The following is a 226,936-nucleotide window of genomic DNA, read 5'->3' on the forward strand; positions in this document are numbered from 1 at the left end:
GCATAGATACTTCCAGTGGCCCAGATTTGGTGGGCAAGCCCTAAGGAACTGGAATACTGATGTTAATTAGCACACAAATCTATTCTTAAATATACAGTTTTGAAGCAACAAAATTTTCACCAGGATCTCAATTGAATGCGGAAACCCAGTTGTATTACCATTACACAGGTGTGCGTTAAATGCGCGGTGTAATGCAGTAGTGCCATTCGGGAGCAAATAAATTTCGGGGCTACTCGTTTCTAAGGGATAGACTCATTTGGTAATAAAGGTTAATAATTAGTGGTAAGAAATTCATAAGAGTTGAAGGTGATGTTGAGAAAGAAATGAAATGAGAATTGCATGAGTTCTTGTAAAACAACAAATCTGCTGGAGTGTCTCAGTGGGTGGAACAGGGTGGAATGTGGGAGAAACGCTTCCACCCGATACACCGAAAATCCCTTTCCTGCACAGATGCTGCTCGGCCTACTGAGTTCCTCCAACAGATTGTTTATTGCTCCAGATTCCAGCAACTGCAGTCTCTAGGTACACAATCTTAATGGATCTTGGAAGCAGATTCAAATTATCTTTTAAAGAAAACTGAATAAATTATTTAACAGGAAAAATATAAGACATTCAGAATAAGAAGTTATTATTATAATAACTTCCTAAAGGAATATTTTGAAAGGGTCCCATAATGTCCCCTAGTTATGGCTGTTGTAATGTAAAATAGCTGCAAGATAACAATTTTTTTCTTGTTCTGTTTCTCCTTACTTGTGTTTATTTTCAATGGTTTGCTTTAATATGAGAGACTGTATAAGGTATCCTTACTCCTAGCAGACATCCACCAAACTGAAAAAAAAACAAAGAATGAATGATGTTAACAAAAAGTTAACACCCTCTGTTAACAACAGCCAGCTGAATATACAGAGAAATCAAGAATTTGATCGTTGCACTAAGTTGGAGTTCTAAGCAGTTTCTAAGCTCTAATTTCGTCATCTTTTGGTGTATATCTACTTTCAAAGTAATAGGATAGAATGAACGATTTCCCAACACCAAATTATTCTTACGCTTAATGGGTGGGTACATAATATCCACAACAATCCATGTAGGTAATGAATAAACTGTCCAACTACTATGATAGTGGACCATATAATTCACGCGTTTAATATTCAAATTCGTTGGCTGTGTGTATGTTACATTCAGCTTTGATTCAGTTTCGGTGAGCCTGCTGAGAAGTGAATGCTCAGCTCATGTTTCTAACGCAGGAGTTCCCAATCTTTTTTATGCCATGGACCCCTACCATTAACCGAGGGGTCCGTGATCCAGGTTGGAGCCCATGCCCTAACGCAAGATAAGTGATCACTATCCTGGCTCACAGATATTAAAAAAAAGGTGAACAATGATGGGGAGTTCTGCAGTCTTACCTCAATACCGAGACTGGCGAAAAAAAAGAGAACATGATCAAGCATTGTGATGATGAGGTTATCTGATTGAAAATGGGACCAGAGTCAACTCAGTTCGTTTCTGTTGCTTTCTCTGGCTGGAAGCTGGAGCGACTGCGCTTTACTGGCCTCAAGGTAAACCCCTTCTGTTATTTCAAAGGTCCAAACTATCTGCAACCGTTATCAATTACTTCGTCGCTGGGGTTTTAACAGGACCAGCCCGTAGGGCAGGAATACTGAGTTCCTTTTACAGGATTCCAGTCAGGAACGGCTCCCCACGAGAAAAATCAACTGATTCTTGTCATTACTTGGGATCTCGGGTGGGTACAATGACTTTTGCACAATGAACAACCTGCCGACAATTATTAATGTAGTATTTTGTTGAAATATTCATTAGCTCAGCAGCGTTCACCTTTCCCTCTCAGGCACACAAAGCGCTCTTTCACTCGGCAAGACCACTTCGCCCGACCGGAAACGGTGGGCCCGCCCCGTGGCAATTCCATTGGTTGGGGGTTCCAGACACCACCCGCCTCGCGACGGAATGCCAGTTGGCGATTGGGCCAGGCGACGATCAAGCAAAGGCGGAGACGGCTGTTTCCGGCGAGCAGGTTCGGCGGTGGTAGTTTGATTTCGTCCCTTGCTCCCGCTGCTCTCGCGTGCCCGGGTCTGTCGGCTGGAAGCGCGAGCGAGCGATGCCCGGGCTGGGCCGGCGGCCGGTCGGTCACTGAAAGCGCAGTGACCTGCTGGCAGTTCCCGCTGCTGGGAGAGGGGAAATCCGCTGCCACCGTCGCCTTGTTTTCCCAATCCTTCCGACTAAACCTTTCTCCCCCTCCCCTCTGCTGTGGCTTCGATGGCGAAGAGGATGTCGGCTGTGGCTGTTTGGGCCGCCGCCCTCTTGGCTCAAGGTAAGCGGAGAAAACTCGATCCGCCTCCCCGCCCCAAGTGAAGGCGGCTGATTTGTTCGGATCCTGGGGAGGGGGTCGATCCCTGTTTGGGGAGGGAGAGGCTGCTAAATGATACAGCAGTAACTCGGCACCCTTGTACTTGGCGGGAGGAAATTTCTGTTGCAAGTCAAATCCGTGCTGGCATCGAAGGTGAACTTGCCGGTACGTCTCAATAGGAAACATTTTGTTCAAAGAGCGTTCGATGTCTTTTTTCAGTGTAACTTATTCGGGGCAAAGATGTCAGCGGAGCTTGTGAGTTTGCAACAATGCATGTAGTGTGAACATGTGTGTTTGAGAGCCTCTGCCGTAACCCCAGTAACAATGAGGGAGGAGAAAACTGCGACCGCCTATCTATTTCTATTTAGGTATTTTATTCGATGTAGTTTTTGTGAAAATGAAGTTGAAAGTTGTTACAAACACTTAAAAAACGAGAGTCTGACCCGCGCGCTGTTATTACTGCAATAATTGCAGCCAGATGTTATAAATTGGGGTCTGAAAATCTGATCTTTTGGACGTGCGGGTTTGGTATTCTGCCGGTGCTATGGCAGAATTACTGTGACCTGAACTTGATTGGATGTTAGGAGGCGCAGAATCGGGATTATTTTCTAAATTTTGAAAATTTTGCATGGTCCGGGTGTGGGGGCAGGGGTACTGACGATCAAATCCAGTTATAAAATTGTCACACTTCGGTTCACAATAATGTTCGATTTCATGATCCCAGTTTGAGGGTATTGTGCCGGTGGAGGGAAAACGAACTATTAGCATAGAGTATGTTCTGATTCCATTTTTTTTAAGCGTTCGGTCGATATTCTACATTTCAAGTGCTCTTCCTAACTATTAAAAGTTGAGAGTTACCTGCCTTCGTCACTCCCACAGGAAGTATGCTTGAGATTGCAGCCACCCTCTGGGTGGGGAAAAAGTCTTTAAATCCTCTTCAAACTTGGTTCTCCTTCGACCCACGCTGTAAAATCATAAACGGCTCTGCAAAGGTTTCTCACTTCCTATTCCTATCTACGCCCTCAATTCCTGTGCTTTAAAGAAACGATTATATAAAAGTAGTCTATCCTTACCTGACCTTTTCAACTAGCTTGGCCAGATGAGCCTACCTTCAATGAACAAGTAAAATTATAGTGCAGTCCGTTGAGTCTATTTCCGTTCGAAGTGGATTTTTTTTATTATTTCCACGTGTTTGAATATTATCCATTTACTAGAAGTCACCAGACTGAAGAAAAAAAATAATACTGGTGATCTCCTCTAACATAGGATATTCCTGTTTTGCATCTTTGGCAACAGTTCCCAAAAATGTAGCATCGCTTTAGCTGAGAGCGGTCATCTCCAATGTGCATCTCCAGTCCTTAGCCACGCTTTCCATGGCAGCTGTTTTAAATGGAACCAGATTGATCCAAGCCATGTCATATTGTTCACTAAGTGTTTTTAGCATTTTTCTATTTTTATTCATTCATGAATTTGGTTTTGGATCTTGGATCAATGATTCATTATAACCTATTTCCAACTCCAAAAACATGTATCAACACCTTGCCCACCATGTCATCTGACCTTGATTACCTGAAAGTTACTCATGAAGCTACTGTAATTTCATTCTAAATTTGAGGTTATCCAAGAGGGTTCTCCCATAGCTCAAGAATGCAGCTCCCCACCACCTTGGCGACTAGGGATGGGGTCAGGTGAAGCTCATGTGCCTTGAATATATTAAAAAAAAGTCTGTATCCTACCCTAACATCAAGTTCAGTTGATCTTTCAACTCCTGCCTTTGCTGACTTGTCCTGTATTTGCAAAGCAAAAGATGAGGTGCTTGAAGTTCTGAAATAAGTACAAAAGAAAGGAGTATTATTACGTTAGGCAGTATTTATGGGGAGATTGAAAAGAAATGTGCTTTAGGTTGTAGAGAAGTGGTGGGGTAAAGAGAACAAAGACAATGGGCTAGAGTAGAATGTCTTCATGACACAAGTACTGGTGATGTAATTAAGGGCAGTTGATCACATCTGGAGAAGGGGAAAAAAGGCTTAACAGTGAGATGAAAAAGCCTACTATTTTTGGAAACCTGAAATACTGTGGTTGGCATCTGTTAAAGAAAAAAAATTCTTCAAAGAGAAACTAAAATTTGATTTTGAGAGATCATTGAAGGATGACAAATTGTCAGTAGAGTTATAAAGCATGGAAATACTCTTTGGCCAAACCATTAATGCTGCTTGGCTGCCTATCTGAACTAGTCCCATTTTGGCTGCATTTGGTCTATATCCTTCTAAATGTTTTGTACCCAGGAACCTGTACATGTGTCTTTTATTTTTTTTGTAATTTATTTTATAGAATTTCATCATCAGACAAACATTTCCATGAGATGTATTTCAGATACTGTACATAAATATCGTACATGTGTCTTTTAAATGTTATAATTGTTCCCGCTTCTACAGCTTCCTCTATCAGATTGTACCACATTCCTCTAGGTAAAGACTTGCCCCTCATGTTCCCTTCAAATCTTTCTCACCTTAAAGATGTGCCCTTCAGTTGTAGACTTTCTGTGTCCCTCATGATCTTATAAACCTCTATAAGGTCACCCCTGAAAGTTTGCCAAAATACCTCCCGTCTAACTGTGGTGCTGCTTTCTGGGAAATGTGCAGTATATAATGTAATGCCACTGGTCAAATAGGGGAAGGAAAAATGGAATTTTTTGGCCCATTAACCCAGCATCAATAATGAAAAGAGAAAATACTGGAAATGAATCAATAGATCAATTAGCATCTCTATAAAGGGAAACAGACTGGAGTTCTGATAAAGGATTTTGTGATTCACACTGAGTCATTGAGAAAACATTGATAAAAAGGTGGTAGGACAGTTAAAATTGTAAACCTATCAAATAGTCAATGTGGATTTATCAAAGGAAAATGGGACAAAGTAGATGTGTACACTGGGTTCTGGTTAGTTGACACACTTTGGGACCAGTACATTTTGGCCCAATTAAGTTACTGCCCCAATTAGCTGAAGTTTCATGGAAATAGTTAAAAAGGTATTTAAAATAAAAAGACAAATGACTAAGTAAAAAAAAATTATGATTTGAATGAAATACAGAACAAATTAGAACACTCCCAGTACTACTATGGTATTATAAAACTGTATTAGTTCCTAATATTTATTAACAATGGAATTCATCCAGTGTATGCTGGCATGTTCTTTTGATTAACTGTAAATGAACAAAACCAGCGCAGACACCTAGTGCAGATAATGGACAGCCTTCATACAATGCTGTCAACAATTGCATTCTCAAAATCTTCATTTCCATTGTAAGGTTCAAGATGATTATCAATAATAGTGAAAGTGATTTCATTTTCGCTCCCATCTGTTTCTGACATCTCCAAGCCTGAATGCTTAAAATTCCAGAGAGCAAAACAGTTCTGAATTGTCTTGCTGCTTATTTCTCACCAATTATCAGTGACAAAAAATCACTGCTATTTGAGCACACATGCAGTGGATGCTATTGAAAAGCTGTTTGCTCTAAGCACAGTTTGGTGTCTAATGGCCACAATAGTGCACACGCCTGATGCTAGTTCAAAATAGTTTGGCAATAGTCTCCTGCCCCAAATAAGCAGAGTAGTGTCCCAAATAAATGAAGGGAATCCCTGGCTATTTTCTAGATTAGTTTTTGTTCTTTAAGAGTTGCCCGAGAAACCAGAATCTACTGTACTTGGATTTCCACAAAGCATTCATTAAGTTGCAATCTAAAAAAAAAAATAAGATTAAGAAAATGGGAGGTTTAGATAATATACAGCTGGCCCTCCATATCCGCGAAGTCAACCAACCGCGGATCGAAAATACTGTATAGGTTTCCCCCGCTATCCGAAGTAGAGCGGAAATGACGTAAAGCGAAGAAGCAATTACCATTAAATTATATGGGAAAAAATTTTGAGCGTTCCCAGACCCAAAAAATAACCTACCAAATCATACCAAATAACACATAAAACCTAAAATAACACAAACATATAGTAAAAGCAGGAATGATATGATAAATACACAGCCTATATAAAGTAGAAATAATGTATGTACAGTACAGTGTAGTTTCACTTACCAGAATCGGGCAGACAGTGAGCACACTAGAAGGTTCACGCACTTTTCTTTCGTACAGTTCTTTGTAAGCACTCAAAACATCCTGCAAACCTGCTCTAAATCTACGTGCCCTTTCAAGATTAAAGTCATACTTTTCTGCAATCATTGCAGCACTGTCAATCTAACGAAAATCTCACGCAGTTCAAAGCTATGGTGTGCGCGCTGCCTCTATAACGGCTTGCTGCAAAACAAGCGGTGAATGCTGTTTTCGCTTTTAGTTGCTCAGGGTGCATGCTGCCTCTATGATGACTCGCTGCGAAACAAACGCTGAATGCTATTTTCGCTGAGGCAGCATCAGCGTTCCCAGAAGAGCTACGATGGTTATGTCTGTACTGAACGTGTACAGACTTTCTTTTCCTTGTCATTATTCCCTAAACAATGCAGTATAACTATTTTATATAGCATTTACATTGTATTAAGTATAAATAATCTAGAGATGATTTAAAGTATACGGGAGGATGTGCGTGGGTTATATGCAAATACTACGCCATTTTATATAAGGGACTTGAGCATCCGCGAATTTTGGTATCTGCAGAGGGTCCCAAAATCAGTCCCCTGCGGATATGGAGAGCTGACTGTATTGGCACAGTTAAGTGATTAGTTAACAGCAAGAAGGTCTGGATAAAAAGTTTTTTTTTGATTTGCAGTCAAATCAATAGTGGGGTCTCAATGACTGAAGTGTGTTGGCCCGAAATATCATCTGTACTCTTTTTCATAGATCCTGCCTGGCCTGCTGAGTTCCTACAGCATTTTGTTTGTGTTGCTTGGATTTCCAGCATGTGCAGATTTTTTTCTTGTTTGTGGTTGGGTCTCAATGATTGTTACTGTATAGTCTTTAAGTAATTTGCAATCTGCTAATTGGTTGAAAGGACTGGTTGTACTATGATTAAAATGTGCTGATGATAAAGTTGAATAGGCAATTGTAGAGAGTTGTGAACATAGCTCAGTCCATCACACAAACCGGCTCCCCTCCATGGACTTTGTCTATGATTTTTGCTGTTTGGGAAAGCAGCCAACAAAGACCCCTTGGTACGTGTGACTATAATAAGCCAATACTCAAAACAAACTGAGGAGGTGACAACTCCCAAAGAAATATAAATAGATTCCATCTGCCAACTTCTTTCAAACTCATTTAATGTTGAAAAAACTAGTGACTTTAAATAGAGGGAGATCTGGGGGGTTTTGCTGTATGTCAGCAAAAAACACGGACAAAGTTCTATAGATGCACAGTGGAGAGTATTCTAACTGGTTGCATCATTGCCTGGTGTTGAAATACCAATGCCCAGGGCAGAAAAGACTTCAGAAATTGCTTGATACAGCCCAGATTAGCAAGATCATTGAGTACAAAGAGAGCTGCTACAAGAAAGCAGCATCAATTATCAAAGGTCTATGCCCTCTTCTAGCTATTACCACTGGGCAGGAGGTACAAAACCCTTTGGTCCTGTGTTGTCCTGTTTTGGAACAGTTATTACCCTACAACTATCAGGGTCCTGACTTGGCGTGGATAACTTCATTCATCGCAACTCTGAACTTACTCGATGACCTACAGGCTCAATTTTCAAGGACTCTTAACAACTCATGTTCTCAGTATTATTTTTATTTGCACAGTTTGTCTTTTAGACATTGGCTGTTGGTCAATCCTTCTAAGTTTTTCATATAATTCTATTGTATTTCTTTTTTGTAAATGCCTCCAAGAAAATGAATCTCAAGGTAATGTGTATGTGTATTTTAATAATAAACTTGCTTTGAACTTTGTAAGGAGAGTCACAGCTTTGGGAAAAGGAAAGTAGAAAGGGAGAATCATCCAGTGAGAAATGCTAAGACTTAAAAGATTAATTGATGTGGGTCTCTGTCGGACTGAGGTGGGGAAAATAAAGAAATATTGAAAAATGAAAGGAAGGCAGTGGATTCCGGTTAGTTGGGTTATTGATTAATTGGGACAACTTTTAAAGAACAAAAGCTAATGGAGGAAAGAGCATGATTCCTTTCCCTTTGTTTCACAATGCTTAATTGGAACAGCTGGCTGTTGCCAGACAATGTCTAACTATCATCAGATGTGTGCACTTGCGTGGCTGTTAGGCACTACACCATGCTAAGAGCGAACAGTTTTTAAATAGTGCCAGTTGCTTGTGTTTGTGTTCAAAAAGTAGTGACTAATGTCACTGATATTTGGTGAGAAATAAATAAGCGGTAGGACCACACAAAAATGAAATTGGAGGTATTGACAATCACCTTGAATGTAATAATGAAAATGAAGATTTGGGAGAGGCAGTTGTCAGTGGCATTGTCTGAAGGCAGTCCATTATCTAGACGAGGTGTCTGCTGATTTTGTTTAGTCAGTCAAAAGAACTCTGCAGCACACTGGATGAATTCCTCAAACTATTAGGAACTAATACAGTTTTATAGCACTGTAGTAGTATTGGTCTGTATTTCACTTAAACAATAATTTGTTACTAATTTAAATGGTAGTTTTTGTAATTTTATAAACGCAAGCAACAGGAATTCTGCAGATGCTGGAAATTCAAGCAACACACATCAAAGTTGCTGGTGAACGCAGCAGGCCAGGCAGCGTGGGCTGTACCTCTTCCTAGAGATGCTGCCTGGCCTGCTGCGTTCACCAGCAATTTTGATGTGTGTTGCTTTTGTAATTTTATATCTTTTTTTTAATGTATTTCCATGAAACTTCAGCTAATTGGGGCAGTAATTGAAATTGGGCCAAAATGTACTGTCCGGATATGCCCTAATTAACTGAAATCCACTGTTTTTTTTGTATAGAGGATGTAGAAAACCATCTTTGTAATAAAAAATCCCAAGGTCTACAGTGAATAATGAACTTGAAGAAATTAATGCTTGTTTTAAAGGAAAAAATATGGAGAAAAAAATGCGAGCTGAAAAACATTTAAGTTCTCTGGATGTTTCATGTAGTCCTGGATTAATATAGGATGCACCAGACAAATGAACTCAGCAAGTCTATGAAATGGTGCTGCAGTAATGACAGCTTTTGTTTAGAGCTATGTTGAATTTTCTCCTCTGAACCCTATTGCAAAACATAGTTTCTTTGTTCACAAGTTGTGTCTGGTTAAAGTACAGTTGTGGTTTTGCTGTAGCTGGCCAAAGAGACTTAAAATTTGTATCTTAGTAAGGTGCTTTTAAAGAAGCAAAACAAGTAAGTATGCTTTACAATAAGCAAGCAAAAAGTATTCATTTCAAGTTGTGAGATTAGCACTGTCTAATTACTCTTGTATTTTTAAATGGAATTGACTACAGAGAAAAAAGGCAACTGGATTATGGTTTCAGCTCATTTTAGTGCATTTAGAAATTGCCCTTGAGTGTATTCAGTGGGTTGCTCAAGGATGAAAATGGCTCTGGGGGCTTTCAAAAGAATTGGATCTTGTATTTTGGAGCTTAGTATGGTGGCTGCTGCTTGTTCACATGTCTGCTGAAGGAATAGCGCTCTACTCTCTTTACATCCAAGACTGTGTGTCTAGGCACAGCTCAGATACCATTTATACATTTTGCTGATGACGCAACTATTGTTGGCAAAACTTCAGATGGTGATAAGGAGATATACAGGAGTAAGGAAGATCAGTTGGTTGAGTGGTGTTGCAGTAACAACCTTGCACCCAATGTCAGTAAGACCAGGGAATTGACTCTGGACTTTAGGAAGGGAAAGTCGAGGGAATACACCAGTCCTCATCGAGGGATCAGCACTGGAAAGGATGAGCAGTGTCAAGTTCCTGAGTGTCAACATCTCTGAAGATCTCTCCTGGGCCCAGCATATTGATGTAATTATCATGAGGCAGGATAGTGTGTATTAGGAGTTTGAGGAGACTTAGTATGTCACCAAAGACATGTTTCAGGAAAAGCTTCTTCACCACCACCATCAGATTTCTGAATTGACAATGAACCCATGTATACTATCTCACTTTTTCCCTCTTTTTGTTATTTCTTTGTACTAATTTAATATTTATATATATTCTAATTTTATTATGATGTATTGCAAATCTAACAGATCTTGCAGCATGTATCAATGGTATTAAACCTGATACTGAAAATTACAACCAACTCTCTTCCAGTATTTCAGTAAATTGATGTTGGGTAGGTGACCCTGGATCAGAGATGCGGTGTCATGGGTACCTTAGCTCAAGGATTAAAAACATTACCAAGTCAATAATGGGGTTTGCACTTGGGTTAGAGTTGGAGCAAAGACACCAGAGGATTATGAAGATGGAGTATGTTAAATTGGTAGAGGCAATGCTCTGGAGGAATTTAAACACAAGGATGAATTTTAAAATGGAGCTGTGATTGACCAGGGAGGTTATGGGTGACTGGATTTAATGCTGTGGGAGCTGATTTTTTTGGCTGTGCAAGTTCATGGATGACTGGTCAAGATTGTGTTTGGGAGCTATTAAACTAAGGTGGTGGTTCGTTATACAGTACTGGGAGTTGGTGGTCTTAATATTGGAGTGTTTTTACAAGCTCATCACAGGATGGATGTAATTCAAAATGGTGTTTGTATTAGTCTTGAGTGGCTGCAGTGCAATTTAAAAATAGTGGGTTTTAGACTCCTCTGCACTGTGGGTGATTTAAAAAATATACAGTATAAACCCTTTTGTGAGGAATTGTAATCTTCACTGTATGTAGGTCTTTCAATTTCATGCCTTCAAAGTTTAAACCTTCCCCTGGCTATCTCCATTCCAAAGGATATCACTCCAGCCCATATCATTGCTATACATCATGAAAAGCAAGCGACACGCTACTGATCCCTTAAATACTTGACCATAGGCAGCTTTCATTTAATAAAACTTGATCATTACTGTTTTGTGTTTTTGGTGACCGAGGTGAGTTTTGGCTCCTCTATATGCCAACTAGTGGAGTGGTGTCACAGCAACAACCTGGCACTCAATGTCAGTAAGGCGAAAGAGCTGATTGTGGACTTCAGGAAGAGTAAGATGAAGGAACACATACTAATTCTCATAGAGGGATCAGACGTGGAGAGAGTGAGCAGTTTCAAGTTCCTGGGTGTCAAGATCTCTGAGGACCTTACCTGGTCCCAACAGATCGATGAATTGTAAAGAAGGCACGACAGCGACTATACTTCATCAGGAGTTTGAAGAGATTTGGTATGTCAACAAATACAGGTTTCCCCTGCCATCCGAAGGTAGAGCGTTCCTGTGAAATGGTTCGTAAGCCAAAATGTCGTAAAGCGAAGAAGCAATTACCATTTATTTATATGGGAAAATTTTGTGAGCGTTCGCAGACCCAAAAATACCCTACCAAATCATGCCAAATAACACATAAAACCTAAAATAACAGTAACATATAGTAAAAACAGGAATGATATGATAAATATACAGCCTATATAAAGTAGAAATACTTTTTCACAATTATTGCCAGCACAGATCTCCGTAGCGAAAATTTCACGCAAGCGCTGTTGGCAGAAAATCTCATGCAAACGCTGTTGGCAAAAACACGACGCAAGCGCTCTCCAGTAATCTTTAAACTATGAAGCTGCCAAGTCATACCAAATAACACGTAAAAATATACAGCCCATATAAAGTAGAGATAATGTATGTACAGTGTAGTATCACTTACAATCGGGACAGTGCAGAGCACACTGATGATGGTGTGTTAGGCTGAGTCGTCGCAGGCTGGGTGGTGCAGTGGCCCACACCCTCCAGGCCACCAACCGATACATTGCCGCGAAGCACGCAGGGGTCCAGCAGTAGCCGGGACGCACCCAGCACATCTTTAAGAAAAAAGCCGAAATAAACATGCTAATTAATTATGTGTGGGGCGGCACCTAATTAATTAGCATGTTTATTTCGGCTTTTTTCTTAGATGTGCTGGGTGCCTCCCGGCTACTGCTGCATTCTCCGCGAATCGGTACAGTATCTGTTCGCGGCTTGCGTGTTGGGGTGGTGGGACACTGGAGTGTCATCTCGTCATCTGTTTCCATTAGGGCAGGCAGCTCATCTTCTCCTATGACTGCCCGCCTCTATGTCGAAGGTCGAGGTTCGTCGTCTGCTATGGCTGATATGGAAAGCTTGCTTGATTGCTGAGCCTCGCGCATTTTTCTATCATACAGTTCTTTGTAGGGACTCAAAGAATCTTGCAAATATTCCCCTAAACCTACTTACCCTTTCAAAATTGAAGTCATACTTTATCATTACTCATTTGGTTTTGATTGTTATCCTTTCCTCTTCCAATTGCATCAGCTCTTCATCTATCAGTTCTTGGTCATGGGATGGCAGAACCTCTTCAACATCATGTTCGTCATCTTCCACAAGCCAAACTCACTTTTTCCTTGCTTCGTTCACCACGATCGAAATGCTTAATTATGTCTAGCTTTACGCTAAGTGTAACACCCTTACGAGCTCTTTCAGGCTTTTCCGACACCATAGAACTCATCTTGCAAACTACTGCTCACAGGCTTGTGTTAAAGCAATGCTGTCAAGAATGCCGTTGCGAATCCGGGGAGAGCGGCTGCTCGGGGCGCGCACGCTGATGTTTTTCGCGCGCTGAATTTTTTTCATAACAGTGAAAATACCTTCTGAAAGCGAAAACAGGGTACTAATGTAGGTCTTTTGTAACAGTGAGGTTTTGTAAAGGGAACGTTCGAAAAACAGGGGACACCTGTACATTCAAAAACTTCTACAGACGTACTGTGGAGAGCATTCTGACAAGCTGCAGCACTGTCTAGTATGGGGGGGGGGGCTACTGCACAGGACTGAAAGAAATTGCAGGGGGGTAAATTTAGTCGGCTCCATCTTGGGTACTAGTCTACAAAGTACCCAGGACATCTTTAGGGAGTGGTGTCTCAGAAAGGCAGCTTCCATTATTAAAGACCTCCAGCACCCAGGGCATGCCCTTTTCTCACTGTTACCATCAGGTAAGAAGTACAGAAGCCTGAAGGCACACACTCACGATTCAGGAACAGCTTCTTCCCCTCTGCCATCTGATTCCTAAATGGACATTGAGCCCTTGAACACTACTTTACTTTTTAAATATATTATTTCTGTTTTTGCACGAGCTTTAATCTATTCAATATACGTATACTGTTATTTATTTACTATTATTTTATTTTGTTTTTTCTTCTATATTATGTATTGCATTGAACTGCTGCTGCTAAGTTAACAAATTTCACGTCACTTGCTGGTGATAATAAACTTGATTCTGTTTCTGACCAGTGTGTCTATGCAATTACCAGCAGAGGTCAGTGGATAGAAATTAGAAGCTGTGATAAACTAGTTTCCATCCTGATTTCTAGAACGAGTGCTGATGTCAGTTATGCCCCAGCTGCTCTAGAGCATTTAACTGTTAAAGTCGAAATTGAAAGATGAGCAATTTAAAGTTTGATCAGGAAGGGCAAATTGTAAGACATGTTCATTTTTGTTTTGAACTGTAAGTTTCAAATACAGGTAGGCAGTTAGTTCTATCATCTATTTCAGTATAATCAGGACTCGTGGACCATTTGAATTTGTGCCAGTGCATTCAAGAATTAAATCTGTCAATTGCGTTCCCTCAAACAATTGGCTTCCGTTTTTTAAGATGTTGGGACTGTATTCTACTCCATGCAGTCAATTCCAAATCCCAACCACCTGTTATGTAAGGAGTATTTTTCCTGGTTATTCTTCTCCCCTGTATCTTTGCCGTCTGGTTATTGGCCCCTCTGTTGCAAGCAAAATCTATTTGTACAACTATCCACTATTTTTAACAATTATGTTCAATCTTTTTTAAGCCTTCAGAGGTTCTGCAGTGTATCCACAATGATCCCTGAAGCAATTCCAGTGAATCCTTTGCTCATCTTGAATCCTTTTAAGGTCTCCCAAAAGTGTACCCAGAACTGAGAAGCTATTCCATGTAGTTTTGAAATGATATTATAAATTCAGCAAAATCTCTTACTTTTATGGTGTTAGGGGAAATTTAGAAAAGAACAAAATCCCATTTCCTTTAACTGTGTCCTTTTTAATTGGTCCCTCTTGAAATCTATTCTAGTTTTCTCACTGTTCACTACACTCAACTTTGTGTTGCCTGCAGACTTCAATATTATCCCTGTAGCTGAAATCTGTCTTTAAAATGTATTTCGAAATTGCATCCAGGTACACAAGTTTGGGGTGTGCTTCCCTCTGTGGGAGAGCAAACAGTCATGATGATGGTTTTCAACTTTGTGTTTCCTTTTTTTTACTTTGTGGACTTCATTTGTGTTAACAAACCTATTTTGGCATTTTATCCACCATTTTTTTTGAAGCTTATGTAAGCTTGTGAAATAGATACACTCATTTATCCTCGGTACCCTGCTGCAAATTTTGTATTGGGTCAGCCATATATTCTATGGCTTCAACAAAATCCTGCTTGTTTTTCTTTTCTTTTAAGTCAAGTGCTGAAAGCTTTAAGAAAAAGGGAAAATTAATTTCCCCCTACTTGTAATTGGCCCCATTGCTCTTTGAACATGCGTTCAAATGTCTGACCTCAGTTTGTGACTTTGAACAGCTGGTCAAAACTAAGAATTTTAGAGTCCCAGGGATTGAAGATATCTTCCACTTGGTTACTATTCCTTTATGTAGTGAGGATGAAGATTATTGTTCTAACATATGGAATTTTTATCTCTTCATTAGCAAACTGTATTTTGCTGTTTTAGAATAAAGCGTTAATGAATGTTAACATTTTAAGAGTGAGTAATTTTATGAATTTTATCAATTTATCCTTTTGTTCAAGAAGAGAAATTGGGGCTAATCCCCATTTAAAATACACTGGCAAGTTTTGTGTCAGTAGTGGGGAAGCTTTTGGAGGGGTTCTTAATGATAGTACCTTTGAGCATTTGGAACAGCAAGGCCTAATTAGGGACAGTGGAGTTATGCCTTATGAATTTGGTTGAATTTTTGTGGAGGTGATGAAGGTAAAACAGTGGATGTTGTCTGCATGGATTTGACAAGGTTCATCATAGTAGGCTTCTCCAAGCGATTAAGGTGCATATGATCTCTAATAACTTGGCTGTTTGGAGCCAGAATTGGCTTGTCTGTGGAAAATGAGTGTTGCAATTTGGGATTTCAAATATAGAGACAGTAGACACTTAATGGCAGGGCCCTGAATTGAAGGCTTTGTGGCAAGGTTTATGAACAATACAAAGATAGTTGGAGGGGCAGGGAGTTTGCAGAAGGACTTGGACAGATTGGGAGAATGAGCAAAGAAGTGACAGATGGAATATAGTGTAGGAAAGTGTATGGTTATGAACTTTGGTATAAGGAATAAAGGTGTAGACTATTCCTAAACAGGGAGAAAATTCAAAAATCAGAGCAAGGGGATTTGGGGGGAGTCATGCAGGATTCCTTAAAGGTTGAGTCAGTAATAAAGTAATAAATACAATGTTGGCATCCATTTCAAGAGGATTAGAATAGAAAAGTAAGGATGTGATGCTGAGGCTTTATATGGCATTGGTCAGACTGCACTTGGAGTATGTGAGCAGTTTTGGGCCCCTGATCTGTTAAAGGATTTGCCGGTATGGGAGAGAGTCCAAAGGAGGTTAACAGGAATGATCCCAGGAATGAAAGGATTTATGTATGAGGCGGCCTTGATGGTGGATGTTGAAAGGAGAGAATAGGTCTAGAGGCCATAGCCTCAGAATAGAAGAATGTCCTCTTAGAACAGATGAGGGAGGAATTTGTTTAGCCAGAGGTTGATGACTGTGGAATTCATTGCCACAGTTGACTATGGAGGTCAGGTCATTTGGTATATTTAAAGTGGAGGTTGATAGGTTCTTGATTAGTCAGGGTGTCAAAGGTTGTGCGAAGAAGGCAGGAGAATGAGGTTGAAGGAGATAATAAATCAGTATTGCTGGAATGGCGGAGCAAACTAGATGGACCAAATGGTCTAATTCTGCTCCTATGTCTTATGATCCTGTGGTTTCAACAGGATTGATTACAGAGGGATCTTCACGTCCAAGTCCGTATGTTCTTGAAAGTGGTTGCACAAGTTGATAGGATGGTAACAAAGGCAAATGGCATGCTGTCTTGTCTTTTATTTGTTGAGACATTAAGTTTCTAGAGTATCTGCGTTAGGTTTAAATTTATGCCACAGAAAGCAGTTACGTGTTTTGCCTGGGTTGAATGCTAATAAAGTTGTTCTTAAATCGCAGCTGTGAGTGACCTTGTAGACTATGGGTCTTTGTGGTATTTAGGTGTCTTTTAAATATCATGAGGCATTTTCCCTCACAGCTTTTCAGGCAGCACCCATTATTCTGGGTGAAAATCCCTCTAAACCCATTGGATATACCTTCAACTTCTCTGCTGAGTCAATCTGTTGTGGCTTCAATCTTGTATAAGTCTCCTTTTGATCTTCATGAAGAAAGAAACAATTTTAGTGCCCCTTCCCCCATTTCTCCAGCAATATCCTCCAAAACCTGTTCTGCACCCTCTTTAATTCAAATTTATTATATATCATGGAAAGGCTGACCATCAAGCACCCATTTATACTAACTGGCTCTAAAAGGAAGGAACACAATTTGCTTTAAAAATGTGTCATATAGGGTTTAAATAGTTCCCTATAAGACTACTTTCAATATTATTGCTGGTTTAGTTTGGGTGGGTTGGGGAAGGGGAGGGGAGAGGGAGAGAAAGCTTGGGTGGAAATGGGGTGAAACGTCTGAAGTGTCTGCAATTATATGAAAATGAAGACTTTGCTGACCAGCTTTGCTGATTCTGGGTTTCAGAGGCTTTGTAGGCAGCTGAAATTTTGAATGTTCTGAAATGAAAGAGTAAATGACCTTGGTTTAAAAAAAACACCAATGTGATGCTGTGTCTGACTGGATTACTTCTTGTGCCAAACCCATTTCCTGTTGGATTGCAAAGTAAACTTGTTTTAATTCTGTTTGTGAATAAAGCACTAGCATTGACAATGAGATAATCTGTTTATCTCAAAATTTGGGCCTGACTTTCAGTATATCCATAAACATAAACATATCCCTCTAAAATCTTGACTTCATGGAACATCTTTGTACAGTAGCTTAGTGAATTTGTGTGTAGGCACTGCAAGTCAACATGACTTCATTGTTATCTTGACTTGCTTTCCCTTGCAGAAATTAACTAATTTTGCTGATTGCTAATAAGACACAGGAGCAGACTTGGGCCACCTGGCCCATCGGACGGCTTCATATTCCATCATGGCTGATTTGTTATCCCTCTCAACCCCATTCTTTTGCTTTCTCCCTGGAACATTGGACACCCTTACTAATCAATAACCTAGCAATCTCTACTTTGTATATACCTGGTGTCTTGGGTTCCACAGTCATCTGTGACAATGGATTCCATAGATTTGCAAACGTTTGTTTGAAGAAATTCCTCCTTATCTGTTTTAAGGGACATCCTTGTATTCTGAGGCTGTGTCCTCTGGTCTTAGCCTACCCCACAGTAGGAGTCATCCCTTCCCATGCACTCTATCTAGGCCTTTCACTATTCAATAAGTTTTGATGAAATTCTGCCCCCCCCCCATCACCATTCTTCTATACTCCTGCAAGTATAGGCCCAGAGCCATCAAATGCTTCTCATGTGTTAACACTTTAATTCCTGGGATCATTCTTGTGAACCTCTTCTGGACCCTCTCCAATGCCAGCTCATTTTCTAATTGCAATGTGACCAATGCCAGATAAAGTCTCCACATCACATTCTCGCTCTTGTATTCGAGCCCTCATGAAATGAATGCTAACATTTGTAATGCCCTGGTTCATATTTTTTACTGTTATGCAGTATGTATTTCATTTTGGCAGTTCCGTAGCAGCAGTCTGTTCTGTTTTCATGCTTGTTTGGGTTACTGTTGAAGATGAGAAATGTGTACCATCCAATTACGACGGTCGGATTAAGGGGAGGTTTCTGTGGTGAGGGACACTGAGATTGGGCTCGGGGTTTTTTTTGTTCAAAGGGAGATGGAGGGAAGACGCTGGGGAGAACCATTCATAGCATACAATTGGTGGGAGACCTGTTTGTACGAGATGGATTGCGAGCGACGTTCGGAAGGCGTTGTGTGCTTTCAAGTTGACCAAGGGGCCCAGCGTGTGAGTGACAGAGAAGTTCTAGATGAGCTCCAACTTCTGCACATTTGATTGGTTAATTAGAATGGGCCCTTTTCTTTTTGTTCTTTACTAACCCTTTAGTTAAGATTCATAAATATAATTCCTTTAATCGTGTGCAGTGTACTGGCTGTTATTTCGTGGCATTAATTTGTAAAAGGGTAGCAAAGGGTCACAGCATCCATACAAACCGGGGTTTGGGGTGGGATTGAGCACACCTCAATCTCACGAGTTTGGTGGGGCCGGAGATTGTCTTCCCTAGACTTGCGCAGCTGAGGAAACCAGGGTGTTTCACATTGCATTTGACTTTCTTACCACTGACTCAACCTGCAAGTTAACGTTTAGGGTATCTTGCATAAGGACTGGAGTCTTTTAACACCTCTGATTCCCCACCATTTAGAAAATAGTCTACGCCTTTTATTCCTTCTAGCAAAGTGCATGATCATACACTTCCCTACACTATATTCCATCTGCTTCTTTGCCCATTTTCTTAGTCTCAGTCCTTCTGCAGATCCCCTGCTTCCTCAACACTATCTGTTCTGCCTATCTTTGTATCCTTTGCAAATTTAACCACAAAGCCATCAATTCCATCATCCAGATTGACATGTATTGTGAAAAGAAGCAGCCTAAACAGCATCCCCTGAGGAACTTCACTATTCACTGGCAGCCACCTAGAAAAGGCCCCCTTTATTCATACTCTTTGCCTCCTGCCAGTTAGCTAATCTTCCATGCATGCTAGTATCTTTCCTGTAATATCAGGAAGAGTTTAAAGGGAGACGGTTATTTCTTCAGTGGTTTGATTGGTGCACAGCTGCGCAAGTGCGTGGACATCAGCCAGTGAGAAGAGTTTAGGGAGACAGAGTAGGAAGGCTTTGGCTCAACGGGGCTTGGGCGTTAATGGGTCGAGACGAGGTGGGTTGCCTGTGTAGAATACAGACAGGAAGTATGTGTGTGAGGCTGGTTTTCTGTGCATGGTGTCAGATGTGAGAGGTCCGGGAGACTTCCAGCCTCCCGGACAGCCACGTTTGCCAGGTGTGTCGAGCTGCAGCTCCTTAGGGAACGTGTTAGGGAACTGAAGATGCAGCTCAATGACCTTCGTCTGGTCAGGGAGAGTGAGGAGTTGACAGAGAGGAGCTATAGGCAGGTTGTCACACCAGGGCCTGGGGAGACAGATAAGTGGGTAACAGTCAGGAGAGGAAAGGGCAGGAGTCAGTGGCTGGAGAGCACTCCTGTGGCTGTACTCCTTGACAATAAGTACTCCTGCTTGAGTACTGTTGAGGGGAACAGCCTACCTAGGGGAAGCAACAGTGGTTGTGCCTCTGCAGAGTCTGGCCCTGTGGTTCAGGAGGGTACGGAAAGGAAGAGGATGGCAATAGTGATAGGGGAAACTGTAGTCAGGGGGTCAGACAGGCGATCCTGTGGGTGCAGAAAAGAAGCACAGATAGTAGTTTACCTCCCAGGTGCCAGGGTCTGGGATGTTTCTGATTGTGTCCAAGTTATCCTGAAATGGGAAGGAAAATAGCCAGAGGTCATGGCAAGCATTTAAAGGTTGCATGGATGAACTACAACAATTGTTCATCCCAGTTTGACAAAAGAATAAATCAAGGAAGGTAGTGCACCCGTGGCTGACAAGAGAAATTAGGGATAGTATCAATTTCAAAGAAGAAGCATACAAATTAGCCAGAGAAAGTGGCTCACCTGAGGACTGGGAGAAATTCAGAGTTCAGCAGAGGAGGACAAAGGGCTTAATTAGGAAGGGGAAAAAAGATTATGAGAGAAAACTGGCAGGGAACATAAAAACTGACTGTAAAAGCTTTTATAGATATGTAAAAAGGAAAAGACTGGTAAAGACAAATGTAGGTCCCCTACAGACAGAAACAGGTGAATTGATTATGGGGAGCAAGGACATGGCAGACCAATTGAATAATTACTTTGGTTCTGTCTTCACTAAGGAGGACATAAATAATCTTCCAGAAATAGTAGGGGACAGAGGGTCCAGTGAGATGGAGGAACTGAGCGAAATACATGTTAGTAGGGAAGTGGTGTTAGGTAAATTGAAGGGATTGAAGGCAGATAAATCCCCAGGGCCAGATGGTCTGCACCCTAGAGTGCTTAAGGAAGTAGCCCAAGAAATAGTGGATGCATTAGTGATAATTTTTCAAAACTCGTTAGATTCTGGACTAGTTCCTGAGGATTGGAGGGTGGCTAATGTAACCCCACTTTTTAAAAAAGGAGGGAGAGAGAAACCGGGGAATTATAGACCGGTTAGCCTAACCTCGGTGGTGGGGAAACTGCTGGAGTCAGTTATCAAAGATGTGATAACAGCACATTTGGAAAGCGGTGAAATCATCGGACAAAGTCAGCATGGATTTGTGAAAGGAAAATCATGTCTGACGAATCTCATAGAATTTTTTGAGGATGTAACTAGTAGAGTGGATAGGGGAGAACCAGTGGATGTGGTATATTTGGATTTTCAAAAGGCTTTTGACAAGGTCCCACACAGGAGATTATTGTGCAAACTTAAAGCACACGGTATTGGGGGTAAGGTATTGATGTGGATGGAGAATTGGTTAGCAGACAGGAAGCAAAGAGTGGGAATAAACGGGACCTTTTCAGAATAGCAGGCGGTGACTAGTGGGGTACCGCAAGGCTCAGTGCTGGGACCCCAGTTGTTTACAATATATATTAATGACTTGGATGAGGGAATTAAATGCAGCATCTCCAAGTTTTCGGATGACACGAAGCTGGGTGGCAGTGTTAGCTGTGAGGAGGATGCTAAGAGGATGCAGAGTGACTTGGATAGGTTGGGTGAGTGGGCAAATTCATGGCAGATGCAATTTAATGTGGATAAATGTGAAGTTATCCACTTTGGTGGCAAAAATAGGAAAACAGATTATTATCTGAATGGTGGCCGATTAGGAAAAGGGGAGGTGCAACGAGACCTGGGTGTCATTGTACACCAGTCATTGAAAGTGGGCATGCAGGTACAGCAGGCGGTGAAAAAGGCGAATGGTATGCTGGCATTTATAGCGAGAGGATTTGAGTACAGGAGCAGGGAGGTACTACTGCAGTTGTACAAGGCCTTGGTGAGACCACACCTGGAGTATTGTGTGCAGTTTTGGTCCCCTAATCTGAGGAAAGACATCCTTGCCATAGAGGGAGTACAAAGAAGGTTCACCAGATTGATTCCTGGGATGGCAGGACTTTCATATGAAGAAAGACTGGATGAACTGGGCTTGTACTCGTTGGAATTTAGAAGATTGAGGGGGGATCTGATTGAAACGTATAAAATCCTAAAGGGATTGGACAGGCTAGATGCAGGAAAATTGTTCCCGATGTTGGGGAAGTCCAGAACAAGGGGTCACAGTTTGAGGATAAAGGGAAAGCCTTTTAGGACCGAGATTAGGAAAAACTTCTTCACACAGCGAGTGGTGAATCTGTGGAATTCTCTGCCACAGGAAACAGTTGAGGCCAGTTCATTGGCTATATTTAAGAGGGAGTTAGATATGGCCCTTGTGGCTACAGGGATCAGGGGGTATGGAGGGAAGGCTGGGGCGGGGTTCTGAGTTGGATGATCAGCCATGATCATAATAAATGGCGGTGCAGGCTCGAAGGGCCGAATGGCCTACTCCTGCACCTATTTTCTATGTTTCTATATTGGTACCAACGACATAGGCAGGAAAAGGGTGGAGGTCCTGAAAGCAGACTACAGGGAGTTAGGAAGGAAGTTGAGAAGCAGGACCACGAAGGTAGTCATCTCAGGATTACTGCCTGTGCCACATGACAGTGAGTATAGGAATAGAGTGAGGTGGAGGATAAATGCATGGCTGAGGGATTGGAGCAGGGGGCAGGGATTCAGATTTCTAGATCATTTGGGGCAGGAGTGACCTGTACAAAAAGGATGTGTTTGCAAACGAATCCCAGAGGGACCAATATCCTGGTGGGGAGGTTTGCAAAGGCTGTTGGGGTGAGTTTAAACTAGGATTGCTGGGGGGTGGGAACCAAACTGAAGAGACGGAGGAAGAGACGGTTGGCTCACCAATAGAGAAAGCTTGGAGACAGTGCAAGAGGGAGGATAGGTAGGTGATAAAGGACGAGCTCAGAGTGATGGTTTGAGATCTGTCTATTTTAACGCAAGGAGTAGTATGAACAAAGCGGATGAGCTTGGGGCGTGGATCAGTACTTGGAGCTATGTTGTGGCCATTACAGAGACTTCATTGGCTCAGGGGCAGGAATGGTTTCTTCGAGTGCCAGGCTTTAGATGTTTCAGGAAGGACAGGGAGGGAGGCAAAAGAGGTGGGAGCATGGCACTGTTGATCAGAGGTAGTGTCACAGCCACAGGAAAGGAGGAAGTCATGGAGGGATTGTCGACTGAGTGTCTTTGGGTGGAAGTTAGGAACAGGATGGGGGTCAATAACTCTACTGGGTGTTTTTTGTAGACCAGCTGCAAGTAACAGGGATATCGAGGAGCAGATAGGGAGACAGATTCTGGAAAGGTGTAATAATAGGATTGTCGTGGTGGGAGATTTTAATTTCCCAAGTATCGATTGGCATGTCCCTAGAGCGAGGGATTTAGAAGGGGTGGAATTTGTCAGGTGTGTTCAAGAAGATTTCTTGACACAATATGTAGATAAGCCTACAAGAGGAGAGGCTATACTTGATCTGGTATTGGGAAATGAACCTGGTCAGCTGTCAGATCTCTCAGTGGGGGAGCATTTTAGAGATAGTGATCACAATTCTATCTCCCTTACCATAACTTTGGAGAGGGATGGGAACAGACAAGTTAGGAATGTGTTTAATTGGAGTAATGGGAAATATGAGGCTATCAGGCAGGAACTTCGAAGCATAAATTGGGAACAGATGTTCTCAGGGAAATGTACGGAAGAAATGTGGCAAATGTTCAGGGGATATTTGCGTGGAGTTCTGCATAGGTGCGTTCCAATGAGACGGAAAGGATGGTAGGGTACAGGAACCATGGTGTACAAAGGTTGTTGTAAATCTAGTCAAGAAGAGAAGTGCTTACAACAGGTAAAAAACTAGGTAATGATAGACAGCTAGAAGATTATAAGGTGAGCAGGAAGGAGCTTAAATTAGGAGAGCCAGAAGGGGCCATGAGAAGGCCTTGGCTGGCGGAATTAAGGAAAACCCCAAGGCATTCTACAAATATGTGAAGAGCAAGAGGATAAGACATGATAGAATAGGACCAATCAAGTGTGACAGTGGAAAAGTGTGTATGGAACCGGAGGAGATAGCAGAGGTACTCAGTGAGTGCTTCGCTTTAGTATTCACTGCAGAAAAGAATCTTGGCGATTGTAGGGATGACTTGCAGCAAACTGAAAAGCTTGAGCATGTAGATATTGAGAAAGAGGGTGTGTCGGAGCTTTTGGAAAGCATCAAGTTGGGTAAGTCACCGGGACCGGATGATATCTACCCCAGGCTACTGTGGGAGGCGAGGGAAGAGATTGCTGAGCCTCTGGCGATGATCTTTGCATCATCAATGGGGACGGGAGAGGTTGCAGATGTTCCATTATTCAAGAAAGGGAGTAGAGATAGCCCAGGAAATTATAGACCAGTGAGTCTTACTTCAGTGGTTGGTAAGTTGATGGAGAAGATCTTGAGAGGCATAATATGGTTAGGAATAGTCTGCATTCCTTTGTGAAAGGCAGGGCATGCCTTATGAGCCTGATTGAATTTTTTTAAAGGTATGATTAAACACAATGTTGGTAGAGCAGTATATGTAGTGTATATGGATTTCAGCAAGACATTTGACAAGGTACCCCATGCAAGGCTTATTGAGAAAGTAAGGAGGCATGGGATTCAAGGGGAAATTGCTTTGTGGATCCAGAACTGGCTTGCCCACAGAAGGCAAGGAGTGGTTGTAGATGGATCATATTCTGCATGGAGGTTGGTCACCAGTGGTGTGCCTCAGGGATCTGTTCTGGGACCCCTCCTCTTTTTTGATTTTTTAAATAAATGACCTGGATGAAGAAGTGGAGGGATGGGTTAGTAAATTTGCTGATGACTCAAAGGTTGGGGGGGTTGTGGACAGTGTGGAGGGCTGTCAGAGGTTATAGCAGGACATTGATTGGATGCAAAACTGGGCTGAGAAGTGGCAGATGGAGTTCAACCCAGATAAGTGTGAGGTGGTTCATTTTGGTAGGTCAAATATGATGGCAGAATATAGCATTAATGGTAAGACTCTTGGCAGTGTGGAGGATCAGAGGGATCTTGGGGTCCGAGTCCATAGGACACTCAAAGCAACTGCGCAGGTTGACTCTGTGGTTAAGAAAGCGTATGGTGCAATGGCATTCATCAATTGTGCGATTGAGTTTAGGAGCCAAGAGGTAATATTGCAGCTATATAGGACCCTATTCAGACCCCACTTGGAGTACTGTGCTCAGTCCTGGTCACCTCACTACAGGAAGGATGTGGAAACCATAGAAAGCGTGCAGAAGAGATCTTCAAGGATGTTGCCTGGATTGGGGAGCATCCCTTATGAGAATAGGTTGAGTAAACTGGGCCTTTTTTTCCTTGGATAGACGGAGGATGAGAGGTGACCTGATAGAGGTGTATAAGATGATGAGAGGCATTGATCATGTGGATAGTCAGAGGCTTTTTCCCAGGGCTGAAATGACTAGCATGAGAAGGCACAGGTTCAAGATGCTTGGAAGTAGGTACAGAGATGTCAGGGGTAAGTTCTTTATGCAGAGAGTGGTGAGTGTGTGGAATGGGCTGCTGACGACAGTGGTGGAGCGAATACAATAGGGTCTTTTAAGAGACTCCTGGACAGGTATATGGAGCTCAGAAAAATCAAGGGCTATGGGTAACCCTAGGTAATTTCTCAGGTAAGGACATGTTCAGCACTGCTTTGTGGGCTGAAAGGCCTGTATTGTGCTGTAGGGTTTCTATGTTTCTATCATGGGCTCTTATCTTGTTAAGCATCCTCATGTGTGACACCTTGTCAAAGGCCTTCTGAAAATCCAATTAAACAACATCCACTGACTCTCTTGCCTGTTCTTTCATCGAAGAATTCCAACAGGTTTGTCAGGAAAGATTTCCCCTCAAGGAAGCCATGCTTATTTTATCATGTGCCTCCAAATAGACTGAAACCTCATCTTAATAAAGGACTCCCACATCTTTCCAACCACTGAGGTCAGACCAACTGGCCTAGGCAGGTGTCTCCCGCTTTTCGAATGTTCGCTTTACGAAACCTCACTGTTGGGAAAGACCTACACTTAGTACCTGTTTTCGCTGACAGAAGGTGTTTTCACTGTTACAAAGAAAGGCGGCGCACGGTGAAAATCAGCGCGTGAGAAAAAAAAAGCAGCGCACGCCCCGAGCAGCCGCTCTCCTGCGGATTTGGGACGGCATTCTCGCCGGCATTGCTTAAACACGTGCCTGTGAGCAGCCGTTAGCAAGATGAGTTCTAAGGTATCGGAAAAGCCTAAAAAAGCTCGTTAAGCGTTTTGATTGTGGTGAACGAAGTAAGGACAAAGTGAGTTTGGCTTGTGGAAGTTGACGAAGGTGATGTTGAAGAGGTTTTGGCATCCCATGACCAAGAACTGATAGATGAAGAGCTGATGCAATTGGAAGAGGAAAGGATAACAATCAAAACCGAATGCAGTAGCAAAAGTGAAGTTGTCCAAGAACTGAATGTGAGGTGACTGCATGAGATTTTCAAACGTAAACACGAGGAATTCTGCAGATGCTGGAAATTCAAGCAACACACATCAAAGTTGCTGGTGAATGCAGCATGCCAGGCAGCATCTCTAGGAAGAGGTACAGTTGACGTTTCGGGCCGAGACCCTTTGTCAGGACTACTGAAGGAAGAGCTAGTAAGAGATTTGAAAGGGAGAGGGGGAGATCCGAAATGATAGGAGAAGACAGGAGGGGGAGGGATGGAGCCAAGAGCTGGACAGGTGATTGGCAAAAGGGATATGAGAGGATCATGGGACAGGAGGCCCAGGGAGAAGGAAAAGGAGGGGGGGGGGGAAACCCAGAGGATGGGCAAGGGGTATAGTCGGAGGGACAGAGGGAGAAAAAGGAGAGCGAGAGAAAGAATGTGTGTGTGTATATAAATAAATAACGGATGTGGTATGAGGGGGAGGTGGGGCATTAGTGGAAGTTAGCAAAGTCAATGTTCATGCCATCAGGTTGGAGGCTACCCAGACGGAATATAAGGTGTTGTTCCTCCAACCTGAGTGTGTCTTCATTTTGACAGTAGAGGAGGCGGTGGATAGACATGTCAGAATGGGAATGGGATGTGGAATTAAAATGTGTGGCCACTGGGAGATCCTGCTTTCTCTGGCAGACAGAGCGTAGGTGTTCAGCAAAACGATCTCCCAGTCTGCGTTGGGTCTCGCCAATATATAGAAGGCCACATTGGGAGCACCGGACACAATATATCACCCCAGCCGACTCACAGATGTAGTGTCGCCTCACCTGGAAGGACTGTCTGGGGCCCTGAATGATGGTAAGGGAGGAAGTGTAAGGGCATGTGTAGCACTTGTTCCGCTTACAAGAATAAGTGCCAGGAGGGAGATCAGTGAGGAGGGATTTGGGGGGGGGACGAATGGACAAGGGAGTCGCGCAGGGAGCGATCCCAGTGGAAAGCAGAGAGGGGGGAGAGGGAAAGATGTGCTTAGTGGTGGGATCCTGTTGGAGGTGGCAGAAGTTATGGAGAATAATATGTTGGACCCGGAGACTGATGGGGTGGTAGGTGAGGACCAGGGGAACCCTATTCCTAGTGGGGTGATGGGAGGATGGAGTGAGAGCAGATGTGCGTGAAATGGGGGAGATGCATTTGAGAGCAGAGTTGATGGTGGAGGAAGGGAAGCCCCTTTCTTTAAAAAAGGAGGACATCTCCTTCGTCCTGGAATGAAAAGCCTCATCCTGAGAGCAGATGCGGCGGAGACGGAGGAATTGTGAGAAGGGGATGGCATTTTTGCAAGAGACAGGGTGAGAAGAGGAATAGTCCAGATAGCTGTGAGAGTCAGTAGGCTTATAGTGGACATCAGTAGATAAGCTGTCTCCAGAGATAGAGACAGAAAGATCTAGAAAGGGGATGGAGGTGTCGGAAATGGACCAGGTAAACTTGAGGGCAGGGTGAAAGTTGGAAGCAAAGTTAATGAAGTCAGCGAGCTCAGCATGCGTGCAGGAAGCAGCGCCAATGCAGTCGATGTAGCAAAGGAAAAGTTGGGGACAGATACCAGAATAGGTTTGGAACATAGATTGTTCCACAAAGCCAACAAAAAGACGGGCATAGTTAGGATTCATTTGGGTGCCCATAGCTACACCTTTAGTTTGGAGGAAGTGGGAGGAGCCAAAGCAGAAATTATTAAAAGTAAGGACTAGTTCAGCTAGATAGAGCAGAGTGGTGATAGAGGGGAACTGATTAGGTGTGGAATCCAAAAAGAAGCGGAGAGCTTTGAGACCTTCCTGATGGGGGATGGAAGTATATAAGGACTGGACATCCATGGTGAAAATAAAGTGGTGGGGGCCAGGGAACTTAAAATCATTGAAAAGTTTAAGAGCGTGAGAAGTGTCACGAACATAGGTAGGAAGGGATTGAACAAGGGGGGATAAAACCGTGTCGAGGTATGCAGAATCGAGTTCTCCCTCTGTCCCTCTGACTATACCCCTTGCCCATCCTCTGGGTTTTTTCTTACCCCTCCCCCTTTTCCTTCTCCCTGGGCCTCCTGTTCCATGATCCTCTTATATCTCTTTTGCCAATCACCTGCCCAGCTCTCGTCTCCATCCCTGCCCCTCTTGTCTTCTCCTATCATTTTGGATCTCCCCCTCCCACTTTCAAATCTCTTACTAGCTCTTCCTTCAGTTAGTCCTGACGAAGGGTCTCGGCCCGAAACGTCGACTGTACCTCTTCCTAGAGATGCTGCCTGGCCTGCTGCGTTCACCAGCAACTTTGATGTGTGTTGCGTGAGATTTTCGCTGCAATGATAAAGTACGACTTTAATTTTGAAAGGGTACATCGGTTTATTGCAGGATGGTTTGAGTGCTTACAAAGAACTGTATGATAGAAAAATGCGCGAGGCTAAGTAGTCAAGCAAGCCTTCCACAGCAGACGACAAACCTCGACCTTCGACATCGAGGCGGGCAGACATAGAAGAAGATGACCTGCCTGCCCTGATCAACAATGAGGTGGCACCCCAGTGTCCCGCCACCCCAACCCCCGGGCCCTGGATGAATACCGATTCACGGAGAATGCAGCGGTAGCCGGAACGCACCCAGCACATCTTTAAGAAAAAAGCCAAAATAAACAAGTTAATTAATTAGGTGCCGCTCGGCATGTAAATATTGGTCCAGATCAGAGGCGATTGCCGATTGCGTCGCCTCTGATCTGGGCCGACATGTACGTGCTGGGCGGCACCTAATTAATTAGCTTGTTTGTTTCGGCTTTTTTCTTAAAGATGTGCTGAGTGCGTTCCAGCCACCGTTGTACCCCTGCATGCTTCACGGATTGGTATCAGTTTGCTGCCCGGAGGGTGGGGATAACTTCACCACCGAAACTCCATCGACTCAGTCTAACACACCATCATCAGTGTGTTCGATGTCTTCATGATTCTTGTAAGTGATACTACACTGTACATACATTATTTCTACTTTATATCAGCTGTGTATTTTTACATGTTATTTGGTATGATTTGGCAGTGTCATAGCTTAAAGGTTACTGGAGAGCACTTGCGCTGTGTTTCTGCTGACGGCGCTTGCGTGAGATTTTCGCTACGGAGAACAGTGCGCAATGATTGTGCAAAAGTATTTCTACTTTATATAGGCTGTGTATTCATCATATCGTTCCTGCTTTTACTATATGTTACTGTTATTTTAGGTTTTTTGTGTTATTTGGCATGATTTGGTAGGTTATTTTTGGATCTGCGAACGCTCACAAATTTTTCCCGTATAAATTAATGGTAATTGCTTCTTTGCTTTACGACATTCCAGCTTACGAACCATTTCATAGAAACACTCTACCTTCGGATGGCAGGGGAAACCTGTATTTGCAATTTTCCCGTTGTCTGGAACCATGCCAGAATCTGTTGATGCTTGAAAGATCATTACTAATGCCTCTACATTGAAAGGTCATTACTAATGCCTCTACAATCTCTTCAGCCACCTTTAGTGTACCCTTCCAATCAACTTTGGCCCAGCTCCTCTCTCACGTGTCTGTAATTGCCATTACTCCAATGTAATACTGCTACATCTGAGTTTTATCTTCTCCCTCTCAAACTGCAGGGTGAATTTTATCATATTATGATCACTACCTCCCAAGGTTACCTTAATTTTTCAAAGCAAATCTAGTGCACTGTATATCACCAAAATTGTCATTACCCTAGTGGGCTCAACCTCAAGCTGCTCTAAAAAACCATCTCATAGACATTCTACAAATTCCCTCTTAGGATCTAGCACCAACCTGATTTTCCTAATCTACCTGCATCTTGAAATCCCCCATGACTATTATAATGTTTCCCCTACTTTCCATTTCTATTCAGGGGCCTGTACTTTCAGTACAAGTTGTATCCTTGGATGTTGAGCTCCCAACTATGATCTTTCAGCTGTGACTCAGTAATACTCACACCGTCATACCTGCTAATCTCTAACTGCGCTACAAGATATTGGATACTGTTTGCATTCAAGTATAACACCTTCAGTCCCGTATTCATCACCCGCTTTGATTTTGTCTCCATGTTACACTTCACTAAATCCCACTGACTGCAATTTTGCCTGAGCATCTGCCTGTCCTTCCCCAAAGTCTCACAATAAAAATTAAAGGATCTCCAAAGGGCAAAGATTTTCTCCAGCTAATACAAGTTGTATTGTAATCTTTGTTTTCATCCCCAACACATCTTTTATGCTGTTTCGAATAAAACTTGTGAATGTTAACATTTTAAGAGTGCAAGTAATTTTATCTATGGTTATGTCACAGCTAGTGATAATTAAGATGCAACTGTAAATACTGAATTTTTTTTTACATCTTTTTATGTTTTTGCAAATTTATATTTAAAATGCTCTCAGTCTGATTAAGGTCCAACTTTTCAGCATGATAATTTTGTTTTTGAGTAGGATGTACAGTAGTGTGCAAAGGTCTGAAGCACCCTAGCACACTCTGTATATGTAGAACACTGCAGGAGGGGTGTGAGACAGGTGGCTGAGAAGCTGTGGCGGGTGGCGTGGGTGCAGACACACCCCACCCTGAGACACCAGGCAAGGTCATTTGATTCCAAACAATTAGTTTATTGATCATTATGGAATGTTTCTTTGGTGCTCTCTGCTCTCTTCCCATTCCCTTCCCTTTATCCCAGTTAAGATTCCCCTTTCTCTTCCCACTCTCAGTTCACAATAGAGGCCCGTATCAGAGTTGACATTCACTTCTGTTATGAAATTTATTTGTAGTAGATCTTAGGCACCCTAGCTATATATGTGTCCAAGACTTCTGGACAGATGTGTTCCACTTTATAAATAATATTTGTGTCCCGGTGATTAGTAGAGCCACTTACAGTTTTTTTATATATAAAGAGAATCAGGTGTCTGAATCATGGATCCTGTAAATTAATATCACCGGTTATGATGATTTGGTTCTGATGATAACCTGACGTTACTGATGAACTGGACAAATTTCAACCTTGGTATTATGTTAGATGTCATGGTGCGGTTTAGATCAGATGCTCAGGTAATAATGAATATTTCTAATCGAACAGTCCTGACCTTTTCTCATGCTTGAAAATCCTCAAGCATGCCTTTGCTACTTCTATTCTAACGTGACCCTGGCCAAGTTGTCTAAAACTTGTAATCCAAAACCCTACCACACTACTAAAAAGGATCAAATCATTTAAATGCATTAACTGTTACGCATTCTTCAACTTACTCTGTTCATGTAACAATGCTTGAATGCTATAAGTGCTACTGGTGTTGGGTTTTGTACAGTAGGTTCAACATCTTTTAAGAATTCAAAGCTTGGTCTTTTAAGAACATCCCTAAATCTTGCAAGCCAATGATATACGATGAATTATAGTTGCCATTGTAATACTGTAGAGAAATGTTGCCGTTGTAATCAGCAGACAGTATGCTCCTGCGATAGCAGTATTATAGAATGATAATATTTTAATTTTACTAATGTTGAACACATTACTGCTGAATACACTGGATATATTATCTGCTTTGCTTTGAAGTAAAGCCCTGGCATAACTTTATATTTGCCTTGGAGCAAACTGAACCTCATTTTGACAACCTAACTGTAAGTCAGTACACTTGAAAGTCCAGAATTCTTTCAGTAGTTCATTAAACAGTCAGTCTCAATTTTCTGCTCATTATTGTAATTGGACTTTTTTTACTTCGTCCTATCCCCAGTTGATCTCTCCTCCTACTCTGCCCACCTTCACCCCCTCACCTTCCCAGCTGGCAGTTGTTTACATTGTCTCCAAAGGATGTGGTGTTTCCTAATATTCCCCATCACTATTTGAAGGATTTAATCTTATTACACAAGGTGTTGTGCTCTTGCATTTCTGCTGCTTCAATGCATCTGCTTGTTATGTGGTACTTGGCTATGTTTTGTGCCCTTCTGTTTCATGTTTTTCAAATTTAAAAACAATTCAGAGCTATTTATTAGTGGTCTAAATGACAATAGGTCTTTCCCTGTGCTACGGTAATTTGGCTGCCATCTTAACGTTTTGGTTTTTTGCTGAGTTGTGAGCCTAACAGACTAGAAGGCCAGGAATTGTTCATTAATGTTTTTCAATTCAGCACTCTCCAGAAGGAGCATAATTAAATTGAAGTAATACATTATTGTGGAAGTGTATAAAAGCAAACAGATTGGTTGAAATATTGGAATCTGGCTGAACAGGTGAGAAGACAGCTGAAACATCTCAACCCAAGCAAGGCTGCAGGTCTGGATGGTGTCAGTACCAGGGTGCTAAAAGCCTGTGCCCCTCAGCTATGTGGAGTACTTCGCCATGTATTCAACCTGAGCCTGAGGCTCTGGAGGGTTCCTGTACTGTGGAAAACGTCCTGCCTCGTCCCAGTGCTGAAGACGCCGCTCCCCAGCGGCCTCAATGACTACAGACTGGTGGCATTGACCTCCCACATCATGAAGACCCGGGAGAGACTTGTTCTGGAGCTGCTCCTGTCAATGGTCAGGCCACACTTAGATCCCCTCCAGTTTGCCTACCAGCCCTGACTGGGAGTTGAGGATGCCATCATCTACCTGCTGAACCGTGTCTATGCCCACCTGGACAAGCCAGCGAGCACTGTGAGGGTCATGTTTTTTGACTTCTCGAGTGTGTTCAACACCATCCGCCCTGCTCTGCTAGGGGAGAAGCTGTCAGCGATGCAGGTGGATGCTTTCCTGGTGTCATGGATTATTGATTACCTGACTGGCAGACCACAGTACGTGTGCTTGCAACACTGTGTGTCCAACAGAGTGATCAGCAGCACTGGGGCTCCACAGGGGGCTGTCTTGTCTCCCTTTCTCTTCACCATTTACACCTCGGACTTCAACTACTGCACAGAGTCTTGTCATCTTCAGAAGTTTTCTGATGACTCTGCCATAGTTGGATGCATCAGCAAGGGAGATGAGGTTGAGTACAGGGCTACAGTAGGAAACTTTGTCACATGGTGTGAGCAGAGTTATCTGCAGCTTAATGTGGAAAAAGACTAAGGAGCTGGTGGTAGACCTGAGGAGAGCTAAGGTACTGGTGACCCCTGTTTCCATCCAGGGGGTCAGTGTGGACATGGTGGAGGATTACAAATACCTGGGGATACGAATTGACAATAAACTGGACTGGTCAAAGAACACTGAGCCTTCTACAAGAAGGGCCAGAGCTGTCTGTTTCCTGAGGAGACTGAGGTCCTTTAACATCTACCAGACGATGCTGAGGATGTACTATGAGTCTCTGGTGGCCAGTGCTATCATGTTTGCTGTTGTGTGCTGGGGCAGCAGGCTGAGGGTAGCAGACACCAACAGAATCAACAAACTCATTCGTAAGGCCAGTGATGTTGTGGGGATGGAACTGGACTCTCTGACGGTGGTGTCTGAAAAGAGGATGCTGTCTAAGTTGCAAGCCATCTTGGTCAATGTCTCCCATCCACTACATAATGTACTGGTTGGGCACAGGAGTACATTCAGCCAGAGACTCATTCCTCCGAGATGCAGCACAGAGCGTCATAGGAAGTCATTCCTGCCTGTGGCCATCAAACTTTACAACTCTTCCCTTGGAGGGTTAGACACCCTGAGCCAATAGGCTGGTCCTGGACTTATTTCATAATTTACTGACATAATTTACATATTACTATTTAACTATTTATGGTTCTATGACTATTTATTATTTATGGTGCAACTGTAATGAAAACCAATTTCCCCCTGGGATCAATAAAGTATGTCTATGACTATTATTATTGACATAGTGTGTTGTGAAATTTGTTTTGTGGCAGCAGTGCAATACATAAAAATAAGTTACAAAGGAAATATTTTTTAAAAAGTAGTGCAAAAAGTGATGTTTTCATGGTTCATTCATAAATCTGATAGCAGAGGGGAAGAAGCCGTGACTAAAATGTTGATTGTAGAGCTTCAGGCTCCTGATGGTAGCAATGAGAAGAGAGGTCCTTAATGGATGTTGCTTTGAGGCATTGCTTTTTGAAGATGTTCTTGATGTTGGGGTGGCTGGTGCCCCTGATGGAGCTGGCTGAATTTACAACCTTCTGCCTTTTTTCCAATCTTATGCATTGGTGCCTCTGTACCAGATGGCGATATAACCGTTCAGAATGCTGTATTTAGAACCTTATCTAAATGCGAGGTTCAAGAGATCTGGCAAAAGAACACTAAAGCATTTAACTTGTTGGTAAATAGCTGGAATATCTGTAATATTGATTGGCCCTGGTTAATTTATGACAATGCTGATTATGGATTTTGTATGTTGTGGTTTGAACTTGCTTTGGAAAGCCTTGTTTATTTATTCATTCAAGGAATGTGGGCTTTGCAGGCTGAGCCATTATTTAATTGCCCATCCATAATTGGCTTTGAGACGGTGGGAGTGACCTGCTTGATCTGCTTCAGTTCTTGGTATGGAAATAGCCACAGTACTGTTGTGGAAGGATTTCCAGGATTTTGACCCAACAACAGTGAAGGAGTAGATATACTTTTCCAAGATGGGATCTTGTGTGGTTTAAAAGCAATGTCAAATTGGTGGTGTTCCAGTGATTTTTGCTGCTCTTAATTTTCAAGTTAATAGTCAGAGAAAAGTACAGCACAGAAACAGTCCCTTTGGCCTATCCAGCACGTGCTGAACTGTTTAAATTGCCTCCTTCCATTGACCTGTACCTAGACCATAGCCCTCTATACCCCTACCATCTATGTACCCATTCAAACTTAAACATTGGAATCAAGCTCACATACACCACTTGTGCTGGTAGCTCATTCCACACTCTTGCGACCCTCTGAGTGAAGAGGTTTCCCCTCGCGTTCCTCTTAAACTTTTCACCTTTCACCCTTAACCCATGTCCTCTGGTTGTAGCCCCATCCAACCTCAGTGGAAAAGCCTGCTTACAATTTCCCTCTCTACATCTCATTTTGTATACCTCTATCAAATCTCCACTCAGTCTTCTATATTCCAAGGAATAAAGTCCTAACCTATTTAGTCTTTCCTTGTAACTCGGGTCCGCCATACCCAGCAACTTCCTACTAAATTTTCTCTGTACTTTTTCAACCTTATTTACATTATTCATGTAGGTAGGTGACCAAAACTGCACATAATACTTCACGTTAGGCATTACCCATGTCTTGTACGACTTCAACATAATATCCCATGTCCTTTACTCGATATGAAGATCGGTGTGCCAGATGCTTTCTTTACCACCCTACCTACCTGCGACACACTTTCAATGAATTATGGACCTGTATTCCCAAACCCCTTTGTTTTACCGCATTCCTCAGTGCCCTACCATTCACTGTGTAAGACCCAGTTTGTCCTACTGAAGTGCAACACCTCTCAGTTGTCTGCATTAAATTCCATCTATTTTTTGAGCTGGTCCAGATCCTGCTGCAAGCCATGATAGCCTTCCTTACTGTCCACAACACCCCAATCTTGGTTTTATCAGCAAGTTTGCTTTTCTAGTTAACCACGTGTAACCCTCTCATTGTGGTTTGTAATAAATTAGCAATCTCTGGCTAACAGCCATGTGACTCAGCATTGCACGGGTAACGGTGAGATGGCCAACTTCAATAAGCAATACACATCTAGGGTTGGTATGATTCAGGTTCAACCAAACAGGAAAGTTGAAATGTTGTATTGAGGGAACGAAAATTTTGTGAATGCTGTATAAACATTGCCCATGTAAAGTTATTGTTTGCCAGGAAATAACAGAATTTACACCGGCGTAAAATTAAAGTGGAAGTATATTTACAGATATTTGAACTTTACCAGACAGTTAACAGAAAATGGGCCCATCACAGTTAATCCAGTCTATAATGTGCACATAAACATTGGAGCTCATTGCTGTGTAGTCAGGTGCTTCACTGTAATTACTCATGGCTCTGAACTAAGTTCTGCTTGAAAGACACCAGCCACAGTTCGAACTTCCCTCGAAAACCTTTATGAATGGACTGGCTGACTCAGAAGTATTGGTATTTCCTCCTTGGAACCATTCATCTACACAAAACACTTCTGACAACGGTGCCTCTCCTTTGGGTGGTGTTCTTCGAGCATCTTCTCTGTGCTCTTCTCTTCACCTCCTTCTCCTAGCAATTGGATGCTGCCAATCTTTTCTTCAACGTTCCAAGGTATCCCACTGGACAGAATGTTATCAAGACAATCCCGATTGTCTGCATTCCTAAGTTGATCAAATGACTCTTTATCTTAGTAGAAACCAAAATACTGGACCATGAAGCTAAATTAACAGAACAGACTGCACTTTAAAGAAAAGCTAGAGAGAATAAAATACCTAACAGAATAACAGTTGTAATACAATAAAACATGTTCTTAACCAGGGTATTACGTTCTTCTCCCTCCCCACCCACCAAAAATAGTCATGTCCTCATGTCTTCGTGAGCCTTTAGAACTTAACAATCCATTATTAATAACATAGCATTCAAAGAATTTCTTGATTATAGGACCTTAATCCATTTTTAAATGGGTGTAACATATCTCACCATTCTGATGGGCACAGCACTCTGCCAGATGCATCATATGCCAGCCTATCTGGAGATTTCCTGACTCTGAGATCTTCTTATCTCAGTTTCAGCTTCTTCGCTGTTAGCCACTTCTTGCAACTATACCTGCTTACTTGGGGATGCCTCACCCTGTCTTTTGTTGAGTGAAGGTTCTGTACCTTCTCCCTCTTGTTTAGTTATTTATTATGCAGTTCTTTTTTCTTTTATTAACCCCTGTGTTTTACAGACATCTGATGGTCCAGTGTCTGATGATACAATCTTCTGAGTCATTTCACTGCACTAGTGCAATATCGGACACAAAAGAAGTCAGTCTTTACAATGAAAGCTACTAATCAATGGACTGGTGATCCAAGTTGTCCTATTCCGTTGTGCGTAGTGTGTGGCAAACAACTTACAAATGCAGCAGTGGCTCCAGCAAAATTGAAAAGACACTTCACAACAAATCACAAATTTTAAATGGCTATTGAAATTTCAAAATAAACAGTAAAGCTTTTGTTAACAAAGTTACAGTCAGTAAAGAGGTTCAGGAAGTTATTTAGTAGCAGAACTCGTTACCCAGAAAAGGAAAAATCATACAGTTGGTGAGAACCTAATAATGCCAGCATGTAAAATTAGAGTGGGTAAAATGTTAGGATAAGATGCAGTACAGGAAACAAACAGTTTCACTCTCAAACAGTATGATAAGTTGATGTATTGATGATGCTGAAGAGGTTTTGTGTAATAAACTGGAAAAACAAGAGCTTTTCTATCACACACCCCGCACTTCCCGTTTCTACCTCCTACCCAAGATCCACAAACCTGCCTGTCCTGGCCGACCTATTGTCTCAGCTTGCTCCTGCCCCACCGAACTCATTTCTGCATACCTCGACACTGTTTTATCACCCCTTGTTCAATCCCTTCCGACCTATGTTCGTGACACTTCTCACGCTCTTAAACTTTTCGATGATTTTAAGTTCCCCGGCCCTCACTACTTTATTTTCACCATGGATGTCCAGTCCTTATATACTTCCATCCCCCATCAGGAAGGTCTCAAAGCTCTATGCTTCTTTTTGGATTCCAGACCTAATCAGTTCCCCTCTACCACCACTCTGCTCCGTCTAGCGGAATTAGTCCTTACTCTTAATAATTTCTCCTTTGGCTCCTCCCACTTCCTCCAAACTAAAGGTGTAGCTATGGGCACCCGTATGGGTCCTAGCTATGCCTGCCTTTTTGTTGGGTTTGTGGAACAATCTATGTTCCGTGCCTATTCTGGTATCTGTCCCCCACTTTTCCTTCGCTACATCGACGACTGCATTGGCGCTGCTTCCTGCACGCATGCAGAACTCACTGACTTTATTAACTTTGCCTCCAACTTTCACCCTGCCCTCAAGTTTACCTGGTCCATTTCCGACACCTCCCTCCCCTTTCTAGATCTTTCTGTCTGTCTCTGGAGACAGCTTATCCACTGATGTCTACTATAAGCCTACTGACTCTCACAGCTATCTGGACTATTCCTCTTCTCACCCTGTCTCTTGCAAAAACGCCATCCCCTTCTCGCAATTCCTCCGTCTCCGCCGCATCTGCTGTCAGGATGAGGCTTTTCATTCTAGGACGAGGGAGATGTCTTCCTTTTTTAAAGAAAAGGGCTTCCCTTCCTCCACTATCAACTCTGCTCTTAAACGCATCTCCCCCATTTCATGTACATCTGCTCTCACTCCATCCTCCCGCCACCCCACTAGGAATAGGGTTCCCCTGGTCCTCACCTACCACCCCACCAGCCTCCGGGTCCAACATATTATTCTCCGTAACTTCCGCCACCTCCAACGGGATCCCACCACTAAGCACATCTTTCCCTCCCCGCCTCTCTCTGCATTCCACAGGGATCACTCCCTAAGCAACTCCCTTGTCCATTCGTCCCCGCCATCCCTCCCCACTGATCTCCCTCCTGGCACTTATCCGTGTAAGCGGAACAAGTGCTACACATGCCCTTACACTTCCTCCCTTACCACCATTCAGGGCCCCAAACAGTCCTTCCAGGTGAGGCAACACTTCACCTGTGAGTCGACTGGGGTGATATACTGCGTCCGGTACTCCCGATGTGGCCTTTTATATATTGGCGAGACCCGACGCAGACTGGGAGACCGCTTTGCTGAACATCTACGCTCTGTTCGCCAGAGAAAGCAGGATCTCCCAGTGGCCACACATTTTAATTCCACATCCCATTCCCATTCTGACATGTCTATCCACGGCCTCCTCTACTGTAAAGATGAAGCCACACTCAGGTTGGAGGAACAACACCTTATATTCCGTCTGGGTAGCCTCCAACTTGATGGCATGAACATTGACTTCTCTAACTTCCGCTAAGGCCCCACCTCCCCTTCGTACCCCATCTGTTACTTATTTTTATGCACACATTCTTTCTCTCACTCTCCTTTTTCTCCCTCTGTCCCTCTGAATATACCTCTTGCCCATCCTCTGGGTTCCCCCCCCCCCCGTCTTTCTTCCCGGATCTCCTGTCCCATGATCCTCTCGTATCCCCTTTTGCCAATCACCTGTCCAGCTCTTGGCTCTATCCCTCCCCCTCCTGTCTTCTCCTATCATTTTGGATCTCCCCCTCCCCCTCCAACTTTCAAATCCCTTACTCACTCTTACTTCAGTTAGTCCTGACGAAAGGTCTCGGCCTGAAACGTCGACTGCACCTCTTCCTACAGATGCTGCTTGGCCTGCTGCATTCACCAGCAACTTTGATGTGTGTTTCTGGTTAGGTGCAGGTTTTGTATATTAGGATGTGCAAAGGATTGCAGTTGCTTGGGACAGGCTGGATAGACGTGTATCTTTCTGTTTATCATGAGCTTATTTCTAAACTTCATGTTAAATACTTAATTTATTGAGCTTAGTATATGGAATCTTATGTATAATTTGATTACTGCTCCATAGTACGTAGAGCTGCTTTTTGGATTCTTGGTATCTTGGAATCAAAACTGGTGAATTGTCATTTAAAAACTGCTGGAAAATGCTATCCTTCACCCTACTTACTGATCTTTGAGGCCAGGCTATTGATTGATTTTGATTGTGAACTAAAATAACAAAACCTAGTCTGTGTAATCATTGAGCAAAATGCTTTCTTTCAGCTAGACCTTGATTTAGCACTTCACCTCCTGTTAACAGTTTATATATGCATCGATTGAACTATCTTTGTCCTATGGCCTGCTTTTTGGTGGGGGAGTGTGATTTGAATATTTTTCAAAGTCTAATCTTGGATTAAGTAGGAGAATTTGGATTCTAGATATGTTAAGGTAAATTTTTATTTCAATTACAAAAGGTTCCTTCCAGATAAGGCAACACTTCACCTGTGAATCTGCTGGAGTTACCTATTGCATCCGGTGCACCCAATGCGGTCTCCTCTACATTGGTGAGACCTGTCATAAATTGAAAAAACCACTTCGATCACCTTCCATTCCATCCACCTAAAACAGAACTCTTTGGCCCAACATTTTAATTCCAGTTCCTGTTCTGACAGGTCCTTGGCCACCTCTTGTGCCATGAGGAGCAACACCTTACATTTTGTCTCCCCTCTTCTTTTATTACCCACAGGCCTTTTATTTTTCTCACCTGCCTGTTAACCTTCTCCCTCGTGCCCCTCTTCCTTCCCTTTCTTCTGTGGGCTGCTCTGCTCTCCTATCAGATTCCTTCTTCTCTAGCTCTTTACCTTTCCCACCCACCTAGCTTCACATATCAGCTTCTAGCTATTTCCTCCCCCCCCCCCCCAACTTTTTATTCTGACATCTTCCCCGGGTCTCTGCCGAAATGTCAACTGTTTGCTAATTTCCATGGCTGCTGTCTGACTTGCTGAGTTCTCCAGCATTTTGTGTATCTTGCTTTGGATTTCCAGAATCTGCAGAATTTCTTGTGCCCGTCTTTTCATTTCCTTCTGAAATTATTATTTCCTTTTTCCATTTTATTTCAGTAATCTGTTTACTGCCAACTTTTTACATTTATATGGATCTCTGCCTGGTTTTGTGTTTATTTTCAAGATGTACAATAGGTACATTTAATGTCAGAAATGTATACAATATACATCCTGAAATTGTTTAACCCATTAAACTTGGATCTTTTGAAATTGGTTCTAATTCCCTTTTATTTCTTAGTGTTGAAGTTCCCAGGTGAATATTCTTAGCTGCAGAAGTGACTTGGGAACTTATTAACATTGAAGTTCAAGGGATTCGAATTAGTGAAAGTACTGAGCATGTCCAACTGTACTCAAAGAGATTAGGAAGTCCATGAGAGGGGCATGAGATGGCTATGGCAGAGAAAATTAAGGGACATCTTAAGATATTTTTAGTCTGTTAGGGAAAAGGTGACTAGAGCGTGAATAGGGCCCTCAAAGACCGAGACAGAATTCTGTGTATGTTGTCACTGCAGATGTGCATACTCTGTGCTGCACTGCTGAATAAATAAATAGAGGAGAAGAGGTATTGCAAGTGGTAAGATCAATGAACGTAGCCTATCTCCAGTTCAAGACAAGATCTATCAAAGAACAAAATGGGGAACTGTATATGAAATGGTAGGAGCCCTCACTGAGATATTTGCAACATTGCCATCCTCTGGCGAGGTGCTGAAAGACTGGAGGACAGCAAATATTCTGCCTTGACTGAAGAAGGGCTGCAAGGAAAGATCTGGTTAGCCTAACATCTGTGGCGGGTTAGTGGCTGGAAAGCATTCTGAGAAATGAGCAGCAGTTGCATTTGGACAGAAAGGGTAATTTGGGCTAGCCTGAAACATTTTGTTTAGGTGATTTGGTTTACAAATTTGCTTTTCTTTTTGATGAAATAAGGAAGGTTGACGAGGCGAAGGTGGTGGATACAGTGTGGTTTCAATAAATCTTTTTGATAAGGTTCTGCATGGTGGGCTGCTCTTGAACAGTAGATTGGATACAAAATTGGTTGGAAGGTTTCTTAGACTGGAAACATATGACTAATTGTATACCTCAAGTTTGTGCTGGGCCCACTGTAATTTGTAATATATATTAGTAATTAAGAATATGAGCAACAGATAATGTTTACAGATGACAGGAATAGATGATGTCATAGACATTGAAGAGTAATGTCAAGAATTTCCGTAGAATCTTAATCACCTGGTACAATTGCAACACTTAAGGGGTAGTTGAATAGGTTACCCAGAAGGGAAAGGCTTCAGAGGGTTATGGGCCGAGGGCAGGCAACTGGGACTAGCAGGGAGGTTGGCTATGATTGGCCATGAAGGACCTGTTTCCATGTGGAATTACTTTGACTCTGCTCTCTGGTTAAAAAATGACAAATGGTTAAAAAGTGAATAGGAATAAGGAACCTTGGTTCTCAAGGGATATTGCAACTCTGATAAAGAAGAAGAGGGAGTTGTATGACATGTATAGGAAGCAGGGAGTAAATAAGGTGCTTGAGGAGTATAAGAAGTGCAAGAAAATACTTAAGAAAGAAATCAGGAGGGCTAAAAGAAGACATGAGGTTGCCTTGGCAGTCAAAGTGAAGGATAATCCAAAGAGCTTTTACAGGTATATTAAGAGCAAAAGGATTGTAAGGGGTAAAATTGGTCCTCTTGAAGATCAGAGTGGTCGGCTATGTGCGGAACCAAAGGTAATGGGGGAGATCTTAAATAGGTTTTTTGCGTCTGTATTTACTAAGGAAACTGGCATGAAGTCTATGGAGTTAGGAGAAACAAGTAGTGAGATCATGGAAACTGTACGGATTGAAAAGGAGGAGGTCCTTGCTGTCTTGAGGAAAATTAAAGTGGATAAATCCCCGGGACCTGACAGGGTGTTCCCTCGGACCTTGAAGGAGACTAGTGTTGAAATTGCAGGGGCCCTGGCAGAAATATTTAAAATATCGCTGTCTACAGGTGAGGTGCCGGAGGATTGGAGAGTGGCTCATGTTGTTCCGTTGTTTAAAAAAGGATCGAAAAGTAATCCGGGAAATTATAGGCTGGTAAGTTTAACGTCGGTAGTAGGTAAGTTATTGGAGGGAGTACTAAGAGACAGAATCTACAAGTATTTGGATAGACAGGGACTTATTAGGGAGAGTCAACATGGCTTTATGCGTGGTAGGTCATGTTTGACCAATCTATTGGAGTTTTTCGAGGAGGTTACCAGGAAAGTGGATGAAGGGAAGGCAGTGGATATTGTCTACATGGACTTGAGTAAGGCCTTTGACAAGGTCCCGCATGGAAGGTTAGTTAGGAATATTCAGTCGCTAGGTATACATGGAGAGGTGGTAAATTGGATTAGACATTGGCTCAATGGAAGAAGCCAAAGAGTGGTAGTAGAGAATTGCTTTTCCAAGTGGAGGCCTGTGACTAGTGGTGTGCCACAAGGATCAGTGCTGGGTCCATTGTTATTTGTCATCTATATCAATGATCTGGATGATAATGTGGTAAATTGGATCAGCAAGTTTGCTGATGACACAAAGATTGGAGGTGTAGTAGACAGTGAGGAAGGTTTTCAGAGCCTGCAGAGGGACTTGGACCAGCTGGAAAAATGGGCTGAAAAATGGCAGATGGAGTTTAATACAGACAAGTGTGAGGTATTGCACATTGGAAGGACAAACCAAGGTAGAACATACAGGGTTAATGGTAAGGCACTGAGGAGTGCAGTAGAACAGAGGGATCTGGGAATACAGATACAAAATTCCCTAAAAGTGGCATCACAGGTAGATAGGGCCGTAAAGAGAGCTTTTGGTACATTAGCCTTTATTAATCAAAGTATTGAGTATAAGAGCTGGAATGTTATGATGAGGTTGTATAAGGCATTGGTGAGGCCAAATCTGGAGTGTTGTGTTCAGTTTTGGTCACCAAATTACAGGAAGGATATAGATAAGGTTGAAAGGGTGCAGAGAAGGTTTACAAGGATGTTGCTGGGACTTGAGAAACTGAGTTACAGAGAAAGGTTGAATAGGTTAGGACTTTATTCCCTGAAGCGTAGAAGAATGAGGGGAGATTTGATAGAGGTATATAAAATTATGATAGGTATAGATAGAGTGAATGCAAGCAGGCTTTTTCCACTGAGGCAAGGGAAGAAAAAAACCCAGAGGACATGGGTTAAGGGTGAGGGGGGAAAAGTTTAAGGGGAACATTAGGGGGGGCTTCTTCACACAGAGGGTGGTGGGAGTATGGAATGAGCTGCCAGATGAGGTGGTAAATGCGGGTTCTTTTTTAACATTTAAGAATAAATTGGACAGATACATGGATGGGAGGTATAGGGAGGTATATGGACGGATATGGTCCGTGTGCAGGTCAGTGGGACTAGGCAGAAAATGGTTCGGCACAGCCAAGAAGGGCCAAAAGGCCTGTTTCTGTGCTGTAGTTTTTCTATGGTTTCTTTGGAGTTTAATTTGGTCAAGTGCAAAGCATTTTAGGAGGACAAATAAAGGTAAGATTTTTAAATTAATTGGAAGGGCCTTGGATATTGTTGTGAAACAGAGAGACTTTGGAGTATAAGTATATAGTTCCCTAGAAATGGAGTCACAGACAGATAAGGCAGTGAAGAAGGCTTTTGGCATGCTGGCCTTCATCAGTCAGGGCACTTAGTATAGAAATTGGGAGGTTATTTTGCAGTTGTACAGGGTGTTGGTGAAGCTACTTTTGGAATATTATGTTTGGTTTTGGTCACCCTATTATAGGAAAGATGTGATTAAACTGGAAAGAGTGCAAAAATCCTGAAGGCCAGTTATGGGGAGAGGTTAGCAAGTTTGGGCCTTTACTCCTTGGATTGTAGGAGACTTAGTCCAAAGTACTTAGAGTATATGTCACCAAGTACTGATCTGAGATTCAAGATTCAAAGAGCCAAAAAACTTTATTGTCATTCTTACCATACATCAGCTCTGCAGGGCAGAATGAGACAGTGTTTCTCAGGGGCAGTGCAATCATAACATAACAAACGCAAGACTAAATAATGAACATAACAATAAGTAATAAAACACAACAGCCACATGTCAGATAAAATCAGTTATAAGTGTCCAGTGCAAGTTAAAAGTGTCCAAAGCAGAGTCAGGTGGAGCAGCTATTTAGCAGTCTGACTGCCTGTGGGAGGAAGCTGTTTAGTAGCCTTGTGGTTTTAGTTTTGATGCTCCTGTAACGTTTGCCTGATGGCAGAAGAACAAACAGTTCATGGAGAGGGTGTGAGGGCTCTTTAATGATGTACTGTGTCTTCTGGAGGCATCGACTCTTAAGGAGGTCTTGGACAGAAGGTAGGGAGACCCCAATAACCTCTACTTCCCTAACCACCCTCTGCAAGGCTTTTTTGTGGACAGCACTGCAGCTGGAGTACCAGGTTGTGATGCAAAAGGTCAGCACACTCTCAACCACGCCTCTGTAGAATGTAGCTAAGATGTTAGTGGGGAGTGATGCTTGTTTAAGCTTCCTCAGAAAGTGCAATCTCTGCTGGGCCCGTTTCACAATCCCAGTGGTGTTCCTGGACCAGGTGAGATTGTCCGAGATCTGCACCCCAAGGAACTTGATGTTTTCCACTCTCTCCACAGTGGAGCCGCTGATGCTGAGGGGTGTGTGCTCAGGCTGAGACCGTCTGAAACCGACAATCATCTCCTTGGTTTTGGTGACATTAAGCATCAAGTTGTTATCCCTGCACCAGCTCTCTAGGTGTTTGACCTCCTCCCTGTACATAGTTTCATCATTTTTGCTGATGAGCCCCACCACTGTGGTATCGTCTGCAAATTTAATGATCAGGTTCTCCTTGAATCTGGCTGCACAGTCATGTGTTAGCAGTGTAAATAGCAATGGGCTAAGCACACAGCCTTGTGGGGATCCAGTGCTCAGTGTGATGGAGTCAGAGATGTTCCTGCCAACATGGACTGACTGTGGTCTCTCTGTCAAGATTCACTTTCTTGCAAATATTCACAGTAGAATCAATGAAAAACTACACAACAGACTGACAAGCAACCAATGTGCAAAAAAGACTGCAAATACAAAAGATTAAGAATAAATAAATAATTTCAAGGACTCTAGGTTGTGGAATCAGTTCAGAGTTGAGGTGAGTGAAGTTATCCATGTTGGCTCAGGAGCCTGATGGTTGAAGAATAGTAACTTGCTGAACCTGGTGGTGAGGCACCCAAGGCTCCTGTAGCTCCTATTCTACCAATGGTAGAGTTGGAGCTACAGGAGCATTGCCTGGATTGCATGGAGCATTGCCTGGATGTTGGGGGTTCTTGATGATGGATGCTTCTTTCTTCTGGCAGCGCTCCTTGTAGGTGTACTCAGTGCTGGGCAGGACTCTGCCATAGATGGACTAGGCTGTATCAACCACTTTTATGTTCTGGGCATTGTTGTTCCCATGTCAGGATCTAACTAACCTAACAACCAACACTGTTTTTGGGGTCAGGGGAGGGAGCTTGAGTACTTGGGGAAACTTGTATACAGGGATGATCCCACAGACCACTCAAGATCAGAATTCAACCTGAGTTCCTGAAGTGAATAGGTGCACTTCCCCCAGTAGCACTGAACTGTTTGTTTTATATATTTTAAATGATACGAATGATATAATATCACATTAGCAACAAGTTGTCAAACACGCTTTCGTTTTTTTTGAGAACATTTTCTTCAACATTTCATTGGAACAATTAATTTCCTTTATTACCTAAAGAGCAGAGGAGGTAAACTTGATTTCTGTTGCACTACTTGGACATTAACGTTCTAACATGTTTACAATCTCTTTTGGATAGTCTAGCAATTTACTTCAGGGTGGCATAAAGGTGGGCTGTATTAAATAAATTTGGTGTCTAGCTTTAAATTTGGTGTATTAATTTGATTTGTTAGCGATGTTGTCTTGTTATTAATTGGAGCCTTAAATACTTTTTTCCTGATACTGAATGCATGGTGCGTGGCTCCTGTATTTCGTGCAGTAGGTACTTCATAATACATAATTCATAAAGTTTCTTTTAGGACTGTTTTGCTGACTTGCTGCTAACTTATTTGATCCAAACAGTGCTGGAAGGTGGAATTAGTAATCAGTCTAGGAAGCACTGACAAATATACATACTGTAGGCTGAATGCCCCCTCCACCCCCATTAACTGCATGGAATTAATATTCTATGTTGCAATATATTTATAGCTAAGGAAACAAACATGTATTCAGTATAAATGTGGAAGAAAATTCCTTTTGGTATATGGAACTTTATTAAAAAAATTGCTTTTTTTGTGTTATTTATATCTCCCGTTAGCGTACAAGGATTGTTTTAGTCTTCATTTTAGTACTTTAATTTTTCAATCCAATGGAGATTATTCCTTTGTGCTGCTGATTAGGCCATATATGTGGTGGAAAGGCTTTTGTGGCGTTTTGTTTTCTGATTGAGTAATCTCCTCTCTTTCTCCCCCCCCCTCCCCCCACCACTCCCTAATCCAAAACCAGAATGTCAGGAAGTTTGTTAATGCTGGATAATTTGGTGATCATCATGTGCCCAATTAAAGGTCACATCAGCTCTGTGTCTGTACAGATTAGTTAAGTGAAAGCCACTTTTTAGACATGCATTTCAAATTGAGTTAAATCCTTTCAAAGACTGAATAGCATTTACACACTTCAGCTTTATTTTGAGAGTTAAGACATAAAGATCTTTTAGAAAAGGCTTCATGTCTGTCAAGTGGCCACATGATGTTCAACAACCCTAAACTGTGGCTAATTATCTATTTCCCTTAAGAGGAAATTTTTTTTGTTGTTGTTTTGCTTCAGAAGACTGAATTCTTGGCTATTCTGATTGCACTGCCTGTGGTTTTTTTTTGGTTAGGAACCAGATATACCTGGCTTGGTACAATTTATCATACATTCGTTTTTACAGAAAATGGTACTGTGGCAATTATAAATAATAAATTCAAAACATCCCAAGGGTATAAACTTCAGAAAAATAATCGGCAAAAGCTAGAGAAGCTGTGGTTCTTGGGGCCAGAGAATCAAAATAATGTTAGAATGCAAAAGGACCTTCAGGAACCAGAGGCTGTGGTTTAGAATTAACTGACAATTCAGACCCATCAAAACCTGCTGAGGGTAGGACATCCTGGTTCAGCACCTTTTTGGCAGGGGAAGACAGTAAATAAATATTCATGTGAGTTGGCCTTCATCATGGCATTCATTACAATTCTGTGGAGGTATGTTTGCTGTATTTAGTAATTTTATATCTTAACTGACTTGGAAACAAAGTTGACTTGTGTAGAACTATCTGGATATCTGTAAAAACATAACATATTTGTTATCTTGGGGATAGCCCATACTGCAAGTTACGATAGGAAATTTGTTCTTCAAAGTAGGAAACAAAAGCTGTTTGAAACTCAAAAAGCATGATGAGTTGAAAGGGGGTTGATTTTAGTGGCCACTAATGTACAGACATGGAATGATGACTGGTTGGATAGCTTTTTTAAGTAGTAAGCACATAAATGGACCAAACAGCGGATTTCTATACTGTAACAATCTGTATGTTATTTGGCTTTGAACTTCTGTAATGTGAAGGCTTTTTCCATTTTTTTTAAACTTTAGAAGTAAGTGAGGTTCTGTTACTTGGTTCTCTGATATAATGTTAATGGGAACATGGGTAGGGGTGAGCTGGAATGGAGAGCATCTTGGAAATATCACCATAGTTTAAATGGGAAATAGATTCAAGTTTCAGGTTTCCTCAGAATGGGAGAATGATCATTAATTGTCTCAATATAAACCGGATTCTGGTTAATTGGGACACAACGGGACTTGTACATTTTAACCCTATTAAATGCCTGCTCCAATTAGCTGAAGATTCATGAAAATCATTAAATCGTAGTTGGTATTTTTATATATCTTTTTAACTGTGTAACAAATCATGTATTTACATGAAATACAAAACAAATACCTCTACAGTACTATGAAACTGTATTGTTTCCTTATACGAGAAAATCTGCAGGTGCTGGAAATCCAAAGCAACGCAACACAAAATGCTGGAGAAACTCTGCAGGCCAGGCAGCATCTATGGAAAAGAGTAAACAGTCGACTTTTCGGGCCAACACCCTTCATCCTAATTTCTTCATAGTTTCTAACTGGAAGTAGTGAAATAATTTCCTTTTCTTTCCAGACCATTTCTGCCATCTCCATGCTTGAAATTACAGTGAGCAATACAGTTCTGAATTGCTTATTTTTTGCCAACTGTCAGTGACAAAAATCTCTTTTTGAACACAAACACACTGAACTGGTGCTATTTTAAAAACTGTTTGGCAGCAGTCTCTTATCCCAATTAAGCGGCATAGTGTCCCAAATAAATGAAGGCGTCCTGGCTATTTTCGCAATTCTTTGAGTTGTCCCAAATAAACTCTTGACCAATTAACTGATGGCCCGGTTGTTTGGAAGATGACGATTCCAAAAATTGACTTGAGGGGAGCAGTAGTTTATTCTCATGATATTGTTTAAGTCCGTTGTCCTTTACATTTTGATTGATCCTCTTTCTAAAAATGTTCTATTAAGGGTCAACAAGGAAGATGTTTTTTCATTGTTCCCAAGCTGGAGAATCCAGAACTAAAAGAGACAGTTTCAGCGTGAGAAGTCAGCCATTTCCATCTGAGTTACTACTTTGCTTGCAGTTTTGAATCATACAGTTATTCAGCATGTTTATAGGCCCTTTTGTTTCAACTTGTCCATGCTGACCTAGGTGGCTTCTTTAGCTAGTCCAAGATTTAAGCCATGCCAAGTTTTTATGGTACAGAGAGCATTAGGTGCCCGAAACACTCTACCAGGGGAAGCAGATACAACAACAACACTTTAGAGGCATTTAAATAGCGATATGAACAGGCAGGGAACGGAGGGATATGGTCCACATGCAGGCAGATGGGATTAGTTTGGTTTGGCATCATGGCTTGAACAGCCTATTCCTGTGCTGTATTTTCCTGGCAGGTCAAACTTTTTATACATGTTCCTTCCTTCTGATCTCACCAACATGACATGGAGTTGTGGATGCAGTGCTGCACATCACAGAAACTACCTTCCCCTCTATACACTCTCTCTGTACTTGCTACCTCAATAAAGCAGTCAGCTGAATCAAAGACCTACCGTGGTGGCTATTTTCTCTTCTCCCCTCCCATCAGGCAGAAGGTATAAAAGACTGAAAGCAGTTACTACCACGCTGCTATCCAGCTGTTATTGGACTCATGAATGGGCTTCTTGTACAATAAGATGGACTGTTGGCCTCACAATCTACCTCATTATGATCTTCCGCTTTATTGTTTACCTGCATGACATTTTTTATAACTTATGCACTTTATTCTGCATTGTTATTGTTTTACCATAGTATAGCACGGCAATGATTTGATATGCATAAATGGGATGCAAGGCGAGCTTTTCACTGTGACAGTAATAAACCAATACCAAATCTGTTTGCCTTCCCTGATTCCTGCCCGAGTCTATCCCCAATCCTCTGTTTGCCTTCAGTTCTCCCAGCCGTTGTCCCAGTAACCAGCCTTGCTACTCTATCCAAGAGCAAAGCCATGAATAACCATTGCTATTTGTAGTGTGTGGTTCTACCTACCAATAGCTTTCACCAATCATGCCAGTGAAAACCGGCAGGAAAGCTTAGAAACTTGAGACGTCTTCAAGAAAACCTTAGAACCTCTTCCTGCCCTCTTTGGTCAGCAGATTACATTTTCCATTTTCTGCATTTTGTGGGTAACAAGCTGGATTCCAATATGACCCCCCCCCCCCTTCTCGCAGCTGATAGAGGCAGCTGGGAGAGGGAGCACCCCTCTGAGCTGTCATTACCTTCCTCCATAACATGACTTATAATATGCAATTGCAGGAACTTGGCTGTAAAACATTTCTAGATATCTGATTTTGAAAATTCTCATTCCTTGAATTATAGTTTGATTTATTCTGATGTGGCTGACCTTAAATCCTTCTGAAATGGATGACATTTGATATTTGGTACTGACTATTGCTGAAGAAGGCTTCTTGGCACCAAGGACCCAAGATCAATCCTGACTGCTGTCTGGAGTTTGCATTTTCTTCTTGGGTTTCTGCCAGGTGTATCTGTTTCTTTGCACAGATTGATTAATTCCTTCCTGTGAATCATCACTTGGTGTAGATAAGTGACAAAAGAACTTGGGCAAAGTGGTGCTCATATAGGAGAGACTTGTGTACGGCTACCGTCAAAAGAGGAGAATTGGATGGATTGGATTATTCTTAAGAGCTGGTGCAGACCGAATTGGCTGTATTGCATTGTCTGGCTAGACTGTCAGTAAATGTACTCTTACTACTGGGATGTCCATTTGTAACAGATGTCCCAAACACTTCCTCCACCATCCCTGGGTAATTGTCTCAAACGAGTAATTCTGTGTAACTTGGCAGTAGGTAATTTAATATGGGCACATTAGAAGAACAACATCATTTCAAATTCTGTTTGGGTAGCTTATAAACCCCCAAGGTTTGAACATGGAATGTTCTCATTTCAAATATCCCACACCTCCTGGTGCTCTTCTCACTCATATTTATCCTCCCTCACCTGGTTCCATTTGCCCATCTCCCACTGGGTCCAACTATCCTTTACCAGCCTCTATCTAAACCTTCCTCCCCATTTCCCACCCCCCACCCAGAAAAAACCTAGTTCCATTTGCACATTATCCCTTCCTCAAACTGGCATGATCAATCCCCTACTCATCTGTATTATACATCTCTTCACTCTGTTGAATATTGGAAATATTTACTGCTCCTTCAGTTTTGAAGCAGTCTTTCAACCTGACTTGCTAAGTTCCTAAACAATTGAATATCTGCAGATGCTGGAAATCCAAGCAACATACACAAAATACTGGAGGAACTCAGCAGGCCAGGCGGCATCTGTGGGGTGTGGGGGGGGGGGGGAGTACGGTCAGTGTGTCGGGCTGAGACCCAAGTTCTTCCAACGTTCTGTCTTTTGGCTTGGTGTATTTTTTGTTGCCATTAGTACTAGATTCTAAAAGCTCTGTCTAGTTTTATTATTTTCATGGTGGCTTGCTAGAAGTGAATGGTTTAGTCAGTCATTTCAGAGGGGAAATTGAGGGTCAGCCCTATGTGCTGGGATTTAAACCACACAAGGATATAAATTTTCCTTCCCAAAATAATACTGGAGAAGTGACTAAAGATTTTGTTATATAACTGACAAGCAATTCTATTGTTGTCAAATTGTCTTATAACATTGATGCATTCTTTTCACTGAATTAAATGAAAGGCCCACAGAATTCAACTTCCGCAGCTGTGAAAAGTGGAGAGTTTGAAGGGCACAAAAGATACAAGGCCCAGAGTTTGAGAAGTGCAAGAAATTCAAAATTCACCTCCAAAGCAGGCTGAATAATCCAGGGAAAGTGTGTTTTACTTTGGGCTTTAATGTTGTAACACACTTACATTTCATTCTCATGGACATTTCAACAAAGTAGTTTTACTTGCTGTCTTGTTAATGAAAAATCATAAGAGCATGAGAGAGATTAGGAGTAGGCCATCTGGTTTATTGAGCCTGTCTACCATTCAGTAAGATCATAGCTGATCTGGCTGTGAATTTAGCTCCACCTACCAATGTTCTGCCTCTTCCTCTCCCCCCCCCCCCCATAACTCTTAATTCCCATACTGTGTCTCTGTGTCTTAAATTTACTTAATGAGGTCTTTATTGCTTCACTAGACAGTGAAATTCACAAATTCACTATCCTCATTCCTTGACAGATATTCCTCATCTCCATCCTATATTTACTTTTCCCTCCACCCCAAATCTTGAGGCTGTGTTCCCTCTTTCTCATCTAATCTACCAGTAAAAAGAGCTTCCCTGCTTGTATCTTAGAACTTAGAACATTATAGAACAGTAGAAGCTCTTCAGCCCACAATGTTCTGCTCATCTTTTAACTTAATCCAAAATCAATCTAATCCTTCTTTCCCACATAGCCCTCACTTTTTCTCTCATCCCTGTGCCTATCTAAGTGTCTTTAAAATGCCCCTAGTTTTTTCCACCTCTGCCACCATCCCTGGCAGCATGTCCAGTACCTACTACTGTGTATTTAAAAACAAACTTAACTCTGACATTCCACCTATACTTTCCTCCAATCACCTTAAAATTATGCCCCTCATCAGCCATTTCAGCTGGTGTCTTCCTAATTTAGGTTAGGTCTGGTGGAGATCCTTTGGAATGACACTGACCCCCTCAGTGAGGACTGGTGCAGTTTTGTCGGACTTGCCCTTTCTGGAGACCAGCAGTCAATTCCTTTGGCTTGCTGACATGAATGAGAGGTTCTTTTTGCAATACTACTCAACTAGTTAATCTGTCTCACTCTTGTATGCCTTCATATTGTCATCTGAGATTTTACCAGCAACAGTGGTGTCATCTGCAAATTATAAATGGCATTTGAGCTATGCTTACACAGGCAGTCATAAGTGCACTGGACCTTTACTGCTTTTTTGTTTAAATACTGGTTACGTAATTATCATGTGCAGTGAATTTTTCTTTCAGCTGGAAATGTTTGTTATACTTTGAGGGATTATATTGAACTGCAACACATTCTCATCTACAAGAAAGGTCAAGAATTGAATGAAATATTTGAGGACAGATGTGTCCATTTGGAGTACACTGAGGCACCAAGATTTATTTTTCTAAAATCCATTAGGGAGTAGAGCTAAAGATAGCATCAGAAAACATAGGAAGTTTATGGGATAGGCATAATTAACAATGGCACACTTGTCCTGCTACTGTAACATGGATCAGGGTGTACATCAAAATATACAGTGAAATGCATCATTGATGTTAACAACAGACACACCCAAGGATGTGCTGGCATCAGGCTTCAAGTGTCTCTACATATTATGGTGCCAATATATCATGCTCACAATGCTCATCAGAACAACATAGGACACAGCAAAAGAGAACATGCCAAGCAACAACAGTGAAACAAACCCCATTCCTCCCTCCCTAACCACCCACCCAGCACATACAAAGTCCTATCCAACGGCTCTAGCCTCTAGCCTCCACACAGACAGTGGACTACGACTTCCCCAGCAGAGTCGCAGAGACTCGCAAACTCTGGTTCTGGCCATTGGACCTCGATTTCTGGACTTCCAGTTGGCCTTCGGGCTTCAATCCTGATCTTGGATGCTCAAATATTGGTGCAGTATGCTACATTTTTTTTTAGCTGCTATGGTGTGATTACGAATCCTATTTTGGATCATAGGAACAAGGGTATGGAAACAGGCTGTTTGGACCAACTCATTCATACTGACCAGGATAAGACTTTTACAGTGAATGGCAGTGCACTGATGCGTGTTGTAGAAAAAGTTGCTGGAAGTACAATGCAGAGTTCACTGAAAATGGTTGAGCAAGTAGGCGGTGGCAAATATGGTAATTAGTATGTTAGCCTTTGTCAGTCAGGTCATCTCATCAGGTTTAAAGGTAGGACTATTATGTTGCAATTAACAAGCTGTTGATGTGGTGTACAGTTTTGGTCATGGGAAAGACATCAAGCTGGAGAGGGTGCAGAAGAGATTTACAAGAATATTGTCTGGACTAGACGGTTTGAGTAATAGAGAGATTAGATCTGAGTAATAGATTAGATATAGATCTTTAATCCTTGAAGAATAAAACAATGTGAGGTGATGTTATAGAAGGTTATCAAGTCCTGAGGGTAATAGATAAGGTGGACAGTCATAGTCTTTTCCTCCAGGGAATCCAAAACTACAGGGCACAGATACAAGATAAGAGAGAAGAGATTTGAGTGACATGAGAAGTAATTCCTTTATGAAGAGGGTCGTGAGTACCTGGAATGAAGTGCAGGCACAATATAAGTATTTAAGAGGCATTTGGATAGATACATGAAAGTGGCTTGAGTTATGGACCAAGCATGGACAACTGGGATCTGTAGGAAAGATGCTGTGTTTGGCTTTGACTAGTTGGTTGAAAGGCCTGTTTCTGTGCTGTATTAATTTTTGACTCCATCTATACCTTCATAATATTCACTTTTATAAAGTCATCCCTCAATCTTCTATGCTCCGAGGAATAAAGTTCTTAAGGTCTCTGGATTGTTAATGCGGTAACTTAACCAGTTAATATTTCCATTGTATCTTTGTGCTCTGTGATCTGAAATTCAGAGCTATATTATCAGTATCGTGTCAAAGAGCAACACACATGGATGCAGGCCCTTCGGCCCAACCCTACTGCCCATCTAATTTCATGCTTTTGGCCCATATTCCTCCAAGCTCTGACCCTCCATTTACCCATTCAAGTGCTTCTTGAAGTGTAATATTGTACCTGTCTCAACCACTAGTTGCACCTCATTCAATGTTCATTCTCTTGTGCTGACCTGGCACTTACTCTTGCATTCAGTCCTTACACTTGTTTGCCTTTTTGCATTTAAGTATCTCTTGTAATATTTTAATTCCAGCATAACTAGACTGCCATTGGAGTCCATGTAGATCTAGAAATGGAGTAATATAATGCGCATCTGCAGCAGCTCATCTATATCCCACTCATCAGGGCATGGTTGAATTTTGGTAGTTCTCAAACTTGCCAATTTAAACAATATAGTTAAGCTGCCAGTTGTCTGTCTTGTGCAAATTGATGTCTGCATTTTATTTAAATATGACTGTTCGAGTACATTTTGGAATTTGCATAGTGGGATGGGGAGATGTCTTGTGGTTCCATTTCATTGGAGAGGTTGGCTGTGGATGCTCTGCGGATGAAAGATGCAGAAAGAATTTTCATTGTTTTTGGTAGGGAGGAGAACAAGCTGAGAGTAATAGAAAAATGGACCCTAATCTGCAGAATGTATTGAAAACATTAGAAGATGCTTCATAAAAGCATGAAAATTGGGAGTTGTCCTTAATTAGCAGGTTAGTGCTAACTTTTTTGAAATTACAGTAAATCAGCAATTTAGTTTTATAAGTTCTTTTCCATTTCAAAAGATTACTGTCAGTTTTGCAAGGAGTTTGGATTTGTATCCAGATTGCAGATATATTCGGAAGATGAAGATCCTCCATTGACATTGTTGGGATGTGATCCATATGACTGGTGTGTTGTGCATGATTTGTGCATTTATTTTTGGATACCAGGAATTCTCCAGGTGAATCTGCAAGAGCCTTTACCCTGGGAGTTTGCTTTGCCATTTGGTGAGATTGGAGCTGACCTAATATATAATTACAGATGAGATAGGAAAGGGACAAGGTTAATGTAGCTGAGCTATAATTGATCAGGCTTGATGGGCTATTGTACCATTTGGAAGCTGTAATGGCAATAGTTGGATGTTCTGGAGAAGCCATGGAACTTAATGCCATGACAAAGCTGATCTTGCCCTATTACAGATATTCTATGTTTTAATCAATCCACCCCTCCCCCACTTCCCTGTCAACAACATGATAACTTCCTCTTTCCCTTTTCTCATAAAGGCTGCAACTCAAAATGGTATTAGTGTTTCTTTCTAAGTTTGCTTCCTTACTTGGGTAATATCAGCATTCTTCGTTCTTTTGTTCTGTTAATTCTTTCTCCTCTCCCAATTAAATTTGTGGTGTACAGTGCCCATAAAAAGTATAACCATTCTCCCCCTCCCACCAGAAGTTTTCATGTTTTATTGTTTTACAACATTGAATCATAGTGGATTTGACTTGGCTTTTTTTTGACACTGACCAACAGAAAAAGACTTTCGTATCAAGGTGAAAACGGGTCTCTACAAAGTGATCTAAATTAATTACAAGTATAAAGCACAAAATTGATTGCACAAGTACTCACCCCCTTCAAGTCAGAATTTAGTAGATGCACCTTTGGCAGCAATTACTGCCTTGAGTCTGTGGGGATAGGTCTCTATCAATTTTGCACATCTGGACACTGCAATTTTCCCCCTTCTTCTTCACAACATTGCTGAAGTTGTGTCAGACTGCATGGAATCGTGAGTGAACAGCCCTTTTCAAGTCCAGCCACAAGTTCTCAATTGGATTGCGGTCTGGACTCTGACTTGGTCACTCCAGGACATTAACTTTTTTCTTTAACCTATTCCTGTGTAGCTCTGACTGTATGCTTAGGGTCATTGTCTTGCTGGAAAACAGATCCTCTCCCCAGTTGCAGTTCTCTCGCAGACTGCATCAGGTTTTCCTCTAGGATTTCCCTGTATTTTGCTGTATTAATTTTACCCTGTACCTTCACAAGCCTTCCATGGCCTTCTGTGCTGAAGCATGATGTAGCCACCACTGTGCTTTGTGGTAGGGATGGTGTGTTTTTGACTATATGCTGTGTATGCCAGACGTAGTGTTTAGTCTCATGGCCAAAAAGCTCAATTTTGGTTTCAACAAACCATTGAACCTCCTTTCAGCTGACTTCAGAGTCTCCCACATGCCTTCAGGCAAACCCTAGCTGAGATTTCATGAGTTTTTTTTCAACAGTGGCTTTCTCTTTGCTACTCTCCCCCATAAAACTGCAACTGGTGAAGTGCCAGGGCAAACCACTGAAGCTTGTAACTCCAGAGATGTCCTGGGTCTCTTGGTGGCCTCCCTCACTAGTCCCGTCACCCCCAACCCCCAAAAAATCTCTCAAATCTCTTCAGGCCTTCTTTCAACTTGTTATCCCTCTTTGGTCCCAAATGGATGACTTTGTACTTGCATGGAAACTCGTTTACTTAATATAATCAACACTACTGGAGGACCCATGGTTGAGCAGCATCATTGCTGATGCAGAGTTTTAACCTGAAACATCACTAGATCCTTTTCTCCTGCAGTTGCTCCTTGACCCACTGAGCTCTTTAAGTAGATTGTTAGTTGCTCCAGAATTTAGCATCTGCAGTCTTCTGCATCTTGTTTCTTTAATATCCTGCTCTATGTAGCTTGTCAATGTCACCTGGTGTAATATTAAGAACAAGAAACAACTTGTGCACCTCTCAGTGAAAAATAAAATAATCATTCAATTTATCCCTTTGATCTTTGACTCCTTTCTGACAATGGTCATGTTGATAAATGATCTGTCAGCAGTAATCATTTAACCAGTCATACTCTATTACTGGTTAATATCAAGTCTCTATTGTATGAACAGAAACTGGGTGTAAAGTTGGCATGAGTCTCTTGAGGCTGATTTCTGGGATAAGAGGGTTGCTTTATCAAGAGGTTAAACGAATTGGGTCTGTTTTTTTTGGAGGTTGAAAAAATGTGTTGTGATCTTATTTAAAAGTAGGAGGTCCAAAGGTGAGGTATGATTGGGTAGAATTTTTGTACCAGTGGGAGAATCTTGAATGAGGATACATAGTTACAACGTGAGCAGGTAGTTAGTTAAAACAAAGTATAAGAAATTGCTAAGCAACACACACAAAATGCTGGTGAACGCAGCAGGCCAGGCAGCATCTATAGGAAGAAGTACAGTCTACGTTTCAGGTCAAGACCCTTTGTCAGGACTAATGGAAAAAAGAGATAGTAAAAGATTTGGAAGTGGGAGGGGGAGGGGAGACCCAAAATGATAGGAGAAGACAGGAGGGGGAGGGATGAAGCCAAGAGCTTGGGAAGTTGATTGGCAAAAGGGATACAAGGCTGGAGAAGAGGGAGTATCATGGAGTAGAACGGGGAAATTGCTCTTCAGAGGAGGGCATTTATCTGCAATTTTCTACCCTGGAGCACTGTAGATTATTGGATGTATTTTAAAAAGGACATAAACTATCAAAAAATGAGGAAATTGGGAGCTGTGGTAAACTGGCATGTGGAGAAAATGAGGCCTGAGATAGATCCATCATGATCATATTAAATGGCAAGGCAGACATGAGGGGAAGAGTGACCTACCCTTCATATTTGTATTGTCTTGTATCCCAATGTCTCTCATTTATTACATAAAACCTGAGCAAAACAGCCCATTAAGGAGGAAAAATAAGTAATTTAATGCTATTTTACTTAGTGCCGGGGTTTACAAACCTTATGAGACTGGGTGCAATTATAAAAAAAATCTTGCTTTTTAAATTAATTTTGTAACAGTAGAATAGGAGTAATGACAGAAGTTCATTACTCTCATTTGAATCACAAACCTTAATAAATCAGAGTATTGAATATAGGAGTTGGGATGTTGAAATTGTGGAAGATTTTGGTGAGGCCAAATTTGGAGTATTGTGTGCTGTTCTGACTACCTATCTACAGAAAAGTTATAATATCGAAAGAGTGGAGAGAAATTTATAAGGATGTTGCTGGGACTTGAGCACCTGAGCTATTGGGAAAGATTGGATAGGTGAGGACTTTATTCCCTAGAATGAAGAAGAATGAGGGGAGATTTGATAGAGGCATACAAAATTGAGGAGTATAGATAGGTTAGATGCAATCAGGTTTTTTCCCCGCAGAGACTGAATGCAACTAAAACTTAATCATAAATTAAGGGTGAAAAGTGAAATGTTCAAGGGGAACATGAGAGGGAACTTCAGTCAGAGGGTGGTGCAAGTGTGGAACAAGTTGCCAGTGGAAGTGGTGGATGTGGGTTCGATTTCATTTGGATAGTTACATGGATGGGAGGGGTATGGAGATCTGTGGTCCAGATGTGCAGAAAAGACTAGGCAGAATTAACAGTTCAGCAGGGTTTAGATGGGCTGAAGACCTGTTTCTGCGCTGTAGCATTCTGACTATAATTTTAAAAATGTGTATTTTTTTAACTCTAATTTTAGTTGAGCAGCTGAGAAGTTGATGAAACATACAACACAAACACTTGGGGTTTGGTAGTATCACGAGGTGTTTGTGTGATAAGGATAGCTTCATTGCCTTGTTGTTTTCAAGTATATTTTTCTACCACATGTAATGGTATATTAACTCAAATTGTCATGCAGATATAGTATAATCACTTAATGCAGATTAAGTTGCGCTGTAGCATTTCTCCTAATTTACTGAATGCAATTACACTATTGAGTATTGTGAACCATGCTAATTTAATGTAATGTGAAGCCGGAGGACGATGCAGTTCATAGTGGCTTCTCAGCAGTTTGGAGAAGAAAGAAATCCAATGCCCTGAATGTGTTTACTTGTCACGCTAAACTCTGAACATTCTGTTTTCAAGTTTAATTGTATGGTGTAATTATTACATGCTGATATATTCTTTTTCAAGGGTTAACTTTGGATTCTGAGGCAGTGATTCATGTAGTGTTTGTATGTGGTGTATTCAGCAGCTGATTTGAAGTATTTGGGGATGGGGAGAATTTTCAGGAAGAAGCAATTTGGAACAAACTCTTGTGATATATTGATTTTATTTTTAATCATTTTTCTGTGACTTTTAGGTCATGGTTATCTGGAATGGCTTCTCAGGTTTCCAGACTGACTGCAGTGCAGCAGGCGTCTGCCCATACCATCTGGTTAAGGAATTGGCAGAGATCCTGATTGTTTCAATATGTGAATGAAACATTTCCTTATATGGCAGAAACAGCTTTTGCAAAGCGGGATTTCAGTGAAGCAAAGTGTTAAATTTCTATATTGTCTATGTCCTGCAAACTCCCACTGATTTCCTTTAGTACAAGAATGCAGCCGTATCCATAGCTATGCTTAACTCACTCAATGGTGTATGGATCATCAAAAAGGGAAAACAGCATGGTTTATACTGATAAGTTTGTGATTGAGACTGTGCAGTTATTGCATATGGTGAAGAAACTGATTTTGAGCACCATCAAATTTCATTTAAGAATGGGATTACATTGGTAAATTATCAAGGACATTTATTTATCAGCAATGGGGAGGGACATTAGAGAAGACCAACATGAAGATATTTTGTGGGCTCTGAAAATCTCTTTATTCACTCTGTCGTGCCCTCTGATGTTCTACACTCCCCTGCAACTGACTTTCCTGATTTCTAATTATATCACTTTACAGTACCTGTGTGTAAATTTTCTGTTTGTTTACCGAAAATGAAGTGTGCACACTTCCTGTTTGAAAGATGGAGGAAGAAAGTGTAGGCTAACTTATGATTAGAATGTACTTTTTAAACAATTTGGTATGTTCCTGTCAGAATAAAAGGCAAGGATAACAGGTTTAGGCAACCTTGGTTTTCAGGAGATATTGAGGCCCTGGGTAAGCAGGAGATGCATGGCAGGCATAAACAGGTAAGAACATATGAGGTACTGGAGAAGTATAGGAAATACAAGAAAGAACAAGAAATTGCAGGGGCCCTAATTGAGGTATTTCAAAGTTCAAAGTAAATGTATTAACAAAATACATATATGCCACCATATACAGCCCTGAGTCTAATGGTTGAGGAGTAATAACTGTTCCTGAACCTGGTGATGAGGGTCCCTGATGATGGATGCTGCTTTCCTGTGACAGCACTCTGTGCAGATGTGCTCAATGGTGGGGAAGGCATTATCCATGATGGACTAGGCTGTATCCACTACTTTTTTTTAAGAGGTTTTCCATTCAAGGGCATTGGTGTTTCCATACCAGGCTATGATGCAACCAGTCACTATCGTCTCCACGGCACATCTGTAGAAATTTGTCAACGTTTTAGATGTCATGTTGAATTTGTGCAAACTTCTAAGGAAGTAGATACATTGCCATACTTAATTTTTAATTGCACTTGCACGCTGGACCGAAGATAGGTCCTCTAAAATGATAACAACGAGGAATTTAAAGTTACAGACCCTGTCCATCTCTGATTCCCTGATGAAGGCGGACTCACGGATCTCTGGTTTCTTCTGAAGATTGAGAGGTAGCATAGTGGTTAGTATAACTCTTTACAGGTGACCCAAGTTCAATTCCTGCAGCTGCCTGTAAGGAGTTTGTATGTTCTCCCAGGGTGCTCCAGTTTCCTCCCACAGTCCAAAGTCCTACAGCTTGGTAGGTTAATTTGACATTGTAAATTGTCCCTTGATTAGATCAGGATTAAATTGGGGGATTGCCAAGTGGTGTGGCGCAAAGGGCCAGAAGGACCAACTCCACACTGAATCTCAAAAAAAAAACTAGAATAAAAATTTATTTTAAAAAAATGGTCATTGAGCAGGGTAACCAAATAAACAAAATAATGGCAGATGTCGTGCATCTGTCAAATGACATACAGTTTTCAGGGTCCTATTTAAGAAAATGCATACGTGCTTTGGAGGCAGCATAGGTAAGTTTGACATGGCTTATTGCTGTTCATCCATTCTCTCTGTGCCTGTTGACCTGCTTTGATTCCTCATGAAGTGCCTGTTTTTTCCCCTCTTTTTTTGAGTTCTCTTCATGGCCTTTGAATTCTCTTTTCCTTTGGTCTTATTCTGGTATCTCAGTCATCTGAATTTAATAACTGTGCCTGCTGCTGCCAAGCCCTTCGCTTCTGCAACTCTTTCTCTAAACCACACATTCTACTTTTTTCCCCCATCCTCTGAGGCTTCTGAAACTATCTAACTAAGATCCTGTAATCTTGTTCTTGTAATATTTGTGGTTTGTTGAACTTGGATTCCCAGATAATTCATTATAGGATGCCTGTAATTGGTTGCTTCAGACTTTATGGAGAGGTTACATCTGCATTCTCTTAATTAGATCACGTCATGATCCTGCTTCAGTAGATTTTAAAAAAAGTGTCCACATTTTAATGCACTTCCCTTGCTGAATATAATTAAGAATAATTGATAGAAATTGTGTAAATACATTTAACATGGCTCTGTCATGTTTCATATGAAGCTCTGAAACTCATGGTTTATGCAAATACAGCTTGCTTTTGTCATTGTCATATTAATGTCATTGCCACCTTGTGCACTGCTCTCAAATACACTTGAACCTAAACCCTTGAAACTTGACTCTGAAGTGACCGCAGCCACTGTTTTTCATTGAGGTATGTTGGTTGGCATGTGCATCCCAAAAATGCTGGTGTCTATTGCAAAGCTATTATCATTATGCAAACAGTCATAGTAGCTGTGCTGTTTGTTCAGAGTAGTACTGTTCGTTTTCTGGGGAAATGTGTTCACACAAGAAGTAACCTAGATAGATTCAGCTTACTTTTTTTTCCCCCTCTCCCCTAATGATTTTAAAACTAGTCATGTTCCATGAGAGTCCATTCTATTACTTTAAAGTTGGTTGGGAGGAGTCAAGATTGAAAACTGAGATACAACATGACATCAGTACGATCTCTTCCTCTGTCAGCACTGTTCTGTTATGACACTCTAGACCATACTTCCATCCACACCAACATAGATCCAAAGAATCTTATAAGCGTTTTGAGGCCTTCACCAGGTTTCAGACTGTGTATTGAAGTTTGGGTTTTCATGAAATGAGTAGAACTGTTAACTTCTACTACTTCTCTGGGTATATTAAAGAATCATACAATTTTTTCCAGTGAGAGGCACAATTTCTAATTTGAGAAATGAAGTTTGCATCTGTTTATTGTTCTAGTGATAACTTGGAATATGGATAGTTAAATAATGTGAATTTGTGACAATAACTCTCTGAATGTCAGCAAAACAAAAGGGAGATGGTGCATTTGCTCTTGTCTACATCAATGGTGTTCTGGTTGAGGGCCTCAAGGTTCAAGATTGCCATTTCCTTTTTTTTTGCCGTGTGTGTGTCCACACATGCGTCCGTGATAATGTCTTTCTCATGGCTTTTGCAAGGCGCAGAGCGAGAGGGAGACTTGTGGCGCGCCACTTCCCACACAGGCATTTTTGCAGTCTTTTTCCCTTTTTATTTTTACGCGGTTGAGTTGCGATCTCGACACTCAACCTGGCACGGATGGAAAGTGTACTCGAGAGCAGACCCGACTGGTTTTGAACCTGGGAACCTCTGCTCCCGGGTCCGGCGCCAATGTCGTTGAGCCACCAGCTGGCCTGCAAGATTATCATTTCCAGTACACAAGTGTAAAGGATACTCCAGATCTGATGCAGGTTTTTAAAAAAAGAACACATTATAAGGAACACAATAATAATGCAATAAATATGAAGACATAGGTTATGTTCATTGATTGTATGTCCATAAGGTGACACTAGGCCGTACATAGGTGACTGACAGGACATTTGGCTTGTCCTTGTTGACCCTTACCAATTTTTAATTAATGCACCATAGAAAACATCTGATCTGAATGCATAATGGGTTCATGTGGCAACTGCTCTGCATATGACTGCAAGAACCAGCAGAGTTGTGTACACAGCTCAGCATATTGTGGAAACTAGCCTTCTCTTTACAGAGTCTGTCCATATTTCTCACTGTCACAGTAAAGCAGCTGTTACAAAGACCCCACCTCCTCCAAACATTCTGTTCTCTCCTCACCCATTGGATAGAAGATATAAAAGCCTGAAAGTATGTATGCATCAAGTTAAAGAACAACTTCTATCCAGCTTAATTGGGGCTGGAGACCGTTGCCAGACAGTTTCTAACTAGCATCAGTCACCTGCACTTGTGTGGCCCTTAGACACTATACCATGCTTAGAGTGATCAGTTTTTAAATAGTGTCAGTTGCATAGGATTGTGTTCAAAAAGTGATTTTTGTCACTAATAGTGATGAGAAATGATCAGTAAGGCAATTCAGAAGTCTTGCTCACTGTGGTTCGAAGCATTCAGGCTTGGAGATACCAGAAATGGCCAGGAATGAAAATGAAACGATTTCATTACTTCAAGTTAAGAATTACGAAGAATTTAAAGATATCGACAGCAGTACAATGAAAATGAAGATTTGGAGGATGAAATCGTTTAAAGCATTGTATGAAAGCAGTCTATTATCTACATTAGAAAATCCTGCATATGAAATTGCACATTAGCATGTAAATCCTTGGAGTCCAGAAGAATAAGGGATGATCTTAACAAAGCACAGAATTCTTCAGAAGCTAGATGGTAAATGTTGAAAAAAATCTTTCCTTTCGTGATCAAATTCAGAACCAAAGGATATGCTCTTAGATCAAAGAGACATGAGATTAAAATGGTAAATAATTTCTTGATAAGGACAACAATCTTTTGTTACTCCTTGCCAATGAACACTGTGTAGGCAGTCATTTGGTATATAGATGAATTAAGCTTATAATCAGCAAGAAAATGAAGCAGTGTGGGGAAAGACTAAGCAGATTTGAGGATTGTCAGATCACTCCATTGAATGACAGGATATAAGGGATTGCATTGCCTAGCCCTGAGCCTACTATTAATGGTACTTTAAATGCAAAAGTTACAAAAATGGATTCTAAGAGGTACATGGACATTGGAAATGTATTACACTTGAAGTGTTATTTCCAATTCTGATGGTGACTTATCTCTAGGAGGTTTAGATTTGCAGTTTTTTGTAAATTTTGTTATGAAGTGATTTCTGTTTTTCAAAAAAAAGCATGCAGTTTCTGTTTTAAATGGCTATTTCAAATGGCCTCTGTTCTCAAAAGTATCTCAAATTTGTTTGTGGTTTAAACTTTTGATCCAGTTGCCAGGACAATATAAATTTGTTCACAGAAAGGCCTTTGGAAGAGCAAATAAAATGAACAACCAAACTTATTGGTTTCTTGTGATGAAGACTGACATAATTATATTCATTGTTGATGAAGAATTCAATTTTCTTTCAAACGGCACCAAACAGTTCATATTTACTTGAAGTCTTGTTTCAATTCCCAGGTATTTAATAAGCACACCAAAATCTTGACAAATATCTAAGAAATGGAGAGGACAGAGAAACTACACCTCATTCTCATCTGGCTCCAACCTTAATCCATATTTGTGCATATTCAACATGGATTTATGTCATCTTTATTAGGAATCTTGCTTTATTTCATCTTCCAAGGTTAATGAGCACAAATGGTATAGTCCAATATTACTCAACTGAACTCATTAATCTCAATGCAGACCAGCTTTCCAACCTGAAATTGTTCGTCTGCCTGACTCATTACTAGGAGAGTAGACCAAACCTAAGAAGTTATCCGAGAACAATAGCAGTGCGTAACAGCAAAAGCTTTCACCCACACAAAATAGAGACCACAATCTAACGTGATGGTTTAGCAATGTATACTTGCCCACAACAGAGTAGATTAAACAATGTCTAACATAATTGAAATAACTGAGCATCTATTAATTTGACCAGAAGACATTTATTTATAAACACACTATACTGCGGCTGTTTGAAGTACAAATATTGTGCTCCTAACCTTCCATTGCTTTCAAAAAATGTTTCCTTTAAGTTTCTTTGATATCCTTGAAGTTCTTCTTGCAAGCTGAATCAGATTTAATATCACTAGCATATGTCGTGAAATTTGTGCTCATGCTCTTAATTGATCGATCAAATATACAATTCAATGTAAAATGTTGCTTTATCTTGAGCAAAAGTATTTTTACTTTTTCAAATGGAAAGAATTAGATGGTTACAGCTCAAAGCACAAACAAAAACTTGGAGTGGGAAAGAAAATTAAAGGAACAATAATAACTTGTAGACTACTTTTCATACAGAAAATGTAGTTCAAAGTGGTTTACAAATAGGATAGAGTGCAAGCATGAAAATAAAAGATTTTAAAAAATTAGTTAAAAAAGCAAGGTTAAGTAAATAGGTTTAGAGTTGGTGTTTAAAAGGTTCAACTGAGTGGGCATCCCTTTATGATTTTAGGTATTGAATTCCAGAGTTTAGGAGCATAGTTCAAAATAGCTGATCTGTCAGTTATCTTTTAAGTGTGATTGCTTAAATTTAAGAGAGCAGTGGAAGAAGATCTGAGACCTCAAGCAGGATTATAAAACAAAAGCAACTCTGAAGTACTCCGGTCCAGATGATTGAGAGCTTTAAAAACAAGTAAGAGAACTTTAAAATGAGAGAAGGCCAAAATAATTGAACTACCTTGTTTTAATATTCATATTCAGCATTTGGGCATCATGAACAAGGCTTACATTTATAACCCATCTCCATTGAGCCTTGAGGAGGTGTTGAGCTGTCTTTTGAATCTATTGCTGCTCTTCCACTAACATTACCCCCAACAGTGGTGTTCAGAAGCACCTTGATTTAGACACAGCGAATGACAACATATTTCTAAGAGTTCCTCAGCACTCCCCTGTGACCTATATTTCATCGTGTATATCCTAGTCTTGTGTGCGCTTCCAAAGTGCATCATTTATCAGGATTAAATTCCGTCTGCCGTTACTTTGCCCACCTCACCCTTGTATGGTTCCAAGAAAGTTCATTGAAAGTTTGAGCAACATCACCCTATCTTCAGAACTGGCACATCAGTTTTCCAGACCATTAAATTCCATATTTTCAGATAATTGAGTATTCCAGTATAGAATCTTGCATTTCCATTGTTCTGTTTTCTCCCCTTGCCTTGCAGCTTTATTTCACTATCCTTTTAAACCATACCCATATGTAACTTCTGCTAACTTGCTCATGTGTATCACCTATTTTCAGTTGGCATCATCTCCTATTAGCCTCATTCTTGCTCTGCATTCTTTCAGACTTTCCTTTTTTATTTGTGGCCCCCTTCCTTGTTTACGGAATATGAAATGTGTCTTAACCTCAAACTCTCAACTTGAAGTGTTATTTTTTTGTTGTCGCTGGCCTAGATGCTGCATGGTCTGAGTATTTCCACCATATTTCAATACAGTATGATGCATTTTTCCTGTTCTTCATAGCTTATAACCACATCTGCTGGATAAGCTGAAACAACTAAGCTCTCTTCATTAACTGAGATCGCCGTAAGGCTTTAGGAAATACATCTGGAGCCCATTTCATAAGGAAATAGTCTGGATCAAATTGTCCAAAATGTTGAGTGCATATTAATGCCTAACAGGGTAGAAAGCTTTAGAGTTCATTGTAGTCACAGGAGTCACATTTTTAACCATTTGCTGTAGAGGAGGCAAAATAAGTTAAGACCGCAATTGGGTGAACACTTAATGCACTCCAATTGGATTATCGGGTTGGTGTTGTAGAGATGAGGGAAATAAGTTGACTAATTACGCATTATAAATGAGGAAAAAGATTACATCTGTATATACTGTAGAATTATAAGCAGGAATAAGCCACTCACCCCTTGGTGCCTGCAAGTTAATGTAACTTTTATTATCAAAGTATGTATATGATACCACATGCTATTTTGAGATTCATTTTCTTGCAGGCATTTATTGAAGGCAAAATAAAGAAATGCAATAGAACTTATGAAATTGTTCTGTAAAACTACATATAAACAAAGACTGGGTCAGTAAGATCATAGCTAATCTTTGCCTCAAAGCTTTTCTTCTGTTAGTAAACTCGTGTCTCTTGATTCCTGTTATAAAGTTAACAATCTGTCTTAAAGATACTTAGATTGGGTGAAGAAGTTTCTTGTCCTCAATAGCTGACTTGGAGCTCAAAGTGTTTGTAAGGAGGGTTTAAACTGGATTGACAGGGGATGGGAGCCAGAGCACCGGGTGAGAAAGTGGATGGATGGAGAGGACGATAGATGTCAAGGTCAGTAAAAACAGGCTGGAGCAAAGTAATAGATACTATGAGACAGGTAGTTTGGCATATGTGCATTTTAATGCAAGGAATTTTATGGGTACAGTTGCAAACTTAGATCCATGTACTGATTCATGCTCTATGATGTTATGGCCATTATAGAAACCTGTTTGAGAGATGAATAGGAATGGGTACTTAATGTTCAAGGGTTTCAGTGTTTTAGAGAAGATGGAGAGGGAGGTAAATGAGATAGGAAAGTTGAACTAATAATCAGGGACAATATCACAGCTGCACTCAGCGAGGACATAATGGATGACTTGTCCACTAAGTCTGTAGGGGTAGAACTCAAAAATAGGAAGGGTGTATTCACTCTGAGACACTACCACAGTTTCCTCCCCCCCCCCCCCCCCACCCCCCAGCTCCTAAAAGCTACTGGGACATTGAGGAACAGATAGGCAAGCAGATGAAGGAAAGGTGTAACAACAGTAAGGTTGTTGAGATAAGGGCATCAACTTTCCTAATGTAAACTGGGAAGAGGTGTAGATGAGTCAGAATTTGTTAGGTGCATCTAGGAGTGTTTTAAAAATCAATGTGTAGATAGTTCAATAGGAGGACAGGGTCATCTGTACCTGTTGTTGGGTAATGACCCTTACCAGGTCATTGACCTTTCAGTGGGTGAGCAGTTAAGGAACAATGAAGTTTTAAAATAGCTAAGGGGAAAGGGTAAATATGGACCTTGCTGCTGCTTAAGCCCATCATCCGTTTACTGGGGCATTGGCTGTTGACAGCAGATCACTAGAGTCTTCAGTCCTGGGCCAGAAGTTGATTGGCCCAGTGGCTTCTACTTTCACCACATGATTCCATTTGTCTTCTAGGTGAAGACCTTTCTTCTCCTGGGGATTAGGTCTTTAGAGTGTTTGGTGTTTCTATGCTTTGGGTTTTTACGGGATAGGGTTGCTAGCCCCATGCTCAACCCTCTTCCTTTTGCAGCTGGGCTTGGGAGCATCCATAATTGAATTAGGATCTTGCGGGAGAATATTAATTGGAGCAGAGCAAATTACAAGAGCATTAGGCAGGAACTAAGAAGGGTTAATTGGGAACAGCTGTTTTTGGGCAACTCCACATGTAGAGGTTGTATAAGGACTAGAGAACAAGGCAGTTATATTCTGGTCAGAAGAAAGGAAGAGAACCTTGGATATCGAGAGAGGTGATGAATTTAGTCAAGAAGGAAAAGGAAAAGTATGTAAAGCTTAGGAAGCTGGAATCAAACAAAGCCCTTGAGGATTATAAAGAAGTCAGAAAAGAACTCAAGAAGGAAATTAGGAAAGCCGCCATGAAAAGTCCTTGGCAAGTAGGATTAAAGAGAATCCCAAAACATTCTATGCATACATCAAGAGCAAGAGGATAACTAGGTTGAGAGGATAGGTCCATTCAAGGGTAAAATGAGGAGCATTTGCTTGGATGTGGAAGATTTGGGTGAGTTTTTTTAATGAGTACTTTACATCGGTATTTACTAAGGAAAAGGATGTGGAGAATAGGGAGATCAGTGCTGAGGGTATCAGTATGCTTGGGCACTCCAAGGTAAAGGATGAGTTAACGTTGGGTCTCTTAAAGAGCATTAAGGTGAGTAAGTAAGTAGGGCCTGATGGGATATATCCCAGATTATTGAGAGAGGCAAGAGAAGACTCTTGATTGCTGATGCCATGACCAATATCTTCCTGTCCACTCTAGTCACAGGTGAGGTCTCAGAGGACTGGTGAGTAGTTAATGTGGTTCAGTTATTCAAGAAAGGAAACAGGATAACCCTGGAATCTCAAGACAGCCAAGTCTCACATCAGTAGTAGGGAAGTTAATGGAGAAAATTCTTATGGATCAGATTTGTGAACATTTGGGAAAACAATGACCTAATTAAGGAGAGTCAGCATGGCTTTATGTGGGGCAAGTCATGACCTGCTACTAATTTTTTTTTTTTGTCAAGGATGGTTGCTGAAGGCAGAGCTGTGGATGTTGTCTACATGGATTTTAGTAAGGCATTTAACAAGGACCCTTGTGGAAGGTTCATAGAGAAGATTTTATACATGGGATCCATACTGAATTGGCTGTTTGGATTCAGCACTAGCTTGTCTATGGGAAACAGAGGGTAATGGTCGAAGGGACTTATTCTCACTGGAGGGTTGTGATTACTGGTGTTCCGCAGGGATCTGCACTGGGACCTCTGCTGCTTGTGATGTGTATAAATGACCTATGAATGGTTAGTAAGTTTGCAGATGACACAGAGGTTGGTGGTGTTGTGGATCACATAGAAGACTGGCAAATATTACAGTGGGATATAGATCAGTTGCAGGTATGGGCAGAAAAATGGCAGATGGATAAACGTGGAGTGTTATACCTTGGCGGTTCAAGTATAAAGGGACAATACACCGTTAAGGGCAAGGTCCTGAACAGTGTTGATGAGGATGTTGCCTGGATTCGAGGGCATGTGCTATAACAAGAGGTTGGACAAACTTGTGTTGTTTTCTCTCGAGTGACAGAGGCTGAGGGGAGATTTATGAGATTCTGAGAGGCATAGATCTTTTTCCCAGGGTTGAAATGTCAAATGCAAGTGGACACACATTTAAGGTGAAGGAGGTAATATCAAAGGAGATGAGAGGGGTAGGTCTCTGGAATGCGCTGCCTGGGGTGATGGTAAAGGCAGCAACATTGGGGATGATAGGCACTTGAATGTGAGGAAAACTGGAGGATATGGACATTGTGTAGGCAGAAGAAATATAGTTAGCCATTTAATTACTGATTTAATTGGTTAGGTACAGCATTGTGGGCTGAAGAGTCTGTTCCTGTTCTATGCTCTTTGGTTGTTACCACCCCTGACAGAAGAGTCCTGCTGAATACTGTAATAATTTTAGATTTTTCGATCGGGTCATTCGTTCTTCTAAATGCAAGTGAGCATAAACCTAGACTTAATCACAGAGCAAAGGGATGATTGTTACAAGTGATTTTAATTTCATGTTTTCAGGCTGGCAGCATGCATGAAACTCATCCTTATTTTGAAATGATAGAAAGGTATAAATGAAAAAGAACTGAAGTGTGCTGATCCACATTCTGCCTTTACAAATAATCTTTTCTTCTGAAAGGGCCCATCTGTTTTTGATTTCACCCTTGACTCCAAAATTAACCTTATCCTCAATATAGTCAACTCTGTGGATCAAAGATTTTAGTGAATGGGCACAGAAGATGATCACTTAATATCTCACTAATAGAAGATTCAGCAGATGTTGGAAATCTTGAGCAACACACAGTGCTGAAGGAACTCAGCAAGTCGGGCAGCATCTATGGATTGAAATAAGCAGTCACCAATGTTTTGGGCTGAGATTCTTTAGGACTGAAAAAGAAAGGACAGAAGTCAGAACAAGAAGGTGGGTGGGAGGAGTAGTGAGGAAGGAATACAAGATGGCAGGTGACAGGTGAGACCAGGTGAGGGGGACAATGTGTGGGTAGTGGAGGAAGGGATGAAATAAGAAAGTAGCAGAGGTTAAATAGAAGCATTAAATGGCTGAAGAAGGAATCTTAATAGGAAAGTGCAGTGGACTATGGAAGAAAGAGGAGGAGGTAATGGGTAGGTGAGGAGCAGAAAAGTGGCAAGAGGGTAACCAGAATGGGGAGTAGAAAAAGAGGAGGGGGGAAGTGGAAGAACTTACCATAAGTCAGAGAAATTGATGTTCATGCCCTCAGGTCGGAGGCTATCCAGATGGAATGGTGTTGTTTCTGCAATCTGAGTTTGACTTCATGGCAGTAGAGCCATGATGAAAAGATGTTGAAAATACTCAGTAAGTCCAAGCACATTGGTGTGAAAAGAAACAGCTAAAATTTTAAGAGCTATTTTTTCTGGTTGAAGATCTCTTTTCAGTACTGAAAAGGATACTTCTGTGGTCTACTTGTGTGCTGATAATACAGATATCCAAAATGCTGTAAGCATTCTTTTTGTTCTTCGCATGGTGCACTGTAGTGTAATGTAAAGATCTGCACAGAAGAGGCTTATCTTTTTTGTTGTAAAATAGTTTGAATAGATTATAATTCTTTATAAATATTTCCACAAGTAGTGAACTTCCATTCCTCCTTTCAGCTTCTACCTTTATTCTTAAAAAAGAGAGTTAACAGGTGTTTTGCTTTAGAGAATTCTTTATTGTGATTAGTTGCTCAGCTAGGTTGCAATATCGTGGTTGCTGAATCCCATAAAGAGGTAAGTACCATAGAGATGTATAATTCGATCTTTAATCCACTAAAAGCTTTTAAGTTCAACTCATAAGCTGTAAGAACCATCGCTTAGTTGCTGAATGGAAAATCCAGGCAGATCTGCCTAATAGAGCCCTCCAAAATATTTTTTTCCAATTGCTTTCTTAATCTTCCCAAGGCACTAAGTTGTGGCGAGCCAAATTCTCCAGTGACACTTTTTGTTTGATATGCTGCACATACATTTTCTTTCCTCAGCACTTCCAAATTTTTCATGGTTGGCATATCAAAACTCACTTGCCAAGATTGCTCATTGAACTTTATTTCATTTGTCAGGTTTAAGTTATGATCTGATGTAGCTCCCCATTCCTGTAGTAACATGGCGGTCCTTGGCCTCCTCTACTGCTACAATGAGGCCTGCTCATCTGGGTAGCCTCCAACCTGATGGCATGAACATTGATTTCTCCAACTTCCAGTAACTTTTCTCCCTGACTCTTCCCTCTTCAATTACCCACTCTATCACCCCCCCCCCACCCCTACACTTGTCGTCACCTGCCCATCTCCCCCGGTGTCCCTCCTGCTCCCCTTCTTCCCACGGTACACTCTCTTCTCCCATCGGATTCCTTCTTCTCTAGCTCTTTATCCTTTCTACCCATCACCTCCCAGTTTCTTGCTTCATTCGTCCTCCCCCATCCACCTGGCTTCATCTATTACTTTCTAGCATGTACTCCTTTCCCTCCTCCTACCTCTTATTCTGGCTTTTTCCTCCTTCCTTTCTAGTCCTGATGAAAGGTTGACTGTTCATTCATTTCCATAAATGCTGCCTGACTGCTTAGTTCCTCTAGCATTTTGTGTGCATAACTTTGCTTTGCCCTTGTTACCTGAGTAGTTCAGGAATTGATTCTGTCTTTTGCGTTTCCTTCATCTGTGTGCTGCTGCTTGGCATGCGGTAAGCATTCACAATTCCATGTCTGGCAAGAACCTTCTAAGCCTTCAGCAGTTCAGCTCTATTTTAGATGAGGTCGATTTCTCTAATCAGACACTGGGGAGACCAGATCAAGCACACTGCAATGTTATACTTCTGATTTTCAGTCTCCAAGCATTCATAACCAAGTGTCCACATCCAATCCTGTCATCAGGTTTATTCATCCTTGACCTTGGCATTCTTGATAGTGGCATTCAAAAAGTCAACATCCTTTCTGCAGGGAAACATGGGATAGTCTTCGATAAATGTGCCATGACACTGGTTTAATTTGTTCTGTTAAATTTTGAAATGTATAGAACATTGATGTGTTCTGTTCATGTCACACACACAATTCTCTTTCACCATGAAAGGCAGTTTTGAGGAAGTAAAGAGACCACAGAAGGACTTAGATTAGGAGAATGGACAAAGCAATGGCAGATGGAATACAGTGTTGCGAAGTGTATGGTCATGTACTTTGATAGAAGAAATGAAAGGATTGACTATTTTCCAAATGAAGAGAAAAAGCTGAGGTGTAAAGGGTCTTGGGAGTCCTTGTGCAGGATTCCTAAAGGTTAATTTTCAGGTTCAGTCTCTGGTGAGGAAGGCAAGTGCAAAGTTAACACGCATTTCAAGAGGACTAGAGTATAAAAGAAGATGTAATGTTGAGACTTTAAAAAGCATTGGTGAGGCCTCACTTGGAGTCTTGGGAGCAGGTTTGGGCCCCGTATCTTAAAAAGGATATGCTGAAACTGGAGAGGATTCAAAGGAGTTTCACTAAAATGATTCCAGGATTGAATGGTTTGTCACATGAAGAGCGTTTGATGGCTCTGGGCCTGTATTTGCTGGAATTCAGAAGAACGAGGGGGTGACCTAATTGAAGCTATTGAATGGTAAAAGGCCTTGATAGAGTGGATGTGGAGAGGATGTTTCCTATGGTGGGAGATGCTAAGACCAGAGCACACATCTTCAGAATAGAGGGATGTCCTTTTAGAATGGAGGTGAGGAGAAATTTATTTAGCCAGAGAGTGGCGAATCTGTGGAATTCTTTGCCACAGGCAGCTGTGGAAGCAGTCTTTAAGTATATTTAAGGCAGAGGTTGATAGATTCTTGATTAGTCAAGGCATGAAGGGATACTGGGAAAAAGCAGGAGATTGCGCCTGAGAGGAATTGGATCAGCCATGATGAAATGGCAGAGCAGACTTGAACCAAATGGCCTAATTCTGCTCCTACAGTGGCACTAGAAAGTTTGAGGACCCTGTAGAATTTTCTTTCTGTATAAATATGACCTAAACTATGATCAGATCTTTATGGAAGACCTAAAACTAGATAAAGAGAATTGATAAATAAATAACACAAAAAATACTTCAGTTATTTATTGAGAAACTGGGATCTAATATGTTGGAACAAGTATGAGAACCTCTGGGGTAATGCCTTCTACAAAAGCTATTTGGATTCTAGTGTTCCAATAAGATGAGATTGGAGGTGTGGATTGTAGAGGTGCCCTGCTCTATAAAAAAGACAAAGTTAGGTTATTGACAGAGCCTGCTAATTTCAAGGAAGATCTATTTCAGCACCATGCCTCGATCAAAACAACTTTTGGAGGATCTTGAAATTGGAAGAAGAATTGTACAAATGCATGGAAATTGGGAAAGGCTAGAAAAGCATTTCTAAAGACCTGAGTGTTCGTCAGTTCATCAGTAATAGAAAATGTCTGCAAACAGAGGAAACTCTCCCTAGGAGTGGGCATCCTGCAAAGATCTCACCAAGAACATAACATGCAATGCTGAAGGAGGTGAAAAAGAATCCAAGGTAATAGGAAAAGACCTGCAGAAATCTCTAGAACTTGCTCAAGTCTCTGTTCATGGATGGACACCACAGACGAAACCACTGTTCTCCAAAAAAATACATTGCTGCACATCTCAAGTCTGCAAACTTGTTCCCAATGCTTCTGGGAAAATGTTCTGTGGAAAAGTGAGACAAAAAATTGAACTTTTTGGCAGAAATGCACATCTCTATGTTTGGAGGAAAAAGAACACTGGACACCAACACCAAAACCTCAACCCAACTGTGAAGGAGCATCATGGTTTGTGGCTGCTTTGCTGCCTCAGGGCCTGAACAGCTTGCAATTATTGAGGGAACAATGAATTCCAAATTGTGTCAAGACATTTTACAAGAGAATGTCTGGGTGGCAGTCCGTCACCTGAAGCTTAATAAAGTTGGGTAATGCAACAAGACAATGAGCCAAAAGACAATAGTAAATCAACAACAGAATGGTTTTAAAACAAGAAAATTCGTGTTTTGGAATGGCTGGGTCAAAGTCCTGACTGTAATCCTATAGAAATGTTGTGGATGGACCTGACACAAGCAGTTCATGCAAGAAAGCCTACCATCATCCCAGAGTTGAAGCAACTTTGTAAGGGGGAATGGCCTAAAATTCCTCCAAGCCGATGTTGATCCAGGTCGGCTGGTGGCGCAGTGAGATCAGCGCTGGGCTGAAGAACGGAGGTTTCCGAGTTCGATCCAGTGACAGACCGCCCCGTGCGCACGCTCCATCCGCGCCGGGTTGATGTTGAGCTTGCAACTCGGCCTCGTAAAATAATACTGCGAAATGTCTGTGCGAGAAGTGGCGCCCCACACAGCCTTTCGAACTGCACCTTGTAAGGCATGAAAATGCCGGACACTGGCCTCTCAGGTCTGAGTCAACATCATCATTATCATCATCAGATGTTGATCAGTCCTACACAGTTACCGGAAATGTTTGGTTGAAGTTACTGCTGCACAAGGTTCACAACAGTTATGGAAAGCAAACGTTCACATATTTTTCCCAACAAATACATGTAATATTGGATAATTTTTCTCAATGAATAAATGAAAAAGTATAATTTTTTTGTGTTATTTATGTAATTGGGTTCTCTTTATCCAGTTTTAGGACCGGTGTGAACGTCTGATCACATTTTAGGTCATATTTATGCAGAAATAGAGAAAATTTTACTGGATTTAGGAACTTTCTAGCGCCACTGTATACCTTATGATCATACAGTGGACCTGTATGCTGTGTGCACTGATTCCTTTGACTTCAAGTATTGGGACAAAATACTGAAGGGGTTAGTTGCCATATAACCTGACTTTCTTCTGCTGCATTTTACTTTGGCCCAATGCCAGTTCAGTTTGGTCCTTATTGTCAACTCACAGCTTATTGCATGATGGATATGAGCAGAAAATGTCAATTTACATGATGATGTGTCTTGAGTACTTCCACTACCTCTTGGAATCGGTAAAAGACAAAATAGCACATGGCACAACAAAAGTGTGAGCAGTCTAGCCAAAATCCTGAAGAAGTTTGCCATTTCCTATTCATTAACTTGAATAGTGCTACTTGTGTCTGTTTAAAGTATTTGTATCCCAATGGGGATTTCAACCTCAAATTCCATTTTGTTTAGCCCTTCCAGTCCCTATGTGACTAGGATTCTCTCGAGACATTCTCTTGTTTCAATCTGACTTATGAAATGTACATCTTCCAATCCTATGCAAAATCACTATTCCCTTACCTATAGTTTTCCAGTAGAACTTGCACAACACAATTTAGGGTCAATGGCACAAAACCTCAATGAAACCTTAATGGATTTTGGTGATGGTCTGCAGTGGAAGCCCCCTCTCCACCAAAGTAAGCTGCATATTTCTTCCTTATTGTATGTATTGTGGGTCAAGATTATTAAGCTTGTGGATTTCAAATGTCCCCTTGAAATCTAACCAAATCTTGTATGCTTGCTTCCTCTGTATCTTTTGTTTGCTTGCCTGGTACAATATTGACCCTTTGTCACACTGATAATATGATCATTAATTTAAAATGGAGCAATTTAAAACAAGAAAAATAGATTTCCATCTGGCAAGAGGGCAAGAGAGAACATCAACAATTCTCTAAGGATTAAAATATCTGGTGATTTTTAAAGTATTTTCTGTTTGAACATAATTGATACCTTAGACAATTTAAGATTGATTACATCCAAAGCACATTATGCCTTTGGTTATTTAAAATTTCAAACTCGGGAAGGGCATTCCTGCAGGAGAATAAACTTGGAACATGGAACAAACTTGTTGTTTTTTCAGACCTGGTTCTGCTGTTATCCGTAAGACTATAAGATATTGGAGTAGAATTAGGTCATTCGGCTCTTTGAGTCTGCTCTGTTATTTCATCTTGGCTGATTCATTTTTCCTCAGCCCTAATCTTCTGCCTTCTTCCCGTATCTCTTCATGCTCTGACCAATCATGAATCTATCAATCTCTGCCTTAAATATACATAGAGACTTGGCCTCCACAGCCGCCTGTGGCAACGAATTCCACAGATTCATCACTCTGGCTAAGGAAATGCCTCCTCATCTCCATTCTAAAAGGACGCACTTCTATTCTGAGGCTGTGTCCTCTGGTCTTGCACTCCCACCATAGGAGACATATCTCTCCATATCCACCCTATCAAGGCCTTTCACCATCCAATAGGTTTCAATGAGGTCACCCCTCATTCTTCTGAATTCCAGTGAGTGCTGGCCCAGAGCCATTAAACACTCTTCAAATGACAAGCAATTCAATCCTGGAATAATTTTCATGAACTTTCTTTGAACACTCTCTAGTATCAGCACATTCTTTCTAAGATATGGGGCCCAAATCTGCTCACAATACTCCAAATGAGTCCTCGCCAGTGCTTCATAAAGCCTCAACATTACATCCCTGTTTTTGTATTCTAGTTCTCTTGAAATGAATGCTAACATCGCATTTGCCTTTTTCACTATGGGGAATCCTGCAAGTCCCTTTGTGCCTCAGATTTTTGAATTTTTTCTCTATTTAAAAAAAAAGTTTGCCCTTTTATTTCGTCTACTAAAATTCATGACCATACACTTCCCAATACTGTATTCCAACTGCCACTTCTTTAACCATTCTCCTAATCTGTCCAAGTCCTTCTGTAACCTCCCCACTTCCTCGAAACTACCTGCCCCCCTGCCTATCTTCATATTATCCGTAAACTTTGCCACAGAACCATCAATTCTGTCATCCAAATCATTGACATGTAATATCAAAATTAGCAGTCTCAACACACCCCTGTGGAGCACCAGTAGCCACCAGCGGCCAAACAGAAAAAGGCTCCCTTTTATTCCCGCTCTTTGCCTCCTGCCAATCAGCCACTTTTCTTTAATGTGATAGGCTCTTAGCTTGTTAAACAGCCTCGTGTGGCACCTTGTCAAAGGCCTTCTGAAAATCCAAGTACACAACATCAACTAATTCTCCTTTGTCTATCTTGCTTGTTACTACTTCAAAGGATTCCAGCAGATTTGTCAGGCAGTACTTTTCCTTGAGGACACCATGCTGTCTATGGCTTGTTTGGTCATGTGCCCCAAGTACCTTGAAACCATACCCTTGACAAATGACTCCAACATATTGCCAACCACTGAGGGCAGACTAACTGGCCTATAGTTCCCTTTCTTCTGCCCCTCTCCCTTACAGAGTGGAGTGACATTTTGCTGTTTTCCAATCTTCTGGAACCTTTTCAGAATCAAGTAATTCTTGAAAGATCATTACTAATGCCTCCACAATCTCTTCAGTCATCTCTTTCAGAACCCTGTGGTGTAGTCCACTGGCCCAGGTAACTTATCTACCTTCACCTTAGTAATATTTGGTCCAGGTGAATTAGGACCTTTCAATTTCCCAAGAACATTTTCCCTGGTAATGGCAACTTCACACACTTCATTCCCTTTGACATTTTGGAACTTCCACCATACCGCAAGTGTCTTCCACAATGAAGACTGGTGCAAAATACTTATTCAGTTTGTCCATTACTACTGCTCTAGCATCATTTTTCCTGAAGTCCGGTAACCACTCTTGCCTTTCTTTTACACTTTATGTATCTCTTGGTATCCTCTTTAATATTATTGGCTAGCTTACTTTAGTATTCCATTTTTTTTCCTTAATTACTTTTTTAGTTGCCTTTGTGTTAATTTTTAAAAGCTTCCCAGTTCTCTAACTTCTCACTATTTTTTATTGGATTATATGCCCTCTCTTTGGCTTTTATGTTGGCTTTGACTTCTCTTATTTGCGACAGTTATATAATCTTTCCTTTATAATACTTAGAATACTTCTTCTTCTTCTTTGGGATGTATATATCCTGTCTTCCGAATTGCTTCCAGAAATTCTAGCCATTACCTCTCTGTCATCATCTCTGCCATTGTTCTTTTCCAATCTATTTTGGCTAACACTCTCTCATGCCTCTAATTCCCTTTACTCCACTGTGATACACCTTGATTTCAGCTCCTTAAACCTTTGGAGTGAATTCGATCATGTTATGATCGCTTACCCCTAAGGGTTCTTTACCTTAAGGCAAGGTGGCTAACCTTTTACATTCCATGCGTCAATTTTTTCACACACGAATTCAGATGCGATTTTTTTTTCACACAAGTTCTATATTAACATATTTTTACAAGAATTGAATGGGGGTACAAGAGTTGTATGGCGCGTCTGAACTTGTGAGTGGAAAAAATTGACGCATGGAATGTAAAAGGTTGGCCACCTCTAATCAATCCAGGTTCATTGTACCACACAGATCCCCTAGTGGGCTCAGCCATAAACTGCTCTTAAAAAGCCATTTCGTAGGTATTCTAGAAATTCCCCCTTTTGGAATCCAGCACCAACTTGATTTTCCTAATTTACCTGCATATTGAAATCCCCTGTGACTATTGTAACATTACCCTTTTGCCATGCAGGATTTCAATAAGCAGGTAGATTTGGAAAATCTGGTTTGTCATGCACAGTACCATTTTATAGAAGGCACAGCAGCGCCTCAACTTTGTGCACAGATTCATTATGCTATCTAAAACTTCGATACACTTTTGTAGATGCACGGTGGACACACATCCTGACTGTTTGCATCACGGCCTGGTTTAGAAACACCAATACCCAAGAATGGGAAAAGCCTACAAAAAGTGGTGGGTACAGCCCAATCCACCATAGGCAAAGCCCTCCTTATCATTAAGTACATTTACATGCTGCAGTGCTACAAGAAGGCAGAATACATCCTCTAGGAACCCCACCTTCCAGCCTGTTCCACTGGGAAGGAGGTACAGGAGGCTTAGCTGTCAGTGTCTGTATATGCACATTGGTTGCTTGCCTGTCTTTGTGTTTTTCCTTGATTTGGTGCTCTACTGTGAATGCAAGAAAGTGAATCCCAAGGTAGTATATGGTAGAATGTATGTACTTTTATAATAAATTTCCTTTGAACTTTGAAGTTCCTTGTTATCGGAGGAGTTGGGTGGTCAGTCAGTGACTGTATTAAGGCATTTGGGTTTTGAGAAACACTGAACTGCTACCCTGTTTTTGAGTTTATCTGTCTCACAGGAGACTGAGGCATTTCCCTTATGGCAGTCATTTCCATTGTACCTTTAATTGGCACAGGATGTTAAGTTGTGGTGTGAATGTAGCTTGTTTAAAGCCAATCTCTCGCCGGTGTATATTTTGTTATTGTCTTGGATGAGAAGTTTCTTAATGAGCAAAGAGCAATTAGGAACAAGTGCTGGTTCATGGTGGTTAATTAACTAAACACAAAGATATCATGAAACCGAGTACATTATTGTATTCCCTGTTAGGAGTATGTTTTGCACTGTGAAATAAATTCTCCCCTGTAGTGCTATTGTTTTTGATAAATTCTTCAATTTTGAGACCTTTAGAGGCATTGATAGATTCCATAACATAATTTGAAAATGTTTGAAGGCTTTCTTTGTCATTATTTTTGCATATCTGAAAGCTGATTTGTTTCTTTTAGCTTTACTACACCTACAACGAGCAGAGCAATTGACCTCGAGTAATGAAGTTTCTCACATCTGGTGCTATCTGTCCAAAGATTTGATTTTTGCACTCTGCCTAGAATGGGACAAAATATTCCATCTGAAATCTAAACACTTGTATGCAAAGGTTCATAGTAATTTCCCTGCAATTGTGCTTTCTGCCTGTCACCCAAGCAAAGGAACCTGTTTATTTCGGTGGCGCTTTCAACTTTTTCTGCTGCTTCCGTATCTGCGCCAACTTTAAAAAGACATTGGTTATTTTAAATAGGTTTGTTCTTGTGAATAAAATGCTTTGTCCATGTCATGGATTAATCTTGCGCTTAAAAAGTATTATGTTTTTCATTGCTTTCTCTATTTCTGAGTCTTATTTTGTATTCCTCCCTGAAGTTATATTCTTGAAATTCAGTTTTGTTGTCATAAGTAAAAAGTGGCACCATTACCGATTCTAGGAAGCGAAACTCTGTACTCATCTATTCTGAGGGTAAACAACTATTCACCATTGCTCTTTTTATCCAGTAGCAATTATAATGTCCCCACTGCCACTGTCTTTTTATTTGGTGGAGTTTGAAGCTTGCCAATGATGGTGCGGAAATTTCTTGGAGGCCAGAACTCAAAGAGAGCTGTTATTTTGAGAATGACAGTATATTCTGAGAATTTTGGAAATAAAAGAGATCAAAGGATACAGGCAGGAGAATTTTGGGTGATCTCCATTTTATGGAGGTTACAGCAAGCCTAAAGGAAATCAATGGTTTCAGCAGCAAATGTTGAAGCAGGAGCTGAGTTGGTTGATAAGTGAAAGGTGTGGTTTGAAGTTGATCTACATGTCAAAGATGACAATTTATTTTGACCTCAGACTGTACTTGGAGGGAGACTAGGCTAGGCAAAAGAAATCAAGTTTTGCTGGATAGTCCAGGTTTTTTTGTTGTGTAAATGGCTTTGTGACCCATTTTATTCTGTGCTAGCTCTCAGACTAGTCTCTTTGGCCTTATTCCTTATTGCCTTGTAACCTGTTTGCCCTTGCATGCCCATCAACTCTATTTGATTCATCTTCCATCTATCTGTACTCAGCACTGGTCTATAGTAGCCAAGCACTGCAAGTCAGAAATCTGACAATGTAGTAGGTATTGAAGGAGAACTCCGAACTATATCATGTTTCTTTGCCTCATAAATGCAAATGAATATCTGCTGAATGCAGACTAATTTTATGTAGGGTGGTTGATGCTTTGTAACTGGGGGGGGGGTGGTTCTGATGCAAGGTCTGTCTGATTTGTTGGTGGGTCATAGTATAGTATACCAGGTTAAAGTAAAAATGCACCTTGTGCAGCAGACATGGTAAGCTTGTATCACCTGGCTGGCTTCTGTACACTATTTTAAATGAAAGATGTATAACCAAAGGGGTCTTTCTGATTGCATTTTCAGCCAACTGCAGCTGATATGCCAGATGGAGAAAAGGATTTGTCAGTGCTCATCAAAACAGAGCTCTTTCCTATGCATTATGCATTAAAATTAAAGCTGTTTTTTCTTTTGGTATTTGGCTTAGTTGGATCTTATTGTGAAACAGTGAAAGTGCATCGTGGTTGTATTGAATCTGTATGCCTGTTGAGGTTCACATAAATGGATATCACTGCATTCCCTCATTTTATGGAAATAAGACTGTAGGTTAAAAGTACAAAATGCTGGAAATTTTCAACAGTTTAGGCAGCATGAGTTAATGATCTAGAAGATTAACTCTGTTTCTCCTCCTTGTACATTATCTGACCGGAGTAACTTCTGTTTGTATTTTCAGAATTAAATTTTATTTTTTTCTTTTTCAACAAGAAGTTAGATGGATTAGATGCATTCTTTTGATGTTTCCAAACCCAGAGACTAACATTAAATATGAATTTATTTCCCTTTATTTCAGATGAAGTTTGATATCAATTCTCTTTATCCAGTTGCCTTCAGCTGGCCGAGCTGTTGAACATGAATGTGTAATAAGATGCTGAATAGGATCATGAACTTTGTACTTCAAGACTGTAGATCATAATGTGTTGCTTTCATACATCTCCCAACACTTTGTATTAAAGTGGCCTTGGTAGAATGCAGGGAATAGTTGTTTCCCTTAAACTTTTTCAGGTGGAGCAGATGAAAGAGCAGAACAAGGGTTATATTTTAAAAAATGCAATTTTTGCGAAGAATAATAGTTGTACATTGACTGGCTTTGCACAGACTCATGCAATTACTCCATATGTCATTGCTAAAGCGGGATGGAAACCAGATGTATGCTTTTATTGAGTTTTTTTTCCTCCCCCATTAGCAGTTGTTGATTGGGAGACATAGACAGTTGAATAAGTATGCTATGAAAAGGGGCTTGAGAAGAGAAACGTAGATTCACAGATGATGACAATTCAAAATGGCATAGAAGCCAACAAAAAGTTATGTCAAACCTCTGCAATAGACTTGGTTGTCCAATACCCAAGACAAGCAGATGCTGTCAAGAGCAATGTGGTTCATATGAAATGTAAAATGCAGTTCTTTTAAACTTAAGGGGTTTTTGAAAGGAAGTTTCCTAATAGTTAAAGCATCACTAGCTTGGCAAAAAGTGGGAAGTTTATTGTTTGAAGATTCGTGTACTTCACATTGGTTTAACTCTATCATTTGCACTCTTATTTGCTTGTGGTTGTCTGTAAAGGTGCTTCTGCTAATGCTTTGGTGTTGCTACAAAAGTGAATCTGTCTCACCTTCCATCACAGGATGTTCCTCTTGCTATTCCAGCACATGCTTGTCCTTCAGTAATCATTGTGTGATTAATGCAGCTAAAACAGCCTCTGTTTTAATACACACAGAGGTGGTGCTAGATACAGATTATGTTTCTCAAATTCCAAGGCATGTTTTGACTATACATAGAGCAGATGACTAACAACATGATGTGAAACCGAACAATGGTGTGTCAAATGTTAGCACTTCAAGTTCTGCTGCAGGAACAAATCTGTATCCGTATGCGCAAGAGCAAGAGAAACATTGTCTTATCGAAGGTGATACACACATTTACTTGTTGCAGCAACATGACCTTTAATATGTTTGGGTCAACCACTGTTTCACATCCTCTGTGAATGCACTGCTATAGCTATCAATGTTTGAAAAACATTCTGTTTTTCTTTGTCCTTGGGAAATAATCTGATTAGCATGTGATGTTGCTTAGCAGTAGCTTCAGAGATTAGTCAAGTCCTTGATGTGATTTGCACATGTTAGATGTTTTCCTTTTTTCCATAAGGTCCTTAATTGAAGATATTAAAACTTTGATTTTTGTCAATATTTGTTTTATATGTTTGAAGGCTTTCGATCCTACCACTAAAGCTTGAGCAGCATATAATTTCTCTTCTTGCCAGCCCCAACTTCAGGGTCACTGACATCCATTCCCTGCTTTGATTCACTTGTGCTACTTTTTCTTTACTGCTCAACTCACATTTAATTTTATTTGCCTGCAGCACATTTGTAAAATGCAGTGGCGATATTCTGTTCAATAAACGTAGGCAACTAACAAAACTGTGCATCCACAGCACATAAACCAGACCAAATAAACAGTGTTCAATTCAAACATCGGTGTCCGGAAGACTATTTCACCACTTCAATAAAACAAAGTGACGAACCCTCAGGCAAACACCATGCAACCAAGCAACAGTCTCCAGTGGATGGGCAGAGCTGACCATTTTAAAAACTGTGTTCAAACCACAAATACGCAGCATGAATCAGTAAAAGGTTGCGGTTAATCCTTCCACAAGCTGCTCCAGTTTCACCAATGAGTCCGAAGCAATCCTTTGCCATAGAATGGTGTTTATTTGGTATAACTTTTAATTTTTGTTAACTAAACTTAGTGACTTGAAAACAAATCAAAACCGCTGAGAGACTGAGTATGGGAATTGACACTATGATGCACTTCCAAAATATGGATTTCAAAGTTGAAAAAAGTACATTTGACCCTTTATTACGAAACAAATGATCTTATAGTGATGTTGGAAATTAACAAAACTAAATTAGCAATATGGTGGAGTAAAATTAACATAATGAAGCAATTAACAAAAACTATCATCTATGTCCCCAGCTGCCTCTAACTAAGCTAACAGAGCATGAATACTTAACTATACTCATTTGCTTCTACCACACCTGCCCCATATGATAAATTATCATGAGCCATAATAAATGCGCATCACAAAATATACAGATAGGCAAAAAGATTCGAAGCAAGAAGGCTGCAAGAGGAATAGCTAAGGATTTTCGGAGCGAAGGCATTTTACTACTTGGGGTAAAGAGAGGCAAGACTGTGCAGGAATGTGATGTCAGCCAGTAGAGCAGGAAAAGTTTTAAAATGCAAGGATTCTTCAGTGGTTTTAGATTCGAAGCAAGAAGGCTGCGAGAGGAACGGCTAAGGATTTTCAGAGCGAAGGCATCTTACTCGGGGTAAAGAGAGGCAAGACAGCACAGGCGCGTGATGTTAGCCAGTAGAGCAGAAAAGGTTTAAAAAGAAGACTGCCATATCCAGCGGGCTGCGGAGTGAGAAGGTAAAGTGATAGGGCTTTGGCTCAACGGGCTTAGGCAGTAACAGGAAAGGAAGAACGTGTGTGAAGCTGGTGTTCTGTGCTCGGTGTCAGATGTGGGAAGATCTGGAGTCTCCTAGCCTCCCGGACAGCCACATCTGCACCCGGTGTGTCGAGTTGTAGCTCCTAAGGGACGGTGTTGGGGAACTGGAGTTGCAGCTCGATGACCTTCGTCTGGTCAGGGAGAGCGAGGAGGTGATAGAAAGGAGTTATAGGCAGGTGGTCACACCGGGGCCACAGGAGACAGATAAGTGGGTCACAGTCAGGAGGGGGAAGGGGAAGAGTCGGGTACCGGAGAGTACCCCTGTGGCTGTCCCCTTGAACAATAAGTACTCCTCTTTGAGTACTGTTGGGGGGGGGACCGCCTACCTGGGGGAAGCAACAGTGGCCCTGATCTGGCACAGAGTCCGGCCCTGTGGCTCAGAAGGGTAGGGAAAGGAAGAGAAAGGCAGTAGTGATAGGGGACTCTGTTGTTAGGGAGTCAGACAGGTGATTCTGTGGACGCAGGAAAGAAACTTGGATGGTAGTTTGCCTCCCAGGTGCTAGGATCCGGGATGTTTCAGATCACGTCCACGATACCCTGCAGTGAGAGGGAGAACAGCCGGAGGTCGTGGTACATATTGGTACCAACGACATAGGTAGGAAAAGGGAAGAGGCCCTGAAAACAGACTACAGGGAGTTAGGAAGGAAGTTGAGAAGCAGGACCGCAAAGGTAGTAATCTTGGGATTACTGCCTGTGCCACGTGACAGTGAGTATAGGAATAGAATGAGGTGGAGGATAAATGCGTGGCTGAGGGATTGGAGCAGGGGGAAGGGTTTCAGATTTCTGATCATTGGGACTTATTTTGGGGCAGGTGTGACCTGTACTAAAAGGACGGGTTGCACTTGAATCCCAGGGGGACCAATATCCTGGCGGGGAGGTCTTCTAAGGCTACTGAGGGGAGTTTAGACCAGAATTGTTGGATGTGAACCAAACTGAAGAGACTGGGGAAGAGGCTATTGGCTCACAAATATATAAAGCTTGGAGACAGTGTGTGAGGGAGAATAGGCAGGTGATAGAGAAGGGAGGAGCTCAGACCGACGGTTTGAGATGTGTCTATTTTAACGCAGGGAGTGTTGTGAACAAAGTGGATGAGCTTAGAGCGTAGATCAGTACTTGGAGCTGTGATGTGGTGGCCATTACAGAGACATGGATGGCTCAAGGACAGGAATAGTTACTTCAAGTGCTGGGTTTTAGATGTTTCAGAAAGGACAGGGAGGGAGGCAAAAGAGGTGGGGGCGTAGCATTGTTGATCAGAGATGGTGTCACGACTGCAGAAAAGGTGGACGTCATGGAGGGATTGTCTATGGAGTCTCTGTGGATGGAGGTTAGGAACAGGATGAGGGTCAGTAACTCTACTGGGTGTTTTTTATAGGCTGCCAAATAAGTAACAGAGATATCAAGGAGCAGATAGGGAAACAGATGCTGGGAAAGTATAATAATAACAGTTATCGTGGTGGGAGATTTTAATTTCCCAAATACCAATTGGCATCTCCTGAGAGCGAGTGGTTTCGATGGGGTAGAATTTGTTAGGTGTGTTCGGGAAGGTTTCTTGAGACAATATATAGATAAGCCTACAAGAGGAGAGACTGTACTTGATTTGGATTTGGGAAATGGACCTGGTCAGGTGTCAGATCTGTCAGTGGGAGAGTATTTTGGAGATGGTGATCATAATTCTATCTCCTTTACAATAGCATTGGAGTGAGATTGGAACAGACAAGTTAGAAGAGTATTTAATTGGAGTAAGGGGAAATATGAGGCTATCAGGCAGGAACTTGGAAGCATAAATTGGGAACAGATGTTCTAAGGGAAAGGTACAGAAGAAATGTGGCTAATGTTCAGGGGATATTTGTGTGGAGTTCTGCATAGGTACCTTCCAGTGAGACAGGTAAGTTATGGTAGGGTACAGGAACCGTGGTGTACAAAGGCTGTTGTAAATCTAGTCAAGAGGGAAATAAAAGCTTACAAAAGGTTCAGAGAGCTAGGTAATGTTAGAGATCTAGAAGATTATGAGGCTAACAGGAAGGAGCATAAGAAGGAAATTAGGAGAGCCAGAAGGGGTCATGAGAAGGCCTTGGCGGGCAGGATTAAGGAAAACCCAAGGCAATCTACAAGTATGTGAAGAGTAAGAGGATAAGACATGAAAGGATAGGACCTATCAAGTGTGACAGTGGGAAAGTGTGTATGAAACTGGAGGAAATAGCAGAGGTACTTAATGAGTACTTCAGTATTCACTATGGAAAAGGATCTTGGTGATTGTCGTGATGACTTGCAGCTGACTGAAAAGCTTGAGCATGTAGATATTAAGAAAGAGGGTGTGCTGGAACCTTTGGAAAGCATCAAGTTGGATAAGTCGCTGGGACTGGATGAGATGTACCCTAAGCTACTGTGGGAGGCGAGGGAGGAAATTGCTGAGCCTCTGGCGATGATCTTTGCATCGTCAATGGGGATGGGAGAGTTTCCAGAGGATTGGAGGGTTGTGGATGTTGTTCCCTTATTCAAAAAAGGGAGCAGAGATAGCCCAGGAAATTATAGACCAGTGAGTCTTACTTCAGTGGTTGGTAAGTTGATGGAGAAGGTCCTGAGAGACAGGATTTATGAACATTTGGAGAGGTATAATATGATTAGGAATAGTCAGCATGGTTTTGTCAAGGGCGGGTTGTGCCTTATGAGCCTGATAGAATTTTTTGAGGATGTGACTAAACACATTGATGAAGGAAGATCAGTAGAGGTAGTGTATATGGATTTCAGAAAGGCATTTGATAAGGTACCCTATGCAAGGCTTATTGAGAAAGTAAGGAGGCATGGGATCCAAGGGGACATTGCTTTGTTGATCCACATTGTTTTGCTTGCCCACAGAAGGCAAAGAGTAGTTGTAGATGGGTCATGTTCTAAATGGAGATCGGTGACCAGTGGTGGGCCTCAGGGACCTGTTCTGGGAACCTTGCTCTTTGTGATTTTTATAAATGACCTCGGTGAGGAAATGGAGGGATGGGTTAGTACGTTTGCTGATGACACAAAGGTTGGGGGTGTTGTGGATAGTGTGGAGGGCTGTCAGAGGTTACAGTGGGACATTGATAGGATGCAAAACTGGGCTGAGAAGTGGCAGATAGAGTTCAACCCAGATGAGTGTGAAGTGGTTCATTTCGGTAGGTCAAATATGATAGCAGAGTGTGGAATTAATGGTAGGACACTTGGCAGTGGGGAGGATCAGAGGGATCTTGGGGTCCGAGTCCATAGGACGCTTAAAGCTGCTGCGCAGGTTGACTGTGTGGTTAAGAAGGCATACGGTGTATTGGCCTTTATCAATCGTGAAATTGAATTTAGGAGCCGAGAAGTAATGTTGCAGCTATATAGGACCCTGGTCAGACCCCACATGGAGGACTATGCTCAGTTCTGGTCACCTCACTACAGGAAGGATGTGGAAACTATAGAAAGGGTGCAGAGGAGATTTACAAGGATGTCGCCTGGATTGGGGAGCATGCCTTATGAAGACAGGTTGAGTGAACTCGGCCTTTTCTCCTTGGAGCGACGGAGGATGAGAGGTGACCTGATAGAGATGTATAAGATGATGAGAGGCATTGATCGTGTGGATAGTCAGAGGCTTCTTCCCAGGGCTGAAATGACTGCCACAAGAGGGCACAGGTTTAAGGTGCTTGGGAGTAGGAACAGAGGAGATGTCAGGGGTAAGATTTTTATGCAGAGAGTGGTGAGTGCGTGGAATGGGCTGCCGGCAACAGTGGTGGAGGCGGATGCGATAGGGTCTTTTAAGAGACTTTTGGATAGATACATGGAGCTTAGATAAGTAGAGGGCTATGGGTAACCCTAATAATTTCTGAGGTAAGGACATGTTCGGCACAACTTTGTGGGCTGAAGGGCCTGTATTGTGCTGTAGGTTTTCTATGTTTCTAAACATATGTTCCTATACCTGGTTTAATTTTTAACCTCAAATTGGGCCCTACTTTCCTAAGTGGAAAAACATCCAAGTCTCATTGGGTAAGCAGGTTTCCAGCTGGTTTTGTTGTTGAGTTTACAGATCATTGGCATTTTAATAGGTTATCTTGCATATCAGAGAGCATTGTCCAAAATGTGCATAGCAAGTTCAGGGGTGTGGTACAATATAACTTGATATGTTGGATGCATTTGGAAAAACTCAAGTTCCAGAACAACGCACAAAATGCTGGAGGAACAGAACAGGTCAGATCGTATTTAAATCAAAATGCTTCATCTGTCCTGAAGTGTCTTGACCCAAAATGTTGACTGCTCGCACTTCCATAGATGTGACTTCCTCCAGCACTTTGTGTGTTTCTAACTTCTACAGTCTCTCTTTGTCTCCATTGAAAGTACTAGAACTGATTTGCATCGAGGAAAGAGATTGGTGTCACATTCTGCAGTAAAACTTCAATGTTGATTTGCATCTGAAGAGATTTAGAATTAGAAGAGGTTTGAATATTCCAGTGCAAGGAATGAGCAATTACCTGATGTCCTCATCTGCATCAGTTACACAAACTAGATGGCGGAGAACAGGGAAGTCTCAAAAGGCAATGCCCTAGAAACACTCGGATTAGGAATTTGTAGAAAGAGAAGAATTTTTAATATTTGAGATGTGTTGTTGACTAGTTCCAGTATTTGGACTTGTTCCAGAATTCCTGTAATTGCCATGCTTTAGGAAAGGTCCTCCTTAAAAATAGGCAATGTTCAATTTAGGAATTATCAGCTAAACTATTTAACTAATAAGATGATTTCAAAGGAATTTTTTTAATGCATGAAATTTTTATTAAGCAATATTTGTATAAAACTAAAATCAAAATCAGCATAGTTTATTGGCTAACCTTGTAGTTTTTTTCCCCTCTGTATAGATTGTGCATTATATGATGCATCTATGGTCTTACAGAACTTTTGCTTCCTCACAACTCGTTTATCCTCTGCTTCTCTCCCCAAAATGAACTATTTGTGATATCACTGTTGGTCTCATTAAATGGGCTAAATGATATTGTGTTGTATAAGTCAGAAACCCATAGTAAGTATCCAAATAGTGGAACCTTTCTAATGTTTAGATTAGATTATGAGGACACTCAGTCCTCATTTATTGTCATTTAGAAATGTGTGCATTAAAAAAAATGATACAATGTTCTTCCAGAATGATATCACCAGAAACACAGGACAAACCAAGACTAAAACTGACAAAACCACGTAATTATAACATATAGTTACAACAGTGCAAAGCAATACTGTAATTTGATAAAGAGCAGACCATGGGCACAGTAAAAAAGAAGTCTCAAAGTCCCGATAGCCTCATCATCTCATGCAGACGATAGGAGGGAGAAACTCTCCCTGCCATGAACCTTCAAGCGCCGCAAACTTGCCGATGCAGCACCATTGGAAGCACCCGACTGCAGCAGACTCTTGAGTCCGTCCAAAAACTTTGAGCCTCCGACCAGCCCTCTGACACAGCCTCTCCGAGCACCATCTTCTGCCGAGCGCTTCGACCCCCCACCCCAGCCGCCGAGCAACAAGCAAAGCCGAGGACTTGGGGCCTTCCCCTCCGGAGTTTCTGGACCACACAGTAGCAGCAGCAGCAAAGCTGGCATTTCAAAAGTTTCACCAGATGTTCCTCTGTGCTGTCACGTCAGTCTTCATCAAATCAGGATTGTGCATGGCACCCTACTTAACAAATAACAGACATCACCACAGGAGTGGCCGCTGCGAGCTGCGTTGCGCCGCCATCTTCTCCTCCCTCATTTAACCCCAAATGTCAGAAGTTTACTCTGAAAATCTTCAATAGAGTTGGCATATCCAACTAGTCTGGCTATATTTTGGTTGAAAAGTGTAATAAATTATTAGCTGCTTTTGGAGCTGCTTACTTTAGTTTAATATTTGGTGTTGCTCCAATAACTTCGAATTGCTATTCATAAATGCATAGCTGATAGGTTACTTCCTGCAATTATGTTGATTATATACACACAATTACTGAGGCAGCAAATTAATTCCATAGCAAGTCTTTTGAACCAGTGGTTTGTATTAATTTTAATGAGGAACAGTCATTTTCAAGATTCTCATGAATTAAGTTTTTAATTGCTGTCTAATGTTCACACTCAGGACCTTTGTTATTACAGCCATCTTAGTTTCAACATTCAAATTTGTTTGTCTGAGTATACCAGACACCTACTGGTCATAAATGGTAAGACCAGTATTGTCCTATAAAGTTTTTTGTTGGGCTCTGTTCTCCAGTCAAGATTGTAGCTCAAAATACATCTTGGAGGGAAAGCGACACCTTGTATTCCATCTGGGTAGCCTCCAACCTGATGGCATGAGCATGCATTTCTCGAACTTCACGTAATTGCACTCCTACTCCCCTTCACCATTCCCATTTTTCCCCTCTTGTCTTATCTCCTTGCCTGATCAATACCTCTGGTGCTCCTCTCCCTTCCCTCCTTTTCTTCCATGGTCTTCTGCCATCTCCTATCAGATTCCTCCTTCTCCAGCCCTTTATCTTTCAGCACTCAACTTCACAACTCTTTACTTCACCCCTACCCCCTCCCAGTTTCACCTATCACCTACCACCTTGTACTGCTTCTTCCCCTCCCCCTACCTTCTTACTCTGACTTTTCATCTTTTTTCCCCCAGTGCTGATGAAGGGTCTCGGCCCAAAATGTCAACTGTTGACTCTTTTCCATAGATCCTGCCTGCTCATTTCCTCCAGCATTTTGTATGTGTTGTTTGGAGGGAAAGGATCATCTTACATTCCCCTTGTAAAAGTGCTCACACATCCCACTCTAATGCAGACTCAGTGCAAAGGAATTTGAGAAGTTAATCTTTACTGCTGCTTCTCTTCCCACCTGTAAGTTTCTCACATTCATTAGTGTTATTAGAATTGGTTATTATTATCAAATGCACCAAGATACAGTGAAAACCTTGTTGCGTGCCATGCAGACAGATCATGCCACACGCAATTACATTAAATAGTAAAAAGAAAATCAGATGCAGGATATAGTGTTGCAGCTACAGAAAGTATGGTACAGCTGGGCAAAGTTTGAGGGCCACAACGAAGTAGATTGATAGATCAAGAGTTCATCTTTCAGTGTATGTGAGTTGTGTTCAAGAGCCTGATAATAATGGGTTGAAACTGTCCTTGAGTTTGGTGGTATTGTAGCATTGTGCTACACACAGCGCTAGAATAACCACACGGAGTCGGTGAGTTGGAGTTGCGATAAAGAGATTTATTCAAACTTCGCGGCCTGCTTTAAAGCCTTTCCGTTAGGGCGGGACTACTATGGGGAAGCCTATTCCCAGACCCTTTCCGCGCGTGGGATTTTCCCCCTGCTGGTGAAGATGACCTGGCGCCTTTTTTGGGGCCGGCCTTCTGCCTGCGCGCCCTGTTTTGTGAGCCGGTTCGTGTGTGCTAGAAAGTGGGTTGCCACATAACCCTCCCCCAGAACCGGCGATACCTACCCCAATGTCCACAGTCTGGATCGGCTTCTGTTTGGGAGGTCTGCGCCTGCGCCGTGGTGCCTGAGCCTGGACCGGCTGCGCCAAGTCCACATTGGCCGGTTTGAGTCGGTCCACCGTGAAAACCTCCTCTCTCCCCCCAATGTCCAGCACGAACGTGGACCTGTTGTCCCTGATCACCTTAAATGGCCCCTCGTAGGGCCGCTGTAGCGGTGCCCGGTGTCCGCCCCGTCGTACAAAAAGAAACTTACAGTTCTGCAGGTCTTTGGGTACGCAGGTCGGGCTCTGTCCGTGCTGTGAAGTGGGTGTGGGGGCCAGGTTACCGAGCCTCTCACGTAGTCTGTCCAGGACTGCTGCGGGTTCTTCCTCTTGCCCCCTTGGGGCTGGTATGAACTCTCCTGGGACGACCAGGGGTGCGCTGTACACCAACTCGGCCGACGAGGTGTGCAGATCCTCTTTGGGCGCCGTGCAGATTCCGAGCAGGACCCAGGGAAGTTCGTCCACCCAGTTAGGCCCCTCCAGGCGGACCATGAGAGCCGACTTCAGGTGACGGTGGAAACGCTCCACTAGTCCGTTCGACTGTGGGTGGTAGGCAGTTGTGTGGTGTAGCTGCAATCCTAAAAGGTTGGCCATAGCCGACCACAGGCTGGAGGTGAACCGGGCGCCCCTGTTGGAGGTAATGTGGGCCGGTACCCCGAAGCGGGCTACCCAGGTTGCAATCAGTGCTCGGGCGCAGGATTCGGAGGTGGTGTCGGTGAGTGGGACTGCCTCTGGCCATCTGGTGAAGCGGTCTGTCATAGTTAGGAGGTACCGCGCTCCTCGTGACACTGGCAGGGGCCCCACGATATCCACATGAATGTGGTCAAACCTCTGGCGGGTGGGTTTGAACTGCTGCATCGGAGCCTTGGTGTGCTGCTGAACCTTGGCTGTTTGGCACTGCATGCACGTTTTGACCCATTCACTGACCTGTTTACAAAGCCCATGCCACATGAATCTGTTGGAGACCAGCCGGACGGTTGTCCTGATGGAGGGGTGCGCTAAGTTGTGAATGGATTCGAAAACCCGCCGGCGCCAGGCTGCTGGGACGACGGGGCGGGATTGGCTGGTAGCTATGTCACATAGTAGGGTCCTCTCACCTGGGCCTACGGGGAGGTCTTGCAGCTGCAAACAGGAGACTACAGTCCTGTAACTGGGGATCTCAGCGTCTGTCTGCTGTGCCTCTGCCAGCTGCATAGTCCACCCCCTGGGACAGGGCCTGTATGGTAGGTCTGGATAGTGCGTCCGCCACGATGTTGTTCTTTCCAGAGACATGCCGGATGTCCGTCGTGTACTCGGAGATGTAGCACAGATGTCGCTGCTGGCGGGACGACCAGGGGTCGGACACCTTCATGAACGCAACGGTAAGCGGTTTGTGGTCTGTGAATGCGGTGAAGGGCCTACCTTCTAAGAAGTACCTGAAATGCCCGATTGCCAGGTATAGTGCCAATAGCTCCCGGTCGAAAGCACTGTATTTGAGTTCAGGTGGTTGTAGGTGTTTGCTGAAGAACGCCAGGGGTTGCCAGCAACCCTCGATGAGTTGTTCCAGCACTCCACCGACTGCTGTGTTGGATGCGTCCACCGTGAGGGCAGTAGGAACATCAGTTCTGGGGTGCACTAGCATCGCGGCGTTTGCCAAGGCTTCTTTGGTTTTAACGAAAGCGGCTGCGGTCTCTTCGTCCCAAGTAATGTCCTTGCCCTTACCCGGCATTAGAGTGAACAGGGGGCGCATGGTTCGGGCTGCTGAGGGGAGGAAACGGTGGTAGAAGTTCACCATACCCACGAATTCCTGCAGGCCTTTGATTGTGTTGGGTCGGGGAAAGTTGCGGACCGCGTCTATCTTGGCGGGCAGCGGGGTTGCCCTGTCTTTAGTAATCCTGTGGCCCAGGAAGTCGATGGTATCGAGTCCGAACTGGCATTTGGCTGGGTTGATTGTAAGGCCAAATTCGCTCAGGTGGGAGTAGAGCTGGCGGAGGTGGGACAGATGCTCCTGCTGACTACTGCTGGCTATGAGGATGTCGTCCAAATAGATGAATGCAAAGTCCAGGTAGCGTCCCACCGCGTCCATTAGCCGCTGGAATGTCTGTGCGGCATTCTTTAGACCAAACGGCATTCGGAGGAATTCGAAAAGTCCAAACGGGGTGATGAGTGCTGTTTTGGGGATGTCGTCCGGATGTACCGGGATTTGATGGTATCCCCGGACGAGGTCTACCTTGGAAAAGATCCTTGCGCCGTGTAGGTTTGCTGCAAAGTCTTGAATGTGTGGCACAGGGTAGTGGTCTGGCGTTGTAGCCTCGTTCAGTCTGCGGTAGTCACCGCATGGTCTCCAGCCCCCTGTTGCCTTGGGCACCATGTGCAGGGGGGAGGCCCATGGGCTGTCGGACCGTCGTATGATCCCCAATTCCTCCATCTTCTTGAACTCCGCCTTCACCAGTCGGAGCTTGTCTGGGGGAAGCCTTCGAGCATGGGTGTGGAGGGGTGGTCCCTGGGTCGGGATGTGGTGCTGTACTTCGTGTCTGGGCATGGCTGCCGTGAACTGCGGTGTCAGTACTGATGGAAAATCCGCCAGGACCCTGGTGAATTCGTCGTCGGACAGCGTGATGGAGTCCAGGTGTGGGGCTGGCAACTTTGCTTCACCCAGGGAGAACATTTGAAAAGTCTTGGCGTGGACTAATGGCTTCCCTTGCAGGCCGACCAGCAGGCTGTGGGCTCGCAGAAAATCCGCCCCCAGGAGTGGTTGGGCTACGGCGGCCAGTGTGAAGTTCCACGTGAACCGAATGGAGCTGAACTGTAGCCGCACCATGCGAGTGCCGTAGGTTCGTATTGTGCTGCCATTTGCGGCCCTCAGGGTGGGTCTGGGTTCTCTGTTGCAGGTGTCGTAACTCGTTGGAGGTAAAACGCTGATCTCCGCTCCGGTGTCGACCAAAAATCGACATCCTGACTGCTTGTCCCAGACATACAGGAGGCTGTCCTAATGGCCAGCCACCGTAGCGATCGGCGGCGGCTGAGCCTTGGCGTTCCCCGGGAATTTGCAGGGTGATCTACAGCGGCAGGCCTCTGTGCCCCACCGCTGGTGGTAGAAGCACCATTGCTCGTTGGGCTCTGCTGTCGGGCCTGGTCTGGTCTGTTGTTGGGCTCGCAGCTTGGTGATCTGTGCGACGGATGCCCCTCTGTCCTTCTTAGCATTCCACAGCACATCTGCCCGGGCTGCCACGTCCCGGGGGTCGCTGAAATCTGCATCGGACAGCAGCAGGCATATGTCCTCGGGCAGTTGCTCTAGGAACGCCTGCTCAAACATGAGACAGGGTTTGTGTCCTTCAGCCAGGGCCAGCATTTCGTTCATTAAGCCGACGGCGGCCTGTCTCCCAAACCATCCAGGTGCATTAAGCGGCGTGCTCATTCGCGCCGTGAGAGTCCGAAAGTTCTTATGAGCAGGGCTTTGAATGCTTGTATTTGCCGTCCTCCGGGGGCGACTGTATAAACTCCTCAACTTGTGCAGCAGTCTCTTGGTCGAGGGAGCTCAGCACGCAGTAGTAACGAGTGGACTCTGAGGTTATCTGCCGAATGTGGAATTGTGCTTCTGACTGTTCAAACCACAGACGGGGTCTCAGCGGCCAAAAGCTTGGCAGTTGTAAGGAAACTGCGTGAACAGATGCGGCGTCGGTCATCTTTGGCCCAAATATCGCTTGGGCCGTCGGGGTCACCAAATGTAGTGGTGCGCTAGAATAACCACACGGAGTCGGTGAGTTGGAGTTGTGATGAAGAGATTTATTCAAACTTCGCGGCCTGCTTTAAAACCTTCCCGTCCCCGCCCTCCCTGGGCGGGACTACTGTGGGGAAGCCTATTCCCAGACCCTTTCCGCGCGTGGGATTTTCCCCCTGCTGGTGAAGATGGCCTGGCACCCTTTTTGGGGCCGGCCCTCTGCCTGCGCGTGCTGTTTTGTGAGCAGGTGCTAGAAAGTGGGTCGCCACAGTATGTTTGTTTAAAGTGGCATAAACTTCTTTCATAATAATCTACCTTGCTGCTACTTCATAGATGTAGCCCCCTGGTAAGGCTCAGGCTCGCTCAGCTCTCTTCTGTCTAGGGGGAGCAGCCTTCGGCCCCGCCAAACTGGGTAATCAAGTTTGTGTGGATGCTGTGTGATGTATCCCACCCCCGCCCAAATAACAGAAAATACACCATATGCGATTAAATGATTACACTTTATAGATCTTACTGGAACTATGTAATTAATAGAGATAAAATATAAAAGGAAAGTAAAAGGCGCCAAACTTATCAAAGTTCAACCACTTCGTGCACACAGTTGTAGGTCAATTAACGGAGTCGTCTTTCCACCATTCGATCCCCTCCGACCTCCTCGACCCGCCACCTGGGACCAACCACAGTGGTTGACCAGATGTCTCCTCTCCTCGCCGAAGACCCTGGGCCTCGGACTCCCGCTCAGGGTCCATCTTGGCGCCCAGCTTACAGCATCGTGTCTTCTCTCCCTGACCCCATCGTGCCTTCTGTCCCAAAGCCCGCAAAAACAATAGCTTACAGACACACAAGAAAGAATAACGTCTATCCCAATTGGTTTGTTCCCTCTCTTATCAGTAATATAACCCAAGCAAGCAGAGAGAGAGAGAACTCCTTACATCGCAGTTATTATTACAGAAAAACCATTTTTATTATAACATAACAAACAAATGCACCTCCTTGAAAATATCCTCCTCTCTGACTATCAACACTGGTGCACCTTAGGGTGTGTGCTTAGCCCACTGCTCTACTCTCTGTATACACATGACTGTGTGGATAGGCATAGCTCAAATACCATCTACAAATTTGCTGACGATACAACCATTGTTGGTAGAATCTCAGGTGGTGACGAGGGGGTGTACAGGAGTGAGATACGCCAACTAGTGGAATGGTGCCGCAGCAACAAACTGGCACTCAACGTCAGTAAGACGGAAGAGCTGATTGTGGACTTCAGGAAGGGTAAGACGAAGGAACACATACCAATCCTCATAGAGGGATTAGAAGTGGAGGGAGAGAGCAGCTTTGAGTTCCTGGATGTGAAGATCTCTGAGGATCTAACCTGGTCCCAACACAGTCATAAAGAAGGCAAAGCAGCGGCTATACTTTATTAGGAGCTTGAAGAGATCTGGCATGTCAACAAGTATATACTCAAAAATATCTATAGTTGTACAGTGGAGAGCATTCTGACAGGCTGTATTACTGTCTGGTATGGAGGGGTTACTGCACAGGACTGAAAGAAGCTGCAGAAGGTTGTAAATCTAGTCCGCTCCATCTTGGGCACTAGCCTACAAAGTACCCAGGACACCTTTAGGGAGCGGTGTCTCAGCAAGGCAGCGTCCATTATTAAAGACCTCCAGCATCCAGGGCATGCCCTTTTCTCACTGTTACCATGAGGTAGGAGGTACAGAAGCCTGAAGGCATGCACTCAGTGATTCAGGAACAGCTTCTTCCCCTCTGCCATCCAATTCCTGCATGGACATTGAAGCTTTTGACTCTACCTCACCTTTTTAATATACAGTACTTCTGTTTTTGTACATTTAAAAAAATCTATTCAATATACATAATTGATTTACTTGTTTATTTATTATGTTTTATATTTTTTTCTCTCTGTTAGATTACGTATAGTATTGAACTGCTGCTGCTAAGTTAACAAATTTCATGTCACATGCCAGTGATAATAGATCTGATTCTGACATTCTTAGCTTTCAGAGTGATGATTGCTCTCCATCTTGAAATTAAAAATGTGGTTGAGTTTTCAGAGGCCTGGATGTGGGTACAAGAAATCAAAACTTACCAATGAAAAGAATTAAGAAATTTAAGTAGTTCTGATTTTTTTTTTTAAAAAAAAGTCATTCTCATCATAACTGTGTTCGGCACAGTGGGCCGAAGGGCCTGTATTGTGCTGTAGGCTTTTTATGTTTTTATAACTAATAAAATGCAGCACGTCATAAAACTTCATAAAGGTTCTCTGCCTTCCATCAGGGAGGGAGATCTGTCATCTTTAATCGGCTTAGTCTAAATACGGGCCCAGGCTTATCAATGTGTTTGACTGTAAATTGTTTACAGAAATGTCCAAGCAAGGTACACTTTGGGGTGCAGTTTGGGGGAGGTGAAATGCTGATGATATCCACATCCCATAAATAGATATAAATATAATGCATCCAACTTTTAATATCTTTTACTTCATACAAGCAAGCTGCTTAGCAGTATAGGTGTAAACTACATATTTGCATCAACCCAATTATTGTTCATTTCTACCTCCATAACTTCACCTGACTCAGCTTCTGCTTTGATGTGTATGCTGCAGAAACAGTTGGACATGATCCTGTTACTCAAAATGTCACTGTTCCACTGCCTTAAATGGGGTAAAAATGTTGGAAATACTCAACAGATTAGGCAGCATCTGTGGAAGTAAATGTCAGAATAGAGGTTTTAGTTGGCTAAAGGTTTTGAATTTTATTGAACAAAGATGGAGTTCAGTGGCTGATCAGCCTTAATCTAAATAGAATGGCAGAGTAGCTCATAAGACTGTGCAACAATCAACCAAATTACAGAGGAAATTTAAAGTCTGAATACTCCTTAAAAGAACTGATGTAACCCAGCCAAAGTTTTAGCCGATTTTAATGTTATTGTTTAGCTTGAACCATTTCACAGAAATTTAAAGTGTTGTTTCACTTTGAGGTGAGACCCGGATCACCCATTCATTGCAGCACTGTGACGGGGGTCCTAAATTACCCCTATGAACTATGCTTTTGAACAGAGAGAGTTGTTTAACACCAACATCTTGTTTTTTAAGAGAGAAAGAGAAAGAAAGAGAGAGATGAAGACTTCTTTGAGGTGGTGTTATGAACCCCTAAGGTTCATATTTCCTGTGGACTGTCACTTTAAGGCACGAGGAAGAACTGAGACTAACTTTTGGATTTCTGCTGAGTTCGGAGAGAGAGGGCACTGAGCAGCTCGTAAGTCGCTATGGTGACCAAGGGTGGCGTTATTTGATGGACATTCGATGTTATGGTTTCTCTGGAGCATGTTTATACTTTCTCCAAGGACATTGCCTGCTTGTACATTCATAGTCATAGTCATACTTTATTAATCCCGGGGGAAATTGGTTTTTGTTACAGTTGCACCATAAATAATAAATAGTAATAAAACCATAAATAGTTAAATAGTAATATGTAAATTATGCCAGTAAATAAGTCCAGGATCAGCCTATCGGCTCAGGGTGTCTGACCCTCCAAGGGAGGAGTTGTAAAGTTTGATGGCCACAGGCAGGAATGACTTCCTATGACGCTGTGTGTTGCATCTCGGTGGAATGAGTCTCTGACTGAATGTACTCTTGTGCCACCCAGTACATTATGTAGTGGATGGGGGACATTGTCCAAGATGGCATGCAACTTAGACAGCATCCTCTTTTCGGACACCACCGTGAGAGAGTCAGACAACGAAGGGAGGAGTTATTTGAATGACAGTTGGTACTCAGTGTGGTGAGATAAATAGGAGGTCAGGTGATAGACCTGCAACACATGTTTTTGGACACTGAATGAGCTTCGTTGTGCCCACAGAAAAAATGGGTTTTTGGAGGATCGATCAGTAGCTCTTGCAGTGAGAAAAGGGAGTGACCAGTGGGGAGTTGTCCATGTGTCCAACCCTTGCCTGGGTTGATGATTCCACCACAGAAGAACGGTTCCCTTTGTTGTGGTCACAGTCGGTGACTTATAAAGGATTTCAGAGGACAACGGGAAGATCGGCGTCAGCTCACCTAAAGACTCAAATCTGTCCCTCTCTCTCTCCATTACTACTTAACTCAATACCACGAACTGAACTGAACTTTACTCATCATCGTAAGATTCTATCCATTTACCCCTAGACTTGAAGAAGCTTGGTTTTCATATGTATATATTCCACACTTAATTATATATAATTATTGCTAACCTGTTTGATTTATCTGCATTTATATTACTGTATTGTGTAGTTACTAATAAATGCCATTAGTTAGTAGCAATACTGGACTCCAGAGTGTTTTCCATTTCTGCTGGTTCTTTAACCCGTCACAGGGTACGTGATAAGCACCAAGATCACCAAGTTCCACTGTTTTAATATCACATGTCTCTGTCCTACCTATTACTGGTTATATAATCCTTAATTTGTCCCTTTTGTGTAACCTGGCTGTTCTCCCATCTGTAATCCAACAGAAGTTTGTGTTCATACAAGATCATGCACTTGGTTCAAATTTCATCCATACCCAGTTTGTCTTTCCCTCTTTCCCATGTACCCCCAACTTGCACCACATTCACCACGCATCATTGGAAGCTGACTCTCATTCTGATGGCATATGGGTTTTGAAACCTTTTCTTGTCGTTTCTCCTTATTACCCTGTCCCATTCTAGCAATAACATACTTAGTTCTCTCTGCTTCTCCATTTCAGGCCTCTGTGCATCTTGATTTTTTTTCTTTCTCTTAGCACTATCGCAGTGACAGGCTTCAATTATCAAGGCCCAAAGTTCATGAATTTTCTCGTATTAAAAACTGTCTCTCTCCTGATTGAAAATGTTTCCAAAATTCTACTTTCTGACTGAATGTTCAGTCTTTTGCTCCTTTGTTTCTCTTTCTGGCTTAGAGTCAAATGTAACTGAAATTTTAAACTTAAATAAAAACAGAAAAAAAAAGCTAGTAATGGTGAGTAGGGAGTCGGTATCCGTGGAAGAGAGGAGTAGAACTTCAAGGTCAGCATTCCTGGAAGGGATGTGGCAGTAAATTTGACAATAAATTGGTGGTGGGGAGGGTTCTTTTATTACTTTGTAATGCTGCTGCTATAAATGCTAAGTGCTGTATAAATGCAAGAGGTCATTTCTCCAAATATGGAATGCAACCCACCACCCTGGATATTTAGTTTTTGAGTAGAATATTTTTTAAAAAGTATGCAAATATTGATTAAAGCTTCATTGTTACAATACCTGGCCTGAATGTGGTAAAGAAAGCTCAGAGGCGAGTGAGTAGTGGACATCATTTTTTTGTGTTCGTGTCAACTTCTGTTCATTTGGACAAAACCTTGCAATAGGGAAAAGATGATTGACTTGAACGTGAACTTCTGTTTCTGTCTCCACAGATGTTGCAGAACTTGTTAAGTATTTGCTGAGTTTTGTTTTGTGTGAGATTAATGACTAATGAATAATATTTTCCTTTTTCTAGTGTGCTGTTCACATGCGCTAATTCAATTCACTAAGGAGCCCTATTCCCAAGATGCTTTACATGGGCGCAGTGCAATTCTTCGCTGTGAAGTTCAAACTCCAACAAATATAAAATTTGAATGGCTTCTAAATGGCAATCCTGTAAAGACGTCTGAAAGGCGCTTCATTGAAGGAAGCAATCTGCAGTTTACAGCAGTTGATCGGAGAGAAGACAGTGGAAACTTCCAGTGCATTGCTCGGAATACAGTCACTGGAGAGGAGGCTCAAACGTCAGTGGCATCTTTCAATATCAAATGTGAGTAGCAGTACTTTGAGTAGACAAGTTGCACATCATAATGGACTCAAGTTTATATTCTACAATGCTAAGGACCAGAAAGGGTTAATGAATGAGAAACACTTGATGGGTCTGTGCCTATACTCAGTAGAGTTCAGATGTTTGAGGGGGATCTCATCGAAATCATCAAATATTGAGAGTCTTAAATGGTGGATGTTGAGAGGATGCTTCCAATAGTGGGGGAGTCTAGAATCTGAGGGAACAGCCACAGAATACAAGGACACCCCTTAAAACAGATGAGGAATTTCTTTAGCCAGAGGGTGGTGAATCTGTGGAAATCATTGCCAGAAATTGCTGTGGAAACTAAGTCATTGGGTATATTTAAAGCGGAGATTGATAGGTTCTTGATTAGTAAGCATGTCAAAGGGTATAGGCAGAAGGCAAGAGAATGTATCTCCAGTACTTTCTGTAACCTTGAGACCTGTACAATATTACTGTCTTCATTTAGCTGGTGTCACAGCTAGTTGTGGAGCTGCCATGTTGTTTCACCTCATTGCTATGATTTAGCCAGAAGCTGGGTGAATTGAATAGTCAATCTCAAATGAGAATAAAGTTTAGTAAGAATGTGAGAAATCATCATAGAGTATAAGGAAGCTGAGAGTTCTGGAAAACAGTGAAGTGGAGCCAAAGCCAAGATGAAATCAGTCATGATGTGTTTGAATGACAGCAGGCTCAGAGGATGTTCTAATTAATACAGACAAGCTCGAGGCCATAAACTCAGATCATTCTGCTTCTCATATTCTGATGTTTTAACTGCCAGTTTTGCAGCTAGATTGGAGGAGTATTGTTTTTTGGGTGAAAACTGCTTAATTGAAAAAAGTTAATATTTTGTTTCCTCAGCCAGATGGCAAGTAACAATATAAAGATCCTCCTCTGCTGAAATATACAAAGAACATTTCACTTTCATCTTTATTGTGTGAAAAGCGTCTTCCCATAGATTATATTGAACTGGCAGGAAATGTATATTAATATTTAAGAGCCAATCTGGAATAAAAACAACCATCTGTAATGTTGAACATGAAATTACCAGATTATCATAAAAGACCAACTGGTTCACTGATTCCCTTCAGGGAAGGAAACCTGTCCTTGTCAGATCTGTCTTGAAAAATCAAAGAAATGGCACATGCTGAAAAAAAAACATAAAAACAGAGAGATGGAAAATCTTAGTAGATCAGACAGCATCCGTGGAAAAAGGATCCATCACCACTTAGGATTTGCATCAGGTGAAAGATTCAAGATTGTTTAATGTGTAAGGAGAAAGAAATAATTGTTACTTCTGATCTGAAGCAGCACAAAAACACAAAATATGGAGAATATAATAATAACAAAATAAACAATTAACATACATGCATAAGATAGCTGATATACATTGATTGTATGTCCATAAAGTAATCCTAGGTGGTAGATAAGGTGGCTGACAGGGAATAATAAAGTAGTGGTGGAATTACTGGGTGGATGTGTTGATCAGCGGCGTGTGTATGGGATACTTCATGAAGTTATTGGCCCTTTTCTGACATCTTTCTGTATATATGTCCTTGATGGCAGGTAGGCTGGTGCCAGTGGGCACATACGATGAGTCACAGACCTGAAACATTGGCTGTTTTGCTTTCTACTGATGCTGCTGATGACCTGAGATTTTTGAGCAACACACACAAAATGCTGGAGGCACTCAGCTTAGGCAGCATCTATTAAAGGAGATAAACATGCTTCCTGATCTATTGAATTCTTCCAGCAGTTTGTATGTGTTGCTCAGGATTTCCAGCATCTGCAGAGTCTTGTGTTTCTGTGTGCACATGAGATTTTCCAGTCTTTTCTATTTTTATCTCAGACTTGTGTATGTTCCCAAACTTCTTGACGTGGTTGACTATTGATTGTCCTCTGTCATCTTGTAAGCCACTTACTACAGTGGGAATTAGGGTCTGGACAATATCCAAACAGGTTTGTTGGTGATGTTCATGTCCTGAAGAGAAATAAATGGCTTTGTTGTCAGCTAATGGTTTAGGCATTAATGCGTGACTTCAATGTTCTGTATATTCCTGCCCAGCAGGAAATTAGATTGACCTGCTGTAAACACTGCCATGGCGGTATTTTTCTGATGCAGCATGATTTATTATTCATTAATTCATGTAATGTGGAAGTGACCATCATTTTATCCAGATTTAATTTACCAGTCAATATAAGTAGCTTGTCCATTGGCCACTTCAGTTGACAGTCAAGAGTTGACCACATTGTTGGGTGTTAAGTAATATTTATGCCAGACTGGGCAGAGTTATCACATTTCCTTCCTTGATAAGTATTACAAAGAGAGTGGATTTGTTATTGTTTTGTTTCATTTTCTTAGAAAATTTGGTTGACTCTGATAAGATCAACACTTGCTGTCCATTGGTAGTAATGCTCGGGAGGTGGTAATGAAGTACGAATCAACTATCCCTCAGTCTCCCTTTCACCAAGGAAAACAAATCCAGCCTTGTCCATTCTCTACTCTTAAGTGAAACACTCCATGCAAGGCAACATTTGGTGGGTTCCAGACATGGTGCAGTGAAATTATTTTGAATCCACAGCCTCTTCACTGCAGTTACATCCACCCTATAATATGGTGACCAGAGATACCAACATTACTTGAGCTGTGGCCTAACCTATTATTTATATAGTTTACCATTATCTCTATGCTTTAATATTCTTGCTGGCTGCTGGTAATTGCCGTATGTGCTTTAACTACCTATGCTCTAACTTCAGGGATCCTTGGACTTGTATGTTGAGATCTCTCTGTTCCCTAAAATTCCCGAAGGTTTGTTCATTCATTCATTGTGCATGTGAACCCTTATTCATTCTCCTAAAGTTCATAACCACACACTCGCCTGTTTTACATTGTTTGCCATTGCTCTTGCTGTCTCACCAACTCATCAATATGATACCATAGAGTAAAACTGTACCCCTGACAACAATGCCACCAATATATCTCGTTAGGAATTTGAAGAAATTTTGTATGTCTCCAAAGACTCTAGCAAATTTCTACAGATGTTCCGTGGAGAATATTCACATTGGTTGCAAACCCATCTGGTTTGGGGGTGTGGGGGTCACCGCACAAGAACGGAAAAAGCTGCAGAGAGTTGCAAACTAGGCCAGGTCCATCACAGGAACTAGCCTCCCTAGCATCGAACACATCTTCAAAAGGCGATGCTTCAAAAAGGTGGCATCCATCATGAAAGATCCCTGCCCCCCCTCCATCACCCAGGACATGTTTTGTTATTAGTACCATCAAAGAGAGGGTGCAGGAGTCTGAAGACATATACTCAACCCTTTAGGAACAACTACTTCCCCTCTGCCATCTGGTTTCTGAATATCCTTCTCCTTGGTGAATACAGATGAGAATTATTCATTTAAGAAACTCTCATACATCCTCTACCCACATACCGGTTACCACGGGTTACCCTATTACCATCAACATGCATAAAATATTCTTTCTGGGACATTCCATAATTTTGTCCACAGTGATATTTCAAGCCACTGTCCCACTGCGTGCAACCCCCCACCCCTTAGCCTTCTGTCTTATTTTTTTTCCTTTGAATAACTGTTCTACAATTCCCCTCCTTCTGAAGGGTAATCCCCCATTTCTGGTTCTCCCTACCACTGACCAAGGAATTGATTGTGGGTTATCCAGTAAATGAAAGTAGTATTTGCTGAGTCAGTAATCAAGTTAATGTGGTATAAGGAAAGATGAGGTAGATAAAGGAAGATTTATTTTTGGAGTCTGAAGTGTCAAAATTGCAAGTCAATCGAGTTTATTATCATCTTCTCAAGTATATGTAAATGCGAGTGCAATTAAGTGGCATCATAGGCATGTCACGTCATATAAGCAACATTGGCAAGAAAAATTAATTAAACAGAACTTTTACAGGAAAGAACACAACTAGAACAAAAAGAACCCCATCCATTTTAGTGAAAAGTTACACTGGACAACAAAGATTTTGCTTCCTGAATACCTTTCGGTGTATCTTATGAATTTTGGGCTACTGATCGTGAAAATCACCATGAAATTTCCCTATCACGCACCATTTTTAAATAAACTTATGTTCATTATTTCAATTCATAATTCAAGTCAATTAAAATGTTGCCTACAATATAAGCTGGAAAGTTTCCTATCTTGTCCAGACATGCTTGGGCATGCTTAGGCAGCGCGGCTGTTGCATGGCAGGACAGGTTTTAGTAATAATTATTGGGTTCAGGACTGTAAGGATAGAATTTGCTATCACCAGGCACAAATATTTCTATGAAGGATTTTAATTTGTGAGACAGATGCTTCCCAGAATAACTGATGCCAAGATTAAGGAAAGCATTTTTGTTGGTCCACAAATCAAACAGGTTATCAATGACAGGCAATTTGAAGAATTTCTAGTGGGACCAGAGAAAATCACAAGGAAGGCATTCAAGGAAGTTGTTGAAATTTTTCTCCCCATCTACAGAGCACCAAACTACATGCAGCTGGTTGAAAGCATGCTTCAAGCATATAAAACCATGAAATACAACATGTCACTAAAGATTCATGTTCTGCATTCCCATTTAGACTTCCCTGCACATCTTGGTGCTGTTAGTGACGAGCATGGTGAAAGGTTTCACCAGGACATTGCGGTCATGGATAAAAGCAACTGGAATCCATCAATGCTGGTGAATTATTGTTGGACATTTAAGCGAGAAGCCTCAAATACCGAGTACAAATGAAAATCATTAACAAAATATTTTTAACTTAGTTGAACTGTTGCAAAGCATCAGCACCATTATGCAATTAAACATATTATATTCAATAAAAGTTAATTTGTTGTTTCTCCAAATTACTACATGATACAAGTAGTCTGAAATTATATTTGTGTTCATCTTCAAGCAGTCTATCATAAACAAAAAAAAAAAATTCAGAGGAAGCAACACTTTTGAAAAAATTTGTTGTCCAGTGTTATTAAAGTGGTCATGGTGTTGCTAAACTGCAGTGATTAGGGTTGTGCCAGTTGACTCAAGAACCAAATCACTGATGGAAATTAGCTGTTCTTGAATGTAGTGATGTAGGACATTGGGCTTTTTTACCTCCTGCCTGTTAGTAGCTGCGAAAGATGGTATGACCTGGATGGTGGGAATTATTGATGGATGTTGCCATTTTGAAGTATAAAGTTTTGGCAGAAGTGTGCTTCTAAGTAGTGACTGCTATATTTTTAAAAAACTTATTACAGGGATAGAAACAGGAGGAGTGGATTTGAAAGTTCCACGGAATGTGTCTGAAATACAAACGTCAGCTCCAATAACTCTGCAGTGTCACATTAATGGACACCCCCGGTAAGTAATGCCTTCTATTACTGAACACTTCTACCAGTTAGATTGTATAGACTGCTTCCTTCAAGATTCAAGGTTGTTTTCTGTTTTCATTACACAAGTGTAGAGGTGAATTAAATAATTGTTACTCTGGATCTGATGCAGCACCAAAAAAAATTTTTTTAAAACACAATAAATATAAATATGCAAAATAGTTTGTACACATAAATTGATTGTATATCCATAAAGTGACACTGTACATGAAAGTGATTTACAGGCAATGATGAGCTTGGTTTGGGGTGTGGAGGGGTGGGTTAATGGGTGGAGGTGTTGATCAGCTTTACTATTTGGGGAAAAATAACTGTTTTTGAGTCTGGTAGTCCTGCTGTGGATTTTATGTAGCCGTCTCCCTGAAGGGAGTGGGACCAACAGTTCATGAGCAGGGTGTGTGAGGTCCTTCATGATCTTACTGGCCCTTTTCTGGCACTTTTCTGTATATATGTCCTTGATGGTCGGTAGGCTGGTGCCATTGATGCATTGGGCAGTTTTGAATACTATTGTGGAACCTTCCTGTGTGCCTCAGTTCAGTTTCTTTACCAAGCAGTGATGCAACTTGTTAGGATGTTCTCTGCTGGGCATTTTATAATGATGTGATATGAACTGCATTCAGTGAGGGACACCATTTTCAAATCAAGGTGATGTACATTGTCACTTCTGTGACACCTGTAAATTGTCACTCATGCCTGTAAAAAGGGAATAAATTGGTAAGGATTTATTTTCACAATCCAAACATTTTAGTGAACAACATCTGTGTTTAACCACCATTGATGCAGTCTCACTTGAGTTCTTTCATGTACTGGTTTTATAATTCTTGTCACAAAGCAACTGAAGAATTTTCCAATTTAGCTTGTTAATAACTAATTCAATGGTGCAGTTTTGTAAAACATAATGAAATAAATCAAGTATCACTATTAATTGCAGTTCCTTTGGCCATGTTGTCTGAATAAAATTTGTCTGAATTGGTTCTATGTGACCACTGTCCTACCAATTCTATGGATACCAGTAGTTGGTTTAAAAAAAACTAGAACATTTGCCCACAACTTTCCTATTTTCTGTGTTTAAGTATTATAGAGTTATACAGCGCAGAAATGGCCTCTTTGCTCCAATTCATCCATACAAACTGATTTTATTCGAGTTAGTCTCATTTGCCAGTCTCCCCTTTTTCTAACCATGTATCTGCCTAAATATCTCTTAAACATTGTAATAGTACCCATCTGCAGCTTCTACTGGCAGCCTGTTTCATATACCCACCACTCTTTGAAGGGGAAAATTTGATCCATGACCGTAACTCGGAAAATTTTCTTTTCTTTTGAAAGATTATCTCAATATAAAGTCAAATGTTTTGCGCAATGTGATGCATTAGAAAAGCCAGGTTAATTAACATTCTGCATGCTTTTCCCAACCCCATGTCAGTGAAATGCCAGACAACTTCCTTCCAACATTTCCAACACAAGTGATTGCACAATCTTAAAGTGCAGCCAGTATGCAAGTTTTGGCAGCGTTATTATTCACGTCATGGTTGACTTTGTTCAAGGAGAGTGATAGTGAAACCAACACAAGGAAAAATATGAACAGATGAATAAATGAATCCCTGAGGCTGTTCTGCCGCATAGTAAGATAGTGATCTGATTGTAACCTTAACTTTGCATTTCAGTCCACTATGGTAAGCTTTTTCACTCATTTTCCAACTAGGAACTTAGTTAACTCTGCCCTTGACAGCCTATTTTTTTTTTTGATTTACATGCTTTATCTTGCCCCTACATTTGAATTGCAATTATCAATATATATAACAAAGGACAACACACCCAAAAATGTCTTGTGAAAACCACTGGAAGCAGCTATCAGTAGCAAGATTGTCTGGACCAATTTTGGAACTAATTTGCTATACTTCGCCCCCCTCCCCCCCCCCCCCTTTTGACTTGCCTACAAAATTCCCTGTTTATTATTATCAGACTGCTCTCATCAGATAGAAACAAAATAAGAGATTTGTATGTGTGTAAATTGGCTGTGTATAGTCAAAGATGAGTTTATTGTTGTATGCAGAAGTACATGTATGCACAAGTGCAGTGAAAGAGTTGACAGAAGCACCATAGATGCAGCATTCACAAGAAAAATATAAATTAAACATAAATTTTGCACAGTGTTTACAAAAATTAACATAATTGGAACAAAATAGTCATTGGAACAAAATGGTCTTGAACTAGAAGAGATCGTGGGTTGGATCTTCGGTAGCATTCATAGCCTGGACAGGAGGAAAAGCCAGTGAAGAAAATATAAAGTCTAAAACCTATATTGGACAATTACAAAATACAAGTGATATATTTATGTATTAGAAGAGATGCAATGAAGAATAGTTAACTTTGTTAAGTGTGAGAAATCAGGATTTTGTAGCAATATTGCACTTTATTCCAAGTCAGAAATGTTTTATTGTGTAAGATAGGAAAGAGTGATTGAAAGTGAATGATTGTAGAAGGCATGGAGGTGAATTTTTACATGGGATTGGATTTCACAGTGGACTAAGTAAAATTTCAGGCGTTCAGTTGAATTGGATCAGTAAAACCATTCTCAAAATGTGAAGTTTTCCAGCTGTAAAATTACATGGAAAAATCAAGTATAGAAAACTACAAACCCCATTTCCAGAAAAGGTGGGATATTTTCCAAAATGCAATAAAAACAAAAATCTGTGATATGTTAATTCACGTGAACCTTTATTTAACTGACAAAAGTACAAAGAAAAGGTTTTCAATAGTTTTACTGACCAACTTAATTGTATTTTGTAAACATACACAAATTTAGAATTTGATGGCTGCAACACACTCAACAAAAGTTGGGACAGAGGGATGTTTACCATGGTGTTACATCACCTTTCCTTTTAATAACACTTTTTAATTGTTTTGGAACTGAGGATACTAATTGTAGTAGACTTGCAATTGGAAATTTTGTCCATTCTTGCTTGATATAAGACTTCAGCTGCTCAACAGTCTGTGGTCTCCATTGCCTGATTCTCTTCTTCATGATGCACCATACATTTTCAATAGGAGATAGATCTGGACTGGCAGCAGGCCAGCCAAGCACACACACTCTGTGTCTACAAAGCCACACTGTTGTAGCCTGTGTAGGATGTAGTCTGGCATTGTCCTGCTGAAATAAACATGGACGTCCTGGGAAGAGACGTTGCCTTGATGGCAACATATGTCTCTCTAAAATCCGAATATACGCCTCAGAGTCAATGGTACCTTCACATACATGCGACTCACCCATGCAGTGGGCACTGATGCACCCCCATACCATCACAGATGCTGGCTTTTGCACCTTTCGCTGATAACAATCTGGATGGTCGTTTTCATCTTTGGCACGGAGAACTCGACACCCGTTTTTTCCGAAAACTAGCTGAAATGTGGACTCATCTGACCACAGCACACGGTTCCACAGTCTTTCGGTCCATCTGAGATGAGCTCGGGCCCAGAGAACTCGCCGGCATTTCTGCATAGAGTTGATGTATGGCTTCCTCCTTGCATAATACAGTTTCAAGTTGCATTTCTGGATGCAGCGACAGACTGTGTTGAGTGACAATGGTTTTCAATTTCCAATTGCAAATCTACTACAATTAGTATCCTCAGTTCCAAAATGATTAAAAAGTGTTATTAAAAGGAAAAGTGATGTAACACAATGGTAAACATGCCTCTGTCTCAACTTTTGTTGAGTGTGTTGCAGCCATCAAATTCTAAATTTGTGTATATTTATAAAATACAATTAAGTTGGTCAGTAAAACTGTTGAAAATCTTTTTTGTACTTTTGTCAGTTAAATAAAGGTTCATGTGAATTAACATATCACAGATTTTTGTTTTTATTGCATTTTGGAAAATATCCCAACTTTTCTGGAAATGGGGTTTGTAAAATAGACTAAATTAAATGTAGGGCAAATGGATACAAGTTCAATCTCGTAAAGCTAAAGTTAGGATAATAGCCAAGTAGTTCCTTGTGTGAGCGATTAACATGTAGAAAACACCTCTCTGTAAAATAATACCCTGTCATTATTGGAGAAGTAAAAACAGTTTGGGTGCTTCACTGAATAACTATGATTCTGCAGGGGAATCAAAATAATAACGGGTCTGGGTAAGGTAAATGGGAAGGGGTCATTGGACCATATGAAGCAGCATTTCAGTGTCCAAGTTGTCAAGCACAATAACAGTTAAGTCCTCTGTGCCCATGCCAACTTAATACTTATCCATTTTAATGGCATTACCACCCCTTGGTGTGTGACCTTTATATGCCTTCCTGAGTTAAGTACTTACCTAGATACTAAAATATAACAAAGAGCACCTGCCTTTGCTGCTTTTTTAAATGTAATGAGAGTACTAGTCACCACCAGCTCATTGGGTATTGCCTGCAGATTCCAATCATCCACCATGATAATGTTCTTCCTCAGCTCCTCTCTAAGCCTCAGAAAAATACAGTGCAGGAATAGGTTCTTCAGCCCACAATGTCTGCATCAAACACAATAGCAAATTAAGCTAATTCCCTTCTGCTTGCATGTGATCCATTTTGCTCTATTTCCTGCATATTTGTGTGCCTAGTTTTTGCCTCTTGTATGTCACTATCGTGTCTACTTTCACAACGTCTCCAACAGCCAGCACACTCCTTTGTACATTCTCCCTTTTGCCTTAAATGCATGTTCTCTACTGCTTGACATTTGCTACTCTGGATAAAAGGATTCTAACTGTCTACCCTTTCTATGCCTCTCATAATCTGTAAGTTTCTATACGATCTAACCTCAGCCTTGGACACTCCAGAGAAAACAATCCCAAGTTTGTCCAACCTCTCCTTGTAGCTCATGCCCACTAATCCAGGCAGCATCCTGGTAAACCTTTTCTACACCCTTTCCAAAGCCCTGATATCTTTCCTGTAATGGAGTGATCAAAATTAGAAACAATATTCCCAAGTGTAGCATAACCAAAATTTTATACAGCTGCAACAGGACTTCCTGAATATCAATGTGACCAAGCATGCCATGATCTCCTTTACCACCCTATCTTGTTACTTGTTACATACACCTGTTAGGGTGCATTCTCCAGTTACCTTGTAAGGTAACCGTAGCCTTCAGCCAGGAGTAGATGTCATCAGGTGGTTCCCAACCTTCAGAGTGTTTCGATCCTTAACCACGACTCTCCAGTTGGTGGGCCGGCAGTGGTGGCCAAATCACTGCCCATCTCCTTCTGGCTTCCAGCTCCCCTCCTCTCGCCTACTTCAAATCCAACAAGAGGCTCGTTCTGCCTCTTCCCCCATCCTACGAGCTGCTTGTTTTTGCTCCTTTCGTCTAGGCCCAGATCTGACAACTGCCATACTGATTTGGCTGGGAAACCTCTGCAGCTGATCTCCACAGGGAACAACCATGCCTGCCATCCCTTGTCTTTACACTCCTGCACTAAGGGCTGGTACTTCAAGGCCTTTCTCTCGTGGGCCTCTTCCTATCCCTCCTCCCACGGCACAGTCAGCTCAACCAGAATTACTTGAGGCTACTTGCAGGGAGCTATGTTCTTGGGCCCCACGATTCTCCTGTACATCAATATTGTTAAGTTCTTCCATTAACTGTATACTTTCCCCTTGCATTAGAGCACCAAAGCCTATGCCTTCTAGCTTTAGGTAGTGTTGCTATAGAGAAAGGCTTTTAACAATCTTACCCTATCAATGCCTTTCATAATTTAGTATATTTTTATCAGGTACCCCTCCCCACCCCATTAGCATCCTCTACTCTAAGAAAAACAAGCTCTTGCACTCTTCCCCTCTCGCCCCTGCCCCATAATGTGGTGACCATTCTCAAAAACACCAACACTTTGGGGCATTGTGGGACTTTGTCATGGACCTTGGAGAAATCCATGTAATTGCATTTTCTTCAATTGGATGTTAGTTCTATAGTATGAAACACAGTCAGCATTATAGGTGTGGAGTGTTCACAAAGAATTGGCTCAGCATTCAAAGGTTAACAAAATCTCCAGGGTTATTGGGAAGATCAGGAGAAGGGGACTTACTGGATTGTTTTACCACAAGTTATTGCAAACTTTGGGCCAAATAGCCCACATCTGTGCTGTATGATTCAATTTTATAATATTTATTGTGACCACAGATTGGTACTAATTCTTAAACCCCAGAATAATCTCACAGTTTGCAGTGGCAGTAGGGATGGTAATGGTAATGGTATCACCAGCTCTTAATATCAAGTATCCAGCTTCCTTAATGAGCTCCAGTTGATTTTATCTTTACACGCACGCACTTAGTTACCTACAACTAAGAAAAATCTCCTTCAGTGTTTCTCTTAAATGCATTTATTTTCTGTTATCAAATTGTTGCCTTGTTGATTATTTTTATTAAGCTGACTAAAATAGTTTTGAAACGTGTTGTAACTTGAATTATTTTTGTACCATTCTATTCTAAATTTTGTGTTTCATAGGTTTCTTTGTTCTTTTTTCCCTCCCCCCCCTCCCCGAAACTTTTAGTCCCAATTGGCAGTGGTTCAGAGATGGAATCCACTTAATGGATATGAACCATTATACATTTAACACCAAAGAGCACAGTTTGACCATACCAAGTGCCAGCCCTGATGATAATGGTGTCTATTACTGCTGTGCAAAGAATGCAGTTGGAAATGTTTGCAGCAATGATAACTTCACTCTAATGATAATTGGTAAGTGCTGAACATTGATTCTGCTGGTCCAGCTAACTGCTGAGAATCTATTTTAGTTTAAGCATTCTTTGTTAATGTACCCTATGTGTATTGTAACTGATTTGAGTAATGATGTAAATGCAAGCAGAAAATACCATTGATAAATGGATATAAATGCAGAATTATGAATTGAATAAGAAAATTCTCCTAGTGGGTTGACTTGCAGAAGCCAATCAGATAGATTGGAAATTCCTGAAAATTGTAATTTAGGGTAGGATGCTAACAAAGCATTAAAGGACCAGACAAGTAAACCAGAAGCCTGGATATGAATCCAGAGACTCTGTATGAATTCCATATGAACTGTTGTTATTCCAAGTTCCAGACTATTAACTAAACTACAATTCAACAAAATCTTAAACAAATTCATAAAGATGACTACAGAAACTACTAGATTGTCATAAAAAAGTGATTTACTGTTATCTTTAAAAGGAAGATAGCTGCAGTCATCATCATCTCATATGGCCAATATATAACTCTGTGTGGTTGACTCATGTCTTCTGAAATGTCCTAGCATGTTACTGATTTGTATGTGATTCACCACTGTCTTATCAAGGGCAAGAAGGGATTGCCAATTAATCCCATCCATGCCAGCAATGGCCATATCCAGAAAATAAAGTATTTTTAAATAGTTCATTTAATTCAATGCATCAAAATTAATCCATCAATTAAGCAAGGATTTGAAAACTGTGGAACTGTGAATTCCATTGAGCTGCTCAACCGTTTGTTTTGTATTTTGGCCCATGGTTCCTGTCTTAAAAAGAACTTACTTCAGATTAATTTCATGTGAACTACTCCACAAAATTCAGGCGTTGTTTAAGAACCCAACTACCTGTTTAATAGCATTATGACTGAGTTATCTGCTCCTTTCTAATACTGCACTCTTGATCAAGCTTAATAACTTGACTCATTGGGAATTGCTTGACCCAGTTTTCAGCTTTATCAAGACCACTGGAAAGGCTATTTCGTGCTTCAGGACGTTTGTTCCGAAAACTTTATTCCTGTGTGGGATCACTTCCTGATGCTGGGCCTTTGGAGAGAAGTGCACAGTTGGCTCAATATGGGGATGGCATTTCAATCCTATTTTTAAAAAAAAAAAATTGTTTGCGCAATGAGATTTCTGAAAATCTGATGTTTTGTGATCAGCTTTCCCCAATGACAGTTTGTTTTTCTCTTTGAAGCGTTTCAAAGCTGAATTCAAATGCTTGAACAATGTTGGATGGGATTGGAACGTATTTTATAGTTTCTTTGTCTAGCTCTCTAGGTTTGTCAAATTAGCCAAGCACTGTACTATCAAGCCATTTGTAAGCATTTTCTTTCTTTTTCTGCACCACTATAAATGTTTAACTGAGAAATTACATGGATCCCTCTTTCTCCATTTGCCTCCATTAATCTTTCCGTCATTTTTTTGTTGATCATTTGGCTCAGTATTCTCTTGTGTCCTTTTACATTTTAATGTATCTTGGAACCCTTTTTCTACTGTGCAGACTCATCACAGTAGCTGTAGTTAGACAATTTAATTTAAAAAGAAAAGGCAAATGAGGGATTCAATTGAAAAGTACCTTTTGTATCATCTTTATTTCAATAGCCTCTGTTTCTGTTTCTGTGTCACTGCGCTGAAGTCAAAACTCTTTTGTGCATGTCTGTGAGCACACAAAAGATGGACTGTTGCCTAGATATCGTATGTTCAAACCGTCCTTGGGGCAAATTCATAGTTACAGAGCATGGAAACAGGCTCTTTGATCCAAAGTTCATGCCAACTAACATGTCTTCTTGACCTGGTCCTACTTGCCTGTATTTGCCCCATTTCCCTCTTTATCTTTACTAACCACAAACTTGCTGTATAGCTTTTGGATGTTGTAATTGTACTTCTACCATTTCTTCTGATGGCTCATTCCATTTAGCCACCACCCTCTATGTGGAGAAATTAGTTTTTAATTCTTTCTCCTCTCAGATTTGTGCTGTCTGGTTTTAGGTTCACCTATCCTTAAAAAAAAAACACTTTGTGACCATCCACCTTGTCTATGTGCTATTGATTTTGTTTTCATAGTTCACTCCTTCAGTCAGTCTCCTTCACTCCGGGGAAAACTGTCCCAGCTTATCCTGTCTCTCCTCATAATTCAAGCCCTCTAGTACCAACCACAGTACTGAATCTCTCTTTGCTTTCTTAGCGAATTGCATTCACTCAGCAGTATAAGGCAGTACTTCACGTGTGGTCTTGTAATGTCTTGTACAGCTGTAACATCACATTCCAACTCTTGTACCCAGTACCCCATCTGATGAAGGCAAGCATGCTATATGCCATATTGACCACTTTGTTTACCTGTGTCATGACTTTAAGGAAATATATACTCCTATGTCTCTCTGTTCAAAAACACTCCCCAGGACTCTGTTGATCACTGTGTATATCCTGCCCTAGTTTAGTTTCCCAAGACGCATTTTTTCTCCCTTATCTGAATTTGCTTTTGTTTGCCATTTTTGCGCACTTTAAGTGAGGACAACTCTTTTCACTTCCTCCACACCACCAATCTGCATGTCATTTGCAAACTCACTACTCGTGGTTCAGTGATTCAATTTCATAATGGAGAATGTATACAACCTGAAATCCTTTCTCTTTGCAGAGGGGAAAAAAAACACAATGACTGAATGATAGAAAATATTAGAACCCAAAAGCCCCCCCCCCACACATGCAAAAGTAACAACAAAAGCATTAACCCTCCCCCACTTACTTCAGCCAGCGTCAGCCCCTCCACTACCCACCATGCAATAGCAAGCTCCCAGAGACCATGATCTAAAGTCCATCAAATTCTACTGTCCATCCTATTACTTCATCTCAATAGGCTTTCTCTCACTAAGAAGGCTGAGAGAGGTATTGCTCCTGCCTCAGTGAGAGGGAAGGCCAACGTCTCACTGTTTCACTGTTACAGTCTGCAGTGTCACTTATTTGAGTTCCTCCGACTCGAGAATCAACAAACGCTCTCACGCCATTGAGAGAGGCCGCTCGAGTGGAGAGGCTCCAACAGCCGCTGTTTGGATCTCCTGCGATGTTTCAGGTCATCCTCAGGGCCAGCACCCTGAGGGTGCATGTCTTCCTAGCCATTCCTGGAGGTCCCAAAACACAGGCTGCTCGGCGAACTCTGAGTACATACCATCCGTGAAGGTACAGTTTGAGCACAGCTGTAGATCACAGACTCTGACAGAACCCCCAGCCACATGAATAAAGATACATGAGAACAGGAAATTTAAACTGTTTCATAGATGAACTGGAAGGAGTTGCCATGTCCGCAAAAACCTCTGACGCCATCTTCAACTCTTCATGCCATCTTATTCCCATTCATTTTGTTAACATAGATAAGCAACAATGGACTCAGCATCAATCCTTAGAGCACACGACTGATCAATCCTCTGATCTGAAAGGCAATCCCCCTAGTAGCGCTCTTTGCCTCCTCTCACCAAGCTAACTTTACATCCAGCTGGCCAACTCACTCTGAATCCCATGTGATCTTACCTTCTGAGGTACCATGAGGTACTTAGTCAAAAAGACTTGTGAAGTTTATGTGGACAATGTCTACTGCCCTCATTAATCCTTTGGTCAGCTATCCAAAAGAATAATTCCTGCAAGATAATTTTCCACTGACTGCTGACTTTCCTTTGTGTTTGTGTTATATTTGTAACCATTAGATGATCGACTTCCCCCTGCATCAGCCTTTTAAGATTAAGACCTTGATCCAAGTCACTGCACAGCCTTTTTAAATGATCCCAGCTTATACGCCTTGATGTGATTTTATCACTTGTTTCTATTGTAATTTTTTCTGCCCATTGAGTTTATGCTGGTTCTCAGAACATGCCCATTAATTCCATTTCTCCAGTTACCCCCCTGTAACCTTTTCTTTCCCAGGGTGTCTGTTAACTTCCCAGTGATTCTGTGATCACCTATCCAATTAGTTGCAAATTGTAGTAGCCAGTTAACCTATCAGGGCAGCAAGGCAGCGTAATGGTTAGTGTGATGTTACTATAGTGCCAACGGCTGGGTTCATTTCCTGCCACTGTCTGTAAGGAGTTTGTATCTTCTTGTGACCGCTTAGGTTTCCTCTGGGTGCTCCACTTTCCTCCTACATGCCAAAGATAGATGAGATGACCTTAGTAAATTGGCATGCTATATTGTCTCTGGAAGCATGGCAACACTTGTGGTCTGCCTCCAGCACAACCTCAGACTGTTGGCTATTGACACAAACAATGCATTTCACTGTATGTTTTGATGACAAATAAAGGTAATCTCATCCAATCTACCAGAGCAACTTTAAGATATGGGTGTATACTTCAGCATCTGCAGACGTGGAGAATGTGCAGGGTCTGCACGGATGAGGTTAGGTCTGAATTGAAGTAGCTGGAACTGTGAGGTAGCAGCACTTGTAAATCTTAATCATTGTCCTTTATTCAATATGGAGACCAGAAGTGTACACAATACTGGGTTTGGTCTCAAAAAGATTATTTTCAAAGTGTAAGAATTTTTTGACCTCCAATTATAGTCCTGTGGAAGTAAGTGTAATTTACTTTAGATTTAGTTTCTTACAGCCTTACTCAATGTTGCTTCTAAATGAGTTTATATTGTATATAGCTGGTTAGTTTGCAAGTGTCTTATGCAAGCTACTTGCATCTTCAATCGTCTTTACACATAAATATATTGAAATTCATTTACCAACAGGACAACTTTTCGGAGAATTATTGATGTTTTTTTCTTTGTTGGTGCTTGCTCTTTCTGTTATATTAGTTGTTGATGATCCTCAGTCAAATTAGATCCACACATGGTATACAGCTCCACAATTAACTGTAATGGATTCGTATATGACTTAGCATTAGTCAGTGCCATGCTTCTTATCTCTTATCAATAGCTATCTATTAACACTGACTTTAAAAAAATGCTTCCTATTGAGATTCTATTCTATTTAGTTTGATGCTCAATGATTTATTAGGTATAGGCATAAGAGACTGCAGATGCTGAAATCTGGAGCAAAAGATAAACTGCTAGAATAATAGATAGATAGATATATATACTTTATTAATCCGGAGGGAAATTTGTTTTCGTTACAGCCGCACCAACCAAGAATAGAGCGTAAATATAGCAATACAAAAAACCCCAACAATCAAACAACAGAATGTAAACTATGCCAGATGGAAAATAAGTCCAGGACCAGTCTATTGGCTCAGGGTGTCTGACCCTCCACAGGAGGAGCTGCACGTTTGATGGCCATAGGCAGGAATGACCTCCCGTGCCGCCAAGTGTTGTATCACGGTGGAATGTGGCCGAAGTCCAACAGTAAAAAGTTCAATATCCAGTCTGCAAACACGTTTCTCGATCGTAGTATACCCCGGATTGCACCATCCGTTGTTAGCCAGAACAGTAAGCACCGAACTCCTTTACGCTTACCGCTCTCAGTGCACTTCCGGTCAGCCAGAACGGTATTACCCACCGAACTCCTGTTCTCCAAAAGTCTCTGTTGTCTCGACCCCGTCCTCTTTCCTTGGCTTTCTGATCCCCCTCTGCATCCTCTGTGTGTTTCCCTCCGGATTTCAGCAGGGGTATCTGCCGCTCTGCTCGCTAAACTGGCCGGTATTTGCTGGTCCGTGGAATACACAATGTGACCTTGTTTCTGTCCCGCCTGTCGGGATGTAACCATTTCCAGCGCTAAAGAAAATCCAAATAAAACACACTCTACCAGCACGTTAGGGTGTAGCTTCAACGTGTTACTGTGAAAAAAAAAAATACAAAAAATAACGTAAATTAAAAAGTAAGAATAGATCGGAATGGCTGTACCAGGCTGCGTGCATGACCCAGCGCATGCGTACTAAGTCAGTTGGTTAAGCAGCATCTATGGAGGCCAAGGGATGGTGGACATTTTGGGTTGAAACTCTGATTCACTATTGAGTGTTGAAGGAATTTAACCAGTACATAGGAAAGATGAGACAGGATCTCATAGGTGATAGGTGGAATCAGGTAAGACAGGGTTGATAAGCAGATGGAAGAAGATGGAGAAGAGGATTGGAAAGGTGAGCCAAAGGGGAAGAAACCCAGGGAGATAGGTATGTGGATGGAAAGCAGAGGAATTCAGGTGGGGGAGGGTGATGATACAAGGTAACAGTTGCTGGTGGGGATGGAAACAATAGCAAATACCCTAGGTGGGCTGGTGGAAGTGGTAAAGAACATGGGGAGTGGGTGATCTGACCTTGGAAAATTCAGTGTTATCGAGCCATAGGATACCCGGATGGATTGAGGTTTTGTTCTTCTGGTTTGTGTTTGGCCTCACTGTGAGGACAGTTAGGTCAGTATGGGAAGGGGAGTTGAAATGAGATGCAATTGGAATACAGACAAGAACGCAAGTGCACTGCAAGCAATTGCCGCCTCAATCCTATGCTTGGTTTTGCCGGTGCAGAGGAGATCACATTGCAAACATCAAATGCAGTGGACCATATTGGAGAGATTTATGTGAATCACTGCCTCACCTAGAAGAGACGTTTAGGTCCCTGGCTGGCAGTGAAGTGCATTTGTTGTACAAACATTGAAATTGCAGGAGGTGCAGTGAAAGATGCCGGGGACTGGGACAGGGTGGGTGGGAAGGGATGAGTGGACCAGGAAATCACTGAGAGGGTGGACCGTGCATTAGGAGAGGGAGAGATGGTGCTGAAGAGTAGTGGCTTTTAGTATGCAGCTTCCAAGCGAGTTATCAAATACAGTTGATTCCTAAATTGAGGCCTATTGGAACCACTACATTTGGCCCAATTAAGTGGCTGCTCCAATTAGCCAGTTTCATGGAAATAATTTATAAAGGCATAAAGACAAAACAAATAAGCTATGTATTTGAATGAAATACTGAACAAATTAGAAGAATATCAATAATACTGCTGAACTATAAAACTATATTGGTTCCTGATAGTTAACAACAAAGGAATTCATTCATTGTACACAATGAACAAAATCAGTGCAGGCACATAGTGCAGATAATGGACTGCTTTCATGCAATACTGTCGATGATTGCTGATACCTTCCAATTCTTTGCAGTTCCTAATTTGTTGAAGTAGTGAAATCATTTCATTTTCGCTCCCAGCTGTTTCTGGCATCTCAAAGCTTTAAAGCACAGTGTTCAAAACAGTTCTGAATTGTCTTCCTGCTTATTTCTCACCAACTATCTAACAAAAATCACTGGTTTTGAACATAAACACATGCAAATGGTACTATTTAAAAACTGTTCGCTCCAAGCACAGTGCAGTGTCTAATTGCCATGCAAGTGCATGTGACAGACACTAGTTAGAAACTGTTTGGCAACAGTCTATTGCCCCAGTTAAGTGGCATAATGTCCCAAATAAATGAGGGGAAGCCCAGTTATTTTCTCAATTTTTTTTTGTCCTTTAAGGGTTGCCCCAAATGAATGGCTGCCCCCAATTTAACTGATGACCCAATTAACCAGAATCTACTGTACTGCCGTTTATAACTACCACAGCTGAATTCTACATCCATAGGGATTGCAGTAAATAACGTTCTTTCAAGTCACTTAAAAGAGCTAGTGATCTTCAGACCCTATAGACTTGAGACCTCAGACCACCCAGGGAACGAGTACAGTAGCTGAAAGCTCAGGGAACCCGTCTTGTGTCTTAGGATATGTGGAGTCTCTGGGGGAAAAAAATAAACATGATGACCTATGAGTAAGATTGCAGTACCAAAGGGCCATTGGAGGCTGTTGTATATTCTGCTTCACAGAGACATGGCTCACTCCCAGATCTCTGGATGCAGTGCTCCGGCCCAAGGGCTTCACCTTCAACCATATGAACCATATGAACCATACAGTGGCATCAAGTAAAGGCAGAGGTGACAGAGATTGCTTCATGATTAACTTACTGTGATGCACAGAGTACAAGTTCTGTCTCAGTCCTGTGTACTTGACCCAAAGCATGTGGTGCTCAGATGTCTTCTGTTCTCTCTGCTGTCATGCTGGCAGTACAGGAGCTGACCACTAATCAGCATTCACAAGACAGCACAACCTGATACCTTCTTGATCATGGTGGGATATTCGTCCAGGCTAGCTTGGTGTCTGACAATCTGCCTGTGGAATCAGAGAGAACCTGCTCACTGTTACACTACCATCAAGACCACTTAACGTGCCATCTCGCACCCACACTTTGGCAAATCTGGTCACCTGCCTGTTCTTCTACTACTGGCACATTCAATAATTCATCTTCTGATCTGAATAATTATGCCATGACTGTCACCATCTTCATCAAGACCTGTATGGATGAGTGTGTGCCTTTGAGAACATGAGTCTTGAGTCTTCTCATGAAGCTGTGAATGAACAAGGAGATTTGCATTCTGGGGGCTCAGTCTGTGGCATTCAACACCAGTAATCTATAACCTTACAAGAATTCCAGGTGCAACCTAGGGAGGCCATCATGAGAGCGATAAACCAATTCTGAGTGAAGTTAAAGATGTAAGGTGATGCATGACATTTGTGGCAGGTTTGCATGCCATTATTTCCTATAAGGCGAAATCTAACAGTACAAATGTCAGTGATGTTTCACTCTGAGCTCAACGTTTTGTATGCATGCCTTGAAAGGGAAAATAGCACTATGCCTGTGCAAATCCCTACTGCATCTGTTGATCTGTTGATTTCTTGTCTTGGAGGCCAATGTCAGAGCATCCTTTAAGAGGGTGAACCCTCGAAAGGCATCAGTCCCTGATGTCGTACCTGGCAGGGTGCTGAAAATCTGTGCCAACCCACTGGCTGGAGTGTTCAAGAACATTTTCAAACTCTCGCTGCACTCAGAGATTCCCAGCTGCTTCAAAATAGCAGTGTTCCTACTGGTGCTCAAAAAGAACAGGGTGAGCTGTCTTAATGACTTCTGCCTAGTAGCACTCACAAATACTGTAATCTGCCTACAGCCACAACAGGTCTATTGCAAATGCAGTCTCACTGGCTCAACATTCTGTTTTGGAGCACCAAGACAACAGCAAAACATATGTCAGGGTACTGTTTATTGATTACAGTTCAGCATTCAACACCATCATCCTCTCAGTACTAATCATCAAGCTTCAAAATCTGCACCTCTGACTGTGGACTCCCAATAAAGGGAAATACAGAGTGCAGTTTGATAATATCATCTCCTTCTCGCTGGCAAATAACGCAAGTGTGTCTCAAGGATGCGTGCTTAATCCAATGCTGTACTTGCTTTACACTTGTGACTGTGGCTAGACACAGCTCAAACACTATCTATAAAATCAGCAATGACATCTCTGCAGAATCTCTGATGGCAATGCGGTGGTGTACAGGAGTGAGAGAGATCAGCTGGTTGAGTGATGTTGCAACAAAAATCTTACACTCAATATCAACAAGACCAAGGAATTAATTGTGGAGTTAGCAAAGAGCGACCAGGAGAACAAACATCAGTCCTTATTCAGGGGTTAGCAATGGAAAAGGTAAGCAGCTTCATGTTCCTGGGCATCAACATCTCAGAGGATCTATCCTGGGCCCCACATGTTAATGCATCATGAAAGAAGTGCAACTGTATCTTTACTTCAGTTGGAGTTTGAGGAGATTTGAATGTCATCAAAGGGCCTTGGAAATGTTATTGATGTATTGTGGAGAACATTCTAACTGGTCACATCACTATCTGGTATGAAGCTTTCAATGCACAGGATCACAAGAGGTTGCAGACGGTTGTTGATTCAGCCAGTTCCGTCACGGGCACAGTCCTCCTCACCATCTTCAAGAGGCAGTGCCTTAAGAAGGTGGCATCCATCGTTAAAGACCCCAATCATCCAGGACATGATCTCTTCATTTTATTACCATCAGGGAGCAGATACAGAAGGTACACACTTGGCAATTCAGAAACAGCCTCTTCCCCTCAGAACCAGATTTCTGAATTGTCCATGAACTCATAGACACTACTTGTTATTATGTATTTATCTTGTAATTTTTAGTGATTTTTATGTCTCGCATTGTGCTGCTGCCTCAAAACAACATTTCACAGCATGTGTCAGTGATAGTAATTCTGATTATAAGAGGGGAAGATGTGGTGGGATCCTGCTGAAACTGGTAGAAGTGGCAAAGGTTGAAAGATGAGGACCGGGAAAATTCATTAATTACGTTTGGTTGATGATCACTGGATAAAGGAATAGGAAGGTGTGTTTTGATTTTGTGTTACCGTTCTCCTGTGTTACTGACAGTGATGTATAGTAGATTTGTTTTGATCATCAAATGATGATTGTGCTGTGGTTGTCTGCTGGTTAGTGGCTGTCTGCTGGTTAATGTGAACATTCTTGTAAAATTGCATATCCTCCCAATCTCCTCTGGAATTGTTTAGCCAAGTTTATGTTTGAAGCAATTAAAGCTGATATTTTGTGGGCTATTTGTCCTTGTAGCTATTTTATTACTTGAGGTAATCATACTATTGGGAAAAAGTGGTCATAGCAAGATGAGCAAGTTTCAAACAAAAGCTGTCAATATGGTGGCACTATATTCTTTGAAATCCATATGGTAAGAATGAAATTCATTAAATTGAAAAGGAATAGTTAAATATTCTAGAGGAATGTTGTTTCATTTGGTTGTATATTTGTACAGTCAGATGACAATAAACAAATTCTAGCACTGCACATAGTTTGCATCATTGTGGTATTGGTGGTTGTACACTGAGGGGAGATAAAGCAGACTGGGTCACACTCAAGTTTAGTGGAATGAGAAATGATCTCATTGAAACATACAGAATTCTACAGCACTAAAGGTTAGATGCAGGGATAATATTTAATTTTACTAAAATCAGAGGTTTCAGTCTCAAAGAACAGACCCTTCAGGACCAAGCAACTAAGATGAGAAGAAATTTCTGCCTCTGGGGATCAGTAAATCTTTAAACCTCTGGGAAGATCAATAGATTATTGGATATTAAAGCATGTGAACAGTAACGAGTTAGTGCAGGAAAGTGGCATGATCAACCATGTTCTTAATGTATGGCACTGCACACTGGCGGAATGACCAAACTGCTTCTTTTCATGGTATTGGGTAGTAGTGTTTTATTTTTGTGCACAGCTAAACTACTTGTTGCAACTATACATTTGGTAGAACAAAATCTTAGAATGGTTAGAGCATGGGAGGGAGCAATGAAGCCCACAAACTCGGTGCTGGCTCTGTGTAAGAGCAGTCCATTGAGTCCCAATTCCCTGCCCACCTTCCACGCGAATTTGCTCCTTTTAGTTAATTTATGCAGGTCTCTTTTGGATGCAACAATTCAATTGGTTTCCAATACTCTCCCTGGTAATGAATCCAATTCTGAACCACGTATGTTTAAGAAACACACAAGTCCTTATCATTTCTGGAAAGAATTGTCTACAGTCCACTTGGGCAATGAGAGGAGTTATTTACTTAAAGACTCCTGTTTCTGCAAAGTTTTCAGGAGAATAAGGTAATTCTTGACTGTGACACATCCTGAGATTGAATAAACAGGAATTTGGTTTTAATGCAGAGGCAGATAAATTCTTGTTTATCAAGAATTTATCTCTGCCTTAAAAATATTCAAAAAATCTGCTTCTATTTCACCTTGAGGAAACTTGTAAGTATATAGCACAATTTTGCATTGTCTCTCACTTAACTGGATAACCACTAATTTTTAAATAGTTGCCCTAGTTCTATATTTTCTTAAGGAAGCATTCTCTCAACATGCATATATGTCAAACCTCTCCCAATTTATCTGCTATCGATGTCGTTATCTACCTGTCCTTTGTCTCTTGTTAAATGCCCTTATTACATCATCATTTTCTATCTAGTCTCTCTATATTGTTAAATTTCTCCATTTCATGTATAACTCTGGTGCATTTTCTTTCAAAACTGTTGTGCCTGAAACATCCTATTATTCAGGGTGATGTTTAGCAGCAGCTCTGCATAACAGCAGTTTTGTTCATATTCTACTTGTGCTTAAATTCTGCATCATTTGTTTTAGGACTGAAGAATCTTTCATTGTCTTTACCAGGATCCCTAACTACCCTCATTTGCAGGTGTTGGCATGTATTCTGTGGACCCATCCAGTTCTTAAAGCTAGATAAATCTTTGTGGAAGATCTGTTTTCTGGTGATGCAGCTAAGTGAGCTCTAGTCATAGGTGAACCACGTCATTGAACTGTACAAAACAAATCTGAGATTTGCACGTCTTTATTTTGCAGATGCCAGTTTTCCTCAGCCTTTGATCCGACCCCAGGACCAGATTGTGAATAAGAAGGAAGATGCCATGTTTCATTGTCAGTTCACAGCTACACCTCCACCAGTACAGGAATGGTTATTTGATGATACCATCATTCATAACTCATCACGGTATAGTTGTTTGAAGTTTTTGATTTTGAATGTTTGACGTAGGAAAAATGTGAATGATAAGAGTACTATGAAAAGCATGTTGATTTGTAATGATACCTGGACAGTATAAATGACAAGTGCATGCCAGCAGGTAACTTGGTGAAAGCTATAGGCCGTAATTTTTTTTTTTAACCATTGCCCACCTTTGCATTGTATAGCACTAAAATAGGCCATTTTACCCATTAATCCTATATGGTGCTTATGTTCCATACAGGACATTTTTCCAATTCCTTTATCCCTCTAACTAACTTACACTTAAATAAATCTTTACTGTTTGCTTCACCTAGTCCTGTTGTTGCTGTGTTCCTATTCTCAGCGCTCTCTGGTGAAGAAATTACTTCTGAATTCTTGATAATATATTGATGGGGTGTAAAGGTATACAACATCCATCATTTTATTATACCTGCATCATTGTCATCATTGTCTTTTCTAAAGCATACTTTCTTTCCTGATGGGTATAACCTTGTAATTCTGTTATGATTCTTGTAAATATGTTGCTCATCCCTTCCAGTACTCGGTTCTCCTCGTAATATAGTGGCAGAAATGAAATGGGATATAGTAAATATAGCTGAAGTGATAAAGGCTATATAAGTTGAGTATGACTTTTCTGATTAGAACTGGCCTCTATAATGATTTTTTGTGTTCAGTTTGATTTAATTATGGCTTTATTAATAAGTGCCATAAGCTTTAGCAATTTAGATATTTGTGCTATCTTTTCTTCTTTGCTCCATTACCCTATTTAGATGCTTTTTTCCCTTTAAGTAAATTTCTCACTGAAGTAAATTGCCACTTTACCTGATTTCTTCCAGTCTTTGCAGTCTTCTAACCATGGATATTAATGATTTGGCACGCACAGGACCACTTCGGGCAATGCATTTCCAAGCTTGTTTCTTATGATGCATGTTGTGCAAAAATGTGAAGTTATCTGTTTTAGTCCTAAAAATACAATTGCAGTACATAGGTTGAGTACTGCTGGATAGTTAGCATGTAACATTGGTGGTGGGCAAAATGCTAGAGTCAGTTATCAAAGATGTGATAACAGCACATTTGGAAAGTGGTGAAATCATCGGACAAAGTCAGCATGGATTTGTGAAAGGAAGATCACGTCTGACGAATCTTATAGAATTTTTTGAGGATGTAACTAGTAGAGTGGATAGGGGAGAACCAGTGGATGTGGTAAATTTGGATTTTCAAAAGGCTTTTGACAAGGTCCCACACAGGAGATTACTGTGCAAACTTAAAGCACACGGTATTGGGGGTAAGGTATTGATGTGGATAGAGAAATGGTTGGCAGACAGGAAGCAAAGAGTGGGAATAAACAGGACCTTTTCAGAATGGCAGGCAGTGACTAGTGGGGTACCGCAAGGCTTAGTGCTGGGACCCCAGTTGTTTACAATATATATTTATGACTTAGATGAGGGAATTAAATGCAGCATCTCCAAGTTTGCGGATGACACGAAGCTGGGCGGCAGTGTTAGCTATGAGGAGGATGCTAAGGGGATGCATGGTGACTTGGATAGGTTAGGTGAGTGGGCAAATTCATGGCAGATGCAATTTAATGTGGATAAATGTGAGGTTATCCAACAGATTATTATTTGAATGGTGGCTGATTAGGAAAAGGGGAGGTGCAACGAGACCTGGGTGTCTTTATACACCAGTCATTGAAAGTGGGCATGCAGGTACAGCAGGCGGTGAAAAAGGCAAACGGTATGCTAGCATTCATAGCAAGAGGATTCGAGTACAGGAGCAGGGAGGTACTACTGCAGTCGTACAAGGCCTTGGTGAGACCACACCTGGAGTATTGTGTGCAGTTTTGGTCCCCTAATCTGAGGAAAGACATCCTTGCCATAGAGGGAGTACAAAGAAGGTTCACCAGATTGATTCCTGGGATGGCAGGACTTTCATATGATGAAAGACTGGATCGACTAGGCTTATATTCATTGGAATTTAGAAGACTGAGGGGGGATCTTACTGAAACGTATAAAATCCTAAAGGGATTGGACAGGCTAGATGCAGGAAGATTGTTCCCGATGTTGGGGAAGTCCAGAACGAGGGGTCACAGTTTGAGGATAAAGGGGAAGCCTTTTAGGACCGAGATTAGGAAAAATTTCTTCACACAGAGAGTGGTGAATCTGTGGAATTCTCTGCCACAGGAAACAGTTGAGGCCAGTTCATTGGCTATATTTAAGAGGGAGTTAGATATGGCCCTTGTGGCTAAAGGGATCGGGGGTATGGAGGGAAGGTTGGTACAGGGTTCTGAGTTGGATGATCAGCCATGATCATACTGAATGGTGGTGCAGGCTCAAAGGGCTGAATGGCCTACTCCACCTATTTTCTATGTTTCTATGTACATGCTGCAAATAACTAGAAGGCCATACGGAATCCAATTACAAACAAGAAAAAATCTGCAGATGCTGGAAATCCAAGCAACAGAAACAAAATACTGGAGGAACTCAACTGGCCAGGCAGCATCAATGGAAAAAAGTACAGTCAATGTTTTTGGGCCGAGACCCTTCAGAAGGACCGTCCTGCCGAAGGATCTCAACCCAAAACATCAACTGTACTTTTTTCTGTAGATGCTGCCTGGCTTGCTGAGTTCCTCCAGTGTTTTGTGTGTGAAGCCAAATGGAATGTAAGGATACAACATTCAATTTGGGTTCCTAATTACTTGGTGCATTTCTATTGCAAAAGGGATCGAGTGTAGATTTAGGAGAAGTCTTGCTGTTTTGTTTAAATGACAACACACTTGGAGTACTCCGTACAGTTAAACTCTTAATATTAAAGAAGGATACATCAGCTATGGGGGCAATTCATTGAAGGTTAACTAAATTGATTCCTGGGAAGTAGTGTTTGTTTTGAAGAATTGTTGATTGTGCCTGGCTTGTATTAAGTAAAAATCATATTGCCTGACTTGCTAATTTAGTTTTATCCCACCCATCTTTGTTCCATGTCCAGTTGTACCTCTGTTTAACCAAAATCTAGCAATCTCCAGTTTAAATTAGCAACAGACCTGGCATCAGTTGCAATTTACAGGACATGCAGCATTTCTGCTGTCTTTTGCAGGCTGAAATGGGTTTCTATTTTATACTGGAATCAATTATGAAAGGATGGAACTGTGTTTTCCATTTATTAAAATCCTTCAGACCAGATGCTTGTAATCTAGATCCTTAAGATTAGCATTTTTTGGACCAGGGCAAGACAGGTGGAGTAGGTGGGGGTGAAACATGGAACCAGAAGGTCTTTGGTTTTCTGTATACTCCTCAAGTAAATCTTATTTCTTGGCCCCGTCAACTTCCACCAGTTTTATGTCCACCACAATTTGTTTAAAATTATTTTCCTTCATATTTAATGTTGTCTTCATCTTTCTGCAATCAAACAACATGCCAAATCTGAAGTGACCTTGCTGCCTATGGATATTAGTGATGTAGAGCAGTGTGGCTGATGAAACTGTCTTTTTACAATTGCTGGCTAAATCTATAGAAGTGACCTGTTCTTGTTAGAGTCCTTTACTTATCAGAAAGTTAGCATCATCTCAGTCAGTTAAGTGAAAAGGCCTGTTCTGAGATGGGGAAAATGTACTGTGATAAGAGACTTCTCTTGTTCAGATACATTAGTCTCAAAGCACTTTCAAGTAAGATTTGGAGCATTAAACTGTTGCAAAGAAAGAATGTTGTGTTGCAGCCGTGCTAAGCATGGTTAGACAGCTCTTGGAATATTGTGTACTGTTCAAGTTGCCACCTGAAAGGAAGAACGTGGCAGCAGTATAGACAATAATGCTCAAGGATGTTGCCTGGAAAAAAAATGGCTGCAGTTGCAAGGAGAAATTACGTAACATGGGTTAGTCTCCATTGGGACACTAGAGCCTGAGTGGTGACCTGACAGAGGTTTACAAAATTGAGGCGGGATAGATAGAATCTTTTGTCTAGGGCAGAGGAGTTTTGTGCTAGAGGACACCAGTTTAAGATGAGAAGAAAGAAATTTAAAGGAGATCCAAGGGTTAAGTTTTTTTGCAGATAAAGGGTAGTGGTTATCTGGAATGAGCTGCTAGGCTTAGAGGGAGATACAATCGCAATATTTGAAAGATGCTTGACAGATACTTGGATAGGAAAGGTGCAGGCCTAACACAGTTAAATGGTATTATTTTAGATAGACATCACAGTTTGCATGAGCAAAGTGGGCCAAAAGCGTCTGTTTCTGTGCTGTACAATTCTATGAAAGGTAGGAGCCTGGATGTAGAATGTTCAGCCTGAAATGTTGTGGAAACAGATTCGAATGGCTTTGAAAATTAAGTTGAATAAATACTTGAATTCACGTTATAAAAAAGGGTGAGGAAATGGAATTAAATGCCCAGCTCTTAAAAGGGTGGGAGCAATTGGCAAAAAGATTTTTGAAGTGTGATATTTTATAATTACAAATAACCCTCTTTTATCCCCGTGATTGAGTTGGGTAACAATATGGAGTCGTCCAGTAGGAAGTGGTTGAACACAGAGTTTGTCCTCAGGAGTTTGTGCCTTTGGAACTCGGTCTAGAAGCAAACCCCTTACTTGCACCTGGGGAAAAAGGCCATGCTTGCAAAACAAATGCAAAATAATTCAGACTTCTTTTCTACCAAATTGCTCAAGTATAGGAGATACTAAGTTGTCTGAGGAATTGTCATTTATTTTAGCCTGTACCTATGGTCAGTACCTGAATATGCTGTGTCAGTAATGTCATAAAATTATTGAACATACACTCAGTGGACACTTTATTAGGTACCCGCTGAACACTGCTTGTTGACGAAAATATCTAATCAGCCAATCACGTGGTAGCAACTCAGTGTTAAAAACATACAGGCATGGTCAAGAAGTTCAGTTCTTGTTCAGACCAAATGTCAGAATGGGAAGGAATGTGATTTAAGTTCCTTTGACCATCGAATAATTGTTGGTGCCAGACAGGTGATTTGAGTATCTCAGAAACTGCTGATTTGCGATTTTCATGGATAGCAGTCTCTAGAGTTTACAGAAAATGGTAAGGAAAACAAAAAAAACAAAGTGAGTGGCAACTCAGTAGGCAAATAGCTTTGTTAATGGGAGATGTCAGAGAAGAATGACCAGACTCATTCAAGCTGACGGGGAGGTGACAATAATTCAAATAACCACACGTTACAACAATGGTGTGCAGAAGAGCATCCCTGAATACACAACATGTCAAACCTTGAAGTGGATGGGCTGCAGCAGCAGAAGACCACAAACAAACTCAATGGCCACTTTATTAAGTACAGGAGGCACCTAATAAAGTGGCACTGAGTGTCCATTAATACTGTCTAAAATTGATACAATTAAGAGGTTTGTGTTTTAGCCTCTTAGATGACAAAGTTAGTGCAATATTGATTTTTCTTTCCACTAAGTTTATTAGCCATTGTGTAAAGATAGTTTTGTGGTGTGTGGTCATGCACTGTTGCAGAAAGAATAAATGTGTGGACTGGTTTTTAAATAGAGAGCAAATTCAAAAATCGGAGGTGATGGGGACTTGGATTTCCTAGTGTAGGATTCCCTAAAGATTAACTTACAGGTTGAGTTGGTGGTGAGGAAGGCAAATGCAATGTTAGCATTCATCTCAAGAAGACTAGAAGATAAAAGCAATGATGTAAAACTGAGGCTTTATAAGGCATTGGTCAGGCAGAACTTGGAGTATGGTGAGCAGTTCTGAACACCTTATCTGAGAAAAGATGTGCTGGCATTGGAGAGGGTCCAGAAAGGGTTCACGAGAATGATCCCGGGAATGAAAGGGTCAATGTGTGTAGTGTATTTCATAGTTTTGGGCCTGTACTCACTGGCCTCTAGAAGAATGGGTGTGGGGGGGTATATAATTAAAACCTATCGAATATTGAAAGGCCTAGATGAGGTGGACGTGGAGGGAATGTTTCCAATAGTGGGGCAGTCTAGGAACAGAAGGCACAGCCTCAGAATGCAAGGACATCACTTTAGAACAGAGATGAGGAGGAATTTCTTGAGCCATGTCTTGTATGTTTTCGTCCAAATTACTTGTCTGTGCTTATTCTTCCTTATCAGAGTTTATTGATTTAACCATCCACTTAGTGAACATGGTAGGACAGATGGGCAGAAGTATTTATTTCAACGCAAGTAAGACAGATAAACTTAGAGCCTAAGTTCATCAAAGAAACTTGGTTGAGACCGAGGAAGGAATAGCAGCTCAACATTCCAGGGTTTGGCTGTTTCAGAGGTGGTATAAGGGATGTAAAAGAGATGATGGAATGGAATTGCATTACCAGTCAGGTTGCACTAAATGAAGATAAGTTGTAAGGATAAACACAGAGCCTACAAAAGGATACAGAGAAAATGTGATGTTACCCACTTTGGAAGAATGAAAAATGTTATTTAAATATAGAGCGAAATGTTGTGTATGAAGGAATCTGGGAGCCAAGTACATGAAACAAAGGCAGCATGTACTAAGTAATTAGGGAATTTGAGTGAATGTTTGCCTTTATTTCGAAGAATTTGGGATCCAATTGAGACATTTTGCTGAAATTTTACAGGGAGCTGCTGAAACCATACTGTAATACAGATTTGGCCTCCGTATTTAAGGAAGTGTTGGAAGAAGGTTCAGCAGGTGTTGATCCGTGGAATGAAGTAGTTTCATGAGCATCAGCTCACTGTTTTGCTCTTTTTTTTGCACAACTTATTTGTAGTTTATCTGTTGTAACTTGTAGTAACTTTTTAAGTCTAGCACTGTTGTCACAAAACAAAAAAACTTCATGACTATGTTCAGTGATAATAAATCTATTCTGGATCGGATTCTTATTCTGAAATGTATGTGATTCTAAGAAGGATTGGCAAGGTGGATTCCACCCCCCCCCCCCCCCACAAAGGGCATTTAAACCTTGAGAGAGTTCAAATTTCATACCTCATGAGAACTTCAGAGGTTGAGTCATCAAGACCGACATAGATTTAGATTTTTTTTAGATTATGAGGACACGCAGTCCTCTTTTATTGTCGTTTAGTAATGCACGCTTTAAGAAATGATACAATATTCCTCCTGTGTGATATCACAGAAACACAGGACAGACCAAGACTGGAAAAACTGACAAAAACCACATAATTATAACATAGTTACAACAGTGCAAGCAATACCGTAACTTGATGAAGAACAGGCCATGAGCACGGCAAAAAGTTCAAAGTCTCTGGAAAGTCCCACATCTCACGCAGACGGGAGAAGGAAGAAAGCTGCCTGCCGTACTGGACCACAGTCCGACTCTGAGTCATCCGAAAACTTCGAGCTCCATCCAGCCCTCCAACACCGAGCACCTTCTCTGCTGAACGCCCCGGTGGCCAGCAGCGGCAGCGAACCAGGCATTTCAGAAGTTACTCCAGATGTTCCTCTGTGCTCTCACGGCTGTCTCCATCAAACCAGAATTGTGCACAGTACCCTATTTAACAAATACGATATCATTTCACCGGAGAGGCTACGCGCGCTGCGTCGCGCCGCCATCTTCTCCTCCCGCCAAGATTTAACCTACAAAGGAGACAGGGACACGAGGAAGTTGTGTTGGGACCAGAATTGAATCAGCAATGATCTATTTACTGCATGACTGATCAGCCTTGGGGACAATTAGTTTTCTTTTTCTTATCTTAAACCTCTGAAATTAAGTTTGAAGACATAAATTCTGAGGCAAGACTTCCACTGAACCAAGGCTGACATCTAGTGGAAAGTAGCCTTTATATGTTGTGATAGGGTGTGCTGGTGGATGAACATGTGCCATTACGATAATCCTGAGCGAATGTACATAATCTCAGTCCTCAAATTGATCCTTTTCCAAGGAAGTACAGTAGTTATCAATACATGTGTACATGCAAGGACTAACAGAGCAACTCCAATAAAGTTTTCTCACTTGACACTTTATACTGTGTGCTTTTGACAGTGACTCTGCAATAAATCTGGAATTCCTGCATTTCTTCTTCCCAAGTTAGCATTGATTTTTGAAATGGAGATTGTAATGTGGGAAAGCAGCAATTGCTCCTATTCGCCCCAGGTTGCTAATTCTGCTTTGACGTTTGTCTGCCATTTTCCTCTTCAATTATAGCTAATTGCTGAAATCTTTTTCAAATGTGAATATCCTCTGTCCCCGAATTTAACATTCAATCAGTGTAAGAAGTCAAGCTGTGAGGTGATTTTATGTTCTTGCTTGTCACACTGCAGAATAGAAATACCACAAAGTTTTTTGTGTTTGTATCATACACCTGGACATCTGATCCCTGAGATGAGCTGCAGAAATGATTTGGATGAAAAGAGCTTGGTTCATTGTTTTGGGATTAATGTTTGAATGCTGCATTAGTGCAGGAGGACTTGGCTTTTGGAATTAGCAGCAATGTCAACAAACCATAGTCAGCATCTTGCAAGCATCCAGTTACACTCAGTCAGAACTGAAGACTAGCCACGTTACTCATATGCCTGACACCAACCTCCCACAGTACAGGTTTCCCCCGCCATCCAAAGGTAGAGCGTTCCTATGAAACGGTTCGTAAGCCGGAATGTCGTAAAGTGAAGAAGCAATTACCATTTATTTATATGGGAAAAATTTGTGAGCGTTCACAGACCCAAAAATAACCTACCAGATCATGCCAAATAACACACAAAACCTAAAATAACAGTAACATATAGTAAAAGCAGGAATGATATGATAAATACACAGCCTGTATAAAGTAGAAATACTTTTCTACAATCATTGCCTGCACTGTTCTCCGTAGCAAAAATCTCACGCAAGCGCTGTTGGCAAAAGCACTCTGTCCAGTAACCTTTAAGCTATCAAGCTGCCAAATCTTAGCAAATAATGCGTAAAAATACACAGCCGGATATAAAGTAGAAATAATGTATGTACAGTGTAGTATCACTTACCGGAATTAGGGAGACAGCGCCGAGCACACTGATGATGGTGTGTTCGGCTGAGTCGTCGGAGGTTGGGGTGGTGCAGTGGCCCCCACCGTCCGGGCCGCGAACCGATACCGATCCGCGAAGCATGCAGGGGTACAGCGGTAGCCGGGAGGTACGCAGCACATCTTTAAGAAAAAACCGAAATAAACAAGCTAATTAATTAGGTGCCACCCGGCACGTAATTGTCAGCTCAGATCAGAGGTGATTGCCAATTGCATCGCCTCCAATCTGGGCCGACAACTATGTGCCGGATGGCACCTAATTAATTAGCATGTTTATTTTGGCTTTTTTCTTAAAGATGTGCTGTGTGCCTCCCGGCTACCGCTGCATTCTCTGCAAATCGGAATCCGTCCGAGGGTTGGGGTGTTGGGATACTGGGGTGTTGTCTGTTTCCATTAGGGCAGGAAGCTCATCTTCTCCTATGACTGCCCGTCTTGGTGTCGAAGGTCGAGGTTCGTCGTCTGCTGTGGCTGATGTGGAAGGCTTGCTTGACTGTGGAGCCTCGTGCATTTTTCTATCATACAGTTCTTTGTAAGCACTCAAACCATCTTGCAAATATCCCCTAAACCGACGTACCCTTTCAAAATTAAAGTCGTACTTTACCGTTGCAGCGAAAATCTCGCAGTTGCTTCATGTTCAGTTCCTGGACAGCTTCACTTTTGGTCCGTTCGCTACTGCATTTGATTTTGATTGTTATCCTTTCCTCTTCCAATTGCATCAGCTCTTCATTTATCAGTTCTTGGTCATGGGATGCCAAAACCTCTTCAACATCATCTTCGTCAACTTCCACAAGTCAAACTCACTTTGTCCTTACTTTGTTCACCACAGTCGAAACGCTTAACTATGTCTAGTTTTACGCTAAGTGTAACACCCTTACGAGCTCTTTTAGGCTTTTCCGATACCTTAGAACTCACCTTGCTAATGGGTGTTCACAGGCACGTGTTTAAGTAATGCCGGCTAGAATGCAGTTCCGAATCCGGGGGAGGAGCGGCTGCTCGGGGCGCGCGCTGTTTTTTTTCACACGCTACTTTTTCCCGCACGCTGCCTTTTTTCGTAACAGTGAAAACACCTTTTGTTAGCAAAAACAGGATACGAAGTAGGTCTTTCATGACAGTGAGGTTTCGTAAAGTAAAAGTTCGAAAAGTGGGGAACACCTGTAAATGCTTTTTGCTGAGCAGCAGTCCCAACAAAAGATTAGCAATGAAGGCTTCAAGGGTGTTCTCAAGCTATCTTAAATGTATTATTCCCCATATGATGGGATTTCCTTGGATTCGCAGACCTGTGCCTGCTCAAAATGGCAAAGGAGCATCTGGATAGTGAATGTGCACACATCAGGATGTTTGTTTTGCATTGACTGCAGTTTGGCATTCAGTAATATCATCCACTCTAAACTAACCAATAAACTTCAAAAACTAGGCCTCTGCACCGCCTTGTGCAACTGGATCCTCTGTTTGATCACTTGCAGACAGCAGTTGCTTCAGACTGGCAACAACATCTCCACAATCACCATCAGCACAGGTACACCACAATGCTGTCTGTTAACTCCTGCTCTCCTCGCTTTATGTGTATGTCTGTTAGGCCAAGCACAGCTCCAATGCCATATTTAAAATTTGTTGATGACATTGTTGTTAGCGAAGTTCAAGGTGGTGACGAGTCAGCATTCAGGAGGGGGGCTGAAATTCTGACTGAGTGGTGCCATGATAACAACCTCTCATTCAACATCTGCAAGACTAAGGAACTGATTATTAACTTCAGGATGAGGAAAATGGAGGTCCATGAGTCAGTCCTCATAAGAGGATCAGAGATGGGAAGGGTCAACATCTTTAAATTCCTTTATCATTTGAGAGAATCTGTCCTGGGTCCCACACGCAAGTGCCATTATGAAGAAAGCACAGCAGCACCTTTAATTTCTTATAGGTTTGCAAACATTTTTCATGTCATCTAAATCTATAAATTTGTGGTGGAGAGTATATTGACTGGTTGTATCATGGCCTGGTATGGAAACACCGATGCCTTTGAATGCAAAAGCCTGCAAACAGTAGTGTATACAGCTTGGACCTTCATGGGTAAAACCCACTCACCACTGAGTGCATCTACATGGAATGCTGTCATAGGAAAGCAGCAACCATCATTAAGGATCCCCACCATCCAGGCCATGCTCATTTCTCGCTGTTACCATCAGGACGAAGGTACTGGAGCCCCAGGACTCGCCCCAGCAGGTTCAGGAACAGTTATTACCCCTCAATCATCGGGCCTCTTAGCCAGAGGAGATAACTTTATCGAATTTCACTCATCCCCTCACTGAACTGTTCCCACGACCTAAGGAATCTTCATCTTATTTTCTTGATATTTATTGCTTATTTTTTTTTTCTTTTTGTATTTGCATGGTCTGTTGTCTTTTGCATATTTGTTATCTGTCTCTAATGGTGAGGGTGGTCTTTTATTGATTTGATTTGTTTCTTGTATTTATTGTTGATACCTACAAGAAAATGTATCTCATGATAGTATATGGTGACTGACATGTGTACTTGGATTATAAAATGAACTTCAAACTTTGAATTAAAAATCTAAAGCCTCTTCTGAAGTTTCTGAAGGGCCAAGATGGTGCCAGTGAACCACAACGAAGTTCTGTGGGCTACGGACAATACTTCTAAGCATACCTTTTAAATTACTCTCACTGCAATCTGCAGCACGTAATTTCCCTTCAAGCAATGTACTTTTAAATAAGCTTAATGATCTACAGATTTCATGATCTCCTGAAGGACTTGACGGATGAAGGTTCATCTCTATAGCCGGAAACAAGGCCTGGGGGTGGGTGCGAGACTCCAAGCCAGGCTGAAAAAAAGAGGAATGAGTCCTCCTTTTCCAGCACCTTGTTAGCAAATGTGTAGTCGGTGGAAAACAAAATTGAGAACTTGGACAAGATTGCGGTATCGGAGGGAAATGAGAAATGTTCTTTGAGTGAGATGTGCTTTTCTCGCAGCACACCAGATATAGCGATTAGATCCAAAGACTTCTCAATTTACAGAATAAACTAAACCCTAACCCAATGCATTTCAAATTATAATCAGGGACTTTCTCCAAGCTTGTTTGAGGAAAACCCTGCCCAATTACCATCAGCATCGATGTTGTCATTTGAAGTTAAGTTGGATAGCTATATGGACAGGAAAAGAATGGAGGGTTATGGGCTGAGTGCAGGTCAGTGGGACTAGGTGAGAGCAAGCGTTTGGCATGGACTGGAAGGGCTGAGATGGCCTGTGCTGTAATGGTTATATGGTTATATAACTTGAGCACCAGAGGTCCCAACACACTAGACTGCTGTTATACGAACTTAAGGATTGCCTACTGTTTTATGCCCAGACCACATTACTTGGCTGTCCTATCTGCATATAGGCAGAGGCTAAAGAGCAAATACAGTCAGCGCTCCTTATCCGTGAGTTCTGCATGTGCGAATTCAACCAACCGCGAATACTTTATACTTCATAGTCGCCAAAGAATTGATACTAGAACATACAATCATCACAGCGATATTTGATTCTGCGCTTCCTGCTCCCTGGATTACAAATTGATAGTAAATATTAAAAATTTAAATTATAAATCATATATAGAAAATAGAAAAATGGAAAGTAAGGTAGTGCAAAAAATCCAAGAGGCAGGTCCGGATATTTGGAGGGTACGGCCCAGATCCGGGTCAGGATCCGTTCAGCAGTCTTATCACAGTTGGAAAGAAGCTGTTCCCAAATCCGGCCGTACGAGTCTTCAAGCTTCTGAGCCTTCTGCTGGAGGGAAGAGGGACGAAAAGTGTGTTGGCTGGGTGGGTCGTGTCCCTGATTATCCTGGCAGCACTGCTCCGACAGCGTGTGGTGCAAAGTGAGTCCAAGGACAGAAGATTGGTTTGTGTGATGTGCTGTGCCATGTTCACGATCTTCTGCAGCTTCTTCTGGTCTTGGACAGGACAAATTACATACCAGGTTATGATGCACTCTAGAAGAATGCTTTCTACAGTGCATCTATAAAAATTAGTGAGGGTTTTAGGGGACAGGCCAAATTTTTTTAGTTTTCTCAGGAAGTAAAGATGCTGGTGGGCCGCCTTGGCAGTGGACTCTGCTTGGTTGGACCAAGTCAGGTCATTTGTGATATTGACCCTGAGGAACTTAAAGCTTTTGAACTGTTCCACTTGTACACCACTGATGTAAGTTGGGTCGTGCAGTCCGCTACTCCTTCTGAAGTCAACAACCAATTCCTTCATCTTGCTGACGTTGAGGGATAGGTTATTGTCTTTGCACCATGCCACCAGGTTCTTAATTTCCTGTCTTTACTCAAACTCATCATTACCCAAGATTCGGCCTACAATTGTGTCATCAGCAAACTTGTATATTGAGTTCAATGGAAACTTAGCTACACAATCATGGGTGTACAGTGAGTACAGCAGGGGGCTGAGTACACAGCCTTGTGGGGCACCGGTGCTCAGTGATTGTAGAGGAGAGCTTGTTCCCTATTTTTACAGCCTGGGTCCTGTCTGTGAGGAAGTTGGAGATCCAGCTGCAGATCTGAGTGCTAAGGCCCAGGTTCCAGAGCTTAGGAATCAATTTATTTGGAATGATGGTATTAAAGGCAGAGCTGTAGTCAATGAAAAGGAGCCTTACGTATGCATCTTTATTCTCCAGGTGTTCTAAGGAGGAATGTAGGGCCAGAGAGATGGCATCTGCTGTTGATCTGTTGCTCCAGTAGGCGAATTGCAAAGTGTCGAGGTTGACCGGTAGGCTGTGGTTGATGTGTGTCATAACCAATTGCTCGAAGCACTTCATAGCAATTGATGTCAGAGCCACAGGTCGATAGTCATTCAGGTATGCCACTTTGCTCTTCTTCGGCACTGGGATTATTGTTGCCTTCTTAAAACACGAGGGGATCTTAGACTGATGCAAGGAGCAGTTGAAGATACCAGCAAACACTCCAGCTAGCTCGCTTGCACAGGCCCGGAGAACCCATCCCGGGACGCCATCTGGGCCCGTCACCTTCCTTGGATTTATCTTCAGGAAGACCCTTCTAAAGTCCTCCTCGATGATGATGAATCTCGATGCCACCAGGTCTGGTTCATCCAGAGGGAGCGGGATGCTCCCCTTCTGTTCGAACCTTGCATAGAATACGTTAAGTTTGTCAGGAAGAGAAATGCCACAGTTATTGATATTCCCAGCCTTTTCTTTGCGTCCAGTGATCTCATTTAGACCCTGCCATAGTCTACTGGCATCCCTCTGGTTAGCCTGGGCTTCCAACTTGACTCAATATTGCCTCTTGGCACCCTTAATGGCTTTCTGGAGTTCACGCCTGGATTCCGTGTAGTGACTGGTATCCCCGGACCTAAAAGCCGCAGCTCTAGCCTTCAAAAGGGACTTGACCTCATAATTCATCCAAGGTTTCCGGTTGGGGAATACCCGAATCGTCTTGCGAGACGCACAGTTCTCCTTGCATTTCCAGATAAAGTCCGTGACAGCTGAGGCATACTCATCGAGGTTAGCTGCCGAGTCCTTGAATACCAACCAGTGCACCGATTCAAAGCAGTCATGGAGGATCTCATCCGTTTCCTTCGTCCAACGCGACACTACTTCTGACACCGTGACCTGCCACTTCAGTTTCTGTTTGTAAGCTGGGAGGAGAAGTACAGCATGATGGTCGGATTTTCCAAAGTGAGGTCATGGGATGGAACGGTAGGCATCCTTGACTGCTGTGTAGCAGTGGTCAGGTATATTCGGGCCTCTAGTGGGGCAGGAGACATGTTGGTATAACTTTGGCAGTGCCTTTCTGAGGTTGGCCTCGTTAAAGTCCCTGGCTGTAATGAGCAAAGCCTCCGGATACCTGGTCTCAAGTTCACTGATGTTGGCATAGAGTATATTCAGAGCACACTCCACGTCCGCTTGGGGGGGAATGCAGACTGCTGTCAGTATGACTGAGGTGAATCCCTGTGGCAGATAGAATCGAGAAAACCCGGAAGTGCCCTTCCAGCACTTGTTGTTCGAACATGTACAGACTTTTTTTCTTGTTATTATTCCCTAAATAATGCAGTATAACAACTATTTTACATAGCATTTACTCTGTATTAGTTATTATAAGTAACCTAGAGATGATTTAAAGTATACGGGAGGATGTGCATAGGTTATCGTGGAACAGGATCGAAAAAAAACGGAAGTTATCTTACTAAGTAAGTTGGAACAGGTACATCCGGTATTATTTAGCGTCAGTTAGTCAAACATTTGTCTTAGTATATAGTATATATTTTACCTTTCTATGCATATAAAACACTTAAGAAATGTATGTTTCAGCGCCAGGCTCAGGAATGGAAATTCCTGAATTCGATCCAGTGACAGACTGCTCCCGAGCGCTCTCCATCCTGGCCGGGTTGATGTGAAGAATCAAAAACCCAAAACCCAATAATTAAACCACTGCATTGCTTAAAAAATAATTGTAGCTTTAATCGGGGCAGGGCTTTTCTCACTTTATCCTTTAAAATTGTTCTGATCGTTGACCAACTGTAGCCTAACGGTTTTCTAATGACCGATGGTGTTTCACCTCTTTTCAATAGCTTTATTATTTCTACTTTATTTTAAATCGCGATCGTGATTATTTTCGTGAACAAAAACACTGCGGATTCAGAGTTCCACCGCCGGGTGCTAATGTCCACTGCATTGAGACCAGTTAAATAAGGTCCGGGGTTCCGCTGGGTCCTGAGGTCCACCGCATTTAGACAGGTTGAATAAGGGACTTGAGCATCTGTGTTTTTTGGTATCCGTGAGGGGTCTCGGAACCAATCCCTCTGAGATCCGTGGATAAGGAGGGCCGACTGTAGCTCTAGAGATTAGCACAACAAAGAGGCGGCCGCATGAGACAAAGAGTGACTATGGGAATGCTTTGAATTGGTTGCCTGGGCTGTGTTCAAGGACTTGTCTGTGGATCTGAATGAAGACAGCATGGCTATCACATACTTTATTAAAACAGTTGTAGATGAGTGTGTCCCCACAAAATCATTCAGTGTATTCCCCAAACAGAAGTGCTGGATGAACCATGAAATCTGTAACCTGCTGAGGGCCAAATCAGAGACATTCTGGTCTGGTGACCAAGAAAGTTACTAGAGATTCAGGTACAATCTCTGAATAGCCATATCACAGGTTAAGTGGCAATTCTGGACTAAACTTGAATCAATAAAGGACGCTCAACAGTTGTGGTAGGGCTTGAATACTATCACCACCTATAAAATTAAACCAAGCAACATAGGTGATAACAGGGCTTCGCTTCCAGATGAGCTCAATGCCTTCTGTGCTTGCTTTGACTGTCAAACATGGAAGAATCTTCAAGAGCTCCCAATGATCCTGTGATTTCAGTCTGAAGCCAACATGCCAACAGCCTTCAGGAGGGTGAACCCATGGTATGCATCTAGTCTGGTTGGGTACTTGGCCAAGTACTAAAAAATCTGTGTTGATCAACTGGCTGGAGTGTTCACCGAGATCTTTAACCTCTCGCTTCGACTGTCTGAGGTACCCACCTACTTCAAGCAGGGTTCGATTATACCGGTGCCAAAGAAAAATGTGATAATGTACCTCAATGACTATTGTCCAGTAACACTTACATCCACAGTGATGAAATGTTTTGAGAGGTTGGTGATGAAGTATACCAACTCCTGCCTGAGAAGTGATTTGGTAGGCAAATTGGTGCAGACCTAGAGCAACAGGACCACAGTAGATGCCATCTCATTGGCTCTTCACTTGACCCTGGAACATCTGAACAGCAAAGATGCACACACCAGGATGCACTTTATTGACTACAGCTCAGCATTCAGTACCATTGTTCCCTCAAAATTAATCAATAAGCTTCAATACCTTGGGCTCGTACCTCATGCAATTGGATTCCCAGTCATTTCGGATTGGCATCTCATGATCTCCATCCTATAGTATGATTATATATCAGAAACATAGAAAATGTACAACACATTACAGGCCCTTCGGCCCACAATGTTGTGCCAACCATGTAACTTACTCTAGAAGCTGCCAAGAATTCCCCTACTGCATAGCCCTCTATTTTTCCAAGCTCTAAGTACCTATCTGAGTCTCTTAAAAGACCCCACTGTATCTGCCTCTACCACCGTCGTTGGCAGTGCATTCCATGCACCCACCACTCTTGTGTGAAAACTGGCCTCTGACGTCCCACTTGTACCTATTTCCAAGCACCTTAAAGCTATGCCCCCTTGTGTTAGCCATTTCAAGAGCTCCCACAGCCCTGGAAAAAAGTGTCTGTCTATCCACACGATCAGTGCCACTCATCTTATACACCTCTATCAGGTCACTTCTCATCTTGCGTCGCTCCAAGGAGAAAAGGCCAAGTTCACTCAACCCATTCTCATAAGGCATGCCCTCCAATCCAGGCAACATCCTTGTAAATTTCCTCTGCACTCTCTCTATAGTGTCCACGTCCTTCCTGTAGTGAGGTGACCAGAACCGAACACAGTATTATTTGCTCCTTTTTGTATTTGCAGTTTGTTGCCTTTTGCACATTGGTTGAGCGTCCAAGTTGGTGCAAATTTCATTGATTCTATTATGGTTATTGTTGTATTAAGGATTTATATAGTATGCCCACAAGAAAATTAATCTGAGGGTTTTATATGCTGACATATGTTCTTTGATAATAAATTTACTTTGAACTTCGATGTTTGCTAAAGCCCAGCACATATGATTTTAAGAAGTTTATCTTCATCTTTACCTGCCACCCCAACAATTACTTCCTGTCCAACTTACGGACAAGTCCTGCCTTGATACCATCAGCCACCCTAGAGTTTACAGATCCAGAATCCTCAGTTTGAAATGAATACCTCTAGGCTTTTATACTATAAATCAATGTGAAATTTGAAGCATTCTCATTGCCCTAAAAATGTGTTGATTAAGCGTAAACTTGTTTTTACATTTCTAGGAAATGTCTGGTGCATTTCTTAAAGAGGCACTGAAAATGATGCCTTTGGTCAGTTATTCACCTTAGTTTAAAGAAGTTCACACCTCATAAACCTTTCAGGTTTGGTTCTTTGAGGCTGTGTCTTTCAAGAGATGTTGTTGAAGATTTTTGTCTTACCACAGCCTTGCTAATAGAGATGAAAAAAGACCCACAGGAAACCCTGCTGCTTTGATCTCAGTGAAAGGAAAGAAACAAAAAGCAGTGACCACAAAAAGATTGCTACACTTTGTACTTCAACAGGATGTTGAATATATATGTGAATTTCACTGTCCACTGTAGAATTTCTTCCCATACATGGGAGGCTGTTAGAGCAATTCCAATTAACCCCTCTGCTTTCTGAAGTCATGTATCTTTCTCTTTTCAGTGTTCAACCACATGCCATTATTAGCTATATTTGATTTACTTTTGGAATATGGACAGGGATTTAATCCTTCTGTGTGGGTATCACTGAGATCAGTGTTAAGACCCATTTATTGTCCATATATAATGTTTTAATGAGGGAATTAAGTATAATATCTCCAAGTTTCTAAACAGTACAAAGCTGGTTGGGAAAATGAGCTCAGATGAGGATTTAGAGTTTCCTGAAGGATTTGGTTATGTTTATGTGGAAAAATGCTTGAAGGATGCAGTATATTGGTTCTTGACAAAGTTATCCACTTTGGAGAACTTTATTATCTGAGTGATGAGAAATTCGAATCCTGAGAAGCAGTGCAAGGAGACGTGTGATTCTTGGTGCACCAGTCAATGAAGGGAGTGTGGGGGTGCAGCAGGCAGTTAAGACAAATGGTATGCTGGCCTTCATGGAAAGGGCTTTGGGTGTGGGAACAGGCAAAGCTTGATGTAGTTGTCCAGGGGCTTAGTGAGATTGCATCAGTGGTGTGCGCTTTGGTCTGCTCGTCTGAGTAAGAATGCTCATTCTGTGGAGGGAACTAAACTGAAACCTGGGATTGCAGGACTGGGATATGAAGAGAGATTCGGGCAAGCAGGCTTGCATTTTCTGGAACATAAAACATTACAGCACAGCTCTGGCCCTTCGTCCTTAATGTTGTACCAACTTTTTAACCAACTCTAGGGTCAATCTAACCCTTCCCTCCTGCATGGACCTTCATTGTTCTATTATCCTTGTGCTTATACAAGTTTCTTTAAATGCCCTTAATGTATCTGTCTCCACCACCACCTCTGGCAAGGCAGTCCACACCCTCACTTTGTTTTAAAAAAGCAGTCTGACATCTCCCTGTGCTTTTCTACAATCACCTTAATGTTATGCCCCCTGGTATCAGCCATTTCCTCTCGGGGTGGGGGTGGGGCTGGGGTAATCTCTGGCTATTCACTGCATCTATTCCTTCTATTATTATGTCCACCTTTATCTTCCTCTCCTCTCCAGAGAAAAGGCCCTAGCTCGCTCAGCCTATCCTCATAAGCCATGCTCTCTAATCTAGGCCAATGATGGAACTGTCTGAATCCACAATCCTCTGCAGCCTCTTGCGATCATGTGCATTGGACCTCCATCCCAGGCAGTGATGCAACCAGTGAGCATGGTCTCCATAAGGTATAGGAGCAGAATTAGGCCCATCGAGTCTGCTCCGCCATTTCATCATGGCTGATCCGATTTTTCTCTTGGCTCCAATCTCCTACCTTCTTCTGATATCCCTTCGTGCCCTGACCAATCAAGAACCTGTCAATCTCTGCCTTAGATATACGTAAAGACTTGGCCTCCAAAGCTGCCTGTGGCAAAGAATTTTACAGATTCACCACTCTGTAGCTAAAGGAATGCTTCCTCATCTCCATTCTAAAAGGATGCCCTTCTACTCTGAAGCTGTGTTCACTGGTCTTGGCATCTCCCTCCACAGGAAACATCCTTTCCACATCCACTCTATCAAGGCCTTTCACCATTCAATAGCTTCAATTAGGTCATCCCCTCATTCTTCTGAATTCCAGCAAATACAGGCCCAGAGCCATCAAATGCTCTTCGTATGACAAGGCATTCAATTCTGGAATCATTTTTGTGAACCTCCTTTGAGCCCTTTCTAATTTCAGCACATCCTTTCTAAGATAAGGGGCTGAAAACTGCTCTCAGTACTCCAAGTGAGGCCTCACCAGTCCTTTATAAAGTCTAAACATTACATCCTTGTTTTTATATTCTAGTCCTCTTGAAATGAATGCTAATATTGCATTTGCCTTCCACACCACAGACTCAACCTGCAAATTAACCTTTAGGGAGTCCTGTGCAAGGTCTCCCAAGTCCCTTTGCACTTCAGTTTTTTGTATTTTCTCTCCATTTAGAAAATAGTCAACTCTTTAATTCTACCAAAGTGCATGACCATACACTTCCTGACACTGTATTCCATCTGCTGTTACTTTGCCTATTCTCCTAATCTGCCTAAGTCCTTCCTTAGCTTCTCTACTTCCTCAACTACCTTGCCCTCCACCTATCTTCATATCAGTACTGTATAGCCTACAGTATAATAAGGGACTACTTTATGTGTGTATTGATCTGTACATGTGTGTTGAGTTTGGGTTCTGCCAGTAAAGAAGCGTGAAACGTAGCTCCCGTCTCCAGCGTTTTTATTAATAGCATTGTTGTGTAACCAGGCCACGTACACAACAACATCGTTTGCAAACTTTGCAACAGAGCCATCAATTCCATCATCTGAATCATTGACATATAACATAAAAAGAGCTTATCCCAACACAGGTCCCAACATATTTCCACCTATAGAAATTTGTGACAGTCTTTGACATCAAATTTCTCAAACCCTGAATGAAATAGAGCTGCTGGTATGCCTACTTGTTAATTGCATCAATGTGTTGGGTCCAGGACCAGATCCTTGGAGATGTTGAAACCTGTGAGGGTTCATCCTCTGGAAGGATGTTCTGACATCAGCCTCTGAGACAGAAATCATAAAGTCACGTGGGTGTAGTGTTGTACTCCCTTTCAAAGTGTGCATAAAAGATCTTGAGCTCATCAAGAGGTGAAGCAGCGTTGCCTTTCATGATGCTAGGTTTCAGTAATGGCATGCAATCCCTGTCCAGCTGTCCATGTATCCAACTGTATCTCTAATTTCACATGGAATTTCCTTTTGGCTCTCAAGGTGGCCTTCCATGAGTCATAACTGAACTACTTGTAGGATAATGTATCATTGGTGCTGAATGCCATGGATCTAGCCCTCAACAGACTACAAATCTCTTGGTTCATCCAGAGTTTCTAGTTTGGGAAAGCAATATGTGCTCAAACACATACACTCATCCGTCAGGTCTCCTTTGCTGTAATGATTAACGCCTACTCAGAACTACCCCATTGTGAAGGTTAATGGCAAAACGGGGGAAATGAGAATAATATGTAGGACTACAAGGCAAATAGGAAGGGGGTGTTGATCTACATGGATAGTTCAACTGCAAGTTGACAAGGTTGTGAATGGCTGGTACTAAGTTTCCTTGGGAAAATCTTGAGTGTGTCTTAACTGCAACATCAGAAGTCCCTTGCCTCCACAGATGCTGCTTCACCTGAGTTCTTCCAGTAGTTTTTTTTTACTTCAGACTCCAGCATCTGCAGTGGCTAGTGTCTCTATTAAAATGCTGGTCTTTCTAAGACAAAGAAGAGCAAATGCCGAGAATTCATTGGGAGGTTGCCACTGTAATACCATCCAGGCATTCAGGTGTTGGAGCACTCTGGCGATTCTGTCATCACCCACCACCCAGTTGCCCTCTTACTGTTGTCATCAAGAAAGAAGTACAGAAGCCTGAAGGCACGCACTCAACAATTCAAGAACAGCTTCTTCCCTTCTGCCAATCGATTCCTAAATGGTCATTAAACCCATGAACATTACCTCACTATTTTGTTTTATTCCTGTTTTTACACTGCTTATTAAAAAAAAACGTATATGTGTGTTTTTATATTTATATATAATAGTTTTTTAAAAAGCTATTTAGAAATTAAAGCACAGAAGCGGGCTTTAGCCCAAATAGTCTTAGTCAAATTCACATCCCATCAAGTTCCGTATTGTCATTCTTTGGAGTAAAGAACTTCCTGAAGCCCTCAAGGGATTTCTTGTATATGAATGAATTTGGGTCAGGGACAGATTGTCAAGGAGCTCCAAAACTTGGGCTATAAATATCAGGTCATCTGTAATAAATCCCTTGAGGGCTTTAGGAAGAAATTCTTTACTCCAAAGAATGACAACATGGAACTTGATGGGATGTGATTTTGACGAAGACTATTTGGGCTAAAGCCTGTTTCTGTGCTTTAATTTCTAAATATCTTTCTTTTCTAAACTGGTCTCTTGTTTCCACCACATCACAAAATTCCAGATTCTGTCCTCAGTGACTTCTCATTCACTTGGCATCGGGATCAATGGTTAAGAGTAGTATTTTAACTTTGTAGTATATACTGCCACTGACTGGAACTCTTAATATTATAAATATTATTGTCGGCACCAGCCCTCTAATTGTTTGGGTTTTCCTTTGGATGTGTTTTTCTCCTACTAGTACCAGAGAGTTTGTACAATCTTTGGCTAGTAATTGAACTGAGAGGACCACCTTCAGGCTTGTTATGAGTGGACTGTATACTTGTTCCTTGAGTGCATCCAGCTTTGTGCTCTTGGCATTGATATCCTGTGTTAACTTTAGTCCACCAAGGTAGATAAGGTATGCAGCTAGAAAACATTAGTCTTCTATATTACTCGATTTTTGTGTTGTAATCAGCATCTTTGAAATTCTGCACATCTTGAATCACTGTATGACTGTATTTATAATGTAAGTTGTTACTTGAGCAACCAGTATTTAATTGATAATTGGTTTACTATTTTCACATATACTCAGTAACCACTTTATTAGGTATATCTGTCCAACTGCTCATTAGTGCAAATATCTGATCAACCAATCATGTGGCAGCAACTCAATGCATGAAAGCATGCAGACGTGATTAAGAAGTTCAGCTGTTCTGACCAAACATCAGAGTGGGGAAGAAATGTGGTCTGTGACTTTGGTAGAATGGTCGTTGGTGCCAAACAGGGTGGAACAATATTAGAAACTGCTGATCTCCTGGGATTTTAGAACATAGAACAGTACAGCACAGTACAGGCCCTTCGGCCCACAATGTTGCACCGACCCTTAAACCCTACCTCCCATATAACCCCCACCTTAAGTTCCTCCATATACCTGTCTAGTAGTCTCTTAAATTTCACTAGTGTATCTGCCTCCACCACTGACTCAGGCAGTGCATTCCATGCACCAACCACTCTCTGAGTAAAAAACCTTCCTCTAATATCCCCCTTGAACTTCCCACCCCTTACCTTAGAGCCATGTCCCCTTGTATTGAGCAGTGGTGCCCTGGGGAAGAGGCGCTGGCTATCCACTCTTATCTATTCCTCTTATTATCTTGTACACCTCTATCGTGTCTCCTCTCATCCTCCTCCTCTCCAAAGAGTAAAGCCCTAGCTCCCTTAATCTCTGATCATAATGCATACTCTCTAAACCAGGCAGCATCCTGGTAAGTCTCCTCTGTACCCTTTCCAATGCTTCCACATCCTTCCTATAGTGAGGCGACCAGTACTTCAGGTGTGGCCTAACCAGAGTTTTATAGAGCTGCATCATTACCTCGCAATTCTTAAACTCTATCCCTCGACTTATGAAAGGTAACACCCCATAAGCTTTCTTAACTACCCTATCTAACTGTGAGGCAACTTTCAGGGATCTGTGGATATGTACCTCCAGATCCCTCTGCTCCTCCACACTACCAAGTATCCTGCCATTTACTTTGTACTCTGCCTTGGAGTTTGTCCTTCCAAGGTGTGCTCACACTTCTCTGGGTTGAACTCCATCTGCCACTTCTCAGCCCACTTCTGCATCCTATCAATGTCTCTCTGCAATCTTTGACAATCCTCTGCACTATCCACAACACCACCAACCTTTGTGTCGTCTGCAAACTTGCCAACCCACCCTTCTACCCCCACATCCAGGTCGTTAATAAAAATCATGAAAAGTAGAGGTCCCAGAACTGATCCTTGTGGGACACCACTAGTCACAACCCTCCAATCTGAATGTGTTCCCTCCACCATGACCCTCTGCTTTCTGCAAGCAAGCCAATTCTGAATCCATCTGGCTAAACTACCCTGGATCCCATGCCTTCTGACTTTCTGAATAAGCCTACCATGTGGAACCTTATCAAATGCCTTAGATCATGTAGGTCACATCCACTGCTCTACCCTCATCTATATGCCTGGTCACCTCCTCAAAGAACTCTATCAGGCTTGTTAGACACAATCTGCCCTTCTCAAAGCCATGCTGACTGTCCCTGATCAAACCATGATTCTCTAAATGCCCAGAGATCCTATCTATAAGAATCTTTTCCAACAGCTTTCCCACCACAGATGTAAGGCTCACTGTTCTATAATTACCCGGACTATCTCTACTGCCTTTTTTGAACAAGGGGACAACATTCGCCTCCCTCCAATCCTCCGGTACCATTCCCGTGGACAACGAGGACATAAAGATCCTAGCCAGAGGCTCAGCAATCTCTTCCCTCGTCTCGTGGAGCAGCCTGGGAAATATTCCGTCAGGATCCGGGGACTTATCCATCCTAATGTATTTTAACAACTCCAACACCTCCTCTCCCTTAATATCAACATGCTCCAGAACATCAACCTCACTCATATTGTCCTTACCGTCATCAAGTTCCCTCTCATTGGTGGATACTGAAGAGAAGTATTCACTGAGGACCTTGTTCACTTCCAGAGTCTCCAGACACACCTTCTTACCTTTATCTCTAATCGGTCCTACCTTCACTCCTGTCATCCTTTTGTTCTTTACATAATTGAAGAATGCCTTGGGGTTTTCCTTTATCCTACTCGCCAAGGCCTTCTCATGCCCCCTTCTTGCTCTCCTCAGCCCCTTCTTAAGCTCCTTTCTTGCTACCCAAATTCCTCAATAGACCCATCTGATCCCTGCTTCCTAAACCTCATGTATGCTGCTTTCTTCCACATGACTAGATTTTCCACCTCACTTGTCACCCATGGTTCCTTCACTCTACCATTCTTTATCTTCCTCACCGGGACAAATTTATCCCTAACATCCTGCAAGAGATCCCTAAACATCGACCACATGTTCTTAGTACATTTTCCTGCAAAATCATTGTCCCAATTCACTTCCGCAAGTTCTAGCCTTATAACCTCATAATTTGCCCTTCCCCAATTAAAGATTTTCCTGTCCTCTCTGATTCTATCCTTTTCCATGATAATGCTAAAGGCCAGGGAGCGGATTTTCACGCACAACAGTCTCTAGAGTTTACAGAATGGTGTGAGAAACAAAAAAAAACATACAGAAGGTGGCAGTTCTGTGGCAGAATATGCTTTGTTAATGAGATTTCAGAGGAGAATGGCCAGACTGGTTCAAGCTGATAGGATGGATAGTATTCTAAACGGAGGACGAGGCAATCATGGCTGAAAAGGGAAGTCAAAGACAATATAGAAGCAAATGAGGGGGCAAACAATATCACAAAAATATAGTGGGAAGCCAAAGCATTAGGATGTCCTTAAAACCAATAGAAGACAAACAAAAAAGCAATAAGGAGAGAATAGATGAAATATGAAGGTAAGCTAGCCAATAACATGATACCAAAAGTTTGTTTTCAGATATATAAAGAATGTTGCTGGAGAGGTAGTTATGTGGGACAAAGAAACGGTGAATGAACTCAGTGCACCTTGTTTTGCGCCAGTCTTCTCTAGCAGTACGCCGGAAATTGGAGAAGTAGTTACTCGGGCCAGATGGACTACATCCCAGGGTCCTGAAAGAGAAAGCTACAGACATTAAGGAGGCATTAGTAATGATCGTTCAAGAATCACTAGATTCTGCAATGGTTCCTGAGGACTGAAAAATTGCAAATGTCACTCCACTCTTTAAGAAGAGAAAGAGGCAGAAGAAAGGAAATTGTTAGTTAACCTGTGGGGAAGGTGTTGGATTAAAGATGTGGTTTGGGGGTACTTGGAGGCACGTGATAAAATAGGCCAAAGTCAGCATGGTTTCCTTGAGGGAAAATCTTGCCCAACAGACCTGTTGGAATTTTTTGAGGAAATAACAGGCAGGATGGACAAAGGAGAGTTGGTGGATTTTCAGAAGGCTTTTGACACGGTGCTATACATGAGGCTACCAAACAAGGTAAGAGCCCATGATATTACAGGGCTCTTACAAGGATATTATCATGGACAGAAGGTTGGTTGACCAGCAGGGGGCAAAGTGAGGAATAAAGGGGCTTTTTCTGGTTGGCTATCGGTGACTAAGGGTGTTTTGCAGGGGTCATTGTTGGGGCTACTTTTTATGTTATATGTCAATGATTTGGATGATGGAATTGGTGACTTTGTGGATGATTTTTTTAAAAAACACAGGTAGTGTTAAGGAAGCAGGGAGTCTGCAGAAGACAGATTAGGAGAATGGGCAAAGAAGGGGCAAAGAAGTGGCAAATGGAATGTAGTGTCAGGAAGTGCATGGTTGTGCACTTTGGAAAAAGGAATAAAATCATAGACTCTTCTGAATGGGAAGAAAATTCAGAAATCAGAGGTGCAAATGAGCTTGGGATTCTCCCTGGGGTTTAGAAGAATGAGAGGGGTCTCATTGAAAGGTAGTAAATATGGAAAGGCCTTGATGTGAAGAGGATGTTTCCTTTAGTGGAGGAGTCTAGGACCAGACTTCTCTGTGGATTGTTTCCTTGTCATGGTGGAGAAGCTTGTGTGGCCCTGTGATCCCGAGAGCAATGCCGTTTGGAGCTATGCTCCTGGTAGGGTCACCCATGGCGGTAAGGTCAAGGGTGAGGTCCCTGACAAAGAACAATCCAACCAAGACCTCAACGGTGGAACAGGCGGACGAAGTTACTTCGAACTCAACGGCTGTGAAGGCAGATGAAGGCTGCAACAAATCCATCAGCTCCAATCATCGTGGTTTCCATGCCATTGGAATCAGTTGGTTGATCTGTGAAGTATCGTGTGCTTCTTGGAGTGCAATGTCAAGTACACATTAAAAAATACACGCACAGGCGTCTTCGCTCTGTGGGCCACTTCTTCAGAACGAAGACCATCATCCTCGACCTCAAGGGATAGCCACGACGACTAGGATCAGACAAGTAGAAGGACCTTTTAAAACAGAGATGGGGGTGAATTTCCTTAACCAGAGTGTAGTGAATCTGTGACGTTCATTGTCATTTAGTGCTATGAAGGACAATTCATTGGGTATATTTAAAGTGGAGGTTGACAGCAAGGGTGCCAAGGTTATCGGGGCGGGGGTTGCGGTGTAGAAGAATGGAATTGAGAGGGACAATAAATCAGTCATGATGGAATGGTGGAGCAGACTCAGTAAGCTAAATGACCTAATTCTGCTCCTATGGTCTGCCTGACTGCCTGTCCTTACAAAGTCTGGGTTTTGTGCAACCATGTTAGTGTCATATGGTTCACTCTTTACTGTCTGAGCTAGTTGAGCATGCCCCTGTATCTGAGTGGGTGCAGTTAGAGGGCACAGTAAATGCTGCCTTTGCTCGAAAAATCACTATCCTAATAATAAAAACTGTCTCCACTTGCTCTGTGCATATTTGGATAATTGCACACATACAATGTAGGTATGCTCAGTGTTTAAATAGTTTCAATTTTGTGATCAAAAACCCAACTACTTAATGGATGCGAGCACCAAAATGGTGAGAGAATGCCAACAAATTCTAAGAAATCATTGCTAAATAGTCATATTAGTGGTAATTGACTTGCTAAATCTAGTGTAGTCTAGTTGCTAATTTTTTTATTTAAAGATTATAGTGGCACAGAACTGTGCCAAAGAGACAGAAAATGTTGATAGCAGAAAGACAAGGTTCCAATCCAGATTCAGGGAAGAATCAGTAGGAATAGAAGTACTAGGGTGGTGAAATTTGGGAACCCCAGAAGGTTGTGGAGGCCATTTCTTTGGGAGTATTTTAAGAGAAAGCAGATTCATTTTCGAAAGATCAAGGAAGTGGAGGGATATAGTGAATCCAGGCCTGGGGTAGTGATTTGGGAGGCTTTAGTCACAAACTGGGCTAGTCCTATTTTTCTTCCCTATGTTCTTAACATGTGAAACCAGAGGGCTGGAGGTGGAGTTAATGGAAGTCCTTTAATGCAAGTCCTTTGGACTGTATATGGTTATGTACTTCCAATATTTTCTAAAGCTGTTAAAGGACAAAGTCATTGAGGAGTGAATCGGGCCCCTAAGTTAAAAGTAGACATCTATGTTGGAGCTGCAGGAGATGGAAAAGGTCCTCAATAATATTTTTACCCTGAAGAAAGATATGACGATTTGGGAATTTGGGGAAGTCAATGGTGATGCCTTTAGGATTGTACAATTTACAAAAGAGGAGGGCTTGAAACTTATGAAGGTTGATAAAGCTTCTGATCAGGTCTAACCAAGTATACCATGGAAGCTAGAGGAAAAATTCCAGAAGTCCTGGCCGAGATGTATGCATAATCATTAATGACAAATGAGATGCAAGAAGACTGAAGGGTAGCTAATGTTGTCTTTATTTGTGAAAGGCTGCAAAAAAAACTTTGGAATGATATGCCTAACATGGGTAAGTTATTGAGTGGTTAAGATGGATATGCATTTAGAAAGATGAGATGAATCAAGATAGTGAGTATGTCTTTGTGTGTGAGAAATCATTCCTCTGAATTTAATTGAGTCCTCTGAAGAAGTAGCCAAAAGGATTGATGAGTGCAAGATGGTAAACATAGTCTGTATGGTCTTCAGCTAGGGTTGGTGGTCTGGAAGGCTAGATTGCATGCGATCCAGGAAGAGCCAGCCAATTGGAAACAGAATTGGCTTGATGGTAGGAATGTGATTTTCTGGACTAGAGGCCTGTGACTAACAGTGTACCTCAAGGATCAGTGCTGGGCCCATTGTTTATATCAATAATTTGGATGAGAAAGTACAAGTTTTAGTTGGTAAATTTGCAGATTACACTAAAATAGCTGGTATTGTAGACAGTGGACATGATTGTCAAGAATTATTGGGGTAGTTCACTGTGTCACATTGATAAGTGGGCTGAGGAATGACCAAACAGAATTTAGTTTGGTTCATACAAGGGGTTGCATTTTGGAAAGATAAATTAGGGTAATACTTCCACAGTGAATGGAAGGGCCTTGGGGAGTGTCGTGAACCTGAAGAACCTTGGAGTAGAAGTACATGGTTTGCTAAAATTGGTGTCGCAAGTAGACAGAAAAGAAAGCTTTTGGCATGCTGGCCTTCATTACTGAATAGGGAAATAATGATTTTGTGTTTCACTTGTACAAGATATTTGTGAGGCAATACTTGAGTATTGTGACCATTTTTTCGCCACTGTATAAAGATTGTCTTACCTAAAATGTTGACACTCTATTTCCCTTCATAACCGTTTCCTGACTTGCTTGTTCCTCCAGCATATTGTGCATTGCTCTAGATTCCACTATCTGCACACTTGTGTCTACAAAATATGTGGATAAGAAAGGTTTAGAGGAATATGGATCAAATGTGAGTATTAGTTAGTTGACATCTTGGTCAGCATGGGTGATTTGGCCATCAGATCCGTTTCCATGCTGTATGACTATGACTCAATCTGTACTTCTTGAGAACAAAATTCAACTGTAAGAATGGTTCACCAGTGGCTAACAAAAGAAGTTAAACATTGTTTTAGATCAAAGAGGAAGAGCTAGGAAAGGTTTTATCAGAGTCAGGATTAATATCTGGCATACTTTGTGAAATTTTTCCGATCCTGTGCAATGGCTGTTACACACCAGACAATGATACAGCCAATTAAAATGCTCTCCACAGTACACATAGAAATTTGCTAGTCTTTGGTGACATACCTAGTCTCCTCAAATCCTATCATTGCTGTCTTTGTAATTGCATCAGTATGTTGGGCCTAGGCCAGATCTTCAGAGATGTTGACACCTAGAAACTTGTAACTGCTCACTCTTTCCACTGCTGATCCCTCAATGAGGACTGGTGCATGCTCCTTCGACAAAAAAGTGTTTCTGTTGTGAGTGGTATGGGGGCAAAGTCTTGCACTTTGTCTGTGTGGAATCAATATGATTGGAAAAAGCAGTAAACTTATTGGCACTAGCTTCCCCAGCATCCAGGGCATCTTCAAAAGGTGATGCCTCAAAAGCAGCATTCATCATTCAGGACCTCCATTCCCCAGGTCAATACCCTCTTCTCCTTGATGGTAACAATGAGAAGTTATAGGAGCCTGACAACACACACTCAACATTTCAGGAACAGCTTCTTCCTCTTTGTTGTCTGACTTCTGAATGGACCATGAACCCATGAACACTACCTCATTTTTTTCCATATATAATTTTGTATATTATATATTACACACACACATTATTTATGTGTATATATATATATATATATATATATATATATATGCGCAATACATATATATAAATTTATTTATTGTAATTTATAGGTTTTTTGTTATTATGTATTGCAATGCACTGTTGCTGCAAACAACAGATTTTACGACATATGCTAGTGATATTAAAACTGATTTTTAACTCTCCCTTCTGTGAATTCTACAGTCAATTCCTTGGTCTTACTGTTGTAGACTGCAAGGTTGTTGTTGTGAAATCACTCAACCAGCTGATCTATCTCACTCCTGTATGCCTCCTTGTCACCATGTGGAATTCTCCCTACATGAGCTGTGACAACAGCTGTGACAATTTATAGATGTCATTTGAGCTGTGCCTAGCCACACCGTCATGGGTATAGAGAGAGTAGAGCAGTGGGCTAAACATACATCCTTGAAGTACACCAGTGTTGACTGTCAGCAAGGAGGAAATGTTATTTCTAACTTCTGCTGAATCTGGTCTCCCTATGAGGAATTCAAAGATTACGTAAAGCACCACTGACTCAAAGCACTCCTCCACCTCCCTCGACCATAACCTTGTAATCCCAGTGTACAGTCAGAGACTAAAGACAGCAACATCAGCGGTGGAAACCAGGTACAGTTGGGTGATCAGACTTTCCAAAGGGTATGCTTGGAATGACACGTCAGTGTTCTTAATGGTGATGTTACGGTGGTCAGGTGTGTTGGCTCCTCTGCCTTCACAGGCTGGTGTTCTTTGCTCAGAGACGACTTTCAGCTGGCTTGGTTGAAATCCCCCACGATGATAGGGTCGGCATCAGGGTGCGCTGTTCCGTGGCTGCTGCCTGCCGATCAGTGCTCAGCTTCACCAGTGCTTGCCTGATAATGGTCAGTGGTGGAATGTCAGAATGACAATGGAAAACCCCCTTGGCAGATAAAATGGATGATACTTGACCTCTAGATGTTTCACGTCAGGTGAGCAGGATTGAGACAAACCATAATGTTGTTGTTTGGGGCAATTTTAGAATCTAACAGAAAATGCTACGGGTAATTTAGCAGTGATTCTAAAGCAGGCTGTGATGACTTCTGTGGACATGTAATGTAAGTCCCTTGTATACAAAATTAGGAGAAATTATTTTGGGGAATAAAGAAATTAAACTATTTCCTTCATCCCATCTAATCAGCAGCACTCATTTAAACTGCGTACTCCCATTGATGTGCACCACCATACCCCTATCATCCAAGTACCTCTCCAAACTTCTCTTGATCATTGTAATCGAGCTCACATGCATCACTTCTGCTGGCAGCTCATTCCACACTCTTACGACCCTCTGAGGGAAGAGTTTCCCTTCATGTTCCCCTTAAACTTTTCATCTTTCACCTTTAACCCATGACCTTTGGTGGTCCCACCAAACCTCAGGTGGAAAAAGCCTGCTTGCCTTTACCCTATCTGTACACCTCATAACTTTGTACACCTCTATGAGATCTCCCCAATATTCTACATTCCAAGAAATAGCCCTAACCTATTCAATCTTTACTTATAACATGTGTAACTTGTGTCTGCCTTTTTCTTTTCAAAAAAAGGACAATGAAAATTACTTAAAATAGTGAGGAATGGCTATGAATAATGAGTTGAGACAAATTGCCAGATCTTTGTTTAAATTATAGTATAAAGTTGGGGAGCAGAAAGCTAATGCATCTCCAGGACCAAATGGCCTGCATTCCGAGGCTTTAAAGGGGATAGCTTTGGAGATGACAGATGGACTAGTTGTCATTTTCCAAAATTCCCAGGATTCTAAATTGGAAGGTAGTAAATATAACTCCACAATTCAAGAGTGGAAGTAAAGTGAAGCCATGAAACTGTAGCTCAGTCAGCCTGCTAGCAGCTTGAAAAATGCTTTGTCTATTATTCAGGGAGTGATAACAGTGTACCTACAAAATAGAGAGGATGAGTATAAATAAGGATTCCTGAAAGGAATATGATGTATGATAAACGTGTTATCTTTTTGAGGTTATAATAAGCAGAAAAAGGGTGATGTAGTGGAGGTACTGTATTTGGATTTTGAAAAGGCTCTTGATAAGGTGCCAGCCAAGGTTGTTAAATTGGAATTAGTGTGATGAGTTGAATAAAAGACAATGGCAATAAACTCTCCATTTTTGAATTGGGAGGCTGTGACAAGCAGGAATTGGTACTTTGACCACAACTGTTTGTAATTTTTATCAGTGATCTGGTTCAATGGATGATGTATATAAATTGGCTGATGATAGAAGGCTAAATGGCAGTGTGGATGCAGAGGAGCTTTGGGAACTACTGATGTATTGAGTGGGTAGGTAAGGACATTCTGAGCTGGAAACTGCAATGAAAAGAAGTACAAACCAATGTTTACTTTGTAACAACTTAAAATTTACTTTCCTCAGGACTCTGGTATTTGCTAATGGATCTCTGCTGCTTACCAATGTGAAACCTCGCAGTTTTGGTGTGTACAAGTGTATTGGTCGGGGCCCAAGAGGGAAACCCACTGTGACGGAAGCTGCTCTACGCATGGCAGGTATGAATAATGAATAATTCCAGTACTGCAATCTCGTTTGTCGTGAAGTCGGTTTAAGACAGTGATACGATAAATTAATCTCTGCAAGGGAGAAGGGTTATTGCACTTTGGAATGAAGTAGTAACCAATTTTGCACCACAGGTAAGCATACATTGTACAACCAACAGCTTTTCTGAAGATGAAATGACTTGAAGTTATTTTTCCAGTGAAGAAAGTTATCTTTCATGGCCTTATTACTACCTCTGATCTTTATCAGGCTAGCAGCTGAAGTATTTCTGAGCTCATGAATGACCCTTACTTTAATCCTTCCATCATGCTTACAGGTGATAAAGTCCTGAAACAACATGTACATCTGTTCTTAGAAATACCAAGATGATGTTTCTGAACGGCATGTCTCTCTCATGTTATTTCGAGCACTTGTGTAGGTACCTCTTAAATATTGAGACTTTCTGCCTCCAGCACCTCCTGGGACATTGTGTTTCGGAATCCAGCCACTAAAAGTTTTCCCTCAAATCCCCTTTAAGCCTCCTTCCCTCACCATAATCTATGCCCTTTGGCTTTAGTTGCCTGGGATGTGTGACCAGGGTTCCTGCAGTCTTTGCCCTTCATAATTAGGTACATCTCTGTCAAGTTCTCTTTGACCTCCAACACTAAGAAAAGGAAAACTAGCCTATCCAATCTTGTTACATAATTGAAATGCTCCACTCATGGCAAAGTCCTGGTGAATCTCTCCTGCCCCCTTTCCAGTATAGTTACATCTTTGTGATACATGCCTCCCTGAATTATGAGCACCTGATTTATGGTCGTGCTTTACATGCAAGTATTTAGTGGACTCTCTGGATGGATTTGCCAGCTGATGCAGGGTTTCAGGCATCTTCTGGTGGGTAAGAAAGGGGCAATTCTATAGGCCTTCTCTCCATCCAAGGATGCATCGCCAAGGGTTCAGCTAAGCAGACTTGAGCAGGTTGGTGAAAGCTTTTCCTATGCTTGCTTGCTTCTACCATCTCAACTGTTGCTGTGCTCATCTCCCATACGCTGTTTCTATTCCAGCTGTGGCTTATAAAGTTGTACCACAACTTTCCTACTCTTGTATGCAAGGCCCCAACTAATGCTGTGGGTTTATACCCGATGGTACTTCTGCTTTCTTAATTTTCTCTGGAGCCTTTCATTGGTTGTGTATTCCTTGCTTTTTCAATCTGCTCAAAGTTAATTATGTCAGTCTTAGCAGTATTTAATACAATCTGCCACCATTCTGCCCATTTTTACCAGCTCATCAATGTCATCTTGTATCCTATACTCCTCATTATGAACAGACCACACCAATTTTTGTGTCATCTATAAACTTAATTATATCTCCAATACTCAATAAAAATTACTGTATGTACTGAACATTAAGGATCACAGCCCTGATTCCTAGTCATGGGCTTCCATCATTCTGCCTTCCATAACCAGCAATTTAAGAATTTAATTTTCACATTTCGCTTTGGTTCCAACCTGTTAAACCAGTCTCCATAACAACAGCTAAGTGCTGGGAGAACAGCTAGTCAGAGGGTGTCTGTGGAAAGAGAAACAGAGTTAGTATTTTGGTCTGAGACTGTCACATTCTGTCATAAATCTTGAAGTCCATGAAGCCTACATCAATTGCACTTCTCTCATTGATACACTTCGTTATCTCTTTGGAAAAGATTTAGTTAAATTGGTCAGGCAACGTCTTCTCCTAGCAAAGCCATGCTTACTCTTTAATTAATCCAAGACTTTCTCAGTGCAGATTAATCCTGTCATTTAATAATTGTCCCACCATTGGTGTGAGGCTCACTGGCCTGTCATAATCTATCACATCCCTGCTGCCGTTGAATTCAAGTAGCACATTTGCTTCTCTTCAGTCATCTGGGCTTTACTTGAGGCTCGTGAAGATTTAAAAATCTGCCAGGCCCCACTTGTTTGCCATTGGAGAATATTAAATTGGAGTAATTCTACTTTTGATGTGGTAAATTTAAAAAGTACGGCATTTTCGTCATTATAAATTTTAAAAATTAAATGCTTAAAATATTTGTGTTTCTTTTGAGAGCAGATTATAATTTTTAACACCAGGGCCAGAATGATGCCCTTTGAAGTATGAATTTATAGTCATTGATCTGTACAGCACAGAAATGGGTCCTTTGGCTCACTGAATTCATATTGGCCATCAACCACTCCCTAATCTTGCACTCATCCTAGTTTATTCTTGCCTACAGTCTCAAATCGATCCTATTTCTGTCTACTCACAGTGGACAATTTAGTGGCCAACAAACCAAAAAGCTCCCGTGTCATGTAGATGTAAAAGGAAACTGAAGCACTCACCCTAAGGAAACATTGTTGTGACCAGGAAATGTGCAGACCTCACGCAGATGATACTCTTAGTCAGAAATGAACATGGCTATCTGAAGATGTGAAGCAGTGGCTCAAATAGCTGTGCCTCTGTGTCTGTGCCATTCCTGAATAACTGAAAGCTTTTCTCAAAACTGCTTGGTCAAACAGTTGTTATGAGCATTAACGTACCAAAATGATGCAGGAAAATGTAGGTTTGTAAATAAGTTTTTTAAAAAATGAGCTGCATTGTAACCACTTTATTTTGTGTTTGCATCTTAGAAATCCATGATATGCTGCCATTCATTCCAAAAATTTTGATTGCAAATACCACAAAAGACATTGAATGTTCACCTCCAAGAGGACTACCTCTGCCTGTGGTGTCGTGGTATAAGGGCAGTGTGCAAGTTCCAGCTGAAGGCCGTGTCTATCAGACTGGGAATAAGCTGGTTTTCAATCAGACAACAGAGCAAGATTCAGGAATTTACACCTGTCGTGCAAGAAACAAAGCTGGAGAGAAGAACAGTGAGCTGAATGTCACTGTAGCAAGTAAGGGATACTTAGTTTTGTTTTAGTTATATCCTGAGTAAATATTTCACAGCAATGAATTACTGTTAAGGTTCAGTTAACATTAGAATGCAGGTAAAGGCAGCCAGTATACACACATTGAGATTCCATAAATAGCATTGGGATCAATAGCCAAATTTGTTTCAAGAGGGTGGGAGTTGTTGCTTGGTGGGGAAAGAATGGTTGGACAGAAGGATGGAAGAAGGAAATATTTTCACTCGAGTTCTTTATCATGAATTAGGTGGCAACAGATACATTAGATACAACAGATTCAAATCTTTCACCAGTTCCTTTGGGCATTTACCTGTCCAGTATCTGAGAATTCACCAATCGTATGTGTGATTACATGTTGCAGAATAGGCTGTTCCTTGCACAGTTCTCTGGGATTAATGCCCCCCACCCCCCAACAATAAATAAAGGCTGAATTTTTTTTTTGAGTTAAAGAGCTTGTGCTTTGTCTGTTCAAATGTACCTTAGCATTGTACCCTCATTCAGAAATGGATAGCAGCTATTTTAATCAGAATAAGAAGGTTTGATTATTAATGGATAAAATAACTGATCATTTTCAGAGCAGTGTTGAAGGAAGCTGTATTATGCACCTTAGGTTCTGTATCTTCCAATAGCGTTAAGCCAGCGATTTAGCTCTGTCAATGTTAATGCCTTCATCTGCATCAAACCTGACACTTGCAACAGTAACAAATTAAACTGATTTCTATAATTACTCTCCTCTGCCTCCTGAACGAAATGCATGAGTGAAAACTGAAATTTGGACAAGGGCAGAATTGGGCCCAGATATAATGGCAGAGTTTCAACAAAGGCCATTTTATCAGAGTGCTCACTTAAATTTTAAAATACTTGGTACCTTGTTATGCATGCAGGGCCATGGTTGGACAACTCACAACAGACTTGGCAAAGAAAGATGAATCTGGCCTATTGATTACTGCTTGCAAAGTCCCCTCAATCATTTCATATTCTCTTTATTGCCAATGGGCAAATAAAAGCTGGAGTCATCTTGTTACAAATAGCTATTGGCATAAGGCATTAATCGCACTGAATTGAAAGTATGCTATCATTTTGTTCTGAAAATGATTGTAGATGATATGTTAAATTGTCTGGTAAAGTATCAATGTGACGAGTGACATATTCCATAATGCAGGGGTCCCCAACCTTTTTTGCACCGCGGACCGGTTTAATATTGACAATATTCTTGCGGACCGGCCGACCAGTGGGGTGGGGGTGCGGTTATTCAAGTAAGGTTAAACTCACCTCAACATGTCTTTTACAGTTAGGGTTGCCAACTTTCTCACTCCCAAATAAGGGACAAAAGTAGCAGTCAAATATGGAACACTTGTGTTCACCCTGAGGAAGACTGCCATGACCATGAAGCCTTGCGCAGGCACCTATGTGCACATGCATGACGTGCGCATGCGCATACGTGCCGATTTTTTTCCTCACAAATTGGTTTTGGCTTAATCTTCCCGACTACACTGTACATACATTATTTCTACTTTATATAGGCTGTGTATTTATCATATCATTCCTGCTTTTACTATATGTTAGTGTTATTTTAGGTTTTATGTGTTATTTGGTATGATTTGGTAGGTTATTTGTTGGGTCTGGGAACACTCAAAAATTTTTTCCATATAGCCCATCAACATGTTATGCTTTCAGAGATATTCTTCCACGCACCACTGTTGTAATGTGTGGTCATTTGAGTTACTGTTGCTTTCCTGGCTTGACACAGGCCATTCTGCTCTGACCTCTATAATTAACGAGGCATTTTTGCCCACAGAGTTGCCACACATGTTCTTTTTTGTTTTTCACACCATTCTCTGTAAACTTTAGAGACTGTTGTGCATGCAAATCCTAGGAGCTTAACAGTTCTGAGATACTCAAACCACCCAGTCTGGCACCAACGATCATTCTACAGTCAAAGTCACTTAGATCAAATTCTTCCCCATTCTGTTTGATTTGAACAGCAACTGAACTACATGACCATGTCTGTATACTTTTATGTATTGAGTTGCTGCCACATGATTGGCTGATCAGACATTTGCATTATCAAGCAGGTATACCAGAGTACCTAATAAAGTGGCCACTGAGTTTATGTGCACATTGTCCGGCATCCTCAGGTAAAAGACATACATGTGCAAATGTGTCTGAGTTGTGCAGCTCCAGTGTTAGCTCTGCAAAAATGCTATTTCACTGTCTATCTCATCATCAATGTATTAAATGTCATTATCACAACAGGTGCTTAATCCTCATTAGAAGCAGGCATCCTTTTAAGAATAAGTACAAGAGATTCTGCAGTTGCTGGAAATCCAGAGCGACACATACAAAGTGCTGGAGAAATTCCGCAGGTCAGGCAGTATCTATGGATGGGGTTGAACAGTTGACATTAGGGCCTGACCAAACCCTTTTCAATCAAATCCCAGAAATCTTGCCACATCTGCGCTGTCATCTTGCATCTAAGGAACAATAAAAGTTATGAGCTGATTGATCAGTGGTGAGTTCAATGAATCGCAGGTATCATGAGTTCACCGGTGCAGTGGAGTCTGGCACTCAAAATATTGACCATAGTCATTTTGCGTGTTTTCCTCCCCACTCACCTGCCCTACACATCCAATTCTTTAAGCCTTTCTCCTTGAACTTTCTTTTCATCCCTTGCTGCCCTTCCCTCGTTTGTTCTGAGTGTAGTTCATGATTTTGTATAGTCTGGAGAGTGAATGAAAGCATACTGTTCTGAGTGGGTCATTACAGCTCACCTAGCCAGTCCCAGTTTATGGAGGTGCAAGAGACTGCAGGTGCTGAAGGGAAAAAGGATGGCTGACATTTTGGGTCAAGGCCTTTCATCAGTATTAGTGAGGGATCTCAAACTGAAACCCCAATTGTCCACTTCCCTCCATAGAATCTACTCCAGTTCCTTTGTGTGCTTTGACCTCAATTTATGTATGTCAGTATTGGAGCTTAAAAATACACAAGCACTGCTTTTCCTCACTTCTTTCCAGCAACTCTCAGAAAAGGGAAATCATCATGTTTAGAGCCCCTCTGTGCCACACCTCATAATAGTAATTCTCAATCATCTAGGGAGTGCGATTTCACTTAACATCTTGTTGCCAATAGTGCCTTACTCTGTAACTGAACTAAAGTCCTGATTCTTTCCTTGAAGTATAATGGAATTGGAATGTTGAGTTTGTCAAATTTCCTCTTGTGAATCTTTCTTTCCATACATAGCAATCCCAGAGTGGGTGGTCAAACCATCTGACTGCCAGCTAGATGAAGGGATGCCAGGATTTTTGCCCTGTAGCACCCGAGCTACCCCAGCTCCCATCGTAACCTGGTTCCGGAACAATGTGGACATTTCTGGTGTAAGTATGTCACCCATCTTCAGAGGCATGTGTGTAGTTTATGTTTAGCTCGTGTTGACAAAGAAGGAATTACTAAATATTTATTTTTGCTTCCTCGGAAAGAAGTCATGTTGTTGAGATACAGCTCTATGTACTGACAGCTGCACATAGATTGTAGATTTTACTCGAAGGGCTAGATCCAGCCGAGGCAACATGTTGTGTCCTTGAGCAAGGCACTTAATCACACATTGCTGTGCAACGACAATGGTGCCAAGCTGTATGGGTCCTAATGCCCTTCCCTTGGACAACATTGGTGTCATGGAGAGGGGAGACTTGCAGCATGGGCAACTGCTGGTCTTCCATACAACCTTGCCTGCGCCCTGGAGAGTGAACACTTTCCAGGCGCAGATCCATGGTCTCGCAAGACTAACGGATGCCTTTATAACCAGGTACGGGTTGCTCATAAGGAGAATGTTGCTGAATTATTCCATGTGTTAGAACTATTGAATTCTGAGCAATAGAAATAAAATTTGTGAGCATCTTACTCCAGTTAACTATTTCCATGTCACATGTTATCTTCATTAGAGATTAGTCAAATTGTACAGATTTTGAGTGATCAATGCAAGTTTGTATTGCTCCTTGCTCCCTGCTTCCCTCTCCCTGCACCCTCTCCCTCTTGACAACTGTTGCAAACTGCTGTTTTTGTAAGGCTATGAATTTCATTAGCTCCTGATTTTTGTTAAATTACAGGACAGCCGGTTTGAGCAGCTGGCCAATGGAACTCTGCGCATTAATAATGTGGAGGTGTATGATGGAACTTTGTATAAATGCCAGAGCAGCACCCCAGCAGGGTACATTGAGGGATATGCTCGTGTCCAAGTCCTCGGTAAGAGCAAGAGGCTATCTGTAATAATTTTACTTATAATTTTGAAATCTGCCAACTTGTCTGGGATGAAGTAATACTTTATTGACGCCAAACAATTGATACTAGAGCATACAATCATCACAGTGACATTTGATTCTGCACTTCGCGCTCCCTGGAGTACAAATCGATAATAAATATTAAAAATTTAAATTATAAATCATAAATAGAAAATAGAAAAGGGAAAGTAAGGTAGTGCAAAAAAACAGAGAGGCAGGTCTGGATATTTGGAGGTACGGCCCAGATCCGGGTCAGGATCCGTTCAGCAATCTTATCACAGTTGGAAAGAAGCTGTTCCCAAATCTGGCCATACGAGTCTTCAAGCTCCTGAGCCTTCCCCCGGAGGGAAGAGGGTTAAAGGTCTGTTGGCTGGGTGGGTCGTGTCCTTGATTACCCTGGCAGCACTGCTCCAACAGCGTGCGGTGTAAAGTGAGTCCAAGGATGGAAGATTGGTTTATGTGATGTGCTGGGCCGTGTTCACGATCTTCTGCAGCTTCTTCCGGTCTTGGACAGGACAACTTCCATACCAGGTTGTGATGCACCCTAGAAGAATGCTTTCTACGGTGCATCTATAAAAATTAGTGAGGGTTTTAGGGGACAGGCCAAATTTCTTTAGCCTTCTCAGGAAGTAAAGGTGCTGATGGGCCTTCTTGGCAGTGGACTCTGCTTGGTTGGACCGAGTCAGGTCATTTGTGATATTGACCCCAAGGAACTTAAAGCTTTTGACCTGTTCCACTTGTGCACCACTGATGTAAATGGGGTTGTGCGATCCGCTACTCCTTCTGAAGTCCCTTCTGGAGCTGAGAAACAGGAAAGGTATGGCCACATTAGTGGAATTGTATTACAGACCACCCAATAGTCAACAAGAATTGGAAGAGCAAATCTGCAGAGAGATAGCAGGCAACTGCAGGAAACATAAAGTTGTGGTGGTAGGGGATTTTAATTTTCCATATATTGATTGGGACTCCCATACTGTTAGGGGTCTGGATAGTTTAGAGTTTGTAAAATGTGTTCAGGAAAGTTTTCTAAATATATAGAGGGACCAGCTAGAAGGGATGCAATATTGGATCTCCTGTTAGGAAATGAGTTAGGACAAGTGACAGAAGTCTGTGTAGGGGAGCACTTTGGTTCCAGTGATCATAACACCATTAGTTTCAACTTGATCATGGACAAGGATAGATCTGGTCCTAGGGTTGAGATTCTTAACTGGAAGAAGGCCAAATTTGAAGAAATGAGAAAGCACCTAAAAAGCATGGATTGGGACAGGTTGTTCTCTGGCAAGGATGTGATCGGTAGGTGGGAAGCCTTCAAAGGAGAAATTTTGAGAGTGCGGAATTTGTATGTTCCTGTCAGGATTAAAGGCAAATTGAATAGGAATAAGGAACCTTGGTTCTCAAGGGATATTGCAACTCTGATAAAGAAGAAGAGGGAGTTGTATGACATGTATAGGAAGCAGGGAGTAAATAAGGTGCTTGAGGAGTATAAGAAGTGCAAGAAAATACTTAAGAAAGAAATCAGGAGGGCTAAAAGCAGACATGAGGTTGCCTTGGCAGTCAAAGTGAAGGATAATCCAAAGAGCTTTTACAGGTATATTAAGAGCAAAAGGATTGTAAGGGATAAAATTGGTCCTCTTGAAGATCAGAGTGGTCGGCTATGTGCGGAACCAAAGGAAATGGGGGAGATCTTAAATAGTTTTTTTGCGTCTGTACTTACTAAGGAAACTGGCATGAAGTCTATGGAATTAAGGGAAACAAGTAGTGAGATCATGGAAACTGTACAGATCGAAAAGGAGGAGGTCCTTGCTGTCTTGAGGAAAATTAAAGTGGATAAATCCCCGGGACCTGACAGGGTGTTCCCTCGGACCTTGAAGGAGACTAGTGTTGAAATTGCAGAGGCCCTGGCAGAAATATTTAAAATGTCGCTGTCTACAGTTGAGGTTCCGGAGGATTGGAGAATGGCTCATGTTGTTCCGTTGTTTAAAAAAGGATCGAAAAGTAATCCGGGAAATTATAGGCCAGTAAGTTTAACGTCGGTAGTAGGTAAGTTATTGGAGGGAGTACTAAGAGACAGAATCTACAAGCATTTGGATAGACAGGGACTTATTAGGGAGAGTCAACATGGCTTTGTGCGTGGTAGGTCATGTTTGACCAATCTATTGGAGTTTTTCAAGGAGGTTACCAGGAAAGTGGATGAAGGGAAGGCAGTCGATATTGTCTACATGGACTTCAGTAAGGCCTTTGACAAGGTCCCGCATGGGAGGTTAGTTAGGAAAATTCAGTCGCTAGGTATACATGGAGAGGTGGTAAATTGGATTAGACATTGGCTCAATGGAAAAAGCCAAAGAGTGGTAGTAGAGAATTGCTTCTCCGAGTGGAGGCCCGTGACTAGTGGTGTGCCACAGGGATCAGTGCTGGGTCCATTGTTATTTGTCATCTATATCAATGATCTGGATGATAATGTGGTAAATTGGATCAGCAAGTTTGCTGATGATACAAAGATTGGAGGTGTAGTAGACAGTGAGGAAGGTTTTCAGAGCCTGCAGAGGGACTTGGACCAGCTAGAAAAATGGGCTGAAAAATGGCAGCTGGAGTTTAATACAGACAAGTGTGAGGTATTGCACGTTGGAAGGACAAACCAAGGTAGAACATACAGGGTTAATGGTAAGGCACTGAGGAGTGCAGTAGAACAGAGGGATCTGGGAATACAGATACAAAATTCCCTAAAAGTGGCGTCACGGGTAGATAGGGTCGTAAAGAGAGCTTTTGGTACATTGGCCTTTATTAATCAAAGTATTGAGTATAAGAGCTGGAATGTTATGATGAGGTTGTATAAGGCATTGGTGAGGCCGAATCTGGAGTATTGTGTTCAGTTTTGGTCACCAAATTACAGGAAGGATATAAAGAGCACAGAGAAGGTTTACAAGGATGTTGCCAGAACTTGAGAAACTCAGTTACAGAGAAAGGTTGAATAGGTTAGGACTTTATTCCCTGGAGCGTAGAAGAATGAGGGGAGATTTGATAGAGGTATATAAAATTATGATGGGTATAGATAGAGTGAATGCAAGCAGGCTTTTTCCACTGAGGCAAGGGGAGAAAAAAAACCAGAGGACATGGGTTAAGGGTGAGGGGGGAAAAGTTTAAAGGGAATATTAGGGGGGGCTTCTTCACACAGAGAGTGGTGGGAGTATGGAATGAGCTGCCAGATGAGGTGGTAAATGCGGGTTCTTTTTTAACATTTAAGAATAAATTGGACAGATACATGGATGGGAGGTGTATGGAGGGATATGGTCCGTGTGCAGGTCAGTGGGACTAGGCAGAAAATGGTTCGGCACAGCCAAGAATGGCCAAAAGGCCTGTTTCTGTGCTGTAGTTTCTATGGTTTCTATGGTCAACAACCAATTCCTTCGTCTTGCTGACATTGAGGGATAGATTATTGTCTTCACACCATGCCACCAGGTTCTTAATTTCCTCTCTGTACTCAAACTCATTTTTACCCGAGATACGACCTACAATTGTGGTGTCATCAGCAAATTTACATATTGAGTTTGTTGAAAACCTGGCTACACAATCATGGGTGTACAGTGAGTACAGCAGGGGGCTGAGTACACAGCCTTGTGGGGCACCGGTGCTCAGAGTGATAGTAGAGGAGAGCTTGTCCCCTACTTTTACAGCCTGGGTCCTGTCTGTGAGGAAGTTGAAGATCCAGCTGCAGATCTGAGTGCTAAGGCCCAGGTTCCGGAGCTTAGGAATCAGTTTATTTGGAATGATGGTATTAAAGGCAGAGCTGTAGTCAATGTACCCAATTTCGGGACACCTGAATAGGAAACTCAAATGATAGACATATGGTACTGCTCATTTGCAGCTTTTTTTTCCTCCTTTGTTAAAGTATATTTATTATCAAAGTATGTATACGAAATAAGCACCATGGAACCTGTTCAAGAAAACATCAAACACCCAACGCATGAAAAAGAACAAATTGCACAAATAGCAAAAAAAATAAGTGAACAACACATAGAATATCAAACATCAAACCAGAAGTCCAGTAGTATTTAGTTTGGTTCAGTACCGCGCCACTGGTCCACTGCAGGCCGTAGGGCTATTCTTCGCTGATGTGCCCCAGTCCGCATCAGTCGTTCTGATCAAACAGCTCAAAAGCAGCAAAAAAAAGTAATCAGAATATAAGAATACATGCAATATGAATCTCAAAGTACATGTGTGTACAAGTGCAATTAAATCCTCGCTGCAGTATCACAGACACATATCATGTAAGCAGCATTCACAAGAAAAACAAATTAATCATAAGTTATACTCAATTTTTTATAAGAAAACATTTAGAACAATAGAATCCAATTCAGTGCAAGGTGGTCAGTGGTTACAGTGTTGCTAAACTATACTGAGTAGAGTTTTGTTAATTGGTTCAAGAAATGAATGCTTGAAGGGAGGGAGGGAGTTTTTTTTAAAGAAACCGGTTTATGTGGGGCTTCAGATGTCTGTACTTCCAACACAATGGTAGCGGCGAAAAGATGATGTGGTCTAAAAGATGGTGTTTACTGACCATCTGAACCTCCTTACTTTCCTTTTTTTTGGCGTGTGCCTGCGTGCATGTGAGACTGTACGTGTGCGTGCATGCACGTGCGTCTGTGATGATGTCTTTTTCATGGCTTTTACAAGGCGCGGAGTGAGAGAGAGACTGTGTGGTGCGCTACTCCTCACACAGACATTTTCGCAGTATTTTTCCCTTTATTTTACGAGGTTGAGTTGCAATCTCGACACTCAACCCGGCACGGATGGAAAGCGTACTCGGGAGCGGACCCAACTGGTTTCAAACCCAGGAACCTCCGCTCCAGAGTCCGGTGCTGATGTCATTGCGCCACCAGCTGGCCCAGAACCTCCTTACTTTCCTGAGGAAGTAAAGATGCTGATGCAATTTCCTTATGATTGCAAATGCATGTTGGATTTAGAACAGGTCATCCAGGATTTTAAAATTTCTCACTCTCTCCACTGCAGATTCCCCTAATGTAGGTTTGTTCATGTCCACTGTCCTTCCCCTTCCTGCAGTCAGCAATCAGCTCTAGATTTGCTGACACTGGATGAGAAGTTATTTCTGCAGCACCACTCAACCAGGTGTCCTATCTTGCTATAGTAAAAATGAAATAAAAAATAAAATCCTATGGTGTTACAGCAAATAGACTGGCATAGATAGAGGAATGGCTGAAAGGCAGTAGGTAGTGAGTGGGAATAAAAAGGGGCCTTTCTGGTTGGCTGCTAGGGACTAGTGATGTTCCTTAGGGGTTAGCATTTTCACATTGTTTGTCAGTGATTTATATAGTGGAATTGATGACTTTGTGGCAAAGTTTGCAGGTGATTTGAAGATTGGTGGAGGGGTAGGTTGTGCTGAGGAAGCAATGTGATTGCATCAGAACTTAGACAAATTGGAAGAATGGGCAAAAAAGTGGCAGATGGATCTGTTGTCATTGGAGAGATCCCAGAGGAGGCTCATAAGGATGATTTTGGGAATGAAAAGGTTAACATATGAGGAGCGTTTGGCAGCTTTGGACCTGTACTCACTGGAATTTTGAAGAATGCATGAGGATCTCATTGAAACCTACTGAATTTTGGAAGCACTAGATAAGGTGGATGTGGAGAGGATGTCTCCTCTGGTGGGGACATCCAGAGCTAGAGGGCACAGCCTCAACATTGAGGGGCGACCTTTTAGAACAAAAGCAAGGAGGAATTTTTTAACCAAAGAATGGTGCATATATGGAATGCTCTGCCACAGGCTGTGTTGGAGGCCAAGTCCGTGGGTATATTTAAAGTGGAAGTTGATAGATTCCTGATTGGTCAGGGCATTAAGGGATATGGTGAGAAGGTAGGTGTATGGGGTTCAGTGGGATCTGGAGTTAGCCATGATGAAATAGTGGAGTGGATTCAATGGGCTGAATAGCCTAATTTTGCTCCTATGTCTTATGGCCTTATTGTAAGAGAGTGGATCAAGGAGCTAACCACACAACCTTAAGGTAAACCTTGGTCAGGGAGGAGATTTAGATTGAGGACATGCAGTCCTCTTTTATTGTCATTTAGTAATGCATGCATTAAGAAATCATACAATGTTCCTCCAGAATGATATCACAGAAACACAAGACAAACTGACTGGAAAAACTGACATAACCACATAATTATAACATATAGTTACAAAGTGCGAAGCAATACCATAATTTGATAAAGAACAGACCATGGCCATGGTAAAAAAAAAAGTCTCAAAGTCTCTCAAAAGTTCCATCATCTCATGCAGACGGTAGAAGGAAGAGAACATGGCCGATAGTGAGTTCAGTGTGAGGGGTTTTCTAAAATTCTAGCACATGATGTTTTCAAGAAGGTGGTGGTGTTGGGACTGTTGAATAAGTTTCTTGGGCACGATGGGATTTGTTTCAGGCTATTGACAGGGACAAGAGAGGAGATTGCTGGAGCCTTGACAGAGATCTTGGTTTTCCCTCCATCCATAAGTGAAGTCATGAAGGACTGGGGGGTAGCCAGTGTTGTTCCTTTTGTTTAAGAAGGGCTATTGGGATAATCCAGAAAATTATAGGCTGGTGAGCCTTGTCAGTGGTGACGAAATTATTGGAAAGGTTTTTGAAGGGATAGGATGTATTCACATTTGTAAGCGCATAGGGTCATTAGGGATGGTCAGCATGGTTGTGTCTTTTGAATGGTTGAGTTTGTTGAGGAGGTGAACAAAGATAATTGATCAGGTTAGGGCAGTGGATATTATGTAGATGAACTATAGCAAGGCATTTGACACGATCCCTTGAGGTAGGCTGATCCAGAAAAATAAGGCACGTGGCATGCATGGTGACTTTGTGGTTTAGATTCGTAGTTGGTTTGGCCATAGAAAATGTTGGAAGTATGTTCTTCAGACTGGACGTCTGTGATCAGTGATTTCTCAGAGATCAGTGGTGAGACCTCTGTTTGTATGTACAGTAGCTGAGCTGATTAAGTTGGAGGTGAAGCAAAAATTGATGGGAGTTATGGGTAGTGAGGAATGTTGCCAAAGGATGTAGATCAATTAGAGATATTGGTAGCGAAATGGCGGGTGGAATTCAATCTGCAGTGTACAAGTACGATGTATTACAGTTTGGTGGAAGGGGAAAGCATATTGTTAATGGCAGGACCCTTAGAAGTATTGATGTACAGAGGTTTATTGGGGTGCATATTCATATTTCTCTGAAAGGGGCAGCACGAATAGGTGAGCTGGAAAAGAGTTGAACAGCATGCTTCCTTTAATTGGTGGGGTGTTGAGGGTAAAAGTTAGCAAGTCATGTTGCTGCTGTATGAAACTTTGGGTTGACCACATTGGTAGTTTTATGTGCCGTTCTGGTTGCTGCATCTTTGGAGAGGGTGCAGAAGAGGTTGATTAGTGTGTTGGTTGGATTAGAGTAGTAGCTATAAGGAGAGGCTGGACAAATTGGGATATTCTTTGGAGTGTTGGAGACTGAGAGGAGACTTGATGGAAGTTTATAATAATTGAGAGGCAGAGATAAGGCAGGCAGTCTGAATATTTTACCCCAGAGTAAAAATTTCAAAGTACATGTATGTCACCATATACAACCTTAAGATTCATTTCCTTGTGGGCATGCTCAATAAATCTATAGAATAATAACCACAACAGAATCAATGAAAGACTATAACCAACCTGGGCGTTCATTCAGTGTGCAGAAGGCAACAAACTCTGCAAATACAAACAGGAAGAAATAAGCAATATATATTGAGAACAGGAGTTGAAGAGCCCTTGAAAGTAATTCCATAGGTTGTGGGAATATTTCAATGATAGGGCAAGTGAAGTTATCCCCTTTGGTTCAAGATCCTGATGGCTGAGGGGTGATAACTGTTCCTGAACCTGATGGTGTGAGTCCTGAGGCTCCTGTACCACCTTCCTGAAGGCAGCAGTGAGAAGGGAGCATGACTTGGATGGTGGAGTCACTGATAATGGATGCTGCTTTCCTGTGACAACGTTTTGTGTAGATGTGCTTAATAGTGGGGAGGGCCTTCCCTATGATGAACTGGCCTGTATCCACTACTTTTTGTGGGATTTTTCATTCAAGGGCATTGGTGTTTGCATACCAGCCTGTCTTGAACCAGTCAATATACTCTATGGAAGTTTGTCAAATATTAGAGAACACTGCTTTAAAGTGAGAAGGGAAAAATCTGAAGGAGTCAAGCAAAGCTTCTTTTTTAAATACAGATTAAAAGGTGCCTTGTTGTGCTGCCAGGTGGGGTGGTGGAAGCAGACATAGTAGTAACATTTATTAGTATTTACACAGGCATGTCAGCATGCAGGGAAAAGAGGGATATGGATTGTGTACAGACTGTGCAGATAGGATTAGTTTAATTTGGCATCATGGACATTGTGGGCTAAAGAGCCTGTACCTGTGCAGTACTGCTCTTTATGTTCCAAGTCATCCTTGACTACGACATTATCTCTAAAAAGATTTCTGCCTTGGATCAGCAAACAGAATGAAGGCAGTAACCAAAATGGAGCTTGTATTGTCTCTGACACAGCACCACAAAGCAGTAAGTTTGGTTTCAAAGTCATCAGATGAGCTTGTGAACAATTTTGAAATTGTTTTTACCCATGTGAGCCTTGATCAATATTTTTGAAGTTTTGTAGACCTTAAGCCAGCATGGTAATTTGACAAGTTAAAACACAAGTTCATTTTGTTTTAAGGATTGTGGTGAGTTGCCCTCAATTTTTTGCCCATGTTCTCTATCAAACATCACCAAGATAAATAAGATGATCACTTATCTCAAGTTTTCTTTTGCCCAGTGTCTGTTAACACTTTAGTTCAAAACGAAACAAATTGATCAAGAAAATAGTGTCCTTTACCTAGGTGGGTGTTATAAATCGTACAATAATGCAGCATGAAAGAAGATTGGTTGGCATATTATGCACGTCAAATCTTTACACAGCTTTCAAATCTACTCTGAACTCCCTGTGATATTCTTCCTTCGCTCTGATACCAAGAATAGGCCACATTACTGCAATTAGACCTCTGCAATTAACTCATCACAGTGAGTTAAGTATAAAGCACACTCCATCTTCCCTAACTTTAAAAGACTCAGCTGTCTGTTTTTTTTTGGTGGATGGTGAAGCCCTTGGGTTGCATTGCTGTATCGGAAATAGCAGAGGTGAGCCATGAATCCTTGAAGCAAAGTATACAACAGTCCCTGTGTCCCTTTGGTACTGTAATCTCTCTGAGGTCTTCAGTTTTATTCTACGGAGACTGTACATTTGCCAGCAGGATAGTTGGAAGTGGGGATCTAAGGCCTCTGCACTTCAATTGTACCTGTAGCCAAATGCGCTTTTCCCATTTCCTTTTTCTTAAAAGGGAACCACACTCACGTCCTGAGTCTGCAGTTGGGACTGCCAGTTTTGAGGATCAATAGAACTTTTTTAAAATCTATTGATTAGTAAGAATGCAGTGGCTCTTGACAGGGTGCAAATGACATTCACCAGGAGTTTTGCATGGGATAGAGCAAGACAGTGAGGAGAGACTGGAGAAGCTGGATTCCTGGAGAAGAGTTGGTTATGGGGGAGGGACAGATTGAGATGCATAAAACAATGAGTGTGTAATCAAGATAGACTGCAGAGGTAGATGAAACTCAAGAATATAACTCTTAAGATAAAAGGGAAGTGATTCAGTAGGGATATGTGGAGGACTACCTTCATCTTGAGAGTGGTAAGTACCTAGAATGCACTGCTTGATAGTGTGGTTGGAACTGGGTCATTTAAGAAGCATCAGGATGCTTGGAATTTAGTCAAAGGCTTGTCATCCATAGACTGGTGGTCTAATAATTAAGTCAACTGCAGGTCAAAAATTTGGCCAATAATTGTGCTGACCTTTGTAATTTTGCTGAAATAAGACTCACGTAGGGAGATCAATGTATCCATAAGTTATCTTCTGTATTGATTATTTGGGAAGAGGAAGTCATTGGCATCACATTCCCATTGTCGATGGTTGGGAGGGAGCCGAGGAAATTAATTCCAATACAAACTTGTTGGGAAGTTTCCAACTGATTAACAGTATTGCAAGCATTATATGTTACAAACTAAGCAGCATATTGCTGTGTGGCAAAATGCTAGGATAAAATCTGAAACAGCTTTCATATTTACATGCTTCCAGGATTATTACTGGTTTCATGAATGTTTACACTTTTAATTAAAAGCATGACTAAGATTGGATTCAAGGTTGTTTCATGTCATTTCCTGTACATAAGTGTAAAGGAAAACAAAATAATTGTTATTCCAGATCCAGTGCAACACAAAAGAATGCAATAATTTTAAAAAACTAATTTAAATACTTTGATTGTATGTCCATAACGTGCCACTAGACTGTACATAAGGTGACTGACAGGAAATAATATAGTGGTAGTTTTAGTGGGTGGAGTTGTTGATCAGCCTTACCGCTTGGGAGAAGTAACTGTTTTTGAGTCTGGTTATCCTGGAGTCGATGCTATGTAGCCTCCTCCCTGATAGGATTGGGACAAACAGCCCATGAGTAGTGTGGGTTGGATCCTTCATGACGTTACTGGCCCTTTTCCAGAACCTTTCTGTATATATGTCCTTGATGGCAGGTAGGTTGGTGCCAGTGATGTATTCCACAGTTGTGACTAATGGCTGTAGAGCCTTCCTATCTGTCGTACCGCAGTTTCTGTACTAAGCAGTGATGCAGCTTGTTCGAATGCTCTCTTCTGTGCATCTGTAGAATGGTGCGAGTATGGATGTGCGAAGTCCAGCTCTCGTCAGCCTCCTCAAAAAGTGGAAGCATTTGTGAACTTTCCTGACTCTGTAGGATGTGTTCTGGGACCATGAGAGGTTGTGTGTGATGCGCACTCCCAGTAGTTCGAAACTGCTTGTAATTTCCACTGCTGTGCCACCAATGTAGAGTGTTAGTGCGATTGCGACTTCTTCTGAAAGTTGATAACTATCTCCTTTGGCTAGTTGACATTAAGGAAGAAGTTATTTGCTTGGCACCAAGCCTGGAGCTTTTCCACCTTCTCTCTGGACACTGTTTCATCATTGTTGGTGTTGAGCCCCACCACTGTCTTGTCATCCAGCAGGCTTGACAATGTGATTGCTCATGTGTTTGGCTGTGTGCAGCCATATATGAACAGTGTACAACAATGGGCTCAGCACACAGCCCTGGGGGGCAGCTGTGTTGAGGATGATGAGGAGAAAGAAGAGTTGTGCATCCTGACTATCTGAGGTCTGTTCATTAGGAAGTCCAACATCCAGTTGCATAGTGGTGAATTTAGACTGAGGAGTAGGAATTAGTTCACCAAGATCTGTGGGACAATAGTGTTGAATGCTGAACTGAAATCCAGAAACAGCATTCTGACATGTGTCTCTTATATTGTAGGTGTGTCTGGGCCAGATGCTATGGCAACAGTTGTAGAGCGTAACACAGATGGAAGCAATTTTTTAACCATTCTATCTCTGTGACCTGAATTGGCTTAGTGACTGGTAGAGTACCTCCCACCTACCTACCTTCCCCACCCCCCCACCTTCCCATCTGTCTTTCTTACCAGTATGAACCCCATTCCAGCAGGGAGTCAAATGTCTACCCTGACAATGAATTTTAACAGGCAGTTTAGTCAGGGAGGGCTTCACATCAAAGCTCACTTGATAAATATCATCAGCAGGAGCTTTCACCTTTTTATTTTTTGCTTCCTTAACTGAAATGATTTTAGCATCCCTATTCTTACTGTGGCTGTCATAAAATAATTCAGCAGAGATCACAAATATAGTTGACATAGTTTGTCTAGTACAGACATTTCCCACCAAACCATTATTGGAAAGTAATTACACTATCCAGTGAGGTATAATTTTTCTTTCTTTTGTATCACTTAGGGTACTCTACACAACTACTCATCTGTTTTCCATCCTAATGCCCAAAGTGCAATGTGCTGAAACACTTTCTTGCGACTCTTTATGTTCCATATTACAGAGAAGCTGAAGTTCACGCCAACTCCACAGCAACATCAGTGTATGGAGCTGAATAAGGATATGACAATCCAGTGTTCTGCTACTGGTCGTGAGAAACCAGCCATCAGATGGAGCAAAAGTGGTGAGATCTTCTTTATGGATTTGTATTTAGGACACCAATCAGTAAATTCCTGTGAATTTTAAACCTTGTTAGGTTTACTAAGTATTTTTTTTTTAAATGTCAATTTGGAATTTTTCTTTAGTATTATTACTTTAAGTCAAAGAGTTGCATAGATTTTATGCCTCATTGTGAAGCTCTCTCAAAAGCCTTCTGCCTTTTTGCCACAAATGTTCCTGTTAGTACATTCACAGCAATTGTTTCTTCAACTTCTGTCGAAGCTGTTCTCTTGTGTAAAGATGGCTCAGTTTTCACCATTTTTTCCATCCCTGGAAACCCTTGGTCTGTTTGCTCACTCCACCTTAACCCTATTTATTTATTTATTCATTCAATGATAAAGTGTAGAATAGGCTCTTTTGCCCTTCAAGATGCACTGCCCAGCAACCCCTGATTTAACCCTAGCCTAGTTAGGACAACCCTAATCGGGACAATATACAATGACCAATTAACCTAACCAGTACTACTTTGGACTGGGAGGATACCAGAGCACCCGGAGAAAATCCACACATTCCACAGGGAAGATAAACTCCTTGTAGAGGCCGTCGGGATTGAACTCAGAACTTTGATGCCCCAAGCTGTAGTAGTGCGTGCTAACCACTACACTACTATGGCACCCCGTATTGGAGCTGAGTTGGGTCGTTTGACCTCCATTACAAGTGGATTTAGAGTTACTGATTTCTAGAGTTTGAACTAGACCTGTTTTCCTTTTGTAATTCATTTTGCTAAGATGCAAACATGTTTATGAAGTTGCACGTATGATGAGATTGATATTTTTCCTGTAGGTAGGTGACCAGAACTACACACAACACTCCAAATCTTGCCTCTCCGTCTTCAACATAACATTCCAACACTTTACTCGATACTCTGATCTGTGAAGGCCACTGTGCTAAAATCTTTCTTTACAACCCTATCAACCTGTGACACTGCTTTCAAGAACTTATGGATCTATATTCCCAGATCTCTCTGTTCACTGCCCACATCAGTGCTCTACTGTTTACCAGCCCTACCCTGGTTTGTCCTCCCACAGTGCAACACCTCACTCTTCTCTGAACTAAATTCCATCTGCCACCTTTACAAGCTTTGGCCTTCCTCACTGTCCACTACACCTCCAATCTTGGTGTCATCTGCAAAGTTGCTGATCCAGTTTACCACAACATCCATCTTATTGATATAGATGAGACTCAGCACTGATCTCCGTGGCACTCCAATAGTCATGGGCTTCTAGTCAGAGAAGCAACCACCTATTACATCTCTGGCTTCTGCCGCAAAGCCAATGTTGATTCCAGTTTGCTACCTTACTTTGAATGCCAAGCAACTGAACCACCTTGACCAGTGTCTCATGCATGACTTTGTAAGAGGCCTTACTAAAGTCTGTGTAGACAACATCCAACGAATTTCCTTCCATTAACTTTCCTGGTAATCACCGTTTGTAAATAAAACATAAGACTGGTTAGACACAACCTCCCATGCACAAAGCCAATTTGACTATCCCTAATTTGGCCATGTCTATTCAAGTACTTGTATATTTTGTCCCTTGGAATAAATTCCTATGATTTATCCACTACTGATGTCAGGTTCACTGGCCTATAATTTTTTTGGTTTATTCTTGATCTTTGTTGAACAATGGAACAACAGTAGTTTTTTTCCAGTCCTCTGACACCTTGCCCTTGTTAAAGGACCTTTGCCAGAGTCCCTGCAAAATCCCACAAGGTCCATGGAGTTCAATTGTTGTGCCCTGAGGATTTATCTACCCTAATTTGCTTCAAGACAGCAAGCACCTCCTCTTCTGTAATTTCTATATGGTCCATGACCTCACAGCTACTTTGTCTCACTTCTATTGACTCTGTATCCCTCTCCCAAAGTAAATAATGATGCAAAAAATCTCTTTCAGCCCATAGATGATCATGTTGATCTTCCTGGGTGTCAACATCTCTTGAGGATCTATCCTGGGTCCAACTGCATAATGATGCAGTTACAATGAAGGCATAACAGCAGTTATATTTCATTTGGAGTTTGAGGAGATTTGGTCTGTTAGCAAATACACTCAAAAATGTCTACATATATACTATGAAGAGCATTCTAACTGGCTGTATCACTATCTGGTATTGGGAGGAGGCTGGGGGATGGTGAGGAGGTTGGCACGGCACAGGATTGAAATAAGCTACAGAAAGTTGTAAACTCAGCTCCATGACAGGCACTAGCCTCCCCAGCATCCTGGATGTCTTCAAGGAGCGATGCCTCAAAAAGGCATCCATCATTAAGGACCTCCATCACCCTGGACATGCCCTCTTCTCTGGGAGGAGGCGCATACTCAGCGATTCAGGAATAGCTTCTGTTCAGGTTTCTGAATGGACATTGAACCTATGAGCACAGCCTCACTACTTTTTTTTCCCCCTCTTTTTGCACTACTTATTTAATTTAACTTCCTAATATATACAATTTATTGTAATTTAGTTATTATTATATTTTACAATGTACTGCTGCTACATAACAACAAATTTCTCAACATATGCCAGTGATATTAAACCTGATTCTGGTTTTGATTCTTCAAGTGGACCAATTTATCCCTTGATATCTTGTTGTTCTTAATGTATTTGTAGACACCCTTGGAATTCTCCTTCACCTTGTCTGACAGAGCTACTTCATGTCTTTTAGCCCTCCTGGTTTCCCCCTTAAGTCTCTTGCATTTTTTATACTCCTCAAGCACCTTATTTGCTCCTTACCACTTTCAGTATACCTGCTATACACCACCTTCTTTTTCTTAACCAGGGCTTCAATTTCCCTCAAAAAGCAATGTTACCCAAACCTGTTAGCCCTGGAAGAGAGCTCAGTATCCCAAAATCTGAAGCACTTCCTCCGTCATCACCTTAGCCACATATTAAACTTGTATTATCTTCCTATTTCTGGCCTCACTAGTACTTGGCATGGGTAGCAATCCTGAGATCACAGCCCTGGAGGTCCTGTACTTAATTTAGTATCTAACTCCTTGAACTCGCTCTGCAGGACCCTGTCACCCTTTCTGCCCATGTCATTGGTACCAACATAGACCACGACCTTTGGCTGCTCACCCTCCTCCTCGAGAAAGCTGTTGACAATCTGAGATGTCCCTGCTCCTGGCACCTTGTGGGGAATAAAGCATCAGGGAATCTCATTCTCATCCATAGAACCTCCTGCCTGTTCACTAACCAGTAAATTCCCTATCAGAACTGCTCCCACCTTCCCTTCTGTGTCACAAAGACAGACTCAGTACCAGAGACCTGACTGCTGTGGCTTTCTTCTGTTAGATCATCCTTCCTCGCCCCCCTCCAACATCATTCAAAGTGATGTACTTGTTACTGAGGGAATAGGTACAGCAGTACTCTGCACTGGCTGTTTATCTCCTTTCCCTCTCTTGGTAGTCACCCGGATACCTGAATCCTACACATTATGTGCAGTTTTCTCCCTATGTTTGCTATCAATGAACCCTTTACCTTCCCGAATGATCTGGAATTCATCCAGCTCCAGTTTTTTTTAATGCAGTCTTTAAGAATATGCAGCTGGGTGCACTTCTTGCAGGTGTAGTCATTAGGGCATTGGAGGTCTTCCTGTTTTCTTACGTCCTGAAAAAGGAGCATTCCACTGTGTTCACTGTCATTCCCAATGCTCAAATTGCAATAAAAAGGAAAGAAACTGACCAGAAACTTCATTTAGCTTCTGCCTCTCCTTGTCAAAGCCTCTTTAGCCATAGTCTCAAACTCCCCATTCTAACCCTGCCCCACTCCAATAATGGTTGCTCCCAAAATGGCCACTCCACTTAAACCTAACTTTTTATTGGTCCTTGCCAAGTACCTTATAACCCAATTCGATCTCAAGTCTGCTGAAAGTCCTGACTAGCCCCACTTGCTATTGAAGCCTTGCCCTCACTCACCCCAGGCAATGGCTTGTGCAATTTCGAGCTTGCTGAAAGACTATTATTAGTGAGTGGCTGAAGAATTGCAGCCCAGGGTCAAAGAAGAAAAATGGAATGAGTGCTTGATTGTTGGTGTAGAGGCAATAGTCAATAAGCCTATTTCTGTGCTGTGTGACTCTAAAATTATCTGTCAAGAATGTCTGTTGAAAAAATTTTTCATGAAATTTTGAAGTATTAGTGGATTTTTATTTCGATTATAGTTGGCCATGTAAAACAAATGTCTAAAATTTATTTTTTGTAACATTTCCCCTTGGGTTTTGGAGCTTTAATCATTGCTTGTGGATTATCTCCCTCTTGGATGTGACAGTTGTTTTTTTGGACAACTTTTATCTTTGACTACTTCAGCTGTTCAATGGAGAAAGACAGCTGGGAGTGAGGACAAGCTGGGGAATTAAGTTACACTTTATGATCTACACATAATTGTTTTGAATAAGGGTTGCAAGCATCATGAATGCATCCTCCTGAAGATTTCCCTCCACTGTGAGTGTGTTTGGGTTAGTGTTTCCAAGACCATTACTTCACAGAATCATGGAAAATTTATAACACAAAGTCGTCTTTTTGGCCCATCATGTTCAGGCTGGTTGAGAAACCTACCCAATCTAATCCAATCTGCAGGGATTTTGTGACTTAATCACTCAGCTTGTGAACTGATTGAGCTGAATGAGTTAGCTTTTCAGCATTCGTTTTCCTTTCAATGTGCATATTTGGTGCAAGTCTTAAAATTGGCATCAGAATAACTTTTATTACTTTTAACTGGTGCAGATGGCAGTCATATATCCCCTCACATTAGGCAGAAAGCTGGATTATTGCACTTCACCAATGTGACCAAAGATGATGCTGGACAATATACCTGTATTGCATCAAACAGTCAAGGGGAAATCAGAGCATCCGTTCGCCTTATTGTTGCAGGTATGATTATTTCATCCACTGGCACCTTCATCACCTTCACCAGTAGGTCAATCCACTGGGACAAGCTTCTCATGCAGCAGAGTAAACCTCATAAATCACCTTGTTAAATGCTCAGTGTTTTTCTGGAATACTTTATTTTTAAATAGCCTTCACTGATGGAAGACAAATGTGTTAGGGGGATAAACAGTAATTTTTTGGACACTGGGTAATTCAGTTTAATCTTTGAAATATATGTATAAAGTACCATAAATTTAAACAACAGTTAGGCAGGATGGCTTACTATTGACTTCAGTTACAGTTTAAAATCAAAGCCCTATCTTCCTACTGTTTTTCATGAATCAGGTGTTTGTGTGCTGGATGGGGTGGAAAGCTTTGGAGATGATGAATGTCAGCTGTTGGGGAAGTTAAGCGCAAGGGTAAGAACAGTGTGGTAGGTAGGTGGCAGTGGAGCAGGATCAAGTTTCTTTCTATATCCAACCTAAATTATGCCAGGCCTGGAGGAACCTGCTGCTGGATGTTAGAATTTTCCTAAAGAGTTGGGGTTGGGGTTGGAATGAAGCATACCTCTCAATCCACACCCTCCCCAGATCCTATACACCATACATGTGTGTCTTTCCTTAGTCTTACCAAAGTTTAAGATGGAGCCTGAGAACACAACAGTGTACCAGGGATACATTGCAGTGCTAAACTGCCAAGCCACCGGGGAACCACAGCCTAACATCCATTGGAAAGTGAAAGAGAAGATCTTGGACTCCAACAAGGGCTCACAGAGGTAGGAGGCAATATGAGCAAACCTTCTCGCATGGCATCAAAGCCTTCATGTGCTATTATTAGCTATCGGGAATATTGCCTTAACAGTGAATCCGTTAACCAGCCATAACTAATTCTAATAGTGTTGTTTCTGAATACTTTACACAGGGTACGGAAAATGGATAATGGTTCATTGGTAATCTATGATGTCAATGCAGAGGATACGGGGAAGTACACATGCATTGCTGGCAACAATTGCAACATACAGCACCGAGATGCTTTTCTCTATGTTGTTGGTATGTATTGACAACAAGTGAACAGTTTTTCTTATCACCTTAGCCTTGACTGCTGATTGTCAACTGAAGGTAGTAACCAAAATCCTAAATTTGCTTCATAATCTTTCTTTGCCTATTCCTGCAGAAAAACCAGCTGCTCATGGTGATGAAGACAAGCAGCATACTCCATACAAGATGATTCAGACAATTGGCCTTTCTGTTGGAGCTGCAGTTGCCTACATTATCAATGTACTGGGTCTCATGTTCTACTGCAAAAAGCGACGAAAGGCCAAGCGATTGCACAAAGGGCCAGAAGGGGAGGAACCTGAAATGGAGGTGCTGAATGGTAAGATGCACGTACACTTTGTACCATTAGCCAATAAGCTGCTGGTGAAAATCAGCAAGAAAATTCTGCCAAAGCTGGAATGTGCTGGAAACACTCACAGGTCAGACAGGCTCTGTTCATTTTTGGACAGGAACCCTGGTCAGAACTGAGAGAAAGAGAACAAGTTAGTTTCATTTGCAGAGATAATGGGGGATGGATTCTTAGGGCAAGAAGAATGGTACCTAGTGATTTAAGGTCTGATTCCAAAAAGTTTATGACAAATTTAAATCTCAATTAAAACAACAGAAATGAAATTACTGGATGATCAATATTGAGGCTTTATGGGTGGAGCTGAGAAGTAAGAAGGAGATGAAACATAGAAGAGCTACAGCACAATACAGGCCCTTTGGCCCAGGATGCCATGCCAAACATGCGCTTATTTTAGAAATTACCAGGAGTTACCCATAGCCCTCTCTGTTTCTAAGCTCCGTGTACCTATCCAGGAGTCTCTTAAAAGACCCTGTCGTATCCGCCTCCACCACTGTCGCTGGCAGCCCATTCTACGCACTCACCACCCTCTGCGTTTTTGAAAAAAAACAACAATAAATTGCCTAAGTACTTTGCACCCTCATTTCCTCCCCATTTAGAAAATAGTGTATGCCTTTGTCCCTTCTGCCAAAGTGCATGACCATATACTACACTACACTCCATCTACCATTTCTTTGCCAATTTTCCCAATTTGTTCAATCCTTCTGCAGGTTCCCTGCTTCATCAGCACTACCTGCCCCCACCTGTCTTCGGTTCGTCTGCAAAGTTGGCCACAAAGCAAGCAATTCAGTCATCCAAATCATTGACTTTAACGTGAAAAGGAGCGGTCCCAACATCAACCTCTATGGAACGCCACTAGTTACTGACGGCCAACCAGAAAAGGACCCCTTTATACCCAGTCTTTGAGTCCTGTGAATTAGTGGATCTTCTATCATGCTGGTGTCTTTCCTGTAATACCACGAGCTCTTATCTTGTTAAGAGCCTCATGTGCGGCACCTTTGTTAAAGGCCTTCACTTGGTAGGCTGCTCCAGAAGGTTGGATCGCATAGAATCCAGTGAGAGCTGACTAATTGGATATACATTTGGCTTAATGGTAGAAAGCAGAGGGTAACAATAGAAACTTGTTTCTTGGACAGGAGGCCAGTGGCTAGTGATGTGCTTCAAGCATTGGTGCTGAATCTATTGGTCTGTCATCTATGTCAACAATTTGGATAATAACGTGCAGGGCATGGTTAGTAAGTTTGTAGATGACACTGAAATAGCTGGTACAGCAGAAATGAAAAATGTTCACAGTGAATGGCAGGGTCCAGGGAAGATTGTAGAACGTTGGAACCTTGCAGTACAAGTGTATGGTTAAGAAAATTGAGTCGTGAATTAGAAGTCATAGGTTGAAGTTGAGATGGAAAGATTTAAGAGGACATTGAGGGGCAACTTTTTTTACACTGATGTGAGCTATCAGAGGAAGCGGTTGGGGCAGGTACAATAGCAGTTTTTAAAAGACAGTTGGTCGGGTATATGGATTGGAAAGGTTAGAAGGTTTTGAGTCAAGTGGTAGCTAATAGAACTAACTTGGATGGGACATCTTGGTCAGCATGGACCAGTTGGACCGAAGGGCCTTTTTCTGTGCTTCTGGCTATTAGCAATCAGCTTTTTTTAAAATAGGTTCATGTGTTTTTGTGAGACATACACCAATAGTTTAGCTCTTTCAGCTTGCACCATTCAGAGGTCTTCAGTACTGTGACCAAGTTCTGTACACTTATCAGCTCTTCACATATTAGAAGTGTGTCGATCCCAATGTGAAATTTACCTGTTAAACCTGTATTCACAAGTGAGTTTGAAATTTCCACTGACACTGTGCATGTAAACATTAAGTTTATTCTAAGAGAGAGTGGCACTTTTTTGGGCTCTCATCAGAGCAAACAGGAAGTTCAATAACTTGAATTACTTTTCAAGTGCTTTACCTTTGCAGATTTTTCATTGATTTTTCATTGGATTTGCTGAATATATGTTGGGAAAAATGTTATTTTCAAATTTAAGGTCCTTATTTCGCCAAATAAATAGGGAAAAATAAAGAGTCCAACGTAGGAAATGAGTGGTTTGCATTACTGTACAATTTTATTAAGGCTGGCTCTCATCAGGAATATTAAGGTGGGGAGAGAGATGCACAGAGGACAATTCTCAAGGGGAAAACGGTTTTAGTTCAGCATACAGGTTATTCCCATTTTAAGAACTTATGGGCACCTCCTGCATCTGAATGAACTTTAATTATATTATTAAATTGACAAGTCATTCCTACTAGATTCCCCCCACTCTCTCCACTTTTCGGGTTTATTCTTGAGTGCTTTTGATGCCATTCAGTACAATACTTTGGAGGTATAGTTGCCATGTATAGAGATTTTTGTGATGTGATGTATATATGCAAGCATGTGAAAGCTGAATTTGTTCATTACCTGGGAATGGTCAGCTGTGTCATAGTGCCGTGAAATGGGTTGTTCAGCCCAGCCATTCCATGCTAGCTATCAAGCACCCATTTCCACAAATCCTACATGAACCATTTTATTCTCCACATTTACCCTAAATTCTACTACTTATCTACATGAGATGAGATGACCAATTAACCTACCAGCTAACATGCTTTTGGATTTAGGAGGAGCCTGCCTCCTCCAGAGGAAACCCACACGGTGTCAGGGAGAATGTGTAGACTCCACATGAACAGCATTTAAGGTTGGGATTGAACTAGTTCTCTCAAGTGTGAAGCACCAATTTCACCACCTATGCATTATTCGTAAAGATTAAGACTTGGTCACATGAGGATTAAACTGGACAATGAGATGTGTGAATGGGAAGTTACTCAATTTGAATAATTAATTTAATTATTGTATATGCATAACAGATTATAATGGTACAAATGATGAAATGTTTTTAATTTATCTTTTTCTTTTGAATGCCAGGTGGCACTGTGCAGCAGAATGGTCAGTTAACTGCTGAGATTCAGGAGGAAGCATCTATTAACAATATCACTATGACAGTGGTCCCCAACAAACGCCACAGTGTGCATGATAAACTGCACTTCCCTCGTGCAAACCTTCAGACAATCACAACCCTTGGTATGTAACAAGACATGAAATGCATGAGGGAAAAAATTGCAATATAATCTTCCATCCCTTTCCCACCATTTTTCTGGAAATAGTGATAAATTCCTTACTCAAAACACAAGAACATGAGGAAATTAATATGAACTGTGCTGGTGTCAGCTCCTCTTTTCTATCATTTCTCCATAATCTTATCTGCCTTGATCTATCAAATATTTATCCACCTCCATTTTAAATACTTTTAATGGTCAAGCTTCCATTACCCTAGTGATTCAACTTCTGTGCTTAGTTTTAAGCACAGAAAATTCCAGAGATTCACTACCCACTACACAAAGATTTCCAAGTACCTCTGTTTTAAATGACTGGTCCCTTATCTTGAAGTGTATGTTCCCTTGTTTGAAGCTTTCTGAATCATAATATCCCAACATCTACCCTGTCAAGACACCTTAGGATCTTAAATGTTTGAATAAGGTCACTCATTCTTCTAAACGCCAAGAAATACAGAGCCAAGCTCTTTTAATTTCCCTTGTGACAGTCACTTCTTCCCTGGAATTAGCCTGGTGATTCTCCATTGTACTGCCTCCATTATTAATGTTTTGTTTTAGTTTCAGGGACCAAAACTGTATACAGTATTCCAGGTGAAGCCTCACGAGCAAAACCTTCCTTTGTTTTTTAAACTCCAGCACTTTGCAATAAGGGCCAAGATGCCATTTGCCTTCTTAACTACTTATTGGAGCATATAGTTCACAAAGGTGGTTATGTTCACCAATAAAGTTGCTAATCAGAGCATGTTTTATTGGTAGGCTAGCTGCTCTTCAGGTTGGTTGCTACCTACAAGTTCTGTGGGGGAGGGAAGGTATAGTGTACATTTTCAAATTCTGTTCAGGGGGTGATATTTTGGATATCTTAATGGATTAGCTTTTTAGAGTTGTTAGTTTGGGGGGGGGCCAGTCTACTCTTCAAGGCTAACAACTGATCTATTTTTCTGTGCCAGAGTTGTTATATGTTTCAATGTCAAATGTTATTTGTATTGTGCAAAGTTAAATTGATACAAATTACTTATTAAGTCTTGGAGCTTTATTTGTTTATTTTAAAGCCAGGTAGTTTAGTGATGAAGAATTTGGAAAAAAAAAGATACTGCACACCCTAAATGGCAGAGTTGATGTGTAAAGGTAGTTTAATGCTGTATTGCAGAATATTACAAGTCAGAAAAGTTGCAGGTTCCATCCTGTTAGCTGCTGTTTTTGCTTCATATGATGTGGATTGAAATCAGATGCAGTTGATTTCAACAGAGAGTGAGCCAGGATCATGTTTCTATCTGTTATTCAATCATAAACATGTGCATGAACATTACGTGAGGCTTAATCTGTCACAGCTGTGATTCTGTTCAGGGCCAGAACATAAAGACAGTGAGGCAATTAATCCTCCGCGCATATGTTGAGCCTGAATGAGTGTGTGAAGGAAAGGAATCTATGAGTGCTGCTTTTAAGGAGATGTCTAACCTACAATTCTTCCTTCAAAATAAACAATCCCTCCTGAGTTATTCACTGTCCAGGAATCTGTTTCTTCATAATCCATTTTGACAGATCCGCATACACTAATTTCTATTTATTGAGATACAGTGCGGAATATGCCCTTCCTGTTTATACTACACAGTACATGGTGTACTGTGAGAGACCTGACCAGTTTAGCTCCTGCATGTAGAATATGGGATCTTATTTAAATTTAAGCACAAATTCTGCCAAAAAAAGATCCGTGATTCCATTTGCTGTTTGGTACATGTGTTTTAAAATGGGTACCATTGAAACTTTGGTCTTCTGTTTGTAACTGCAGGAAAAGGAGAGTATGGCGAAGTTTTCTTGGCTAAAGCCAAAGGGATCGATAAAGGTGAGCCAGAGACAGTAGTCCTGGTGAAGAGCTTGACCACACGAGATGAGCAGCTACAACTAGAGTTTCGGCGGGAGTTTGAGATGTTTGGTAAAATGAATCATAGCAATGTTGTAAGACTGCTGGGCCTCTGTCGTGAAATGGAACCACAGTATATGATCACTGAATATGTCGATCTGGTGAGATATTCCAGAGGAAGCTTTTCTATCATACTTTCTGTTATCTTTGTAACTGAATGAAATTGCCAGGGTGTGCTAGATAGAAGTTGAAACGTTCTATTCTAACACATTCTGTCAACCATCATTATAAATGTCTAATTAGCTTGTACATCAAGAAACAGAAGTGCATTTGTTGCCTTAAATAATAATTCCTTCATAGTTTGCAAGCAGTCTCCAAGTTAAATTACGTATATAAATCAGTGCTTGCTTTTATCTGAACTGGTGATTCATACTTGGCGTCAAGCCAAGCTTACCTCTGGGGGTTCATGAGATCAAGGTTCAATGTGGAGACCTAAGCACCCAACTTATACCAACACTTCTCTGCTATTTTGAGGAAATACTGTATTATCCTTTGGTTGAAGCTTGTAAGTTGAGGTAACATCTCCCTCCGGAGGTGAATCTGAAAGGTGAATTTTCAAAGAAGATCAAGGGAATTCAAATAGTGTCATACTCAATGTTCAATGAAAACACTTATCACAAGATCAACTTTAATTGACATTCAGCCATACATGACTACCCTTGAATACAGCTAAACGAAACAGTGTTACTCACTAATTATTTCATTTCCATTGGTGGAACATTATTTCCTGTACCACAAGAGCACTAATACTTCCAGTTGTGTTGATTGGTTGAATGTCCTGGACTATGAAAGGTTATGAAGTACACTAATACTGTACATTACAGTAGGAATTATAGAAACTTGCATCTATAATTATTAAAGATGTCAAACACTATTCATATGCTCACCCTAATACTGTTTCTTTTTTTAACACATTCAGTCATGATTAGTTATTAGATCAGATATCACAACCTAAACCATGCATTAACGTCACTTCACATTACCACTTGTGTTTCTTGCAGTTTCTATGTTGTAGTCAGGAGTGAGAGATTTGGACCTTATCACCTGAAGTTAACAACATGATCTCTGAGCCAAATTTCCATTTTCAGTAGAGGGTGTCAAAAGCTATGATCAGTTTCCAGGTTACAAGCAGAATACAAGGTCGGCCCTGATTATGGAATGTGTTCTTGTTGGTAAACCACTAACTTTTCAATGTCTTTAGTTGTGTGCATCTTCTGAAGACTCGCAGTCCTTCAAGATCCCAATGCCACATCATTGCATTGAGCAATTCCTGCCATTCTGTTATTCTTTAATAAGCTACCATTGTTTCTGATTAAACCATGCCTTCACTTTAACAGACAAAGAAATCCTTGTTTTCAATGGTGGAAACACTCAGCAAAACAATGTATTTTTTTGTTTATATCAGTTCAAAGACTCTTTGATCTGAAATATTAACATTCTTCCTCCTTCCACAGATGCAGACTGTTGTGCTAAGTGTTTACAGCATTTTTCATTTTGTTTCAGGTTTCTCGTGTCTGCAGTTCTTTTGTTTTTGTTTTTACCCACATTTTCTAATTTAGCCCCACATTTCTTGGCCCATCATCTTCCTGATGTCATGCTGGGTTCCACCACTCAACAAGCTAGCTTTCCCTACTTAGCCTCCTGTGCCTTGGGGTGCTCCCCACTCCCTGCATCCTCCTTCAGTTACCCTTTCTTTATCTCCTTACCCTCTCTTCCTTCCTCCCTATCTGTGCAGCTCTCCTCCCCCCCCATCCTTTTGCTGTCCCACTACTCCTTCCTCACTCCCATAGATTTCCTCATCTACTTAAATAGCCTGAGGTAAACTAGCTTTTGTCTAGAAGAGCAAAGTGTATTCTTGTGCTTAATCCGGACAATGCCAGCATGGACTCATTTGCTAGATGGCTTCCCCTGCCGCTCTATTTCTTTGATTGAAAGATATGGAGTATATTTATGATGGTGGATCTGGTTGCATAGTGGACTGCTACATTCAGCATCACAATAGCTTGGTATACTGATTACTTTGCCCAAAACTACAAGAAACTGCAGAGAGTTGTATTTACAGCTTAGCACACCATAAATATCAGCCTCCCCTCAATGGTCTCTGTCTCCATTTCAAGCTGCCTTGGTAAAGCAGTCAATATAAACAAAGGTCCCACCCAGTCCAGACATTCTCTCTTCTCTGCCATCCCATTGGACAGATCATGCGAAAGGCTGAAAGCTCATACTACCAGGCGTAAGGACAGTTTCTTCCCTCCTGTTTATTGAATGGTTTCCCACTACAATAAGATGGACACTTGACCTCACAATCTACCTCACTATAGCCTTGCACTTTGTCTCCTTGCAGTACACTTTCAATGAAACAATTTATTCTGCATTCTGTTATTGTTTCCTTTGCATTACCTCCATGCAATATAAAGAAGTAACCTGTATAGATTTTTTCATTGTAGTCAGTACATGTGACATAGGATCGGAAGATGTTGAATAGTTTGGGTTGAGTTAAGAAACTGCAATGGTAAAAGGACCCTGATGTCAGTTATGTACAGACCTCCCGACAGTAGCTGGGATGTGGATCACATATTACAACAGGAGCCAGGAAAGGCGTGTCAAAAAAGCAATGTTCTGATTGTCATGGGAGATTTCAACTTGCGGGCCGATTGGGAATGGATCTCAAGGGAGTGAGTTTGTTGAATGCATACAAGATGGCTTTTTGGAGCAGTTTATCATTGAGCCAATGAAGGGATCAGCTATACTGAATTGGGTGTTGTGTAAAGAACTGGAGGTGATTGGGAAGTTTAAGGTAAAAGAACTATTAGGAGGCAGTGATCACAATATGATTGAATTCAACTTGAAATTTGATAGTGAGAAAGTAAAGTCTGGCAAAGCGGTATTCAGTGGAGTAAAGGAAACTATAGTGGTATGAGAGAGGAGTTGGCCAAAGTAAATTAAAAGGAGATGCTGGCAGGGATAACAGTAGAGCGGCAATGGTGTGAGTTCCTTGGAAAAATTAGGAAGGTGCAGGATAGATGTATTCCAAAACCAAAGAAATACTCACATGGCAAAATAGTACAACCGTGTCCGACAAGGGAAGTTAAAGCTAATGTAAAAGTAAAAGAGAGGACATGCAAGAGAGCAAAAATTAGTGGGAAGACAGAGGATTGGGAAGCTTTTAAAATCTTACACAGAGCAACTAAAAGAATCTTTAGAGAAAAGATGAAATATGAAAGCAAGCTAGCAAACAATATCAAAGGTTTTTTGTAAGTTTTTTTTCAGGTATGAAGCAAAAGAGTGATGAGAGTAAATATAGGACTGCTAGGGAATGAGGCGGGAGAAATAATAAGGGGGGCCAAGGAGATGCAGATGAACTAAATGAATATTTTACATCAGTTTTCACTGTAGAAGACACCAGCAGTGTGCCAGATGTTGAAGGGTGTGAGCAAAGAGAAGTGAGTACAGTTACTGTTACAAGGGAGAAGGTGCTCAAAAAGCTGAAAGACCTAAGGGTACATAAGTCACCAGGACCAGATGGACTGCACCTCAGGGTTCTGAAACAGGTAGCAGTAGAGATGTGGAGGCCTTAGTAATAGTCTTTCAATAACCATTGGACTCTGGCATGGTGCCAGAGGACTGGAAAATTGCAAATGTCACTCCACTCTTTAAGAAAGGAGGAAGGCAGCAGAAAGGAAATCGTAGACCAGTTAGCCTGACCTCGGTGGTTGGGAAGAAGTTGGAGTTCATTGTTAGGGATGAGGTTATGGAATACTTGGTGACACAGGGCAAGATTGGATAAAATCAGCAATGTTTCCTTAAAGGAAAATCTTGCCTGACAAATCTGTTGGAATTTTTTGAGGAGATTACACGTAGGATAGATAAAGGGGATTCAGGGGATGTATATCTGGACTTTCAAAAGGCCTTTGACAAGGTGACACACATGAGACTACTTACCAAGTTAAGAGCCCATGATGTAACAGGAAAGCTACTAACACGGTTGGAGCATTGGCTGATTGGTTTGGGGCAGCGAGTGGGAATAAAAAGATGCGTTTATAGTTGGCTGCCAGTGACTAGTGGTGTTCCGCAGGGGTCAGTGTTGGGACCACTTCATGCTGTATATCAATAATTTAGATGATGGCTTTGTTGCCAAGTTTGCAGATGATATGAAGATTCTTGGAGGGACAGGTAATGTTGAGGAAATGAGTGGGCTGCAGAAGGATTTAGCTGGATTAGGAGAATGGGTAAGAGAGTGGCAAATGAAATACAATGTTGGAAAATGCATGGTCATGCACTTTGGTAGAAGAAATAAATGTGCGGTCTACTTTCTAAATGGGGAGAAAATCCAAAACCCTGAGATGCAAAGGGACTTGGGAGTCTTTGTGCAGAACACCCTGAAGGTTAACTTGCAGGCAGAGTCAGTGGTGAAGAAGGCAAATGCCATGTTAGCATTCATTTCAAGAGGTCTAGAATACAAGAGCTAGGATGTGATGCTGAGGCTTTATAAGGCACTGGTGAGACCCACCTTGAGTATTGTGAACAGTTTTGGGTTCCTCTAAGAAAAGATGTGCTGGGATTAGAAAGGGTTCAGGGGAGGTTCACAAGGATGATTCTGGGAATGAAATGGTTATCACACAAGGAATGATAGCTCTGGGTCTGTACTCGCTGGAATTCAGAAGGATGGGTGGGGGGGGGGAATCTCATTGAAACCTTTTGAATGTTGAAAGGCCTAGACTGAGTAGATGCAGAAAGGATTTTCCCATGGTGGGAGAGTCTAGGACAAGAGTGCGTAGCCTCAGGATAGAGGGCGTCCATTTAAAATAGAGATGTGGAGAAATTTTTTTAGCTAGAGGGTGGTGAATTTGTTGAATTTATTACCACAGGCAGCAGTGGATGTATTGGATGTATTTAAGGCAGAGCTTGATAGATTCTTGATTGGACACGACATCAAAGGTTATGGGAAGAAGGCCGGGGAGTGGGGCTGAGGGGGGGGAAAAGGATCAGCCATGATTGAATGACGGAACAGACTCAATAGGTTTCAATAGGTACACTTTATGTCAGAGAAATGTATACAATATACATCCTGAAATTATGCTTCTTCACAAACATCCACAAAAACAGAGGAGTGCCCCAAAGAATGAATGACAGTTAAACGTTAGAACCCCAAGGCCCCCCCAACTCCCCTCTTCCATGCATAAGCAGCAACAAAGCAATGACTCCCCCTCCCCCACCAGCAAACAAGGATTGGCATCCCCCCACCGAACACTCAAGCGTGCAGCAAAGCATCAATAAAGACACAGACTTGCAGTACCCCAAAGACGACTCATTCACCAGATATTTAACATACCACAGGCGCGCGTGCGCGCTCTCTCTCTCTCTCTCTCTCTCTCCTCCCTCTCCTCCCTCTCCCCCCCTCTCCCCCCCTCTCCCCCCTCTCCCCCCCTCTCTCCCCCTCTCCCCTCCCCCTCTCCCCTCCCCCTCTCCCCTCCCCCTCTCCCCTCCCCCTCTCCCCTCCCCCTCTCCCCTCCCCCTCTCCCCTCCCCCCTCTCCCCTCCCCCCCTCTCCCCTCCCCCCCTCTCCCCTCCCCCCCTCTCCCCTCCCCCCCTCTCCCCTCCCCCCCTCTCCCCTCCCCCCCTCTCCCCTCCCCCCCTCTCCCCTCTCCCCTCTCCCCTCTCCCCTCTCCCCTCTCCCCTCTCCCCTCTCCCCTCTCCCCTCCCCCCCTCCCCCCCTCCCCCCTCCCCCCTCCCCCCCTCCCCCCCTCCCCCCTCCCCCCCTCCCCCCCTCCCCCCCTCCCCCCTCCCCCCCTCCCCCCCTCCCCCCCTCCCCCCCCTCCCCCTCCCCCCTCCCCCCTCCCCCCTCCCCCCCTCCCCCCCCCTCCCCCCCCCCTCCCCCCCCCTCCCCCCCCTCCCCCCCTCTCCCCCTCTCCCCCCCCTCCCCCCCTCCCCCCCCTCTCCCCCCCTCTCCCCCCCTCTCCCCCCCTCCCCCCCCTCCCCCCCCTCCCCCCCTCTCCCCCCTCTCCCCCCCTCCCCCCCCTCCCCCCCCTCCCCCCCCTCCCCCCCCCCTCCCCCCCCCTCCCCCCCCCCTCTCCCCCCCTCTCTCCCCCCCCCCTCTCCCCCCCTCTCTCCCCCCCTCTCTCCCCCCCTCTCTCCCCCCCTCTCTCCCCCCCTCTCTCCCCCCCTCTCCCCCCCCTCTCTCCCCCCCCTCTCTCTCCCCCCCCTCTCTCTCCCCCCCCTCTCTCTCCCCCCCCTCTCTCTCCCCCCCCTCTCTCTCCCCCCCTCTCTCTCCCCCCCTCTCTCTCCCCCCTCTCTCTCTCCCCCCTCTCTCTCTCCCCCCTCTCTCCCCCCCCCCCCCTCTCCCTCCCTCCTCCTCTCTTCTTCTGGGCATGGGCCAAATGGCTGAATTCTGTGCGTATGTCTTATGGGGCAATAATAAACTAATTTATCGGTTTCACCCTGGTTTGGTTTGACTTGGCTCTGCTCAGCCCATCCAGCTTCCAACACAGTCATTGCTCACCACTCTAATTTTGCCACTTCTCTTCCAGGGAGACCTCAAACAGTTCCTCCGTATTGTGAAGGGCAGTGAAGAGAAGATCAAGTCGCAGCCATTAAATTTGAAACAAAAGGTACTAGATCAATAATTTATATTTGTAAGTATTAAAATCATTTGAAGTATTATTAGAATTCAGCCATTGGAAGAATGCTAAATTTCCACATGGGCAAGTATCTTCTCAGTGGTATTCCAAAACTTGGAGCAAAACTGTATGTTTGTCTATTTAAACTTCTGTGTAAGCTTGCTCTGCCATTCAGTAAGTTCACAGTCATTGATATTGGCTTGACTTCACCCTATTGCCTGTTATCCCACAATCATCAATCTCCCCTATATCTCAAAATTCTAACTGTGATTTAAATGTGTTCGGTGATACAGATTTTATAGCATTTTGGGGTAGACAGTTCCAAGGATTAATGATTGAATGAAAGAAGTTGTTCCTCCTTATCTCTGACTTAAATGGGCATCTCCTGATCCTGAAACTGTGCCTCTATGTAGATCGTCTCCGAGTCATCTTCTCACCATCTATCTTGTTGAGCTCCTCTCAGAACTTGTCTCAATGAGAGAATGTCTCAGTATTTTCATTAAGTCTGATGCACAAAAAGGAATTTATTTTCTGAGGGCTGTGAATCACTGCAGTACTGTACCCCAGGGAGCTGTGGAGGCAGTGGTATTAGATATATCCAAGGTGGAGATTAATGGGCAGAATGTGGGAAAGCTGTGATCTTACTGAATGGAGGAGCTGTTTGGTCTAATGCTGCTGCTGTTGTGTCTTGTGTTCTCCCTGTTCCATGACACTTTGATCAAGATTTTAACCACCTTGTTTTCGAACAGGTGACATTCACTCCTGGATTGAAGCCTCTTCATGTTTAAAAATGTAAATGCTTTTATTTGACCGTAGTTACAGAGATCTGCTTTGGCATGCCTTCCATTTGATGTGGAGTAACGGGGTCTTGGTCAATCCCTTTGACTCCAGGACTACTGAGGCCAGCTAAAATCAACTAAACTAGGATTACCCAGAAGTCCGGCCTATGATCTATTTTCACACCACTTCTTAAAATTCTTTTCCAGGTAGATATTTGCACACAGGTAGCAGAGGGGATGGAATACCTGTCAAACCATCGCTTTGTACACAAGGATTTGGCTGCTCGAAACTGCCTGATCAGTGCACAGCGACAGGTTAAAGTGGCAGCACTTGGCCTGAGTAAGGACGTGTACAACAGGTATGTGAAATGACTCCTGCAATTGATGGGGCTCAGTCTCCTTTTGGGAATTGTATTGGATTGGGTTTCCACAGAACCTTCATTATTAGATATCCATAACCAGAGCTTTTCAGAAGGGTATCCTCCAACATGGATATTATCATGAAGTGCTGTGATTATTCCACAACCTGCTATGATCATTTTATAAAAAAAAAAGTAATTATACTGGCCACCTACAAAGATATAAACTGATTCCTGCTTTTCCCAAACTTAATCAAAGGTAACTGTTCTAAATCTGGGTTTCAGAACCAGAATTAGGTTTATTGTCACTGACATATGTGAAATTTGTTGTGAAGTTGTTATGAATTGTTCTAAGGAAGTGGATAGGACTGGCATTTATTTTCCATTCCTAGTTTCTTTTAAGAAGATTGGGCATTTCATTCTCCGTTACTTTGAGATAATACAATTCTAGGAAAGTAGGAATGTTCAAGAATGACAATGTACAGCATCTGTGCCCAAATTGTGATGGGAATCATCAGGTGATGATTTTCAGAAAACCTGTGTGGTCAGCATCTGGGTGGTGAATGAGCTGGACTCCACACTATGAGAAGAGTTCAGGTTTCCTGTCATTTGTTCAGGATTCTTGACTCAACATTATCTTTCTAGAGTCAGTGAATGTTTGTTCGCCTTGACCCAATGAGGTGCACAGTGAATATTCAAATAAATTTTTTTATTGTATGTTGTTGGTTGAGGAAATTTTTAGCCAGGACATCTGTTTCTCCAAGATATGTTGTGGAGTATTTTGTACATTTAAATGTTCAATTAAATCCTCCAACAAAACACAAATTCTGTTGTTGAGCACTGTTTCGGTAATCTGCTCCTCGTGGAATGGGACTTGAACTTGCCCACTGACTGACAAGAAAATAGCTACTAAGGATGACAGGTGCACTTCTTAACCAGACACCCACAAGGAAAAATGTCTATTAATAGGTTGCTGTTGCACCTTAGTGTGCATGAGCCAATTCACATTTTTCATCTTACTGGAAATGAAACTGTTACAGAACTCTTGCCAGATTTACAAACCTCACTCTCTGGTCCACAGTGACAAATAGAATACAGTGCAAAAGTCTTCGACGCTCGAGCTACATATATGTGCCTGAGACATTTGCACAGTATTGTATATAAAGCATATTCATCAGCTTTTTCAGCTCCACCACATGAGGATTGTTGTTAAACGCAAGGTTACAGCCTGCTCTTCTAAGATTCTCTATGAATTCCATAAACAAGCCATGAATATCATGAACTTTCCTGGTAGTATATCATAATGTAGGGCTTTTAAACGGGTGCAGAAGATTCTGTACCATTTGTCAAAGGAGTGGAGTCATTTATCCTGGCTATTACTGAAATAAAACTGGGGTGTGGTGGAATTTTTCAGTTGCCGGACAGCATCTTTTGAGAAAATTGGAGATAAGGACTGAACTCTCGTGGCCTGGAAAGTTAATTCTGTTTTCTTTTCCACAAGTACTACTACCTGACTGATTCCTGTAATTTGTGTTTTATGTTTTAGATTGTGTTTGGTTCACTCCCTTTTCCCTTCTACAAATAGTCATAGTCATACTTTATTGATCCCGGGGGAAATTGCTTTTTCGTTACAGTTGCACCGTAAATAGTAATAGAACCATAAGTATTTAAATAGTAATATGTAAATTATGCCAGTAAATTATGAAATAAGTCCAGGACCAGCCTATTGGCTCAGGGTGTCTGACCCTCCAAGGGAGGAGTTGTAAAGTTTGATGGCCACAGGCAAGAATGACTTCCTATGACGCTCTGTGCTGCACCTCGGTGGAATGAGTCTCTGGCTGAATGTACTCCTCTGCCCAACCAGTACATTATGTAGTGGATGGGAGACATTGACCAAGATGGCATGCAACTTGGACAGCATCCTCTTTTCAGACACCACCGTGAGAGAGTCCAGTTCCATCCCCATAACATCACTGGCCTTACGAATGAGTTTGTTGATTCTGTTGGTGTCTGCTACCGTCAGCCTGCTGCCCCAGCACACAACAGCAAACATGATAACACTGGCCACCACAGACTCGTAGAACATCCTCAGCATCATCCGGCAGATGTTAAAGGACCTCAGTCTCCTCAGGAAACAGAGATGGCTCTGACCCTTCTTGTAGACAGCCTCAGTGTTCTTTGACCAGTCCAGTTTATTGTCAATTTGTATCCCCAGGTATTTGTAATCCTCCACCATGTCCACACTGACCCCCTGGATGGAAACAGGGGTCACCAGTACCTTAGCTCTCCTCAGGTCTACCACCAGCTCCTTAGTCTTTTTCACATTAAGCTGCAGATAATTCTGCTCACACCATGCCGGTTTTGATGTCAGGTCCTTAACCTGAAGCATTAATAGTTTCTCTCTGTAGGTACTGCTTGAACTACGTGGGATTTTCAGAATGAAGGTGTTTTTTGTTTTTTTTTTGTTTTGTTTTTTTTAACACACATTTCCAGCCTCTGCATTATTTAGCTTTGGGGTTATTCCCTCAACTAATATCATAACAAAACCATTAGACTTGAGATTCTTCTCAAAACCACGTGTTCAGATGATCAGCCATGATGTAAGTCTGTATGTGGGTTAATGTGTACTGTATGAATGCTTCATAAATGTAAACTAAACTATTTCTGCCTCCTAGTGAATATTACCATTTCCGCCAAGCATGGATTCCACTGCGCTGGATGCCTGCTGAAGCTATATTTGACGATGATTTCTCCACAAAGTCAGATGTGTGGTCCTTTGGTGTCCTTGTGTGGGAAATCTTCTCACAGGGGGAGCTGCCATTTTCTAATCTCAGTGATGATGAAGTATTAACAGGTATTGTTTCTTCATTGTTCTTTTCAACTTGTCTCTTTCCTTGGGGCCATCATGGGAAGAGGATTGAGGCAGAAGCAGAATGTCACAGTTCAGTCTGTAAATATGATCCATTTCTTCTATTTCTCTAGTTTATATCTCAGGGACCTATATATTTTGTTAAGATTTACTACTATTGGGTTAAAGATTGATAAATTTGTAAATAACCACAAACTCCAAGTAACCTGATGTAAATGCAGCTTAATAAGAAACTTGGTTTTTAGACCACAAATAATATCTGATTAAACCTCTATTTGATTGTAAACTGTAAATACCAGCAAGGCCCATTAGAGTTGGGCAAGGGAACCTGATTACTATCCAATGAGAAGTCCACAAATTCCATTCCAGTGTAAAGTTCTGACTGATGACAAGAATTGACTTGCATTACTGTGGCACCCAGTCAAATTTGGAGCACACTCTGCAATTATTTTCAAGTATATTCAGTGGTGCAGAATGATACTGTTGTTCCAGAAGCAAGGTCCCTTAAAAATGAAATGACTGGAATGTTTTTATGTCTGATGGTGGACATTAGAGAATATTAAGCTTGCCAAATAATGCTGGGGAACTGTTCATCTGCATCAGAAGGTAGTATCAGGGCGAAACCTTCCTACTAAAGGATAATTATCGATGTCTTGCAGATTATTCTGAGGAAAAGCAAGTGCCAATTCTTTTTTTTTTGGGGGGAGGGAGGGGATCCAGATCAATAATTGATTGAAAGCTAGTGTTCTTTATCTCCATGTGGAAAGTTAATCCACATGTCAATCTCAATTGAATTTTCTGTTACTGGCAGGACTGTCTCAGACCTCAGATCCCTGATTCTCCCCACTCTTCTTTACGTGGCCTTCATTGCTCGGAACTGGAACGGGACAGTGTCCATGGTGCAATCTGATCTCTTTTTCCTCCCAGTACACTTGCACTTCACTGCTTTGACTGTTGTTCTGCATAAGTGACCCAGAAGTTTTTTAAACAACAAACATTTGTGGTCACCACAGCTAATTCCAGAAATGGTAATGCACATTCTTTGTTAATTTTAACCAGTTTTAAGTTTGCCTGCTGCCACATGATGAAGAGAAGCCCAGGAAACATGGTCCCCATAAGATGTAGTTCATGGAAAGAAAGATTAAAGAAAAGGTTATCTTTATTTGTCACAAGTGCATTGAAACATCGAAATATACAGTGAAATGTGTCATTTTGCATCAATACCCAACACAGTCCTAGGGGCAGCCCACAAGTGTTGCCATGCTTCTCGCGACTACATAGCATACCCAACATAGCAACTTACTAATGCTAGCCCTAACCATATGTCTTTGGAACATGAGAGGAAACCAGAGCACCTGGACGAAAACCCCATGGTCAGAGGAAAATGCACAAACTCCTTACTTACAGTGTTGCGCTAATTGGTACTGTTCTGCCCAGATATTCTATAGACTGAATGATGATGAAGGCTGTCAAAAAATGAATCTGCCCCAGCTTGGGAATTGTGCAATGGGACCCACCAACACGCTCTCACTGCATCTAAAGACAGTCTTTTCTGCATGGGATGGGGGGTAGTGGAGAGTTGTTGGGTGCGCTGAAGGCTTGGGCTACAGGTTAGAAAGTCGGCGGGGGGGAGGAAGAGAGGAGGTGGTGGAAAAGGGACAAAGGTGGGCAGAGGTTGGAGGTTGAGGGATGGTTCATTGAAGAGAGGATCAGGATGTGAGGGTGAGGGCTGGGAAATCAATTGTATCAAAAAGGAGGAGGTGCTTGAAATATTGGGACACATTAAGATGGATCTGTCCCAGGATACTAAGAGCAGCAAGCTGGAAATTGATAGGATTCTCATGGAGAGCTTTGCACCTGCAGTAGCCAGTAGACTGGAGGATAGATAATACCGTGCCCTTATTAATAATATGTATGGCTAACACAGAATACAGTAAGGCTTTGACAAGTTCCACAAGGAATCTGAGGCATGTTAGTGAACTGGATCCAAAACTGGCTGGTGATAGGAGGCAGCAAGTATTGGTGGATGAGTTTCTCTGATGAAGTCAGTAGATAGTGGCATACCACATGGATCAGTGCTGGAACCATTGTTTATAATACTGTATGTATTATTGACTTAATAGTAATGCAGGTGGTATAATCAGTAAGTTTGCAGACAATGTGAAAACTGTTGGAATCAGAGAAAGTGAAGAGGCTTGTCTAAGAATACAGTGGGACATGCCAGATGGAAAACTAGGCTGAGTAGTGGTGGATAGAATTAAGACCATGAGACATAGGAGTAGAATTAGGCCACTGGTCCGTTGTGTCTGCTCTGTCATTCCATCATGGGTTATTATTATCTTTCTCAACCCTGTTCTCTGCCTTCTTCCTGTAACCTTTGACACCTTGACTAACCGAGAACCTTTTTGCTTTAAATTTCCTCAGTGACTTGGCCTCCACATCTGTCCATGGCAATGAATTCCACTGATTCACCACACTCTGGCCAAAGAAATTCCTCCTTATCTATGTTGGAAATGGATGTCCCTTTATTCTGAGGGTGTGCCTTCTGCTCCTAGACACTCCCACTAGAGGAAACATCTCCACATGTATTGTCTAGGCCTTTCAATATTTGATAGCTTCCCATGAGAACCACCGTAATTCTTCTAAACACCAGCAGGTACAGGCCCAAAGCCATCAAATACTCTTCATATGTTAACCCTTTCATTCATGGAAGCATTCTTGTGAACCTCCTCTATCACTCTCCAATGCCAGCATATCCTTTCTTAGATAAGGGGCCCAAAACTGTTCATGATATTCCAAATGTGGTCTAACCAATGCCTTATAAAGCCTCAGCATTACATCCTTGCCTTTTATATTCTATTCCTCTCGAAATGAATGCTAACATTGTATTTGCCTTTCTTACTGCTGACTCAATCTCCAAGTTGATCTTTAGGGAGTCCTGCAGAAGGTCTCCAAAGTCCCTTTGCACCTCTGCTTTTGAATTTTTTTCCCATTTAGAAAATAGTCTACACTTTTATTCCTTCTACCACAGTGCATGACCATACACTTCCCTGCACTGTATTCTGTCTGCCAGTTCTTTGCTCATTCTCCCAATCTGTCCTAAGTTCTGCAGACTCCCTGCTTCTTCAAAACCACCTGTCCCTGCCCCTCCACCTATCTTCGTATAGTCCACAAACTTGGCCACAAAGCCATCAATTCCGTTACCCAAATCATTGACATACAATGTAAAAAGAAGCCGCCCCAACACCGACCCCTGCAGAGCACCACTAATCACCAGCAGGCAATCAGAAAAGGCTGCCTTTATTCCCACTCTTTGTCTCCTGCCAGTCAGCCAATCTTCTATCCTTCCATGGGCTCTTATCTTGTTAAGCAACCTCACGTGTGGCATCATGTTGAAGGCCTTCTGAAAATTCAACTAAACAACATCTACTGACTCTCCTTGGTCTATTTCACCTGTTATTTCCTCAAAGAATTCCTTTCTTCTGCCTGCTCCCCCTTCTTAAAGAGGGAAGAGACATTTGCAATTTTGCAGTCCTCAGGAACCATTCCAGAATCTAGTGATTATTAAAAGAAATTTAATCCAGACAAGTGTCAGGTAATGCACATTGGATGGTCAAGTTTTAGTGGGTCAAGGAGAATAAATGGCAGGGACAGCTGGGTAGGGTCATGAAGATAGTTTTTACATTTAAAATTCAAAGTAAATATATTATCAAAGTCAACATATACAACCCTGAGATGATTTTCTTTTGTACATACTCAATAAATCCATACTGGAATAGTAAAAGTAATAGAATCAGTGAAAGGCCATACAAACTTGGGTGTTCAACCAGTTTACTTTGGACTATAAGACAATCAGTAAATGCAAAAAGAAAGAAATAATAAATAATTATTGAAAACACGAGATGAAGAATCCTTGAAAGTGAGTCCAAAGATTGTGGGAACGTTTCAGTGATGAGGCAAGTGAAGTTATCCCTGTGGTTCAAGAACTTGATAGTTGAGGAGTAATAACTGTTCTTGAACCTGGTGGTGTGAGTCCTGAGGCTCCTGTACCACCTTCCGATGGCAGCAGCGAAAAGAGAGTGCGACCTGGGTGGTGGGGGTCCCTGATGAAGGATGCTGCTTTTCTGCAACAACACTTTGTGTAGATGTGCTCAATGGTGGGGATGGCTTTACCCATAACGGACTGGGCCATATCCACTACTTTTTGTTGGATTTTTTTGTTCAAGGACATTGGCTTTTCCATGACAGACTGTGATGCAGCCAGACAACAGACTCTCCTCTACACATCTATAGAAGTTTGTCAAAGTTTTAGATATCATGCTGAAATTCACAAGCTCCTAAGGAAGTAGAGTCTCCGCTGTGCTTTATTCGCATTTCTCCTTACATGCTGTGCACAGGATGGGTCTTCCAAATTGATAACACTGAGCAATTTAAAGTTACTGACCCTCTCCACCTCTGACATTCTAATGAGGACTGGCTCACAGACCTCTGGTTTCCTTCTGAAGTCAATAATCAGCTCCTTGGTCTTGCTGACATTGAGGAAGAGGTGGTTGTTATGGCACCAATCGGCCAGATTTTCAGTCTCCCTCCTACATGCTCAATGGCAACAACAACACCTCCACAATCTCCATCAGCACAGGTGCAAAACAAGGCTGTGTGCTTAGCCCCCTGATCTACTCACTTTACACTTTTGACTATGAGGCTAAGCAGAGCTCCAATGCCATATTCAAGTTTGTGAAGGTCCCGCCATGTTTTGACGGTCAAAGCGAGTATAGACGGCATTGAGCACATCTGGGAGCAAAGCCTCATTATCACCTATGTCACTTAGTTTCACTTTGTAAGACAACTGTTGAGCATCCTTCAGTGATTCAAGTTTGGCTCGGAATTATCACTTTGCCCGTAAAATGGATTACCTTAGATCATACCTGGACCTTTTTGTATCTTGAATGAAGTGTTTTGGGAGGTTGGTCATGAAACATCAACTGTTGCCTGAGAAGTGACCTGGATCTGCCTACCAGAGCAACAAGTGCACAGCAGGTGTTATCTTGTTGGCTCTTCACTCAACCCTGGAACATCTGGATAGCAAAGATGCAAACATCAGGATCCTCTTTAACGACTACAGCTATCAACACTATCATCCTCTCAAAGCTAATCAATAAGCTTCAAGACAATGGCCCTGACACATCCTTATGCAACTGGATCCTCTGTTTCCTCACTTGTAGACCTCAGTCAGTTAAGATTTTCAGCAACATCTCCATGATTACCATCAGCACAGATGCACCACAAGGCTTTTTGCTTAGTCCTCTGCTCTACTCAGTTTATATTTATGACTGTGAGGCAAAGCAGAGCTTCATTGCCATATTTAAGTTTGCTGACAACACAACTGGCGTCCAAATCAAAGGTGGTGGTGAATCAGCATAGAGGAAGGAAATTGGAAATCTGGCTGAGTGATGCCATAACAACAACTTCTCACTCAATGTCAGCAAGACAAAGGAGCTGATTCAGGAGGAGGAAACTGGAGCCAGTCCTCATTGGGGGATCAGAGGTGGAGAGGGTTAGCAATCTTAAATTTCTTGGTTTTATTATTTCAGAGGATCTGTCTTGGACCCAGCAGTAAGTGCAATTACAAAGAAAACACAGCAGCGCCTCTACTCTCTTAGTAGTTCGTGAAGATTCAGCATCTAAAACTTCGACAAACCTGTAGCTGTGTGATTGGGTGGCTGCATCATGGCCTTGAACAGAAAGTCCAACAAAACGTATTGGATACGACCCAGTTCAACACGGGTAAAGCCCTCCGCGTCATTGAGAACATCCACACAAAACGCTGTCACAGGAAAGCAACATCCATCCTCGGGCCCCCACCACCCAGGACATGCTCTCTTCTTGCTGCCGCTATCAAGAAGAAGGTACAGGAGCCTCTGAACTCAGATCACCAGTAACTTCACTCATCCCATTACAGAATTGTTCCCACAACTTATTGACTCACTTCAAGGACTCTTCATCTCATGTTCTTGGTATTTATATCTTTTTTTTTGTATTTGCACAGTTAGTTGTCTTTTGCACATTGGTTATTTGTTTGTCCTGTTGGGTGTGGTCTTTGATTCTATTGTTTCTTGGATTTTCTGAGTATGCCTGCGAGGAAACAAATCTCAGGGTTGTGAATTGTGACGTGCATGTACTTTGATAATAAATTTACTTTGAATTTTGTCATCTTCTTTTACATTTTTGTAGTCATAGAAATCTTAATGGCTTTCTATTTTATGATGCCAACCATGCATTTTAAGATATTACCAGTCATATTTGTTTGATACCTGTAATGTGACAGGGTAATGTGGGACATCACCCGGAGGGGTGAAGATGCAGGCAGTAATATCTGTCACTCTCTTTACTAATGTTTGGCAATTTATTATAAAAACCTGAAGATTTTATATTTACCTGGTTTTCTTTTGAGTAATTGAACATGCACAGTATTGTCAAATAATAACCAAAAAAACGTTCCCAAACCAGGAGTAAACCAAAATAAGGTAGCTTGTATAAATTGGGAGAAGCAAAGGATGATCTGGACTCCTATTCCAGCTCAGACTTAATGTGCTCAGGCTAAATGAGCCACCTCCTGAGAGAAGGTCCATATCCAGCCCGGTCTTACTGTTTGCCTGGCCAAACATTAATAGTAATAGTTGCCTCAGTGTGGATTGAGAAAATCATTCTGCTTTGGGTGTTTGATGTTCTGCTTTGGGTGTTTGATGTAAGAAACATTCAACTCTTGAAGAGTACAAAGAAGATTTATAAGAATGTTGTCAGGACTCAAAAACTGAATTGAGGGAGATGTTGTGCAGGCTAGGCCTTTATTCATTGGAGCATAGGAGAATGAGAGGTGAAACTATGGAGGCATATAAAATCATGAGGGACATAGATGGGGTGAATGCATTCAATCTTTTTACAAGAGAAAGGGAATCAAAAATTAAAGGCACAGGTTTAAGAGGAGAGATTTAAAGGAGACCTGAGAATGATTTTTTCACCTGGAGTGAACTGATAGAGCAATGGTTCCCGAAATGAGCAATATTGCCCCTCCTTCCTGGGGCAATGGGAGTTCCAAAGGGGCCATTGGGAGCAGCTGAGGGAATACAGGCTTAATTTAAGAAATTAATTATTTATTGTAAGTATTTGATTCTCAGTGCCTCATAATTGATTACAATGATCACACAATCATTTCTTGCTAACCCACCTTTCTTGTGGACTTAGCTTAAAGTGCATTATGGTTGTTGAAAAGCAATGTGGTACTTTGGTATTTGACATTTCACGAGAAATCTGAACTGTTTGGCATTGGGGTAAAGTTGCCGTTTTGAATCGTCTTGACCGCATTTCTCTAGCCCACGGCCCAACTGAGATGTCGCTGCTTCACGTTATGCACTTTTAATCAGTCGGATTTTGCCTGAGCTATGATGATATCATCACTTTCCCCTTTATTGATCACAGCGCTTGAGGTTGTATTTAAATAATAGGTGATTTGACTATGGTCACTAATCCATAATGGAAATGGAAGCAGACCAAATGGAAAAGTGCAGAGAATATGAAATATGGATTTATACCAGTACTGAGCAAACAACAGCAGCCAATGCATCTTTTGTGTGAAAAAGCTTTCTCCCACTGAGGCAATGAAATCATCCAGGCTCCTTGAACATTTGAAGAGAGTACACTCTATAAAGCAAACGATAACTTGGCTTATTTTCCGTCACTTTGTGAAAACTTTTAGAAATGGAAAACAATTCAATCTGTTTGCTAGCACTTTACAACAATGCAGTGATGGTTGGCATGCTTAACACAACAGTTCATTGCTCATTGATTGTACAATTGGAGAAGAACTTATTCTGCCAGCAGTAAAGGAAGTTCTTAGTACAGTTTTGCCAAGTCACTAGACCAAATAATTAAAATGAGTCCGCTCAGCGACAACTGGCAAAGACATATAGGTGAAACGTCTAATGTGGAAGACACATTGTGAAACGTACTATGGACAATGGAGTTCGCTGTGCAGTTGGATGAGTCAACTTTGCCAGGCAACGAATCTTTGCGTCTTGGTTATGTTTACTTCATAAAAGAAAAAAAGCATGGTTCAAGAGTGTTATTTGCAAGGGGATTAGAAACAGATATGAAGGGAGAGTCAATGTTTCAGGTTGTTGAGCAATTTTTCAAAGAGAAAGACATTCCACTCACTAACATCCTTGCTTGTGCACCACCAATGAAAGGACACCACCGTGGGGTTATTACTTTTCTGAAATAAAAGCTGTACCCAACATATTTATGATACACTCTGTAATCGATAGTCAACATCTTATCGCAAAAAAACCTAAGTGATCTGCTCCATAAATCATTAAACACTTTTATCTTGAAGACTTGAATGCTTAATTTTGGAGTCAACTCAAGAATATTAGGCATGACATTGCTTATTTATAAGAATTATTCACAAAGTTCAATTAAATCAATCTTCAATTGCAAGGAAATGATGAGAGTCTTATTGAAATGATTGAAGCTCTTGAAAAAGTTTAACTTCGGTAACTCAGCAATTGGAATGTTATCAAGCATCTCTACATTTCTACGTTAACTCTATTTAAGTGCAGCATTGGCCGTCACAACCCTTTCCAATTTCTGAGCCTCTCTGAATTGGAAGAGAAAGAAAGAATACTAGATCTTCAAGTAGATTGTGGCCACCTGGGTGAGCTACATCAAGACATGTCAGCAAGATGTCAGGATCTCCTTTTGATCCAAATTCCAGATTGGGTAATAAATTCATTGCAGAAGGCTTGTCATGAGGAATTAACAGGAAGGCTGAATGAAGAACTGATCTCACTATGAAATGACTTTGAGCTGAAGGCGAGATCCAAAAAATTCACATCAGGACTTTGGTTACAAAAAGAAATCTCTGAACGCTATCCAGCACTGTGGCAAAAGGTCAAGATGTCCTTTATTGCCTTGTGGAGCCGATTTCAGTGCAGTCACTCAACTTCTTCCAAAGCAACCATGGTGAATTTGTGCAATTTATTACCATAGTCCACTATGGAGGCCAGGTCGTTGGGTGTATTTAGGCAGAGATTGATAGGCTCTTGCTTGGACACGGCATCAAAGGTTGGGGGAGAAGGCCGGGGAGTGGGGCTGAGGAGAGGAGCAAAGGATCAGCCATGATTAAATCGTGGAGCAGACTGGATGGGCCAAATGGCCTAATTCTGTGCTTGGGTCTTATGATAAAGCAACAAAACGGACTGAATGTGGGGATCTGAGTCTCCTGAGTGACATTCAACCTGATGTTGAGAAGCTGATGTCACTGTACCAAGCACATCCATCTCGTTGAAAGGTGAAAAAGTAATGAAGCAGTGAAGAGTTGGACTCCTAATGTACACTCCAAAAATTGTTGATAACAATTGTTTAATTGTAATTAAATAAAGAAATTATTTTATTTGTAGCTTTAAATAGATTTCAATCATCTCTGCAATTATTTGTTGTGGCTTTTGTCAAGTGTCCACCTTATGGAACAATTAATTGGAACCATGCTGCAGTTTTAACTAAGTACCAAATAATGTATCCTAGTCACGAATAAATAAGGAGGAATGGCAAATTATTTAAATTCTGATAAATGCAAGGTGTTACATACTTGGATGTCAAACCAACGTTGGATTTCTGCAGTGTATGGTAGCATGGAGTGATCTTAAAATACAATCATATGGTTTCCTGAAAATGGCATTACATGTACACACTGGCAAAGAAGGCATTTGACACTTTGGCTTTTGTCTGTCAAGGGAATGAGTATAGAAGTTGAGATGCTGTGTTCCAGTTGAATAAGATATTGGTGAGGTTATATTTGGATTAAAGAAGTGTATTGGATTAAAAATTACAATAAATGCAGCCCTCGCCTACATCTCCTCCATGTCCTGCATGCCTGCATTCATTCCATCCCTATCATAATGACAGGAATAGTGTTTTCCTTATACTCACTTACCAGACCACAAGCCTACACATCCAATTTCCACCTTCTCCAACTTATTTTAACCACCAAGCACATCTTCTCTTCTTCCCTTTCTGCTTTCCACAGGGATGACTTTCTGTCCACTGATCCCCTTCAGGCACTTATCTCTGTAACCATCCCAAATGTTACACCACCTCCCTCACCACCATTAAGGGCCTAAACAGGTCTTCAAGGTAATTCAGCACTTCTCATATGAATCCAACAAGATTGTTTATTGTATCTGGAGTGGTCTCCACCACATTGGTGAGACATGGCACTGACTGTGGAATCACTTCGAGCACCTGTGCTCCATCAGCTATGACCTCATGGTGATCAGCCATTTTAATTCCACTTCCCACTCCCACAATGACGTGTGTCCGCAGCCTCCTGTACTGTCACGTTGAGGCCAGGTGCAGGTTAGAGAAGCAACACTGCCTATTTTATTTTGGTAGTATTTACCTTATTATAGGAATGATGTCATTCTCTGGAAAGAGTGCAGAGGATATTTACAAGGATGTTGTCAGAACTCAAGGAACTGGGTTATAGAGTTAGATTGAACAAGGTATGAGTTTATTCCGTGGTGTGTAGGGGGCTGAGGAGTGACCATAGAGAGGTGTATAAAATCTTAAGTGGCATAGATAAGGTGGTTGCAGTTTATATTTTTCCCCAGAGAAAGGGAATCAAAGCCTGTAGGGCATTTGATTAAGGTGAGAGGGGAAAGATTTAAGGAGGATCTGCGGGGCAACTTCATGTAGAGGTACAGTATGTGGGCAAATGGAACTAGCTTAGGTAGGAATCTTGGTTAGTGTGGACGAGTTGGGGTCAAAGTTCAGTTTCTGTGCTGTGTGATTAACAAAATGCACAACTAGAACTGCTTATTTGATAGTTAGCACCAGGGAGGTCTCCCTAATTCTTTTGTACAAATTGTAGGGAGATGTTTCACCAGTCCTGCTTACACCATGAGAGGTTAAGCCATCGTAGAAGTGAAGTTTTGCACAGCTGATGGATATCCCAAGGCAGTGGTGGTACTTACTGAATTTCTGCATCAAATGGTGGGTGGGATGGAAGAAGTTGAGGTGAAACATGTTTTCATGTGAAGATGACCCAAGGTTGTGTTGTTTTCCAGGTGTACAGAACAACGAAATCAAACTCTCTGCACCTGAAGGTTGCCCACCCAAACTCCACAAACTGATGCAACACTGCTGGGCAGCCAGCCCCAAGGACCGTCCATCCTTCAGTGAGATTGCCAACACTCTTGGTGAAATTCCTGCTGACAGCAAAGTGTGAGGGGAATTGTTAACTGTTCCCATAATTGTGTATCATGTACAGTGTTTCAGGAATGGAAGGCATCCCTTTGGGTTTGTTGGCTGTATCTGATATTTTTAATTTTTTTCCTTTATTTTTATTATTAATTCATACAAGGAAATGAGCATCTCAAATTCCAGGGTCCTTTTGCCTTAAGGTCAACACTACAGACTGCCATTTCGTAAGGCTTCTGTCCTCTGCTACCTTTGTACATGTATTTTTGCTGTGGAGAATTTTAGTCTGTTGGGTACAAGAGCTTGGGATAACCACCTCCAAAGCCATCAGCTGAGTTCTGGTAGGCAGAGAACAGCAACAAGACAGAATGACCAGTGTATTGAATGAGAGCAATGAGTATCAATTACTCCACCCACTGTCTCAGGTGGGAACTGTTAAAATAGCACAATCATTGATCTTGTAACCAGCAAATTATGAGGCTGAATAAATTTCCTTAATCAATTATTTATTTCCAAAATGCAAGAACTGTGCACAGTTGATCTTGGATATCTAATCACATTCAGAGAAACTGAGAGACGATCATGAACTGCAAACGTGTCGGCTGTCTGCTGCATGATTGTTCGTGATCGCATGATGCTTGAGCTCATGTCATCAACACTTCTTGCTGTAGAAATAAGCTTGAGAAGCCTCTATTTATACTAATAGGTTCTCAGTGATCTAGTCTTTCTATCATGGTACTGTTTATTTGGCTTTTTTAAAGTTTATTTTATGTATGTTAACCTTTAAACATATATTTACAAGCAAAAACACTATATCTAAAGCCAGTATTGAACTGGTGTTACATATAGGCAAATCTATACTGAACCAAGTGCCTGGTCAATGAAGGAATTTTTTTATCAATGTTCAAAACTTAAGAAATTAAAGTTCCTGTTTCTTTTTATTTCTTTTCAAGACCTTTTTGTATTAAGTTTTTCAGTTTTTTAAAAGTATGTAAAGAGATAAACCTTGGCTGAAATAGATTTTTTTTTAAACTTGAATAACTTTTTTTGCTCGTATTTGGCTTCTGTATTTGGTTTCATATCCGTCATTTTTTAAAATGCTGCTGTCAATAAAGTTGACAATTTTTGGTACTTGGTTTCATCTTTATGCAGCTGTGGAATATCATTACAAAGAGTCCTGTAGCACAGCAGGGAAAAGGAAGATGGCCTGTCCAACATCAGTCACAGATGAGAGTGACACAGGTCACATAGAACATGTGTCATAGAAGCTGGCTGAGTGTGACTGGTATGTCTCGTAGTGAGAGGAGAGGCTGGACAAGGCTGTGTGTGTGTGTATGTGTGTGTATCTCAGTGAGGAGAGAGGCTGGGTAAGGCCTCTTCCCTCTCCCTCACACTAGCGGAGAGGCTGGACAAGGCTTTGTGTGTGATATGTGTGTGTGTCTCACAATGACAAGATAGGTTGGCCAAGGCCTTGTATCTGTGTGAACCACTGTACCATGTGGACAATATTGTGAGATGAGAAGGTCTTCCAGTTGATTGTTTCTGACTCCAATCTCTGACCGTTGGCAAGTTGTTTCATTAACTCAGTCCATCCCTGCAAACACTAATATTTATTTTCGTATAACTCATAATCCAATTTATTTTTGAAAATCACTGTTGAACCAGATTCCGGATTTAGTCAGTCCTGTGGGGAGCCCTCATCTCTCATCACCATGTACCTTTGGAAAAAATGCCTCTTTTGGAACACCATCCCAACTTCTGTGACTTTTGAATATATTTTAACTTTCTACACTCCTCCCTCACCATCAGTGTTCTAAGGAGGATAACCCAGCTGTTCTCGTCTCTCTGCAAAGCAAAATCTTCACCCGTTGTATCCTTTCATCAAGGCCTTTACATCCATCAACAATGAAGGCAATGCTCCAGCGTAACTTTTGTTTTTCTAATCTATACTTCTGTTAATAAAGCTTGTACATTTAAAATAATTTATATTATTACAATGAGCTGATCTGCGCCTTCACCTCTTCACTTGTGTTGCAAATATTTGGAATTCCTGTCCTAGGAGGACTGTAAATGCTGCATTGACACAACATCTCTCCTTGTTATTGTCCTCTCGTCCTGGGACTTTACCCCTTATTCTGGATTTGCCAATTTCAAGAAAATGCCTCCAAGCAGCTTCCTTGTTAATATTACAGAATCTTCTGTTCATACCCTGGTGATCTTGGCCACTATTACTTTCTTCTCAGAATTCCAAAGCAAGTATATCTCTCAAATGTAGTTCCTACAAAGCCCTCTACACTCACAGCCCTCTTGTCCACTGAACCACATACATTAACAGACCTAATTACTTCCTGTAGGTTTACCCGCTGGGGTTCCTGAGCCATCACATACTGATGTATTTTGTCAATTTTAAAAGTTTTTTTATTCTTCCACCTAAGGAACTAGCTTGACATCTTTCCCACTTACTTGCTCAAGCACTTAACCCATCTCTGTCTCTCTACGAACACCTTGTATCCTCTGCAATTAATTTTCTGACTAATTGCTATGTCACTAGCAAATTTGAATGTATTACCCTATCTTGGCATCCAAGTTATTATAAATTGTGAATAGCTGTGGTCAACTACACATAACGGTTCACTGGCTTAAAACATCCCATTTGTTCCTACTGTTTTCTTTCCTTAATCTATGCTTCAGCCTTATTTGATGAAACAACCTGTTTTGTGGTAGCAAATGCATTTTTTTAAAAAATGAAGTATACTACGTCCTCCGGTTCTACTGTTATCATTCTTAAAGATTTAGAGTTGTCAAGCTGTATTTTCCGCTGTCTGACCAGATTCTGATCCTACAGATGTTGTGAATGATGGATTCCAGCATCTTATGCCAACAGACAACAGGCTAAATGTTTTGTAATTATGCTTTATATTCTGCTGGAGCTGCTCTGGAACCTCAGGCATTCTGGACAACTATCATTGATGCATCCAGTTTCTGCACCACCTCTTGTAGAAGCTTCAGTGGATTTGTATCTTGAATTTCTTCAATCTTTTCTCTGAAATGACATCCTCACTCATTGGACCTTTTAACTCCAGTTCTCCTTTTAGTCTATTCTCACTATAAAACAATGCTGGAAATGTTCAGTGGGTTAGGCAGCATTTGGTCAGATCATTGAGCTTTCGTCAGAACTATTCTCCATTTTACATCGTATACATTGTACAAGGAACTTTATTTCATTTATTTATTTGATACACATGCTCCCACTTCATTAATTTTTGATTAATCTATTACTGCTTCTGAAAACTCCCCCAGTCCTCAAACCTATAATGCTGTGCGACATTGTAAACTTACCTAGTCCATGTCAATTAATTGTGGATGAGTTGCTTTCTTCCTGAAGCTGTTGCTTCAAAGTGGAAGGTACATTGAAAATTGGACCATTGCTTTAATTTGTGTCATAATCTAACATCAGATTTACTCTACTTTTCCAATCTATCTTGGGCTAATCAAATCTACATCATTGGCTTTATGTAAGTTCAAGAATTTCCAGCATCTGCAGATTTTCTCATGTTTGTGTTTGTAAGTTCAAGACTCCAGTTCTGTCTGTTTTGAAATGTGCATAAAATTCCATGTGTAGATTTCCCAAGTGTATAACTATAAGATTACCAGTTAATATTGTCATTTGCATCCATTAGGTCCAGGAAATTTTCCTGTATGCCTTCTGTAATTTTATTCTCCAAACCTGACTTGTTAAGATTGATGATCCATTAATTGTATTCCTTCAGTGGTAAGATTTGTCTCTTTCTGCATTAATTTCCTCTCCATTTGTCAAGATCCTTTTGAACTGCTCTGGCTTTGGTTCTTCACCTGAAATGGTTCTTTCTCTTGACAGTTGCTTGGGTTAGATTGTTTGCTTCTACTCCAAGACTGAGGAGAGAAGATGCATCTGCATGGATTACTTAACAGAGTTAGTTCTTGTATAGCATGCGTTAGGGTTAATGCATTACCAGATAGATTTGACCGAGTGAAGTCTTGGCCTGCTAGCAAGGAGATCTGCAGCAACTGGCAATGAGGTTCTTCTGCACAGACTTATCACACATGCGTGTGCGCACACATGTAGACTCACTCTGAATATACATAGATGATCATCAAGCTACCCTTTCTCATCCTCTCTCCTCACATCTCACCATTTCATCTCCTTCATCTTGTACTGCACTGGTAACTTCACGCTCACCATGATGTATTCTAGTGGCAGTTAATTTTCTATTTACTGGATTTAGGCTTCCCCCACTGCTGGTTAATGATGGTGAGCACAGGTCTGGTAAGCTCTGGATCATTGCTGACAGCATAACTCAACCTTCACAGTAAGATGCTCCCATTAACAAGGGATGAATCTACTTCAACTACTTAGGAGACTAGCGGTGAAACACAGCACCTGCGCACCGAGTAGCTGGACACCAGCTGTCAACATCAAGCAACACTAGGAGGCAGTGTGATTCTGCTGAGGAACTAGTTCTGTTGCACTCTGATTATGGTGTAACCTCATTTCCTTAACTAGAGAGTCAAACCATTTATTGCTGTACTGTGGTTTGTCTTGTTTATTATAAATGCTATATTCATTCAAAGGCCTTTAGTTTAAACTGCTGATCATTTTTTCTTGAGTTGTTTCCCTTTGCATTTTTTCCACAAATCTGTCACGTCCCTGACTATTATGTAAGCTGCTACTTTACTGTTTAGCCTTAACCTTTTCCTTTGAGTCTATAAACCTTCCTCTTGCCCTTTTCCTAGCTGAAAGCCCTTTCTACAATCCTAGTTATCAGATCTGCAGTTCCTGCCTGGTTCAAGCAGAACTTATCCCTGCAGGGTGGCTTTTTCTTCCTCTGGGGTGCCAGCAAGTCCAATGTTGTGCAGAATGCTGGTCCATTAAACTAATGTCAGTCTGTATGTTGTGGGGTACCGTAGTGTCACAGCCCAGAACCCTTTGCTTAACCTTGTTTATGCTGACCATCAAGCCCTCCTCGGTACTAAATCTATTTACCACAATGCCTTGATGATTCAAGTGCTCGGGTAGATACATAGTCGTAGTCATACTTTATTGATCCTGAGGGAAATTGGTTTTCATTACAGTTGCACCATAAATAATTAAATAGTAATAAAACCATAAATAATTAAATAGTAATATGTAAATTATGCCAGGAAATAAGTCCAGGACCAGCCTATTGGCTCAGGGTGTCTGACCCTCCAAGGGAGGAGTTGTAAAGTTTGATGGCCACAGGCAGGAATGACTTCCTATGACGCTCAGTGCTGCATCTCGGTGGAATGAATCTCTGGCTGAATGTACTCCTGTGCCCAACCAGTCCATTATGTAGTGGATGGGAGACATTGTCCAAGATGGCATGCAACTTGGACAGCATTCTCTTTTCAGACACCACCGTCAGAGAGTCCGGTTCCATCCCCACAATATCACTGGCCTTACGAATGAGTTTGTTGATTCTGTTGGTGTCTGCTACCCTCAGCCGCTGCCCCAGCACACAACAGCAAACATGATAGCACTGGCCACCACAGACTCGTAGTACATCCTCAGCATCGTCCGGCAGATGTTAAAGGACCTCAGTCTCCTCAGGAAATAGAGATGGCTCTGACCCTTCTTGTAGACAGCCTCAGTGTTCTTTGACCAGTCCAGTTTATTGTCAATTCGTATCCCCAGGTATTTGTAATCCTCCACCATGTCCACACTGACCCCTTGGATGGAAACGGGGTCACTGGTGCCTTAGCCCTCCACAGGTCTACCACCAGCTCCTTAGTCTTTTTCACTTTAAGCTGCAGATAATTCTGCTCACACTATGTGACAAAGTTTCCTACCTTAGCCCTGTGCTCAGCCTCATCTCCCTTGCTGATGCATCCAACTATGGCAGAGTCATCAGAAAACTTCTGAAGATGACAAGACTCTGTGCAGTAGTTGAAGTCTGAGGTGTAAATGGTGAAGAGAAAGGGAGACAAGACAGTCCCCTGTGGAGCCCCAGTGCTGCTGATCACACTGTCGGGGACACAGTGTTGCAAGCACACGTACTGTGGTCTGCCAGTCAGGTAATCAAGAATCCATGGCACCAGGAAAGCATCCACCTGCATCGCTGTCAGCTTCTCCCCCAGCAGAGCAGGGTGGATGGTGTTGAACGCACTGGAGAAGTCAAAAAACATGACCCTCACAGTGCTCGCTGGCTTGTCCAGGTGGGTGTAGACACGGTTCAGCAGGTAGACGATGGCATCCTCAATTCCTAATCGGGGCTGGTAGGCAAACTGGAAGGGATCTAAGTGTGGCCTGACCATAGGCGGAGCAGCTCCAGAACAAGTCTCTCTAGGGTCTTCATGATGTGGGAGGTCAATGCCAACGGTCTGTAGTCATTGAGGCTGCTGGGGCGCGGCATCTTTGGCACAGGGACGAGGCAGGACGTCTTCCACAGCACAGGAACCCTCCGGAGCCTCAGGCTCAGGTTGAAGACATGGCGAAGTACTCCACATAGCTGAGGGGCACAGGCTTTGAGCACCCTGGTACTGACACCATCCGGTCCTGCAGCCTTGCTTGGGTTGAGACATTTCAACTGTCTTCTCACCTGTTCAGCTGTGAAACCCACAGCTACTTAAACGTCGTGAGTGCCTGTCTCCTCCATCCTCTCAGGTAGTTTGTTCCAGATTGCAGCCAGTCTTCAAGGTGAAAATGATTCTTTTGATTTCTTCTTTTGTTCTTGAAGACCTCGGCTATGTTATGTTTTTTCTACTCTTTACCCTGTCTATTTTTCCTGTCTGGTCATCTCAGTCTTTTGCTCCAAGGAGAATAAAACTAGCCTTTCCAATCTCTCCCCATAATTGAAACATTCCATTCAGGCACCTTCCTGGTGAATATCCTCTATATCCCCTCCAGTACAATCACAACCTTCCTAGACTGTGGTGATCAGAACTGCACACAATATTTCAGCTGTGGTTTAATCAAACTTTCATAAAGTTATGACAGGACATCCCAGCTCTGGTCTCTGGCATCCTTTATGCCTTCTTCACTACTGTCTATCTATACTAATTTTGGCCTTTTCCTCAATACTCTCTCAGGCACTGCATTTGATGGTACATGGCCTATCTTTATTCATGCACTTAGAATTTATCAGGTTTAAGTTCCATGTGCTGTTGCCTTACCTATCTTACCAGATGATCAATAATATTCTGTCTCACATTTCACCTCCTCTTGACACTGGCACCCAGGAGAGAACATGGCTATCCAGCTCTAGCTACTTAGAACAGTTGTCAGTATCTTCCTGACAACTGCTCAAAAAGTACCTGGGGGTGCACCTGGATGACAGATTTGAGTGGAGCACCAACATAGAGGTTGTGCACAAGAAGTGCTGGAGTTGCTTCTACTTCCTGAGAAGACTGAGGTCCTGTGGAGTACACAGACCTTTCACATTTTCTACGTCTGGTGTCACCAGTACAATCTTCTATACTGTGGTGTGCTGGGGCAATGGTATCAACACAGGTGATGCCAACAGGGTTAATAAACTGATTAGAAAGACGCTGTGTTATAGGGGTCAAATTGGACACAGTGGAGGCGGTGTTAGAACAAAGGCCGCTACAGAAAATCCTGACAACTCACCCTCTGCATGCCACCTTGGCTGAACAGAGGAGCACCTATAGAAAAAGACAACTGCACTGCTCCAAAGAGCACCTTGAATATTGAAAGGCATGGACAGAGTGGATGTGGCAAAATTGTTTCCCATGGTGGGGGAGTGTAGTACGAGAGGGCATGACTTAAAGATTGAAGGGCGCCCATTCAGAACAGAGATGCAAAGAAATTTTTTTAGCCAGAGGGTGGTGAATCTATGGAATTTGTTGCCACGGGCAGCAGTGGAGGCCAAGTCATTGGGTGTATTTAAGGCAGAGATTGATAGGTATCTGAGTAGCCAGGGCATCAAAGGTTATGGTGAGAAGGCAGGGGAGTGGGACTAAATGGGGGAATGGATCAGCTCATGATAAAATGGCAGAGCAGACTCGAAAGGCCGAATGGCGAACTTCTGCTCCTTTGTCTTATGGTCTATATGAGGTCGTTGTTAACCCTTTGCCATAATGTATCTATCTGTGATACTTACCACCACATCTCTCTCATCCCATTTCAATGTTTCTCTCTCCCTTGATGCTGGAGGTTTGATTTTTTTTCCATCAGTCCTACCACATGTTTAAACATTCATGCAGGCAACAAGAACCTCACCTTCTCACCTGCTGTGTGAGACCATTGCTGGAGAATTGTGTTCAGTTTTAATCACTCTGCTATGGGGAAAATGTTGTTAAATTGGAAAGAATATGGAAAATGTCTCCCATCCACTACATAATGTACTGGTTGGGCACAGGAGTACATTCAGCCAGAGACTCATTCCACTGAGATGCAACACAGAGCGTCATAGGAAGTCATTCCGGCCTGTGGCCATCAAACTTTACATCTCCTGCCTTGGAGGGTCAGACACCCTGAGCCAATAGGCTGGTCCTGGACTTATTTCCTGATATAATTTACATATTACTATTGAATTATTTATGGTTTTATTACTATTTAATTATTTATTTTTGCAACTGTAATGAAAACCAATTTCCCCTGGGATCAATAAAGTATGACTATGAGGGATTAAGTTATAAAGACATTAGATGGACTAGGACATGTCTCTTTGAGATGTAAGAGACTGGCAGGTGATCTTACTGAGATGTATAAAAGTATGATGGGCATGGATGGGTGAATGGACACACTTTTTCCCAGGGTTGGTCAATCAGAAAATAGACATTGGTTCAAACAGGGAAGAGATTTAGTGGAAACTTGCATCCAGCTGCGTTTATTACTGACCACATTATGGAACTGAAGATGGATGAACTCTGGATCATCCAGGAAGCTAAGGGGTTGATTATCAGGAGATACGGAGAGGTTAGTTACACCTAAGATGCAGGACATGGATAACTGGGTGATCATCAGGAAAGGGAATGGGCAGCCAGTGTAAGGTACTCCTGTGGCTGTACCCCTCAATAACAAGTTTGCATACTGTTGGGCATGAGGGGAAATGACCTCCCAGTATCTCTGGCACTGAATCTGGCTGTGTGACTCAGAGGGGAATGGGAGAGGAACAGGTGAGCAGAAGTGTTGGGGGATTCATTAGTTGGGGCTACAGACAAGGAGGAGATTCCTGGATGGTATGTTGCCACCTAGGTGGCAGAGTCAGGGACATTCAGGTGGAGTCCATAGCAGTCCATAAGGGGGAGGGTGAGCAGCCAGAAGTTGTGATCCACATAGGTACCAATGACATAGTTGGGAAGGGTGATGAGGTCCTGCAGAGTGAGTTCAAGGGGTTAGGTGCACTTCCAGGGTGGTGATCTCAGGTTTGCTATCCATGCAAGTGTTAGTCAGTGAGACTAGAAATAGGAAGATAATGCAGTTTTAACATGTGGCTAAGGGGATGTTGCTGGAGGGAGGGTTTCAGTGTTTTGGATCATTTGGGCTCTCTTCAAGGGAAGGTGGGATCTGTACAAATGGAGCACACACAAGATGCTAGAGGAACTCAGCAGGCCAGGCAGCATCTGTGGAAAAGAGTACAGTCAACGTTTCTGGCCAAGACCATTCAGTCCTGTCATCTGTGCATTGAGCTGAAAGAGATAGGGTAGGTCTTAAAAGGATTTCTTGCATCAGTATTTACTCAGGAGACAGACATAGCGTATAGATTTTTGCTTTGTAAGGGAGTTGAGGGTTATGGGGAAAAGGCAGATAGGTGGAGATGAGTCCGTGGCCAGATGGGCTGTGATTTTATTGAACGGCAGAGCAGGCTTGACGTGCCAGCTGGCCTACTGCTCCCATGTCTTATGCTTTTACAGAACCGAGGCACAGTAGTGAGGTCATGGACCATGTACAGATTACGGAAGCTGAGTTGCTTGCTATCTTGAGCAAATTAGGGTGGATAATTCCCCAGAGCCTGACAAGGTTTCCCTTCAGACCTTGTGGAAGACCATTACAAATATTGCAGGGGCCTTGGCAGAGGTTTATTTAAACGTATTTACTCATGAATGAGTGCTGGAGGATAACTAATGTTCAAGAAAGACTCTAAAATAAGCTGGGAAATTATAGGTGGGTATTCTAAGAGACAGGCTATATAAGTATTTGGATAGACAGGCCCTGATTCATGATAGTCAACACAGCTTTGTGCATGGCAAGTGGTCTCTAACCAATCTATAGAGTGTTTTGAGGTCTCTGTAACTTGAGGACCAACCGAGGAAACAGTTGAGGCAAATTCAGTAATAACATTTCAAACACAGTTAGACAAGTATATGGATAAGAAGGTTTACAATGGGATGAACCAAAAATACAGCAAGTGAGAATAGTTTAGATGAGCATTTGACTGGCATAAGCGCATTAGGCTGAATGGCCTATTTCTATGAGTGTGACTCTGACTTTTTACCTTCCTACCTCTGACTCTGAACACCACCCACATAACATGAGAAGCATCGTGGGTCACAGTGAGTGGATGATGCTTTCTTCTCTAAGGCATCATAATGTCTGCAGCTTGGTCTTCATTCAACTCAACGGTTCTGAGCTGAAGTTATTCATACAAATACATGGCACAGATGTGGCTGCTGAGATCTTTAGAGCGTAAAGACAAGTTTGTTGCAACAGACCCTGTTTCTTATTTGGCTAACCTCTTAATTTTGAAAATATCGGAACCAACTTGGGGTTGGAGAGGTGTGATTTTGTTGAAGAGAAGAGGTTGATTTGGGCTGGGGAGGATTGGGTCAGAAGAAGGATTGTGGAAGTGGAGGAAAGATTAAGAACATGTCGTTGGTGGATTCGACTGGAATTTTGAGGAGGTGGGGGTAGAGAGAATTCTGGGAGGACGATGAATGAATGGGAGGTGATTTCTTAAGGCAGAGAAGATGTTAATGTAAGATGGTGCCGCTGCTGGAATCTGGAGCATCAACCAATCTGTTTCAAATTCAGCAAGTCAAGCAGCATTTATGGGGCAGGGGGGGAGAAGAATTGTCAGTGTTTGCCATCAGAACCCTCCATCAGCCTGGATTTGTGAATGGGGGATCCTTGAACACACCAAGCATTGCTTAGGCTGCTGTCAGTTAAGTAGTAGGTATTTAAGACCTGAATAAGAATCATGCAAGCCAAATCTCCATAACAGTGGTAAAGTTGAGGGAAGACAAGTGGGGAAAATAATACTCTGCACCAGGGCCCCCCACCCCAACCCCACAAGTTCATGGCTGCCAACAGTTAAATTTTCAACATGACATGAAAAAAAATCAAGGCTGATGCTTGTGCTTCAATTTGATCATAATGCGGACCGGAATGGATGAGTTTGTGGAGGATCAATGTATATGTCGACACCATGTACCCGAAATTGTCCTCAATATCCAATCTATTGAAAATTGTACTCTGCAGGTGGATTGAGACCAAGAACCTGCTGTGTGCACAGCAACACACACACACACACACACACACACACACACACACACACACACACACACGCTCTCTTGCTCTCTCCAAAAATGGAGTCATATTTCCCACCTTTCTGTGATCAATGTGATCCTTTCTGGATAGGTTCACATTGTCCAGATAGCCTATTTGAATGGACCGACTCTAACAGAAAATCTTAGTCTGTAATTTAGTTATTCAACTCCTAATTGTTTTCCAACAATTGTTGACATTTTCCAAACATTCGGTTTCTAGAGATACCAAATGAAACTCCTTCAACCTTTGCAACATACTTGATCCTCAGAGTTTCTGAGTGCTGCCTTACTGAGGCAAATTCAACTCATTCAGCTGACCAGTAAACTAATTTCACTAGTCACTGCCTGCCATCTACAGTGAGATCTTTATTCCCACTTTACCTGTGCTTATCAACAAATTCACAATCCATCCCAATACATTAGAATCTCATGTGCTTTCATGTTGTGCAGCAACCTTTTTCATGGAACCTTTATCAAAAGCCAATCTAGCCTTTTAAATCTCTTTCCTCACAGCCCCAACACCCTCAGATCAGATGTCGATGTCAATGCCAACACCTCCAGCAAACACCAGACTGACATCTATTCTTCTGCAGACAAAATCACAGCTGCAGATCAAGTTCACTGTACACTCACCTCTTCGAGATTTGATACTGGCCAATGTAACACCATTTTTCCAAAGGGGAAAAAAGGGGCCTTGCAAATTTTTACAGTTTTTAGACCAAAAGAGCAAAGTCCAAAAGGGTCAAATAATTTTCCTGAAATATACTCTGATACAGAACACATGAAAACAGCAGGAGTAGTCTATTCAGCCCTCCAACCTGGTCTGCTCTTCAATATGATCCTGGCTAATCTATGTCAGCCTATATCCTCCTTCTGCAATTTCTTGTGTTTCTATTTTTTTCCTCTTCTCTGCCAATTCCCCATGGTCCTCAATTCCTCTATCAAATATTTATTTATCTCCATTTTAAATACCTCAAATGATGGGCTTAATTTCCTTGAGGTGAAAATTCTAGGGATCCACAAACTCAAAACTGTCCAGCTCCTCTTGACAGGGTTCTAATGAATTGCGTACCAAATTTAAAATTTTGAAGAAGGGTCACAGCCTTTCCACAGCTGTGTAATTTTAAATATTACACAGATTTAGTGTATCAGTTTGCATCTGTGCTGCTGTAGTTAGGCTGTGTGTGAGGGGAGTGGTGTGTGGAACATATGGCAGTGTGTCAAACTACTGCTGTACACAGGGAGTGTGTGACCTGTGTTGAGAATGTTTCCCCACCTGTGCTGAAGCTGATGACTCACTGGAACATTGGGGCACATTTGTTATTCCAGATAGCTGACACTCTTAGACAGCTGTAGCAGAGAAAAAAATCCTGAAAAACTTTGCTTCCATTAATCCTTTATTTTAATCTTCTCCTTGTTGAGCTGCTCGCCTCTACTCTGACTTTACAGCCTCAACGTTCAACAGGCAGTGGTTATTCCTATCACTCAGGAGTGGCCAAACACTGCATTCATTACAGCTCTCCACAGAGGTGGAGGGAGAGAGGGTAGAAAGGAAGGTGAGCAAAAGGGGATTGAGAGGAGAGACAGGGATAGGGTAAGATAAGCAGTCAATGTGAGAAAGTGAGAGAAAGCGGACAGGGTAAAAGTGAAGAAGGGTGGAGTGAAAGAATAGAGGAAGGGAAGGAGTCAGCATGTGAGTCACTGAAGGAGGGTGTGTGTAATGAGAGAGAAAGGAGGGACAGAAATAAGGTCTCAGATGTGAAAGGCAGAAAAGTGGGAATGGAGAGTGAAAGGTAGAGAGGGGACGGAGACAGGTAGACATTAGACATTTTGTTGCCAGGTGGGTTCCCCTTATTTGATATGTGCTTGCTGTTTCCAGGAAGTCACTGCTGTGTCTGTCATACCTGCCATATGTCTGTCAAGGTGAGATCTGTGTCTATTTGTGTGTGGCACTCATAGTGTCTGTCGGACATGAGGTCTGTCAGTCTAAGTCTGTGAAGTGTAAGTGTCTTGTTGTCCGTGCCTGAGTTTCTGTGTGTGAAAATGTGAGGTCACTGACTATGTCTCTGTGCCTTTCCCTGCCATTTCTCAGTGCCTGAGATTTGCAGAGTCTCACTCTTATTTCCTATTGTTTATTTTACTGTTCTGAGCTATGTAACAATGTCCAAACTCGCTCCCTTTGTGGTCCCTCTTTCTTTCTTCTGCCCCTTCGCTTGCTCCTCATAGCCTTCTCTTATCCCATGTCTGTTCCACAAGCCTTTCTTCCTCCTCTATGCTGGAAGATAGGAACTAATTTTGTGCATGGTGGTAGAAATCTGATGCACACTGTAGGGTAGAGATTGACCAGGAAGCTGGTGAGAATTCTGCTCTTCCTTAATGCAGTTCCTTGGGAGTTTTCTGTTCATGCAAGACTGTGGATGGTTGAAGACCTGAGCTCCAGGGGATGTTCTTGCAGAGGTGCCAGTGTGTCAGATGCATCTTATACCTTTGTTCTGGGATTTCAATTAAAGACCCTGAGCCAAGTGAGACTAGTGACTGGGTCGGCTGATGCTAGAACCAACAATTAGTCCCTCACAAAAGGTCCACCAGAATAATTCAAAATATGTCCCAAATTTTCCCCTTTCACTAGCAGCCTTAGGATTATTGTTCCATTTGTAGAGATCATTGCCAGAAGAGGTGGTGCAGCTGCTGGGAACTGACCTAACTACAACCTCAGCCCACATTCAGCACTGAATTTTATCTCTTTCCACACAAATATTAATAAAGACAGCTTGAAACCATGGAGATAGAATATTGTGACATCACTGGTGAAACCATGGCAATGGAAGGGTCCACATCATCTACTCCAGTTTCTTAACTCATTACCTGACACTTCAGTTCCAAGTCTCCAGATCAAACAGAAAATGCTGGAAGCACTCAGCAGATTAGGTGGCATCTGTGAAGGAAGAAACAGAATCAACACTTTGAATTCATTTTGGATTTCCAGCATTTTCTGTTTTTTTTAAAT

The 226,936-nt window shown here is 41.8% G+C and overlaps 1 protein-coding gene across 1 annotated transcript; it reads left to right on the forward strand.

The window, feature by feature from the left end:
* The first annotated feature begins 1,992 nt into the window (after positions 1-1,992).
* On the forward strand, positions 1,993-213,534 carry LOC140191284 (inactive tyrosine-protein kinase 7-like). The gene is made up of 20 exons (XM_072248558.1): positions 1,993-2,326; positions 102,292-102,585; positions 107,844-107,946; positions 114,477-114,664; positions 126,896-127,043; positions 159,766-159,896; positions 162,525-162,791; positions 166,044-166,177; positions 166,907-167,042; positions 179,080-179,199; positions 183,947-184,093; positions 184,715-184,865; positions 185,012-185,139; positions 185,264-185,464; positions 188,443-188,598; positions 190,417-190,649; positions 197,075-197,155; positions 198,151-198,302; positions 200,978-201,156; positions 212,292-213,534. The coding sequence occupies exons 1-20, from the start codon at positions 2,272-2,274 to the stop codon at positions 212,450-212,452; spliced, it is 3,165 nt and encodes a 1,054-aa protein (XP_072104659.1). The 5' UTR covers positions 1,993-2,271; the 3' UTR covers positions 212,453-213,534.
* Positions 213,535-226,936: the final 13,402 nt, after the last annotated feature.

This window comes from Mobula birostris, chromosome 2, assembly GCF_030028105.1.
Source record: "Mobula birostris isolate sMobBir1 chromosome 2, sMobBir1.hap1, whole genome shotgun sequence".
Classification (NCBI taxonomy): domain Eukaryota; kingdom Metazoa; phylum Chordata; class Chondrichthyes; order Myliobatiformes; family Myliobatidae; genus Mobula; species Mobula birostris.

What these genes read in the sequence shown, in the direction of transcription:
- LOC140191284 (XM_072248558.1), top strand. Translation starts at nt 2,272, where the DNA reads ATGGCGAAGAGGATGTCGGCTGTGGCTGTTTGGGCCGCCGCCCTCTTG. An exon ending in CATCAGATGGAGCAAAAGTG is followed by an intron (nt 179,200 to 183,946) that starts GTGAGATCTTCT and finishes TAACTGGTGCAG; the next exon opens with ATGGCAGTCATATATCCCCT. An exon ending in CGTTCGCCTTATTGTTGCAG is followed by an intron (nt 184,094 to 184,714) that starts GTATGATTATTT and finishes GTCTTTCCTTAG; the next exon opens with TCTTACCAAAGTTTAAGATG.